Source organism: Camelus dromedarius, chromosome 5, assembly GCF_036321535.1.
Source record: "Camelus dromedarius isolate mCamDro1 chromosome 5, mCamDro1.pat, whole genome shotgun sequence".
Classification (NCBI taxonomy): domain Eukaryota; kingdom Metazoa; phylum Chordata; class Mammalia; order Artiodactyla; family Camelidae; genus Camelus; species Camelus dromedarius.
In genome coordinates, this window is record NC_087440.1 from 54,508,993 (window position 1) to 54,718,813 (window position 209,821).

The following is a 209,821-nucleotide window of genomic DNA, read 5'->3' on the forward strand; positions in this document are numbered from 1 at the left end:
ATCCTTCTTATCTAGCTCCATTCTAGAGAAAGCTGTCTCAAAAGCTTTCTTCATGCAATACTAATCGTTTTTAAAAGGAATAAAATTTTGACACATGCCACAAAATGGAGAAACCTTGAAAATATGCTAAGTGAAAGAAGCCAGACACAAAAGGACAATATTGTATAAGCCCACTTATATGATGTACCTCGAATACGCAAATTCATAGAAACAGAAAGTAGAATAGTGGTTAACAGAGACTGAGGCAAGAGAAGAATGGGGATTTATTCACACGTACAGAATTTCAGTTTGGGATAGTGAGAAAGGTCTGGAAACAGATAATCTGTGATGGTTATACAAACAATGTGCATGTACTTAATGCAATTGTATTTTATATTTAAGAATGGTTAAAAGGGTAACCTTTATGTTATGTATCTTTTGTCACAATAAAAAAAAAAAAACCTTTTTCATGGATGCAACATGTCCATCCAATTCTTATTCGTGTTTGACTCCTGAAGAATAAATAATCACACCTGTCATAGCCTTTGGGTAGAGGCATTCTATTTACCTAAAACTAGGTTTAAGTCTTTTTTTTTTTCCCCGTGAAAGAATTCTCTAAATTGAAGCACTGAAAAAAAAATTTGAGAACGATCCTGAGAGTGGTAAGAACTACAGTGAAAAGTGAAAGCAGATTCCTCATGAGTCCCACTATTTTACCTGAGGTCCCCCCCCACCCCAACTCTGGCTGGCCAGGTTTACCCTGGGCCAGCCAGCAGCCAGGATCCCACTGGTATAGAAACGTGCTAGGGATACAGGAAATTGGTGTGGCCATTACTACTCCGCCCCAGGCAAAGAGAACACCGGCTTTCTATCCGGACGTGTGCCCCTGCCAACACTGAGATATTTCTGAACTTCTTCTAATGAGATCTGAACTCAAGTTTAGTCTCCCTAAGCCTCGGCTCTCGGGCCTCACCCAGCTTGCCTTTCACTGTTGCTATCTTAGCAGACCTGACTCCTGATTTAGCCTTCCCACATTCCATCTGTCACCCGTTCTGCAGTTTCTTCCTCCACATCTCTCTTCATCCCCTCGAATCCCGATTCAAGCCCTGGCAATCCCGTTGTAGGCCTTATTACATGGCTTTTGAGAGGACATGTCTTTGAAGGATGAATAAAGCATGTTTTTCTGGGAGGCAGACCCAAAATGTAAATTAGCTGAATTAACATACTCTAATTTGTGCATACAAAGAAGGAAAACTAATATAAATCAAGTACCTACTACAGGCCAAGTACTGTGCCAGTTATTTTCAGACCTCCTAACAAGCTTACGAACGGAAGCATCACAATTATTTTAAACTAATAATCTTAAACAGAAACTACTCCACTGTAGCTGTGCCTACTCTTCAGAAAGCATACTATATCCTAGTGACAAATATTACAGAGCTAGAGTTCTATCTGATGCAGATGCCAGCTTGGCTCACTTTCAATCAGCCTTCAAATTTCCTCCCTCCTGGGCACTTTTCATAGTCACTCCTTCTCTATATCTTGGCTGGAATAGCCCACTCTTGCCTGCATGCTCATGAGCGGTTCTGCACCTTTCCTGAGTCCAGGGTACAGAGAACCACCTGGGCTTGTCTCCATCAACCAAGAAATGGTTTCCCTGCCTTCATGGTTCTCACTCACCTGAATCCCATTCCTCCCAGATTACTGTCTAATCATCCTTTCTTTGGAAGTTAGAATTTGCACTAAAACTCCTTTTCCAAGTGATGTGGATATTTAGTACTTGTTAGCCACTTCTCATTTCTCCTGGAAAACTGGTAGGTTCACACAGGAAAAGTCCACATTTAAGGCAAAAACATATATTTAGCTGATAGTATTACCTTCCTTCCTTCAGTCCTGAATTCACTCTGTGAGGAATAAAGAACATCACTGGGTTTTATCTCCACTTCCTTTACTGTCAGGGAAAAGGCCCAGAGGCAAGAGAAATCACAATTATTGTGAACCCACAAAAACGAGGCAGGCTTGCAATTCATGTCATGCTTCTCTTTGTATTTCTTAAAAAATAGCTAAAAAATAAGCTAACTAGATCTTTTCCTAGGTCAAAGGCTGCTGTAAGCAATATACTTTCCCAGTAGGTGGCAGTATTTTCATTCTTCAGTTTAAGTAGAATTCCTGAAGATTTGACTCGATTTGTTTTTGTTTTTTAGTTTACTATTCGTTTAGTAAACTACAAATAGATAAGTTAACTAAACTGATGGGGGGTTTTTTTCGCTTAAAAAAATCACTCTTGGAGGCTTCCAAAAGCCCCAGGTGGGGATCTTCTGTTTTGGCTGTAGTTGACAGCAAGGTATATACGGAGATATACCATGTATTAAACTTCCTCCCCATTTCCTGATAGAAATTATTACTAAGGACTAGCTAATTGATAGTAACATCTTGGGGAAAATATGTTAAGCTTTTCTACGTCTGTAAAAATAAAACAAAATAAAATTAAAACATTGACTCTAGAATTCTTGTTTTTAGGGCAAAATAGTCACTAAATTATGCATATACCTTTCCTGGCTGGTTAATAATGAGCTTAAGAAAATTATTCATATACCCTATTTTAATAGTAACGGCTAAATTTTTGCAGCTCCACGAGACCTTTCAATATCCCAACAGATGGTTAGGTGCTGTCATATGTCAGACAGAAACTAAACGGTGCAGAAACTAAGTTTCAGGAAGGAAGGAAGAAATGATAGAAATTCCAGGGACATTTGCTAGGGTTAAAAAGGAAGTGTTAATCAGTGAAATATCTCAGATACTTCATCTTCAAAAATACTGTATTAGCAAGAGTAGAGAAGGCTGTGTCTGAAGCAAGAGTTTCACTTATTTCTCAGTACTCTTTCATAAACAAAGCCTTAGGTTGCTAGAGAAAGTTCCGAGGCTCAGTGTTCTCACTGAAAACACGGAGATAGCCCGGGTTTAGTCATCAAGTCTATCTGTGAATTTCACTCAATACTAGAAGGCACAGCGAGTTTATAGGTTTCAGGGTATTCTTAACCAAGCCTCTACTTTCGAGACCAGAGAAGGGCAGTTTCCCAGCCTTCCCTGTGATGCTTGGCCTCAGTGCACCCCCACCCCCCGCCCCCCTCCTATCCTCTTCCGCGCGTCCAGGACCTGTGAAGCCCCTGCCTGGCCTCGGCCTCGCGCACTCTGCAGGGCCAGGTAAAAGCTGCCCAGCCCGGCGACTCAGACGCGCTCACAGGTGGCTTCGGCCGCTTCTCTGCGCCCAGGGCGGCACTCGTCTCCGCTCCGTGCCCGCAGTCGCAGCCGCAGCCCGCGCGCCAGGCGTAGCTCCCCGGCTGGCCTCGGAAATCAGGCAGCTTCCTCAGGGGAGAGCGAGGCCGGAGAGGGGTGCGGGGCCGGTTGTGAGGCCGCCCACAGGAGCAAAGGGCATCCAAGGCCCGACCCGGGCGAGGGGTGAGTGGCCCGAGCGTTTCTCGCGCTCTTTCGACACTAGCCTCACGGAGCGCGACGCCCAGGCACACCCCGCGCAGCGTACCGCCCCTCGGCCTCCTCCGCCCCTCGAGTTCGCGACCGCGGGAACCCGTTCACGCCCCCAGCGCCCGTGACCCCAGGTCTTCGCCGCCAGCGGGCCAAGCCGCTCTGCCACCCCCGGCCCCACTAGGGCAGAGGAGTCACTTGACTCGGCGAACCACATTCCCAAGGACGAGCAGCCGGTGGCAGCACCGCCCCCGCTCAAGCGCCCTCCGGGTCCCCTTCGGCCGGCGCTCCAGCGGCTCTAGCGTCCCGGCCCCTCCAGAACGCGCTAGCGGTAGAAGGGAGGAATTCACTTGGACCCCTCCCCTTCCCCAAACTTCTTTCTCTGCCCCGCCGTTCCTCCAACCCGACCCCTCTGCGCCATCCGGCTCCTCCCTCTCGGCTTCCCTCCCCTTTTCTGGTCCCCACTTAGGAATTCGCCCCCCCTCGCCCCGCCGCCGGCTGGGCCCGGGGATCCTCCCCCGACTCCCCCCGCGTGCCGCCGCTGCCGCCCGGGTTCCTCTCCCCCCGCTTGGGCGCTCCCTGCCAAGCCCATGATGTAATGGTGTATGTTAATCAGTAGCATGTGGGGAGCTCCGGCTCGGGCGGCTCAGTCCTCCGCGAGCCGACAGTGGAGGCAGCAGGAGCGGCGGCTGCCGGGACCCGCAGCGCCGCACACTCTCAGCGCCGCCCGCCCCGACGGCATGGCCCGCGGCCCGCGCTCAGGGCGCCCCCAACCTCGTTGAGAGCCGCCGCTGTCCCGGACCCGCGCTTGGGGCCCGGAGCTGCCGGGATGAGCCGCGCCGAGGTGAGCGCCCTCTCCCTTTCGCCCTCGGCAGGGGACCCGCGGGTCACTGGGTCCCCTTCCCTGGGGACTTCCCCCCTCCGCTGGATAAGTTCTGGGAGCCGGGAAACGGAATACTAGGAGCAAGCCACCCCTCGAGGGCTGAGCCGCTGTCTCTCTCCTCCGCCGCTAGCGGCCACTCAGACAGGGTTGGGAGTCGGGGAGCCCCCGAAACCGAACTTTCTTCTTTGCGGTCGTTCGGGGGCGTGTGCCGGCGGCGCGGAGCCGCAGTCCCCGCGGAGCCGCCCTGCCGGCCGGGGAAAGCAATGCTGCGGGATCTGGCTGTTTCTGCGCTCGGCTGCGCCCGTGGCCGTGCCGCCTTCGGCCTGGGACGCGCGGGCTAAGCGCTGGGCCGGACAGACCCGCCCGTAGGCGGCGGCAGCGGGGGCAGGATGCCTACAGCACACACGCGTACACACTCACATACACACAGACGCACACGCACGCACACATCTGATCGCTCAGGGCTAAACAGGTCCTCGGAGACCTCCCGGGTGGACTGGAGCGGTGCGGCGCGGGGGAGCCGCGGCTCCGGCTGCGCCTCCGCCCGTTGGGCGCGGAGCTTTGGGTGGGGAGAGTTTATTTTTGTCTCGAGCTGCTGCCGCGGCTGCTCACGGCCTAAATCCAGAGGGGCGCCTGGCGGTGGAGATGCTGGCTGTTGCTGTAGATGGAGCTGCAGCCGTTCGGCTGCTTCTCCGAGAGGAGGAGGAGGTGGCGGAGGAGGGGGAGGAGGAGGAGGAGGAGGAAGGAACTCGGGCTGCTGCTGCCTCCGCCTCTGCTTTGCATTAGCCCCCACCCCCACCCCCGCGCCCCTTCGCAGCCGCATTGCAAGTTTTCTGCGCGAGGAAGATCTGTTGCTGTTGCGGGCGTTCGCAGGCACAGCCCCCGGGGGCCACCCCGGGTTGGGTGTGTGGGGAGCACTAGCCGTTCGCAGCGGCAGCAACAGGAAGCCGTGGGGTCTCCTCTTGCACCTGAGAAGGAGGCTTCTTGGTATTCCCAGAACGGGAATACCTCATCGCCTGCATACGGGTGTAGAGGGGCGGCGGGAATTTGGGGGAACCAAACCCCCGCAGGGCGCCCCCCTTCATCCCCTCTGATGCACTCGTTTCCTGGGCGCGCTCCCTCGCTGGCCGAGGTCTCACTGCAGCCCTTTCTCTCCTTCCAGTGGTGATCGACGCTCGGGAATGCGGGTGTGAAGGGTCCGAGCTGCCACCCAGCAGGGAAGAGACCCTTGGGGAGCCGGAAATCACCATCCCGAAGCTACGAGAAGGGGGGAAAAGAGAGCATTCTTCATTCAGTTTGTGTGCCTTGTGGGGAAATTTTTTTTAATCGTTATTTTTTAAAAAAGAAACATTTCCGTGCTACTGTCTGTCATCATCTCTGGGGAAATCAGCCAGAACCACCGGAACGTAACTGAAACCAGACGAGAGCGGCGGGAGCCGAAGCAGTACCTGCAGCGTCCGGACACCAGAGCCACCTTGGAACGGGAACGCATCTTAGGCGGCCGCGAGTCTGCGGCTCCGCCAAACTTTGGGGCGGGCGGGGCCGGCTGGGGCGCCGAGGGGGCTTTGTAGACCGAGAGCCGCCCCCTAACCATGATGTTTCGCGACCAGGTCGGGGTGCTGGCGGGCTGGTTTAAGGGCTGGAACGAGTGCGAACAGACTGTTGCGCTGCTGTCGCTGCTCAAGCGCGTGAGCCAGACCCAGGCCCGCTTCCTCCAGCTCTGCCTGGAGCACTCGCTGGCCGACTGCGCCGAGCTGCACGTCCTCGAAGGCGAGGCCAACAGTCCGGGTAAGTGCGCGGCCGCCCGCCGTCCTGCTGTCCGGTCCTCTCCACCCCCCACCCCCGCCCCTGCTTCCCAGCCTCGGGCCTGGGCCCCGCCCCCGACCGCTAGTCCGCTAAGACCGAACCGCGCGGCCCCCCGACCCTTGGCATCTCCCCCCAACCCGCCCCCGCCCCAGGCCCTGCCTCCCATTTACCTCCGCTGGCCGCTTCGGTTTGTGCCCACTGTCAACTCCGTCAGTCCATTCCGTGTGGTAGCTACGGTAGCATGAATGATTGATTTTTCTCTCATGCAGTTTCCTGGGAAATAAGTAAGTCAGGTCACGTAGAGTCTGGATTTTCTGGGCTTTTTTTCTTTTTTCTTCTTCTGGGCAACGTGGCTCTCCGGATTTCAGCAACACATGAGGAGCCAAGGACTGCCCTTCACAAGCCGAGCTTTGATTAGGCTGTGTGAGGAATACATGAAAATCCAATATTGTTACTCCTTTTTTCCCCCCAAGGATATTCCAGTTTTAGAGCTCCGTCTTCAGAATAATATGTAGGTGACGCTACAGACTATTAACAAGATATTTGCGATTCGTTCATATACTACGTGGTTGTACTCAACTGTCACGACGTTATTCGTATTGATACGGATCTTATAGAAAGGGTCTCATAGGGACCGGGCAGCAATCAGGGTCCTTAATGGTTTTGTCAGGAACTTTACTGAACATAACAGAATCGTTTCCTATTACCCTTCTAGTATCTACAGACACCTCAACTAGTGTAGAAAGTGAATACACTCGAAGGGTTCGGCAGTTTGCTATTTGCTAGCACGGGTGGTGACAGACTGAAATTATATCCCTGGGTGGGGGTGGGGGGTGAGGATGGGGGGTGGGGAAAAGGTCTGTTGGTTGTAATTTTGGATAGGGGAAATTCTTCAGTTCATGCTGCAGCCAGAGGGTGAACAGAGCCCCCACTGTTTACGCAGAGGAAAGAATGCAAGGTCCTCTTCCAGCTGTTCCATGTTAGAGCCGCCCGCCTGCAAGACTCAGCAGAGGTCTGGGCTGCCATTTGATGACAAGGTCCAGTACAGGGCAGCAGGGCCTGGGAGACACTAAAGTGAGTGTGCCGGCCTGGCGGCAGGAGGAGGACTGGCCTGCTCATCACTGCTCCTCCCTGGTGTGGTGCTCATGATGCTGGAAACACCAGGATGGGATGTTTCCATATATAGAATCATAGGCTGGAAGTGACCACTGGAAATCCTCGCAGTTCTTTTCCTGACCAGATAGGACTGCACCCAGATGCTCTTGTGCTACCAAGTATGGTGGGCCGTCTTGAGGATATCCCACAGGCCCCACTGGGATTCAGCCTGAGCCCAGTAGCCCACCCCCTACTCTCAAGGGTGGCAGCAGCAGGGCCCCCTTCCCCTTCAGTTCTATGTTTCTAAATAGCTGAAAGGCCAGCCTCCTTCGTAAGAGTGTAGAAATGTAACTAGGATAACTGATGATCGATTCTCTTTACTTCCATTCTTATCACGTGCTTGGTTTTGGTTTCTCAGGTTTGATGGTTTCTTGGTTTTGGTATCTCAAGTTTGATGAACAAGGTTATATAAACTTTTATGTTTTATAGAATGCAAAAAAATTAAGTACATTAGTTTCTGTTGAATGCTTGACCTCAGTGTTTGTAGGGACTGTTTAAAATAATGATAATTAATCTTTAGGTTACTCAACTATTAGAGCAACATTTTTTCCCCTTTGAGTAAAGAAGACTTTCCCCAGTATAGCAGCAGTCAGTTTAGTAGGTGAAGCAATTAGATATATGGAATTAAAAAGAAATTGCTTAGCTTAAAAATCTTATAATTTAATAACCCAAGGGGAAAAAATGGACTTCTGCGAGTTTTTTAAATCACTTGGTAGTTTTTTGCCTCAAAAAAAATTTTTAACCATACTTATTTGAGTAAGATGCCTACCTGTTCATGATGCTAAATGCTGTGGATATATGAAACCATAACCATTATGTAAGATAGAGACCATTTAACCATCTCTGTTTCAATCTTTCAACCTGGACATTATGCTTCCTTGGAAACTTTTACTTGTTTTGTTGTGTGGCCAGTAGAGAAATTCATTAGTGAGGGCATGTGATAGTTTGATTTACTTCTGCATAATGGGATCATAAAGAGCATCAAGATTTGTCGTAGAATGCCCAAGTCTGGAGCTTAGTTCCCTAGTGTATCTGGAATCTAGCCAAGAACCAGGAATGGGGCAAAAAATGCCCACTCAGCAACCAGAATAGATGATGTAAAGGCTGGGAGAACACCTCAGACCCCCTTTTAGAACACAGTTACTCTTCTGTTAGATAACAATCCTTACTTTTTTTTTAACTTAAAAAATAGTCCATAGCATGTATGGGGTACCACATTTGGAATGGGATGAGGGGTGGTTGTAACCAGCAGTGAAAAGTGACCCTTGACAGCTTGACAACTAGGAAAGAGACAGAAAAATCATAACTCTAAACATAAGAATTGGGATCAAAAGCCCTGAAGGTTTGGGAATATTAGGGTAGGAACACTCAATTGGCCCCTCAAGTATTACTTTATAATAACTTTTTATATATATTACTTTTTATAATTACTTTATAATATAAAATCAGTAATTGCTATCTTCCATTAATGAGAGTGAACTGTCAAAAAAGATACATTTTAAAATACACTCTTTGAGAAGAGAGGGAAATATTGCATGAATGTTGGAAATATTAACATTCAAGATAATTAACCTCCAAAACTGTTTTGGTATGTAAAGCTCTTAGCCATTCAGAAAACTAGGCTGTGTAGAATGACTTATTCATTGACTGGCTGAGGATTCCTATACCAGGTTCATCATGTATCACTTACTTTATTTTGTAATCATCAATTAAACAAACATACACATTTCTTCTGATGACGAGAGGTTTTAAAACTTGGTGAATGGGAACAAAATTCCTATCTGGAGCTTGATCTCAGTATAACAACAACAACAACAACAAAAACAACAACAACAACAACAACAATAAATCATGAGTGATAGCATGAACTTGGCTCTGTTTTCTCCAGGGCTGACTTTAAGCAGAGAGATAAGCCTTCACATTAAACATAGTTTATTTGATATCCGTGGGATGTATTTTGATACTTACTTTTCGTTCTCTTAAATTTAGCGTTTATTGAGATTCTAGTGGTTCACTGGTTCATCCTTTGTCTTAGGTTCATGATCATCTGAGACCATGAGAACATGGTTGAGTTAGTACTTATGGATTTGTGTGTGTGTGTGTGTGTGTGTGTGTGTTGTGTGTGGATGTGTGTCACTCCAGATTTGGTCAGTGGGTATTGATGATGATCGGCTCTCTAAAGTAGAGGCTTATTTCCAGAACCCTCATAACCTCAGATGCATGTCCTCCAGCCACCAGCCCAAGTGACCATTAAGATTTCTGGCCAGTCTCAGTTTGGAGATGACTATTTCTGGGGCTAAAATGTCATTTGATACCTAAAAATAGAACCCATTGGAAAATAGGTTGCATGGCACTAGTTTAGGACTTCTGTCATTTGAACTTCAAATATATTTTCTAGTGGAAATAGTGTAATAAATGGAGATTCACAAAAAAATCCACAAACTTATTAACTCACAAAACAGAGCATAGTTTTGGGAAAATTGGATATGTTTGTAATCAATAAATGGCAAAGAGATTGTTACTCTATTTATAATGAAGTACAAGAGGAAGGGTTGTCTGAAACGGTAGTGTTGGAGACTAAACTAATTGTGAAGATTGAAAAGGACTTGTGGGTGTATTTGCACTCATTAGAGGGTGAAGATGTTGGTTCTGTGATTTTTATGGTTTTTGGTTTCCATAGTATAAGTATGCCACACCCTGAGTTGATTTTTTAGATCACAAATTGAGTAAAAGAAAAGCTGAAGGGATAAGCTTTCCTGATGACATTGGATGAGATCTTGTTTGTAGTTTTCTTTCACTTTTTCATTCAAAAACATTTACTAACTGCCTACTACTTTCCTGGCCCTGTGTTATGCAGTGGGAATCAGAAGTAACTTACTGTATTCCAGTGCCTGGTGCATAGATACCCATGTTGAATAAATGATTAGTCAGTATCACAGGTGCAGATGCACAGATACAGGAATAAAAAAGGTGGAGGGGAGAGGTTCTGGGAGCTTCGTGAACCTACAGCTAATTGTCTGGGGGAGTCAGGGAAGACTCCACTGAAGAGATATGTTTGAGTTGAGTTTTGAATGGTGAATAGGATTTGGTTCAATATTTAAAAAGGATTGTGGAGAGCAGGCATGAAGGTGTTTTCCAAGCAGAAGGGATAGCATTTATAAAAATGTTGTCTTATGAAAGGGCCTGGTTGTGTGCAAGAAATAGTGAGTTTAGAGTGGCTGGAAGGGTGTAGAATGCTGGGCTCTAAGAGACAGAAGTTAAAACAGAAGCCATGTGTTTGCAGGACTTTACCAGCTAAGGAATTTGACTTAATTCTGCAGAGATGATAGAGAAGCCAAGAAGATTTTTAGGCAGCAGTGTGCTGAGCAAGAGGAGGGGAGAGGAGAGGAGATGAATGATGAAAGAGGGGTGTGTGTGTGTGTGTTTGTGTGTGTGTACACCTTTGAGAAAGCTTTTTCATATGTGCATGATTGTCTGAGAGGCAAAAATGGGAGAGGTGAGGCAGTTTGGTTCAGACAGTTTTCCATGTTGGCCACATGGTGGCGTCATCAGGCTAAGGCAGCTTTGTTGCTTTCAGCATTGCTATATGGGGGAGAAGGAAGGCTTGAGATAGAGAGGAAAAGAAGGTATTATCCAGATGGCCATTTATTTATACCCATGGGAGGGGATATGTCTGGAGGATTCTTAGAGTGTGGATTTTGAAATCAGTCAGATGGGGCTAGTCAATTAATTTCTGAGCCATAATTTTCTCATGGGTAGAATGGAGCAAACAAAACCTTGTTATTGTCTGGAAGCTACTTGTTAACAGTCCATTGAGGACCTATTCTGTCCCCCAGGTTTAAATTTGCCTCTAATTAGTATGGAATTTATATAAATAATGTTTTCTTAAATGATAGGGCATCTTTTAATTTCAAGGATTATCAAGAAGAGACTGAAGATGACTTGGAACCCTGGAAAGATAAGAGCCAACTGTGCTTTGCCTCCTGTATTTAAGCTGTGGTGTTCTATTCTCCGTCATTTTGGGTCCTAAAAAAATGTGGTGCTGACCTGGTTTTTCCAAATTATTTGTCACCACTTTTTCCCTTCAGTTGGTGAATGTGAAAAGAAAAAATCATTTTGTGGATTGAAATATACAGGGACTTTATGTCTGAAACACTTTTCACTTAGGGTTTGTAATTTTCTTTGGTTTGGTCTGGGGTGACAGCGAGCAGGTCATACACATTTGCGATCTTTGTTGCAAATAAGTTGGATTTGGTTGTTTAGCTTGGATGCTCAAAGGCTTCAGCAACTGAGTTTGTGTTATAAACAGGTCCCACTAAAGCAAGGAGAAGGCAGACAAACTTAACAGCAGTCAGATTGGCTTGTTTATGTTTAAATAAACAAAGGAGGGTAAAATGAGGGTTGGAAGGGCTAAAAACTCCCCAGTATGTCCTGCAGAAGCGTAATTCTAATGAGAATTGTCAACACCAGAGAAGAGGGAATACCCCTCCTCCTTGACCTGGGGAGAAATTTGGAGGTTTTTATCCACAAGGGAAGTGCTTTATACAACTCATTTGCTAGGAAAGGTGTGGTGCTCATAAAAGTCTTTTTTTTTCTTTTAAAAATAAAGTTACTGCTTTGAGTTTTTAGCTTGATCCTTCATTTCCCTCTTTTCTAAATCATTCCTTCCAAGGCCATACTGAGTTCATCCAGTTCACATAGATGGAGATGCAGAATCAGACGTCTCCTCTGAGCTATTTTTTGTTTCTGTGGAAGCTGCCTGAGGCAGGAATCTCCCAAGGAAAACAGAACTTTCAGAAGCTGAGCCAAGCTTTCTCTCAAGGTTAGCTAGTCAAGGCTTGGGTCTCGCTCTGAAGCCTGCACCCCAAGAGCCAGCTTGGAGTTTGGAGGAACCTGCTGCTTTTGTGCAAGAGCATTGCGCTCCTTGGGACTCTAGCTTAGTTCTAGGATTTTGTTGCCACTCTGTATATCATCATTTCAGTACAGTTTTCCTTGTCTTGGCTTACCAGGGGGAAAAAATCAATCACACAACTCAATGGTTTCTTTTACACAATAGGTAATACCATTAAATGGCATCTGCAGAAGAGTGAGTATCTGGTAAGAAACTGTGGGACCGGTTCCTCAGTACATGTTAATTTACCAAGTGCTGCAGCCGCGAGCTGGGAGCTGTGTCCAGCGGTAAGGCAGACGTGATGAGACCTCTCAAGGAGCTTACACTCAAGTTGTGGAGGTGAAGCATCGTATACACAGATGATCCCTGACTTACAGAGGTTTGAATTAGACGATATCTAGACTTTATAATTCCCAAAGCGACATGCATTTAGTAGAAATCGTTCTTCAAATTTTGAATTTTGATCTTCTCCCAGGCTAGATAGATATCTGTCCCACGATCCTCTTGTGATGCTGGGCAGTCAGCCACATGCTCACAAGGGTAGACAACCGACACTCTTACAACCATTCTGCACCTTTGCATTCTGTTTTCCACTTTCAGTGCAGGATTCAGTACACTGCATGAGGTATTCAACACTATTATAAGATAGGCTTTGTGTTGGATCATTTTGCCCAACTGTAGGCTAATGGAAGTGTTCTGAGTATGTTTAAGGTGGGCAAGACTAAGCTATGATGTTTGGTAGGTTAGGTGTATTAAATGCATTTTCAACTTATTATGGGTTTATCGGGAGGCAACCCCATCATAAGCTGAGGAAGATCTGTATGTATAATAATTAGGCCATAAAGATTGGCTAAATGCTGTGGTTCCAATGAAAGAACAAAACTGGAGTTGAGTGGAGGGGAGAGAACAGAATGGGATGGGTCGTCCAAGAAGGAATGAATGGGAAAAATAAACTTGAGTGTGTCATTTGGAACAAGTGTTTCAGGGCTCATGAGGGTCTTGCGTTTTTAATACTTTTAATGAGCGTTGTATGAAGGAAACCACACATATAGGGTCACTCCATGCATGGGCCATGTAAGGCGCAGGCTTGCAGGGCCTTTGAAGGATGAGTGTGAGTACATTAGAGAGAGGGGAGCATGGTGCCTATTGTCCATCAGGAATGGAAGAAGGAGCAATCCAAACACTCCTCTGATTTCCAACATATTTAAACATACATCAGCTCTACCCGAATTTTTATCCCTAAAATTACCCATAAAATTATGAGACTTAGTAATAGTTCTCTTGGCTCCTTTTGGTAGAATACTTTTGTATATTACTTTGGTTAGAACTAGTGTTAAAAAGAAACATCTTAAACACTTACAGGAGAAGATAGAAGTATCTTAAACCAGTTTTCAAAGTTTAATGTGCATACAGATCACTTGGGGCTCTTATTAAACTGGAAATTCTTATTGAGGAGGTCTGCGGCGGAGGGGGCCCTGAGCGCCTGCATTTCTTATAAACTCCCAGGTGATGCTGCTGCTTCAGGTCTGTGGACCACACTTTGAGTAGAAAATCATAGACTATTAGAGGTGGAAGGTAATTTAGAGGTAATTGGTGGGCTGGCTTTCAAGTTTATGCGTTAGTATCATAAGATTTTTGTTTGCAAATGAAAACCTACATGAAAGCTTATAGGAAGTACCCCCCTGCCAACTCCACCAAACCCCATCTCCACCCCCCACACTAACTTTCCAAGGAGAGCAGCTTGAAATCTCTGTGATTTCCCCAGGCTCAGAGACAGCCTGAATGGAGTCTGGAATTGAGGAAGGCAGAGCTGGGCTCTGTCGTAGCATTTCCCGAGCTTTTTGACTGTGCCCCCCGCTGGAATTTCCAGGCATTCTGATGATCAGTGTCCCATGGAAAACGAGGCTCCAGGAAAGATTCTTTTTTTTTTTTTTTTTTTTTTGCTGATGGTATGGACTGTAAAGTTGAGCTGGAAAGAGCAGGGATGTTAATTCCAGAGACCGGATGGGAGAGATCCCTTCCTACTTCCCCAGCATACTCCCATAAAGTGCAATCATTGAAATTTCTGAAGCAGCTTATCCTGAGCTGCCAGTGGAATTCAAGTGTTTGTGTGTGCAGCATAAATACATATAGAATACGGACTTTCGCTGTGTACATTTCTGTCTGTGTGAGTATGTGCACCAAATATGTGATTTAAATATGTGACTTGAATGGCAATGTGAAACCACTTCTGAATTTCTGGAGTTGTACAGGAATAATAGGTGAATCATCAGACACCTCCATAAATAATGTTGTCTCTGTTTGTGAAGGGAAGAAGCAGGGAGAAAGTAAATTCTGTACCTTGTAAGGTTATGTGAGATTAACACTGATCCTATGCAAGATAACCAGAAGAGTATCCGAAACTTGACTTGTGTTTGGACGACTAAATAGGAAGCAGCCTGGTTTTCCTAAGAATGGGAAGACTGGGTCATGGAGAAGTGGTGTCATTTCCCTTTTGATGAGGGATTGGGGAAGGAAGGGAGATAGCATTTATGGAGAGAATTCTGTATTCTGGGCGGATTACAGGAATCCTGGTAGGCGTCCCATATCTAAGTTTCAGCACAGCCTTTGACAGAGCGCCTTATTTTCTGATGAATAAAAAGGAGATGTGGGGGCTGGGTGAGAGTCTAGTTGTGTGGCCTTAGAGTGACTTCAGTGACTGACAGGCTGCCGTCAGCCTTAAGGGAGAGCTTTGGTGCTGTGCCTTGGGGCTCACATGTTCTACATTGGTATTCCTATTGACTGTGACTTAGCCTAGGGTCTCCAAGAAAGCAGAGCCCAAGGCAAGGGCTGGTGTGCAGGTAGTTTATTTTTGGGCAGTGATCCTGGGGAAAAGGAATAGGGGCCGGGGAGGAGAGAAACAGGGTGGGGTGGGGGAAGCCAGCACAAGCCTGTGTAATTAAGCTGGTCACTGTCATGGGCACTGGGGCTCAGTCCCGTGGGGACCCTCCAGGAGCCACACAGACTCTGTCTCAGAAGGGACAGATGAGGTGGGTATTATCAGCGGGCTCTCCTCTCCCCTTGGTCAATGGTTGCCCCAGGGTGCTAAGTCTCTGTATTTTGGGGTTTCCACATGCACGAGTGCTGACCCTGTCCACCGTGTCCCACACAGTGGTGTCGGAGAAGCCACAAGGTGGAAAGCTAGAGAGAAGTGGTATAAGGGAGGTGGGATGCTGTCAGGTTACACCTGCCTCAAGCTGGTAGCCATGGCAAGGACTGAGGTGTAAGCTGGGTTGAGAAGGTGTAGTTATCAAATCTGTGGATGAACCGAGAGGGATAGCTGAGGACTTGATGACAGAATTGTGATCTAAAATATTTGAATATATTATGATTGCTATTTAACCACTGAAAGTGTAGCCTCTACATTTGCATCCACTAGACCTCAGTTGGAAGAAGCATGGCTTAGCAGCAGCATGCATGGAGAAGACTTCTGGCTTTTAGTAGACTTAGAGCTTAGTATGAATAATGTCACAGTGTGGTTGGCCTCAAAGCCACTAAACTTTTAATGATACGTTGTGTATATAATGTGATATATAATAATTTTATATTCAGAACAGGTCTTCTCTGTAGGTCAGACTGTCCCTGGAGTCTGAGGTGCAGTTCTGGGCACATACTTTGAGGGAGATGGATGAGTCAGGGTGTGACTGGAGGAAGGAGAATGGTGTGTTTCTTTAGAAAAGAAGCTGGGACCTCTTAGTGACCTCCAAAGTTCCTTCTAACCTTAAGATTCTGTGATTTCTGTGAATCAGGAATAAAGATAAGAAAACTTATCCAGAACTGTCCAGAGCAGAGCAGAGAGACAATAGGAGAAAATGAATGAATGAGTGAATGAATAAGGGTGGTCTTAAAAGCCTTCTTTAAATCATTTACAGTGTATTCCTCCTGTACTTCTTAGCCTCTTTGGGCTACAGATTTGTGGCACTTTGTTTAGGAAATACAAAATAGGGTGATTTTCTGTTCTTCTTTGAAGTAGGCAGTGAGGTAAGCCTGGGTCATGAAGAAGAGTAGGGCCATCGCATTTCAGAAAAGTTGTAGTGAACTGAATGGAATCTTGTTTCTTTGGGGTCACACAGTAGCAGTGACAAACTCTGAGTGTGTCAGTCATTTGTTAGCAGAGGTGAATCATAATTGCAGTCTATGTCTCCAAGTCTCTTTTGTTCTCTCTGTATAGTTCTAAAAGTGACCATAAAATAGTCTTTGTATGGGAATAGATATCTTTTCTTTCTTTTTCCCCTCTTCCTTGCCCCCCCTCCTTTTTTGGTTTTTTTTTTTTTTTTTTTTTTTTTTAGCGTTTTCTATGTGTCAGGCACTGTGCAGATACACACATACGCACAATTGCTATCTGCAGTTATCGAATAGATGAATGATGCAAAGAAGCAGAACTAATGGTTGTGAAAATTCAGTGCAACACATTGCAATAATTAGATAATGTGCTTATTATTATCTAGAGTCTAGTGCATAGTAAGTACTTAATAAATGGTTTCTGAATTACATATTTTGTGTATATATACATATATATTACAAGGTAGCATAATACTATGTGTATATTACAAAGTAGTATAATACTCTGTGTATAATAGAAAGTAGATATTGTGTCTGTTTTACGGATGAGGAAAGGTGAGTTGAGAGGGTTTAGAAATGTACTGAGGTCAGCGAGGCGTTTCTGATATTAAAAGCCTGTGTCGAATCCTTGCCACTGTGTGAATGCTGCAGATCTCTTCCAGTTCTTGGGTAAATAAAAATGTAGGTGTTTAAAAGAAAACCACTTAAGGACATTTAATGGTAGTTTTGATAACATTTAATAAATTCAATCTTGGAAGAATTCTTTTCAGCTTGTCCATTTAAATGTCCCTCTTATTTATCACATTTTACTCCTACAATAGCTTGATATGGCTTGGCTTCTTTTTTCCATTGGCATTTAAAAAAAATTAAGTGAGAGGCATTGATCCAAACATTTCCCTTCCTATTATTAGGAAGACTCTGCATGAAAGGGCAGGACCTGGGGAAGGAAACAGGCTGGCAAACCACGGAGAGGAAAGAATGAGGAGTGTGTTATCTAATAGCTCATGGCACCTTTGACTTTGACACACTAGCAATTGATGAGCTGGGTCAGGATCTCCTTAGGATCTGGAATTGGGCGAAGCACCAACTTGAGGGCTGTAAATTAAAACAACCTCTCCCATTGTTTGTAAATGGTGGAAAACTTCTAAAGATTAGTTTAGGAAAACATATGTTACAGTTGGTTGGAGGGTGAATTCTCCTTACTTCATTTTCTAGTAGCATTAAGTTAAGGAGGTGGAAGAGACTTTATCTACTCCAGCCCCTCTGTTGAAGATTTGAGAAGACTGAGGTCAACTAAGGGTACCTGCTAGCAGGGGAAGGGCTGGTTACACCCAGTTGCTTCCCGGCCATCTATGACCTAGACCTTGGTCTCCCACAGCTTCCCACGGCTGACTCGGCCACCAGGGTCACCAAATTGAATGACTGTGCTGGGTGTGGGAGATGTTCTGTTCACCTGGTTGTCAGAGACAGCATTCGTCAGGCTGATCTTGTTCTTTGAAGTTGTTTCCAGACCCCCTTCTTTTTTGTTTCTTCACTCACAATAAAGCACAGATTTGTTTTCATTGGAGGATGATTAGCACTCGTATTTTGAAATGGCAGAGAGAGTGTAGGAAGGTTTGGCTTTATTTTGGCATGTTTTAATCACAGTTCCAGTAATGTCCTCTTGGTTTATGCGGGAGCTGACTCAGCCACTCTGCAGTTACCCTAGATCCCAGGAGAACTGGGTGTCATTCGTGGCTGCCCCACTGCCTGTGGGAGGGATCTCATTCACTGGTTGGTGAAGCAGTTCATTTGCGTGGAGGTGCAGTGGACCAGCTGAGACTCCTCCTGAGCATGTCCCCTGGCCCCTCAGGGCTCGCTGGCATCCTGCAGGCCCTGGTCACAAGGCACTGCCATTTTTCTCCTTCCAGACTAGCCTGTCTTAGTCACTTTTGTCCTCCAGCACCTAATGTTGTGCCTGGACTTAGGTGGTCTCGGTACATTTTTGTTGAAAGAATGGATGAATGAATACAAAGAAATGTAACTCATACCCCTTGTGCACATGAGGCTTACATCTTAGTTGGGAGAGAAACCCAACTGCATGAAGACTGAATAATAAAACAAGACAAGATGAGAACCCTAGTGCTGTTAACAAGAAGTATGTGATAAAGGCCAGATGAGAGAATTAGATGCTGTTGCTTTTCAGTCCATTACAGAAGACATGGTTTAGGGTCTTGGTATCATTACTCAGAAATGATTTAAACTCTTTGAGCCTCAGTTTTCTCATCTGTGAAATGGAGTTAGCCCTATGAACATCACAGGGCTATTACCAGGATGAAGTGGGATTATATATGTGGAAAGTACTTTGTAAGGTGCGTCATGTTATATAAATGCAGGGTGACATTATTCTCAAATGACCAGCTGAAACAATGGGATAAAAATTTCAGGAATGTGGGTATTTAATAAAAGGTTCAGGAAGAGATAACTGTGCGTTCTTTTTCAGGGCTTTTGCTTGTTAGCAAGAGCTGAAATAAACACACAAGTCTCCTGATGAACATCAGCCACCTCTGGGCCTGGACCAAGGCCTGGATCTGGTGATTCACCTGGGACTTGTAGCTGTTGGCCCAGAGTCCCCATAGGCTGGCCTGACTGTAACTGGTCAAACCTCAGTTTGTGTCCACTTTCATCCTTTGATTGATTAGATCATTGAGTGTGCCCTCTTCCAGTATGAAGGACTTCAGATGTCAGTGCTAAAGAATTTCTTTTGGGTAAAGTTACATAAAATGCTGTGTGGTGACCACTGTATCTGTACCTGCAGATATTCTGGTTTGAGTGTTCATGGAGCTGTTGACACTGTGTCATAGGGATTCTCCACATTAAATGACAGGTCTGGATTCTTTAAACATTTGTGATTGTTTGTTTGTTTAAGCTTTCTTATTAAAGAGGTAACTTTTTCATAAAAGTTAGTATCCAACTTAATACCATGCAGCGGGAAACCTTTGAGTATTTTTGTATACCTCAGCTAAACAAGAGAATAATTATGCTCTGCCCTTTATTCTTTAATATTCTTTTCACCTTTACCTTTCATTTAACAAGCACTAGTTGGAAAAGGAGAACAGTTTCTTGTCATTGTTCTTGTTTGTTTGTTTTTAACAAAACTTCCCTATTCTCACATTTTTCTTTTAGTGGCATAATGAGCTGTGTTAGCAAATTTTCCAGATTATTGTGGTATTTGCAGATGATCTGAGCACAGTTAAAATATTGAAACTGTGAGCTGTAAGATCAAAACTGGACCTCGTGTGTGATTCTGATATAAAGGTGCTGATGGGTTACACGGAAATAAGTGCAGTGCATATATGTTTAGTTGGCAGTGTTTTCAACAGGAAAAATGTGGACAAGAATTGCTGCTGCTGCTGGTTTCCTTTGACTCTTCCCCCTTCTCATTTAGAGAGAAAGAATCCAAGAGTTAAAATAGGAAATGCTGGAGTTCTGTTGAACTCCACAGGAATTAAAATGGCAAGTGGTGTTTATCAGCTGCTCAGTCCTTGGACAGAGCAGGGGTGTGTGTGTGTGTGTGTGAAGACAAATAAGGAGGTGCCTCGCCATCCCTGGTCCTCCCAACGCCCCCATCCCCCTGCACGTTACCAGCTCGGCACTTAGCACTCTGGATTGCGATTACCATGTTAGCTGAGGAACAGTTCCAGAGTAAAGGAAGCCCCAGAGAAATGACAACAGAATGCAACATGGGGTTCTGGAATCGGAAAAACTATGTTGTAAAGGACAGTATTGGGACACCTGGTGAAATTTAAATGTGGGCTACATCCATGATAGTGAATAATGTTGTATCAATTTAAAATCTCCTTAGTATGATCATTATGCCTTGGTCACATTGGAAAATGTCCTATTGTTAGGAGATGCATGCTGAAGTCTTCAGGAGTGAAGGGACATGATGTCTGCAACTTACCCTCAAATGGTTATATGTAAGGTAACAAAGATGAAGAATTGGTGACTCTTGGTGAAATGTATATGAGAACACATTTTTGAAAATAAAAAGATCAAAATGTTGACCTTTTTAGCTCTTGGTATCCTGTGCTGAAACGCTGGCTCCAAGAGTGAAGGGCCTGTGTTTTATCACCCTTGCGGAGGTTGCCAGATAAAATACCGGATGCCTAGTTAACTTTGAATTGCAGATACACCATGAATAATGGGGCATACTTCTATCACTTACACCAAAAATAACTGTTTGGTGTATCTGCAGTTCAGAGTTAACTGAGGGTCCTGTATTTGTATTTGCTGATTCTGGCAACTGTGTTCTGAATCAGGGCACCCCTGGTAGCGGCAGGGTGAGAGGCACGTAGGAGGTGTTCCCCTGCCACTGGGGTAAATGACATGGCTTTTTTAGGCTTGTTTTGTTTGCTTTAAAAAATTTTTTTTTAAATTGAAGTATATTCGGTTTACAATATTGTGTTAACTTCTGGTGTGCAGCATAGTGATTCAGTTATACAGAGACAGAGACATGGCTTTTCAGAATTGTGTTCTGAAGCACCCTGGTAGATAACACCCCGCATGGCTGAGCACGGAACTGGGACTTCACCTGGAGCTGGGACTTGATCTCCTCCTTGCCCTGCTCCCTTTGATTTTGATTGATCTTTTCTCTTTGAGCTGATGCAAGCTTTCTCCATTTCTCTGTAGTTGGCGGAGTCAGCTGGGTTACATTTTATACTAAGTTACCCACATCCTGACACTCCTGACAGGTTTAAGATCTTCTTCTAACACACTTGAGTAGAATGGATACTGGAATCTATTTTGACAGCTGTTGAAAATCTAGGCTGTTGTTACAGCAGGTTAAAGAGGTTATTTGTAACACTGGAATTATTCTGTGAACCTTTTGAAAAGATGTGCATACTCTTCAGGCAAATAGTATTTTATAGAATTTAAATGATTTTGGTGTTCACGGTTAAATTATCGAGTAAAATGCTCCTAGGAATTACACACATCATCATATTTTCCATTGATTTTCTCCGCCAATGTAGTAATAGTACATTTCAATGATCTCTGTTACTAGTGCCTTTTAAAATGCAGGTGTAGAGTCTTTAAACACAGCTAGTCTATTGCCAGCTGTCCCATTGATAACCTTCCCTTTAAAAGTGACCTTTGAGCAATTTCATAAAGAATGAATATTTATAGTATTTTCTTGCTGAGCTGCTAAAAGAGGGGTCTATGTAAGTAACAGGTGGCTTCAGTTGGCCTGCTTTCCCTGAAATGTGATTCAAAGAAAGCATTGCATTACTTTCTCATTGGAATTGTGATTATGGGCTAGACTGACTTCATTTTTGGCAAATTGCGCATCAGTGTTGAGGTTTCGGTTTAGGGTGGGGTGTCTTGTATGGGCAGGAGCAGGAGAGCTTTACAGATGAGACACAGCAGCTGAGGGATAAGACATCCAAGGTCGTCTTTACTAAGCAGAGGAATTTTTACCAGAGGAGCTGTTGTTCTGCTGGGCTTTAGTTTTAGGGGCAAGTGTTCAGATGATGAACCCTTCAGATTTAAATGTTTTTTCATCTCAGAAGAGGGCTTTGTCAAATTAATCATCAGTGCAGTGCTTAGCACATAGTAGGCACTCATGGTAAGTTTGTCCAATGGAATGAACTGGATAATTATATTTGGGTTATTATGTAACTTTTAACATGATTTACTTACTTGAAATAGACGCTCTTTCCATTACTGCCCTTTACCCAATTGCTTGGCAACACAATTGTTAACATGTTTTATGATGAAAATAAATGTTCCAATCTAAGTTTACGCTAGATAAGATTATAATACAAAGAATTGGAAGCATTAAATGGTGAAATGGATTTTGACACAAAAGCTATTTCTGAGAAGTCTATTCTATTAAGCATATTTTCTCCTGTGTCTGAAAAGATTGATCACATTGTGCAAAGCAGGTCCTAGCAAACAGGGTAGAAGAGTTTTTAAAAAGAAAACATTCTTATTAGAAGAATTACATTTCTATGGGAGAAAAATTGAAAAAGAGAGAGTATCACATAAATAACCCCTGTAATCTTATTTCTCATTTTATTGAATATATTTAAGAGTCTTCTTTCCTACCATCAATACACAAATTTTTTTTTACACACATACACAAAATTAGGACCATATGAACATTGTGGTGGTAGATATGTGTTTATATGTTCTGCAAAGAAATATATTTAAACTGCCTTTTAATCTTAATCTGTCATTCATATTTTAATGCATCACCATTCATTTTTTTCACAACACTATTTTTAATGACTGTGTGGCATATCATGGTATGGCTGTGCCATAATTTATTAAACCAAAGCCTATACTTGCTCAGTTAGGTTATATCCAGTTTTTTACAATGCTGTGATAAACAGCCTTTAAAGTATGGTTATTACTTTGGGTTCCATGCCTGGAAGTGCAAGTTCTGGGTGACACATTCTAAAAATTTTGTCTATAGTATGTTAACCACACTGTCCTTCTGAACATTTGGGCAAATGAATGTTCCTGTGAATATTTAAGTGTTTAATTCTTACACACTCTTTTCTACAATGGATATCATTAAAAACAAACAAAAATACCCTGTTTGGTAGGTCCTTATTTTCAGTTATATTTATTTCTTTGATGATACTTTTTTTTCCCTATATTTATGGTCCAGTTGTAGTTTTTATCCTTTCTTTCTGTCTGTTTTTCCTTTAGGGCATTTATTTTTACTTGCTAATTTATGATCACTCTTTATCACGTATTTTTTTTTCCTTCCCATTTTTGTATAATGTGATTTGATGTCTGGAAGTTTTAAATTTTGATTCAGTCAGTCTATTGGTAGGAAAAGGATTTTTGAGAGAGCAAGTGATATTTCTGTCAGAAGCTTATTTTCTGCCCCTGTGCGGTATCATTTAGTTTTCCAGAAGGAAGAGCTAACTGCTCAGTTTTAGTTTAATCCCCTCAGAAGAGTTTATTAAAATGTATACAATTTATGAAAATGTATACAACTTATATATCAACAATCAAGACATGTCTGAATTTGCATTGTTTGAACAGTTTATCAAAAAGCTTGAACTGGTACTTTCATCCTAGGAATTTCTCATTTTGGAGTTTGGTCTGTTTTATATCAAGACACATTAGAGGTAGGACAAGAGTTGAAATAGATAAATGATTCATTGTGTGTGAAATTTTCTAAAGATGGAGTAATTTACATGCTCATCTATCAGGAATGCTTAGACATGGGGCTGGAAACAATGACTGCTATCAGCCTATGAGAGCTGATGGTCTTCTGATTCATAGACACCTACTTGGTCAAAAAGCCTCATGCTTCTTTCTCCAGTGTGTTGGAATTTTGTAGCCATATGTAGTATGGATACTTTGGTTAGATTTTTCATGTTGATATTTTTCTGGTCCATTCTGCATCAAGTTTGTGTTACCAGTGTAAATAGCAAGACTCAACTGTATACAAAATTATTTTAGAAGACAAGTGATATTAACATCAGTTAGAGTCAGTGATTTTCAATGTGGGGGAGTACACATGTCTTTCCAGAAGGTAATAAGGTGATTTGTGTCATTCATTCACTCACTAACTTTATTTTGTGCCTGTTCAAACTATATTTTTTGTAGGAAGGAACATGTATGGTGTTAGAAGTTGAGATCCAGCTGTGTACAAGACATACTCCTTTCCTTAATGTAAAAGCAAAGTCCATTGCTTTGATTTGTTTTAATTATGATAGCTTTACTTTAATTTTCAAAATAAGGCAATAACTCCCTCTTGCCCCAGATGTCTGCATGGCTCATTTCTTCATGTCCTTCAGCTCTCTGCTCACATGTCGCCTTCTCAGAGAAGCCTTCCTGACCAGCTTTTCTAAATCCTTTTCCCTGGTTTCTTTTATTCAGAGTGTTCATCACCTTATGACATATTATATTATGTATCTGTGTATCATCCAAACCCCCCACTAGAATGTAAAGTCCATGAAAGAAGGGTGTTGTCAGTTTGGTTGACTGCTGCCCACAACCTGCCTGGCATCAGAAACAGAACACAGAATGTAGCAGGCACACAATAAATATTTGTTGAAAAAATTAATTCACTGAATATTTGCATGCCTGTGATGTGCTGGCACTGTAAGTGGTGATAAGTACTGTGAAGAAAAATAAAGCTGTGTAAGGAGACAGATCTTAGAAATGTCTATCTTAAAAAAGCTACGGTTATAAAAAATAGGAAGACACTGATTAGGCAGTCTTATCTTCCCTTTTCTTTTCTCTGAGTGTCCTTGCCTCTCCCAGCTGTGTTGGGGCCACTGTGTCGGCTGTATTGAGTCTGCCTGAGTGGTGCTACGTTCTTTTCATGCCTCACTCCAAGTTGACCCTCCCACTTGAGTAACATGAAAACCCAAATGTGGTCAGCTCTTGAGTTTGTATTTCCCAGACCCCTGGGTAACATGCTTTCCAGCAGCGAGCTCCTTTCAGAAGTAGCCAAAGGCTTAGGGTTTGCGAGAAAGTCAAACATTAATAAGTGTTCAAGGATGCTTTTATTATAGTTTTGACTTTTGGCTTTAATAATCACATGATTCTGAACTGTGATTCTGAACTGAAGTTCTGAGAGAGCTGCATTATAGAAAGATTTTCAAGTCTTAAAAATTAGTTTCTTATCTCAGACCGTCTCTTCCCCCAGTTACCTCTGTAGCTTGCCATTCATACCTTCCAAGATCTTGGCCAGTGTCTCTCAAAGACACAGAGATAGGGCCCAAAGAGGATGGCTGAGGGCTGTTCTTTGGTTATCACCATGACTGGATTTTAGCACCCGTGTTAGGGATGCCCAGTGTCCTGCAAGACATGAGACAGGAGATAGTCATTCGTGACAGAGAGACGTTGTCCTGCCCAGAATGCCGTGGTGCCCCCAGAGGAAATGCTGATTCTATCCCAGTGAGACTTCTGTGAGACTTTAGAAACTTTAGAAACCTGTGAGATGTTGTTGGTTTTCACAATGTAAAGGGGTGGTTTGCTACTGGCATTGAATTGGCGGGATCAAGGAGGCTATAAGTCCTGCAGTGCCTGGGGCAGTTGCCCACCTCGGAGCATTGCCCTGCTTCCCACTTGACTTTCCAATATCCACCAGGGAAGTGAAGAACCCTACTCTGATAATTTTCAGAGCCTACAAACAACTCTGTAAGCAAAAGACATTTTTTACACAACTTAAATGCATGGAGATCTGTATTTTGTTTTCTTCTGGACGTTACCAAGAGTCCCCTCCCACGCTGGCACCATTATTTGTGGTTTGCAACTGGTTGTCAGTCTGTGTGCACGGCTGTTGCATTCACAGGGATTGTCTTCTGGAGATCTCGTGTCTGAAAATTTCCATATTGCGATGTATATTATACCATTATAAGTAATTTTCCTTTTATTTCTCCTTTATATTGCAGCTAGGTCATGACATTGATTTATTAGAATCATGTGTGGATTCGGTTATATAGCCAGTGACTTTCATTACAAGATTGTAAAGGGGGTATGGAGTCTGATGAAGTTGAAAACCTTCACTCTAACCTGACGGAAGTTATATTTCCTACTCCTCTTCTACATACACCCTGTTTCAACCAAAGTGATTTGCTCTGTGTCCCACATTTTCTCTCCTTCCACCTGTGCCTCAAACTACCCCTCCTCCTCCAGGTTCCTTCCATCTCCCCCTCTACAAACCCCACCCACCCATCAGAGCCCAGTTCCCTGGGCAGCCTCGTGAAGTCATCATTCCTCAATCACCACAGCTCTGTGACTTTAAATTTTTTTTTTTAAGCTCTTGTAGCACTTGTAAGCACTCCTCATTCAACACTTGTCTGCAGCCCAGTGGTATCTTTTTATGTTTAAGTTATCTCCTCAAATAGCTTGCAGGCTTCAGATGGTCAACTTGATTTAGTCTTTTTATCCTGTGCAGAGTCTAGGAATGCTTGATGAATCGCCAGCTCTTACTCAAGGGCTGCCCTCTCTTGTCTTCTTCTTTCCCAAATATGAATTCTTTCCTGTCTGACATTTTGCTAATTACAAAAGTAAACATGTTCATTGCTAAGACATTTATGGAAAAGCAAAAGAAGAAAATCATCATCATCCCTAATCTGCCACTCAGAGCCTCTCACAACCTATCATTTTAGGGCGTTTCCTTCTAGGCTGTCTTCGCTTTGTACATCTGTTTTGAACAAAATTAGAATCATGTACTTTATATGGTGTGCATTGGGCTTCCCCCCTGCCCATTTCACTGAATGTGGTATCACAAGCATTTTCCTTCATCACTAAATATAAACATGTTTTATGGAAAATTTTGGACATATAAAAATAGAATAATGCAATAAACTCCTAGATACCCAACATTCAGCTTCAATAATTACTAGGATTCTGTCATTCTGAATATGTGGTTTGTAACGACTGCATCCCATTCCATTGTTTGGATGATACGTTATTTATTTAACCATTTCTCTGCTATTGTAAATTTGGATGATTTCTAGTTTTCTATAATTAGATGTTTATGTTCTTGTTCTTCTTGTCATAATTATTATTCTTGCTTCCTGGTGAACCTAATGAATTTCTTCATGATTAAGTAACTCTGATTATTATTAGTTTTGTATTCTGGGATTTTTATTGTATTTCATATCTCTGGCTGGTTTCATTGTCATTTTTCTTTTCTCCATCCATCAAATATTTCTTGTATTAGCCAGAGCAAGTCTCAAATGAATTACAGCAACAAGTTATGTTTCTCTATTCATTTTTTATAGCAAAAAAAAAAAAAACCCCTGAAACTGACAATACTTTCTAGGTATTCGTAAGGGGCAATCACAAGAAGGAAAGAGAAAATGGTTTCAAGAGAAACAGTATCTGATAAATTAGTCTCTGCCCAATGGAAATTTATTTTACAAATGCTTAATATTGCTTCATTTTGATTGAAAAATGTTCTCTTATAGGCTGAATTGTGACCATCTATCTAAACTAAGGTGCATTTGAACCCATATGCACAAGTGTTTTCTCCAGCTGACTTAAATTTATATTGTAACAAGTATATTTGGTATTAAAAAAAACTCAGCATCTTTAAATGGCGAGGACCCACATGCAGCTTCTCTTTAAGGAGGTACTTTCTCAGGCGGTGGGGAGAGACTGTTTTCTTAGATCTGGCCCATTGTGAGCCCTGGAAGGATGAGCAAGTTGGGGAGAGCTGGATGCGTGGTGGGATTACTGGTTCCCTGTGAAAATGAAGGAAACCTTACTGTTGCCCTAGTTCTGATGGGATTTCTTCTGCAGTCTCTGCTAAAATTTCTAGACCAGATTATATACCAGAAGATGACTCATATGCCTATCTACTCTAAGAAAATATCTATTTATTTCATTACAAAGTAAAATATGGTTGCTGTAAAAAAAAAAAAAAAAAGCAGATTTTCAGATTTTTGTAATAGAGATGTATGACATAGAAAGCAAAAGTCTCCCACAACGCAGACCCCTCCCCGGCAGAGGAGCGCTGTCAGCGGTGCTGCATGTGCTCATCTTGGTTTCTTCATGCCCAGATTAGCATATATTACCTGCATAATGTACAGAACAAAAATGTTACCTTTTAAAATGCTCTTGTTACTTAGGTAATCAGTAACTGCCCAGATCTTTGAAGTATAGAGACCACATACAGTTTCTCCAGGTTAGAGGTAAGATGCTAAGTACAAATAACAAGGTAGAATGTGTTAGAAGGGAAAGCTTAAGAAAAGGAAGGAGTCAGAGCCCAGTATTCTTATTCAGAGGTTAGATTTTTATTGCTGAATCAGATTTAATTGGTGGTTACACTTTTTCCCTTGGGAACACATTAAAATAGTCACTATGACAAGATGACTAAATCATGAATGAACTTGAAATATTAAACTAGTCTCAGCCACACCAACATATTAGCAATTTGTTGGAGCTTAATTTTTGCATTGCAATATACAGGAATGTGCACTGCCAACATTAGGACTTCTTTCTTTTAATTTTGGGAACAATAAATGATGCATTTCACAAGGTCTATTTCCAGTTTAGGGCCAACCATGAATGAGTAATTACATTGCTACTCTAACAGGTGTTTAACTAACGAAGACAGTAGAATTTTTGCATGTGAAATCCCACTTTGTTCATTCATTTAAAAAAAAGCTTACTCTGTGCCATGAGCTATACTCGGTATTAGAGAGAGAAACTGGTAAAACTCGCCATGTTACTCTTTGGTATTTACACATGCTTTCCCATCCATCTGCATATTTTCCTCTCTTCCATCTGACAACATCTCCCTCATCCTTCATGTCCCAACACAAAGGTCACTTCTGATGTCCAGCCTTTCCAGCTCTGCGGACTGACTGAGCAGATCCCTCAGTGATGTTCTCACATATGAATACCATCTCTACTAAAGCATGATTTCATTGTCTTACAAGCACACAATTAACACAGACACCGAGTCTCCTGAGGTCGGAGTCCTCATATCATCACAGCCTCAGAGTCAGAGTGGATGCATAGTTGGTGCTAAATACATATACATTAATAAATAGTTGTTGAATATCTGACTAAAAAGTTCTTGAAAAGTGAACTAAAAAATCTAGTAATGTTGACTAAAATCTTTACATTCCTAACTGTGATGCAAGGAGTCAGGGAACAGTTTTGAGAAGAGTAGAGGAGTCGTGGCCCTTTTAATGCAGGCTTTTAGTGTATGATACTTGGATATTTAGATAATTGGATTCAGCGCTGCACCTTGAAGTATTTAATGGGGTTACATGGGAGAAAAGCTTCAGTGTAACATATCTTAATGACACATCTTGTTCAAAAGTACTTAAAAATTAACTGTCTTCTGTGGGCATTTTAGGAAAATATAAGCAAAAGGTCTTTGCCTTATGGAGCATATATGGTTTCCAAATTTTATTTTTAGTGGGAAGATACTGACTTTTGCCTTCTATGTTACCTGTTCCAGAGTGGGACTGCTAATCTAAAGATTTTAGTAATTCAGGACTGTGATTTAGAAATTAGAGTTCACATACAGTTCAAAAAATAATATCTTTTCAACTTGGAAAATAGAGTTAAGGTAACCTCACTTTGTGGATCTCTTTCCTCTATGGAATTAGACCTCCAGGTCTGGAAGGGAGGGATCTTGATCTTGTCTGTTTAATATCGTAAGTACATTGTGGTATGTGATGTGGGAAGATGTGCCAGTAAGGTTCTGGCAGGAAAGAGGCTGACTCCCTTGAAAGGGTAATGGAGGAAACAGAGGGACTACTAACAGAGAGCTAGGCAGGGGTCAGGGAAATCAACAAGATTCAGCAAAGCATCCCAGAGTAACAACAGAAAGCCATGACCACTCCTTAGTCCTGGGGAGATGAAGAAAGGGAGAATCTCTTGGAAACAGTAAGAGGTTCAGCTTCCAGGAACCTCTTGAAAGGAGCTGTGGCCTTTCAGGGGAAGACTGCAGTCACTGCCAAAGCAGCCCAGCAGAGCAGGAACCAGGGGGGTAAATACCCCAACTTTTCTCTCTTCCCTCCCTTTGGTTTCCTGCTGGCCATTTCACTGGATGACCCAAATGAACCCCAGTGACCAGGGAGCCAAGAGATGTAGTCTGAGGAGGGTAGCCTCCTGAGGCACAGAGCGAGGTCAGAAGAGGGGAAGTGGGTCTGGAGGGGCAAACGGAGAACATCCAGCCGGGAAGGAAAATCTTCAAGTTATGAAAAGTAAACCTTCCCTGTTCATAGCATTCTTCTGTTCATTTGAAGGGTTAACTGGGGTGCATCATTTGTTAGGGTTTTATTGCTTGCAGACTAACCTCTGAATCAGATGTCATGAAAGGCAGCCCTACACAGAAGTGTTTTGTTTGGGTCAGAGTATTTCTTCTTGAAAAATCTATATTATATTTGGAGAGATTCACATCAAAACCTGAGTTTCATATTTCTTTTGACAAGTGGAAAATTTGGGAGCAGTGAACATGCTTTCCTATATGGAAGCAATCTGCTGAGCTTAGTAGGAGCTGCCCCTTTCAACAGGTAAGGGACTCTTTGCCTCAATCCTCAGCACTTCCTAGTGTGGTCTTAAACCCACATTGCTTCTGCCTGGTCCCTGTGTTCGAGTTGCTGACCCTGGCTTCCACAAAGTAAGTTAGAGAACGAAGGACAGATGAGTCACACTTAATCTAGAGAGTGAGCTCTGTCTTGGAAGACACACTTCTCTACTAAGGAAATAAAGAGTCAGGGAGGCTGATCTTGTCCCTAGGGACCCAGCCTGAATGTTTGTTAGGCTAACTGGGAGAAGGATGAAATGAAGTTCAGTTTCACTCATTTTTAGGTCAGTCTCTAATTTACGTATCAACTTTTAATTCTTTTCTGTAGAACAGGGATTGTTGAATGAAACACATTCCCAGCTTATTCCTTATTTCAGTGCAAGGGCATGCCAGGGGGAGAGAAAGGCTAGGTGGGGCACGGGGGACTTTGAACAAGAGGGCAGATGGGGAGAGGAGCCTTTTTGCTCTTTGGTCCATTCTTTTCTCCAAACTGCTGCTTTGTCCCTTTCCTGGAGCTGGGTATGTAGTGGGGCCCAAACGAATAGACTCACAGTTTCCCTGTCCTTAACCCTAAAGGTGGTCTGATTGTGTTATTTTTTTTTAATTGTGGTAAAATATACATAACACAAAATACATCATTTTAACCATTTTTAAGTGTATAGTTCTGTGGAATTAAGGACATTCACATTGTTATACAACCATCACCACCAGCCATCTCCAGAGCTCGTCATCTTTCCCAAATGGAAACTCTGTCTGCATTAAATGCTAACTCCCCAGTCCCTCCTCCCGCTAATCCCTGGACACCAGCATCCTTCTTTCTGTATCTGAATTTGGCTACTCTAGGTACCTCCTATAAGTAGAATCATACAAAATTTGTTCTTTTGTGTCTGCCTTATTTTATTTAGTACAATATTTTCAAGAGGTATGCATATATCAGGAGTTCCTTTTTTTTTTTTTTTTAAGGGTAAATAACATTCCATTGTTCGGATATACCACAGTCTGTTTATCTACCCACCTGTTGATGGACATTTAGGTTGTTTCCATCCTTTGGCTATTGTGAATAATGCTGCTCTAAACAGAGGTGTACAAATATCTGTTCAAATCCTTGCAAGCAATTATTTTTGAACATTACAGAAGTAATCCATGTAAAACCCACATAAATGGTAGAAAATTTAGAAGATACAGATAAACTAAAAAAGCAACCACGGATGACCCTGGCATCAAGGATGATGATGATGATGATGACAGCATGTGTCTGAGCCTCACTGTGTGCAAGGCACTCAGCTAAATAAATGCTTTACCTGTTTATTCCTTATAATGGCCCCAGGAGGCAGTCATGATTGTTCTTCTCATTACAGATGAGAAAAGTGAAGCACAAGTAAGGTTAAAATGCTTAAGGTTATACACAGAGGATGGCACATCCTGATTCAAACTCAGGCAGTTTGGTTCTGGAGTCCTTGCCTAACATAACCATTATGTTACCCTGCCCACCCAGGCTAATCCCAATATAGCCACAACCTTCTAAAGCCTTTTCCTCTGCAAATATATACATATAGTTGCATGCATGTACACAATGATGTAATACTATAAACATCCTATTTTATAATTGGCTTTCTGAATTCAGTCATAAAAGCAAGCATCAACATCTTTAATAGCTAAGTAATGGCCAGTTTTATGAGGATATCATGAGTGTTAAATATTACTATGATGGAAAAAATTTAGTTTTGTCCCAGTTTTCACTATTATAAAATACTGTGCTGTACCTTTTTAATGCACATATCTTTAAACACTGATCCTAATCTTTTCCTTAGGAAAAACAGGTTTACTGTGTCAAAAGTTATTTTTTTCTCTCTCCCTTTCTTTATAAAAATTGCTTATTCTTCTGATTTTAAAAGAAACACAAGCTCACGGCAGAAGATAAGTAAATCAAGACAAAGCAGAGAAGAAAATAAATAACCTGTAGTTTCTTAAGATAAACAACACTGTCAGGAACATCCTGTTATTCACATTTTTGTGCACTTATCCTGATTTTGTTAGCATAAATTTCTAGAGGAGGAATTGCTGGGGTAATGCACATTTACATTTTTGACAGGCATTCCCAAATAGCATACCTGTTTTTAAGACCTTTAATTTCTATTGTCACATTGCCCTATATATTTAGAGAATAGCCACTATTCGAAGAAGCAAGGACTTAAATATGGACATATATAACCTACCATAAAGTCAACCTCTTAAATATTTATGATAGAAACACACTACATTTTTTTATCTACTAGTGCCATCATTATAAGTAATCCCAGAACCTTAAGTTATCTTTTTTAAACTATAGGTAGAATAATTGGAGCCCACAAATTTTGTATGAAAAAAATTTTTCCCTGCACTGGGAGATTTTTAAAAACCTATGCTACCTGGATTGTATCAAGTGAAATAGGCTCTAATTTCCATGATAAAGGATTTAGTGTTAAAAGAATTGAGTTCTAATTCTGGACCAGGTATTTGCCTGTATGATCTTAGACAGGTTACTTGGCTTGGCTTAATCTCCACATCTATTCAGTGGGGAAAAAAATACCATAACTGACTCACAGTATTATCATCAGAATTAAATGAGATAATACCCTAGGTGAAAATGTAGGGTACTCTGTAAACTACAAAGCAATATACAAATATACTAACAGTAGAAATACCATTCCTAAATAGTATTTCAGGTAAAATTCCTTCTGATTAGTCCTCAAATTACAGATTAATTCGTTGGGTGGACATCCCTTTAAGAACTCTGTGCTTCTTTTCTTCTTAAAACACTGTCGTTTCTCCATTCGAGATAAAAATTTCAGGAGAATTGATGGACTTGTAGTCTTGGGTCTTAGAGAGAAGAGACACGTATTTCTGCATACTCCCAGGTCATTAATCCTACTTTTAATTCTACTCCAAACCTTGTACCACATCGTTTCCTAATGCCAGACTGGAGTGAGTAATAACAACCTTTTGGCAGATCAAATTTTAATTTTAAAATCCAGGAAGCAAAGCCATGTCCTAGCCTTTCTTCTTGTTAAATTATAGCTAAATGTCCTTATTCTGTTTTTAGACGAGTGAGGTGGCCGATTTCTGCCAGGCCAAAGGAAAGCCAGGCCTGTCCTCTGTACACATCACTGTCATAGACCCAGGCAGTCTGGGGAGGCAGCTACTTATGAAATAATAATGTAGCATTAAGTGGCCCACTCTTGAAATCAGGATCTTTGGAAGACATTTTTCAGGATTTTGTTGTTGTTGTTACGGGTTTTGTTTTTCTATTTGTTCCTAAAATATCTTTATTAAGTTCATCCAGTACTTCCATTGCCCCAGCTGCTTGAAATCTGGTGAACTGTCAACAGGATGTGATTTCTCTCAGAATTTGTTATTCTGCTGGAGCTGTGCTGTGGTTTTTGTGACTGAGTTAGCCACCGGAAAACCCCTGTCCTTAACTTCCTAGACCAACAGGACTTCTCTCTGTGGTCCAGAACTTCAGACTGGTATCTCTCAAGTAACTGGTTTGGCATGGAAAGCTCATTTAAAGCTTGCTACTGAAAAATAATATGGGTCTTGTCTGTAGGAGCTATTGGAGTGCCCCTTTCCTGGTAAGATTTCGAGGCAGGGTCCTTTGTTTTCCTGACAGAACATCAGCCAGTGATACCCACACACTGCACTTGAAATGCTCATCAGTAACCTAAATCCTTCCTAGAGGAAGACAGTTTTCAGGGCAAGTTAGTCATCGGCTACTCTAGGTTCTCCAAGAGCTTCCATTTTAACATGTTCACACCAGAGAACAGCTTGCTGAGACCACGTTCGCTCAGCTGTGCACAGAGACAAGTTAGCTGCGTTGCAGTACGTGGGCTTTGGTTTCTACCCACAGTCGAAGGAGGAAATGGCCACCAGGCTTGAGTTGAAGTCGCCCTTCCTTATTTCTTGGCTTATTTTATGGAGGGGTTGTGCTGTACATTTCTCTTTGAGCTCAGCCATTGAAAATGGACCATCCCTGCTGACAAATCCATCTGCTTCCACATTTACGAAATTGAGAATTCCTAACCTATCATGTTTCCTTTTTAGCTTTGGTTTCCTAAACTGAGAGCCAAAGTTAGTGCTTCGTTACAATAACTCTCATCTCTATTTCCTGGTAGTTATCTCCCCTTTCTTCCATGTGGATTAGCTCTTCTTTTCTTTATTTCAATTATCCTGTACATGTGTTTATTTTAAGCCATTTTAAATCCTTCAAGGAAGTAGGTAGAGTTCAGATTATAAATAAAACGGTACGGCTTGTATTATTGTCACAGTCACATTATTGATTTGTCTTTGGTGTTATCCTCCTGCTTCCCTCAGAACTCCTTCTTTATCCTTTTTGATTCATTCAAATTTGGATGGGAATGAAAACAGGAATCCGAGCAAAAAAGGAATACGATCCTCAGCTGAAGCTGGACAACATTTTTATAGCTTAAAATTTGAAGTATAAAGTTACAAAACCTACTGTACAAATATTTTTATTTTCATGTACATCAAAGAGCCATCACTTGTCTTAGGTACAGTATAAGGGTTACAGTAATTGGCTGGTGGATTTTGTTGAGGTTAAATAGTGGACTTCCTGGCCCAGGGCTCCCCTGGAGGCTTTAGTGTTAGAATTTATAAAACATTTTTTAGTTGAGTTTCATGTCTGAGTATAGAGTTGCTGTTTTAAGCAGAAACCAAGGCTGATGACTTGGAGGAAAATTCAGACACTCTTATGTCACTTTCCATTAAGAACTAATGTGGGGGCCTGGGGTTGTAAGGCCACAGTCTGGTTAGAGTGACTCAAAGACTTTCGGATAAGATGATGGTTCTAGGTCACTGGGAAAAAAGAGAAAACTCCAAAGGCATCTGCAATAATGGTGAAGAGAATATCAAGGAAAACAATGTGAAAACAAAGAGGAAAGCAAGGCAGAGACAGCAGGATGCTGGGTTCCAGGTGGTACCAGGACTTCCTCTCTTCTTCTCTCGCTGAGTCTCAGCTGGGCCCAGGGAGGCTTGTGGTTAGAAGAGGGCACGTGGGAGTGGGTAGTCGTAACTTAGGTAACCATGGAATCAGCAACCCCTTTACTTGGGACATCTTTTCAGGTCTGGACCATTCCGTTGGGATTAAATGGAAAATTGTGATTCAAAGGGGAAGTACATCCATGAACTGCTGCATTATTTTAAATCTAGAATAATGTGTTTGCCTAGTGCTAGAGGATGGCCCCCTCCCCCTCTTAAACCAGAATGGCACCAACAGTGACTTCCAGGAATGAAGATACTTCCCTTTGCGTCTGTTCTAGTCAAGTCTCTTCTGGTTACATGAAATAGAAACCAACATGAGCAGGCTTGAGGAAATAGGGAGTTATTGTAGGCATACAAATACGTTCTCATGGGAGTGACATCAGACCCCCATGAACAAGAACCTTTCCAGCCTCAGAGGAGCTAGAACTGAGATGATTTGGACACTCAAGATAGCTACTTTCTGGACTTCTCTCTCAGGTCATCATGTTTGTCAGTCCAAGTGCTGGGTCCTTGTTACTTTAAGTGCAGACTGAGGACTAGCAGCCTGGATGTCAGATCCCGACAGATCACAACCCTCCCCATCTGAATATACATTTTAACAAGACCCCTTGGTGATTCGTTTGCCCATTCGAGTTTGAGGAACACTGGTGTAAGTCCCTGGCTACTTATAGTTTCCCTTAATCGAGTGCCCACCTTAATGTCATTATCCCAGATGAGAGGGTGGGCAGGGCCATGTGACAAGCATGAGCATCACTGGAGCTGTGGGAGGGAGAGGCCAGGCAGGCCCATCTTATTGTACAGTGCCTACGACTCTTGGGCTTTCCTTTAACTTGTAGCATGTCTGTCAGGGCCTTGGTGGTTCCTAATTGCTAAGGCAGAGTTGGTAGAGAAATCTAGTGATGCATTTAAAAGTAAATATAAAACTGCTTGCAGTGCTACTACTACTTTAAATTGTCATTGTTTCATTTATGTCTTACTTTTCATTAGCCCAAAGATAATTAAACCTGAGAACACTGTAGAATATGTATGATTCTGTTGTATGAGTATGCGTTTTGAACTCTGGACATAAATGAGCTCTCTGGTGATTTAGCAATAGCCACCTGTTGCTTCAAGCTAGCAGGAACTAACCAGTGCTCATGTGTACAAAGCTGGTAGAGCCCAGATCTGTCAGGAGTCCATAGCTCTGGCTCCCATCAGACCCATTGGCCTGTGAAACTGATTTTTTTCAATGGTTGTATGGACAGTTGGCCTATAGCCAGCTGTACGATTAAGCAAATGAGTCCTGGTTATTGCTACTCTATGTAAGTAATGGTTAGACTATTCAAGGACTGGTGTATGTGGATCAGTCCTTCCCAGGGACACTTAGGATACTTTTATAATTTGGCACATTTGGTACATAGAAGGCATTTTTTAAAAAGAGAGACCTTTACCACTTCCATTATTTTTTTTGAAGAATTTTTTTTACTTTACTTCTTAAAAATTTATTTTAATTTTTTTTATGAAGACAGTTTTTAAAGAATATTTTAAGGTTCACAGGACAATTGAGGGGATGGTACAAAGATTTCCCACAGGCCCCCTGTCGCATACACTGTGATTTTATTTGAACGCTCCATTCCCTTAGCGTGCCCTTTTGACCACAGTCGTTTAAGGTATGATCAGCCTTTTGCTCTTTGCTTGGCTGTTCCAGTTTTTAATATTGCAAGTTGATGATTTCTCCCTTTTTATTAATGGTTGATGCAAGAATGGTGAATTTCCACAATGCTTTTATATAGAATATGTCTCTTTAAGGCACAGTGTCATAAACATCTTTGTGAGTAAACTATTTTCTTAAGGTAGTTTGGGTCATTAAGTATGCACATATATAACTTAAAAAATCTGTTTTTTAGAATAATCACTTCCCACCATAACCAACTTTACATGTAGACCTTTAAAGGAATCTGTATTTTTAAAACCTCCATATTAAATAGTGAAAAGCAAGTTATCCTCTTTCCTCTGACTCTCTGGTAGAGAAAGAATAGAGCTTAACTTGGAATAAAACAATAATGAACTCGTTTCAAGAGATATTTACTAGGTACCCATTTTTACTGTAGGACTGTTCTAATACTAGAAGGTTGAGGAAATGGTAAAAATAAGTTTAAGGATCAGCCCCATCTTTTAGGAAATGATACATATCCTTTCTACTGTAAGGGAAAGAGCTCAGACTTCTATATGCCTTAGTTGTGGGGTGTGTATGTGTGTGTGTGTGCCTGTTCGTGTGTATGTTCACACATGCCTTTGCAACACTGCTTCCTGCCCCAGGCAGGCTCACGCGGAGTTTCCAATAGTGGGAGTTCAAGACTGGACAGCACCTTGCGATCCCGATGCCCATCACAGATTCATACGACATTAATGTTTACAAGCTGTTTGCGAAATGTTGCTTGGTGCTGCTTAATCTGTGGCATGTGCCTGCTTGTGACGCGTCCCTTTGTGGGAGGCAGAGCTGAGCCCTGGCAGGGAGTGTGTCCCCTGCACGGTCAGGCTGGCGTGAGGCTGCTTCTCTGAGGCAGGCACGGTAACCTCGGAAAGATGAAGGGCATGGGCCCTGTTTGGTCTCCGTGTTCTGCAGATCACCACTGGACAGTCAGCATTCGTTCAGCACATTTCTTGGAGGTTTTCTGTGAGACGTCTTTTCATGATGTCTGTTTTAAAGGTTTAGTTTTCAAAGTCTGGAGCGATTTAGTGACTCAGAATGTTCTTAATTCAGCCAGCTGCGTGATATCTGGCACCATGTTTTGATATGCCCCCTACCCCAATTCTAGTCCTTCAGTTTGGTGGCTGAAGAGAATCTGTGAGTTGGGGTTTTTTCTCACTATGGAAATGCTGTAGAAGGTGGCAGGGTGGTCAGCACATCTTCATGTATTTGTCAACGTCTTTGGTACTACTCAAGAAGAGAGAGGACCAGAGTCTATTTTAGGGGGAAATCCCTCTCTGTGCTATATATTCCTTCTTTCCTGGTGGGGTGTGGGGTCAGGGTGTAGCCTGGCCAATGGAGATTCCACAGGGTTCAGGGCAGTGACTCTTACCTGAGCTGGAGTCACAGGAACATGAGGCCTTGACGGAGCAAGATACAAGGAGAGACAGGAGTGTAGTGATGTCAAGGTTATCAGGTGGAAAGTGGGGCCCGTGATGGAAATAGGGGCTACAGATAAGGTCAAGGAATGGAGCAGAGAGCATAGGTTATGTCATCCCAGTGGACATTCCGATGGGCAGACAGAGAGAGCTGGGGGTGGAGCTCAGAGAGCTCCATGTTAGAGGGACATTCCTCACAAGGATGTGCAGTCAAGGGAGGTAGATACGGTTTCCATTTAAAAGAGGGGCTGGTTTAAGCTCTAAGAAGAGAATGGAGGATTGGTCAATGTCTGTACATAGGAAGAAAGAGGGGTCACGGAATCAGGAGAAGCAGCATGGCCTCCTGGAAACCAGGCAAGAAGGAGTCTCCATTAATAGCATCAAAATGACAGACGTGGAGAGACCAGATCACTTGAATTAAGACCTGAATCTGAGTCCTGGACTTCGCCATTTACTCTGTGACCTTAGTCAAGTTACTAAAGCTTTCTGGACTTGTACTTCTCACCAGCAAATTGGGGGAGATTATAACACTTTCCATATCTGACCAAGTCATAGTGTGGGTCAAAGGAGATAATGTACTGGAAAGCACTTAGGACACTGAGGTGTCTCAACAAAACTTAGAAAATCTGCTTTGAGTCCCAGTGTCTCAATCCAGATCCTCACCTGTCAAGATAACTATTAATTTTTTTGGCACCCTGCCTAATTTTAAAGACTCACATTGCACACGTGTTTTTATCATATGGTCTCAGCTATGTATTGCAAAGAAGTGGGGCGTAAGTAGTAGAAAATAGCTTTCCTCTATGTCCTTCTAGGAAATATTGGAAAATGCAAAGCTAAGCCCAGTAGGGCAGGAGGTATATCTCTTTTGTTCAATACTGAACTTGCTGTGCCTGGTACATGGCAGACGTTGAGTTAATATTTATTGAGTGAATGAACGAATGTCTTGCCAAATTCTTTGAGCTGTGGAATTTGCATTTTAGCTGGCTGGAGGAAGGAATCCACATTCAGAGCAACCTAACTTTGTTTTTTAGTAGGAGATGAAAGCTACGATTGTATTACGTGAAAACACGGAAAGAATTGTTAGCCATAGGGTCATAGATTTAGAAGTAAGAGAAGGGACAGCAGGAGAGGCAAGATCTATTATTACTGCTTTTTTAAAGGTGAGGTGCCTGTACCCAAGGATATGGAGTAAGTCTGGCTGGATAGTTGGCAGCAGAAGAGAGGTGTGAATCCAGACCTTTGGAGATGATGTTAAAGTCACCAAATAAGAACAAGTAAAAGATATTTTTCAAGAGTCAGAATGCTTTTGTTGAAAAATTGTTGAAGGTAAAATGTTTGATTTATTCTTGGCACCTGTGGTAGGCAGAATAATGGCCTCTCAAAGATGTCTACACCCTAATCCCAAGAACCTGTGAAAATATTGTTACATGGCAGACGTGCAGATGGAATTAAGGTTCTTAGTCAGTTTACCTTAAAACTGGAAGATTATTTTGGATCATCCAAGTGGGCTGCATGTAATCACAAGGGTCCTTAAGTGGAAGTGAGAAACGCCAGAGAGATGTGATGGGAGAAAGGCTTGATCAGCTGTTGCTGACTTTGAGGATGGAAGGGGACCATGCATGAAGGAATGTGGGCAATCTTTGGAAGCTGGAAAAGGCAAGGAAACATATTCTCCCCTAGAATCTCCAGAAAGAACATAGCCCTGCCAATTCCTTGATTTTAGCACAGTAAGTCCTGTTTTTGGACTTCTGACCTCCAGAACTATAAGATAGTAAATGTATGGTTTTTTTAGAGCCACTAAATTGATGGTGATTTGTTACAGCAGCCAACAGGAAACAAATACAGTTCCAATACAGTCACCAAAGGTAAACTCTGTCTGCTTCTGATGGTTCACCTCTGGAGAATAATGTGCTTTCTGGCATCCAGATGCTTTTATGGAGGGCTAATTTATGCATCGGAGAGGAAGGTGAATTTAATAGGACACAGGTTTGAAAGAAATAGCTATAATTGACTAATAAATCATCACAGGTTCCTCTTGGCCACACTGCACTTCATTTCTGTGCCATATGAATATTCTGAGTGGACCCTTCTTGACTGTCTAAAAAAGTGAAGTTAGTTAAGTCCATCAGAGTCAGACTGACAGCAAAAGCTAGCACAATCATTCAGAATATCTTGTTGGAGTGTTTAAACTTGCCTTGAGGATCTTGAATTGTTTAGTCTTTGAAATAAAAGTAAAATCACCATCTCTCTGTGATTTTCTTTCCCCAATGATGAATTTATATACTCTCTGAAAAATGGGAGCCCATTATGACTTTTAAAGACCTCTTTTGTTGGCACTGCTGATTTTAGGTTGGAGTATCTCAGGTGATTCGGCTATGTATGCTGTGTTCCTAACTTTCAACTACTTCGTGAATTCCTCCTGTCTTTCCATCTTTCCACAACCTGGTTTTTGCTTTTAACTATAAATAAGACCCATCCCTTCTAGAACGAGATTACCTTCATTCAGTTCTGAATATTTAATACAAGTTTCATAAGGAAACCAGTTTTTGTCACATTTTCTCTTCCAAACAAGCCAGGGCTCATTTCTTCAAACGAGAATGAAACTGAAATGTGGCTGAATCCGCATCTTCATTTGAAATGATGAGAATGTATTTCTACAAAAATATAAACTGAACTTTACAATGTAAAGAAGGAACAAAGTCATCTATAGAAAAGCAAGTCCAGGCTCCAGAGCTCACAGAGCGCCCATTATAATCATCCCAGAAAAGCGTTTTCTTTACCAGAGAACTTACCAGCTAGCTCGGCCTGGCACTGCAGAGGCTGACACTGGCTCTTAGTATTCTCTCCATTCGGGGTCTGAAAAGTATTTATTTTTTTTTTTTTAGCACACTTCTCTGATCTTTGGTTCTGTGCCCCTACAGCTGGATAGTCCTTACAGCTAAATGTTTTCTGTGATCAAGTTAATTTTTGAAGCTTTCCATTTTTTTTTTGAACCAAGCTGCATGTAACACCTGGCCACTGTTGACAAAGTCTTATGACTGTAAAAGTCAATTCTGATTTTTCTTTTTAAAGTCAGACAGTTCAGTCCTCCTGTGAAATAGCTGATAGTCCATGATACGATAGTTTGACTCTGACACAATATTATGATAGCTCAGCTGTAGTGCATTTTTTACGGATGAATGTGGAAAAAGTAAACTCTGAAAAGCACTTGTAGCCAGATGGGAAAAAAGGAAGTTTTGATTCTCTCTTTTTCTCTCTAAATAGCAGCTATGCCCAAGTCTTTAGAATTAAAATGAGAAGCTGACAGGGCCTATGATAGGCTTAAAGTTTTCCTAAGGTTTCACCTGATAATAATGGTTAAAAACCAGCATGATGATGACTAGAATTTATAGCCCATTTAATTTGTGAGTTAGAAATCATATTAATTGTGATTACTCAAGGCTATATGTAATAGTGGCATAGAAATAGAGTACTTTGGCTAAAAGGAAGCCTTTGAATCTTGACTGGGCATATGGGTCTTAAAGGGAAAAAAAAAACTAAAAAATTCAAAGAAGAAGTAATGAGGAAGAATTAATGTTAATAATGTCATAGCTCACTTCCCTTTTTATTCCTAAAGCCCTATTTATTAACAGTAACAGAATCAACAGTCAGGAGCAGATTCCTTCTCTGCCCTGCGAGTGGCCCTCAAGGTTTCACAGAGCTCTCCATTCTGCTTGGTGAGTGAGCAGTGCTCAGGGCACCAGTTGCCTCCCAGAGTGGGCAGAGATTCCGTGGGTAGCCCCAGGTCCCAGCAAACCTCTTGATCAAACCTTTACATAGCACTCAGCGTAGCGAAGGCATTTGAAGAATGTCTTCCTTACGCTAGGCCTTTCCCCTCCATTTTTGGCCCCCGATCTCCTCTCAGGTTAAAAAGAGAACCTGACATACCAGATCCTGGTAACATACTGAGCTTGGTGGGAAATAAACCAGCAATAGCTGTTGTTATTGCTAATAATTAGCATAGACGGATCTGTAGACAGTCTGGATAGAAACCCTCAGATGGGCCTTCCCTTGATCGACCGCAGATATGCAGACTGCTTGCTGAGGTCAGCTGGATAGGGAGTGGTGGGGTCCTTACACCACTGGGGTAAGGTTTCTGTTGGTTTCCAAACTGCATCTCTGAACAGCACAGAATTTGAATTATTACTTTAAAAGTTGGTTATTTACATTTGGAAAGTAACAACTGGACATTTACCTGGAAAAAATGTTTTTCAAAGAAAAGTCTTTCCACTAGGTTGCATATAGCTAGCCAGTTTCTTCTAATTTTCCCTTTTCTTTTAGCCTATCCCTTCATGTCCATGTTTTCATGATAGAATACCATCATTTTTATATTCACTTGCATATGATGGACTAATTTTCATGTCTCCCAGTCTTCTTTGAGTCATTAGAAGCTCTTTCCTGCTCCACAGAGTTTGAGCTATTATTAATTTTACCTCTTATTTAAAAATCTTATCTTTATTTGAATGTGAATGTCTTCATTTCCCCTAATGCCTCTTCAGGTAACTCTAATTGATGTTTCTTCAGTCTAGGGTCATCTTCATTAGATTAATTACTGTGGAAGCCTGTTTCCTAAATGTGCTAATAGCATGAAAATGACTTACTTCCATGTTCTCTGTCATGCTATGCTAAGAAACAGGCAAAAAGATAAATTTGTACAAGAAGACTGAAAAACATCAGTTTTCTCGAACGGCACATTCCTGGGAACTGCACCCACCCTTGTCTACCTGGTGTCAGGACTTGAGTGTGAGGGGCTAAAACCAGTGTGGAGGGTGGAGTAGGGGGCTGCCTGAGGCAATGAGTAGCAGAAAGAGCCACAACCCTCTTGTAGAGAAAAAGCCAAGGAAACAAACACACTTGCTGATTCTAACAACAAGAACAGGATGCATACACGGGCAGAAGATTTGGGTCAGAAGCTGGGCAGAGATCAGAGGGAGGTGGAAGCAGGTTGGGATGAAATGAAGCAGGTAGCAGGCATTGCCATGGTTAAAGGGCTGTGGCTGGTTGTGAACAGTCATGATGCAATAAAAATGTCTTTACAATGTGCCCAAGGGTTCTCACATATTGTTGAAAATGTCATCCAGTCTGAGACCCTGAGATGTTTGGACAGCTATGGTACAACTACCATTGCTGGGCTCCAGCTGGGTTCCTGCCTTCCAGTTCCCACAGCCACATGAAGATGGACCATGAGATGACTTGTTTGCACTTGATCTTTCTTCCACTCCTTGTTCCTTAAGTTTCACCTGGTATCACCCTCACTCTACCAATTATACATTATAAGACAATTTGTATCTTTAAAGCAAAGGTCCTCAAAGTGTGGTCTTGGGAACCCAAAGGTCCCTAAGACCCTTTCAGAGGATCTGCAAGGTCAAATGCACTTTCACAATAATACTAAAGCATTGCCTTTTTTGTTCTCATTATCTCATGACTGTTCAGAGTACAAGTTCATCAGTAAAAATTCAGATTCCATGTTGCAGGTAACCTTTAAAGAACGACCAGTTGTTAGGTTTTAATGTTTATCAAAGAAGAATATCACAGTTATCTAAAAAGGCTATTAAAATACTCCTTCCTTTTCTAGCTACATTTCTGTGAGGCTAAATTTTCTTCATATGCTTTAACTGAAAGAACACATCACAACAGACTGAATGCAAAAGAAGATATGAAAATCTAACCAACTTTAGTTAAGACAGACATCAAAGAGATTTGCAAAAATGTAAAAACTGTGGCTCTTCTCACTAAGGTTTCTTTTTTCTGGAAATCAGTCATTATTCAGAAAAATATATTATTATTTTAACATATAAAATATGTAGTTATTTTACAATATTTTAAAACTTTCTTCATTTTAATTTATAATGTAGATAATCTGGATAAATACAATCACATAAACAAAGGTTCTTTGGGATCCTCAATAATTTTTTTTTCTTTTTAGTGGAGGTACTGGGAATTGAACCCAGGACCTTGGGCATGCTAAGCTCTACCACTGAGCTATTACTCTCCTGTTGCAGTAATTTTTAAGAGTGGAAATGGATCCTAAAACTAAAAAGTTTGAGAACCACAGCTTTAAAATAAGCATTTTATGGATAATGCAAAAATTTGGTTGTGTAATGAGATAAATGTAGACCCTAAAATCAGATATTGATAACAGAAGTGACTTTCAAAAGGCACTTGGCCTGGGTCTCTCTTGTCTTCTGTGCTGCCGTAAGTACGTTTCCCTCTTCGTTCTTCCCCCTTAACACACCAATTGAATCCCCATAGCTATAAAACCTCATATAAGCCTTGTATAACTACGTGGGAAACATTTAGTTACTATTTATTCTCCTTTCATAAAATGTTTCAAGTTGCCAATAATACTTTAATAAAAGCAAGCAGTTTTTGCCCTCTTTGCCTAAGGGACACAGAGCTTTACAACAAAATTTCATTGATTTTCAGTTATTTACCCATTAAAAGCCGGAGAACAGCCTCCTAAGAGGAAGACTGGAGAAGACACATTATTTCTCCCAATTTAAGGGAGAATTTAAGGAGAGAGAGCTTGTGAAACGGGAAATGGCTCTGTGATTGTCTAGGAAAGTCCTAGAGTCAGAGGGGAGGCCAGGGTTGGGACATGGTTCTCCCGAGTTCGGTTCAGTCATCTAAAAACGTACCATTATTACTGTCACCTTTCTTTGATACTCTTCCCAGTGTGTATTCGATAAAGATTAACTACCAGAAGAGCATATGAGATGCCGCATTTAGTGCAGAGGGAGATGGACCAGAAACCAATGGCCCTGGCTGCTTCTCACGAGTTCGTCTTGCAACCTTGGACAAGACACCAAACCTGCCCTGTGTTCTGGTCATCCATCGAATGTTACCTGCCTAGAGAGGAGGGAGGTGGCTTTATAATGTCATTTTTGGGTACTCTAGCTCATTGAAAGCTGACAGCAAACCTCCGAAGTAACTAGGACAGGTGTCATTACTTCCATTTTGCTGTTAAGGAAATACCTGAGATTATGTGATTAGTAAGTGATGGCACTTAATTCTGTTCTTTTTCCTAACAATACAAAACACGAACCAGTGTCTTGGCCCTTGAGAAACACCGGTTCAGAGCATAGGAGATGTATTTGACTCTTCAGGTTGGAACTCTGAATTATTTTATACAGAAAAACTGTTACTTGTGGTTCTTCGTGGCTGGATACTGTAAGTACTACATTTCAGGAACATCCTGGGTTAAGTATTTGTGGGTTGACCTAGGCCCCTGATAATCTCTTACAGCATTATTTCTTGAAAGAAAGTGTTCCAAGTTCCATACAACCTGTATATAAATGAGTTTTTAGAATACAAAACATTCTGTCATTAGGTACTGTCTTTCCTCTATTTTAATATTTATTGTTTTTACTTTGTGACTTACTTGAAATCACAAACACAATAATTACTAGTGTTACTAGTAAGAATATTTTATCTGAAAGTGATAGTTTTAAAAGTATACTGTTTTAAAAAGCTTTATTCCATTATTTTATTACATTAGATTATTACGTAATATTATATAAAACGTTATTTTAAAGTAATTACAGGAGCCTCTCCTGCCCCCACAGAAGACAGATTTAATTATACAATAGTAGTGAGTGGAGAAAAAATTTCTCGTATCAGAAATTTCCTGTGTGAAAATAAAATTTCACTATACTCCATCCTCTTTCGAATAAAATTTACTTGTATTTATAAGTGGCTGTACAACTTATGGTATATCTCACGTGACTCTTTATAAACCACACACTTTCTAGGGAAGATAACTACCATTAAATAGCTACCCCTGTTGAGAGTATCCTGTAGAGAGAATGAAAATATAAAACCTTCCCATAGGAAAGATTATAAATTGCCTTGCTCCCTGTGCTCATGCACATTTTATATCTGTCTTTATTGTTCTCTTTAAAATTACTCAGAGTTACTCCACACTTTCTTATATTCTGGGGGAAATAACTTTTCCATAATGCTATTGAATTATGTGGCAGTACCTAGTTTTTGGTTTTGATTCTTTTGAACTTAAGACTTTCATGAACAGGTACATCTCCCCAAAAGATCACATATTAATATGTCATCACTCTTACTTGCTTTCCTGATTACATTAGAAGCCTATTTTGCAGATCGGGCTCTGTGTCATTGTATGAAGCTGCGTATGTCTTGGTGGTTGTGTCAATACTCTTTAGAGCGTAGGATCTGAGTGTGGGAAGGCTCCCTCCTGGTTGAGGTCCCAAGCTCCTGGCGAGGTGATAGCTCAACTCATCCAAAACAAATTGCTCTGTCCTTAGATAACCAGATATGTCAGCATAATCTCTCATTGGCTCATTTCCCCATTTAATAATATGGAAACTTGACTACTGTGAATTCCTTTGGTTAAAAGCTTTTGTAGAATTAGACTTACTATTGTTGATTTATTATAGCTAAATTGATAGAATTATTTTATTTTGACAAATTCTGTCTTTTAATGGCTGTCTTGTCACCAGCCTTGTAGTTGTTTATTTTTTCTGAAGTAACAATGCACACTTCAAGAATTCTGAATTTTCAAAACAAATGTGAAATTTTATTTAATAAGATAGCAATAAAGGAATAATGCCCTTTAACTGTGAAAGGAAAATTTTGAATGTGAGCTAGTGAAAGCTGAAGCCAGAGCTGGAATTTGTTTCCAGTCAGTTTACCTTGGAGTAAAATTTATCCTTGTTTTATTTAAATGTCAAACAAGTGATTCAAAACCCTGATGAGTAGCAAAATATGTATTTACAAACCAAAGGTTTTAAAAAGTACTGAAATTATATATTTAATAAAGTGGAGGTGTTTAAACATGGTACCATTCTTTGCAATTCTATGAGAACAAAGGAGGGAAGAGGAAAAGGTCATTCATTTTCTTGAGATAATATATTCCATGGGATATTCCTCTCCATAGTTATTTCTTTCTCAATTGCATATGAAACGATTGTGGCTTCCCAAACTCAATGGGATATCGTTCAACAAAAAAATAAATACACCTGTGCATTAAAATATATAAATGATCAATGTATTATAAGAACATGCAAACATGAATTACTATGTCAGTAATTTCACTGAAAGCAGTAAACCATTTTCTTCACTCAGAGACAAGAGCTCAGGCTTGGTTTGTTAAAATTATGTGAGGAAGAGCCTCACAGTCCAGAGAAAAATGGTGTAGGAAGAGAATTTAGGTTTCTCCAATTCCCTAGTGGCTTCACATTTCAGTCTTCTTTGAAGTTGAGAAAATGAGCAAGGGTCTGGTATCCCATGCTGCATGCAGTCATTCTGATGAGTCATTAGATTTCATGATTAATTTTAAGGAGTCATCCTACTCCTTTTTCCATCAGAGTTCTAGCTACCACGACTTGCACATCTATAGAATTAATCGTTAGGCAGTAATCATGGTAACTTTAATTAATTAATTACTTTTTTTTTTAGGTAGAGTCAGTTTACAATGTTGTGTTAATTTTTGGTGTACAGCATAGTGATTCATTTATACATACATGTATATTCCTTTTCATATTCTTTTTCGTTATAGACCATTACAAGGTATTGAGCATAGTTCCCTGTGCTATAATGATGGTAACTTTAAACTGGACCAGGATCACCATTCGATAAGTGTACCCAAAATCATTCTCTTCCCTGCAACTCATAACTATGCTTAACTCATACATTTCTTGGAAGTTCGGTACCTGATTTTAGTTGGGCACGATGTAAACTGTGTTTTCACAAGTTTATTGGTGACTACATGGTGTGGGAAAGACCCAAAGCCTTCTTGACATCAAGATAGATGAACTTGCAGGCCTGGCCAGGAGTTATTGGAGGAGATTAGTATGAGAGGATTTGTTCTTTAAGGAGCTATTCCATTTATTACCCTGCTTTTTCTCAAAGTTGGCAATTGATTGTGCTCCCAAATTATTAGTCTTTTGGTGACAAACATCATAAGAATAAACAATTAAGTGCTTTCACTTTGGGTGAGGTGACTTTTGGTGCAAATCAGTATAAAATTGGCCTAGAGCTATATGATATTGCTGATGCGCTTTATTTCCAGTGGTGAGCTCACATCAGCTCCCACAAGCTGACTGGGGACAGCTGTTCCCAACTGCTCTTTCAATGACATCACCCAGGTAGTCTGAAATCAAGTATGTTGGTAGTCTTTACACCAAGGAAATTGGCACATGCTACAAATCCTCCCTCTTCCCGCCTCCCGCTGGAGAATAAGTTGTTAAAACATTTACTAACGTACTACTGCTTCAAAACCAAGAGATAGTAAATTTGCAGTTTTGAGATTTTAAATAGTGTCTACCAAGAATCAGTTACAAAGGAAATATCAAATAAGGCTTTGACATTGAGAAATCACAGATTGAGAAGCCAAATTACCTCCACCCAAGCATTTATCAGACTTACCTCCCATCAAACTTGAAAATGATCAAGAGATTTTAAGCCTATGTTAGAATGGATAAATATGTCTTCAAATATATTTTAAAATGTTAATTTAATTTAATAGATCCTTTTAGGGGTACATCTCCAGTTTGGAGAGAGCCGCATTACTAAGGTCTGTTTCCTCAGGGCTGCTAATCTTGCCTGGTACTCAGAGAAGTTGACTAATCACTAAGATGCTTTCTCCACACACACACCCCCGCCCTCTTTTTTTTTTTAAAGCTAACACTTGTCCTTTGGAAAATTGCTTACAGGTGTCTTGGGCAGGAAAGAAAAATGTTTTACTTCACTACTTATTGGATCTCTATAAAGCAATGTACTTTTCCCTAAAACTAACTATATAGTAGCATCCTATAAAAAAAAAGTCATGTTTGTTTTAAAATGCTGAAAAAATATATAATTTTCATATAAAAAATAAGAAAGAGTCCCTTGGTGGATCAATATGTCACTTTAAGTATCTTTTGAGAGTAGATTTGTAGAATCATTTCCAATGGGAGTATAACTGCCATCAAATCTGTTAACAGTGATTGAAAATAGCATGGGTTATAAACGGTGAAATTGCTAAGAATGATAATTCACTTATTGATATAATTAATAGGTAATTATTTCAAGTCAAAGTGTTAATTAGCCAAGATCAGTTTCTGGTATTCAGATGTAATTGTTATCAAGACTTTGAAAAATGATAACAACTTTCTTCCCACTGTATTCTAAATGATATTTAAAATTCTTTTATTCCTTGAAGGCGGGAGGGATAATCTTGAGCTCCTGCCTTCTCATTTACATTTTTTTTTCTGTTTGTGTCTGTAGACACATCTTAGCACTCAGTGCATTTAACATAACAGGTGTTCTTTCCCTACGTAACATATACTTGGAGAAACGACTAGAACAAATTTAATATAGAACATGCTAAGAAATCAAGAAGCAGATTATGCTTGTGGCTAGGGATAACCTGTTTTGTTTTAGCTGGAAGACAAAAAAAGGGCAGGCAAGTCAATTAACTTTTTAAAATATTGGTCTTCTTTGGGCTTGGGAGATGTTTTCATTGATCTCAGGAGAATGTCTATCATCTAGGTGACCTTAAATTTAGTCACACTTACCACTGCCAGCATCCCCCTAATTCAGCCTCAGCTGAATGACACTGTGCTGAGCACCTCTTGCTCCGGGCATCCAACCAATCCTGATGGGTACTCTTTGGTGGGTACCATGTATACTCTACATGAAGAGCCTTACACACATCATCTCATGAGGTTGCCATTATTGTAATCCTCACTTTTCAGATATTGAAATGAAGGGTTTGAGAATTTAACTAACTTACCCGAGGTGCCACAGTTACCAGCTGTCAAACCCAAACTCATCTGCAAAGGGACCTAATATCAGTGCCCATCCCATAGGGTTGTTCTGAGTATTAAAATAATTAGCAAATGGAAACTGCTGAGTGCAGTGCCTGAAACAAAAATAGGCACTGGGTAAGTCTTAGCCACCATCATCATCATCATCATCATCAGCATCACCATCAAAACGAGGTCAATCTGATCCCCAAATTGGGACTAACAGCCCTGCCTAAAATGCCAGGTGAACAGAATAGTAGTGGCACTTCTTCCACTGTGGTGGCTGTGGTCTACCTAGAGGATCCCGAGTGAAGGAACTGATGATAAATGGTGCAGATTTATATGGCGTTGGCCTTACCTTCCCAGTTCAGAAACAGCTTGTCTTGGTATAAGGTGGAGTGATTTTGACTGTTTTTAGATCTGAGCTCATTTTTTTAAAAACTGCAATTAAACCAGATGGGAAAGAAGTCTTAAGAAATATAGGCTAAAGCTCCGAGGTTTTTTGAGCAAACTTGGGCACAATTTTAAAATTATGGAGGGAACCTGGAGGGTAGAATCATTGTTCCATTTCTTTCTCCTTACGTGTAACTGAAGCGTCCTGTCAGATCAGGTGACGAAAGGAGAATGGAAGAGCTGACATCTGAGAGCTGTTTTGAAGGCATGACCTCTAGGGGAAGGTTTGGTGCATTTCAACTCCCAGATTTCCTGTTTGAATTTTTAAAATAGCATCTCTTGAACTCAAACAGCACAGTCACAGAATAGCCTCCCCTTGCTAGCTCCCACCAACACAGAGAGCCCAAGGAAGCTATCATGAAGCGAGACTCTCAGGGTTAAAGATTCCTGAAGTCTGCTCGATTTGTGTTTATTTTCACATCTCCTTTTTGAGGTCCATAAGCATTCCTAGATTCATGATCAGATATTCTCTTTCTAGTTTCCTCTATCCCCCCAAAAACCAAACCAAACAAAAACAAAAATCTATTCCCTAAAATGTATAGGACATTGATGCTTTCTAGTGCATTGTCTAAGAGGAAAAAGGGAAATCTTCTGATTTTGAGTGTCCAAGTACAGCTAGACATTTCTGATATGCCAGTGAAGCAGTGAGAGAGCAGTTTTGGAGCGAGAGAGGCAGTTAATCTCTTAAGCATGATTTTTATTCATTTAGTTCTTCCATGTTACTCATAATATATAAAATTTGGAAATAGAATAATGAGTATTTCTTTTATGAAAATTTTTCTCTGGAGGAAGAGAAGTATTTTATTGATTGTTCATGGATAAAAATGTGCTACCTGAGCACAATCTTTGTGCCTTTGACTTAGAAAACTGATTTTCCTTAATGGCAGTGGTTTGTGGTAGTGATGCTAGGACACAGCTTGTTAATGAGGGGGGAAAAGCATATTTATATTAATATTATATTGATTTTTTAAAATTAGAAATTAATCATTTAGGGTGTGCTCTTTTGTTACATCAATTTTGATGTCTTACTGAGAAAACAGTAGTTATAATGTCTCTCTTCCATTTCGCATTCTTGTTATCTAGTTCTCAGAGGAAAATTTTCTCAAATAACCAGGCAACTAGTGGAGATTCTGTTTAATTTCTATCCAGGGAGGCGGGATGTAGGATTATGCCAGGCCTCAGATGCACACTTGTGATGTTATCGTCAAATGAATTTATACGTAAAGTTGTACTTTGTGTAAAGGCATTGGCTTGATAAATGTAAACACTTACAATATGCCACCATTTGGGTAATTCTGCCTTGGCACTGAGGAACTTCAAGAAATGGAAGTAGCTCAGGCCTCTGCAGACAGGGCTTTGTTGATTTGCTCTTGAGTGTTAAGGAATCAGGCTGAGGGAAGGCTCCTGGCCTGGGACCAGCATCTAGGCCAGTGGGTCTCAGCCTTGGCTGCCCGTGGGATCATCCTGGGGCTTTAAGCACTACCGATTCCTGGTCTCCATCCCTGAGACTCTGATTTCATTGGTCTGTTGTGCAGCCCAGGTACTGGGATTTTTTTCTCCAAAGCAGGTTTCATGGATGGGCAGTGTCTGCATCACCTGGGAGCTTGTTATAGATCAGCGTCTCAGCCGCCCCACCCAGCACTGCTGAATCAGAGCCCGCATTCCAGATATGTTCAATCCAGTCTGAGAAGCACTTTTTACAGCCCTCCTGGGCTGCTGGGTCTCAATGTCACCTGAAAATGGAAGTGGTTTAGTTCTGTTGCTGAATAATGAATTGATCCAGAAACTGCTGGAACCCATTGGATACTGTCTAGAAGAGATTTTGTTGTTTTGAAAACAAAACCATCTCTATTGCTGAGGTCATTTCTCTAAAGGCAGAATTTGTTGAGTCCAGTTAGGGTCATTGGGAGTCACGGGACTTTACTGTATATTCAGAACTCTGCAAAGTTAAGTGGAAGATATGCCAAGACATTGCCATGGATCCACACTCCTGGGTCCAGCCCTTGGTCTGATTTGTCAATATACCTGGAATAGATCCATTTCCAGGGGCAGACTCAGTATCCAAACTCATAGAGTAAGGTGTGAAAACAAGCCATGAGAATTTACAGTGAGAAGTATGACTGCCACAGGGTAGTGCTTTTTCTCCTTGCAAGCAGACCTTGATGAAAAGGCAAATCATAGCAGAAGGTTGCTTGGTGAGTAGGGATCAGAGCAGGGGAAGGGATTTCGTTCTAGGTCTGGTGGTTTTCTGTCTCCCCACTAGACTGACAGCCTTGTGAGGGCATAGACTGGTTCTATTCAGTGCTCTTCTCCCACCTCCCTGGACTCACTGGCCTTGAGTGGCTTCTTCCATTGCTTCCCCAGTGACCTTCCTTGCTCTCTGACCCCGTTGGCTGGCCAGCTTCTTTTCTTTTGAAGTTCTGATGGCCTGGTTACTCTTTAGTTCCATTAAGTGTCTTTGCTGGCCTACACACCTGTCCCAGCTATCACTCCTATGTTTTACCTCTCAGAGGGCCATCTTCTGTTTCCAGCTTCTCAGCAGGACTTCAGTGTAGTCGTGTGTCCTTTTCAAGTTCTTTTTGGAATCATAAAGCCCATTTCCATTTTTTAAAGACCCTGAGCAGATGGGAGAGCATTTACATTCACAGCTAAGTTGAATCCATATCAGTGACTATTAGAGCATGGGTAGGGGGCCCAAATCTGTTGATATAACTGATAACTATGATGTCAACTCTGTTAAGAAATAGCTTGGGCATGGGTGAGAAAGGAGGAAATGTGTAAAAGGTGATTTCAGAGTATTTATTAATCCTTGGGTACTGGGAAAATGATGGAGAATTCCATTGGTGGAAGTAGAGAACTCAAGACAGGGATCTATTGATGGTGGAGGGGAACAAAAATGAGCTTGATTTGGACTTGTTAAATTTGAGTTAAGGGCAGGTATCAGTGTAGAAATGTAGTGAACACAGTGGGAGATAACAACATGGGTGTCCCAGTTATTACTGCATCAGCTGCTTTAGAACCCCTTGACCTGGAATGTTCTCGTTCTTTCTACTCTCCCTGAAATGTTGGAAGGAAATGGACTATGGCTGCCCAGGGCCCTTCTCCTCTAACTTAACAACCAGGGAAAGTATGGGAAGGATATTTCTGTTTTCATAAGTACTTAGTGTGAAGAGGCAGTCTAATGGACCTGGTTTGATTTCATCCACTCCTATTTATCTTCTGTCACGTCTTCTCTGATCATGTGGTAATTTACACATCAGTGTGCAGTGTGTGAAAGAAAAAGACATCTACCATCACTGAATGACTCCGTACTTGTCTTCTGGAACCCCTTCCACTGAGTCTTATTACACAAACCCTCACTGAGCCAGGGATCTCAGGCACTACTGATCTAAGACCTTTTGGAGACCACCTGCTTTGACATCCATTTCAATGCTAGCAGGAAATTTCAGAAACAACCAATTTAACTGAGCACAAATGATGTGTTCACCGAAGTTTGGTAAAAAGCCTACAGTTGAGACCTAGAAAGTAAATGCTGTTTTCCTTCTGAGTCACTTGTGACTTTTAATAGGCTGAGAACTGACAGAACTGCCAAGAAAGCAAATAGTTTTATTCATATGACTGTACAATTATTCTTAGTTACTAAGTTCAGTCGATGAGCACCCCAATTACTTTGTAACATATAGGACAAACTGGGAAAAGAGATTTTTTTTTGGTGAGGGGGGACCATAAATTATTGAAACTTGAAGCATACAGAAAGATATGCAGTCTTTTTTTTTAAGTATCAGAAAAATAAATACAGCTTTTCAGAGTTCGTTCCAGATGTTGTAAGGATTTTAATGGCTAATCAAAGTCTTTGGAACTCATATCTGGAGTTGACAGTCATGGTCAGTCTGTTTGTTGTTTAGGATGAATAATGACATGGGTTTGGATTGCCATGCTTTTTCTGAACAGTCCAGTACTGCAGCAAAAGGCCCAATCTTTTCTTTTTTAACACTTAGCAATTTTGGGTGGATGGTTTCCCTTGTTCCTCCTTCCCAGCCCTCTATCCCCCGGGGGGAAAAAAAAAGCTTTCAGGAGATTAGGCAACCCAAAGAAACTGCCAATGATAGTGTTTTGCTAATTCTATAAATATTTCTGTAAACTTGACTCCAGTGAGACATAATTTCAGCAATTGGAGTAATGGGCTTTCCTGCTGTTGCATACAGCCAGAGTGCGGGCGCTCCGACGTGCTGAGCAATTACTCCCACTTCTCAGCCTCCGACACTGTCATTAGTCTTCCTTATACCAGGTGTGAGATCGTAGGGAAAGTAATGTAAACATTGCCATTCTGTAATTAGCTGCCCCAAAGTTCAGCAGTGAAAACAGCAAGAATACATTTCCTTCCAGAACCTGGAAAAGCCGTTTTGATTTGTGTGTGAACCCAGGTGGGACTTGTTTATTGACAAACTGTCACTCTTCTGATCACCAGGTGATGTTTACACAATGAGACGTTAAATCCTTTTGCACCTCTTTAAAAATCTGTTGCCATATTTGCAAGCATTCTTGGAGAAAGGACACCATAGTTAAGAAGTGGCCAGTTTGAAATGTAAAGTACTTGAGAAGTACCTCAAGAAGAGAACTTTGTAATAAAATAATTAAAGAAAATAAATTCTCTGAATTTCCCTGCATAGCTTTGTTCATTGGGACTGTTCAGCTCATGACTAAGGGTCTCCCTTGCCTTCCTTTCCCTATTTTCTTCCCTATTTCACTTCATCCCTTTGTACATTGCATCTCTAAGTGATCCCGTTTCAATTTGATATCTGACTTCTGCTGAAAACCTTCTAATTGTTTCTGAAGCATGCTAAGCAAAGTCAGTTCCGCACCTGACCAAGGTTTAGTATTGTCGTACTGGATAGCAGCCCTACTGCTAGGTGTGTGTGTCTGAGTTATGTTGTCCTTTTAGACCCAAGTTCCAGGAGGTCAGGAAAGGTAGTAGCTCTACTTTAATTAACATCCTCTTTTAATACCTTATACAGGGTCATTAACACACTGAATGTTAGATGTTAGAGTTTATCTCCCTTCCATCAGAATTTCACTTCCCACAGGTTGCTATATATCTTTCGTGCTAATCTATATTTTAATGGCCTCCAAATTGTCAATTGAGAGGGCAATTAGTTCTAATTCAGTGTCATGCCATGACCATAGAATAAGAAGCTAATTGACATGGCAGGCTACCAACTAGAATTTTATGAACTAAAACTTTTTATCTCTTGCACAACAGTGAGTGATCTCATTATGGAGGTGCCATTCAGGAAGAAGAACTGCTTTGCCTGCGGGTGTTCCAGACCTTGTAGATGCACGTTGATTGCTTGGTGCTGGCCGACTGCTTTGATTTTCTAACTAGAACAGCTTACCTTTAAACCTGTTTGGGGGAAATTGGTCTGAAAATCTATATGTGGATTTGGTTAGCACATTTTTGTTTTCAGTTGCATTTTTGCTCCTACCAGGTATAAGGAACTGCTATGGAGGCTGAAGGATGTACAAAGCAGGAGATCGTCCATCCCCGACATCCAACAAATCTCGATTCTAGTAGAAATAACAGTACAGTCACTGAGCAGTACTTAATAGTGTATAAGAGGGTTTCATGTATGTGACTTCATTTGATCTTCAATTTGAATAACTGTGGTCAAGGCAAGTCTTTTAATACCCATTTCATAGATAAAATAATCAAGGTTCAGGGAGTTGATTATGTGGCTGGTTAAGTGGCAGGGCCAAGTTAAGGACTTGAATCTGTGACTCCAGCTCCACAGTCACATCCTACTTTTCTGATCTGTTTACTCGTATAATCTTACTGTGTTATTCTCAGCAATTGCCATTCCCTTTAAAAATTCAGAAAAATTACATAATCGTAACCAAGCTAACTTATCACCATCATCACTCCCTGCTCCCAGACCCCTGAGTTAAAAAATTCTACGCCAGTACTGACTCTGTCCTCACTCAAGCTCAGAAAAACAGTCTTGGGAAAAAGAGGCAAAAAAGGATGGAAAGTAAAGAGAATCAGGTCGAAGGGTGCTTCTGACTTTTTCTTTTATGGAAAATTTTAACTGCTGCCTAAGATGTCAGTTCTCAGTTTAGCCCAGAGTGGTTTTTCAAAGACAAAGCCTGTCAGTTGCACTTGCTGCCCACTAGCCCTGGCTAGCCTACCAGAACTTTCTTTGGTCGATTTTAGATTACTTAGTGCCTGCACATCTGGTACACAACCCCTGGTTTGTGCTCACATGTTTGCGTGACTGTGGCTTACCTTTTCAATCATTTACTATTCCTTGGAAGCTCCACCAGAATGTAGGCAGGAAAACAAAGACATGAAAATCTGGCGTGTCAGCTCTGCTGTGTGTGAGCGGCTCTGTTATGGTGTGGGCAGCGTGGGCGGCAGGGAAGTCACTGGAAGATGAGGTCTGAGGCTTCCAAGGCAGGTTCTTTCATCTTTCTCTGCCCTCCTCCAGCTCCTCTAAACCACTGGGATATGAGAGAGCCGAGATTCTGTTTGTGTCCTTCTGTTAGTTTATTTGTGAACTGCAGGTCAAAAAGTAATATTATGTATAAAATCCAGTCTGGACAATTGCTCGTTTCATGCAGAGAAAGAGGTTTAAAGGAAATCAGCTGACTTCCTGACTTGCTGAATGAAGTGTGAGTTTTAGTTTCTATCCTGTTATGAAATGACATGTGAATAAAATACTTGTAGGAGCAGGCTTTTATTTTTGTCAATGGCTGGAAACTTGTAAAAAAAAAGAGAAGGGAGGTCTGTTTATTTTAGCATATCAAGATTCGTTTCTGTGAAACAAAGGCAGAAATGGGAGTTTCTGAATCCTGGGGTGGTCTCCGTCCTGAGATTCCATTTCTTCTCTCCTCCAGCCCAGAGTTGTTGGGTTGCCATAGCAACATGACTCCTCCCCCACAACCCTGTAAGATTAACTGGATACAGATTTAGCAGCAAGTGAGGCCAAGATCAAAATCCAGATTTAGGGCACTGATCACAGAAAGTGGGAGGTTTGGGGCCGAGGACCACTCTATGTCCTGGCTGCGCAGAATATGATGGGCGTTCTGCCATGGTGGCTTACGTGGCACTGCTCAGAGACCCTGTCATGCATAGAGAGCTCAACTGCCACACTGCAGATGGGATCACACCCAGGTTGAGAGTTGGGTAACTGCATGAAGGAGGACTCTTAAGTGCAGTGGTGTAACCCCATATTGAATGAAATTGCTGGAGCTCTGAAAGTCAAGCATGAGACTCTTGGGCAAGGAATGGTGGAGAAAGGCATTGAGTAGGAGCTGCAAAAATAAAGGCACTTGGCGGTGCCCAGGACTGCTTTCTAGGGGAGTCTTAGAGATCCTGTAACTGGTGATAACCATAACAATTGCTCACGCTGATCGAGCCCTTAGGATGCCTAAGCACTTTGGACCTCGTTTAATTCTCCTTACAACCTGAGCTAGGTGCTGTTATTTATTATTATTATTATTATTATTATTATTATTATTATTATTATTACTATTACTACTACTACTACTACTACTACTACTATTACTACTACTACTACTACTACTACTACTATTACTATTTGGTGGAGGGGGGTAATTAGATTTATTTATTTTTAATGGAGGTACTGGGAATTGAACCCCAGGGCCACATACATGCTAAGCATGTGCTCTACCACTTGAGCTATACACCCCCCCCCCCAATCCTGGTGCTGTTATTTTAAAGATAAGGAAACTGAGGCAAGAAGTTAAGGAACTGCCCCAAAGTTAATGGAGTTTGTAAATAGCTGCATGGGATTCGAGACTTTGCAGTGTGACTCCTGAATCCAGACTTTTAGCATCTTCACTTATCCTCTTGAGGGCTCTTAAGTAGAGTATTCGAGGAAGCTTAACTGTAGATTTGTTTGTTTGTTTGTTTGTTTTTTGTGTTTTTTTAACAAGAATATTGTCACGGGTTGGATTGTGTCCCCTCAAAAACACTGAAGTCCTAACCTCCAGTGGCTGTGAATGTGACCTTGTTTGAAAACAGGGTCTTTACCGATATAATCAAGTTACAATGAGGTCATTAAAGTGGGCCCTAACTCAATAGGCCTGGTGTCCTTATCAGAAGGGAAATGCCAAATGAGGAGAGATGCACAGGGAGAATGCCGTGTGATGACAGAGGCAGGGATGCAGCTGCAAGCCGAGGACCACAGAGGACAGACTGACGGCCTCCCCCAGAAACTGGAAGGAAGCAGGGAAGGACTCTACCAGAGTCTCAGAGGGAGTGTGGCCTTGCTGACACATCAATTTCAAACTTCTAGCCTCTAGAGCTGGGAGAGAATAAATTTCTGTGATTTAAGCAGCTCAGGTTGTTACTGCCGCCCTAGGAAGCTGATACAAATATGTTCTCATTGTACCGGGTTCAGTCAATACAGAGGCACGCAGAGTGATACCCAGACATTCCCATTCTGCTTTGGCTCCTCCTTCGCATCTTATTGATAACTGCTAATGACAACCTGTCTCCTTTCTAGGCATGTGTATTTATGTTTGTTTTTACATAATGGGCCTGTATTATATGCATTTTGCAGCAACTTTTTCTTTTTAAAGCTTGCATGTGTATCTTGGAGATCTCTAAGTCTTTGGCTTTTTTTTTAATTGTAAAATACACGTAGCATAAAATTTACCATTTTAACCATTTAAGCATACAGTTCAGTGGTAGTAAGTACATTCACATTGTTGTGCAGTCATCACCACCGGCCATCTGCAGTGCCCTTTTCATCTTATAAAAGTGAAACTCTGTATTTATTAAACAAAAACTCCCCATTCCTCTGACCCCCCTGACCCTGGGCAACCACCACTCCACTTTCTGTCTCTATGAATCTGACTATTCCAAGGTACCTCATGTAAGTGGAATCTTTTTTGTTATTACAGTATTTGTCTTTTTGTGACTGGCTTATTTCATTTAACATGTCATCAAGTTTCATCCATGTTGTAGCCTGTGTCAGAATTTCCTTCCTTTTAAGGCTGACTAATATTCCATTGCATGTATATACCACATTGTGTTTATCCATTCATCTGTCAGTGGACACTTGGGTTGTTTCCGCCTTTTGGCTTCCCTTTGGCTATTGTGAATAATGCTGCTGTGAACGTGGGTGTACAAATATCTCTCTGAGATCCTTCTTTCAGCTCTTTTGGGTATATATCCAGAAGTGGAATTGCTAGATCATATGGTAATTCTATTTTTAATTTTTTGAGGGCTTGCCATACTGTTTTCCATAGCAGCTGCATCATTTTACATTCCCATCAGCAGTCTACAAGGATTCCAAAATCTCCACATCTTTGCCAACACTTGTTTTTTCAATAGTAGCTGTCTTAATGGATATGAGATAATATCTCATTGTACTTTTGATTTGCATTTCCCTAATGATTAGTGACGTTGAGCATATTTTCATGTGCTTATTAGCCCTTTGCGTGTCCTCTTTGGAGAAATGTCTGTTAAGTCCTTTGCCCATTTTTTGTAATTGGGTTGTTCGCTTTTTTGTTATTGAGTTGTAGTCATTCTCTATATATTTAGGGATACCAGTTCCCTATTGGGTATATGTGTATAAGTCTTCAGCTTTTAAACTGCTGAGTCTCTGTCAATCAGCTGAGAATGCATTCATGCCTTCTCATGAATGAGGTTGGGGGTGGGAGACCTTGTATTCCCATCTTGGTCTTCTAGTAATGGGTGGTACCAGGCAAGGAGTATGTCGCTTGGGCAAGTTTCCTAACAGAGGAATCAGCACATATTAGTCAAGGTTCTCCAGAGAAACAGAATATATACACACACACACACACACATATATATATATATATGTATATTACTTATTATAAGGAATTGGTCCACACAGTTATGAAGTTGATAAGTCCCAGAATCTGCAAAGTGAGTCGACAAGCTTGAGATCCAAGGGAACCAATGGTTTAGTTCCAGACCAAGTCCGAAGGCCTGAGAACCAGAAGAGCCAATGTTGCTGTTTGAGTCCAGGGGCAGGAAAAAGCTGATGTCCCGGCTTGAAAGCAGTCAGGTAGGAGGAACTCTCCCTTCCTTAGGGGAGGGTCAGCCTTATGTTCTAGTCGGGCCTTCAGTGGATGGCATGAGGCCCACCCACACTGGGGAGGACAATCTGCTTTACTCTGTCTACTGATTTAAATGTTAATCTCATCCAGAAACACCCTCAGAAACACCCAGAAAAGTGTTTGACCAAATATTTGGGCACCCGATTGTCTGGTTAAGTTGACACAAACAGTTAAGCATTACACAGCACTGAGTGATGCTCTCTGCTTCTGCCTTGCTAATTAGTTTGAAAATGAAGAGCATTCTCAGGATCATCATTTTCCCATAGGTTTTGTGGTTTGGATCTGCTACTGAGCTCATTCCTTTGCATCTAGAGATACGACCAGACAAGGCATCTCTGAAGGGCTCCGGAAGGTTGTTTCTAAGAGCAGATGCTCTCTTTAGCAGTGTGCAGTCTCGAAGAGGGAGCGTTTGCCTTCCTGAGTCAACAGTAATTTTTATAACCCCAAATTATTTAAATAATGACTGAAGTTTTGTAGATGCCCATAAAGCTTTTCTAAATTGTTTCTGTTTTTTTTAAGGTTTGAGCTGTTTTCCTTTCATAGCCTCACCACTTGTTTATTTATCAGCATTTTCTCACCCTATGCGAGCCCAGGTGAAAACTCTTGAGACATAGGACTTACCATTGTGAGTACTGCTTATTTAGAATCTTTACTTTGAGGATTGGTGTTTATAGTAGTAGATTATCAAAAAAAAAATAATAATAGATTTTTTTGAAGATCTTGACTTCTGTTAAGAAACTTACTTGTTAACTAAAATCATTAAAACTTTGTGCATATTTGGTAAAGAAGGTTCTTACTGTTTTGACTCTGATTATTCAAGCTTACACTCCTGGCATTCACTCAGTTACTCATACATGGAGTAGTATGCTGAACATTCACTGTGACAGTGAACTATGCACACACAGTCTCTGCCCTCATGGAGCTTGTATTCTAGTGAGCTTATATACCTAGTATAATAAACATGCACTGCCCCCCAACCCCACCATAAAGAAAAACCAAATAATTTTAGATAATGACTCTAATGGGGCCATAAGATATACACACATTGTAAATAAACCATTTAATAGTAGCTACATGAAGAAAATACAACAGGTGAAATGATAAAGTTTGACTTGAGTGTACTCATTTTTTTTCTTTTGGAAAAATATCAACCCAACAATCTATTTGTTTTTAATTTTTTGGTTTCTTGAATAGGCAGTCTGCATCTGTTTATACATACACAACAAAAATCAAAAGGCACCAAAGAGTGTGTGGTGAAATGTAAGTCTTCTGCCACCCCTGTCCTTAGTTTCTCTTTCCAGAGTAGACACTGTTTCTTACATATTTTTCCACTGTTTCTTATGTCTTTGTATTGATATATGCAAACATATATATTTGCATTCTTTAACTAGAATAAAATTCCAAGAGATTAAAATCTCCCCCTTGTTCTATACTTTTTTCATGTAACAGCATGTCTTGGAGATCAGTGCTTATTAGTATGTATATAATGCCTCATTCCTTTTGATGGCTGTGTAATATTTTACCATGGTAATGTATGTTGGGAAACATGATAATACAGAGAGTAACAACCTGAGGTCTGAATCCCCACTTTACCACTTACTAGCTTTGCATTTGAGGTTGTTACCTAAGCTCTTTATTCCTTGACTTTCTTCTCTTGTAATAGGGCTTATAATAGTACTTAACTCATAAGGATGTTGTTAGGCACCTAATGCACTTTATCTTTTACTCTGTATGATAATTTATTCAAGGAGCTCTTAAGGATGCACGTTTAGGTTGTTGCCAGTGTTTTGCTATTAGAAGCAGCAGAGTAATACATAATCTTGCAACATATATCATTTCACACTTGTACAAATTTATATTTAGAATGAATTCTTAGAAGTAGAATTGTTGGGTCAGATGGCTACGTACGTGCATTTAGGCTTTGATGGATCTTGCCAACTGGCTGTCTGAAGAGCTTGTACCAATCCACAGTCCTAACTAGAGTGGCATAGAGGCAGGGGTTACTTTAGATTAAGTGGTCAAGGAAGGTTGCTCCATGGATGTGACACTGAGATTGAGTCCTAGATGATAACACAGAGCTAGCCATGGAAGATGGGGTCACAACAGCTGGGACTAAGCTACAAGGCAGAAGTGGCCCTGGTGTGTTTAAGGGCATGAAAGCACACCACTGTGGCTGAAGGCTGGCAGGTGAAGAGGAGGGTGCAAGGCAGTGAGTTGGACAGGAAGGCAGGGTTTGTACCAGCTCTACTCAGGAGTGTGTTCTAAGTGCAGGGAAAGCCAGTAGAGGGTCTAAAGTTTGGTTTTATAAGATCACTCTTGTTGTGGGGTAGAAAGTAAACAGTTGGGGGCAAGTGCAGGGAAGCAGGGAGATTAACTAGGAACTACTGCAGTGGCCCATGAGAGAGAGAGCATGATGCTTGAGTGCCTGGGGTGGAGATGGAGGTGGCGGAGCCTAGAAGCTTTACTGATAGGTTGGGCACAAAGGACTGAGGTGTAGGGGTAGGGGCAGAGGAGAGGAAGACAGGGAGAGGGAAGACTCAAGGATGATGGTGGCTTCTTGGGTCTGTCACTCACTAGAGATATGACCCTGGGCAATCATCTCACCTCTGTGTGCTTCTCTGTTCTTTATAAAATGAGAGTAGTTTCACCATCCTTATGTGGTGGTTTTGAATAAACAACTTAATATGTGTAAGATGCTTTCAGTTTGGAACATGTTGCAATTGAGATGTTTATTAAAGCTCCAAGTCCAGTGTTGAATAAGCAGTTGGATACACAAGTCTAGAATTCAAGGGAGTGGTCGAGGGTAGAGATATAAATTTGGAAGTTGTTTGCCTTAAATACCATCTCTAGGGCATGAGACTGCATGAGGTCACCAAGGGGGTGAGGGAAGAGAGACAGGGACTAAGAACTGAGTTATTTCAGCATCAAGAGGCAGGGAGCAGTGTGGGAACTAGCCAGGGAGGATGAACAGGAGCCATCAGCAAGGTTGGTGGAAAGCCAGGAGAGCATAGAGCCCTAGGAGCCAAATGAAGAAGTATCATCAAGGAGAGAATGATGTGCTGTGTCCAAAGCTGCTTATAGGTCAAGTGAGAAGAGATCTAGCAATCAGCACCATGTGTCAGCCCAGAGGAGAGTGAAAAAGAGGCCCAGCGGATGCAGAGCTGTCAGCAGCATCCTCAAAAGAAAGGGGAAGCATCTTCTACCATCAATTCTGGTTTCTCAAGAAGAGAAATTAGCAGGGATGGGAGGTAGCTTTGTCAGTGACACAGTGATGACTTCTCAACCCTTTTGACACTGATTGTGTTAAATTGATTCTAAATGGCCTTTTAAGATCTCTAGCAGATGAAATTTCTTTCCCTTTTGTTTCATGTGCCACTGAGGAGCCCTTGAATTCTTGAAATTTTTATTAAGAATTCCTCATATACCAATAAACAATGCCCAGACTCAACAACCTCTCTGCTAACACATTGTGATTATGTTTAAGGAGGGTCTTGGATAAAAAAACAGCTCAGTTATTGCACAAAGCCCCAGCCTCGATAGCTTTTGGCCAAATGGTCACCATCCGTACATCCTTCCTTCCTGGAAGGGATTTAAATCCCCAAGGCTATTTTTGCTACAAGGAGATTATGGCGCAACATATGGAGTTTTCGCTCTCCAGGAGCAGAAGAAAAGTCTTGGCTTTGCTTAGGCAAGCCAAGCAAATGGCTTGGTGGATGCCACAGGCTTAGGGCAACTGTGAACCCTCGTGATTCACAGGTGGCTGTACCGGGGAGCTGCCACACGGGGCAGCTGGTCTGAGAAGCACACTAACCTGATGTTTCCCATAATGTTGTGCATGGAACTTGCCCCATTTGTCACGCTGAGATGGCTCTATTAATGCTCCCCAAATTTCTGTGTACAGTAATATTTTACCGTGAACCTAGGCAATAGAATTCTAAAATATTGGCATTCTGAAGGTGAATATTTAGTGATGGGTATTATAAACTTTTAGTCTTAAGGTCGTCTTTCTTAAATGGAATAAATGTGAAAGAGAAAGAGAAGTTATCATATATGATCAAAGAGGCTGTTGGTTAAACTTCCCAATTTAAAAGCAGATTCGTCTGTAAATAAAACAGTTTTCTGTTCCTATTCTTTGGGCAACAAGAGAGGTTTCTCCAAGAGATTTAAGCCAGTCACTTATTGTTTCAGGGTAGATTATACTTTGAGTTGTAATAGAATCTTGAAATTAATTTCTATTATCATGGAAACTGTAATAATTTTTAGCCACGCTGGAAATTGATAAGTTAGTTTTATTATCTGGATCCAGTGTCTACTGATGTTCTAGGAGAAAGGACACATCTATTCTATTTTTAAAATATTTTATTTATTTATTATTGCATTATTTAATCATTTTTTATTTTGGCAGGGGTGGGTAGTTAGGTTTATTTACTTTTGGAGGAGGTACTGGGGATTGAACCCAGGACCTCATGCAGGCTAAGCATGCACTCTACCACTTGAGCTGTACCCTCTCCCCCAGTTCTATCATAAATAATGTTGTTGAAAAAAATACTCCTCCCTAAATTAGACAGGGTTGATTTTGCCTTTTGGCATTTATCATTTGTGAAAATCTGACTGAGACTAGGTTTATTAACCTTAGGGCCCAGAATCCCATTTACCTCTCTAAATGGCTGAGCGTGGTTGGCACAATAGAGGAAAGGGATGTGGCTGAGCAGCTCTGTGGACCGTGCCACTTGGTGCTTATTGATCCCGGCAATGACTTTAATCTCTCTAAGCCCCTGTTTCCTCATCTCTGTTGTGGGGGAAATAACCTGCATCACAGAGTCATTGTGAAAATTGAATTAAATATTTTACGTGATGTTCTTAGCACAGTGCCTGACGCGTAGGGGCATGGGATACATGGCCGACATTATTATTGTTGTAGCTTTGATCTCCTCTACCCGGCAGTCTTGAAGATGTAGGAAAAGAACATGATGGTTGAGCCTTGGTGAACTGTCTCAGCATCTTTGCGTCTCACGTGTGTCTACCTGCTGGTCTAAAACATCTTGCCTGCATCTGGCCCCACCCTCTCTGCCAATGGAGGGTTGAGGGTAAGGGGACAGAGGAGGAGAGGGCCACTCCTCACAGCCACTACCCACTGGGCCAGATGAAGCATCAGCAGCTCAGGTGGCCTGTTGCAGGGTGAGAAGGGGCCAGGTCAGTGGTTCCCTCCCTTCCCCTCTGACCAGCTCCTCTCACTCTCAGAATCTCTCAGCACATCACATCTCTGCAGAGCCTGCTTCTCCATGTTCCACCCTGTGGGTTTTAGGTTGTTTTTCCTTTGCTTTGGGATTTCAGACAGGCCAGCTCATATCATGCTGCTTCCATTTCCTCAGGATGCTTGTGGTGCCTGTGACTTGCCTACCTTGATTAGATATTTTGAATGTTGAGTCGGTGTGGGTTAGAGCATGTGCGCGCGCACACACACACACACACACACACACACACACTGCCAGTTTCTAATATATCCGGCTCATTGATGAGGATGTAAAGAGGTCTAACATTCTGCTGTTTACAAACTACTCCCTTTTAAAAGTGCCAAATCCTTGCAGTTCTGTTTATTTTCATAGGTTTGTTTGGCCCAAAAGTCTGCATGAATTGGCTAACAAAGGCAAAATATTTGTGTCTGATAAAAAAATAACCTTGGTTGTTTTCCATGTGCCTTCAGATCACCGTGTGCAAACCTGTTACCCCAAGCAACTCAAGGCAGAGAGGGATTTCTATTTCCTTCCCCCAATTAAACAGGACAAACTGCCTGTTCCTCAGAAATATTTTCTCTTTCCTCCCTCCCTGTCTTCCTTTCTCCCTCCCTCTCTATCTCTCTGCCTCTCTGAGTCTCTTTCTCATAACAGTCCCGGCAGTTTCTGTGCCTTGGATTCCCACATTTTACTCTGGTTTGTAAATTTGTTTCATGACCATAAAGATCTGTAGCTGGTCCCTGAAATCTCTTATCTGTGTTTGGGATGTAAGAGGTCCCAGCTGACACAGAATCAATTATTTATTGATTGAGAAGGAGGAAAATACAGAACAGCAAAGACTTTGTCAGGATTTCTTGATCTCATTTTGGTTGACACTCTCTAAGACAAGCCTGTTTTGGGGGACTCACCACCGAGGGAAACTGTTCCCAGTGGAAGGGGCTCCTTATAGGAATTTAGACCGTTCTGGGTGGTCGTTTGCTTGTGAAGAGGCTGGCAGTTTTGTTTGCAGACTTTCAGGTTTCATTAGCAGTCTGGTGGTGACAGCAAGCTCTGGCTGTTTCCTCTGGTCGTTGCTCACAGGAATGGTGCTGAATACTCAGAGGTGGCACGAGGCTGTCGGGGTCCTGCAGCTTCATCAGTGTGCCCTCACCCCAGCCCTCAATTGTCACAGCAGCAGGTCGTGCCTCCGACAATGGGAACAGCACTGATTAGTGTGCCTGCTGCATTGGGCAATGCTGTGGGGAAATGCCATGGTCTGATCTCTGTTGATTTCCCAACAGTTACGTTCTCCTTGCTTCCAATGGGCCTTTCTCTTTCAGGCAGACTATATTTTGTCTCCCATTATAAAGAATTTCCTTTTGGTCTTTCCCACTAGGATTCTCCTAGGTTTCTTCTCAGCGTCTATAACTTCATTCTATCCCTGCTCTTGAGCGTCACCCTTGCGGTCCTGCTGAAGGAAAGTCTTCTTTTACGTGCTGTTGCCTTTCTCCTTTCATTTAGCAGTCTCCTGAAAGGAGACGTACGTGCTGGGAGGGAACTGCACTATGTGATGAATTAAACTCTCTGGGCCTTTGTTTCTTTTCTCATCTGTAAAATGAGGATGACTGTAGGACTGGCTTCTTAGAGTTATTATCTGGGTGAACAAGATAAAACATCAAGTGCTCAGAAGTGTGCTAGGTACATGGTCTTCCCTCAGTAAAGGCATCGTCATCCTCATCATTGTCATCATCATCATCCTTTTCCTTCACCAACATCAACAACTCTGGGTCGATAGGCAGGGACTACTTGTAATTTTCACACTATGATTATGTGTTAGGCCCTGCAGATCACAGCCCAAGTCTCTGCTGAAGCTTGTTTCATGCAGTACCGATTTCCCCTTCTATCTTTGTTTTGGATTTTCAACGACTAGTCTTCTTGTTCCTTCTTTTCTGTACTGTTTCACTGCACTCATCATTTACTACATCAGATTTAACAGAACAGTATTATAAACTAAACTGCATTTAATCCACACAGCAGCACTGAGATAGGGGCATCACCCTCTCCATTTTACGTACAATAACATTTCAGATCAGAGAGAGCACGTGTTGTGTTTATGATAACCAGCCAAGAAAAGGCAGACCCCAAGATGCAAACCCAAGTCTTCTGACTCCAAGTCCAGTGTAGTTTCTATGTGGAGCCATTTTGTGTGTGTGGTGGGGGGAGCAATGAGATTTAATTTTCTACCTAGGCTTTAACTAAAAAGTCAATAAATTTTAAGTTCTTGGAAGGTAGATATTAGTTCTAAGTCTCTTTCTAAAATGCATATATCTAGTCTTTTCCCAGCACTATGGCTTAAACGTACTTACCAGGTTTCTTTCCTGGCATCTCACTGAGGGCAGAGGACTAAGGTCATGGCACTATGTATGAGGCTTAGTTTAGGCTGGGAAAAGAGGCTTAGGGGAGTGTGATACAAGGAGACTGCATCCGACAAGGGGAGTACCAGCTATACTCTGAGAACCGGAGGTGGGTAGAGGTGATATAAAAACAAGAGCTGGTTCTGCAAACCTGATGTCACTGCTGCCTTCAAATTGGTCTGGCATTGGCTGTCTGTAAAAGAATCCTTTTTGAATTTTCCTGGTGCTGACCTGGCCCCAAATCCAAGAAAATCTTTGCTCTACTACCTGGATAGCAGTGGACACCAAGTTCATTCATTCATTCACTCAATACCAGCTGTGTGTCTGGTGCTATGTTAGTTCCTGCAATACAGGGATGAAAGATCCTATTGAGTGGAGACCCAGCTTCCTGGTTGGGGGTGCGGGAAAGAGGGAGAGGAGGAGGAAAGGTCAGAGTATCAGATGAAGAGAAAAGCATTCTGAATCAAGAGGGAGGCAAGTCTGCTTTAACCAAACCTGCAAACCCTGCATTTCTGAACATGATGTCCTGTGAACATGAATAAATATTGGGATATGTATCACACACCATCACTGACCTGCCAGAACCTCTGAATGATGGAGAACCCAGCAGTGAATCCAACATGTGGTTGGAAATCCCTGGACTGTAAAGGAAAATAACTCCCTTTCTTCAGAGGTCTCAAGACGATTTACTGATTCAACTGTATCATTAGTTCCTCTAGTATCTGGATAGGAAGGCATATGTTTAGTAAGAATAAAGCATTGAATTAGCGATTGATTTGGTAAAAATCATTAAGACAGCAGGCAAGAAGAGGGGAGTTAGACCCCTACTCTGAGAACTCTGTCCCTTAAAGGAGATGTGTACATTAAATGGAGTATTATTCAGCCATGAAAAAGGAAATCCTGCCATTTGTGACAACATGGATGGATTTTGCAGGCATTATGCTTAGTAAGATAAGTGAGAGAAAGACAAATACTATATGATCTCACGTACAAGTAGAATCTAAAAACAAACAAACAGAAAACAACCAAACTCATAGACAACAAGATCAGATTTGTGGTTACCAGAGGTGGGGGGTAGGAAAAGTGGGTTAAATGGGTCAAGGTGATCAAAAGTTACATGCTCCCAGTTTTAAGATAAATAAGTGTTTATTAGGGACTTAAGGAGGATGTAGCGTACAGTGCGGTGACTATAGTTCACAATACTGTATTGTGTATTGGAAAGATGCTGAGAGAATGGGTCTTAAAATTTCTCAGAACAAGAAAAAATTCTGTAATGATGTGTGGTGACGGATATTAACTAAACTTATTGTGGTGACCATTTTGTGTTATATACATATATAAAATCATTATGTTGTATACCTGAAACGAATAAAATGTAATATGTCCATTATATCTTAATTTTTTTTTTTAAAAAAAGAACTCTATCCCCTGCTCTGTTCACTTTACTTCTATTCCTCTGCAACAGATCTGATTCTGAAAAGGAAGAACTATAGGAAAGGGAAAAAAAGGAATACACTCTTCAGAATTATTTGCCCTAATTGTGAAACTCACTGAGTGAGCTCATTGTTGGTCTAACTCCATGCAAATGAATTGACTGTGAACCTTCTTCTTAACCCAGTTGTTGGTCACAGCAAGTGCATGCCTCACACCCACGATTGTTTGGTTTCAAAATTCAGAGCTCTCCTTTGGCTTTGTTGCTAAACCAGACTATGGCAAATGTGTGCCCTTTAATGGCAGTACCAGCCTGGAGCTGGAAGTCTCCTAGGTTCGAAGATGTACAGCCTGAGCTCTCGATAGGTTGTTGTTATCGTACCCAGAAAGCGTTTTTAAATATTCCCCGAAATGCCTTGACAATGGGCTCAGATAGTTTAATTTCCATGTAAGCCAGTAGGCAGGGGTTGGTATGCTGTTTGAAGTTTTGTGGTGTTATAAGACACTTGGAGAAGTATGTGTGGCAAAGTATTCCAGGTATGTTTAAATTGTCAATTATTGCTTATTTTGTTGTGCCTTCAAAGAATGTTTTTGTTCAGGAAGTCACAGGGCTTTGACTGACTTCTTTGCTGAAAGGAATAGTGGAAAACTACCTTCTCCAAAATTGAAAAGAAATTATTCACAGGTTCCCCACCACCACCACTTTTGGCTTAGAGAAGAGAGGCCTCTCCACCAATGGGAAGGAGAAAAGAGAGGCTCTAATGGGTGGGCAGGCCCAGGGAAGGGGCTTCACACGGGACTGGGAAGGCAGGCCCACGAGGGACCCACTAGGACAAGCTCTCATTTTGACAGCGAGGCAGGGACACAGTCAGAGGATTATTTGAGTGATCTGGAGATTTTAGAGCAAACCATGACTACCAGCCACGATGCAAGGTAGGCTATAAACAAAATTTATATTCTGTCTAGGAAGCTTTGCCATTCCGAAGTGTTTTCACACATATTTATTAAATTCAGGCTTCTCTATCCCACTGCTGGGGAGGATAAGACAGGGAGGTGTGCCTTTTCTAAGGTTACTAAAGTGTGGTAAATGCAGATCTTCTCAAAGATAAGCCCTTATAATCAAATCTGGGGGAGGATATTACGTTGTAATAGATTGAAAACAGCCAAGATTAGTGTGGAAGGTTCTAAATTATACTTAGTTTATGAATTTAAATTTGGATTGATAATCGCTAACTCTTATTGAGCACCTATTATGTAACCAGGCATTTGGCTAGGGACTTGACTTCATTTATTTCATTTAATCCTCATAATTCTATTAAGTAGGTAGATACTGTTTTTAGTTGCAATACTACAGATGAGAAAAAGAAGGCATAGAGGTGCCATGTAGTTAGTCGCACAGTCAGTAAGTGGAGGAATTAAATTCAGGCAGAAAATTTTAGCCCTCCCTCCCGTCACTGGCTCTGTACAGATTGTCTGCACAGACCATCATTAACTGCAGGGTTTATTTAATTACAGTGTTCAACTTGAGTTGTAAAGGAGTTATGTTTTTGTAATGCTGTAGTAACTTCATGGTTATGATTCAGACCTTAGATTAACCCATGAGTGGTGTAGAACCTGTGACAGGCCATATGATATAATAAAAAAGGGATACAAACCAAGAAGCCCAAGAACTGAGGGTGAACATTGCCTCAGTATCAGGAAGCTTTTTTTTTTTAAATTGAAGTATAGTCAGTTACAATGTGTCAATTTCTGGTGTACAGAATAATGTTTCAGTCATACATGTACATACATATATTCATTTTCATATTCTTTTTCATTATAGATTACTACAAGATATTGAACATAGTTTCCTGTGCTATACAAAAAAAATTAATTTTTTTAATCTATTTTATATATAGTAGTTAATATTTGCAAATCAGTTCAGGAAGTTTGATGCAACGGGCAAATCCTTTAACCTCTCTGGATCTTAGTTTCTTCATAGCAGCTTGACTGAGTCATACCAGTTGAGAATCTCTGTCATCTGGTGATTGCATACTCAAATTGCAGGAAAAGGTAGCTGAAAATCCTATGTATTACTAAGTGATGTTCCCAATGAAATGGATACCAAAGGTTAATGGTCCGATAAGTTGGATTTATTATTTTTAACTTAACTTATTTTATTTCTAACTAGTACAGTTAAAAGAATTATACGAAATATATACAAAAATAAATTTGAATAGGCCTCAAAGATTTAAAGTGAAAAAGTATGTCTCATTTCTCTGCCTCCCACCCTTGAGTCCCACGGCCCAGACATAACTAGTGTTAAGTTTTCTACTTTTGGAAACTGGTTCTACATATACAACTATGCGACACATTTTTTATGTGGATTTATGAAAGACTCTCCTAGTTTCTTTAAATTATCTTACCCACAAAAACAGTATGTGACTATATGCACTTTGTTAAAAAAAAAAAAAAAAAAAAAAAAAACTTCGACCAAAACCTGTTTGTCAAAAGGCACAAGACTTTAAATTTATGCATATTGAATTTTATTTTCTTCCACTGAAAAATGAATAACGTGCTCTTCTGGAGAATATATTTGAATTGTGAAAATATAACTGTCAACATTATGGAAGCGTCGAAGTATTAAAATAAGCTTTCATTTTGTTTTAGATCTTTTGAAAAATGACAGCAAAAGTCATTTAAGGCATTCTTGCTTAAAAAAACCTTTCCACACAATGATTCAAGTTTTGAGAACCCAGAATACTTTTCCATTTCCCACTAAATGAGTTTCGATTGTTGAGAAGTGTTATGTTTTGAAAAACCTCTGGAGAAGATTTCCTGTATCTTTCTTTTTTGTTTATTTTTTCATATAGCTGGTAGGATTTTGTTCTATAATCCTGTGATTCTTCTGTTTTCCACAGTATATTCAAAACTAAAGAAGTGTTAGGGGCTTTCCAAATTAGCTGCAATACTCATTCTTTGTATTGTTACTCTGTGTCTCATTGTAAATCAGTAACTCTTCCTATAAAGGCCAAGTAAATTGAACCGTATGATTTGGGGCTGTATGATTTTGACTCCATTCTGTGTGATAGACAGAATGCATGGTTCCAGTGTTAGCTTCCTCTACATGACCTAGCTTGTCAGTGCCTTAAACCCACAGGGGTCCCCCCTTTCTGGGCTCTGCTTGGCATTATTAATGACTCCATTAATTTTCACATCGGGGAGTCAAGTCTTAGTGAGGGAGGCTGAATCCATATCATGCATTTATACAGGTGAGAGCCAGTTGAAGATACTTTTAATACTGCCTGCCCAAGAGGAGGCTTCTCTGCTGGAGCTACCCCCAGTAGAAGGCCCAGGTACACCTCTTAATGGCAGCTACTGAAGACAGGGAGAGAGATCTCATGCTCCAAATGTGTGGAATGTGTGTACCTCCTTTATTTGTTCACTGGGATGATGGAACTTTAAGCATCAATGCAAAATAATATCCACATGTGGTTTGAATTACAAGTCTTTCTTCTCTCGATTATTATTTTGTTTTTCAGATTTTTAAAAAGACTAGTAAGATTAGTTATATCTTGCCCATTTAACTACTTTCCACATTTCACTTTTAAAATGAAATCATCCTTCTTGCATTCAACTAATGGAAAGTTGTTCAACTTGCCAAGCAAGGTTTCACTATCCCTGAAGTAAATTTTCCAAAGACCTGGAACTTCTATGCAGCTTTTATACAAGAAGCAGAATGGAAACGTTCAAATTTATGTTACTCTGATACATATTTTCCACAGTGTGATATTTAAGTAATAGCCATCACATTGTATCTCAAGATACTCATTTGACTCTGTGAGATGAGCAGTTGCACTCAGGATTTCTTTTTCATCTTGCTTTGAACCTCCTTAAATATTAAAGTTTATTCTGTTTACAACTATTTAAAATAATTGATATCATCAGCTGCTGACATTAATGAATGGTCATCATGTATCAACCATTGCTAAGAGATTTACAGGTATGATCTCCTTTGATATCACAACCACCCTATGAAGAAGACAGTTATTATTTTCTCTGTTTTATAGATGCTTAAACTGAGAACTAGGAGGGATTAAATAACTTGTGCAAGGTCCCCAGCTAGTAAGTGGCAGAACAGGAACTCAGATACAGGGTAATTCCAAAGCCTAAGTGCTTTCCCACTAGACTCTCACCCTTATTAAAACATACGTTTTAAAGAGCTTTCTATGTTTGGCATCATTAGGTATTAGCCCTGCCCCCAAGATCATTCAGTCTGAAATAATAAACCTAGTTGAGCAGATAGTAAAGGCGTAACAGCTGAGCAAGCATTGAAAAAGATATAAATGGAATTAATATTCAGTTAATTGAATAGCTGTGCTGTTCAACAGGGTACCCACCAGCCACATGTGGCCACTGAGCACTTGAAATGTGACCTGGGCAGCTGAGAAACTGAACTTTCAGTTGTATTACATTTTAATCCGTTGAAACTTAAATAGCCACGTGTGGCTAGTGGCTATCATACTGGACAGCATAGGGGCAGTAAAAGGCAATAGGAGGATTCAGTAATAGGAGGCAGGAATGGAAGCTGACATCCATGAGCCAGAACTTGAGTGTAGAAAGAAGCCCTTGTCAGCCCTCTGGAAGGACACTTGTTACAGCAACATGAGGAAGCTAAAGGACAACTGGAGGAGGTGTGGGATTTCACACATGAGATGAGCAGGACAGAGACAAGAATGAACAGAGTAGGGAAGAGTGAAGGGCAGACTGGGACTTCTGTGATGGGAAACGTGGCAGGGTTTGGCAGCTGACTGATTGTGGGCTGAAGTACAGTGGAGGTTGGCAGGTACTTCAAGGCTTCCAGCCTGGTGATGGAAAAACAACTCCTTTTTGCAGTGTCTAATTTTTGTTGGCATAGGGACATCTAGCTCGAGACACCTTATAGGAAGAGTATCCTGAGGCTGAATCTGAGAAGCAGGTTGGTAGATGGATAAATAGATTTAACTTGCATAGAGATAATGTCAAATCCATGGACACAGATAACATTCAGAATTATTGTACGGTGTTTAAAAAATACTATGAAAGTCAATGACTGGAGTGGGATGAGTGAGGCAAAGTGTGGTATGAAATGAAGTTAGAGAGGTAACCTTGTAAGGCTGTGGGGCTACTGGGAGCCATACGGTCCATATAAAACTTTGGATTATATTCTAAGTGTGATGGGAAGCTTTTGAAAAGTTTGCGAAGGAGAATGAGTTTTATTGGACTTTGTAGATGACCACTCTGAATGTGGAACAGAGAATGGACTTTAGTGAAAGAGTAAAGGTGAAACCCGTGAGCCCAGTTGGTTTACTCCAGTATTTCAGGTGAGGGATGCTGATGGCTTGGACTAGCATAACAATGCTGGATGTGGAGACAAGTGGGTGGGCTCTGGAGACGTATTTTCAAGGCAGAATTAACAGAATTTGTTGTCAGATGAAATGTGTGGTGTAAGACATAGAAGTCGAGGGCGATTCCAAGCTTTTGCCCTGAGCAATTGAGTGGTATCATTTATTGAGATGGATAACACTGAAGGAACACTGGGGTTTGTAATCAAAATCAAGAATCCAGTTTGGTGCATATTAAGCTAGAGATGTCTATGAGACATCCTAGTGGGGCTGTCAAGCGGGCAGTTGAACCTGTGAGCCTGGAGTTGTCTCATGATTCGATTAGTTGTGGCTTATTAGGGTTTTTGGTGGAAGGGAGAAGTCAGAAGAGAAAGAGAAGCTGACTGACAGAAGGACTCAAGAGTGGGACAGAGGTTTTAGAAAACGGGAAGTCACAGGATCCTGTTTTGGGATGGAGGCTTTGACCCAGGAGGGGAGCATGCCATTCTGGTCATGGTGTTGAAACAGAAAAGGTGTTTCGGAAGAGACTAGTGTAGTCTGGTGGTGATCACTGGGAGGAAGCCCTCATGGCGAGGCTTTGGTATTGTTCTCAAAAAAAGAGAGGGAGATGCAGAACTCAGGGTTAGCCCGGTGCCAGCACAATGATGGGGCAGAAGTCGAGCTACAGCTTGACTTGTCACAGTGCAAGTCAGTTTTTGCCTACTCCTTGTGCATGAAAGCATTTGTAGGCTATTTAATCAAATTTTTATGCCTCAGGGTGGAATAACAGAGTGGGAAGTGTTGACTTAAATTGTTTTTTCAAGCAAGCATAAATGTCAGAATTTAGGAGAATTGTATGCTGAAAAAAGATTAGTTTATTTTAGAAGGGGGAACTTTTTTTCTACTTTTTCTCATTTGCCTGTAAGTATTTGTCGCACATAATCATCTTGCCTGCTTTTATAATGTAGGATTTCCATTTACACAAAGATACATTTCGTATTTTTTCCCATTAAAATAGCCAGTGTTGATATATTCGGTATTTGTCCCTAGTCTATTCGGACTTTTAGCCATTGGAATGTTTACTGTTAAGAACAAGATTTTCTATTATGGTTATGGTTACTGACTTATAATGTTCCAATAGGGTAGTGGGAGAGGTTACTGAGAAGTCTTACTAAGGGCATGACTGTTCCAGGGAGAGGTCTCTTGTCTCCCCACTTACCTCCTCTTTAATAGTTCACGGATCCTCGTCCAACAAATCAACACAAGTGAATGAAAGTGAATTAAATCAATCAGACGCACAACTTTTATCAGATCAAAGGCTTGGAATAGAGGGTTTACGTATTGTTTATAGATGAGGATCCCCCTGTTAACTGGCTAGTGCTTTCCCCCTCCTTGCGTTTGTTGCAATGGTCCCATTGTCAAAGCTCTTGGGGGATTCATCGGCACTCAGTCTTGTCCCCCTTTGTCTCATTATAGTAGCTCCTGTGACTGGATTAGTTATGTCTTGTGGGTTGGCAGTGGGGAAGAGGACTTCCTTCCGACACTCATGCTCAAGCAGCTGTTCCTCCAAAAACACCAGTTTCCCCAGCCCCCAGCTGGCTCCTTCCTGCTGAGCAACCAAAACATGCCCAAGTCACTTCGAGACCAAGTTCATCCCGTGAGAGTGCAAATGACTCCATTGCCTTTTCCCAGCAGAAGCTTTTATCCTCTTTGTCAAGAGCTTATTTTGTTTTCCTCCTTCCCTTCCCCTATAAATAATCCATTTCCCCCAACCCGACTCACAGGACACAGGCGTGCCCATGTCATATGCTTGCACTGAGCATTCTTTCAGTGGTTTTCACTTGCTTAGCCTTTTAGTTCTTTTCTTTCATCCTCATCAGGATCTCCAAACTGAAGTCGTGGAAAGTCAGAGTTAAAACCAGTATCGACTGAATGATTTTCATCAGAAAAACCAAGATCCGTAATTTCTGGATATTGCAGAAGTTTTACCTAGTCTTCAGTGACCCTTGCCACACTTTTGCTTCACTAATTTCATTTCAAGGTTTAGAGGCCCTGGTGATAGGGAGGAACTATAAATAAGAACAACCCGAGAGTGACAGGATGAGCTCAGATGATCCTTAACTTTTTGGCCTTTCTCTTGGTTTAGAATTCCTCGGTTTAAAAGTCCTCACAGTGACTTACTTCACTTGACTCAGAACACCAGGCGTTTAGAGCGCCTTATGTCACTTACAGAGAGGACTCATGGTTACGTATCTGTCAGCTTGCTGCTTCCTGAAATACCTTTTATCATAATGCTCCAAGGAAGGAGTGGGGGAAGTGGGCACTAACTTAATGATAAATTTACAAGCACACCTAATTGCACTGAGGGAGTTCAGCATTACATGAGGTGTAACATAAAATGACTAAGTTCTCTACTTCTCCTTTGTTTGACAAGTTCAGTTGTCATTGAACAGCTTTTCTTCATGGGAGGTAAGCTCATGCTTTCTAAGGATAAATGAATGCCTTGCAACTAGATTGGTGTGTTGGAATTTAAGCATAATAAAGAGTAAATTCTTTTTAAAAACTGACTAGTAGATATACATGACCCACAAAGAGATTTTGAAAATAACCTCTTCTAGATGATAAATGTGTGTATGTACTTGTGCCGATAGCTTATTCTGAGATTTCCCTGATGTAAATGTTGATGCAATCTCCTTAAATAAGGAATACTATACCTATGTGTGTGTATACATACATATTCTAAAGTGGAAATATATTCACCTATTTTTTTAACATTTTTTATTGATTTATAACCATTTTACAGTGTTGTGTCAAATTCCAGTGTTCAGCACAATTTTTCAGTCATTCATGGACATATGCACACTCATTGGCACATTTTTTTCTCTGTGAGTTATCATAACATTTTGTGTATATTTCCCTGTGCTATACAGTATAATCTTGTTTGTCTATTCTACAATTTTGAAATCCCAGTCTATCCCTTCCCACCCTCCGCCCCCCTGGCAACCACAAGTCTGTATTCTCTGTCTATGAGTCTATTTCTGTCCTGTATTTATGCTTTGTTTTTGATTGTTTGTTTGTTTGTTTGTTTATTTTTTAGATTCCACATATGAGCGATCTCATATGGTATTTTTCTTTCTCTTTCTGGCTTATTTCACTTAGAATGACATTCTCCAGGAGCATCCATGTTGCTGCAAATGGCGTTATGTTGTTGGTTTTTGTGGCTGAGTAGTATTCCATTGTATAAATACACCACATCTTCTTTATCCAGTCACCTGTTGATGGACATTTAGGCTGTCTCCATGTCTTGGCTATTGTAAATAGTGCTGGTATGAACATTGGGGTGCAGGTGTCATCCTGAAGGTGCAGGTTCCTTCTGGATACAAGCCCAGGAGTGGGATTCCTGGGTCATATGGTAAGTCTATTCCTAGTCTTTTGAGGAATCTCCACACTGTTTTCCAGAGTGGCTGCACCAAACTGCATTCCCACCAGCAGTGTAGGAGGGTTCCCCTTTCTCCACAGCCTCTCCAGCATTTGTCATTTGTGGATTTTTGAATGACGGCCATTCTGACTGGTGTGAGGTGATACCTCATTGTAGTTTTGATTTGCATTTCTCTGATAATTAGTGATATTGAGCATTTTTTCATGTGCCTTTTGATCATTTGTATGTCTTCCTTGGAGAATTGCTTGTTTAGGTCTTCTGCCCATCTTTGGATTGGGTTGGTTTTTTTTTTCTTATTGAGTCGTATGAGCTGCTTATATATTCTGGAGATCAAGCCTTTGTCGGTTTCATTTGCAAAAATTTTCTCCCATTCACCTATTTTTTTTTAACTGAAGTATAGTCAGTTACAATGTGTCAGTTTCTGGTGTACAGCATCATGTTTCAGTCATACATATACATACATATATTCGTTTTCATATTCTTTTTCATTAAAGGTTATTATAAGGTATTGAATATAGCTCCCTGTGCTCTACAGAAAAAAATTGTCTTTTATCTATTATTATATACAGTAGTTAATATATTCATTTTATTTGACCTCTGAAGACATTGGTATTTCCTCATCAGCAGAGTCCTAGGCCTTGGCTCCTATATAGACATCTGAGGAAATGCCAGAGCACTTCTGTGTGCTTGTGTGAGCAATTGTCTTCACCATCCGGAACATAATTCCTTACAGCTCATTCATCTTGCTCCTCTTTGCCTCTCTCTCCCCTGTGAGGGTTTAGAAAATAAATTACACTCAGGAGTTAAAAGTTGCTCCACAAGGTCACACCACACATGGTAGGAAGAAAACCAGAAGTCTACACTTCTGCCCTTCATCTTAATTCCAAGCCTGTGCTAAACCTCTTAGGATCTCTAACCACTTCCTATGATGGTCTGGAATTTTCCCGGTGTCCGTGGACCAGACAGAACTGTGGCCGTCAGACCTCCATGACATGTTTCCTGGCCGTAGAGTGAAAATGGTAAAGGAATGAAATGGTCAGATTCCTAACCTTTCTTCCATTTCTTCGCCTTAGAAATTAATCACAGTGATCTACCAGTGAAAGAATGTGGCTCCCCAGTGTCATTGGGGATCTTCTGAAGTAGTAGGAAACTCTGCATTCTTCAGACCAACTTGTGGCGTGCCAGCACATTCCTCTGCGATGAGGTGGAGGAATACTGGTGGCCGGGCTGGGATTTGTAGGGCTGGGGCCGATCGCTGCTGTTTAAAAATACACTTAATTATATTCCTTCTCTGCAGTAATATTGATACCATTTTTAGCCCATTACAAATACTGTGATATTCGTTTTAAATCATGTCCATTATCTTATTGACCTAGTTTTTATTTTGTAATCAAAATGTTCTATTTCTGGAGAGCTTAGCCCAGGATATGGACCCTTCATGGAGTTTTTCCTTCCATATCTGCATAGCTCAGCTGCCTCTGTGTTCACTACATTGTAGAAAATGATACTATCTTGTTCTCTTGAAGGGGGTGGCTTTTCTCTGTTTAATTTGGCAGAATGCCATGGGGCCTCACATCTGGTGACTTTTTTTTTTTTTTTTTTTGGTGAATGGTGGTAGGGAAGTTAAGAAATTCTATTCAGAATGAGAGGCAGAGGTCTTGATTCCCTCTTTCCCCCCTTCTTTCTTTGCTCTTGCTCTGCTCTTCTGCCATTCTCTCTTTTCAGCTTCCTCTTCTGTCCACTACACCCCTCCCCCAGGAGCTGGCAGCCCCTTACAGAGTGGTGACCACTCGTGCTCACTCTCACACGCTCCGAGAGCCTCACAGAATCCCACTTCTTCTAGGCCTTTGCCTTCTCTATGCTTCTTTCCCTCCTGCTTTCTTCCTGCTCTCCTCCTTACCTTCCCTTTCTTGCTTTTGACAATACAGCCCCCTTCTTCCTTTCTCCACTCTGGCTGGAAGCTTGCTCCTTCTGGGGAGAACCCCCCAGAGGTGTTCCTGGGGCTCATCTTTCATCAGGGTCTCATCAGGGCCTCAAGACCTGAGGAACTTCCCACTTTACCTTCAAGGTTTTCTTTTAATAATCTCTCTTTTTTTTTTCAAATAAATTACTGAAATACAGTCAGTTACAGTGTGTCAATTTCTGGTGTACAGTGTTATGTTTCAGTCATACATATACATACACATATTCGTATTTCAGTAATATTTCTCACAGTCCTTCTTGACACATGAAGGGACTTTGTTCTTTTCCCCAGACGATGACCAGAATCAGGGATTCTGTTTTAGGACTCAGAGTGTTCAAGATGGCTGATGATTTGCGGATGAGGAGGTGGAAGATCTGGGAATGATTTCTCCTAAGATTCCAAGACAATTTAATGGCAGAACCATGTCAGCTGCCCCATTTCCTGACCCCTGTTTTGGGAGTCCCTTCTCACCACCCTCTTTCTTAGCCAGAAAGTCGTATAGATATTTTTGTCTACCTCCTGTTAGCACTCGTTTCTCTCAATCATCATGAACCTTCTCAAATATTGTTCAGTTTAAATGATATTTTCAAGTAACTGAGTCTTAAACGTGTCACTTTCTTGTCAAAAGAAGACACAAAAGATGAAGTGCAGTGCAGTGATGAGCGTCTCTCGCTGAGTTGTTGGGGATTTTCTCAGGAATGCTGTTTTGCTCCAGGTCATTTCTGTTGATGTATTCATTCCTAAGAACCGGTAGATGACTCTGACATATAATATCCAAGCTTGAGCTCCTTCCTGCCTCGCTGGAGTCTCTCTGCTAATCAGGAAACCACATTCAAAGCTGTGTCCTGAACTCTGCCCAGCACGTCAGCTTGGCCAGGAAGGATAGGGAATTCCTACTGGTAGCAGCCACTGGGGACTAAGGGAGTAACTGGAGGTCAGATAGGAGCTTAGCAAGGAAGACATCGGCAGCACAGGGGACATTCCAGCCACTCGGGTTGTCTCTTTGTTTTCTAAACTTTTTCTGTGGTTTTGGTCAGGCAAAACCCAGGATGTCAGCCCCTGGGACCAGTGACCCTACACTTTGGTATCTTATGATCTAATGACACTTTTTTTTTTTTAATTGAAGAGGCTCAACATAGTGTTGTTAGCTTTTATCCTGGGAAGCAAGGATATTAAAACAGTAATAGTGAAATTGTCATATAGTATTACAATCTTTTCATAAAAGAAAAAATATTGTAACACCAGAAGTAGGAAGAATATAATGTCAGAATAAAAGAGAGTCCTCTGTACTATGCACATCGAGCTTCCAGAAAAACTCATCCAGATTTTTCTCTTAAGCCACGGGCCAGTATAAGTTTTGCAGTGTTGATTGGTGACACTTGAAAACCACCAGCCTTCACTCTGTGGCTGGTAAACTCTGCCCCCTCTCCAGGGAGAGCACAGAAGGATGCATGAGGAAGATGGCCTATGAAGCAGCTCATCAACAGTAGGAAATGTTCAGCAAATGGTGTTTATTTTTATTCTGTCTTGGAGAAGTGAATTAGGCTGTTCATTAGAATGACTGTTTCAGGTTGGACTTCAAGGTTGCTCTTCTTTACCTTTTTTTTTTTTTTTTTTTTTTTTTTTTTTGGTAGAATAGGGTCTGAGCTTTAGCTTTGCACATCTGAAGCTTGATTTGATCAGTTACCTAATGAATGGTCTGGGACGATTTAAACCTCCCAAGTTCACAGGAGGCCAATCCATAAACAAAGATGCCAGCTCATTATTTTGCATGTGGAAGACACACTTTTTCAGAGACCACATCAATGAATTGGTCTGCCCAAATGCCACATCCTCCCCACAGTTGGGGAGAGGTGGGATGGATGCTGGGGTGGCAATCATGGTGTCCACTTTCCTTGGGGAACACAGACTCAAAACAATAGGAACTGGTTGACTGAATCTATTCCAGCAGGCTTTATTTAGGTAGAGCCATTTTTTCCTCTCTCTTCTTTGGACATTCCTCTTCACTGAGAGACAATAAAGCATAGTGGTTAAGTGCAAAGGCTCTGTAGCCAGAAAGTCTGGTTGGAAATCCAAGTTTTACCCCAAACTAGGTGTGTGACATTGGACAGTTTATTTGACTGCCCTGGGCTTTAACGTTGTCATCAGTAAAATGGTGATAGTAAGATAATAAGAATTGGCCTCATAGATTTGTTTTGATGAGGAAAGAAGTTGATACATGTAAAATGCTTAAGAGTGTCTGGCATATAATAAATGATCAACACACATTTATTATTATTAAAATTAGTATTATCAAGGAAGCTAATGTTGTGGTGGATGTGGAAAAATAAATACAAATCAGTTGGGCAAAATTGGTTAGTTTCTTACGCTTTAACTTTTCTTCCTGTAGAATTCAGCTCTTCAATAACCTTTGGTTTCAGTTTTTATCCTTCACCATTTCAATAGATTTTCATATCGTATCACTCTGTCTAGATTGTTTTTCACTGATTACATTTTGGTTGACTATTCCCTGCTGGCGTATGGAGAGTTACTTTGATCTGAAGCTGTCAAAGGCTTTTCTCCCCAAGGTGTGCCTTTGGAGAGACTTCGGTTCTTGGTGTGGTGGACTCCTGCCTGGGTCTCTCTCTTCCATAGGCCACCTCTTCTTGGACTTTCCTCCTTGAGTTTGAACTTGACTTATTTGGTGGTGGGAAGAGAAACCCCCTAGGTCTTGAACCTGTCTGCCAAGATACTGAGAGATGTTGAGACACTTGCTTAGATGTGCTTTAAAATAAGTAGCAAAAAGAATAGTAAAGCTGCTTCTGTGACTAGCTATTTATGTTCTTTCTCATATTTTACCAAGCCTACAGGGCAAGGTGACAAATAACCTGATTATTTTCCATTTCTCCATTCCCTGGAGAAACTTCACAACTATTTTCCAGTGGAAGCCAATGCCAAATTGACTGGTATTCAGGATGCCTTTTATGGGAATGCATGCATTCCATCTAATCTATAGATGTGTCTAACACCTGTAGTGTGATCATTTTTCAATTTCCTCACTAAACTTACAGTGATAAATTACAGTTAATATTAGCCATTAAAATATTTTACTATAAGGTATTCCAGGTACTTTAGCCACTGAAGCAAATCAATCCACCGACCAGCTACCTGTATTGTAATGAGAAACTAAAACTGACAATCAGCTAAAACTTGCCTTCTGTAAGTTACACTCTCAGTTCATCTGTATAAAGGCTTTTCTTCACTGCTCTGTTGCATTCCCATCTCTCTAAGCACGGATTTCCTCTCTGATTCCTTTCTCATTTTTCAAGGCAGCTAGAATTAATAGTGAAATTGGGCTGCTGGTCCTGCTTGTTTATTGACAGTTGAGAATCAGATGCTAAGTTTTCAGAAGGGAAGAGCTGAGTTCGGCTGGAAGTACTATTTCTAGCTTTGTAGTCAAGGTTTTCTGTAGACAGTGTTGCAACATTGCTTTCAAAGTTGTGTTGGGTTCTCTGCTAAGGCATGGGCACCTGCCTGTCCTCTGCAGCAGTCCAGTCACATACAGTGACCACCAGCTCCTTCCTAGGGGCCAGCTGCACCCCTAGGACAGGTCAGCCGTGTGGAGTAAGTGCTGACGTCAAGGCACTCCACATGAGGACTGCTGAAATCAGCCAATGAAGAGCCAGTCCCTTTTCCATCTGTCCCTTGAGGGTTAGCATGTTCTCTCTGGGTCGTACTCTGCAATTCTGTGGATGTGGATAGTCTAAAGATTGCGTGGTGGGGAGATCCCGTTCATCCCAGGAGCTAAGGCTCTGCGGGGTGAAGATACCCTTAACAGCACAGCTGAGCTTTAGATTCTAGGATCTTGAGGTCAAGAACATTCTTTAATTGAATCACATGAAGTAGCTGTGAAAGGACCCTAAAGGGAAGGTGTAACTATCTGGCCTTCCAATTCGTCAGAAGTTTTAGCCTGGAGCTGTAGAGCTCTCGGACCTCCCCCAGAGGCTCAGCAACCCCATCATGGTCCAGATCTGGGCTACATTTTCCTGTCGAGCCTCAGCCACCCTCAAAGTTTCTTCTATGGGCAAATGACTGCTAAGTCCCACCTTTAGACAGCCCCTATCCTGAGCCTCAGAGCTACACTTCCAGCAGCTTGTGTGACACCCTGCTCTGGGTAGCCGTCTGTCCCTATCACAGCCAACTGCCCAGTGAGAAGACTCTCTTTCTCACCCAGCCACTGCCTGAGCTCTCCACCCCATTTGTGACATCCTCACTGTGATGTGCACTCCGTCTCCAAATGAGGGTCATTCCGTCTTTACAGGGTTCCTCCAAGGAATTTTTTTCCCAGTAGAGTGTCCTTACTTTTCACTTTTGATTCTCACTCTCACATCTTCCAAGGTTACTATTATCATTCAGCAGAAGAGAAGTCAGGCTGAGGAGTTAGGTGTGCCCTGTGGCTAGGCACATCCTACACCCTGTGTAGTAGGTGAGCAGAATTGGGGCCAATCTGGTGCTTTGAAAAAGATGGCCCTGGGCAACTTGCTTGGCTTCTCTGAGGCTGAGTTTGCAGATCTATAACTAGGAATGCCTTGCTCACAGGGTACTTGTGAGGACGTCATGTCACAAGGGAGGAATCAGGCAAGGAAGCAGTCATGAAACTTAGGAACTTAGCATCCATTCTATCTCTGGCTCACTGTACTAGAGAGAGATGTTTAGGATTGTGGTTCCAAATGGCTGCGGCTGGCTCTCGGTCCCTTATGTGCCTGGGCACATGGAGAAAATGCTACATTTGTTCAGCACACTTGGGTCACTTAGCTACCCTGGGCCGTCCCTGACTGCTCGAGGGCCAAGGGGACCAATATCTCTACAGCCTGTGATGCATTTGAGACACATCATGGCTGAGAATTCAGTTCATAGGAGGCCTGCCATCTTCTCTGGCGGTATCCTTTTTATCAGGGTTAAGATATTTTGTGTGGGTTTTTTTTTTTTTTTTTTTTTTTTTTAGGGTAGGGAGTGTTTGGCACTTTTATAGCCCTTCCTTCATCTGGACCATGAATAATCAACTGATGAATCCCTATCCGTGTTCTCATTCTTCAGCAAATGATTCCTGAGGATGTTCTACCTGGTGGTGCTGTGGGGAAACAAAGATGGATGGTCAGCCACCTCCCCCTAAACCTCGGGGGCTAGTGGTCCTAAGGTAGAACATGACACCGAAAACCAAACAAACAGAAAGTCAGGGAGCCCAGCTGTTAGAGGTCTGGCTGACTCTGGACTCTGGAAATTCAGCTTGGAAACTACCTGTGCTGTGTCATTGTCTGGGACTACACTTGGGACCACCCCACAGAGCTAAATAGCAGAACTCACTGGGACAGAGTTTAGGTGGCCAGTGTCATCACTGGGCATGTCCTTGGGTCAGGGAAGAAGCTGAGAAGTGAGCCAGGCCCACCATATGGGTGCCTGTCAGCTCACTCCCCTTGTCCCTGGGTCTGGGTGAGGCTAATTTTCCAGACGTCACTGGTATCTAAGCTCTTCTTTGTAGGGTGGCTGTGTTGTTCTCAAATCACCTTATTTCCATTTGTCCTCCTAGGAACGTGAGAAGTAGACATTATTTTTATTTTCCCTGTATCTTAATAGAGGAAACCAAGAGTCTTCTGAGAAGCTGGGTAACTTGTTCCAGGAAACACTTGGTCGAGGACACAAGCACAGGCAGTTGTCACTTGGTTATCCATTTCTCTCTAGGTACGTTTGCCCCAGCTCAAGCCTTGCCACAAGTATCTTCTGTTTGCACGGACAGGAGAAATTTCTTGGTAATGCTGAGGAGCGTTCCTAGACAGTTTGTGGGAGCAGGAGCCCCGGGGACGGCAGCAGTCCTGCCCATCAGGATGGAGACAGACTACCTTCCCTGATGATGCCAGTGGTAGAGAACAATCCAGTCATCACGAGTCATTTTCCAGCTTGGCTAACTTAGACACTCGGTGTGCTCTGGATGGAATGACTGGATAAAAACATTAACTTAAGAGTGTTTTTTTCCTTTGAGTTTAAAATCTCATGATGTCTTTTAACAGCAGCTCCCTGAACCACATTTTTAAGTCATCTTATTAAGTGAAATTCATGCACAGTTTTTTACCAGAAACTTTGAGGCTTATATTAGACTTGAAATCCAAGCATGCACCTCCAGTCCTTTTAGTCGCAGATTACTTGCTTTCTCCTAAGCCTCAGTTTCCTCATCTAGCAAGGAAGGTTGTAATAATGATACTGCACAAGGTAGCATTTGGAAGTGCTTTGTAAGTAGAAAAGTGTGATTCAAATTTTATCTTTTGGTCTATGGACATCTTTATACCTAAGACAGTAATATACATTTCTTTGCCCTGACATATTAGAGTAAAATTATGTAGAATAAAAATTCTTGTCCATACCTATACTTCAGGTACATAATATGGTGTCTATAGATTTCTTTGTTGCCATTTTTATTTCTAAAGAATTCAAAGCCCTCCCCCGGTGTGTCTGCCATATTTGTGTCTGTCCAGGTGGTTAGAACAGAGTGCCAATTAGCAGATAAAAGCAGAGCACTGAGGTAGACCCTTGGGGAATCTAGCCCAGAGTCTCCACCTGGAGATGGGTGACGATAGCACCCATCCTAGTCAAGACCAGCATTTGCATCTTGTGGCTATGCGTTGATCTCAGTCCTTAGTGAAACTGTTAGTGTGGGTCATGGATTCATTCCTTGTGTGTGCAAGTTAGCTCCATACTGTTCCATGGCCACAGACTGCACCCAGAGTCAGCCAGCTGTTTCTTGATGTCTGCTCTTGGTTGCAAAGAGGTTAGTGGGAGAGTGTGGAGGACACTCCCCTCAGTCCCCACTCATGGAAAAACATCTTTACATGATCAAAGGCATCTCTCTTCTGTCTGAGGACAGTCCCTCGTGTTGACAGCTGTGTACTGGGTGCTGAATCTATCTGTCCTCTCAGAGAGCAGAATCACCAGGCATGCAGGCTAGCTAACAGGAGTATATGGTTAAATGCAGCACTTATCCACCACCTGGGAAAGTGGTAGGCACTGAGATGGGCAGCCATTCCCACCAGGGAGAGGCAAGAGCAGGTGCTGGGAGCCCGAGGAGGTGGTCACATGCGGCAGATAGGAGCACCTCTCAGGCACAAGGACACTCAGGGGCTTGTGCTGCAGCCACACATGGCAGCTCTTCCCCTGAGGTTCATCAAGCATGTCTCTGACCTGTGTTTCCATCACTAAGGTATAGATGGAAAAATCAGGCATAGTGAAGTTGGGTGGCCTCCTCAGCCCAGAGAGATCAATGACAGGTTGAAATGATGCCGATGGATGCTTTGTTCCATTTAGTCGAAGACTTGACTGGGTGGAGATCCATAGGAGCCAAGGTCAAGGCTTTACCCATCTTCTTGTTTCACACAGGAGGACGTGTGATCATTGAGCATATTGGTGGAGACCCCTACTGGATGGGACACTTACTGATGCCCTATATTCTCATCAGGGAGGGTCCTGAGTCCACTTTTCTGCTTCCTCAGCACAGGATGTGGAGCTGCTGCCAACCCTGTGGGTCTCCACACCCCATGCCTCCGCCCAGTGAGGTTTGGACACCAAAGGGGATGCCCTGGGAAGTTCTGCCAGGATTTCCTGTGCTGCTAGGGTGGCTCCCTGCACTGGGCAGCAAACCAAAGGTCACAGACTCTGCAAAAGCACTGCCTTTGTTGCTCAGTGGAAGTCCCTGACCACAGGGGTCTGAGTTAATTGAACACACTGGGAAAACGACTCATTGAAGTTGGACGTAGCTGGATGACGGAGAAGTGACTGAACTGATTGAGAATGGATTTAACTGAAGAGCCAAGCTGCCTCAAATCCTTCATGGAAATGGGCAGGATGTAAACAATAAATCATAAATAAATAAAACTCCGGAGCTAAATAAAGCCCCTTTAAATACCCCATTCCTCAAAACTGCAAGCATTGCAAAGTGTCGTTAGCCAGGATGGACTATTACGGGCTTTCACTCCTTGACACTGAGACTGGATTCAGCCTCAGATACTTTTCATTCAAAATATTTTTATCCAAACCCTGTGTAGTAGCAATGATGAGTAAAATGATGGACTGAGGTCTGAAGTACTGAACCAAGGCAACTAAGCTGATTTTTCAATCCAGCTGAATTTTAAGGATTAGAGATTTTAGTCAAAGGATCTTAACATACATTGTGAACCTCCACATCTCATGAAGCATCATCAGATAAGTAAATACACACACGTGTACGCCATATACATCTGTATATACACTTATATATATACCTATATAACTAAAAGGCAGAATATATATTATACATAATAACATAGATATATACTTTAAAATAAGTATATATATTTATAACATATACTATGTACTTATATATGCTATATACTTTAAAATATATAGCATATATATTTTTATATGTGATATACTAGATATTTTAAACTATAAAATATATATTATAAAATATATAGTATATATACTTTTATATGTAATAGACTCTATATTTAAAAGTATATACATATTTGTATAATATATACTTATATATGTATTTTGTGTTTTCATTTTTCTGTTTAGCCAAAAGCGTGGCTACTATTTATTTCTGTTCTGTTTACAGCAGTGTTATGTATTGTACCTCATAAGGAGGTTTATCCAGTAGTCTGTAAGATAAAAGTTGGGCAGACCAAATTACCGTTCAGAGACTTAGAAAGGCATCAGGTTAAAGACCAACCTACTGTTCCTCCCTTGGTCCAACCCGGTCATCTCCCCCCTCCATCACTGGACTAGATCATTAGCTATTTCTTTGGCTGAGCCTCAGAGGAGGTGCAGAGGGGCTCATTGGCCCCACCCAGCAGTCAAGCTGTGCTCTCTGCCCCGGCAGGCAAGCATGTGGATGTCTGTGCCGTGCTGGGGAGGTCAGCTGCCCTCTCTTGGGCCCTCCTACTTCTCTGGTCAACTTAGTTGGAATCCAGTTGAGAGTTGTTTGCTGCCAAACCTGTTTATGCCAGTTGTACCTCTTCCATTTAAGACATGTAACTAATATTACATAAACAGATGATACACGAATGTGAAAAGGAGAGATGTTTCTATGAAAATTATACTGTTGTCTCGGAAAAACTTGTCAGTAATGGATTTGCTTAAAAAAAAAGTTGTGGCCAAAGAAAGTTCACACAAGATAACTCTAAAAGATTAGGGGGACAGTCATAAAAATCTAGGCAACTTCCACAGTCAGATTGCTTTTCAGCTGTCTTTGAAACTGAACCTGAAAAAATCAGAGCAGATTTCTGGTTCATGCAGGAGAGACAATTGGGGATTCCAGAAAGTGGGCCCATCGTCAAAGACCAAGGATTGCTCTTGTAGCAAATTTGTGAATGAGTGTACACTCATGTATTTAAATATCAATGAATAAATGTCAATTTATATATATAGATAGATATAGATATAGATATAGATATAGATATATAATGAGAGAATCATTTATAATTCCATGCTTTAACCAGTTTTTTTGTTTTTTTTTAAGATTAACTGTCAACCCAATCCAAGATACTGTATGTGTCGATGCAAGCTACTATATGTGTTGGATTAGAGTTTCTTTTTTAGTGGTGGCATGTTGTGTAAAATATACGTGTATACTGAGTATGTCAAGATGCTTATACTATGTGATTTACAGGAGAGCTGAGCCAGGCTGAGGAGAGAGCAGACACACATCTCCCTTATCTTGTGCATCCAAGGACACATGCTAATTGAGGGAAACTGGGGGCAGAACCATTTGTGCAAGCTCTCTGAAGTAGGTGCACTTTCTCTCTCCCCGCCTCCCCCTGCCTTCCTCTCTCCCCTCTCTTCCACCTTCTCTTCTCCTTTCTTCCTCTCTCTCCTTCTCTCTCCCTAAGCAAATGTAGTTCAGTTCAAATAACTCTGAAATAAATAAGGGAGAAACCATTTGGAGTTGAACAATATATTTCAAAGCAATTGTTCCAGGAAAGATATGATCTTTGGCTTAAAAAGGTTTGAAATCTGTGTTTATTTATGTGAACCCAATAAAGAGAGTGAGGGAGAGAGGAGAGAGAGAGAGAAATTCCTTTAAATAACGAGCTTTGATTTATTGAAATGACTTACATTAGGTGGTTTAGGAATATACCTATTTCGCATAAAGTGAGGTCAGGATTTAGTGAAAGAAATCTGATTTGAAGTGTTCCAAAATCCAGTCTGTTTGTTTTCATTCATTTTCTATCCTCTTTGGTCTAAAAACATTGTGGAAAGACCTTCCTCCATTTCTGTGCTGCGTCTAGACTCTGTATCAGAACACAAACAACTGCAGGAAAAACGTGAGGACGCCTGTGGATCCCAGACCTGTTAACAGAGGTGTCTGAGAAGAATTATTCAAGAAGAAGAATATTTTACAATGAGGTGGTGATTGTCTTTCACAATAAAAGCCGTATGAATGTGCTTTCATTTGTGCTGATGTGGAATGCTTAAAATCATAAAACAGGTATGAGGACTGGGTTCCTATTCACCCAGGGAATGTGGATCCCAAAGATAAGAATGCCAGAACATGAACTTCGTGAGAAAGCATGAATCCACCCACCTCCAGCAAATAAGAGGCCATTCTGCATTTCAGTAATAGCTCTTACGGGTTTAATTTTGGTAGATTGTGAATTATTTTATTCTCTAGCACAAACCAGATGCTTCTCTCAGGTTAATGAGGAACAACGGATGGCTGCCATCTCAACTAGAAAAGAAATGTTTCTCTCTGTAGTTCTGGAAAATAATGCAACTTAATGGCATTTCACCTGAATGGACTTTTAAGATGGATGGAATTGTCTTTTGCCTCTCAGGGCATAGGTCCAAGTTTGGAGCAGATGGCAGAAAAGATGGATGGCCACGGAGATCTTCAGGTGAAACTGGTTGGATTTCCTCGATCCTCATGAATTCCTCCTTGATCCTCATCTGTCTCCATCTCTATGACCCTACATAATGGACCCTGGTTTCTGAGGATTTTCTGGGTCTGAAATAACCAAAATGTCCTGACTAAGCTCTGAACAGATTGGAAGAACTGCTTACCTGATATTTCAGGCCTTTGGAAGAAAGGAGATGTCAGAACCTGAAATCTTGTTTTCCTTACTTTGAGTAATAGTAGATTTTCTTTCCCAGTGACAAGAAGACACAACTACACACCTGGGCAGGGTGTGAACTCCAAAGCTCAGGGAGTGAGTTGAAGACACAAATTGCTTCCATTGTTGTTCAGGTAAAACCTAGTAACAGAGAGACTTTTTGGTTCTTCAATTAAGTCTGGTGAGAGACTCAAGGCATCCATGACTAAGCAAAACTGACAGAAGTTACTCCAGCCAACTGTCGTAAGGCATCAGAAGCAGCAGATGATTGTGGAAAAACCCCAGAAGTGTTGTTCTGGACCACTGAGGTCAAGAGGGAACCCTCCAGGTCAATGGAGAGATGGACAGTGGTACTTTGTGGATTTTATTTAAAAATGCCTATGTGAGGCTCTTCATCTACGGCCTGATATTCTCATTAACTTCGTGATAAGGTAGATTTATTGGCATAATTATTTTTGCTCATACTGGAGACTCTCCTGCTAACCAATTTACATTATTATTTTTTATTGTGATTGTAATTAGCCCCCATTTGGAGCCAGATGCCTTTGGTTTATAAATAGCATGTATTTTCAGAGACACTTAACTGAGAGGACAAATGATTCCCACTTAAGATGAGAATTTATGTGTGACTGACAGTGTGAGCATTAGCCCTTTGGGTGCCATAGGCCTGCAGACTCATAGGTACCCCTGCATGTTGGAGGAATGGAACATACCAGCAAACTAAAAGTTGGCAAATCACAGGTGCTTAAGACCCTGGAAGATAGTGTCCAGGAGGTGTATACTTAGCTTTAAGAAAAGCTAAGTAAATGTGACATTTTCGATGGGCCTTTTCTTCACTTGAGCAGAACCACAATATTTTACTAGTCAACCAAGAGATAAATCAAGATTTAAACCAACGTTTCACCTTTCATGCAAAGCCTAACCTCAGTAGTTATTAAAAATAAACGGGATTTAAATAGATGTAGAAGCACCTATTTTATTTCCAATTTCATGCTCTTGTATTTTGCATTGTGGTTTTAGACCTGTTTGTGAAGGCTGACTTGGGGGAGGAAGCAGCCTGAGAGACAGCTGGGAGGGGAACTGGCTTTCAAGTCCAAGACGAAGTCCGGGCTCTGGGTTCAGCTGTTAACAGCTCGCCAAGTGACCTCAGCCCGATTTCCTCACCTTGAAAATGGAAACAAAAATGCTTACTGTCTTGTTGTGGGATGCAGTCATAGCTGTGATCTGCAGCATTGGTGACTCTGGGCTGAGAGCTGAGGGTGGAGCCTCTCGTCCCTTCCCCAGGGACCATGCATGGAGGTCAGGGCTCCAGGTCCAGCAAGGGCTTTGGCTTTCTCTCTCCCTGGTCTACGCAGCCACCTCAATGTCGTTCCCACGGGTCATTCTGAGTGAAGAGCCAGGGAGATGGTCAGGCTGTGCCTCTGCTTCCTGACATTCTCCTGGATGACCGGCTCCCTTGGTCATCTTCTCCCAGCCCACTGTGCCGGTGACTTGGAGGAAGTCTCTAAGTGGCCCCCCTCTTACTGTCGCCTGGTATTTGTTTCACCAATAACTGACTTACAGGAAAATAGTGATTCTCTGTTCAAAACTTTTCTCACATCCATCACTTTCTTCTCTAGGTAATGGTTGCTGAGTCCTTACAACGTGCAGGCCCTGTGCTCACACTTTGCTGTTATCGTTTTGTTAACACGAGAGAACTGTGGATAGGAGAGGCTAAGGGAGTGCCCACCCCGGACCTGACAGCTGCTCCATGGTGGGGCCCCTCCCTCCTGAGCTGCAGACATCCCCTGCCTTCCTGAGGCAGTTGTCCTCCAACTGTTCACTCCCCACCCACTCCCTCCTGCAGGCCACCACCAGATGTGTCTCCCCAGACCACGCCGTTCTGATATGATTTCCTCGTCAAAAACTGCCAATGGTTTTGCTGCGCACCAGCCCTCAGAAAGCTGACCTTGCTTGTCTTCCCTCCTGTGTTCCCCAAACCGGTTCTCAGCTACAGCCAAAACGCCCTGTTTACTAGTTCCTAAGTACTCCTGAGCCTCTGCACATTATAGCCTCTCTCTGCTTGAAACAGCACCCCCCCATCTCCCAACCTCCAGCCCAGCCTTGAGGGCTGAGCAGATTCTCAGCCTGTGCTGCCTTCTGGGACTGGCCCAACCAGAAACCATTTCTCTTCCTTCTGAGCTTTTGTGGTACTTGTATCATCTCTCAGATGACAAGGTGTGCAGGGCCTGGCTGTGTACTATGTACTATTACTTTCTTTTTTAAATTGAAGTATAGTCAGTTATGTTGTGTCAATTTCTGGTGTACAGCATAATGTTTCAATCATACGTATACATACTATGTACTATTACTTTCAATTGTCAAGACCTCTAGAAGGACCTTGCCGTTCACAGATAAGAAAGCCATAAAGAAGTTAGCGACAGTGTTAGGGCCAGAGTCTAGTTTCCCCAAATCCCAGACCAGCAATTTCTTTTCTACTATAGCTTTTTACCTTCTTTCCTTCCTTGGAGGCCAGAGACTATATCCTGCCTCTATTTGCAGTTCATTTAGCACCCAGTGTAGAGTCTTGTATCATGGGGATAATCAGTAACTATTTGCTGAAAAAAAGCAAACAAAAAAAGACAGGAAGGAGGAACAATAACAATAAATCAATGTAACAATAGCTAAGACTTACGTGGCACTTCTGTTTTAAATGAATCCCCTTTCTAGTTTACTCCTTAGAACATCCCTATGAAATTGGTTCTGTTATCACCAGTCCCATTTTACAGGCGACAGGTAAGTCACTTGCCCAGGGTCACAGACCTGGTGAGGGACAGAGGCCGAGCCTGAACCCAGAGAATCTGGGTTCTTCCCTCCACCATGTTACCCTGGAAGATCAAGTAGGGCTTGAACTTCCAGACAGGAAAGGACGCAGAAAGAAGTAGGAACCTCAGATCAGCGTTGAAGATGACAGAGCAGAGGAAATTTAGATTAGGCTGCTAGGCTTTGTCTTCTTTTAATTTAAACTGAGAAGAAGCACCACTTAGATGCCAGAACAGTGGCCAGGCTGCTGAGTTTATAGGTCCTGCCTGGCTCCGTGTTATAAGTTGATTACTGTGAAATTCCCCAAACATAGCTCCACGTCTTCTTCCTTATATTCTACTCACTATAGGAGACTTAGCCCAGGGACTGTTAAATAATTCACATGCCCTCAACTCTGGGTCCCTTCGAGAGGGGAAGGTTGCGGCTTTCTCTTCAGAGGCTCCCTCCAGAACATGTGTTTTCCGTGGAATGCTGCCTCAAAGGAGCAAGTTGCAGACTTGAAATCACCATGGCTGGAAATGAGTAGCTAGTATGTCAAGTCTGGCTGAAACAAGCAGATGAAGACTATTTAATGGGGGCTTTTATCTTCAGAAGCGACTCTTTTGTTGAATCCACTGTTAATGTGGTTGGTTTTTAACTCAGCCCCAGTGGCTATTAGGATTTCTGCTTGCGATGGCATCACTTTTCTCTCGCACACAAAATTAAGTCTAACTTAAACGTGTTGTGAGCTTTAGAGCACGTTAGAGGAAGTGGTCTATCACTTAGCGTGGAAAGATGATTTTGCCAGCACTGAGAGAACACTTTGCGCCAAGAATCCCAAAGTGAGTGGAATACTGTTGCAGATTGGATGAATCAGCGCAGAATCATGTTTAAGTGTCTGCTGCATTTTGAGGGATTCCCTTCTGCGCCCACCCCTGTGGAGTGAAAAGCATCACTCTTCCCATATGAAGAAAAACAGCTGTTTACACCCCAGACCACTAACATGTTTTTGTGGCGATGTTCTGAAGACTTTGAGTGTTTGTTGTGGCCCAACTCAGGCAACTTTATAGATTAATGAAAGGGGGTTTATTCTTGCTTCTAAACAGGACACTTAGTTCTCTCTCTGCCTCTTTGATGCCAAACAAATCTGGCTGCATCCCTTGCCCGCCATCGGCCCCCCCCTCTTGTAGATGTCACGGTGCATTCTGGTGACTGTGATCCTGTCTGTTCCCAGTAATTAAAGGCTCGCCGAGCAATGTAGAAGTAGGTTACTGTTCATCTGGTTTCTTGGAAGAACTGTGCATGTGTGAGGGTAGCTTTTCGCCTAAAAGACTGAACCACACAGAGAGTCCAGGGAGCAGAGAATGAGTGGGCCACGTGACTTGCTTTTCTTAGCTCCAGAGGATGGGATGGACCCAGACCGACCCCAAGGAGAGCAGAACTGGGTTCACACCTCTTAGCTGTGTCTTACTTGCGACCTTGGCCAAATGAATTAGCCTTTCTGAATCTCAGTTCCCATCTGTAAAATCAGGGTGATAAGGCCTAGCTTGCAGGGTTACTGAGCTGATTGCAGACACTGGCTGGAAGGCGCCCAGCGTGGGTGTGCGGTAATTGATAGTGGTTTCTGTTCTGGTTATTGCAGCTCTTGTCACTGTCCTCACCACTGCCTCTCCAAGGGGCTCATGTGCGGGAAGAACAAAGGGCAACCCGACTGCTCCTGCCTCCCAAGCACGCAGGACACAGCTTTAATCTTCAAAACGACCTGCCTTCCTTACCACAGCAGCCAAAATTGCTCCAAAAACAACCAAAGTAAACATAAGAATCACAGCCACACAGGGATGAAAACAAAGACTGAGGTGTTTCCTCACTCCGGCAGGGCGTCCCTAAGCTGAGTGGGCTCCTCCTTCCTTCCTGGTCAGCTTTCTCCCATCTGCGAATACTGACGGACATGCACGGAGCACATGCAGGGCTCAGGGGTGAGAGGTCGGGGCCAACGTCCAATATAACATGGATCCAGTCCTCACGGAGCTTACCAGCTACCAGGAAAGAGGGAATGCCCATAAACATCTCAAAAGTTAGGAAGAAAATGGTAGGACCACAAGAGAGAGACCCCTAAAGGGCTATGAAATTTAGGAGGAGAGAGAAATTTTAGCTGGAGTTGGGACATGCAGATTTTATGAAAGAGGCAGCCTGGCATTGCCTTAAAAACACGGAGTCTAGGGTGGGACCACCAGTTTTGAACCTTGGCCTTGCTACTTGGCCGTGGCTCCTTGAGCACCAAGGTGGGGTCACATCTCGGTGCCTCTGCTTCCTCGACTTTCAATCGGGGATACTGGTAGTACTTTCCTCTCAGGGCTGTTGTAAGGATTCGGTGAGACACGTCAAGTGCTCAGAACAGTGCCTGGCACACAGTGAATGCTGTTTGTGTTTGTTGAGTGAATTTGCTCAAGGACAGAGGTGGATTTAGCCTTCAAGGGAAGATGGGCAATGCTCCCCCTCGTAGAGGGGTAGCAGGAGCCCAAGGTCTGCCCTGGGGCGTAGGGTCGGGGAAGGTAAGAGAAGTGGAAGGCAGCTTGGGATCAAGCTGTGGAGGATCTTGAGTGGCAGGAATCTTGGACTTGACTGAAATGTGAAATGAACTCAGTCTTCCAGAGTTCAGTGTGCGTGAAGCCAGAATCTGAACCGGTCTGAGGGTAGGTCTCCACATCTCAGACCAGTGACCGTGGCAGTGTACCAAATGCCAGTGGGCATGAAGTGGAAGCTTGGATTATCAGGGCTCAACACGTAGGCTTGAACCAACACCTCAGGGAAGATGTGCAGCAGAGCCCCAGCAGGAAGTCAAACTTCAGGACAAAGAGATGGGAGATGCGGAGGCATGGGGTGACAGGCAGGAAATGTCCTGCGGTACCCCTGTCTACTGCTTGCCTTTCAGATTACAGATTTTTTTTTCTTGAGGGCACAGTCAGCTGTTTCTCTTTCTTTTTTTTTTTTTTTTAAATTTCATCTGAGCTCTGGGATGTGTGCAGTCATCTTCACTCTTTGCTAGGGTGTCGGGGAGGTGGGGATGATCAAAACCCATCACAGGAGACTTTGCTTTCAGGCATCAGTAGATGTCATGCTTTGTGAGGGCGTGGGATCTGTCGCTGTCTGCCCCTTCCTCTGCGCACTCATAGCTGGACCAGTAGGACTTCAGAAAGGGCTGCACAAAGCCACAGAGCCCCTGAGAGGATGCCCGTCATCTTGGGATTTGTTAAGTAAAAAACTGGAGGATTGGAATGCCTTACGTTTGATTTGCTTTCAACTTTAGCTGTGTAAAGGCTACGTTCAATTTTTAAGAACTCATCCAAGTTACAAGAGGATAATGCAGTCAGCCCTCCTGTCCAGGGTTCTGCAACCATGGGTTCAGCCCAAGGATGCAGGACCCACGGATAGGAGGGCTGACTGTATCGCTTTTCAAGTGTTATGGGGACGTAGGAGCAGTTACTAAGACCACTTGTGAGTCGTGTAAAATTCTTCTTGGAACAAGGCAGCACACAATAAATCTCTATGTGCACCAAATCAAGATCAATTACCGAAGAAGTCTGTCTGTAACATGGGAACAATGAAATGATAAAGTGCAACTATAAAGTAATTTGTGGCTCTGAAACCTGCTATGCATCTTCCCACGAAGTGACTGAGAGTGAAATATCACCACATTAACAGTTGGAAGAGAGATCTTCTGGCCCAGTCTGCATTCTGCCTGCAGTGGAGGCACACCTGAAGGGATCTTGGGTGATTTCCAGAGTGGGTGCCTGAGGCCCTTGAGCAAAGGTTCCCTTGCAAGCTAGAAAGGTAGATGCGTAGACTCAGAAATGATGGGAAGTGTTTGCTGGTGTGGGCTTTAGAGTCATTTTTTCCATACTCCTCCTGTGGCTGTTTATCAGAGCATCATATTCCAATCTTGGAAACCATTTCTTATCCATCACATCCTTGCTGAAGAGTGAAGTTTGCCCCCAGCTGTCTGACAGCCAAGTCACATCAACTTCAGGGGGAGTGACACATGTCCAGAGGGAGAATTTGTCTCCTTCAAACTCAGGCCTAAAGGGCCTGATTAATACATTATGTAAGAAAGAGTGAGGTCATATAAACATTCCTGCCCCCACCTTGAACCAAAAATCGTCCTTATTTGGTGCTTCCAAAATTAGAAAACAATACAGGGAATAGCTCTCAGGATCAGTGAAAAAATAACGGCTTTCTTGTTCTTGACCAGGGGTTTTGTGACAGTGTCAGCAAAGCGGGCAATCTGTTGCTCTTAGCCCTTGAAAGGCTGCCTGTTGCATTTAGCACTTGAAGTTTGGACTGTTTTCATTTACCCTCTCAGCCCGCTTAGAAGGAACATTCTGGAAGTCCACTGAATCCCCACCTGCTGTCAGGATGCCCAGGCATCATTGAGGGGAAGCTCTGCAGGGGGGCCCTGGGCCCCTGGGGTGAGGGTGAGGAGGGTGAGTGGCTTTACAGCCCTTGGGAGGAAGCAGCGGCCCCCAGCCCGACAGGCCTGCTGCTCCACCGGGCCCTTCGGCAGCTGAGTCTGAGAAGAAATAGCATAACACTTTTCTCAGATCATCATTTTGGCTGAGCTACAGGTAGATCAGATTTCACCCTTAAATAACTGTCTTCTGTCTGTGTAAACAGTCACAGCCATTACTCTTCAACTTCAAACCTCAGCCCATGGATCTGGATTGGTTTCTTTTTCAGACCTTAACTCTGGGGGCCACTCTTCCCTGGTTTCTGAAGTCTCCCATGCCTCTATCTGAGTGTGCAGTCTTGTCTCTGAGTCTTGAAAAGCCACGCTCGGGCCACATACAATTAAGGGGGAGAGGGATGTGAAAAAAATTCATTTACTTCTCCCCATTGGGGCCTAAATCTATTTTAACGTCCATCTTGCATCCGAAAAGACATGCCAAAACATTAAGGCAGGGTGTTCTCATTCTTTTCAATGGGAAGAAGAGGTTGTGCAAAGAAAGCCTATGTCCCTGCAGAATGGGTGAGAACCTGGCAAGAGGTTTATCTCATTTAAGAAGTTAATATATTCAGTGGCAGCAATGATGCTGCCAAGTCAGTTTATTCTATCTTCAGGGAGAGAAAGGCAAGAGTTTTGCAGCTGTTCTAAGTTTCTTTTTGGATATAAATTCTCTTAAAAAGTAAGAATCGCAACAGCAGCTTGCTTAAAATGACCTTTCCAGCATGCCCGAGAATTTGAGAAACAAAAGAGAAGATAATGGATAATTGATTCTGTTCTCCAAAGGCCCATTCTGACACTGAATGGATCCTGGCTTGGTTTCTACCACATAGTTGTTTAGTCTCTGCCAGCAGGAGGACACAGATGGAGTCTCCCTTTCTGCAGATGTCTTGAAATGTCAAAAACATGAGAAGGAAATCCATTGACACGTTGTCATTGTGACAATGTGGTATATACCTTAGCATCAATGTATCCATGCCTCAAATGACACCCAAAGCAATGGGACTGGCGAGATTTTAAAAGAATGACAGAGAACCCCATAACATGGAGAGCAGCTTATTTTATACCCAGGAAGTCACGGGATCTTTCTGCAATTTTTGCTTGAGGGCTAAACCTTAAACTCATTCCTTAGCCACTCATTAGGTCTGATTTAGCAACAGGGTAAGAACATAAGAATTCACATTTCAGCAGTGGAGAGGTTCAAGGTCTTGAGTTGGTTACTAAATGTAAGACTTAGGAACTCTGTGATTTAATCAAAATGATGGCTTCTGGTAGCAATTCAATCGAGTTGTCATATCAAATTAAGTTTTATCAAGTTTTGTCTGGTAGGAATATTTACCAGCCTGGATCCCCAGCATAGCATGTGCTCACTGCATTTGTGAATGCGAGGTTAGAGCCACCCTGTAATATAAGTGAGGTCACCTTAATTGGCCAGTTTTAAGGCTCTGTGGTTATGGGGACATCAGAACCCAGGGAACAAGCAAGTAGCCTGTTAGGAAGAAGATCCCATAAAAGAGATTCCTCACCTGCACGATTTAGAAAAGTCAGCCCTTCAGTTAATGTTTTGTGCAGGCAGAGCCTTAACCTAAATATAGAGGGCTAAAAAAGAATCCTTCCATGGAAGGGCTCCCTTAAATTAGCTCAGCTCATCTATTCATCTGTGTGTACTGACTCGTGCCTAAACATTGGAGGCCAAATCCAAAAAAAGAAAAAGCAAGCCCTAGGAAAGATGTAGAACAACTGAGTATAATCCTGGACGGAGGAGCCCACAGCAGGTCCTTATTAGAAAAGAGATAGGCTGGCTCCTTGTAATCACCCTGGCTGAATCACTACACAGTTTGGCTTTACAAGCACTTTTGGAGTATATGGATTTCTCCATTTATCATGATTCCTCTCAGTTTCCAAATTATATTATGGTCCAGGTTCAAACTTAAGATTAGAAATTCTGAAAAGATGTTAGCCAGTGCTACTTTTTGTACTTTCAGTATTTCCACCTTGCAGGGCTTCCCAAAATGTACTCAACTAAAAATTGTCTTAATAGGTAGCCAGGTAGTCAGGTCGGCCTTTATCTCTTAAACATAGGAAGCTCTTCTCAAGAAAGAGGAGATCTGAGGAGATCTGGACTGCAGTTTCCATAGCTAGAATGGCAAGGGGGGAGCAAGCCAGGATGCACAGAGGTCCCCAAGGTCCAGAGCCTTGCATTATGCACTTTGCTTCCCACTGAAGCCAGAGGTTCGTTTGTACCTGCTGAAACACTGCTCATGCCCTGCCCGAGTTCTGGCCACTTTGTTATCTAACTTGCTACCTTCTAACGACTTCCCATTTCTCTGTGAAAGTCAGCTAGTGGACGACACCTGCAGAAGGAAGTCAGACTCACAGACATAGAAAACAAACTAATGGTTATCAGGAGGGGAAAGGGGATGGGGAGGGATAAATTGGAAGTTCAAGATTTGCAGATACTAAATACTATATGTAAAATAGATTAACAAGTTTATACTGTACAGCACAAGGAACTATATTCAATACCTTATAGTAAACTATAACGAGAAAATATGAAAATGAATATATGTATGTATACGTATGACTGAAACATTACACTATACACCAGAAATTGACACAATATTGTAAACTGACTATTTCAATAAATTTTTTTAAATAAATAAAAAGGAAAAAGAAAAGACAAGAGAAGATGTTTGGAAGCAGTCCAAAGGTTATGCACTGTGTTTTAAAGCGGCTGTGGAATTGTCCTTGAAAAGCTATTATTGATCCTAGCAGTTTTACCACATGATGTAGTGTTTGGGCAGCCAATTGGGTTATGGTGTTAGAATCCTTATAATTGGGTGGATCTATGCTTTTGGCTATCTTCAGAGAAATACATTATATGAATGCTTCTATTTAAAGAGAACAAACCAAAACCAAAAAAAAAAAAAAAAACCCAAACTGAGTTCCTATTACCCGACCTCCTCCACGCATAGTATTCCGATGTGGTTTATTTCTAAAACTGACTCATTCAGCTTTTCTCCTGGAAGTTGTCAGTTTGTGCGCCTGGTTAATGGAGAAAATCAGTGCAGTGCCCAGGCGCAAGGCATGACTCATTCCTGGCATTTCAGGGCTTTGTAATGGAAATCATAGTTCCAAGCTACGGTTCCTTCCCAAGTGGATATGTGAATATTAATGAAACCAGTCCCTGCGACTCCTGCATGACTCTCACCGTAGATTCGGCGTCTGCTTATGAAGTGAAGATTCCTCTCCATAACCCACGCGTGTCTGAATACCACAGTATTGTTTTAATTAGTCTTTTAAAGTGCAGTAAAATATTTGGCTTTGGTGAAAGGAGGAAATTCTCTCCTATGTTTGAGTTGTTTGGTTAAAAGGGCATTTTTGTCTACTGAATTAGTCTCCTGGGGTTTATACTAGTATCTGAACGCTTTTTAAATAGTCTCCAATGACCTGCAGCCAAATCTTATTCATTCATTCAATCTTGCTCTCTCTCTCTACCTACCCACCTATAATCTGTGTGTGTGCATGCAGCGTATATATACATATATATACACACACACCTTTTTTTACGTATGTATACATGTATCAGTCTCTCGGGAAAGCATGGAGTATTGGAACCCTGGATAATCCCAATCTTGTATTTTGCCTTATGCTTGCCCAAACCTGCCCCAAACCTTTTTCAAGTGCAATTCCCCTTTCTTTGTGCTATGTAACATTTAAAAGTAGTAAAAGAGACAAGAAGGAGGCAGCAGGAAGAAGCAGAGGAAACAAGGAAGACAGATATTCCAACACTTATGTTGGAATTCCAACACTTATGTTTTTCTTGACGCGGGTTTGAATTTTGTGTCTGACAGACTGGTAGAAATTTGCGGAAACTCACAAATGTGCCAGTTTCCCGTCATTTTTGGAGATTGGGACTGAAGGTCAAATATTTAAAGTTGTTTTCTGGCGATTCTTATATGTCTACAGTCCATTGGACCAGGAATATATATGTATATTGGGGGGGGGGTAGCTGCTAAATGGAAAGTAGATATTGAGAAGATATTTTCAGCAAAAGAAAAGAATGAGCAATATACCTTAAAACTCAGCCATTTTATTCTAATCTTGTCTTCACCAACAATAGCTCCCTGCTACGTGCTCTTGAAACACAAGTGCTGATATTATGAGAAATGAATTACATGAAAAACAGTCTAATCTTTTCCTAAGAGTGCTAAAAATATCAATTTGCAACCAAGAACATTTAAATTTTCTTCCCTTTCCAGATGATGCAGGATTTCAGACTGGATTTCAGAGGACACCCTGAGGCCTGCACATGAGTGAAGCCTTTAGTCCATAGGAGTACAGATCTTTAGACAAGGACATTCAAAGTGAAGGCCTTATCATTACCCTTCATACTGAGCTTTTAGATGCACAAATCACTGTTCTCCATGTCATTCTTTGGAAGTGGCTGGTGATAGAAGGATTTATTTGCTTTTCTTATGAGGAAATTAAGGCACAAGAGATTCCATTCTTGGACTTAGAACCTAGGACTATATCCCTGAGCTCCTGTCTGCAGTTGGGAGACAGCTCCAAACCAAACCATTTCCTATTGCTAGTTTCCCCACTGTAACCCTTCCATCTGCTTGTCCTTATCAGATCCACCCATCTCTCAGAATGTGAGAAGGGAAGTACTTCTTTCTGTTGGATAATCTTCAAGATTTGACGAGGGGATCTTGTCTGGGACCCGAGGTAGAGAGGACAAGTTGGAATAATGACCTGGAGGATTTGGAGGCCAAGTTGGTGGAGCAGGTGTGTGCGTGTCTGGAGAAGATGGAGTGTGTGTGTTCCCAGTCCCACTGGTGCTACATCCCTTATGTATGTATTATTCCTCAGTCCTTTGCCATCATTCATTCCTATGTTGTTTGGTGGGAAATCGCATAAGCACATCTGACGTCACTGTGTAGTTCTTTATAATAACAGAAATATTTTCCTAGTCTTCATGGAGCTGTAGAAAAAGAAATGTGTAAGTGAAAATGCAACGGTCTTAATACAACTGCCAGCTTTTCTGTTTGAAAAAAAAGATTACTTATCAGAAAATAAAACTTAATAAGACAATGCATGGCAAATTGGGCCTGAATATATCACTGCTCACTTTGTAATGCATCTGCTGTGAAGTTGCTTTTTGCCAACATGGTGTAGTTTTCAGGTCTGTGAGTGAGAGACTTGGAGGGTGTGTGTCTCTGGATTGTGAGCAGAGATCATGTTTAGGGTTGTAATGTGGATATAGAGGCCTTTTTGGTGTATGAGTACTTTTCTGTAGGGCTAGTTTAAGAGAAAGTTAACTAAACTTCAGTTACTTAACTTAACCCCATTTGTTAAATATCCTTTTCTGGAACATTGGAAAGCGTCTTAGTTGAGACAAGATCCAGAAACTTGTTCAGTTCCTACTGTTAAAGTTGGAATAAAACTCAAAGTAACCAGCATCACTGAGACCTAATGAAGCAGTTTATATTTTTAATTTTTTTTTTAACTTCAGAAGCTTGTTGCCATGTAGAGTAAAAGAAACCTCATGCTTTTCATCTTTTCAGTGGACGCTGCCAGTGAGAGTGTTGTTATTGTTAGATAATCATAATGGTATGTTCTGGAGGCTGCACTCCCCTCACCCGGCACACTCAATTCACTCACACCCGCCAGCAGAGCCAGAGGAAGAAGAAATAGGCAATGATGTCTTATTTGCTTGCAGAATCTGATTCTCGACTGCTTTGGAGACTGCTAAGATTTGCTCTCAAACTATTATTAAGTTTCTAATGCCATCCAGGTTTAGCTTCATCTGTAAGAAGACAGTGGGCAGGTGAGGCCAAGCCATGCAGACCTTCCTTCCAGCGAGAGGACAGCAGGCACCCACGCCGGACTGGGGACCGGGGCTCGGGCGGGCGTGGAGCACCTGGGGCACGTCAGTCACTTCACCTCCACCAGCCTGTTTCCTCACAACCTGCCCCGTCACGCTTGTTTTGAAAATTAGGTGTAAAGATATTTAGAAAGGGAGTTGGCAAACTTAAAAAAAAAGTATTCCATAGATGTTAAGATGTTCAACACCAGAGGCTGAGCAGATAGATGTAGTCCTGTGTGCATACAGGATTACACGTGGGGGGACACCGCTCATTTTGGAAAACTTTTTAGTCACTTCTGGATGGGGCCCCAAGTGAAAAGTATTCAGGGAGGCCAGCTCAGCAGTTTCTCTGTTTCACTAAAATGGGAAAATCTCCCAAAGCACAAGCAGGTGAAGTGAGTTGTGACAGACCACTGCTCAGATGACAGAAAGATCTATGAGGGCGGCAACGTTGCATTTTCAGAAGCAGTGCAGGTCTCGGGGAGAGCGGGCGTGATCCGACCGTTGGTTACTCGGACTGCCTCACAGCGAGTGCAGGGCTGAAGATCATGGACACACCTGAGGTGGGGGTTCCATTACAGGGGCGTCCCTGGGTAAAGCAGGAGCCCTGTTCTCACCCCATAGTAAATGTCCGAGGTCGTGGGCAGTCTGCTGCACGCACGGAAGGATCTTGAGGTATGCGTTTATAGGGGGAAGCGTCTGTATGTTGTACTTACTCCCGGGATTCAAAAGGCAGCAGAAACAGAGGGAGGGTAGAGCTCAGTGGTAGAGCACGTGCTTAGCATGCGCACGAGGTCCTGGGTTCAATCCCCAGTACTTCCATTAAATAAATAAAGTACCCCCAAAATTTTTTTTTTAAAAGAAAGAAAGCAAGCAGCAGAAGCAACTGGGGCTTGCTTAGTTCCCTGCCAGCCTCCTGTCTCTCCTATTTCATTCCATTGGCTCTCCTCTGTGACCTCTCCATCTCCTCAGGCCAAGCCTGTACAGGAGAGAGTCACAGAGAAAATAGAATAAGGTGGTTTCCTAGAGGCTGTTGAGTGCAGGTGCCAAGGGTAACCAAGGGACAAACACCGTGTCTGGATCCTTAACTGTCAACAGGTGTCCCTCCCAGCACACATCCCGTTCAAGGCTCATCTTGTGAATTTCTCTGACATTTCCCAACTCCTCGTTATTCTGTGGTTATGAATGCTCACTGATCATCACTTATATTGTAAGCATTTGCTTTTGTTCCAAAAAGTATTGACAATAGAGTTTCTCAGCACATAGTCATCTTCCTCTGGATCTGCACTCTGACTATGTCCTCATGCTTCAAAAGATAAATTAAACAGACAATACAATAGAGAAATACAAAGATAATACAATATTTATATGTGCCAAATGAAAGCATAAAAGGAAATCAACTAAGAGCAAATTCCCACTCTACTAACAGAATAGGCCAGCCCTGTTTTTCAGGCATTCAGTGACTTCTGTTTAAGCAATGCCACCTCATAGATAGGCCCTCGTAGATTGGAAAGGAAGGAAATGAATGAACAAGGAAAACACTGTTTTTAACATTGCTGGCTACCTGGACCACCAACCCTGTGTTCTTGGCAGCCAGCATATTGTTTCCTTCCATGCCAGCCGCTGTGCAGTGCTGTGAGAGATGGGCCTTCCGGGGGGAAGCTGTGTACCCAAGTGAGCACCCTGCCTGGTTCCCCAGGGACAGAAGCGTGTACTGATGCTCTGGCCTTCACGGGCTTAGGCTCCAGCACACTAGGGAGGGTTGTCATCTCTTGGAGTCACAGAGTCATCCCCTTCCCAGAGCACCCCTGTTAGGGAAGGAACAGCAGGTAGATGGCATCTGATTCTAGGATACCGTACGGTTGGCCTAAAACCAGACGCAAGTGTCTGTGAGGTGGAACGGAGTTCGGGACATATCCCTACTCCGTTTGGGCAGAGTCAGGGAAACCTCCATTTCTATCTCGGAAAACTGCATGGGGGGGGGGGGTGCCCGAGCTCAACACAGTCACATATGTTTCCCAAACTCTTTACTAAAAGGGCTCGTCCTGAGAGAGACTGAGCGCTGGCGGGAGGCTGAGCATGAGGATGGGAATCCAGAATGACCTTTCTCTGTCAACTTCATCACTTCCATGATTCTTCCACTGAGAATCACTTCTCAGCCTGATTTATTCCTACATCAGAGGCTGCCTCACATACAAACTCTTCCTCTTCCCAGCAGAGCTCCAAAAACACTCATCTGTCTGCATTGTTTTAATCAGAAAATTTAGATTACTTCCTGCAGATTGCCTGTTTCATGAAGCAGGGGACACAGGAGTCTTTTTGAAAAGATTGTTTAAGTGATCATTTGAGCCAAAAAGAAATCACCTTTTTATTCATCAGTGCAAAAGGCTTTTTCAAGCCACCTGATTGAAGTCTAAATTGTTCCACACAGGAGAGTGAGAGGCATGACTCTAGGTATATCCAGAAGGGCACAGTCTTTTAGTAAGTGGCAGATATATGAGATCCTCTATATGGAATCCCCGAAGCCAGTAGACTCCCAGAGAAGGCATTTTTCAAATCCTGTCATTTGAAACTCCAGGCAAATTATTGGCATAGAGAACAGAGTTTTCCAAAGTCAACCAATCATCGGCTCAGATTTTAATAGAAAATCAGGCGTCAAGAAAAGTTAGAAGGTAGAGATTTTAAAGTCAGGCCTGGTTTTAATTTATATGTGGTTATTCTAACTAGTCAGAGAAGCACCCTCCCTTCTAATACCCCATCCCAGGCATAAAATGCTCACCCATTAAAAGACAAGTTAACTTTTTTTTAGGTTGTCACCTTAAGGGTCATTCATTTAGTAAATTAACTGACATTCCTAGAAAAGCTCCGTGGCTTCTGCCAGTAAATATTTACCCAGTTAGTGACACTTCACATGGCACCCCAAAATCCCTGGTCCACTTCCAAAGGGTGAGCAGTTTACTTTCAGGAAATGGATTACTCACTCGTGGAATCAGACCAACACCCAGGCTACTCAGTTTCCACATCCTTTAAAATGCAGAAGGGAACTTTTCTGCTTCAAACTTTCAAACCTTTTCCAGATGGACAGAGAGGGACGAGTGCTTGGCGCCCAGCAAGGCTGGTCCAGCTTGGGTGGCTGAGCCCCGTGATGCCGGCTACAGGCTGCTGGTGGGTGGCTGGTAAGAGGCATCCCCGAGTGCCTGGAGAGAGATGCCTCCCGTGCCTGCTCCGTTTCCGTTTGCCAAACACCCACGGGAATGGAGGGAAATCTGTGGAAAGGCCCGAGTGTGCTTAGATGAGATGCTTCCCCCGACCCCACACCCCACACCCCACCAGCCAGTTGCCTCTGCCAGTTTCACTTCTCAGCTTCAGCTGCCCACAGCTGTCTGGGAAATGGATCTGGGCTTGGGGAAGCAACCACGGGGGTAGGGGATGGATATGGCATGGCTTTTGAACTCGGACCTTTTTGCCCTGGCATCCAAAACAGGCAGTCAGTGGGCCCATTCTATGTGGCTTTCGACTGGGAGCTGAGCTGTGCCTCTGAGGGAGACATTGGGGAGCTGGTAGCCAAGCACAGTCTCCTGTTCATTTCTGGGCACCAGGTTTCCAAAGAGACACTGAGTGGGCCCAGAGGAAGGTGTCCAGGAAGCCGTGGGGTCTAGAAATCATATTATCTAAAGATTATTAGAAGGAACGGGGGGTTTTAGCCTGAAAAAGAAAATTTAGAGGCATGGCTATCTTGGGAAAGGGGAAGTCAATTTATCTAATTTTTTTGTATTTTTTTCACTGTAGTAGAATAGATGTTACATAAAATGTGCCATTTTGAAAGTTGTTATGTGTGCAGTTCTATTACATTCATTATGTTTACAATGTTGCAGTACCATCACCACTCTCCATTTCCAAAGCTTTTTCATCATCTCAAACAGAAACTCTTTACACATTAAACAATAATGTCCCCTCCTCCCCTGAGCCCCTGGTAACCACTATTCTGCCTACCGTCTCTATGAATTTGCCTATTCTGGGTGCCTCATATAAGTGTAATCATACAATATTTGTATTCCATATCAGGCTCCTTTCACTTAGTATAATGTTTTCAAGATTTATCCCTTTTGCAGCGTGTGTCAGAATTTCCTTCCTTTTAAAGGCTGAACGATATTCTGTTGTATGTATACTCCCACATTTTGTTTAGCCATTCACTGTTGATGGACGTTTGGGTTGCTTTTGGTTATTGTGAATAATGCGGCTCTGATCATGGGTGAACAAGTGTCTGTAGATTTATTCTTTGCAGTTTCAGGAAAACTCACCTTTGCTGAATGGGAAGAAGTTGCAGAGAGGCTGACTGCGGCTTCAGTAATCCCAGATGTCTTTGATGGTGGAAGTAGACTCCCCATGACTAGGGAGTGGCTCAGGCCAGGTGACCGGCAGGGAGGAATCCAGTGATGAGAGGCCCACAACTAGTAAAGGAAGGGCTGGAGAACCTCTGAGGGCCCTTCTGTCTCCAGAATTCTGTGACTCTCGGGCAGATGGAGTGTGCATCATAAGGGAACCATCTGGAGAAAAAGAAAGTGGTATCTGACCAACTTTCCCCTGGAGAAGAAGGGAAAGTGAAATGGTAAATTGTCTACCAGTCAGGAGAGGTGACTTGCTGGACTATCACTGGCCTGGACTTGAGATCAGAGGCTGAGGATGCTGTGAAGTTCAAACAAAGGCTCCGTTTAGTCTTGGGGAGAACTTCCCAGAGCTCCTAAGAAAGCTTTCTGGCACACTAGCATCCAGGGATGTGGTGTGGGGGCGAGGGCCAGGGTTCTCAGCACAATCCCCGGTGTCTGCCCGGAAAGGAGGGCTGCCACTGAGAGGCTTGAGCCCCATCTCCACGTGGGCTGGCTAGCCCAGGTCAGGGCTGTGGGAAGGTGGACCATGCTGGACTGGGGAATGCCCAGCTGTGAATGTCAGCTGAGTTGGGGATACCCTGGGATCCAACACAATTAGCTTCATTCCATTATGGGGGAGGGGGGGTCTTATCATTAACTGGGGAAGTCTAGCCAGAGAATTCCAGTATTCCAGGGTGAGTTTAATTGTGGGTGATTTCATTCTGCCCTTTTTATGTTGAAGCCAGGGGCTTGCGTCATAAAACAGTGAATTCAGGGAGATTTTTATTTGCATGTGAATCATAGCTTTTCCAGCTGAATGTCACTTACTTGGAATTTTTGTCTGATTTTGTTTTTGTTTTTGTCTCTTGGTGTTTTTCCATCAGGCTCTTTGGCTAACCAGAAAAAAAAATAGAGGAAGGGCTCAATCTGACTGGAGCAGGGTTTGAGTTGGCAACTCGAAAAGGAGAGTATTATGAATGTGAAAAAAAAGAAAACGGATGCTTTATTTTGCTGTGAGGGAGGGACTGAGGCCAAGTCAAATTGAGAGCTCTAATTTGGGAATGGTGTTATTACAGGTCATTGGGAGTTGGTTACGCTCTAAATTGGGAGGCCAGTCACATGAGGAGGCCTCAAAGGCAGATCACATGGGGGACAGTTGGGGTTCTTTGACAATGAAGTTTTATTTTATTTACTACATGGTTGAAATGCATTTCTGTCATGTTGGGAAACCAAGTCATCTTATTGGCCAGTGAGCACTCCCTGTCTTGGCCCCTCAGTTGTTTTATAAATGAGCTAGTTCGTCCAATATGTGTGCTTTCCGGGGCTTTATTTAGGGACTGGAATCTGTTCACTGAATAGTGGAGCAAGCCATATGCTAAAGGTTACATATCTGTTCTCCACCTTCACATGCAGATCTTATTCAGAGGGGCTTGCTTCCTTTTTTTCCCAAAGGCTCTACCCATTTTAGATCTCAAGGTCAAGACATTCTGAAAACTTTTAAAATACATACATAAACATAATATATACGTATAACTGAAACACTTTGCTATACACCTGAAACTAACATTGTAAATCAACTATACTTCTATAAGAAAAAACTTTTTAAATACATACACACACATATATGTGTACGTATACATATATGTGATCTCTATTAGATTATCTTTCATTTTCTCAATATGTTACTGTCAGCTTGCAAAAGAAAAACAAAAAAGATAGGTACTGCCCTCACCCTGGGCCATTAGTAACAAAGAATTCTTCCTACCCTCAAACTGCAGACTCTTGACATTCTTGGCATCTTGGGGCACAGTCACGTATGGTAAGCTGCTGCTTTTTCTTGGCCAACCATAGTTGGTTTTCTTGATCTGTAAAGCCCTGATTAGTTACCTCTGTTGGAAATAAAAACAAAAAAGCAGTCCAAGAAGAGTATCAAGAATTCAGTGTCCAGTGCAAACAAGTGGTGCTCATGGTCCTAAAAGGGGACGTTACTAAGGCTGTGACACAGAGTCTGCTGGTGCTTCTGAAGCATGTGGACCGGTGATGCTTGTGATTGAGGTTAGGAATAGAAGGTGTGTGGAAACTTTCTATAAAAGGCAGCCGGGTCCCCTGGACTGGTGTGGACAAGAGGTCAGGAAGCTCTGGCAGTGTTCATGGCAGTACCAGGGTATTGCTTCCTGACCTTGAGCAAGTTTCTCTGTGCCTTGGTTTCCCTGAAGCACCATATTGGTTTGGGGAGGGTACACTGAGGGCTTCTGGAGATGTAGGAGGTGTGAGATGTTTTCAGGTAGATGGAACGAAAGTGGTGTCACATGGTGTCACGAGAGCTCCAATCGAGGCCATGTGTCCCCAAACAGGGCTGGGCTGCTAGTTTCCTCAACCACTGTGGGTGATGCCTCTGACATCACAATACCCAGCTGGACACTCAATAATGCTGATCTGTGCCTGGTGGACACCAGAGGCAGGGAGAAAAGGAGGAGGACACGTGGAGAGGGAGGAGATGGAGCAATCCCTTATGTGATAATTCCGTCAACTCACAACTTTTTCACCTAACATCTGGTTTAACTGTAATGTGTTCAGCTCCAGATAACCTGACAGCGTCCCTGCCCTCCCCCCAAACTCAGCAAAATACTATGGTCCTCTAACCAAGAGAATTTCGCTCCTGTTGCTGCATGTCTCGTGGCTCATCGTCAGACCTGTGAGTTGATACTTCTTCACCAAACGGCTCTCCGGAGCAACCGTTTAGAGGTAATGCTCTGGCTCTGTGGTCCAGGCTCCTCTGGGTCTCCTGTGGACCCCTCTCCACCCTCCTCCTTGGAGCCACACAGAACTCTGGCAAGATGTAGGGGTGGTTTATAAGGATGTGAGTCTATGGTCATGATGCCTTAAAACAGAAATTCTCACCATCATTGTATCTGTGAGCCATCTCAGGCCTGGTCAGACTTCTTGTTCTGACAACACTCTTAAAACCCAAATGGGCCAAATTGTGGCTCCCTTGTCTAGCTTCAGAAGGCTCTGTCACTCCTTTTAAGTGCCTAGATGACTATGAATGGGAAACTTGAGAGGTCAGCCCTGTCCTAGAAATATTATGACATTTTACTTGCTTACGTGCTGGGGTTTTTTTGTTTGTTTTTTTAATCCAACAACTTCCCCTTAAAACTAGGTCCCTGCAGCCCTTTGAATTGATTCCTCTCTCAGTCCTTCTCCTGGTAAGAAATTATTTTTCCCACCTGGTTTCACACCAGCCTTAACCTCCTAACGATCCCAGAGCTGGAAATAGGAACCACCTTCATCACAGAGGCCATGATTTTCCCTTGGTTCCTTTAACCAGTGGTTCTCAAATGTAAGCCTGGATCCGAATCACCTGAAGGCGTTTTTAATCACAAAGTTTCTGATTCAGTAGATCCAGGGAGGCATCCTGAATTTGCATTTCTCACATGTTCCCAGCTGTGTGGTCCCCTCCACTTGGAGAACCAGTGTGTTGGATCTTTTTGGCTCCCCTACTCTCCCCTCTTCCTTTCCCAGACTGTAGGAGGGGGTCCCCTGGGGGCATTATCCTAGTCTCTCGGATAATGGGGACTGTTGCCACCAGTTACAGAGCATTCACAATGGGCCAGACAATGGTCCCCACGCCTTATATATATATAGATTAAATAATTCCAATGGCATAACAATCCTATAAGGTGTCTCATCTTCTAGATGAGAAAACTCAAGTGTACAGAGTTGCCCAGGTCACACAGCTAACTAAGTGGAAATTGGAGATCCAAACCCAACGGTACAGCTAGAGTCTATGCTCCCAGTCACGATGCTTTCTTATCTTTCTTCTCCTTTCCTTCAAGTTACTTAGAGCACCTGGTACTCCTACAGTTCTTGGAAGTGAATACCTCAGAAAGGAACCCCTAGATAACCAGCCTACCTTAGGTACTTGTAACCTGCGTCTTGGAGTCTGAGTCTCCAGGCGGCTCAGCTTTGCCACCTCTGTGTTGGGGGTGGAGTAGGGGGAGGGGCTCGCAGAGAGCAGAGGGGGCCTCGGGAGTGGGCTGATATGACGACGCTGGGAGGCATTCGCCCGTAGAGAGACCAACCCTCCCCTTCTGCTAGGACCCAGGGTCCCTTCACCATTCTGCCCTGGTCCAGAGTTCTGCTGTGGACACTTAACACCACGACCAGAGACAGACGAAGCCAAGAAGGAAGAGATCTGTGTCATCAGCTGTGACAGAAAAGTGCAGGTATCTTTTGTCCAGTCTGGTCCAGCAAGTATGTGTGCTCAGCACCCACCTTGGCAAACAAATAGGAGACACATAAGCAGGAGGCACTGTCCCTGCCCTCAAGGAGCTGACGGTCTAATAAAGAAGAAACAGTATCGTATGTCATTGAGCTAGACGGTGTGGTAGAGAGAAGTAGTGAGGGCCAGAGTCGATCAGCAGGAGTCAAGGAAGGAGGTAGACTCTTCATGTTGTAGGTAAGGATGGGGGCTGGAGGGGGCGAGTTTGGATGTACACAAAACAGTCCTACAGCAAAGAATATTTACTGATAAATAACAGCCTCTTAGGATTTAAACAGCCAAAGGTTGAGTCTCCGTTGGTATAGTCATAACTGATTGAGCTCTGTGTGTTTTCAGTAAATACAGTGTTGGATGCTGGCTGGAGTTCTGCTGGAGGTTCTGGGGTGACTTTAAACAATGGATTCTACTCCATACAGAGTTGCCTATTGGTTCTATAAACGGAGACCTTCTTAAAGTATTTCTCTACCCCTCTGGTCTGATTCTTTCCAAATTCTTTTTATTGCAGGCCTTTCTATGGGGTGGAAATCTTTTCCCATGGCTCTCTCTGACCCTGCACACCCCATTGAAAAAGAGGGATCCTAGCACCAGGCCATATACATTGATAGGGACCAAAGATAAATATCCAGTGGATTAATAAATATATCCACCTCCAAAGTTGGTGGTGTAAAGCTAGACTAAAACAAAGTAGGCAGTTGCTGTCACTCCCTGCTCTGGATTAGTGTGGCCTAAATCCTCTCACTACTTTTGTGTCTTCCTTTGGTTTAGAATTCTAGACGGTATGTTTGAGACTCAGGAAGGATGCGCAAGAGGCCCTTGTCCACAGACAGTATGGACTCTGAGCTCTTGTCTCCCCCTGCAACATTCCCACTAAGTCTCCCAAAGCAGGGCATCCTCGTCCAGTCAGTCCTCCTGATTCTGGTCCAGCCGCTGGCCTGTGGGTCTGTTTAATTTCACGGTGGGATGCCCAGAAGGAGGGAGATGGCTTCAGCCATTCGCATTCCTAATTAGAGAATTTCATCTTTTACCATCACCCTGCCTTCCTTTTCTCCTTACCCCACTGCCCCAGAGGACTTCAGAAATTAAAAAGTAGCACCCCTCCTCAAAAAAATCTGAAGTCGCATTCTGTCTGATTGCCTCAACAGACCTACTAACCTGAAAATGAGTTTGGTGCACAAGGAAGAGGTGAAAATAAGCTGCCTTTTCTGCCTACCTTTGCATAAATTCCTGGAGTTGGCTGATAGCGCAAGAGATCCAGGAAGGGCGGTGTGCCTCTAACTCCCTCTGCAGGGCTATGGGTAATGAGGATGAGAGAGCAGGACTGGCTCTGTTCTACGTTTAGTCCCCCAACTCCGTCCTTGTGCGGTTGACTGCTTTTCAAATACATTAACAGTTAATTTGCAACCGTGAATTTGAATATCCTCCCTTCACAAAATTATCCATTTTCTTCTCCATTGAATAAATTGTACATATATTTCAGATTTCCTACCTAACTGAGTAGTAATACATACATTTCACTATCAATTTTTCCAACATGAATATTTTGGGACTATGTGTGTGCTATTCTTTGGTGACAGTATTTACACACATTACAAGGCTCTCAAGTTCACACTCACGCTTTGGGTTCCCATCTCTCAGGATGGGAAATCTTGTCTACGAGTGGTCGAGCAGCTTCCTCATTATCTTAGAGAGTGCGGTGACTTAATAGTCCAGACTCATTTGAAGACATAGTAAGGCTCTGTATTGTCAGAGGAGAGGCTTGTTCACTCTGGCCCTTCCCAGACTTGTGAGGTTTATAAACCTGTTGTGTGCAGTGGTGGTTGTTCAGTTGGTTCTGTTGGACTGAGCACAGACTATTCTTTTGTGATTTGGCCTGTTTATATTCCTCTCAAGACCTTCCTTGGTTAACTCCATCTGGACAATGCCAAAGATTTGGGTCTTAAAGTTCTCCAGGAAGAAATATGACTGCAGTTGGGCTCCCTGGACCACAGTGTGCCTCTTTTCAGGCTCCTGTTTCCAGTGCTGCTTCTGGAGCAAGGCCTGAATCGAAGCATCGAGGTGCAAAGCATGTTTTTCTCCTCTGCGAGGTCCTCGTGAGGATTGTGAATTCATTCTTTTGAAATACGATGGGAGAGTCATTTTGTGGTATGTGGTGGTCTGGGAGTGTGAGAGTGGCACTGAAGATTAGTGAGTAGGAAAGCTTCCTGCTTTTGGAACATTTATAGCCTTTCCTTGGAGGGGTTTTGGGTATAAAACACCAGCTGAATGTGGTTTGCAAGGATTTGTCTTGCATTTGTCAAGAGTAAGGTAACATTTTCTTTATCTCTAATTTATATGACTCTTAGGAGACCCATTCCTGTGAGGTTTTATTAGGACATAATCACTTATGGCCAGAAAAATGTGGACATACTATAGTCTTCACACAACCCTATGGGCATTAGTTTCATCTCTTTCTTCAACAGATGCAAGAGTTATAGTAAATGCATTTAATTCTGCTGTCTCAGCCTAACAAATCTTTATCATGAAGATTACTTTAATTGGTGTCACTCATAATCAGGAAAAGCACCCATTATGCTCTTGTTTTCTAGCATGTGGGGAAATTTTCTATCCTAAATGGAATATTGAGGAAGGGGATGTAGTTTAAAAAAAAATTTTTTTTATTGAGTTATAGTCAGTTTACAGTGTTGTGTCAGTTTCTAGTATACAGCACAGTTTTTCAGTCATACATGAATATACGTATATTCATTTAAAATTTTTGAAAATAGGACTAATAATTTTATTTTCCTCTTTTACACGTTCCTATTTTTATTTGACATTAAAGGTAAAATGTAAATCAGAATTCCACAGAGTCAAACACAAAAGTGGTGATGGATGAACAGTTTTGGGGTGACAGTTGGTACCTACTATTGCTTGCAGGTCACCCAGTCCATCAGTCTTTGTTTAAAGGAAATTTCTAGAACATGCTTAAGATCTTGAGTAAGAAATCCTAAAGTCTAATAAACCACTATCAAACGAAATGCTTGAGGACAATTTATAGCCACTAAAAAAATGTGATTAATAAGGAAATGATAAAACAATGGAACATGGAGACAACATCACTACCCTCAGGAAGCTTATGTTCAAGTAGAGAAAGACAGAAGCTAAGTGTGGTCCACAGCAGGTCCCATGATAACTCTATGGAGAACAATAAAGCAGAGGGGGTGGATAAGGGAGTGTCGGGCAAGAGGGGGTGATGTGGACAGTTTAAAAATGCAGGCAGAGAAGGTCTCACTAAGAAGGTAACATGTGAACCAAGACAGAACTGAGGGAGGCTAAATGTGGGTCTGAGGGAAAAGCATTCCAGGCAGAGAAGATGGGGCTCATACTCCGTTCTGTGACTCTTAACTCAGAGTGAGGTGAGGAACCACTGGGATGTTGGATCAGAAAGGATCACACAACTTATCTTCTGGTATAAAAAGATCACTCTGCTTGTTATGTTGATAATAGATTGTGGGGTATGGGGGTGGTAAGGGGTCATTGTAGGTGCCTGTTGGGGCCAGGGGTATCTGGTTGTTGCCCTTTGAGGACAATCAGGTGCCTATGAATGCCCGGCACCTCGTGCCCTCTCAGAGAACTCTCTAGAGTTTATAATGGGCTGTGGCATCTACTACATAGATCTGTTGGAAGACAACAGACAAGTGGAGGTGCCAACACAAGAATCCCATCATTTGCCCTGTTGGTATTTGCCATTACCCCCGCCCCTAACTCTTTAGGTGCCCTCTCAGCTCACGTCCCTACCAAATTCATGGTGTGTGGTATTACCACTGTCTGTCCGACCCTGATTCATGCAAAGATGCACTGCATTTAGAAGCCTTTATTACATGATGTGTCTAGGGTTGAGTTTGTAATACAAATTCTTCCAGGGAGCCATTGACCATTTAAGACCCACTGGTGTTCCTGCCTTTTAGCGCATTTATTTAACCAGGGCTTCTTGCATGTGTGCATTTAATTTCCAGCCATTTCTCGCATGAGTAAATTGCCTAAATACACTTGTGAGAAACCCTTTTATGGTAAATGTTATTAAACTGAAAACAAGGGTATAATAAAATAGCAATTTAAGGGTAATTTACTAACAACCGGAGCCCTTAAACACTGACATACCGTTGTGTAGTAATAACAGCAGACTTGGTATTTAGACACATTCTTTGTCACTCCAAGAATCATTGGGACAGTTTCCGAATCCTCATGGTCTTTAATTGTAGCTCTTTCAAGAATTTTTTTACTAGTTCTATATCACTGGTTGATAGATTGTAAATCATTAGCTTTTACCCACATAAAACATCCAGCAAACTCTATCTCTGATCCTTATCCAGAGAAATAATAGAGAAAATATTCAGAGAAAGTGATAGAGATGATTGACATCACCGAGCCTTGTTGTTCTTGGACTTACGTTTTCCAGACTGTCTACTGAATAGAGTGATATTGGGGTTAATAATAGAAACTGCCTCATAGAAGGGAAGAGTTAATTGAAAATCTTGAGGATTCCTGTATCTTCCCCAGTAAGGAGAATTCTTTGACTACACATCTCAGTAAAGGCTCCTTGTCTCTGGTAGGTGGTGTGGATGCCACAAAGAAGGCCAGTGGGCAGCTGGGCAGGACCTGCCATTCAGGTACCAAGTCCCTGCATGTCGGTCCTGGCTTCTGTTTGAAGGTGGACATTCTCACTGTCGTCAGTGCCCTGGGGACCCTCACCCTGAGAGGGTGACTCAGTACTAACTGGAAAGCAGGGAAGTAGACCCTACAATGTTGGCTTATTCCTTTGCCGTAAGGAGGGACCTCACACACTCAAAGGCACCAGGGGGACCGGATGTACTCAGAGTCCATGTAATCAGCACAGGCAGGCTTCCACAGGAAGGCAAATCATAATCAGAAGCCACTTATTAAGTTGCCCTGAAAAATCATCACAGAATCTAGGAATACCTCGTCTGTATGATTGGTTCATTCTCTCCCTGAAGGTGCCTGGAGAGCTAAATCCTAGTCCGAAGGTAGTTTGGCGAGTGGATAGTCAGGACGAGGGAGGCTAGGTGAGGTGCATGTTTAATGGCAACAGGTTAGCTTCACGAGTCCCTGTCAGAATGGGTATGACTTTGCTAGAAGGAGTGAACCTCTCAAAGCCAAATGGCTAAAACTTCCTGTTCCCTACAGGGGCACTTGAATAGGTGCATCCATTATCTTTACCCCAAACATAGCAGCTCAACACAGCCATAAACATGTTATTATCACACAGTTTCTGTGGATCAGGAATATGACTCAGAGTCCCTCAAAATGTTCTCTGGAGTGCAGTCACCTGAAGGCTTTACTGGAGCTGGGAATTCTGCTTCTGAGTTGGTGCTGCTGTTGGCAGCAGGACTGGGTTCCTCACTCTCAAGACCTCCCTCCCTGTTGGGTTGCTTGAGTGTCCTCACGACGTGGCCGCTGGCTCCCCCCAGAGTGAGTGGCCAGAGGGAGAGCTCGGTACAAGCTGCAGTGCCTGTTGTGACCAGTCCATGAAGCCACACGCTGTCACCGCTGCTACACTCTGGCGAACGGGGCTCGTCAGCTCCAGCCTGCACGCAACTCAGAGTTGGTTAGGCTCCACCTTTTGGAGAGGACTGTCAAAGACATTGTGCTCGTATTTTAAAACCACAAAAGGCCATTGTCCTCTGTAACTTCTTTTTTTCCTACACTTCAGTAGCTGACCCAACGCTTCTGCTGACCCATGTACTCTTAATATTTTTGCATGATTATACTTATAAATATATGTTCATATAAACATTTTATATGTAATTAGACACTATATTCTATGATTATGTTTTTATGTATTATAAAATTACATATTGCATATATACAGATGTTAATGTATTTAGCTCGTAGCCAAGCTCTTCTGGAATGATAGTCATCATGTGTCTTTATGCTAATTTGCATATCCCTATTCTGCCACCTCACCAGCCAGGGGGACCTGGGGCAAGTTACTTGACCTCTTTGTGCCTCTGTGTCCTCATACATAAAGTCAGTTTTGGAAGAGGACCTACTGCATAAGCTTCATGTGAGGATTAAATGAAGAATTACAGGCACAGATCTTAGAAGAGTGCCCGGCACATAGAAACACTCAGTACCATTAACTGTCAGCATGGCAGCCGGAGCAGGAGCAGAAATAGTTTGATCCAGTAGGTCTAGTTAGCCCACAGAAGGCCATCTTATTTCCATGACCCCACAGGCAGTAAACAAAAGTCATAGTTGTCTTCCTGGCCACACCACAGCCTCACAACATCCAAGCCCTGTCCCGAGGATAGAGAAAGAACCATTTCAGGCCTGGAAGGGACCGGGGCCAGCAGCCTCTGGTTTTCCTTTCCTCTTGGCTGTGCTGGTTCCTCCCCCAGATCCCAGGTTAATCCCTGGCAGAGAGTGCTTACGTGGAGATAGAACTTGTTTAGTTTGCACTCTGAGTCCTATTTACGTTTTGTTCTTGTCCCTGATTTTTTTTTTTCTTTTAGGCTGACCTTTTGCAGAAAGGGTAGAAACAGGAAAGGGACCTCATAAAAAGCGAGGGAGTTCCTCAGCCTTGTGGATTTGTATAAAAGGTTGTCCCCAAATTTTATTTTTAAATGTATGTTTTCCAGGGTATACACTGGTTCTATGGGATCCGTGCTGGCGTCAGACATAGATTCACCTTCCTCTCAGGCCCTTTAGGTTCTTGCCAGCACCTCTTTAGTTCCTTGGGCTTCATGAATAGATTTTATCTTCATTCTGAGCATACTTATGAATTAAAACATGCTGGGTGTTTGCGGAAAATGTACTGATGAGAAAGTTAGAATTGGTGCTTTCTTCCTCTCCTGGGCCACTTTAAAAGAAAGGCTGTATTCCTAGTGGAATGCACGAGGGTTGTCTTGTGTCAGGTGGCAATTAGCTAAATATAGAGTCAGGGAGCTTGGAGGGACCTGCTGAGGTCATTGTGCCCTCCCACCCGCCTTCCCCATCTGAATGTCTGTAGCCCTGTGCTAGCCAGTTCAGTAGCCACCAGCCACATAGAGCTTGTGAGCATTTCAGCTGTGGCTACTTCAAGCTGTGCTGTCAATGGTAAAGTACACCCTGGGTTTAAAAAAAATTGAAGTATAGTTAATGTATAGTATTGTGTAAGTTGCAAGTATACAATATAGTGATTCACAATTTTTAAAGGTTATACTCCATTTATAGTTATGAAATATCGGCTATATTCCATGTGTTGTACCATATATCTTTTTAGATTATTTTATGCATAGTAGTTTGTACCTCTTAATCTCCTACCCCTGTATTGTCCCTCTGCCCTTCCCTTTCCCCACTGGTAACCACTAGTTTGTTCTCCATATCTGAGTCTGCTTCTTTTTTGTTATATTCAATTGTTTGTTGTATTTTTTAGATTGGATATATAAGTGATATATCATACAGTATTTGTCTTTCTCTGTCTGACTTATTTCACTTAGCATAATACCCTCCAAGTCCATCCACGTTGTTGCAAATGGCAAACTTTCATTCTTTTTTATGGCTGAGTAGTAGTTGTGTGTGTGTGTGTGTGTGTGTGTGTGTTGGAAGCAACGCTTAGGTTGCTTCCATACCTTGGAAATTGTAAATAATGTGCTGTGAACATCAGGGTGCATGTATCTTTACAAATTAGTGGGGGTTTTGGATATATACCCAAGAGTGGAATTGCTGGGTAATATGGAATTTCCATTTTTAATTTTTTTAGAAACCTCCATATTGTTTTCCACAGTGGCTGCACCAATTTACATTCCCACCAACAGTATATGAGGGTTCCCTTTTCTCTACATGCTTGCCAGAATTTTCTATTTGTGTTCCTTTTGATGATAGCCCTTCTGACAGGTGTGAGGTAATATCTCATTGTGGTTTTGATTTGCATGTGGAGCATCTTTTCATGTGCCTGTTGGCCATATGCACTTCCTCTTTGGAAAAATGTCTATTCATTTTTCAGTCCAGTTGTTTGTTTTTTATGTTGATTATATGAGCTGTTTATATATGTTATAAATTGATCCCTTATAAGAAATACCACTTGCAAATATTTTCTCCTATTCAGTAGATTGTCTTTTCATTTTGTCAATGGTTTCCTTTGCTGTGCAAAGGCTTTTAAGTTTAATTAGGTCCCATTTGTTTATTTTTGCTTATATTTCCTTTGCTTTAGGAGACAGATCCAAAAAAATATTGCTGTGATTCATTCAAAGAGTGTTCTGCCTATGCTTTCTTTAAGGAGTTTTATGGTTTCTGGCCTTACATTTAGGTCATTAGTCCATTTTGAGTTTATTTTTGTATATGGTGTTAGAGAGTGTTCTAATTTCAGTCTTTTACATGTAGCTGTCCAGTTTTCCCAGCACCACTTATTGAAGAGACTCTCTTCTCCAGTGTGTATATTCTTGCCTCTTTTGTCGTAGATTAATTGACTTAAGTGCATAGGTTTATTTCTGGGCTCTCTACTCTGTTCCATTGAGCTATACATCTGTTTTTTGTGACTGTAGCTTTGTAGTGTAGTCTGAGGTCAGGGGGCATGATTCCTCCAGCTCCATTCTTTCCCAAGATTGTTTTGGCTATTCAGGGTCTTTTGTGTTTCCATACAAAAAAAATTTTAATGGAGATACTGGGGATTGAACCCAGGACCTTCTGCATGCTAAGTGTGTGCTCCATCACTGACCTGTACCCACCTCTCTCCATACAAAATTTTTAACTATTTGTTCTAGTTCTGTGAAAAATGCCATTGGTATTTTGATAGGGGTTGTATTGAATCTGTAGCTTGCCTTGGACAGTATGAAGTACACCCTAGATTTTGAAGACTTAATACAAAGAAAAGAATGTAAAATGTTTCACCAATAATTTTATATTGATTACAAGTTAAAATAATATTTTGATATATTGGATTAAATTTAGATCATTAAAATTAAATTTACCCCCTTTTTACTTTTATTTTTATAATAGAAAATTCTAAATTCCATATGTGGCTCACGTTACATTTCTATCTGACAGTGCATCTCTGGACCATTTATCTCTATTCTTCAAACTCCCAGAACAGAGGTTGTAGAGCCTTCCTTGGTGACCCCCCTGAATCCTTTATCATTCTGGCACTTCGGTTCTTCTCCAAAGCCAACCTTATTCTCTCGTGCTTCGGTTTGAAGACTTCTACTTCGCATAATTGACTGTGCATCTCCTTATCAAATCCCTACTTGAGAAAAGTCAACTATCTCTTCATATCATTCAGTTGTAAGTTCAGTAACCCCATTATTTTTCACCTTCTGATTTTCTGCCTCTTTTCAACTCTGGTAATTTTTAATGACCTTCCCTGGTCATGTCTGGTCTCTGTTACTTTTAAAACTTGGTATCTAAAACCACCCAACATGGCTGTAATATGGGCCCGACTAATGCAGAGACAAATAGAAGAAATCGTGTCCACCATCAAGTACCTGACTGGTCCTCTTAATACATTACCTCATTTAATCCTATACCCCAAGGAGGGGCAGGTGCTGTTGGTAACACTCTTGACTGATGAAGGAGTTGAGAGGTTGAGTCACTTACCAGGGTTCCACTGTCAATTAGGTGGCAGAGCTGGAATTAGTGCCGGTGTGCCTGACTCTGAAGCCCACATTCTTTCACTACGTACCATACCTTCTCCACCTGATACTTTTCTTTGAATACACACCTTTGTCTTGAGAGGCCTTATTGTACATGGCTGATGCATTTGTAGCTTATGGTCAGCAGTGACTTGAGCTTGTTCTGATAGATCTGTGCCTCACTAGAATTGTGCAGCCCTTCTGCTAAATTCCAGTATTGCCTTTTCAACCCTGCAGATACTTTGTGAAAGCCAGAAGGATGCCCTCCCCTAGCCCTTACACGGTCATCAGTGGGCCAGGCTTGAGGTCTTCCGGTGTCAGGAATGACTTTTCTGGCAGGGAGTGCTCTTTCCTGTTGTCCCAAGTCCCATAGATAAGTCCCCAGAACAAGCTACTTCTCAAAGGCCAATTAAGGCAAAGTGTGTTGTTAGTCTACATTCACCCAAGGGCAACAAGTTTGTGTTTTGAGGAGGGGCGAATAGGAAGGGATCTTTGTGAGGGTGTTAAAAACAAATCTTCTCATGGATGAATCTTGAAGACATTATGCTAAGTGAAATAAGCCAATCACAAAAGACAAGACTGTATGATTCCACTTATATGAAGTAACTACAGTAGTCAAATGTCTAGAGACAGAAGTAGAATGATGGTCACCAGAGGCTGGGGGAGGGGAGAATGGGGAGTTAGTGTTTCATGGGTACAGAGTTTCAGTTTGAGAAGGTGAAGAAGATCTGGAGATGAATGGTGGTGATGGTGCACAACAATGTGACTGTATTTAATGCCACAGAACCACACAGTGAAATATGGTTAAAATGATACATACTACATTATGTATATTTTACCATAATAAAAATAACCAAACAGATCTTCTATACATAAAAATAGCTTGCTCAGCATGTGTGATCCGAGGTGTCGCTGGAGCCAAGTCTTGGGTCCATTGTTTGTTCTAGCTTTGAGGTCACAGTTATTTTCTGAGTCAGCTTTTCATGAGGAAAGTGCAGGCTTACTTCACTGAGATGAGGGGCATCCTTTCTTTCCAGACAGATTTCTCCATCTAGGAAGTTTTACCAACTTCACATAAATACCTTTGCCAGGGCTTTAACCATTTTTCCAAAGACGTCTAGGGAAGGCAAAGTAGTCTTACCTTCGAGGACTCCACTGCGTGGACTCTTGATCACACTCACTTTTCCATGGAGATTCTCTGATTCCTTATTCCCCTATCTCTAGGGAATAGCTAGACTTTCCTAAGAAAGAAAACAGCTGTAAATTGTATTTGTGTGTACTAAAGTAGTCATCACCTCTTTGGAGACTTGCATGAGAATTAGACTGAGGACCCAGACATCTGGGAGCATTTGTTCCATAAGTTTCATTTGTTCCATAAGTTTCAAGTGTCAGGGGGAAGTTTCAATCACTTCCCCCTGACAACTTGAGGTCAGTTATCCAACTTGATGCAGCTGCTATTTTGAGAAAATTTAGCCAGGGTACCCAGATTGCAACTCTAATCCCCAGGAATTCTCTTTCCAGTGTGGTGCTTGGAGCCAGTATAAATGCTTATTTGCCCTGTTTATTTTCCTTTTCAGGAATCATTAACCAATGGCAACAGGAATCCAAGGATAAAGTGATTTCCCTCCTGTTAACTCACCTGCCTTTGCTGAAGCCAGGAAACCTTGACGCAAAAGTAGAGTATATGAAACTGCTGCCCAAAATCCTGGCGCACTCCATTGAACACAGCCAGCACATCGAGGAGAGCAGGCAGCTGCTGTCCTATGCTTTGATACATCCGGCCACTTCACTGGAAGACCGCAGTGCTTTGGCCATGTGGCTGAACCACTTGGAGGACCGCACATCAACCAGCTTTGGCGGCCAGAGCCGAGGCCGCTCAGACTCTGTGGATTATGGGCAGACACACTACTATCACCAAAGACAGAACTCCGACGACAAGCTCAATGGGTGGCAGAACTCTCGGGATTCTGGGATTTGCATCAACGCCTCCAACTGGCAGGACAAAAGCCTGGGGTGTGAGAATGGCCATGTGCCCCTCTACTCCTCTTCATCCGTGCCCACCACGATCAATACAATTGGAACCAGCACAAGTACAAGTAAGTCCCCCGGAAGCCCTTTAGCGCAGTCTGGTTTGGCAGCTTGCTGTGTGTGGCATGTCCCGCTGGGAATGTCTGCTCCAAGCACCCCGTAACCCTGGGAGAGGAGGGCTGATTGGAATTGTTTGTGGGAAAGGGCTTTCTGGACCCCATCTTTGTTGTTCTTTTGACTCTGGAAAGATGGAAAAGATACTGGGCTGGTAAAAACAAATGATGGTCCAAACTCGGGTTCAAATAGACAAAAAAAAAAGAAGAAGAAAATTAGAGAGATTAAGTGGTGAAAGAAGAAAACTTCCTCTTTCCACAAATAGAAATGCCTTTCACTCACTGTCTTTCACCTGGGGTTTTTGGATTTGCCAAGACACTGAGTTACCGTGTGATTCTCTAAACCTAATTCTAACCCATGGTTAACCAGACAGCCTCATGGGCTTTGTGAATTTTCTGTTCTTTTTTTTTTTTCCACTTCTTTTTTCCCCCTTTTTCTTTCTTTCTTTCTCTCTCTCTCTCTCTCTCTTTTTTTTTTTTTTTTTAATTTCACCCTGGAATGTCCCCTCCCTTGCATCTCCTCGTTTTAATCCCCAGTTGTCAGGGTCACTTTTCCTCCTGACTGCGGGGAGCAGGTTTGCTAACTGAGAATGCTGCTCTGTGCTGTGGCCTGATGTGAATGCTGTGGCCTTCTCTCGCTCAGCCTAACCCCTTAGGAGAGATGGGGCAGGAACAGCTTTGCGGGAGGGGATTGCCGAGGACAGCCTCTTGCTCTTCGGACCATTAAAGCAAAGTGCCCACAGTTGGGACTAGGGCCAGGAGTCCTCTCTGTGGCTCCTGACTTAGGCTGAGCAAAGTGTCAAACGTGCCACGAGTGCTTCTGTAAAGTGACAACGTGGGAGAGTGGCCGCCATTAAACAGAACTCCTTGATGCTGTTTTGCATGTGTCCCTGAATACAGCGTCAGCACCGAGATGCCTTTCTCGGGGAAAAGCTTTTACGGTTAGACCTTATGTGCCTGTCAACATGCAGGAACCCCCCCAGTTAAAAGGCATGGGAGAATGAAGAATCGGTAGTGGCAGCTTCTTGGCCTCTACCAATCTTGTGGATCTTTTGGCTAATGGGCCTTTTTAAATGGCTTTCTCATATATGTGAGGGTGTTGAATTTTAACTACATTAGTTGAAACAGAACTTTAGTGAAGTAATCAAAGAAATACTTAAGATCCTGCATTGATAATGCCACAAGAGACTCTTAATTCTTTTTTCTATTTTTACGTTCAGATATTGATACTTTGCACATTTGGGGAATTAGGTGATTATCACGCATTAATTTATTGTGTAAGAGGTTCTGGTGACAGTGTTTTATCACAGACTGGTAATCCAGGGAGCAGTTTCACAAACCTCTATGTGATGAAGAGTGATGGCTTGAACTATTAAAGCAGACATACGCACTCTGGGATGGCAGAACTCCTTGGCCCGAGTTTCCTGGGTCAGTGACAGAATCTAGCAACTGTTAGAAAACTCTTTGATAGCTGGGATTGCTGTGAGCGCCTAGCTCCCTGCCCTCTCAGAACTTGGTCTTCTGTATTTTAAGGGGTTGAGGTTTATGTCATTTGTCTTCAGATTAGTCTTGGGTCATCACATTTCCAGCTCTACTGATTTACACATTTGGTCAGGTCTTGCTAAGATGAGTACGTTTAAGATGGTTGTCAGAGTGTAGCCAACGAGCACTTCTGCATTTCACTATGGCTGCTTAGCCCACCAGAGGGGAGGATGATGAGATGATTGTCGTGGCCTCCTAGGCCTTTGAGTCCCAGTGAAGTACGTGACCTGATAATGACTTGGAGGTTTAACATGGTAACTAGATTGTATCTCGAGAAGAAGAAAGAGGTTGGCGCCCTTTTTTAGAACATCAGTAAAGAAGATGAGAGCTCAGCTGTCTCCTCTAGAAAGTTTCGAACACATAGGTCATATCAACACTTGTATTTCACTAACCTCTCTTTAACAAATTTTAACGTCATTGCTTTACCCCTCCACAGTATCGATAGTGGTTAAACTGTGTGTATCAGAACTGCAGTTCTTTGGGTCATTCATTCACTGGTGCTTCTATCAAACATCCCCTGAGCACCTGGGAGGGAGCTTGATGAAGTGGACAGAACAAGGACTTTGGTGTCACTACCTCCTGGCTCCAAATCTCAGACTTGTAATTAGCTAACTACAACTTGGCCAGGTAACTTTTCTGAGCAAGGTCCTCACTTGTAAAATGGGAACACTTGTGAGATCTACCTGCCAGGCTTGTGGCGAGGGAAAGCGAGTTCTGTATACAGATGCCCAGCCCTGGCCAGGACCAGTACTGGTAAGCTCTCAGTATGTGTCTGCTGCGTGAGTGAGACAGACTGGGCCAGACGGGGAGGAGCAAAGTGCTGGCACTGACCCCCAGACCCTGAGCCCTCATTTCATCTTCCGATGGTCTCCTGATAAAAGCATCTTTCCTGAGCCTGGGCCATGCAGAGTGTTCTAGGGGCACTTGAATATGCTGTGACTTTTAGCCACTTCACTGCAATAGAAAATGGTTTGAACTTAAGTCTTCAGATTCCGAGATAGAAGAGTACCATCTTGTTTGGGAAAAAGCAAAGAAGGTTGTTGGCTGAGAGGGAGTGAGTGAGGCAGACAGCGGTGCTAGAGGCTGCAGAGGTGATGGGGAGGGAGAGACCCTACGGGCATTGTAGGCCATTGCAAGGACTTTGACTTTTGCTCTCAGCAAACCAGGAAGCCATTGGAGGATTTTTGGCAAATGAATGATGTGCTCTGAGTCACACTTTAAAGGGATTCTTTTGGCTGCTATGTTAAGAATAGATTGTACTGGGGCAAGGACAAAAACATTTAAACCAGTTAAGAGACTATTGCAGTAACCCAGGCAAGAAATTAATGACTTCGACCAGGATGGCTGAAGTAGACGGGGGAGAAGTGATCAGAGTCTAGATATATTTTGAAAGTACAGCCAACAGGATTTCCTGAAAGAATAAATTAGAGGTGTGAGGAGAAGAATCCAAGATTGACTGCAGGGATTTTTGCTTATACAACCGTAAGTGTAGCACTGCCATCAGTTGAGATGGGGAAGTCTCTGTTTATTGAATATGTTTTGGGGTAAGATTGGGAGTTCAGTGTCATCAATGGTGAGTTTTCATGTCTGTTAGACATTCAGAGATGTCTCATAAGCAATTTAGATTTATGAGCATGCGGTTTGGGAGAGAAGACTGACTTGAGATAGATATTTGGGAGTTATTAGCACATGAATGGTATTTAAAACAATGAAACTATGAGGTGAGATTACCATGGTAGAGATGTAGCCAGAGAACCAAGGACTGGGCCTGGGCACTTCAACATGAAGGCTGGGGAAAAGAGGAGGGGCAGCGAGCCAAGGAGAAACCATTAAAGTTGGAGAAGACTCAAGAGGGTGGTGTGTGTGTGTGATGCAAGGCAAATGAAGAAAAGGTTTCAAGGAGCAAAAAGTGAACTGAGTAAAATGCTACTAATGGGTCCAATAAGACGTGGACCAGGAATTGACTGTTGGGTCTGTGGAGGAGGGATCTTATAGATCAACGGGAAGCGCTTCACACATGGCAGGCAGTTAAGGGATGAAGAAAGTTGAGTTAGTTGATTCCAAAAAGATAGGAGACACAATAGGGAGAGAAGCTAGCTACAAGTTTGATTTTGGATGTATATTCACTTTGAGAAGGTGCTGGAACATTGCAGTGGAGAAAATGATGTGTAGGAGGCATTAAAAATAGATGATGGAACCCGAGCAGATTTTTGCAGGAAGGGATTAAGATGAGGTTAAGATTAGGGGGCAAAAACAATGTCCTTAACTTAACAAGAATTAACCTCTTTTCATCCATTTAGACAGAGGCAAGAGGACCTTTTATTGATTACAGAAGTTAAATCAAGTGAGATCTCATAGGATATTTGCATGGGGCCTTTTCTTCCACGAGATAAGAGAAGAATGGTTTGGGGCAGTTGAGATGTCTATTAAGCAACATTTGGAATAGCATCAAGGTGTTTCAGACGAGAGGGAAGAACATGTTTTCAGTACCTATCCATTTAAGGCTACTCAGGGGTCTGATGACTGAGAGCAAGAATGTGCAGATTCTTCATCATGAGCTGGAAAGGGAGACCAGAAAGGACCAAGGGATTGGCTGTCATAAACCGTACACAAGTCTTAGCTTTGTTTCGGCCATCACAAGCAATTCCAAACATAACATGCATAGAACCTGGCTTAGCATCTCTCAGTTTGATTTCTGTCTCAAGTCTGCTATAGGAAAAGTAAACCATTCAGGAAAAGAACAAATCTCTCTTGGTTTTCTTTAAGAGCCCACAGAATTCCCTTGTGGGGAGGTCAGTGCCACCTCCATTGCCCCAGACTGACTTTCTAACCATTTTCTGCATTTCACTGATGGACTTTGACCTGGAAGAAACCTATTTGCTGCAGTTACAAATGGAAGGGACTTGTTTCTTTTCAAATCATTGCAATACTTTATTTTTCTTAACATTCTTTACATTTGAATTTATAAACATGCCAACCTTTGCTAGCCTAGTATGAGGCAAGAACTCAAAACTCTGGGTTACAAAAACTATCCCCAAATACTCCATTCAGACTGCCCACTTCGACAGTCTCATGGTACAGCTTGGAAGCTTAATATTTCTTTTATTAATCTCCGTTGACTTTTCTGATGATTACAAACAATACATTATAAATTTTTTGGTACCATACAGCATGAAAAGTAAATTAACACTGATAGCTGCATAGTGTTTACTACACGCTGGGCACTCCTCAAAATGCATTACATAGATATTAACTCATTTAATTCTTATAACCCTATGATGTGGCTATTGCTGTTATCCCCACTTGACAGATTAGGAAACCGAGGCACAGAGAGGCTAACGTGACCAATGTCACAGACCATCTAAGTCTTGTGCCCCAAGTGTGCTCACTCAGCACTGACCCATACACGTATTAGTATTCTGTGTCCCAGTTTTTGATTGACATGTTCGCCTCCCCTTCCTGATTATGAATTCCTTGGGGACAGGGGTTTTGTCTTCTTTATCCCTCTTTCCCAGCACCTAGAACACCCTGTGGCTCCAAAAGCCACAAAAATGTTGGCAGTGGCAAATTCCTGGCACGCGTTCAGCCCCTACTCTCCTGTGGTAGAGCATCTCTTAGGTAATGGCTGTCTCCTGCTGAGCCCAGATGTGGCCTCCAAGTCCTCTTCAACACACCCCTGGAGGCAGCCACTAAAATTCAACGAGAGATGGCATGTGAGCTGAAGCCTGTCTGCCCGCCCTGCCAGGAACGCTTGCTGAACAGTCTGGACTTAATAGATTCCTGGGCTCACTGGGCAGATGTTCATGAAATTAATGAATTTCCAAAATAAACAAGAAAGTGTCCTTGGGAATCCACGAAGTATTTGGTAATAATAGTGATCATTCAGCGGTCAGCCGTAATCCTCACGGTGACATTTATAGTGACTCTTCCTTTGTGACTTATTTTGCCAACTTAGTCTCAATACTAACAGACTTTTAATAACATACTGTGATCTTGATTGTGGAGGCAGTTAATATGAATTTATACAGGGAATAAAATGTACGAATTCGTACCAAAAAAATGAGTGTGTACAATAACTGCTGAGATCTGAGTAAGGCCTGTAGTCTTGTTAATTGTCATGTGTTAATAATGTCAGTTTCCTGGTTTTGATGACGCACTACAGTTGTGTCAAATGTCACCCTGGAGGATGCCAGGGAATGTGTACATGAGACCTCTCTCTGTAGTATTTTAGCAACTTCTTGTAGATCTGTAATTATTTCAAAATTGAAAGGTAAAAAGTTAAAAACTCCTGGGGCATCCCGTGCCTTTCTTGGGCTTTGGTCCTTGTTTCTCAGCCTTCCTAGGGTCCATCCCTTCTTGGAGAGGTTGTCTGCTGGGCCTCAGGAAGCCAACACCTGAAACAAAACTACTTCAGCAGGCCAGGTGAGGAGCGGGGATGACATGGATCTCAGGAAAAGTGGCTCCTTTAGGAACCCCAGACCTGCAACCTAAGACAACTGCTCCAGTGCTATCAGCTTCTCAGGCAGCCGGGGCTGGCTCTTTCAAAGATAACTATTTGGTTCAGGAAGTCTTTCCTTTCCCCTCTGCCCTTCACACTTTCTTACAAGGCCACCAGCCACATCAGTTTCATTCCAGTCAGCTTGCAAAAAAACATCAGAACATAGACATTCAAGGGGAGGAGAGAGACCAGAAAGCTTTGGACAAGCCTGATAAGAGGAGGTCTTTGCAAGGGTCCTCCTGGAATCTGAAGAGAGGGACAAAGCTTGGAGACCCTGATTCTGTCTTGCCGGCTGCAGTTCCCCATCCTAACTTTGGGAGCCACTGGTATCATTTGGAGTTCCTTTAAATTTTCATGGAATTATTTTGTCTTTTACCAACAGACTTTCTTTCTCGGTGGAAAATTTCTTCCTCCTCAAAATGTAGCCAAGCTGGCATGTAACCGAAAAATTCCATTATTTCCTTAACCCCTCATTTGCTCTTCAAAGAGGTAACTCCAGTTGCTTTGCTTCCTTTGAGAAGCATTTATAACAACTGGCATGATATATTTTTAGCTTCAGCTTCCTTCCCCTTTGGGGGAAACTTTTTTTAAAGTATGGCCCTGACCTTCCTGATGCTACATTGTGAAGATGGCTCAGTGATATCTCAGAGGACCCAGTATTGCCACTGCCTGATCCTTCTTCCGTTTCCAAGAGTCCAGAGGTTTTACAGGACTGTGCTGTTCCTCACTGGGTCTAGTGTTTGTTTTCTGGGGCTTGGGGAAGAACAATCAGAGAAAAAAAAAAAAAGACCCACTGTAGTAAGCAAGAAGCCTGCTAGTTTATTAGGCATCAGAAATCCTGCTGCTTGGGAAAAGTCAAAGACTTCTGTGGTACCCGTGCCTTGGGTCATGAGGCTGTGCCATCCGGCCCCTGTCCAGGAGGATTTTTTTAGACTCTAATGACAGTGAGGGTTATTAAACACTAGATGAGCTACAGAGGAAGGCAGCAGTGGTTCTAATTCTCCACCGTACTTCAAAAATAGGATGGATTCTGGCTGGAATAAATAGCTTAAATTGGACTATCCTGGAAGAGGGGAGGGGGGAGGGGGTGAACAGGATGGCTTCATGATGACTTTTTTTGAGCCCTGTAGTCTTAGGATTTCTATTATTTCACAAGATTTAGAGTTACAGTCTAACAGGTGCTGCTCCACAAACAATTGGACAAAAAAATCTTTTAATCTTTATTAAATTACTTATTTTTTTTTCTCACCTTTAAGATTTCTGGGGACAAACTCAGATTACACCAAGGAGAGATTATCATGAATATAGCTTATCTTTTTTTTTAATATTAAGCATATTAAACCCTTGAATTTCATGGTTACAGGTGAGGGTAAATTTTAGTAGAAGCAATTACTATTAATTTGGGGTATATTTTCTAACTCTTAAACACTATAAATATCATTCCTGCCACCCACCCCCCGCCTTCACCCCAGTCCTGAATGTTCTACTAGGCAAAATACAGTATTAGGAAATCTCAGATGTAAATCAAATAAGAGAAGGTGTATGAAGATGGGAAAGTGAGGCGGGCAGGGGGCTTCCAAAGTCTGGAAAATGCTATAAAGGATTTTTGTGGTTTGGAGAAAGGCTAAAACTTCCAACAAACTCTGGGGTAATTGTTCTTTGCCAAAAGTCTGGACCATTCCCATAGACAAATTCCGTGACTACAATTAGACAGTAGAGCCAATGAGAGCACAGGGTTTGCTTTAGAGATTTGTTTCATAGCCAACATTGTTAAGATGCATCCTTTTGGAAAAGCCCAACAAAACCCGTGTGGAGCTAAAAAATTTATGACAGATTATTTTATACTTTAGCCGTCTCATTTTTGTAGTAAGACATTGCAGTGCAAGGGGAATTATAAGGCTATAAGCAGCATTTTAGATACTCAAGTTTGCAGTATAAATGATGATGCAGTCTTGAACAAAATCAAGAAGGTGGCTTTGAAGTCTTAAAGACTTGGTTTTAAATTCCAGCCCCACCAATACCTAGGTGGGTGACCATGGGCAAGTTCCTTGACCTCTAAACCTCCTTTCCTCATCTATAAGATGAGAATACATTTCAGTAGAAGACCTCATAATTGGCTTAGTCAGGGTGAGTAGCTGATGTGTTATTTGCAATAGTTGTTTAAAGCATAATAGTTGTTTTAAGCATATGCCTCTTTTGTGCTTAACTTAAACATATTAACTTAAAGCATAAGTACATACATTCTTGTGCCATCTTTTGTATGGTGTGATGTTCCTTTCTTTGAGGATAGCGTTCCTGACTGAGGCTGGTCTTTGTTTTTCCTCCATAAATCACACCCCTGATCCATTATTGTCTGTGATTTCTTTAAAACGGAGTAGGAATTTGAAGACATTTGCAAAAACAATTTGAGCACAGAATCTTCCCTAGATTCTGGTTTTATTCTGTTTATAATTTAGCTTATAGTTTTCTCACTAACACTGAATTCCACAGTAGATTTTTTTAAGTAAAGCACTGAATATTTTCTAAGGCTTGTAACAAAATTTTTGAGCAATTAGCTTTTTTATAATTCATATGTTATCATCTCTGTTACATATTTTTTAATGACAGATTTACAGTAATAAGCACAACTGGCATGAATAGGTTTGGAAACGAATTCAACTGACCCGAGGTACACCTGCAAGTCAGCTGATGGGAGCAGAGAAGCACACGTAAATTCCAGCCCTTGAAGGGTCCATGAACCATGGGCATCCCTAAGTAGTTGAAAGGGAATGGAGAGTACTGGCTGGTCCAGCAAGTTAGCTAAGTGAAGATGAGTTAAAAGAGCTTCTTAGGGTTGTGAGGGTTAAATGAGAAATGTGTATAAAGCCAATAGGAGAGGCTCAACAAACAATAGCCCTCTTTATTATTACTTCTGCACTGGCTGTTAATGTTGTTACAAGTAAAGGGTGGTTCATCCAACAGCCCAGGCTCTGCAATAACCTAGGCTGAAATAGGCTTCCCAGGATGGCTCTATGACACAGCTACTCCAGTATATGCTCAATTGAAATACAGATACTTTGAGTCAGCTCTGTGAAGAGCCAGCCTTCCACAATTACCTATATCCCCTTAAGGATTGTTCCAGTGGTATATCTTACTAAATAGCTTAAAATGGACCAGAAGGGAAAAAAAAAAAAAGAGTAAAGAGTAAGGTAAAAATTTGTTGTTGCTTCTTTGGGATCCATTGCTAACAGGAATAATTTTTTTAAATTGGCAATAAGTGTAAGGATATTGTTCAGATTTATTAAAATAATCCTTAAGTGACAGAATAAGATTTAATAGAGACAAATGAGGCTCTGAGTGTAGACACAGGCTAGGGGAGTGTGGCCAGTCCCAAGAATGTGGAGTGTCTGGAAGAAAAGAGCCGTGGTTAGGAAGGTCACTCCACCTGCAACTCTGTGTGAAACCCTACACTCTCAGGAACTCTACTGCTTTACCATGGCATGAGGCTGCATGACCCCTGAGGACCCTTGATAGTGCTTTCAGTCTGTGCTTCCAAAGGAGAAACTCTGACTCACAGGGCACTGCTGCTGCTGAGTATGTAGTGCTGTTATATTGAGGTGAGCGGGAGGAGGAGAGTGAAATGCCAACTAATGTGCTGGCCTAGTCTAAGAGAGTTGGCACTGCCAAAGCCAGGAAGAGATCCTCCTGCTATATTCAGCATTAACTACATGCAGTGAGAATCTCATCTGATTTTGGTCTCCTTCATTTTTAAAAAAATGTGAACACCAGTAACTGTTACCTAGAATGTGGAACTGGGAAGTCTGGCAGGCAGGAATGGGGAGGATTACTTTCCACTCTCCCATTTGAAGGGAGTAGATAGTGCCATGTATTACCTGTTGAAAATAAAAAATATACCTATAAAATGAAAAAGATATAAAGATGTCAGTGAAGAGAGTGAGAAAAAAAAAAAAAAAGACATACATTCTAAAAGAAAAGACAGGGTAATTTAGCCCAGAGTAATAATACTAAAAAAGGAGTGACTTGATAATTTAGAAACATATTAGAGTTTATTAATATGAAGGGTACTATCTTGAGTTCCTTGGTCTGTGTCATATGGAAAGAAAAGAAAATTAGCAAAAATTGTAGGCAGAGATCTTGGTGATGATGAAACTCCATGGCAAGTAGAATCCAAATGCGGATTTTCTGTTTTTTCTGAGCTTAAAGAAAGAAAGAAAGAAAATGGGAGGGTCACCAGGTTCAGTTGCCTGGTGCCCGGATCACAGGCCACCTGAAAGCCACCCTTGCTCTGTGATTGTGGCCTCATGACAATGTGATTCTTTTGGAAGAAATGTGGACTGTTTGAAGGCTGTTTTAAGAGATCTGATCAGTGTTTGGCATGATGCCAGTCTTGTACCTGTGCCACTAAGTCAAACATTTCCAAGGTGGGAAGCAGCTTTAGGGCTCTATCTCAAAAGCTACTGCTCACTTTGGATTTAAAACACACAACCACTTACGCTCTACTCAAGTCAAAATAAAATTAGATGTGTATCCCTCAGACCCAGTTTCCCGAGAGGCATCTGTGAGTAGCATCAACAGATGACTACAGCACCCAACACTCTCTTAGAGAGCCTGGAAATTCAACTTCTCACAGAAAAGGGATGACAGTGGCAAGCATTAAGAAACTTAGCATACTCTCCTAATCTACCATTAGTATCTGGGTGAAGCATATGGAAGAGAACATATACATTAGACAAACCTCATTTACACAGTGGGTTTATTCTTTAAAAGTTGTCTGAAATGACCTTTTTTAAATCAAATTATTTTCCCACTGACTAAAACTATAATTTGGAGGTATCAACTGTCTTGGTTTCGAATTAATCTTCATTGGCAGGAACTCTTAAAATCAGGTTAAGATCCCCAGTTCCTGAGATTCTCAAAGTTAATGATCTGTAAAGTATTTTAAAATAAATATTGAGAGGATTTCATCAGATAATTTTTTTTTTTACAATGTGCGTAATAGTCTTCTCTGATTGGTAAATTGAAATCCTTGAGGTGACTTTTTTTGGTTTGGGTTTGCTGTTTTTCAGAAGTCACTTACATGGCGTTGCATGGCATAGTGGTGGTTCCAATTCCCACCTCCAGCTGTGTTTCTAAACACAAAGAGGGCAGCTTTCCCAAACACTTTTTGGGAAGAGCTAGAGAGAGGAACTTGCTGAGGAAAGATGTTGACGTGAGGGCTTGGCTAGAACACTGCCTGGGTCTGCGTCTACTGGGTACATTGAGAGGATGCTCAGGACTGCAGCACGTTTAGGAAGTTGGAAGAATTTTGTAGTAGTCATTAGACCTCAGGGAGAAAGGGAATTATTCACACATGTTCACCACCATCCAGGAAACTGTTTTGTGCCTGTGATGTTATTAACTCTGGTAGGCTTAGCAGGATCATTCTAATATCCTTACTGAATGTTATATATAAATATTACTCTAAAAATCAAAGCTCACTACAAGTACAGTCATGGCATCTGTGGGTAAAAATGACCACATCTGTATGTTTGTTTAATTTTGGTGATGTTGCTCCAAATTCACCTGGAATCGCAAAGGATTGTGTGCTCCACTACCAAGTCTGAGAGTCCTTGATTCCCGAAAGTGTCTCTCATTTGGTTACAACTGACGGTGTGACTGAGGCCAGCCTGTCCCTGAGTCTGGATCTGAGCTGCAGATCCTGAATTCAAGGTAAACCTTGTTACATAGCTCACTGCCATTCAGGAGTGAGTTTTGTCAATACTCAGAGAAAGTAGATGTCTTGCAAGCAAAGACGTGTGGCATGAAGGCTTTCTTTTTAACCTATGAGATTGGTGAGAAAGAATTTAAAGCTTTGTATGGTCACAGTTCTTCCCCTAATTTTCTATTGGTGATCTCCAGCTAGAGACAGCTGCATAATTTTTATTTGCTTCCAGAGTTCTTCTTTTGCCACTCCATCTGTATGCAGTTCAGAGAGCAGGCTAATTAGGGGGTCCTGGAGAAGCAGTGGCTCAGAGAAAAGCTCTTTAAGTGCTCAGCCAGGATAGCTCAATGCCAGGGTCACGCTCGTGACCATCTCCTCATTCAGGTCCACATGTCTGCACGGGAGCTGCCTTCCATCCTTCTGTAGCTGCGTGAACAAACTTCTTAGAAGGATCATCACGAGAAATAAGTGCTTTCTCTTAAAAGACAGAACAAGTAAAAGATTTCATGTTTATTTCTTGGGTCTTCACATGGGAAAATTAGCCACCAAGTGGCCAAGAACAAAGATATGTTCCTATCCTTCACCAAGGTTTTGTATTTTTGGCTGCCCCTGCAGTGGCTTAGGAGCAAGTTTTATACATTCAGAGGTCAGACTCTCAAACTGGTGTAAATCCAAACAAAAGGGTAGCTGAAATTCCTTGAGCCAAGAGATTGCTTTTACCTGTAGGTCAGGTTTTTTCAACTCCACTTCATCATATTGGATAATTGATTTACTTCCAGAGATGTTGGCCTCCCTGATACCCTAAATGTCATGGACTGAGAGATATAAAACATTTGCTGGGATCATTCTCTTAAGAATCCTGACTCTGGGAAGTGGGTACAGAGCAACTCCTTTCTCCTCTGCCCCTTTCTCTTTTAGATCCATCAGCTTAGATTCAGCCCCTTAGAGTGATCCAGACTGGCAAAGATTTGGGGCTCTGGCTGAGCTGTTGGAAGTCTAGAAGAAGCCGGCTTGATACCTAGATTGATCTTCATCCTAAAGAATCTCTAGACTCCCAATGCCAATCAGAATTTTGATGAAATTTCTACCTCAAATGAACCCATGACGATCACAAGGATCCCACTGGAAATCCTATCTCTGAGCCCTCGCAAGTGGAGTTGGGTCTTCCTTTGGTGCTGGCGAAGTTTGCTTTCCCTCAATTCCTATAGTTCGAAGATGAGTCTGACTCTCCAAATTACCCCAATTTACATCACCTCACAAATCTAGCCATGCAGGGGCCTAGTTTTTAGGATTAAAGGGAGAGTTGGGGCAGATGACTCCATTTCTCAACTGTCTGCTCTGTTATGCCCTGGCAAGTTCAAGAACGCTTGCTGGTAGCATGGATCTAATGGCAGGATTGCTGATTATGCTGATGGAAGAATCAGAGTCCAGAAATGTCTTAGGCAGTATCAACTTGTGGTTCAGAGGACATGCTTTGGGGTCAGACCAACCTGGATCTGACTGATTCCACTGATTCCCAGTTCCACTGATTACAAGCTGTGTGACTTTGGAGAGATGCCTTAACTTCTCTTGGCCTTGATTTCCTCATATTAAAAAAGGGGGTGATAATCACCACCCATGAGTGATTGCAAAAGTCCTCACTGGGTCTAAGTACAATCATTTTTTTGGAGATAAAGACTTTACACTAACGCTTCTGATCTAAAAACTTGTGCTCCTTCAGTTTTAGGAAATGTTCTCAAATTTTAAAAATAATCCTCTCTCATTTTAATCAGATAATAACACTTCTCTTTTGATCCTCTAATTTCCTTAACTTTTCCTTTCCTAGTTTCAGTCTTTTTACTCTACATTCAATTTTTTCATTCTACTTTCTGGATGATTTCTATAACTTTATCTTCTAAACCTACTATATAATTTTTAATCTTTGCAATTGTATTTTCATGCAAAACTTTTTGTTCTTTGAATGTTCCTTTTTGTATCTCATTCTGTTCTTGTTTCTTGGGTGTAAATCTTTTTTCTGTTATCTCTGAAGATGGTACAGTTGGAGTTCGGAGACTTTTTTGGCTCCCAGTGTGGTCTGTGCTTCCTTGAGTTAATTTTTCTGTTTGTTTTGAACCCTGTCTCTCAAGCAAGAGCCTTACATTTAAGAGCAAGGCACTAGAACTTGTGTGTATGAATTTCACTACCAGGAGATCTGGTCGGCCCGGCCAGGCTGTTTTGGTGGGACTCACAGCTGTAATTCTTAACTCATGAACTAGCCCATTTCCCCTAGAGGAATCCTTTTCTCCTTCTGGAAGATACAGGCCTGACTGCCTGGGTTCTAGGGGCTGTTAGGAGAAAGATGCTAAGATGATACAGTAGTTGCCTGGTTTTGTGGGGTCAGGGAGAGAATCTGAGGGTCTCTCTGTGTCTTAGACATATTTTCTGCCAAACCTACTATTTTCAGCCCCTCCCTGCTCCCCTGCCTTCAGAGATACCTGGTCTCCGAATCCTGAACTTGGGAGTTCTGCAGCATGAACCATCATGGTCACAATTGCTATGGGCACAGGCATCACCTTCCTTTGGTCTACTGAGTCTGTTACCTCCATGTTCTTCCATTTTCCAGCTTCCAAAATTTTGTCAACTTCAGTGACTGCTGATACCCATTGTCATCTCCTGTCTTCTCTTCTGCATCCTTTTCCTTGTGCATTTATGCCATTGCTGTCATGTTAGTGAGTTTCCAGAAGGAACAGTAACATCTACATAAATTAAAAGTCCATTTTAACTTGTTTACTTGTTTATTATCTATCTCCCCCACTTGAATATAAATTCCAAAAGGCCAGGGACCTGGCCTTGTTCACCACAGTACTCCTACTGTCCAGAACCCTCCCTGGCATACCATGGATGTTAAATAAATACTTGTTGAATGAATGCATGTATGAATGAATGACATAATATAGATCTTTTTGTATAATGCTTACAGCCCAACAAATGATCACTATCTTATCCCTAATTATTTTAGTCTTTGAGGTGAAGTATTGAAGCCAAACTGTATGTTGCTCATGGCCATTAATTTTAAATGGAGAAAAGTCTGTCTCCTAAATTAAAATCTTTAATGAGAGGTATCTGGAATATCTTACCTCCCCCAGAACTCCCTCTTCAAGCTCAGACTTTCCCTGATAGTGATCTTCTTACCATAACTCTCATTACTAATAGAATGTCACCTGTTTCTGTTAAAGTAAGGTCTGTATTTGAAAGAGAAGCAACTGCCTGAAGATCCCATTGCCAGGTGGACCTAGAGCCCAGTTCTTCTTCCCAATGTGACCTTCAGCCTGTCACCTTCCTTCCCTCAGATAAGACAGTTTCTAGGCTGGGAAGAACAAAAAGATCCATTAAAAGATCCCTGAAGCTTTTTTGGGCTCTAAAAGGACAGATTCTGCACGAATTATAAAGTGTCAATAAACAATAAATAACCATCTCTAGGGCCCAGGTCTTACCATAGTGTCATCCCTGTGAAGATGCCCAGTCTTTTCAAATGACAAATTGGTCAATTAATTAGATAATTAGGTTTATAATTGATGACTTCTAGATATACATATAGACATCCCAGTTGTAAGCCTCTGTATAAATGTAGTGTCACAATAAAACCCACAGAATTAAATAAATACAACCCAAACTGATGAATAAGATTAACTATAATGGAGAAACAAGTCTTCCACTGGCGCAGATTTTGGCTGAAAAAAGATGTTGCTTTGTCCAATCTCCAAACAATACTTCACATCAGTGCTGGCGATCTCTCTGACCAGTTAGGCACAAACAAGAGAGTCCTATGGCAGGACTTGGGTGGTGGAAGGCTCAACAGTGGTTGCCAGCCAGTATGAGGAGGACTGGTGCACAGAATGCCCAGAACTGGAAAAATGCCAGCCCACTGTGAAGACACAACAGCTCTGTGTCTGGAAAAACCTGATGGCATGCAGTCATTTTTGGAGGCCTCTGATCCTGCTGTGTTTGGCTTACATTGTTTGTGATGTACACAGGCCTCAACATTCAGGTCCTGCAATGTATTATTCTGGTGTTATCTGGATTATCTATTTTAAATCACAGATTTATTATTCTACCCCTCTATCAGTGACATTGATAGGAAGACTAATGACCATTGGTATAATCTGAATAATAAAGACCACAAACACAGGGGCTCTAGTATCAGCTTCAGTGTCAACTTTGTTGAGTGACCTTGGCAACTGCTGTATCTCTTTTGGACTCTGGTTCCTTAAGTGATAACATGGCAAGGCAGGTAGATTGGATGATTTCTAAATCAGATTCTTAAAGTGCCTTCCTGTTTTAAAGTTCTGGAATTCTCAGATAATTGAAGAGTAAATAAATGAAGAGAACACATTGCAGGGCCCCTGCAGTTCCAGTCTTCTGAAAATAGTATTCCTGGAGGAAGGGCCTAAGAAATGTAGCACCATCTTTAAAATTCCGTCAGAACCAACTCCATTGGGTATCTAAACAATAGCAACATCTATGTTTTAAGAAAACATGGGCATTGACCTCTACCAGTCCTCCTGAGGGCTGGACTCAGGACTGAGAAACTCTGTGCCCACCCCATCGGGCACCTGGTGAGTCAGTGTTCATTTCTGGGGGTACCCTTCTTGAAGCACAACTTTCCGTTTAGGGAGACTTCATGGTTATTTTACATCTTTGAAGGGGAAAAAAAAAAAACTAGGTTGTTTCTCTTAAGTCTACTGCTCCTCCAGCATTTAATTTGAAATGAAAAATCCTGGTTTGGCTTTTTTTTTATGCAGAGGCTCGCCTGACTCTGCCCTCAGAACACCCACGCAAGACCAAACCCGTAAGTTTTGTGAGCCATTTGGGGGAAGCCCAAATGGAAAAGAGATGCTTCTTGTGCAGCAGAGCCGGTGATTTCTAATTCAGTTACAGGGAATCTTCAGGCCACACAGAGCCATGGATCTTAAATGGCTGCATGGGATAGTCAACTTGCAGCCAAGGAAACAGCCTGCACATTTACTGCAGAAGCCAGAGAGGAGAGATTTTTTGACTTGCATGTATTTCCCTTGATACTGTCATTCTAAAACGGAGAGCCAGGATTCAGAGAGGGATCTGGTATATTACCACCTCCTCAAAAACTCTCATTAGTCCTGGACATACAGTAGCAGATTGATTGAAACTGAAATCACCTAAAATTTTTACTTCCTTCAGCAATTCTTCACCTTCATGTAAAGTATTACTTAGAATATCAACCTTGCCTTACGGCTCTTAGCTGCCATGTGCCTATAAATGATGGAAGGTGATAGGTGATGGCTTAATAAATGATGAAAGATACTGTTTGCATCTGTGCAGCCTTGTCTTTTATTATTCTCTTTTTGGCATCTGTAGCCCTAGTGACTAGCATAGTGCCCTATGCTTAGAGATGCTCACTAAGTATTTGTTTGATGAGTGAATAAAGAGGTTGGCTTAAACTCTTTTTCTGGGAAGGTGAAAAGCTGACTTCAAAAGCATCTTGCACTCATCATCTTAGTGGGCCTTCATCATCCTTCCTAGTACCCGGCACATACCCAGCACTGGGCACATGCTCAGCAAGTATTGGGTGTGTGGATGGATGGATGGATATATGGATGCGTGGGTGGATGGATAGATGATGCTGGCAGCATGTGATCCCACAGCAACCCTGAAAGGGAGGGAAGAGAGTTATCACCATTGCTGTAACTATTTTCCAGATGAGTGCTATGAGACCCTGAATAAGGGGCCAATGGACTTGCTCAGGATTTGGGTTTATTGAGTGTTCAGTGGCGGGGCCAGAGTTCTTTTTGCCATGAAAAGCAGTGTAGAATTGGGCTGAAGGAGGGAGGCTTGCCGGTCAGAGAACCTTGGGTTTTGAACCCTGGTTCTCACCTCTTCCTGGCTGTCAGATCTTTGCCAAGTCCCTTACCCTCTGCACCTCAGCTTCCTCTCTGTGAAGTAAGTGTTTTTGTGTTTGTATGTGGGGGGGAGGAGTAATGCTAGAACCCACCTCGTGAGGCATTAAGTGAGAGTCGAATGAAACATCTTGTGTACATATTTGGCGAGTATGTGACATTCGGTCAGCCTTGACGAATGGTAGCTGGTGCCGCTCTTGCGCTCACTCTCGTGTGGCTCCTCTTCGGCGATGAAGGTCCAGGAAAGCTGGTCCTAAGGATGTTCTTCTGGGTTGCATTTAGGGAGAGGACAGTACAGTATCCCAGCCCAGAGCTGGGAAGAAAGAAACAGACTAAGGAGACGGAGCATTCATCCATTCAGTCACCCTCCTGTGAAAGCCCAAAATGCGTGGGCGAGAGGAGAGCATTGCGATGAGCCAGGAAGGGGTAGGCATGAGGGAAGTTAGTGCCTTCCCTTCTCCAGAATCTGGTCTGCGGTGAGCGGCTGGCGGCTCCTTTACCCTGACACCCTCGGGGGCTGTTCTATTGGAATTACAAAGCAGGCTTTTTGAAAATTTGGAGAAACAAACAAGGTGAGGAAAATATCTTGTCCAAATGAGAACAGCACTGCATAAATATGCTAATAGCATCATAGATGATTGGCTCAGGGAGGGGTTGAGAGATCAGCCACTGGGCTGTAATGGCTTTTTCAATGCTGCGCCCTCAGCTTTTAGAGGACACATGGTGGCGACTCAGCAAATGTCTGATGAAGGAAAGAAGGAAGGAGGGAATTCGTCTAGTCCAATCCCCTTGTTTTGCCTATGAAGAACCCAGTGTCACCTACCTACCTAATAGGTTCTTAGCTTGAATTTATAAACATAGTGGAAGTACTCAGGCTCTTCCATAAGGACTTCAGGCAATCAGTGTGGCTCACCAATGTCAGGACAAAGAGAAGGCCTCAGGAGGAGTTCTGGGCACTGAAATTTAATGGAAAAGAAGGTCACATGCTCTCACCCTCCAAAATGGAAATGACATATGAACACTTAAAATGAGTGAGAGTAAAGGAAAGACCAAGTTGAGTCTGAACCAAAGGAAGATAATTCTGATTGGGGCAGAGAAAGTTTGTCAGTGTAGAGAAGAACTCTGAAAGAGCAACAAAGACACACTTTTCGGTACGACAGGCCATGGTAGAAAATTCATCTCCTGTAAATGTGTGAAACACTATCAGATAATCAAAGATATTTTTCATACTGCACATAATACACTGAAAATGCTCCATGAATATCATTAGACTGACTAGTACTCTGAGTTGCTTTTTCAATTATCAGTGTTGGTTTATATTGAGGTATTCTCACTCTGACAACTAATAACTAATATTTCTGTAGGACTTGACAGTTTGCAAAACACTTTCCTGTACAATAAATGATTAATTTTTTTCAACAATCCTATATGATGGAGCCTTTGCTATCTACTGCTGGGGGAAACTGAGGCACAGAAAGGCCATATGACTTCCAGCCCAAATCCCCAATGCTTCTTACAAAAGCAGGCTGCTTTTGCTGTAGATGGTGCCTACCCAATGTCAACAGAACAAGTGTCAAGCCAGCAAGTCAGGGCTGAGTGTGTAGCCAGTACTCCTTAACCTCGAGTGTGCACGCAAATCTCCTGGGATCTTAAAACGCAGATCCTAATTCTGGGTCTGGGACGAGGCCTGAGAGTCCAGCCCTTCTGACAAGCTCCCAGATGATGCTGATGTCACTAGTCCGTAGATCTGGAACACCTTTTGGTTTTGGCCGTTTGTAAATCAGTTATGCTCTCATGAGCCGAACTTCTAGACCAAGAGAAAAGGTACTCAGAGCTTTCTGCAGCTGATTCATGTTCAGAAAGTGCCTGGGGCTGACCCCCGACCCTCTTTTCCTGCTTAGCAGGAATGAAATGGCCACAGCAAGAGGCAGGCACTCTTACCCAGGAGTCTAGGGAGTCTTTAGAAACTTCTGCCCAAGTGTCATTCAGATTGGAACTCTGGTACCAAAATATCATTTATTTTACTGGCAGGTAGGGCAAGAGTGATAAAATCCTGAGCAGAAGTCTGCATGTAAACCCAAAGCAAACAAAATATCGGTGGGAGATGCAATGATTTGTGCTTTCTTTACCAAGCCATTTAAAAGGTAAACAAGATACCCATTCTTTGGGGGACTCTTATTAAGACCAGCAAGAAGCAGTGGCCATCCTGGGGAGGTTTGCAGTGCCCAGGATGTGGGCAGAGTTTGGAGGGAACACTGAGGGAAGATGGTTCTCAGCCTGGCTAGCTATGAAAACCACTCAGGTGCATCAGAAAGTACTCCACTCCACCCCGACTCTACTACAAGGATTTTCAATTACTTGGTTTGGGCTGGGATCTGGGCATCAGGGTTTTTTTTAAAGGCTCCAGAGGGGGTTGAATGTGCAGCCAAGGTTGAGAACTACTAGCCTAAGACAAAAATGTGGCAGATAAGACAAAAAATGTCCCAGAATGGGAGGTGGAATGAAGAATTTTTTTATACCTGTATCTGTTGATATAGATAGTCAGTTCTCATTATTTGCAATAATGATGTTCTGTAAGGTCACTGGGACATTGAATTAGCAAACACTGAACCACTGCTGCTAGGTATTCACTAGGTTAGGTTCCCACAAGCCTCATCCCATTACCATCAACCTATCAATACATAGTTTTGTTTTATGTGTCTTTAAAGCTGTCTTATTTAATACATAGTGTTGATTCATTAACATTTGCATTCAGGGCCAACAGCACTCTAACTCACGGAAGGAAGCTTATCTAATACATCTGTTTTCTCCCTAAGGCACAGTGCAGCCCCTTGCACCGAGGAACAGTAGCCAGAACCTCAGCACTACGCTTGGGGGTCATTTTAAACAGTAAAATCACCAATGAAAAACACCAGAGTTAGGAAAACATGGTACTAAACAGACCTTGAAAAGGACACTGGTTTCCAGTGTGAGAGCTCACACGGGAAGGCCAAGCAACCAAGGCCTGTTCACCCCAGCCAGGGACTCATGTTTTGCCACTCTGTGCATGTCTGTGAATGATGACGAAGATGCTGCGAGCATTGATTTTGGGTTACAATAAATTTTTAGTAAATAGGTGAATTCGCAAATACAGAACCTGTGAATACGGAGGATCAGTGGTATATAAGACATAATAGAGGAATAAACACACACTGGACAGCTTGTATGACAGGTGAAGGGGGACCCAAAGGAAACTCACCCATGGATCTGGGCTGGCTGTCTGGGGTCAGCCCAGCCCTCCTGATCGCCCTCCAGCCCGTTCTCTTTGCTGCCGGGATCTGAAGTCTCCAGACAGCCCTCTCCACCTCATATCCAGTAAGAAATGAATGCTGTTCAATTCCTGTCCTTAAACTAGAACAGTCCTGGGGGCTGAATTATTCCAGGAACCTCGTGCTTGCAGTGTCTCTGGAAGTCTTTTATTGCAGGACTGATTTATAATACCCAAAGAGATGAGAGCAATTACGTAAACGCTGTTTCTCTGGGGTAGAGAAGAACGGTACGGTTTAAATGAAAAATGCAGTGCCAAGTCAAAAATTCAAATCGTTATGTGTAATTACAGACCACAGTAAATCAATTTTACAAACACAGTACCAATCTCACTGTGTTCCAGCACTCACAGGATCAGGTTGTGACAGTTTAGAATTCGAGAAGAGGCTGAAGGTGAAGAGACAGTGGGAATTGGGATGTGTGAGGCCTCAGTAGCTGGTCTTGAATCACATGGTGATTCAATTAAATATAATTAAGAAACCAGGAGAGCCTAAACCATCCAATTTCTCTTAATTAACCCCCCTCCAAAAATAATCTAATTAGCAGTGTAAGCTCAAATTGTGGTTTTTTTGAATGGTCATTTATGTGTATTGTTACACTTGACATTTAGATTGAATGCTTTAATGAAAACAAGAACCAGTTCCTTCACCAGTAAATTGCCCTGCTGGCCGAAATGCTGAGAATCTCCAGTTCTCATTCTTCTATCAAGGAGCTAAGTTAAGAATTAGAACTGCATAATACATTTCTAATTATTTATAACCCTTCTCCTAAAACTAGAAAGAAAAGAAAAAATGATTGCTGTTTAATCAAGACCAAGTTCAGAGTTTCACACTCTGAAATCCTGGCACCGGTCCTGCATTTGGCTAGTGCAAATGGTGGCAAATTTGGCTAGTACTGCCTGATGGCAGTAGGATTTAGGCATCTTCTAATGATGCTGATCCTAGCCTAATCAATGTATTTAAGATTCACCTTGCCCTCTTACCTGGGAGGCTTTTAAGCTCCAGCGGCAGTAAAGACTTTGCCCATAGTTCAGCTCAAGACAAGAATTAGTAGACAAGGTTCCAAAATACCCTTTGTAAGCCCCTTTTAGATGATTGACCCCTTCTTCTCTGGACAAGCACTGATAGTGATTGATTCCGTGATGATTTATCCAGTGACCCTGACTGTGGCCTTGGGACTGATGCTCTGAAGGGGGCTTGATTGCTGAATCATGAACCCCTGGTTATTCGGCAGTTCCAAACTTGGATTGCTTGGCTGGTACTTGCACTGTCAGCAGCCTGAATGTGTTAAGCACAGGATGGACAGTAAACCTACGAAGCACTTCCTGGATAGACATGTGAGCTAAGGTAATAGCAGTTACAATTTGAGAGTTATCTTTTAAGAAAGGGGTAGGAGGGAAGTTTTGTCACCAAACATCTATCTTTCTGAGTTTCTCCACTATCTCTCCTCCTTAAACACAATGACTGGAGCATTTTTATGGATACATTGGAAAATGAAAAAGGAAATATCCACTTCGATTCACTCCTGGGCACTTGCTTGACTCAGTTATTTACTTGGTGTCACAAACAAAATGATTCAAATACTATAGCTCTGTTTAAACTCTTCATTCTCCACGAGGATAGAAATTCCATGAACAAACCTAAGGATTAAGAAACCTGGGGGTTAAGTACACAGAGATATAACTATAGATATGAAAAGAAAGTGCAGAAAAGGAGAAGTTTACATGGTATACAGGAAACTTAGAAATGGCTGGGGTAACCCCCCCCCCCTTAATTTGGCTGAACCATCTGCTTCAGTGGTGTCAGGTTACTTCCATAGTTGATGTACTGGTTTCGATAGAGAGGAATGGGAGGATTTGGGCTGTTTCCTTTTAGGACTGCTTGAGTTGAAGTTAAGCTTGTAAGATTCTACTGATTTCTATCAAATGTATATATTGGCTTCTTGTCTAACTTATTTTATAAATAATGATGATGTAAAGTCAAACAGCAGTTATCTAAAATAGATTTTTCTACTGGATGACACCCAGTTTTGCCATTATAGAAACTGACAAAAGAGAACAAATGAAATGTACCCAAGATTAATGCAGCAATAAAAGTCTGCCAGAAACATTTTCATTTACCTCTTAAAAGCCCAAATGTTTAAGTGATAATGTGAAGGCAGAAACCTACATCTTTGCTCTGCCCAAAGGCTGAGCCGTCTGTGGAGTAATAAGGGCTGACGCCAGTGACAAGGACTCACATCATGGAAGAGCCTCTCCAAGTGCTTTTCCCTGCATCAGGATGCGTTCCCTTCAATACAGCGTGAAAATGAGACTGAATGGGGAAAATGAGGTTTAGCAGTGTGTGTCTGTCAACCTTGTTGGGATGTCCTTGCAGCTTTGTTTTCTTCTGGAGTCTCCATTTGTTTCGTTTTGCTGTGTAGACGAATGTATACTTTCTCTTCAGAGGGTGTGTGGCTTCCTCCTGGGGCTAGTCGGGAACACCTGGTCCACCCAGCACATCTTTGTTTTGCAGTGTGCTCTTTCTTCTTCCCCCAGAATGAGGTGGAGCCTGAAGCTGTTTGGGGAATCATCTTCTGGTGTCCAGATGTTGTGAGCACTGGTTTTCCAAACTTTTGGGCAAGAAGCAGAGAGCAAGCATGCAGAGTTGAGGCATATAACCTTCCAGATTTGCTTTTAATCTATTCCCTAAAGCAATGAGGCAGAGCATGTTAATTTTAACCTTAGTAATTAATACGCTCCTTCCCCCCCGACACAAATCTGTTCTTGGCCATAAATGTGACTGGTGTTATTTTGTCTTTTCTTTGCATGATGTCACTGATCAAATACTCTGGTTTTGTTTTTTGGACTTTTTAAAATGTATTCTTGCAGTACTATTAATCTTTTCTTCCCCAAAGATTCCCACCACAGGGCCTCAGATTACTGGTCGTGGCACCACAAAACCAACTAAAGAAGAGGAATCCAGGGTCTAATATCATATCACCACTGAGCCTCGCTAAAATGTTGGCTTTTTGTTTTTTAAGCAAACACCTAGGATTATACATACAAGTGGAGTGAGCAGTACTCATAGTTAATAGAAAGCCTTTAGTAGCAGTTCCTTAGATGCTCTGAAATCAATGTTCTCAGAAGAAATTCTTGGGATGGAACTGAAACACTACTGTTAGGCAGGCCTAAACTAAAGGAATGAACAGAACATTCTCTCCAATAACTTTGAAACAAAGTCTATAGCTATTTTATAGCTGCCAACAGCTTGAGCTCTTTCTCCTTTAAACTTGACAAGGATCAACCACCTCCTGCAGCAAAACATAAGAATTGTACGTTGCATGAGCTTTCAAATTGGTGTATTCAGCAAGGTTCTACCGATACTTCTGAATTTTTTCTGGGAGTAGGTCTAGGAAATATTGTTAAAGAGCACCACCAGCAACACGTGAGTGGACTGCTCCCTGTGCTTTGTCGTGGCCTTTTGACACACACAACGTATATCATCAGAGTAGGGAGTTGGACAGGACCTTTTAATTCAGGAAAGAAGTTCTAAGTATTTTAAAATAATATGCAAATGTTTGGTTTTCTCATTCTACTTTTTAAAAATCTCTAAACTGAAATGAATTGATTTTGTAAAGTTTAGTTGTGCTAGCCACCGCCCTGAGTTCTATCACATGAGCATCTAGAATTTGAAAAATTAACGAAGCATCTGTTTTCCATGAAAAGGACAGCTTCTTGAATGAGAAATGGAGAGACTGGCTTGGGAAGAAAGAAGGGTGAAATTGCAAATCGTGTCTCTGTGGCTGAATTCAGAAGGGCCTGGTGAGGCTGCAGAGCCCAACGCTGAGTTGAGAAGACAGGTTATTGGGTTTGATGAAAGAGGGTGACTTTAGGAGTGCGGGCCCCCTTAATGCACTTATTCAAAAGGAGGTCAGCTCCAGCAGTCTAGATCCTAGACTCCAGAGCAAAAGGCTAAGCCTGGAAATTAGTAGAAACGCACAGTGGTAGCATGAGAAGTGGGGGCTGACTGGCTTTGAGGAGGTAGTGTGACTGTGGAGGCCGTGCAGAAAATTTTAAACATACGAGTTCCCGAGGCCACTGTGCAACTCAACAGACACCACAGAGAATAGCCATCATCTCTCTCATTTACAAGAGATTAAAAAACTGGAGTCCCCATAAAACAGTGATTGTACTTGGAATCTGATGATGGGGGGAAAAATGACAACAAGAGCAATGACTTCAGCAAATATAAATGAGTTTACCTAATGAATAATAATTTTAATATTTTCTAGATACATATGAAAACCGTTTATAGCACAGCATTTCATCTTCTGATCAGGCCCAGGGCACATAGGGATTCTTGGGTCCTCCCACCACCCAGGGGCCCACAGCTCACAACATAGGAGTTAATGAATTATATAGCCTTTCAGGGTCTCCGGCTCTGAAATGTTATTAATCTATGCTCACAGTAATCATTTTTAAGCGTTATTTGCATTCATTGTATAAATATAAGGAGAGCGAGAAGTAAGTACACAGTGTGTCTTCGAAAGACCTCCACTAAAGTTTGTTAGGATACAGGTTCAGTGTAAGAGCTGGGCGTCAGTTGTCTGGACTGTTCGTTTACAGGATCACTGCTCTCTGACGGGAGGTATGACACTTAACCTGACAGTGACCCAAGGAGATCGCGGGGCCAGTATCCCAAACCTTCCTCTTTACACAAAACCTATTATTTGTTATATTAAAAAGCAGGAAAAGTAGTTATACCCAATTTTCTTAAAATAGTCTATCCTTTAAAGTCTTTTCCTGAATCTCGTTTTAATAACTAAAAATCAAGATGAAGTCAAGTTTGGTCAAAGAAAAGGGGAAAGCAATCTGATTTCCAGGTTTTCAAGAAAATATAAGAACAGAACCCAGTGCCAGGTATCGTATTTCCCCCTAAAAAAGTGTTGAAAGGAGTCTCATTAAAGATGCTTGGAGATGAAAAAGAAATCGTAAGGTTAGTAGAGGTCAGAGAAGCCGGCTGGCCCCAAATGCTGTGACAGAGTTCACTGCCAGATTAGAAGACCCTCTGTATTGTACTGTTTCACAGCTGTAACAAGATTATTTTTAGCTGCTTTTCATATATTTCAACTAGACTTACTCAATATTTATTATTTATCTTTGGTTCACTGGAATTCATAAATGTTCCAAAGGTTATAGCATTCTATTGTCACATGTACGCATACATACATACATATTCATGTGTACATGCCTGAAATTTCCTGTAGAGAGTCCTAAAAATAGAAGTGATATTGACTCTATACTGTACACACATTAAGTTTTAGCTTCAGTTTTTTTCAAGAGCAAAAGAGTCACAGTTTTGCTCCCCAGGGAGTTTTTAGAGTGAATTTGCCCTGAAACATGCTGTCCCTCCATCCTCAATGTTTCAAAGTCACAAATGCAGTATAAACTCAGGACCTCAACTCTGTGGGAACTTGCCAAGTTCTGATCTGTAGGGAGATATTTTCAAGGTGTACGTCATTCTGCAACATTCGAATCTGACTCTGGGGCAGCTGTAAGCCTGAATGGAGCATTCGCCGTTGTCAGCCCCACAACAGTCAGCGGGGGAGAACATTCAAAGGTCCACCTCTAGCTAGAGCAGTTCTGGGACAGCTCACACAGTGGGAAAAGCTTCTCAGATGTCTGCTCTCACTGCTCCCCTCTCCCTACTCGTAGGGAAAGGAATTTTATGTATTTATTTCTTTGTGCCTGCATGTCCATTCTTCCTCTACTTAACGCCACTTCAGATGTGTCCTTTTGGTTGAAAAGGAAACGGAGCGATGGGACAGCCGTCAGTCCTCTGCCCTGGCCACCTCATTCATGCCACCACTGTGTGGCCTGTTTTATCACACTGTCTGTCCGTGGCGTTTATTATTTCCTTTGCCACTTTCTGCCAAACAAAGTACTCCGGCACACAAAGTCACGCCAAATTTGGCTCTGTGGTCACTATGGCCTCTACCTGAAGACTTGTCTTCACCCCAAAGTGGCACTGTTGGCAGGTCCTCTGTCACCTGCTTCGGTCTCCTTCCCACAGGAAGGTGAGCCTGTCTTGCCCCTGGGCCTCAGTTCCCTTTGGAGAAATGAGGCATTTACTCAGCACTACTTGGCTTTGATTTAGGTGTGGCGTCCAGCCTGGCTTTAAACCCACAGCCCTCTCTGCAAATCGGAAGCTTAGTGTGAGGCATTTTGCTTGGTCACTACAGCAGGTTTGCTCCTAAGGAGACATTTCTGAGTTTGGTACCAGCTGTGGGAAACTATGCTCCAGACCGGGTGGGGCCTTAGGTAGAAAGTCCCTGGGAAAAGGCCCTGGTACCTCAGGTAGAATTGATTTTTTATTAGAGGCAGAGACCAAGTTCATGCCGTATCCCATGTGATTTCAGTCAAGCTCAGGAATATATAAAGAAACGGGTGTAGGTTTCTATGAATAAATCCCTGTAAGTCCCATTAAGTTAGGTAAACATCTAGTGGATTCCTTGGACACTGACAGCCTCCCCAAGGATGCCATCAAAGGGAGGGAGCATGGATTTTAAGAAAACTTTAGGTGGAAAGAAGCAAATTGGCTTCATCTAATAATGGAATTCAACTACTATCTATGTGTTGTATTATTCTCCACATCCAAAGACAGTGTGACCACTCATGGTTATAGATTCAGGTACCATCCCTAGCCAGGCGGGGTGCTAAGGGTGCCACCAGCTCTGGGCTGTGTGTGTCTCTTTGGCAAGGCCTGTTTTTATGGTTTCAGGCTCACTCTGATCCTGGCTGTGAAGAGCCCCCCCCACCACCATGTCCACTCTGGGCACACGTGGCTGGCACCATTCAGAGCATCCACCAGGTATTCTGAAATGGTCACAGAGGTACCAGAAAGCAAAGACATCTAAGCTGGAGTGTCCCCCACCCAGGGCAGCCCTAAACAATTCTGCCCAAAGTTATATAAATACTTATACAGGGATGAAATGAATTTTATGGATGTCTGGCATTTCTTCCTATTGGCTTCTCTCTTCATTTTTGCTGCTGCTTCCTTTTTCTTTTTCTTTTTTTCTTTTTCTGCTTTTTTTTTTTTTTCTCTTTTTCTCTTGCTATTTCTGATCCAACCAGGTAGCAATGCATTTTCCAGGAAGCCTTTTAAAATTGTTTCCTCATTTGTCCATTTAGTGGAAATGCAAGCTGTTTCACCCTGTTAGGATCAAAAAAAAATTTTTTTTGAACAATGTTCCCTTTGCATATTTTGCAGTTAGATGATAATTCCTTGTCTTTGATAGAATCTACCCAAATTAGAAATTTATCAGGTTATAAATACTTAACTCGGCAGCTCCCTTTTCTCTTCTTTTTTTTTTTTTTTTTTTTTTTTTTTGTTAATGAGGTTTCTGGCCCTTCTGTCTGATTGTCCCTCTTTCACACACAAGGCTGCCCTTCTGGCTACAGGAAGCCAAACGGACAACAGAGAGTTCCATGCTCTCGGGGCCTGGTTAACACTAGCTGTCCCTGAGCTGCCTGCCCAAACCACTACTGCCCCAAACACACCTTTTGCAAACACTCAGCCTTTTGGCTGAGTCTTTTATCTTGGGCTCTGGTCTTTATCTTTTTAAGTGGGGGCAAGGGAGTCTGCTGTTCAGGCCTTATGTGGGTGCCGCCCTACCAGAAACGCAGTTTAATAAAAAGCAGAACTTCTTACGTGGGGATGTCAGGTCTGCGGACTGAAAAACACAGAAAGATTAATGCCAGCAGAGCCATGCTAGTCCAAACTTGGGAGAGCAAACACCTCATTGGAGGGGATGGAGCCTGAGATGCAACTTAATGGCTTCCCTGAAAAATGTTTAAAAATGCACGTGGCCCAATTCCATGTTAGTCCTACAGCAGTCAAAATAAACTGGACCTGTCAGGAGCCAGTGCGGAGAGAAGGTTATGAATAGACTTATTTTGTAAAGTTGTCACTTGACACGCCCAGAAAAACCAACCAAGGGTAACGTCGGCTCCCTCAGCGTTGATTTTGGTTAAATCCCTCCCTTGAATGACCTCAATTTAATTTGGCGAGTTATGTGAGTTTTGTTGCTTTTTCCTAGTTTTCTGGAAAAGAAATTAGAAATGGGGGCCGCGCAGATGTTGCCCGCAGTGCGGAAGGGCTGAACATGCTGGTAAAAACCCTTCCCAGTTTACCAAGAGCACCCTTCCGGCTTCTGAATGAAAGCCTTGTTACCTGGAAGTGTTTTCAATATAAAGTTTGGCACTAAGCTGCGAAGCCAAGGGGAAGAATCGGCCCTTTCACACGCAGCTGCCGACCTGTACCCTGAGGTCCGTGTTAGTGCTGGGCCCCTTGCTGAGCCTGCAGCCCCTTCGTAGGTGATAGTCCCCTGAGTCCTGGTTGGAAGGACGAACCCACTTCTAACTCAGCCCAGCAAAGATCCTCAAGGATGACCAGCCTGCCTCCCCTTCCAGAAGTCCACCCTAATGACATGGGTAATGGGTTTTGTGTGTTTCAAAAAAAAAAATTGTCCAGCACATGTTTGATTCACTCTTGGCAGGTGGCCACTTTGCCAGGCTGTCAAGCTTCATCTGATTTATGACCCTGCAGCTATGAATCCTGTTTCTAGACTTAGAACTAAAACCAGATCCCGACCCACAAAGTCTGAGGCTACATGTGGGCACTAGAGGTGTAGCCTCCTTGGAGAAACTCAACCCACCCAGAGGTACAGACAGCATCCTTTATAACCACCCCGAAGGGAAGGGCCTGGCCAGGCCTGTGTCCAGCCTGCTGCACCCCCTGCTGGAGTGGTCAGTTAGCACCATTGCTCAGGGTTAAGAGGTACTGTGGGTTCTTCTGCAGCCCAGGCTCAAGGGGGGGAATAACCTATTTCATTTTATTTTTTTTTCCAGTTCTCTCAGGCCAGGCACACCACAGCCCTTTGAAACGATCTGTGTCCCTTACCCCACCCATGAATGTGCCAAACCAGCCTCTAGGACATGGATGGATGTCTCATGAGGACTTACGAGCTAGAGGACCCCAGTGCCTCCCATCCGATCATGCCCCCCTGTCTCCACAAAGCAGTGTAGCCTCTTCAGGAAGTGGTGGGAGTGAACACTTAGAAGATCAGACCACTGCTCGTAACACATTCCAAGAAGAAGGTAGTGGTATGAAAGGTGAGTGACTAAACAAGAAACCACTGGGAACAGAGTCTCTCCCTTTATTTGGAGTCAGAAGGGTAAAAGGAGAGGTAGTCAGCGAGGAAGAAGGAGCCCGCCCTGCCCTGGGCTGACGGGTCTGACTCCTCCCTTGCCAAGCTCCAGGGTTGACCACGGCGGAAAGGGCTCGGATTCCCCTTCCAGGGCTTCTTGCCAAAACCTGGGAAGCAGGAACCAGAGCAAGAGAGGTCAACGCCCTCTTTTTTTTTTTTTTTTTCCTTTTCCGAATGCAGTGACCTGCAGACAATTAGATGAGTGGCAGCTGACGGTGATAGCATGCACTGTTTGCGCGGACTTCCCTCCTTGGTCTGCCCTGTTGGCAAAAACGCTGAGCTGCTCCAGCCTTCTACCTCACTGCTTTGGCCAGGGAACCATCAATAATCTAGCAAAACAAACCACAGGATCTTTTTAAAAGTCTCTCTTAGTGTAGAATTGTAGTAGTGCTTCCTTTCTCTCTCCCTTTTCCTTTGATACCCTGAGAAACCTGCAAACCCTTTTCTCTGCATCTGTTTAAGGGACACGAAAAAATACCACCGAGACTCCCTGACAGTGCTTTAAGCGTGATAACAGATTTACATACAGGTGATAAAGGCCTTTTGTGCAGCACAAATAAATATTCCTACGTTGCGCTGTAAATCTCTCCCTTTCTAAAGATACTCATCAGAAGATAGAGATTTCCAAATTCCCCATGATGGGTTCAAAGAGGATACATGCAATTCTGTATTTTTAGATGCCAGTTGTTCAAGGGCTGGGAAAGCCTTAGGGAAAGATGCTCATCAGAGACACACTAATAACAATTTTAGATGGAAAAGCAAGAACTAGTTGTGCTCCTGGGACTGCGATGCCGAGGGGAGGCTCTGAGAGCACCCTCGTTGCTGACATGAAGCGTCCTGAGGTTGTGCTGTTTTTGATCTTTCCTTTGAAAAGGATCTGTGTTGACATAGGAGGCTGTGTACCAAATCCCCTTCCCACGGCAGAAGCATAGCACAGACAGATGCCCAAGACTGCCCAGTTGCTGGTTGTAAGTGAGCACCGGGCTGAAACATGGAGCCTGTCAGCCAGGTGAAATGAAGCTGCTTCCCTGGAGCAGTTCTTGAACCTTCCTCCCTCTCAGCTACTCAGGCCTGCACTCCACCCCCCCTCTGCCCCCAACTACAGTTGGTGGTGGATAGCATGCTGCGTGCCCAGTGTGCGTAGGATGGGTCTCCATGTTTTCCTCTGGTGATACAAATGGGTCTTTAAAGGTGTTTAACAGGCAGCAAAAACAATGGCTCCTTTTAGCACAGAGGGGATGTATCCTTCTTCCTCTTTCACAGTTGTCGGGGGACTGTGTCATAGTTTTGGAGACTTACCAAAACCCACTGTTGAGTGTATGCTACATGGTGCTGGCTCGGGCAGCTGAGCCCCGGGTGATGGGAGGAGGCCCAGCCGTGCTCCTGGTAAGCCTGGCTGGGCATCGGGCAGCAGGGCAGCAGAGTATCTGAGGGACCTAGGGGGCTGCAGACAGCGTTGCTCTGGACTATCTTCTTTCCTAGCAAAGTGGAGTGTCTGGATGGATGGTTTCCAAGAAAGTGTATGTGCAGTTCTAATTGGTGACCGCGAGAAGGAGGCCCGGCCCTTGTGTTGAAGGGCCAGGAAGGCCCTGCCTGAAGGCCATTCTCCAGGGTGCAGGCCTCGCCCAGGGGCCGTTGTCTGGTTGCAGGAGCTTCATTATCTTTTCTTTCTTTTTTCCTTTTCCTTTCTTTTCTTTGTTTTCTTTTTCCTTTGTGTTTTGTTTTGAAGCCTTCTTTTTACCTTAGGCATGCTCCGAAGGCAGGTAAAAGTGTGCTCACTGCGTGCTGGTCTCCCGAGGTAAAAAATGAGTAACGAGAGCACATTTTTAAAGAGAAATGAATGAGAGAAAATGGAATAAATGTCCCACCCCTGCTTTAGAATAAAAGCCAAAATATTCCAAAGTTCAAGGGATAGTCCATGTATCAGCTTCTTTTAGAAGCCCTTCCTTTAGAATTGATAAGAACTATCTCCTCAGAGCTGCTCAGTCAGAAAATGATGCAGACAAGACCTTCTACCCAAGATTTTCTTTAGAGGCTCAAGACGTGTGTTCAGAAAACAAGCTATATGGTGACAGGACTAAACAGGGGACCCTCTTCTAAGTATATCCACTTTCTGCTGACCTAGTGAGCTGTCCTTCTCCCTAAGAATTGCTGTGAGATTCAAAATATAAAGTCCTTAGCAAATTAAATGGCAAAACTAATTTGAAGGAAGAAACATGATAAAATGATGTAGGGTTCACATGTGGAAAAGTATATTTGCGGTGCAGCCTACAGGTCCCGCAGCAGAAATGTCCCGCACCCCAGAGGGTCAACGGCCAGGGTGTGTTCAGCACACATACCCCTCCCCCACTGTACCTGGCGACATCTTCACTAGAAGCCACCCCTGAGGACTCCTGCCGTCAAACACTGCTCAGGGTGGCCTCCCAGGAGAGCCCAGGAGAGGCAGCTCTTAACAAGCCTATCCTGAGTATGTCATCCGATTCCTCTGTCCAAGAGCAGACGCCAGTTTAACTTTCCAGGTTAATTCATATTTTTCTGAGAACTGAAATCTGAAATCAAATGAAGTGCTTTTAAAGAGAGCCAGCTCTTCCTCTTGGATTCACATCTCTTCCTTTCTGTGACCCAGCCTTTTGGCAGGAGTCTTCAGCCTTTTAAAGCTACTTTCTGGTCCACCTCATGATGCCATCATCTAATTGCTATTTGTCTAGTTTTTAGACACCCAGTTTACGAGAACAAGAGGGAATCTGTAGTAGAATTTGGGAGAGGTCCAGATCTCCAGGAGCTGTGTGTCAGTCCTCACCCCACACCTTGGGAAAAGAATACAGAATTCCCATAATTAAGCTTAATTTAATGTGAATCCATCCTTCTTGCTAGCAGCTGTGCATACCTTGCTGAGACACTGTGTTCATCAGAGCCTTCCTTTCCATCCAGACAGACAAGCCAGATTTGGCTACACATTGTCCTTTAGGAATGGACCTCATGGGTCAAGAGTGTGAAATAAAGCTCACGGCCCAGCGTTCCTGATCTTTTTATTTTTCACAAACATCAATCTCTCCCTCTTTTTGTCTTGGTGTCAGCGTTCCCTGCCAGGGATTGTCCCTAAGTTCTCTCCCAAGTAGACCAGCTCCTGCTCTCAGAGGATTAACATCATCTGCCTGCTTTGTTTTTCCTTTTATAGTAAATACCCATCCTGAAGGCTTAAGTCAGCTCTGAAGCACAGAGTGGATGTCCCTGTGGGATAGGGATCTCAGACTAGTATCTCGGGCTAAGGGAAGAATGAGACCGGCTACTCAACTAGAAATTAATGAACAGACGTGGAACATTAAACAGGGATATGGACGTTTCCTTTTAATATGCCCCGTGGAGGCTACTGGTTATACAATTTGGACTAAATATGTTGATTATGGTTTCTAAATTCAGTTGTCCTTGTTCTTTGCAAAAGCTTCACGGTGACTTATCCCAGGGGAAGGATTCTCGATTCTAAGTTGGTACTCAGTTATATCCTTCTTTCCCTTGGTATCGTGTGAGTGGAACATCTCTCTTCCCTCTTTGCTCATACAAAGCCTTCCGGCGGCCGAGAGCGGGGAAAAAACATTCCCATCCATCGCAAAAAGGAAAAGGAAATAGAGAACAGAATTTCATTGGTATAAGAAGCACATTTGCCCCTCATATTAGCATCATGTCCTCAGAAATTTTGTATGAACCCCACGCCTAAAGACTTTTCGGAAGGCCAGGGCTGTTGATGAGTGATGTGGCTGTGTACCATGGGAGCAGAGACAAGGGAAGAAAGACTGATTGACAGGTTTCATTTTTGTCCTCATCAAGTCAGTTGACTTTCTTGAGCACTTGCTGAGAGAGGCTTTGGCCTAGTTACTGGGGAGACAGAGGTGAAGGAGATGATTCCTGCATCAAGGGACTCACTATCGCATGAGCAACAAACAGGTCCCTGATGCACCTGCACAGCTGTGAAAACATCTTGTCTTGGATGGAGACTTCCCCTGGGTCAAGGCCGGTACCAACGAGGGCCCTAATTCAAAGTGGAGGGAAGTCAAGGAAAGTTCCTGAAGGGGACGAGGCCTGGAGCTCAAACTCAGAACATGACTCCAGGTTAGCCAAATATACAAGGTGTGGGAAGGGCATTCTATGCGGAAGGAACAGTATGCGTCAAAGCATGGTGATGAGACAGCTTGACCAATTACATCCTATGGCTAGAGTGTTAAGGGCACGTGGGAACAAAGTCTGGAGAGGGAAAAGCTGGATGGTAGGCTTTGCAAAAGATTTGGGCTTTCATCTTGACATTGAAGGTGTTTAGTAGCAGAATGACCTGCTTAGATTTGCACATTAGAAACAGGCCTGAGGCAGAAATTTGGGAGACTTATCAATCAGAGCAGTTACAGGGGACTCTGGATTTGGAAGCCAGCTAAAAGGTGGGGGTGCGTCAGTAACTGAGTAGGAAGATGAAGTTGGACCAAGCCAAGCAAGGGAGAAGAAGGAGTGTGTTCGTGGGGGTTTCATAAGATAGATTTGAGAGTGCTCTCAATTGAATGTGCCCTAATTGAAGGTAGACAGTGATGGAGCAGGAAGGATTTAGGACAATGCCAAGGTTTTTGCCTGGGACATCTGGTAGCCCATGGTGTCATCTATAGCAAAGAATAAATAGGAAAAGAAACAGGCTGAGGAGGGGACAGCATGGGGCAGGCTGAGTGTGGGAACCTTTAGAAGATTCCAGTGGAGGTGTGCCAGCCAGGACCACAGTGCACCATGCTGTCCCCTGGCCCAACCTCCCTAAGAGCCCTGGGTCCTCTCCTCACCTGCACCATTTAAGCATCCAGCCTGCCCATGATAAGTTCATGTGGGGGATTCACTAGACTCATGGCTGGTAAGACCTTGGAGATTTGGGCTCCTAAGAGTGAGAAGCTCCGTGACACTTTTGCTGCGGTTGTTGGTGTGAAAGGGGTAGAGATGGGGGCTCTGTTTCTCTTGATAAGAACTTCAGCCTCACCATTACAGATTAATGTTGGCAGGTATACTTACGAGGTGTGGCATTATGATAGTACAAAAATATAGGGGTAATTGAAACTTACATTTGTAAATTGTCATGATAAAGGTAAAAAAAGAAATCTTTGGGTTCAGTAACCTTGATAGAAACACAGCAATTAAGAGCAGAGGGGGACCAGTGACTGTGAAAATAGGCTGTTTTTCTTTTCTAAGGAGTCCTTCTTAGATGAAATTTATGTCAGTTTTTTCTCTGTAGCAAAGGAAATATATTGCCTATTCTGAAATAGCTGGTTTGGGGTTTTGAGTTGTTTTTGAGATGTAGACCTTGAACTTCTGCCTGTCTTAGAATGAGAGTAGGGGGGAAAAATTGAGAAGAGTGATTTTTTTTTTTTAAGACAGAGGAACTCATCAGAAACCTTTGTAAGAAAGGTTATGAATGCAGCATTTCTGAGGGTCATAAGGGTGTGAGTGACAGAGTGGGAGTGACACAGCCTCATGGGTGGCTGGGACACTTTTCAGCATGCCTGTCATGGGAACAAGTTACTATTTTCTGAATGCTGACTTTCTAGACGCTGTCTCGAATTCATCTAACTTAAAGGCCAGGACTTAGTAAATTCACTTTACTTTCTTTATTCCCAAATGCCAACTTATGACCTGTGTGGATAGGTCCTAATGGGCTCAACTTGTGCTCCATCTTATAGGCTGAGGAGCCCTGATGTCTTTGAAAAGCAAATCCCTAGGATTCCCCCAAAATGTAAAGGTCATGAAACTTACAGCCGCTGTTCCTTACCAACCATGTGTCTTCACTGAAGTGCTTTAAGGACCGTGCAGGCATGTGGAGGGCATCTTTCGATGTGGAACCTAGCCGCTGTTGAAGGATGCAAAGCAGGCTGAGTTGCACACCACTTATGAATGTCACAGCTGCTGGCAACTGCGAGACATTTAGTCCCGCTGTTTGTATCGAACCGTTCTGAGTATTTTACCCAAACTCGGCCATCTCTGTGCCTTCCGAGACCCATACATGCTCCCCACAAGCGTGGAAACCCTCCCGGAGGTTACCATGGACACATCCCAGGATGGACAAGGGAGCATGCCCTCAGCTCCACCGGGACCAGAGACCAAGGTGCCTTCTTTCTTTTGCTCAGAGGCTGGAACAGAATTGGGTTGTTCATTCCACTCTGGCCAAAAATAAAGACAGCCTTCAGTCATCTTGATAGTGCTGCTAGACTTCGGTTCTTCATTTTCCAAAGGCGTGTTTTCCTTTTCACTTCAACACTGAAGAGTTAGTCCCTGCTCCCTCCTAAGTTGGCTCCTCTCTCCTTCAAAGACCAGGGAGGCCATTATATCTTGGAGATAGAGAGTTGTTTGAAGTCAGCATGGCTCTCCGTGGTGAACGGGAGCTGCTCTTCCATCCACGGGTACCGGGAGCACCACATGTGAAGCTTCTCGTGGAAAATGAGGCTGTTCATGTTTTATGGTTCTCTCTCCAGGTTCTCTCTTCCATGCCTGACTCCCCGCCCTTTACATCACTTTCCATATATGGGATCTTCTGCATTATTGTTTCCAGCTTTCTCTCTTGTAGGGCCTCCTTGTTTGTGGGGCAGGTGCTGCATGGCCTGTTGACCTGCATGGTATTGGTAGCCATTCCAGCAGCAGGCACTTGAGAAAAACAACCCACGTTCTAATTGGAGCCCAGCTTCTGTGTGAGCTGTTGTCTGCCCCACAAAACCTCTCTGTGGCTGACTTATCCAAGCTCCAACCATTAAATAGAAACTAGCATGATTGGAAACTTGATCCTATCAGTAAAGATCAACAGGTGGACATAGAGCATATAAAAGATGGGTGAGAGTGGAAAGTGGCCACAAGAAGATCAGCCACTGTGGACTGCAGCAGGACCCAGAGGAGCTTCATGAGGAAGGACCCTGGGGCACGGGGACCCACCATCTGTGCATGGATGGGGCTACTTTCTCCCAGAAGCCTCCAGCCCACCCTTGGCCTTTCTCTCTTCAGTTTCCTTCAAGGGCTTCTCTTCCCACATCTTCCCCTAAAAGCCTGGTGCTCCTGGGGGTCCGCCTTGGCTCTCCCCTCTTCCCAGTCCATGCTCTCTCCCTGAGTGAGCTCACCCACTTCTGCAGCTAAAACAGCCATGTGCTTCTGACAAAGCAAGTGGTTCTCCCGCTCAGACCCCTCTTCAGAGACCTTGACCACTTGATTTCTCCACCTGGATGGCTCCAAGGTGAGGACACTCAGCCTGCCTCAAGTAGAGTTCACCACCTCTCTCTTCTCACCCCACACCTGCTGCCCCTCTGTATCTTTTCACCAAACTTGAATCAGGGGATCCTCTTGGGCTCCTTTCTCTTCCTCTCTTTTCTTCCTTGAGCTTCAAGTGCTGTCAGTTAAGAGGATGTCAGCTCTCCTCCTCTGCCACTCCCTCCCAAGCCATCTCCAAGGGCTTGAACTCATCTCGTAGCCTCCACTCCCACATCCTCCAGTCCAGCCTTGACGTTGACAGCTGTCATCTTTCTCACATCCTCATCAGACTGTGCCACCACTCCTCAGACTTCAACAATTCCTCGTCACCCGAGATGAGCTCAACCCTCCTTGTTTCAGCATTACAAATCCGTCACCCCGCCCCCACCTTATTGCCCCACCGTGTTTCTAAGCTATTCTCTGGCTTTCACCCAAGTCTTTGCTTGGTCCAGAATGCTCTCAGCTCTGTGCTTTGTTTATACACTTTTCCTGCTTCCTGAGATGGCTTCCTCCTCGTGGTCTGCCCAGTGACTACAGGACTAATGCTACTGTGAAGCTATCCCTCACTCCCTAAGGCAAACCAAAAATGCCCACCCCACCCCCTGGAACTTTGAGTAGACTTAGCACTTTCCCTGCAAATTTTATGATTTTTTTGAGGCAGCCATTCTTTCTAGATTAAAAGTTCCTTGATGGCAGGGACATGCCTGGCATTCAATAAATGTTGAGTGAGCAATTATTAGGATGCCTACACTTGGCAAGAAAATCAGCCCCAGTATATAGTAAAAACATCTTTATCTTTCTCACACTGCGTAAGAGAGTGACTTTCTAGTCTGAGACCTCCGTCGGCTTATCCATCAGAAACAGCCCAGATGACGCTAAACTGCTGTGTACCAGTCAGAGGCAGGAGCCCAGGAGGCATGCATGCTTTCAATCACATATCCGCTGCTCTGAGAAACACCCCTGTGTGTCTGTGTCTCCAAGCCATAGCTACAGCTTTGAAGAATAAGAGAAGAAGGTCTGAGGTTATGTCAGCTGGTTCTCAGCTTTGCATCCAACCATGTAGCATCTGGACCATGGGAAATTATCTGAGCTTCTAGTTAGAATTTGTCCCTGGCCATCGTCTTACAGAATCTAGCATCCAAGTCATTGGAATTCCTGGCTTGGGAGAAGTGAATTGGTCCAGGGACTCAGTTGTCTGGTTTGTTTCCCTCTTAGTGGAGTTTTGTTTTAATCCTTGGCAAAGGAAAGTGCCTTGCCACCAACAGGGGGTGAAAGTTTAGTAGGCTATGTTCTTAAGAACTGGGATTTCCTCTTCTTTGTTCATCGGTTTACGTTACAGGGGGAGATGGCACGTGGCACTGAGCTAGGCACTGAGATGCTGGCTTCAGGACTGGGGTCAACGTGCCTGCCCAAGGGACATACGGCCAAGGAAAGCCTGTGTTTCCCGGGAACATATCTGGAAATAACTCTTCAGGAAGGCCTCGCTCACCATGTTCTGAAGTTGTGTAAGAGCCTTTTTTAGGAAAGCGATTCCCAGTGACCTGCATTTTGACTAAATGAGCAAAGCAGGCTCTTCCATCCTTCTCACCAGGGCAGTTCTTGTCGTCAAAAATACTTTCATAGACAGGAACGAGCACTGATTGGACTGAGACGTGCCAAGCCAAGATTTGCACCCCACTCTGCCCCATTCTTAAAACACCATGTTGTCACCTTGGCTTATAAAGCACCCAGTTAGCAACGTGATTTAGTAGCTCAGGATTCTGTCTGTTTCATCATCAGTGGATTTTGTGTGATTAAGCTGTAGGGCACCCAGTGAAGATTTAGCCCAATGAGGTGGCTCCATCCTCTTTTGTGACAGATTGTGCCCAAGCGTGGCATTGGGTTACCCATGCTTCTCTGAATCATGATCACTGAGTTGTCTGAGCAGCTACTTGGGATTTTCAAAGATGTAAACAGCAAACGTGAAACCTGGTGACAAAGCAGAAACATGCCGGTGGCCTAAAAATTGGAACAGTATTTATTTGCTGCTCACTCTGTGGAAGTATTAGCATTGTTTTAACAGCAACAGAAACCTGGTGGAGAATAAAATCTGACCAAGTGGCTCCAGGATGTCGCAGGAGGGAAGCGGATGTCCTGGGCTCTTGATCTAACCATAGTTTGAGTTGAGGAGGATGGAAGGGGTTGGTACTGTGTGCCTGGGGAAGCCCTGTCTCTTTGTGGTTAATGATGGTCCCAGAGGGATTCTCCACTTGTCACAGTAGAATTAAGGGTCTCCATGTACAGAATCTTGCCTGAGATGACTGAGTCTGTTCTTAAAATGCCATTGGATATCCAATCCTGTTTCTCCAGAAATTCTTCTTCTTTGGCCTTGACATGTCTGCAGATCAAGGAGTAACCTCACCAGGCCCACTCTCCCCTCCTGTATCTTTGAGTTTCAGGTGACCATCTCATACCCACGTTCCCTAAACCTAGGTTCCACTCACCCAGGAGGCAGGGCCTGATTTCAGAGTGAGCCAGGCCTCTTTAGTCAATCCCAGTTAACTACTCTAAACATTGAAACATTGGAAGCTTCTCACTTATTTTGTAGTGTTTGTGATCTCTGTCAGTGCCTCAGATTTATAAAGCACTTAGCAATAGACAGTCTCTTACAATCAACACGTTTACTAATAGATAATAATTCATAGAAAACATGAGTAACATTTGTCCAGTGCTTCAGCATTTCTAACGACTCTGCAGTCACTGCTTATTCTTATTCAGCCCTCCCATTGATGGTGGGCTATCTGGTCCTCATTTTACAAAAAGTTGATACAATGCAGGAAAAATCTGGAAACCTGGCAGCCTGGTTCTAGTCCCCATTTTACTACGTACTTGCCCTATGATCTAGATTTAATGACTTACTTTTGCCCTCTGTACTATAAGTCAGGGGTGAGGGAAGATGATTCTAGAGACTTCTCAAAGATCCTCTGACAGCTCAAAACTCTGAGTTAAAAGAGCATGGTCAAGAGCTTTGTTTTAGTTGTATTTAGCAAGGTGGTAATTCTCCTGTGGATCTTCAGTACAGTTACTATTTAATTTTCCTAATTCTAGAATCCCAAACTTGGGACTCATCTGAGGTGTGCTTTGGAATTCCCATTGTCCCATAGCTTAGCCCATCTTTGGACCTTTCAGGTCCTGATAGGTGGTTGACATTCAACAGTAAGGTCAAAGACACATGCATCCAGATGTATGCCTTAGTTTGGAGCAATGGCCAGGGTACGGACACACATACACACATGAGTGATGATTTTGGAGTCCAGGATGCCCATATTCCCACAGGGGTCTAGGAAGGCAGAAGAAAAGTCAAGCTAAGAATGGCAGCAAGTCTACCCATGGGGTTCTACTGCCGCCCAGGTTTTTCCTATCACTGCAGAATTGGCAGAAACAGCATATGGATATCTGCATTAAACCTAGAAAGAAATTATCTTTAGGATGAAGACTCATCACATGTCGTTTAACATTCTAAGTCAGTTCTTTCCAAATCAAGAGTGAAGTAGTCTGGCTAAAGCAGTGACTCCTTGCCCTTTTTGGGGTCATGAACCCCTTTGAGAATCTTATGGAATCTATGGATGACACTCTGTGCAGAAAACTACCCTTATATTCACAAATTGGGATGTAATTTTAGAAAATTCCTGTATGCTCTGAAGCGCATGGACCCCAAGTTAGCAATCCCCTGGTGTACAGTAGAGTGAGGAAGCCCAACAGTGGGAATATCAGAACTAGACCAAGACTTCGAAGTCCATAATTTGCTGCCAAAGTTGAGCAAGTAGTAACATAAAGGTATTTTTTTCTTTTTTTTTCCTCTGACCACCACCTTCTTCCCCTCTCTCCCCACATCCCTTGTCGTCTCCCCCCTTTCCCTCTCAACTTCTCTCCCCATCTCTCGCTCATCTTGCACCACAGATGTTCCAGCCTGGTTAAAGAGCCTCCGCCTGCACAAGTATGCTGCGCTTTTCTCCCAGATGACCTACGAGGAGATGATGGCCCTCACTGAGTGCCAGCTAGAGGCTCAGGTGCGTGCTCACCTGACCATTCCCGAGAAGGTGCCCCAGGGAGAGCCTGAAATTCAAGTTCAAAATAGACTTTGTTTGGACCCATACCTATACCCACCTGGTAGCTCGCCTTGTTCAAGGACTGCCAGGTGCTGGCCAGCGTAGCATGGTGACAGAGGCCTTCAGGGTCTAGTAGGAGTTGGAAGACGAGCAGGTAACCCCAGGGCAAATGAGAGTGAGACAGAGTGTTACACAAAGGGTACGTTCACTCTCCAAGTTCAAGGTTGCTAGGGAGGCATCAGGTCATCAGAAGAAGTAACACTGACTGAGACCTCAAAGTCTGTGTCCCTGCATTTGTTTTCCTTGTCCCCTCCCTTCTTCAGCCAGGCCAGGGCTTGACAGATTGGCTGTCTTTAGTCCAGTCTGGTTACAAACCAGCTAACTTCTAGTAGTTAGCAGAAGCACCAGGTCCTATCTCAGATCTTCCCCAACACTTGTCCAGAAACATGTTCAGACTGATCTTAGTTGAAATGGGCAGAGTTATACAAAATATTGCCACCTTACCACCTTGAGTAACATGGGACAGGCATTAAGAATGGGTTTCCCCAGGGCTCAGATGTCAGTTCCTTTCTGTGTGCCCTAAGAGGACAAAATTCCTCCTTCCTTCTGTGGAGGCCAAAGTCCAGGCCAGTCAACAGAACCCCTGAAACTAAGCATGTTTCCTTCCATGCTGTGCTCGAGTAAATAGATCTGACCGATGTCTTTGTTTCCCTTGTTTAAAATGCTATTTGCATGTTTTAAATTGACCTCAGTTTCCTTTGAGTGGTGTTCTGAGAATTAATGGTCTGAAGGACTATTAGTATTTCCCCTGCAGGAAGAGGAGATGGTACCATTTGGGGTACCGGCTGGTCTGGACCCCCACCTCCCAGCAGATGGCTGGTTTCCCATTGCATATTCAGCGCCTGCAGTTAACCTCTGCAGGCCTGGCTGAATACCGGTATTGAGATGTAATAAGACAAAGCCCAAAGCCACTGCACGATCTCAGAGAATGAAAGGCCCTCCTTTCAACCTCCGAACACTTCTCCCACCGCTGTTTGGATCTCGACCGCTCCTTGAGATCCCCAGGATGGGTGAGAACTGCTTCTAAGAGCATTCTTATGTTTGGGTCAGAGTTGAGAAAAAAAAATCTCAGTCATCAGTTGTTCAACTTGAGGGGAAAAAAGAAGAAGAAAGAATTGACACAGAGGGCAAAGCCAGAGGCCAGAGTAATTTAATTCCCTTGAACCCGAAGCCAAGGCCAGACAGAAACAGGATCTCGAAGATTGGCTTCCGATGTCACTTGAGTCTTAATTTTCCTAAGGAAAGGAGGTATCTCTGGTGTTCCCATCTTTACCTTCTTTAAAAGAAATTTTAGGAATATGTGCAAGAAGTCACCGGAAGTTTGTATTAGAGACCTGATTTGAGAAAGAACCTTCTAGTTGGAATTTGCAATTTCTCTAGTCAATAAATCTTTAACTAACTCCTTGGGCTCACCACTGCTACACAGTTTTAAGAAGATAAAATCCATAACCCTAACTGTGAATCCTAAGCCTGTACCTCAAGTGATGCCTGAATTACAGGTTTAAACTCTTCTCTATTCTGGTTTTCCTTATGGAGACCTAAGAGGGGCTGAGAACCGACAAAACCACCCTATGTTGTGTGACACCAGGTGAGAATGGTACTAGACTTGATGTCTTCTCAAGATGGGTAAACATAGGAAAGCTTTGAGGAAGCAATGGATATCTGTATGGGGTTGGAACCTTCACAGAAACTGGGAGGGACTGAAATGATGAAACCTGGACACAAGGAATCCATGTGTGAGTTAAAAATGATCTTTTAATACTGAAGAAATTTCATGCTAGGTGGGATAACTGGCTGTTCCCGCCTTGTCTCTCTCTCTCCTGAAGGTCATAGCCAAAAGACACAGGCAAACGTGTAGCCAGATAGAGTTAAAATATTTAGTTAGAAGAGGTTGATGACAATGGAGTTGAAGAGAGAGACAAATGGATATTTACTAGTCTGTAAACATGTGAGAACCCGGAAGACAGTAAAATACTAAATAGCTTCCAAGAATCTCTAAGCTGATGCTCAAAAATATGTTTTTAAATTTAACTTTTACTTCATTACAGAATGTTACCAAAGGTGCAAGACACAAAATTGTCATCAGTATTCAAAAGCTCAAAGAGAGACAAAACCTCCTGAAGTCTTTGGAAAGGGTAAGTTATCTCCGGGTGACAGACCATTTCCACCTTCATTGTGGGAAAATGGACCAAAGGAAATTCTCAATTTAAAGTGTCATTGGCAGCCCTTCTAGAGAATATCACGCTGTTTCCTTATCAAAGTCAGAAAAAAAATGAAATGATCTTGAAGTGGAGTTTCCTGCTTATTACGTGTTTCCATGTAGCCTGATCGCTGAGATGGACTGACTGGCTCCCTGGGTCCAGGCATCCCATGACTGGCCATCCCAGAGCTCTGAGAAAGTTCCCTTCTGCCACTCATACATTTGTAGAGATTAGGGAGGTGTTCAACCTGCAAGGAGGCTGAAATCTTGACAAATCAGTGTAGGGAATCTGCAGGTGCAACTCATTCCTGCTGTCCACTCAGGAAAGGAGCTGGTTTTGAGAAAAGCTGCTCCCAGAGCGGCAAACACCAACAGGAAAACTGCAGGCTTTAACAGAGAGGCACAAAATCATTTGGCAGGTGAACAGAGTAGGCTCTTGAGGGAATAATTTCAGGCTTTAACGTAACAGAATGGGTCCCTATAACTCTGATAGGAACCATCCCAGAAATGCAAAATGCTGAAAAATAGTTTATTCCATTGTTAAAAGCAGTTCATCAGCTGCTACCATCCCTTTTTGTTTGCTCCCTAAGCACCTTCTCTTCCTGTCTTTGTATCTGGATGTCACCCTGGTAGCGAGGTCATTTTTAGGAATTGGCGACTTTATGACTTCATCTGAGGTCCAAAGGAGAACAGGCCTTGGTCCACACACAAGTGAGCCGGTGCTGCCTCTGCCCAGCGTGGGGACTCTTGTGCATTACTGTCAGGAGGCGGTTGGGAGTGGTGGGTGGGAAGCCCAGTAGGTATGTGCTGCCTAGAGAGTGTGAATTGTAACATCTTCCAGTGATACCGGGGTTCCTTTGGAAGGCAGCAAAGTATTGAGGCAGGTGAAGCTAAAAGCAAGTTTTGTGAGCACATAAACATTTTAATGCAGTAGGATTTTTTTAACTTATTGATAAAGATGCATGTGAATACGTTTACATACAACATATAAAATTATACTTGATGTATATCATATAAAATATAAAGTAATTTATAGAATGTGCATCTATCACTTTACAAGGAGGGTGGCTTTTAAAACATCTGGATGGAGAGACAGAGGCTACTCATAGGCACCTGTGTATGAAAAGCCCATTCTTATTTAAAGTGAATCACAAACGACAAGTAACCTATCCAACAGAACCTGAGGTTATTATTGTTCTTAATTTTATGCCAACTCCTTTACCAGGCAGCTTGTCTAACAGGATGACTATTGCCATTTTTATATAAGAAACAGTTCTTTTTGGGGGAGCATTCAAAAGGCCAATTTTCTCCTTAAAATTTTCTCCTTTCACACACTCCTCTGTTAAAAGTACAGAAAACTTTTCGCATAAGGATTAGATTGCTAAGTGTTCAGGCAAAGGAGCAATGTTTTCCACCCGTATTTCTGGAGCATCCCTCCAGAATTCACTCATGTCCTCTGTCACTGAGGACACGCACCCACAGAGGTGGACCTGCTGTGGGTGCCCCTTCCTGCAGCCTGGGCCACGTCAGCACATGGCACCACCAGGGTGGCAAGGTGGCTCTGGGGTCCTCACACGCCACTGACTTTCTGTCTCGCCTTTGATAAGCAGTGACACTCTCTGTGTCCTGTATTTCACACCTAGGATAATACTGACTCCACAAAGTTGCCTTCTCCCTGGTTCCCTGGAATGGCGTGTTAAAAAGATGACACATACAATATACAGTCGGAAAGCAACTAATGGCCAAGAGGAAAGCATAATGAGTTTATCCAGTGTGACTTCTTTGTGGGGAAAAGCTTGTGGACCACCACGATGAGGTCCCTGCAGAGAACCCCAGTCCAGACACCTGCCCACCTGTCCCTTCAGGAGCTGGTGGTCTGCGGGTGGGGGTGAAGCTCTCCTGAGCACCCACTGAGGACTCAGCCTGTTCTCTCTTCTCGGGACCCATGTCTCTCCTGCTCTTCAAGGGAGAGGGTGGTCCGTAACCTGCTCCCACGTAGGCGATCTACAGACTCAAATCAGCCATTTCTCTGGCATTCCCAGACATCCTCAGCTGATTATGCTGTTGGAAGCACTGTCGTCATGCCCTTGCCTCCAACAGCATTCTTACCTCACATAGAACCCGGAGATTTCTAAGGAGATAGCTGGGACCCCGCCCACGGTGAGTTCATAATCAGTTGTCACTGCAGATCAGCTCTCTGTGCAGAGCGCTTCCACTCTGTTACTGAACACTTACCAAGCAGCTGCCTTGGACTAGACTTACCCTGTCCACTGGAGGCTACCCTGCGAGGAATTCATGGTTCCTGCCCTTGGGAAGCTCAGGACACGGATGTAACAGATAGATGTGTAGTGGTGCTATCACAGTCCAGTGTGATCGGCGTCCTCGCTGAGGCCAGCGGGGCGTCTTCTTGGGATGAAACAGACCACTCTGCTGTGGTGAGGAGGGACACCAGCAAGGAGCCGCTGCTGGCTGGAGGGCTCGCCGGGACCCCACAGCCTGTCGTGGTGGGTCCTTGAGCCAAAGCAGGGACCATGTGGGTGAAGAAGGATAAGAGTCATATAGCGGGACTGCAGGCATTGGCAGGAGCTTCGGGCTGGCGTGTTGGGCTGTTTGGGCACAGAGAGTGTAGGAGGAGTTGCTAGTGTAGGAGAAATGGAGTTGAGTCGGATGGATGGAGTCTGAGGTGCCTGTGGGACGCCCAGGCAAAAATGGCAAGCCAGTGGCCAGAAGAACAAGTCTGGAGTCCACAAGGGTTTGAAAGACTCCCGTGTGGGCCATTTGTGGTGGCAGTGGCAGTTGGTCCCCCCAGAAGTACACGGTGAGTGGTAAGAGCCGAGGACAGACCCTAGGAGGGGAGCACCAGAAGATCTGGAGGAACCGGACAATGACAGAGCCCAGAGGGTCAGAGGGTGAAGAGGGGAATCCCACCAGGGGCCATGGATGTGTAACATACGATGAGGACTGAAAACCGCCCCCTGGAGTTGGCCACCAGCAGGTCACTGGTAGCCTCCATGAGAAAGGTTTCAGGAAGATGGGAGGGGACAGAAGCGGAAACCCAGGAACCAGGGACTGTGAATGGCTGTTGAGGCCATGGGGTGCAGCAGTGCAGATGTCTCAAGATATTTGGTGGGAAAGGGAAAATGAAGATTAGAATGATCACTAGGGCAGGTTTTCCATCATTTATCTTTAATAATGAAAATGTTACCATGTGCTTTTATTTACTGTCCTTTTTCAGTGGACTCCCATACTGTGAAGCTGAAGCATCCTCTGCCGGGAAGCTGGCATGGAGGAAGGAGACACACGCACATGCACACACACACACACGCACGCACACACTGCTCCCTGTCCAGGCAGCAGACTCACACTATGTGGGTCCTGGGCACTGTAAGCATCTCAGGCTGAGGATTCTGTCGTATTTGTTTTTAGACCCCAGTGTCTAACAGTGCCCAGCCCATAGGGAGAATGGATTTAAGTAGACAGGAGTCCTGTGTATTGTGAGAGAAGTCAGTTCTTCTGACACAAAGAGAAGGATGGGGCCACAGGAAGTTGCATAAGTGCTGGGGACACCACTGACTGCCCAAGCACGCTCTCCCAGATAATCTGCACCTTGTTGCTGTTACGTGCCCCTGGAAAGACTCTGAACCAGTCTTCCTCCAAGACCTAAGAAAGCTGGGCCAGGAAGGCTGGTGCGGTCAGACACTAGCTGCCTTCCCGCTGTGCGCACTGAGCGCACCTGCCTGAGCGGCTTGCAGTGCAGCAGGGACCAGCCATCCCATTACTACTCGCACATGAGCTCCTTGGCTTGGCACAGCCGTTAACGGACAGCTTCATTTTTGCCTCTTTGTGTTCATAATGTCGGGTTATATTCATGATATGAAGGACCAGTGGAGACGTCAACGTGGAGAAGTCATTCCCCCAGCTGGGAGAGGATACCATCCGGGCCATTTCCTAGCTTCCTTCTCAACTTGGGTCCTCAGTGCTGAGTTCTCTAATTTATTCTGAGAGTCAGGAATGTAACCTGACGGTCATGGTGGTACCCCCTGGAGGCTAGTATAAGCAAGGATATTGCTAACTGGTCATAAGCCAAGTGTTATCTTTGAGACAGTGGCTTAAGATCAAAACCAAGCCAAACCAAACTCTGAATGAGTCCTGATTAAGTTATGTTTTCAGAAAGTGTCCAGCGTTATTCATTTTGTTCATGGTTTCCTTTTTAGTGTGGTTATCCCCAGTGGAATAAGATAAGATTTGAATTTGGGACAAGTGTATGTTTTCTCTTTGAAGGAGTTCAGCTCTTAGCATAACCCACATCTCCTTCCCCCATCACTAGGTACCTAAAGAAGCCTTCATGCTATGGGACAAGAGCAGGCAGGGGTTTGTGGCAGTTGGCACAATGTCCCATGCATGCATTTGCTCACCTCGGTGGTAGATGCCATGTGGGATGGCACGGCAGGGATGCACTTGGTCACCCAGAGAGGCCTGCCAGCTCTGCCTGCCCCGCCCCCTTTCACGGGGAAGCCTCATCCCTTCCCTCTCCTTTCCATTCTCCTCCCCAGGCAGGGCTGGACAAGGTGATCAGAACGCTCCACATCCCAGGTGCTGTCTGGGTGGCTGGCAGGAACTGGAGGACTTGAGGCAGGGGTCGCCCGTTGACACCTAGTTTGGTCAGGAAAGGTGGCAGGGGCTCTCCCAGCATGGATCAGCTAGCTTGCCTCCATCTGCCCTGCCCTGATCGATCACCAGGTCCAAAGTCAAGGAACCAGTCACATGACAGCATCAGACTCTAGGACAGGGCCAGCCCAGCACTGGGAGCAGGAACACTGGGAGTGACCAGGAGCACCCTGACTCATGCATCAGGCTTGCAGGCACAGGTCACGGGCTCGTCTCCCCACAGCGTATCTGCCAGGTTAGAAGGAAGGGGGTAGACGCTCTGAAGCCCTCTTCCTTAAAAGAAAAATGGACTCTCTCCCCTCAGATAGGCCAAATAGTGGCCCTGGCCAGGTTTGAGATGGTTCTGGTGGCTACTTAGCATTTAACTTCCCTCAGAGGCATGACTCAGTCTCTGCTAAAGGAGGTTCCCACCAACGACGGGGCGGGCTGTCAGTGTTTTGCCGCCCAGCGTGGAAGCACGCCTGTCCAAGGCTGTATCCTCAGGTTTCCGCTTTCTGATTGATGGGAAGTCTAGGTGCAGAAATGACTGCATTCCATGAGCTTGTGTTCCTTGACATCATCAAGCAGTTTTTCTTGGTAAGAGAGGATCCCAGGAACGGGTTGGTATTCAGGCTTCAGGCTTTTAAAATTATGTTTTTGCTATTCTGGGCTCTCAGAAGATTAAATACTTCATTAGTAATCAGGGCCCTGATTGTCATGGTCTTTCTTGGGTCCTGGGGAGAGGTTTGCTGCATAAGCTCTGGGCAGCACTGTGGTAGAGGGCCAGGAAAGACCCCCAGTCCCTGACCTCCAGCCACAAGCATCTAAGCCTGTTCTGCGCCTCTGTGAGCACCCGGCACATAGACAGATGTCTATCCGAATCAACTTTCATTCCTTTTTCTAATAAAATGCCCAGTGTATCAAACTGTATGCAGAAGGATCCAATTTTACTCTGTAAAGTTCTGTACATATTACATCCAGTCATACACATTGCAAGCACACCTTGTTTTATTGCATTTTGCAGGTATTGCTTTTTTCTTACAAATTGGAAGTTTGTGCAATGGTGTGTCGGGCAAGTGTTTTGGCACCATTTTTCCAGCAGCATTTGCTCACTTCACGTCTTCATGTCACGTTTCAAACTTTCCCAATATTATTATATTTGTTATGGTCATCTGTCATCAATGATGTTTGCTGTTACTATTGTAAAAGGATTATGACTCACTAAAGGCCCAGATGATGGCCAGCATTATTTAGCAATGAAGTATTTTTTGATTAAGATACGTTTTTTAGATGTAATGCTATTGCACACTTAATAGACTACAGCGTAGTTTAAACATAACTTTTATATACACTGGGAAACCAAAAACTTTGTGTGACTCACTTTATTGTGATAACTGCTTTATTTCGGTGGCCTGGAACCAAACCCACAATATCTCCAAGGTATGCCTGTATAGCATATGTGTGCGTATACATAAAATAACTTATTTTTCTCTAGAATGGTCTCTCTAAAACATGTCACTCCCCTGCTCAAAGCCTTCCTGACTTCTCATCTCATGTAGAAGAAACTCCTGCATCCCCGCCCCAGCCTGCCCACGTGGCTCCCTGGATCTGGTTTCCTTCCCTCCCACCTCCCCGCCCCCCCCGCCCCGGCCCTAGGCCTCCTTGCTGTTCCTCGCACACCCCAGTCCCACTCCCACCTCCGCGCCTCTGCCCATCCAGTGCCCTCTGCCTGGAGTGCTCCTTTCCAGGAACCTGAAACCAGTGCTTGGTTGGGTTCCTGCCCCAGTGCCATCCCCTCAGAGAGTGCCCCACTCCCGCCACAACAGCCCTGGCCTGTGCCTCAGTCCCTAGCACGAGGAATGTGCATCTCGTGGTAGGACATGAACTCCTGGAGGGACCCCTAACAGCTTTCCCACCTTCCCCCCATGCCTAGCCCAGCACACAGCAGGTCGCAGCACCCAACTCATACTTATTAATTGAACAAAGAAGCTCATGACATGGAAACCTGCAGCTTTCCAAACAGTAACATCATCACAACCACCCGATGAGACAGGTACCACTGTGATCTTCATTTTATACACAGGGAAACTGAGGCACAGAGAGGTTAAGTCATTTATCCAAGGTCACAAAGGAGTGTCAGAATTTGAACCCAGGCATCTGTGCCAGAGTCTGTGCTTTTAACCACTGCCTGTGTTGCCTGTGTCATAGACTGAGTAAAGGTGTGAGTGAGCAGGTTCCTTCATCTAAAACAAATCATACACAGGACAGGAATCCAGCACATGGCTCTGTGTAACGTTGTTATACAGCTTCTAAAGCATATGGATGTAAACTATATGAATGCATTTTAAAGAAAGGCATAGAGGAAGCCAGGGAAGGAAATGTAACAAAATCATTTGAGTGGCCATCTCGAGATGATGGGATTTTTCAGGTGACCACATTTCCCCCACTGTACAAGTGTGCATTTTCCTCGTTGTCTACCTGGGCTAATTTAGAGTGATAAAATTTTAAATGGTCATTCTTCCAAAGAACGTTCTAATGAAGGGGTCAGCAGCTGTGTGTCCTGTCCAGGAAGAGCTCGGGGCAAAGGAGGGGAGGCGTGGAGGTGGGTCCTCAGTTCCTCACCCTAATGGAAGCCTTCTCCTCTGACTGTCCAGGACATCATCGAGGGTGGCAGCCTGCGCATCCCGCTCCAGGAGCTGCACCAGATGATCCTGACTCCCATCAAGGCCTACAGCTCCCCGAGCACCACCCCCGAGGCTCGCCGCCGGGATACCCAGGCCCCGCACCCACCCTCGCTGATGGGTCCTGAGAGCCAGAGCCCCGACTGCAAAGATGGTGCTGTGGCCGCCGGAGCCACAGCCACTGCCACAGCCTCAGCAGGGGCCAGCGGCGGGCTCCAGCCACACCAGCTAAGCAGCTGTGAAGGGGAGCTGGCTGTCACCCCCTTGCCGGAGGGAGATCTCCCGGGGCAGTTCACACGCGTCATGGGAAAAGGTACAGCCCACTGTTCCTACCTCCACTTCCCTCCTCTCCTCACCTCTGACCAGAGCTCCCAGCTCCTGAGGGGCTTCCCCTGGGTGCTGGGTAAACTGCCAGAGCATGTAACAAGCCCATTTTACAGATGAGGAAAGTGTGGCTCAGAGAGGTCCCAAGGCCTCTTCCTTAACGCTGGCTCCTTTCTCTCCTGCTCCCTCACACCAGGGCCTGCTGGGCCCCCCTAGTGGAGCACACTTCGGACCCTCAGGCTAAAGGCAGCCCTTCCCACATACCACACAAGGCACCGTGGCCATGCTGTGTGTGTCTGGAGGGCAGGATAGAAGTCACATGGGTAAGAGCACCCTTCTGCCTGGACTGCCCTGTGCCTTCCCCATATCTCAGACCCCATGCACACATCCTTGACCACGTCCGATACTAGGATCACTTGTGCTTAATGGGATGTTCCACGAGAAATCTCGATTATTTACAAAATGTAGCGAATGCCAGTACGTTTCCTTTGGGAAGGGGAAACAATTTTTTTTATTGTCCAAAATTTCATGCCATTTTAAAGAACTGAGTTCTGACCAAAAGAAATGGATACCTGAGTCTTGCAGGTGCAGTGAGAAGCTCCCTGCAGTACATACCCTAAAAAGGGGCTTAAATCTATAGAAGTCTGTTTCGGAGGAGATGACTTGTAGCATCCCTTGGAGCTGAAATGCCAGTAGCTTCGTGGCCAGGAAGGGTCTCCTCACTCACCTCTTCACTTCCCCCCACCCCCAGGTGGGCTCTTCGCTGTGTGCGTGACCCCATGGGTGGAGGTACATGTGGGGGTGGTTATCTGAGAGCGTGGTACCTTGTCCCCCTTCCCTATGACAAGACTCACAATGGGCTCTGCCCTCAGGAGACCCACACTTCTCTGGCATGGCTTCTTTTTAAAATTGAACTATTATTCAACAAATTATGAAGTCAATTCAGGCTCAACATAAAAAAATTAAAGCTAAAATGGTGAAAGGTGGAACATCGCCCCCACCTCCACCCCAGGCTCTGCCATGTCCCCAGAGGTACCACTATAAACAACTTAGAATATCCCTTCAGAAACATTATAATTATATATAAGAACATAAGCATCCTTTTTACACACAAACAGGTCTGGTTTGTATGTCTCTCTGCAGCTTCGTTTTTCATATGATATGCTTTTAATACTTCTATCACTACCAAAGCACACCTTACACCTTATTCTTTTTTGGAGACGACTATTCCCCCGTAGACATAAACCACAATTTAACAGGGCCCCAGTTAAGAGACGTGGAGGTGGTTTCCATGTTTTGTTATGACAAACAATGTTATACTGAAAATCTATGTGCCAAGACAGGGTATAAGTGGGATTCTGTGACAGACTGGTTATTCAGGAGTAGGGAGAGAAAGGAACCATGATGGCCAAGGTTCAAGCTTGATCCAATTGAGTGCATGGCTTTTTTACTTCTAATTGACTCTTTGTCCAGCCGTCTCCACTTGGCCTTCTAAACATTCCCATCAAAATCAGAACATCAAGACCTCTAGGGTTTTAACAGCATGGGCTACACTAGTGTGGCCATGAACTATCCAGTGAGTGTGTGTGTCCTCTTCCTGTAGGCTAGCTCTGCTCTGTCTCTCTGAGAACGTCCCTGAGCATGTAGGTGAGCCTGTGTACAGATAAATATGTGTCTCGCTTTGAGAAAATCGCCCTCCGGTGACTGAGTAGCAGGCTCCCTGCTCTTGTGTGTGCCACACACCTCCCACCCTACAAGGTGTGGCGGCCTCATTCATAAAACTATGGCAACCGCTCTCTGATCCTGGCCGATGGTCTTCAGTGCCTTTGAACTCCCTCTCAAATGGGGCCTCTTTCAAAGACAGAGCTCAGGCAGCGCTGTGTTCTTCCTCTCCCAGAGTGTCTGTTTCGGGCCGGGTTGCAGAAGGCTTAATATAGAATGGCATGCATGGAATGAACTGAAGGGGCTTCTCGAGGCGAGGGCTCCTGTGCTGACCAAGCCTCTGACTTCAGTGGAATGAGGAGCCTCCTGGCCTTTTTTGTGAACCTGACGTAAAGCCAGGCACACATACCTCTCAAAATATTGGTCCTGAAAGGAAGTCAGAGGCGGATCTCAGAGATTAGAATGGGTATGCACTTTTCTAATTCATCTTTTTTTTTTTTAATTCCCAGTGTGCACACAGCTCTTGGTCTCCAGACCCGATGAGGAAAATATAAGTTCCTATTTACAGCTCATAGACAAGTGTCTGATTCATGAGGTGAGTGAGTGACACGTTTCACAAACCTGGTTTTTCTCGTTGCATAGAAGTTGTTCTCAGAACTTCTGTGATGTGATCATTTGGGCCTCCAACACCTTGTTTTTGAGGTGTGGACAGCCATGAATAATAGCTCGGGCAGAACTCAGTGGTGGTGTCTTCAGACTAAGATGCAGCTTGCGTGTTAACGCTGGTGTCCAGATTCATCCAGACTGAGCTTTGATGTGTGGGTAAATGCCTGCGGGAAACTCCTGACTCTGGAAGCCTCCCCGAGGGATGGAGCCTGGGGTGGTTAACCACAGTCCTGCCACCTAGCACTGGGTGGTTTGAAACATTTTGTCTTTTGGCTCAGGGAAATTGGAGGAAGGCAGAAAGAAAGAGAGAACATTCAGAAGAAATAATGTGTGTCTGTGTGTGTGTGTTGTGTGTGGTTTGGTGGCTGTTATGCTGTGTTTTGATTTGAGATTTTTATAGCAATTGTTTTTAACCATATGTCCTTTTGAAGAAGGGCTGAGGCAGGCTGGGGCCTTGCCTCCCAAACTCTCAGAGCAAGTGCAGTCCTCACGGTGGAGCAAGGCAGGTCCTGGTCACCAGGGCACTGAGGGATATGTGGGGATGGGCAGCTGCGCCTCAGATCCAAGGCCCCAGTGGCTTCTTGGGTGCCCTCCCTCCAGAAAATTACAGAGACAAGGTCTAGGTTTTAGAAAACTTAGGACTGGATAAGCCTCGGGTGCTGAGGTCTTTTGGTCAGATTTTGATGTGAAAATAAGATGGTAAAGGCCTCCAAGTCCCCTTGGCTTTGCCGTGCTGGTAGCTGGAACCCCAGGAATCCAGTGGGCCCAGCGAAGGGAAATGCCCTGCACCTTCCCACCTCCCAGCTGCCCACTGGCTGTCTGCTGCTGGCCAGGTCGTTCAGTTCCCTGGGCCCTCGGCCGTTCTGTGGTCTGACTCTACCTGCCTCTCATGTACAGGTGTACAGTCTCCCTCTGGGTTTCCATCCCAGCCACTCCTCCCCGACCCCCAAAACCCGCATTTCTGTGATTTCCTCTCTCAGCACCATGAATTCCTGTGTGTGCCTCCACCCAAACTCCCACTCACCCTTTTCCATGTCCAGTCCTGACACTGACTGCTCTCAATTGGGACAGCAAAAAGCAACAGAAAGAAGGCAAGACACAAGGATGGATTTTAGCGCCCCTTCATTCTAAAGATGTTTATTAAGCTCCGAGGCCCTGTCCCTGCCTAGGGAGCTTCCAGTGGGAGGGGAGTGGGTGAGACCGAAAGAAAACAGGTCATCACACTTGTGACAATAAGGCTACCCTGCTTGCCGCGGAGCCCAGGAGGTGGGGTGAGCACCTGCCCAGAGCCGGAAACGGGGCATTTCCTCAGAGGGACTGACTCCAAGCTAGACCTGAAAGGCAAGCACAGTCTTAGTGGGAAAGACTCAGTAGTGAGGAGGCGGAAGGGAGTGGTCCAGGCAGAGGGAGCCTCCGGTGCTTGGAGGGTTCTGTGTCTTGCTGGGGAGGAGGGCTTTGGGGTCAGGCTTCAGGGGGGAACTGACCAGAGGAGCATTTAAACTTCTGAAAAAGCAAACCGGAACCCTGCTTCCTCTCCCACGCCCACTCTCAGCATTGAGCCTTCGAGATCCTGAAGGACAAGGTGACTTCCACCTCGCCTCCAGTCTGCTGAGCCCAGGAGACAAAATAACGAGTCCTCCAGCTGCCTCCTTTGTCAGATGGTGCACTAGCTTCCTACTCGGTCCTCACTGGCCCCGAAGCTGTGGCCTGATGCCTCTTCCTTCCCTGCTGCCGTGCGTGCCCGCCCTGGGCATCCTGGCTTTCCTTTCTGCATCTTTCCCCCTTTTCCTCCCTGGAAGCTCTAGTGATATGGTGCAGATGACACTGTGTGGGCTCATCCTGTTTGCAGTGGAGGGACCTCTCTGATGGGAGTCAGGGCCAGAAAGGAGCTCGGGCCGTGTCTGCTTGCCTGAATTTGCATCAGGATGGAGGGGCGTGCACTCTGCTTCGGGAGCAAAAATGCCGTCCAAGACTTTTTATTGAGTTTGAGAAAGAGGAAACGCATTTAAATAATTTTCCAGACCCTCAGGCTGTTCTGTGTGTGCAGAACACACCCTCCCTGGGAGGCCCTTTCGAGGCTCAGCCTCCATCCCGGCTGAAGATCTGCGGGGGCTCCGAGAGACAGGGCTCTCTTTCAGAACCCCTACACGCTGTTCTTTAGCCAACTAGGAGAGGGGTGTTGACCACACTGAGACACCTTCCTTCCTCGCCAGGGACAAAGGAACCGACTTCCTAGAGCAGTAAAAGGAAGGGCAGGAAAGTTCTGAATTTTATTTCTGAGACAAGTCATTTTGTCTCCTGGATTATAATCCCTGGCTTCTTGCCTCCTCACTGTATTGAGAAAGTTCTGGGAAGATGAGCTCTTGCCCCCTTTAAAAGCCATGTAATCCAGCCACAAAGGCTGTAGGACATCTTCCTCTAGACAGACATATGGGTCTGGGCCTGACAGGGACAGAGGACTTGGAAGCAGCTGGCTGGCTGCGTCTGGAGTCTTCCTTCTCCTCCAGCCCCTGAGAAAGCTGTTGCCAGCTCCCTGCCAGAGCTGCCTGGAGCAGGCTGAGGTGAGGTCCTGGCATCCTGGCCAATAGCAGAGCTCCCACAACTGAGTGCTGTCTGCAGGCGCACAAGGAACCAGCTTTCAGAAATCACTCATTGCCTGCCACGGCCTCACTCCTCACATGCCTCCCAGCTACAGCTTCCGGGACCGAGGAGAACAGCCACACGCTCGGCACTGCCATGGGGCTCGCTCCTGTCCGCAGCCCGAATTAAATGAGCCTGACACCCTGGTGCCGAGTGAAAGAGCTGAGCTCTCTGAGTGGGGCGTGAGATTTCCCTCTTCTTGGATGCTCTTTGCCACCATAGCAAATGTCACAAAGGAACTAGTGTCCCTGGAAGTATTTTGAGTGCACAGCTATAAAGTGAACCATTTACTCCTTTGTCATCTGGAAACTCAGGCTGGCTCCGGACCAGCTCAAAATTGTAGTTTTGAGACCTTAAATTCATTTGTTGCAGTTAAAGGTGATTGTGGAATACCAAATGTGAAGAACATTCACATGCCACCACCAAAGTTCTCGCCTATGCAACCAAAAAACCCAGTTAGAGTGTCTGTGGGCAGTACGTAGTGAATCGTGATGGTGAGCCAGTCATGTTCTGGGTATTCTAAGTGCATTTCATGAGTTATTTCATTTAATCCTTACCACATCCCTTTGAGGGAAGTATTATTATCCTGAGTTTTTAGAAAGAGCTGAGTCTCAGAAGAACCAGACATAAAGATGTGCAGGGATTCATCCCCTCCCCATTTGCATCCAGAGCCTTCCACTGACCCACTGGGCTGGATTTTCCTCTCCAAGTCATCCTGGCCTGCGCCCCTGCATCTTGTGTCCTCACTCAACATTTGTCTGAATAAGCTGGTCGAAAGCAGAATCTATCCATCCCCTTATTAGTCCAGCAGAAATGCCTGCCTTCTGCAGTTTTCAGAGGTACTCATGTATGGTTGGCCCCTTACCGAGCATCACCAGCAAATGAGAGGGACCACAGAGAAGAACCACATCCTCACCTTTTAGCCGTGAGACCATCTGCCATGCACCTTAGGGGTGTCAGTGTCTTTTTTTCTAACAGGGCACTGAGTGTGTTGGTGGAGTAGCTCCCTGATGACTGTCCTTAATGGCATGTGGCTAAGGTCACCCAGGAGGAAAGGGTTTGCAAGTCATCAAGACCTTTTCCACAATGTAACTAACTGTCTTTTTTCTTTTGTTCACATCACTCTCCTGTGTTTAGGTCCTTAAAGATTAAATGTCATTAGAAGAAAAGTAAGCTGTCATTTTCCCCCCTCTGTATAAGCAATCTGTTTCCTTTATGGTCTGTTACTCTTAAGTGATAGTTTATGGCTACTTTAAAGTATTTCATGCTTTACTGACAAAACTACTGGGGTATATCTCCATCACTGTCACTGCTAATCAGTCAAATCTGATGGATTTACCACAGTGTGTGGGTCACAGTTCTAGGCACTTGACAGGAGATTCCTGTTGCACGTGTGGTCTTTGCCGTCTAGAACACCACGTGTTCACGGTCTACCTACAGCAGAATTCCCAGGGCACTTGTTACAAACACAGACTCTCTAGACTCCTCCCAGATCTATTAAATCAGGCTCTGAGTGTATGGGAGGGGGTTCAGGAATCTGTATTTTAAAGTCTCCTGGAGGGATCCTAATATAATATGGGTTTGAGAGTCTCCACCTTGGGGACTCCTAGCCCCTGTGAAGTCCTTCCCTGAGTCATGCAGAGTACAAAGTCTGTACACAGAAGAACACACAATATAGATGTGAGTGTGTTACACATGGGGCAGTAGGCAAAACGTCCCCAGACAGTACTTTTACTAGAAAAGACTTGAGAAGGCATGAGATCTACCCATTTTCCTAAACCTTAAACAAAATTTAGGTTGGGATTGGCTCACTGGGGTTGTGCAGAGAATGGGGCCCCTTAACTGGAGATTTCTCAGCAAAGCCCTATGACACAGTATATCCCACTTTCTGAAGCCCCACCGACCGCTCCAGGGTAAACACACACCATCGAGCAGATTGATTTTGGTAGTGGTTTAGCATTTCCATTGATTATGAAAATACAGGGGTCTGCAGATCCAGAGTAGTCAGCAGTCAATTTTGCAATTCATTCTTGGTTAATAAATAGAGTCCAGAGTAGATTCAAGGGAAAGGGGAAGGTGGGTATGGATCTGCCAGAAGTCAACGAAGTCAAGGGTTGTCAAAAGCTTCATGCATGCACCTTACCAGGCGCTTCCAACGTCAAATAACTTGACTTTTCAGTGCAGGCAGCTCCCAAATGAAACCAAGTGCTGTTTGGACCAGGATGGAAACAGGTGAAGTAAAGGCAACTGCAGAGACTCCAGTGTATCCCCCTATTAACTGCATGTTTCTCCCTCTAATGCCAGGCTGCATCACCCATTAAAAAGTCCTGTTTGTTTTTGCAGGCATTTACAGAGACACAGAAAAAAAGATTGTTGTCATGGAAACAGCAGGTGCAGAAGCTCTTTCGGTCTTTCCCTCGGAAAACCCTTCTAGACATATCAGGATATCGACAGCAAAGAAAGTATGTTGGGATTTCATTCTTTGTAATACACAGTGGTTCCGATACCTCACCACCTGTTTGGGTTTCTGGGGCAGGACTACGCAGGGCATCATTCCTTTATCTACCAGGACGCCCTGTGACGAGTTCCAGATCACATTCCTTAAACATGGGGGGTTGGGAAGAGGCTATAGAGGGAAAGGATTCCCAGAGGAAGAGCAGAATGTGATCTTTGGCAACTCAGTTTACATGGTCAAAATGACGGTATTAGTCTAGATGGGCATGGAGCAGGGAGTGGGTGTGATTTAATGAATGCCTGCGAAACACTTGGTGGTTTATCCACAAAAGGGGGCTCTGAAAGGACAAAACGGGTTGTTCTCTCAGCACCTTAAGAGGTAGTATAATTTTTTTCTCCCTTCTTGCTGCAGACAAGCTAATTATAGTTGGTGGCAGGGTGAAGAGCCCCATGCTAGTCTATTTTGGTCTGAGCTGCAATCTAAGAGTGGAGCAGTACCATTCTTGATTTTTCATAGTACTTCAGCTTTGTGGATGCAATTAAAAATAAGCCTCGTTGTACTTTAGAACCCATTGCCTTAATCTGGTTTTAAATTGAGGAATCCAGTTGCATATTAAAGGTGAATTACAGTGACAATCTCGGGGAGGAATCACGGGGGAGGGTGGAGTGAAGCCTTGAACAATGACAGGGAGTTTTGGGGAGACAAGGGAATGATGATGCAGACTTGCTGAAACACCAACCTTCTATTTTACATTTTTCAGCAATGAGCAGATAAATAATAATTTTTTCACTTGCACTTAAAAAGTTCTGAATTCATTTCTCAGTGCATATATAGAAGCTGTGTCTGTGTTGTTAAAATGTTTGGCATTTATTTGCATAAGTGTGCCTTGGAACATCACTGCTTTATATGACTTAAGGGAGATAAGGCCAGCTGGAATTTGTGAAAAGTCTTCATTAAAGATTAATGTAAAAATTGAAGAGTTATCATATTCCAGCATATATAACACAGTTATTTATTAAACAAACACTTAGCATTTACTCTGTGCCAAGTGGGTATCTGGGCACTTAAGAATATTAATACATTTAATCCTTGCAACAACCATATGAGGTAGAGGTGCTATTATTAACCCCGATTTACAGAGGAGTCGGGAGGCAGTGGCATCCAGGACTTGGACCAAGCAGGCCAGCGCGAGCTCTGAAGTCAATGCTCTTAACCACAAGGATGCTGGACCACTCTCCTGGTCTCCAGCCAGTGTACAGAAAAGACAGTCAGGCAAAACAACACTCTATTGCCAGCTCCCCGGCCCCAAGCCTGTGGGGTTGGCCTCCCTTGAGGGTCGGACTGGACCATTTGTGCACCCTGAGGATTCCTGGGAGCCCAGATGAAAGGCCAGGCCTCCTCCTAAGCCTCCTTCTCCCCTGGAGCTGCTCCCTTCCCAGGCTCTTCCTTTTCTTGTAAAGGCAGCAATACTCCGAAGTAAAAGGAGGAAGTTCCAGACTGCTCTTGCAACATCGGGCCCTTGGGAGACAAGTTCCAAGAGGAAGATGGAACATAGAGGTTGAAGACGAAGATAGACCTTTTACGCTCTCTGCTCCACCTCCCCAAAGTGCCATCCTCTGCCTCTGTCTGCCTTGCTTTGTTCTTGATCCACATCAGAGTTCCCACTAACCTTGACTTCTCTAGAGTGTTATTAAGCAATGCATGGACTAGGCTAACCCAAGTTTTGCCAGATTGGAGCCCTGATGGACCTCCTTTCATTGATTCGGTAAGAATAAATTCAATCATCGATTGTGGATGTTCAATTGGAAGTTCAATTGGAAGCTCCAGAAAATAATGTGTTCTCTAAGTATTATACCTGAGATCTTTTTATGCTATTAATTTGCTTTGAAGACCTGTTTTTCCCATAATACAAAGGTAACTGCAGCCCAGCCCCTGCTTGAATTATCACAAATCCCCAATTAATTGGTTCTTTTTCATGTTATTTTATCAATCTTTTCATGCATTTCCAGGTAATGAGATCGGTTGTTTAGATTTAGGAAAGCAGAGAAAGACACAGATGGGCAGAGAATGAGAAATGAAAACTTACTTTCGTCACTTTGTTCTCTCCCCAGAAAGAATGGTTGTTTCATTAAGCCTGGTGATCTTAAGTGACTTAAGCACTCGTTCTGGTTACCAGCAGTGGCCACCCTCAGCAAGAGTGGCTTTGCAGTAACCAACTATGGATGCCCCAGTGAGATCCCACCATCATTAGAGAGATGGCCTATCCAAATTTTCCCCTCCATCCAGCCTATTCTCCCCAAAATGTTCTGGGCTCTACCTGCCGCATACATCCCAGCTCCATGAGTCCTAATTTTAGGAGTCCACGTTTCTCCCATGACTGACTATCCCGTAACAGAATCCTCTGCCCACATCACATTGCTTAAGAATATAGTCTTGCCTTCCTGGAAGCACAAATCATTTTTGCATCATTCATTGACTGCTCTACTTTGCATATGAAATAATTTTTTAAAAATCCAACCAAAAAAGAAAATGAGCAAAAAAAAAAAAAAAGCTATCTGTACTAAATAAGGGAAAGTCTTAGCAGAATACTGAATCATTTATCAGAAGGCCAAAATTCTGACTCCAAAAACTAAAGGACTAGTTTTCGTAGTTAAAAACCAACCAACCAACCAACCACTTGATCCTTGTCTCCACCTGGGACATGTTGACCATATTCCAAAGGAGGTCTTCCCCCATCACATGAAATCACTTTCTGCCCCTCCTGGATTGAATTTCTTCTTTCAAACCCAACACTTTAAACCTTAGTAAAAGAAAGGAGAGAGGGGAAAAGCAGGAGAAAGGATGAGATAAACAAAGAGACCTAGAACCTGAGAGTGTCCTCCTGACCACATGTAGATGAGCCTCTGACCGGAATCAGAACCCTTTCTTTGGCCACAAAAGCCTAGAAATGGAAAGACACAAGCCCAGAAATCAGTTGCCACCAGCTCACTGTGGAATTCTCTTCCCTCCCCCTGCCCCCTAGGAAATTTAGGAAATACAGGGAGGAAAGAGATATTTTCTGAAGTCAACCGTGCTGGTGACTTAGATGCTCCGCCACCTCCCTACCACACAGACACAACTCTTTCTTGGGAAATAACTGTTTTGCAGCACCCCCTCCCTATCATCTGCTTAAACTATGTCGTCAGCCCTGTCTCCCGGAGTCTCCTCAACATGCTTGGTACAAACCTCTCCTGTGTGGCTGGGAAAGCAAGTCTGTTCCATCTTGTGGCCGTTGGAGGTAAAGCATTTCGACTTAACCATCAGTGAATGACTAAAGCTGACTCTCCTTGGAAAGAATGTGCTGGTTCCTGCAACCCTGCTGGCTGCTGTGCACCCTCCCAAAACCTGAGGCCTGTTGGAGAGAACAAGTTCTTCAGCGCTGAGGTCACCAGACCAACGGGAGCATGGTGTGCGCGCGTGATGCCAGGGGCCCCTGACCGCCTCCCTGCGTGGACCCAGACGAGGCATGTCCCCTCTGGGCCTTTCTGCAGGGAGGCCTGAGGAGTGAGGAGCCGTCGGTGTCCTAGGTCCAGAGCGCTTGCAGGCATCATCGTCTTTGTTCTCATATTTCCCCTCTCAACCCGGGAGTCAGAGCCCCAGACGTGTGGTCAGCGATTGATTCATTCATTCAACCTGCCTTTACTGCCAGGAGCTGATCCAGGCATGGGACCTGCGGGATTGATGAGGACAGACACCATCTTTTTTCTTAAGGAGCTTGAGTCCTAGTGAGGCTCAGAGGCTGTGCTCTCCAAGTCTGCTGCACATACAGACGTCAGAAATGGACCATGGTCTGATGGAAGGAGCACTGATCCTGGCTCTGCTACGTTCTTGCTGTGTGTCCCCTTGATGGGCATGTGAGTGCTCAGGGACCAGGACACAGTGGAAGAAGGATGGAGAGCTGGGCTCCTATCCCAGCACTGCCCCCTAATGGCTGTATGACCTCTGAGAAATTATTAAGCTCTCTGTTTTTCTTCTCCAGCTGTAAAAGGGGATAGAGTGCCTACTTCATAGGGTTGTCATGAGGATTGAAGAATCACTGCAAAAGTCCCAGGGTGGTGCACATGGTATTAGCTCTCAGATGTTAGCTGTCATTTTAATCATAGCTCTTTCCTGGCACAGAGCCCCTGACCCCTGTGGGCCTCATAACTGTCAGAACATGAGCAGACCCCAAGGAGGTGTCCTGCTGGCCACCTGGGGGCTGGGAAGGGCTGAGGGTGACTGATGGTCTCTGGTCTCTGTTTGCTCTCACAGTCGTGGCTTTGGGCAGTCCAACTCTCTCCCGACAGCCAGCTCTGTGGGCGGCGGCATGGGCAGACGGAACCCACGCCAGTACCAGATCCCCTCCCGGAATGTCCCTTCTGCCCGCCTTGGCCTCTTGGGCACCAGTGGATTCGTCAGCTCCACCCCGCGCAACACAGCCGCCAACCCCACCATCATGAAACAAGGAAGACAGGTCTGCTCCACCCTGGGCAGGAGGGTGGGCCAGCCAAGCTCAGGGCCTGAGGCTCAGGACATCCCCCTAGATAACCCCACGACCAGGGGAGGGGCCAAGGGGGGCTAGACTGATGACAGTTGTTCCTCTGCCTCAGAGGTTGTTTGCACTGTTTCTCGGGAGACCAAGCAAGGCCGTGGCGACACCTGGCTTCATGGGGATTTGCTTAGGATGCCCCATGGCCACTTTAACCTTGGGTGCCCTGCACAAGGGGGCCTTTAGGAAGAAATGCAAGACATGTTTCTTCTTTGCCTTGATCCTTTACCTGCCCACACAGATCCCAGACCTGGCTTCCAGAAAAGCCTGAGCATCTGAGGTGCTTTCTTAGCCTGTTCATCTGAGGCAAATAGCTGCTTTATCATGGTTTCTCAGCTGTAGTGGAGAACCCACAGGAAGGAGCCTGGGAGAGGCTGTCAGAGGGAGAGCCGAAACACTCTCTGTTGGTCAAGGCCAGGCTGCCTGGAGGTTCTTGCTGTGTGATTTAGACCCTCTCTCCCATGGCCTCCCTTCTCCCACCCCCACTCAATGTCTTCCACCTGCTTTGTGGGGCTCTGCAGGTTGGGGCTGGGATCAGAGGGACACAAGGGGGTCTGAGATTCTGGGCTGTCATGAGAAACTAAGAGATGACAACTTGGTTTAAAAACAGGAAACAGCTCCTGGTTAGACAGGCAGGATTCACTCCCCAGGGGAAGCAGCACAGGATGGGAGAAAGCCCCACTCTGACCATTGTGGGAAGCCCCCAGATCGGTCCAAGAGGAAATCACTGCTGGGACACCCACGTAATAATAAACACACAAGCTGAGTTGGGCCAGCTCATTGCCAGCTGAGAGGTTCTTTTTTCTCCTCCTTGCTTTGTAGTAAATTGTAAGAATCTCAAAAAGAAAATCAAATGAGAGCCCTGAAATAGTTTGTGCTCTTCATTGCAGACATTTATAGAACTCCTCCCATTTCCTAGAAAAGTGATAGGAAAAGCAAAGGCAACAGAAGGGACAAAAAGAATTTTGGAGACAGTGAGGGAGATTGGTGTCCAGATTAAGCTGAGGCTTAGAGAGGGGTCTGCCGCTGAGGAGGTGGGGAGGGGAGGAGGGTGTTGAATAAAATGAATGGAATCTAGAAACCCGCTCTCTAAATAAGCACATGGATTGCGCTGGCCTATAAGCCCCTTTCCAGGAGTTAGCAGAGAGTTCTCCCGGGGTATTTGCCTCCAGGATTCTGGCTGTTGGCCTCAGTCCCACCCCCACCCTAAGATGTCTGGACTAACAGGCTTCCCTTTTGTGTTTCTCCCTAGAACCTCTGGTTCGCCAACCCCGGGGGCAGCAATAGCATGCCAAGCCGCACCCACAGCTCAGTCCAAAGGACCCGCTCACTGCCTGTGCATACTTCGCCACAGAATATGCTGATGTTCCAGCAGCCAGGTAGGGCTGGGCGCTCCATCCCTCACTCTCCTCTCCCCTTCTTGCAGAGGGGAGGCCAGATCACCAAAATAGATGCCCCGAGAACCCAGGCGGAAAGTGCTTAGCCTCAGACTGTCACCATGCATTCTTTTGAGCTTATAGAAGCCTTTCCTTTTTTAAACCATGCCTTGCCAGCATGAATAGCGGCTGGTTGGCTGGGAGCCAGCACGCGGAGCCCCAGAGTTGGTTGTGATCTGACAGGAATATTTTTGATCCTAGTCATATTTCTGGATTGACTCACCCAGAGATATCACCGGAGGGCTTTCAGGGGGCAGGGGGCAGTTGGGAGGGGTTCCAGGTGCAGCATGTGTGTGACTGGTGTGTACGTGGAGGGACGTGTAGATGGTGAGACAGAGAAAGAGAAAACTTGACGGTGCTGAGGCTGAGACCTGCCCCCGGTTTGGGAGTGCCTTGCAGTGTGGACCAGCCATCTTCCCTTTACTTGGTTAAGGAGCAGTTTGGTGCACCTGGAGTCAATTTCTCCTTTGACCACGCCTCCTCAGAGTAGCTGGAATTATGTACAGCCAAAGATGCCTGCACCTTTCTCTAGACAAGCAATTGGCCTCTTAGCCTCCACGAGTAGTACAAAGGCCCTCAAGCAATTGCTACACCTACTTAGACGACCCTCTAGGCGGGTGAACCGGACATGGGCTGCACCTGGAGGGAGATGCTAGGCAGTTGACACGCTCTGCTGTACAATGTCTTTCAGAAGCTTAAGGGGAAGTATCACTGTAGCCTGGGTGGGCAAGGAAGCTTCCTGGAATGGGAGCTGATCTTGAGGGAGCAGAAGGTGAAGAGATGGAAAGAAGAGGGTGGAGTTACAGGCAGAAGGAGCCATAGAAGCCAAGACTGCCAGGGTATTGAGTGCCACAGCGAGTCCCACGGTGGCTGGGCGGAGGGGTCAGCCTGAAGTAGCAGCGAGGAGACCAAGGGAGCTGGAAAGATTGCAGCTGATGATGGGAACCCTGAATTTTGAGCAGGGGATCAGGCAGGAGTGAGCATGGAGGAGGGAAGGGCAGGCAGGCTGGAGGAGGGAGGCCACCAAAGGTGGGGGTGGGGAGAGCCCCCTGGGGTAAGGTGTGTCCGGAAAGGGAAGGACATGCACTGGTCCACACTGCTGGTTTAAAGTTACTTCCTGACTGACAGAACTCTTCCTACTTGTGCACTTTTGTTCTAACGCTCCTTTTCTTCATTTTGATACTTGCTATTTTCTTCCTGGGAAGAAATACCTGATAAAATTGGGGATTTGTGAAGGCCTTCTCCCTGGGTCATTTTGTCCCAGCCTCTGCTTCATGCAGAACTGCGTGTAATCCATTCCCAGTGAAAGAGAATCTGGACAAGAGTTGAAGACATCCTGGGCGCGTTCACCTTCAGCGTTTAGTTCACCCGGACCTCAGCCCCAGGCCTGCAGCCCAGCCACGTGTTGCCCCCGGGAGCCCTAGCACAGCTGACTGCTCTCCTCCAATCCTAACATGCTTGTGTTCTCCATTCTGTCCTACCTCTTTTTCCCTCCCTGTGGCCCTCTTCCGAGTCCTCAGTCCTCCTCTTTACCCCTCTTCTTACTTGGGGAAACCCGGCCCACCGGGAAGAGCTGCACCCTGGGAGAAGAACCATTTGGATCTGTTGATACGGATCCTCCATCTGCACTTGGTTTCCCCTCTGCTGTTCTACAGCAGTGCTGAACGGTCGGCTTATGGTCAGGGCAGTTATGACCCTGAGATCGTTTCCACCCTCTTCCTGTGAAGCCTCTTGCTCCCATTGTTAAAGAATCAAATAATACCAACGGGCTTGTAGAGGAAAGTGACTGTCCCCCTCCCCTCCTGGCCCGCAGTCCCTTCTCCCAGAGGCAGCAACGTACAACCATTTTCAGTTTTCCTGGTAGTTACCTGCAAGTCTCTTAATAATGTTCTTTGCGTACAGGACTTAGAACTCTGGAACTCTTGGGTTTGGTTTGGTTTGGTTTGGTTTGGTTTTAATTAGCCTCTCACCCAAGCATGGCAGCCCCACTTCCAGCAAGGCCCTGATGAACCACAGCATTTCTAGTAACCACGGCACAGGGACAGGGCTGCTCCTTATTTCCCAATTGCAAATACCCTGGCGAACGCTTGGTAGGAGCCACTCCTGAGTCCTGCTCAGCACCCTCAGCCCGTGTGGGGTGACTCCTCCTGGGACATGGGCATGAAGGACAAGACAGGGCACAGCCATGAGCCAGGATCCCTGGCTGAAGGGAGAGGAGGCTGCAGAAAGCCCTCCACGGGCACAGAACGCTCCTCCTCAGCCTTTGCGTCTAGGGGCTGGGGGCCAGGGGCTGGGGGCCAGGGGCTGGGGCTTGACCATAAGTATCGTATCAGGAAGGCAGAAGGGGATTTTCATCTTTACACAAGCAGTAGTAACAGTGAGCACAAAAATGGAATAGAGATTTCTGACCGACCCCAAATTAAATTCCCAGAAAACTGTGCATTCCAACGTTGTGGTTTCCTCCTGGCCATTGGATGTCTTCAGGGCACCCATTTTGAACTATCCGGGCAAATCTTGAAGACTACAATGCATCCCAAGGAAGTTTTGATTCTGTAATCTTAAAATAACTCCATCAAGATGATGGAATGTCTCCAAAGGATAAGGAAAACACAGGGGTCTAGAACCAGCCTCCAAGTTGTGTACCAGTTGATCAATCTCCTCGCTCCAATTTACAGGATGCTTCCTTCTTTCCTGGATCTACAGAATCCGTGGGCCTCTTGGAGGCTGTGGCAGGGTGGTTCTTCACTTCATGCCCACATGGACATATTTGAGATGTTTCCCAGGACAAGCCAAGAGAACCATCGGTGATTGTTGCCTCTTGCTGGCCTCTGGGATGAGTAGGAAACATGAAGCTGGTCCTCCCAGAGCAAGGGAGATAGGGTCTGACACACTCACCCGGGGTGCAGGGTTGGGGGTGGCGATGGTGACTTGAGTTCAAAACCAGTATGGGCCCCGGCAAGAGGGGTCATGTTCCTCTGAGAGGCAGTGTTTCCCAACTGGAAAATTAGTTTAAAAACTGCTTGCAGAATGATACCTTATCTTGGAAGCAGATCTGTTCCTGCTGACCCGGGCTCAGCCACCTTTGGGATCAGAGAGGATCTCAGAGCAGCCCTGGCATGACCCTGGGAGACCATGGAGGCTCCTCGCCGCCTAGAGGAAAAGATGGGCTTGACAGGAAAGGGCAGAGGGACTGTTGATTTCCAAGGAAAAGCACTGGGAAGGGTAGGCTGGGCAGCTTCAAAGGGGATCTCATCCTTCCCTTGCACAAAACTATGTGCAAATTACCTTTGGTACTGGGCTGCCTAGATGTGAGACGGTTGAGGCAGTACCTTACATGGCATCATTTCATGATGTGATGTATCTGTTCTCCATAGCAGACCTCCCTGTGCAGCGGCTCATGGCTGAAATCCTCCCACCATTAGAATAGCTAGGAGCAGAGTGGACAGAGCTGTCATCATGCATTTCCTCCTTAGTGTGAGTTTCAGATTCCTTCCAGAGAACTGCCCTTAGAAAGAGTGGGGAGAGGGAGAGGACAGTCAGGGCAATGGGTCCACTGCGGGAATGATAGGGGTAGCCAGGCAGAGGCAGAGACCAGGACAGGGACACACTTAAAGTACGTAATAAACACTCGCTCCCTGTCTTCTAGTAAGCCAAGGCAAAGAGCCCCGCTTAGACCTGGCACATAGTAGGTAGGGAGGTTGGCCAATGAATCGATTCTATCACAGCCAAGAACCCAACTGGGCCCATGCCCCACTGCCTCTGAGAGTCAAATTCAGAGAGACCAACTTGGGGCGAAATGGCACAACGCTGTCTTGTACCATGTCCTCTTCCTCATTTTTTGTGAAAATGTAGGTCCCAGAGGATTTCCCCAGCACTCACTTTTGCAGATTGAAGATTGAGGTCTCCAGAGAAGAGCTGTATTCCCCACAGCAGGCTCAGGGGTGCAACTGGGAACCCGTGTTCCTCTGCCACTCGCCCGCCCACCATGACCTGCCCTACGCCACCGCACTGGCCCCACTTCCTGTTGGCACCAGTCTCCGCCTTTCTTCCAGGTTGCTCCCTTCCCTCTGTCTTCCTTGCTCCCCTCATCACCACGGTCCAGCCCTGGCTCTTCTATTCCATCTTTTCCTCAACAGCTTGACTTTCCTGATTTCTCACCTTCTAGCAACCGCACTTCTCACTGAACCAGACTCAAAGGCTGAGTGGCCCCAGCTCTTGTTGGCAGAGTGGGATTCTCAAGGTTTTTCCTTGAATGCCCCGACCTGTTTCTTGTTCTAAAGTCCTAAAGCAACTGGCCTCTTGACCTCAGCCTCAGGGACTTGGAGAGAGCGGCAGAAGTGCACCTCAGGGGCCACAGACATGAGACTCAGCTGGGAGGCTTCTGTCCCCCCAGGGGGACCTTGCAGGAGTGCCTCTTTAGGGATGGGGGGCCGCTTCCTTCTAGAATCCTCTAGACCCTGGGCCTGAACAGTACTCCCCGTTCTCATCCCTGGCACTTCTAAAAAGGCACAATCAAAAAGTCCCAAGGCAGCCCAGACACTGGGGATCCTAGAACCAGGGATCCTCAAATACACTCTAAATACTGGAATGGTCTGATGGGGAGGGAAGAATTCCTAGCACTGGCAGATGCCATCTGAGCTAAGGAAACAGGCCTGCTTGGGCCACAGCAGAGAAGGCTCATTTAGAGTCTATCCTTTCTGCCCTGCTGAAGACTCGAAACTACAACTGGGGGCCCAGGATCAATGCGCTGAGCCCCCAGGGTGAGCAGGAGCCAGGACAAGAGTTGGCCTGTGGTTCACATGGGCAGGCACTGCCTGAATGCTCGTCCAAGGCTTTGAGAGCTCTGCCCACCGAGCCCCCTAGCTGAGGGCTTACAGCCCGAGATGGAAGCTGTTCACCCAGCTGGTCTCCCTCTGTCCTGTGTGTGTGGGAAGATGTCACAGATCTGTTTTTATCAAATACACAATTAAAAAGTCACACTATTAGGAAACTCTGGAGTGTGAACATATGGGCTTCTCTGAAGACTCAGAAATTTTCAGAGCTGCTCTGAGACTGGTGGGGGTCACAACTCCTCCATGCACTGGAGGGAAGAGCTGGAGAATAAAAAGCAAGCACTCCAACTTTCCACCTAAAAGAGCAGCCACTAAGGTTTGGAGATTCTGGATTTCTCAGCCCCCTTTTTTTGGAACACGCAACCCCAGGCTTGGAAAATGGCATTTTGCTGCGTGTTGGCAAGAAATCCTGCAGCTGAAACACTTCTCTCCAAATGTCGAGCATCTTTATTTATCCAAATCTCTCCACAGTGTTTGTTTAAAGGGGAGTGCTAGAGAGTAAACTAAATTTTACAATGAGCATATGGATGGCTATAATTGCTGAGGGTTTTTTTTTTTATATTTGCTAACTGGCTATATATAAAATTGTGTTTCTATTTTATAGACTTCACACCCTGAAGGCTGCTAATTTTTGCATGCATATGATTTTCACATGAATGGATGAAAATAGTGAAGTACTCTTCCCTCTAGATTGTCGAATTGCCCCGACCCTACTCCGAGAGCAGCAGGGGGGTGGCGGGGGGAGACCCGTTCTTCCCCGGAAGCCCGTCGTGCTCTGTCTGCTCGTGAATTGGCACAATTATCTTTCCAACCCGTCGCTGCTGGAACCTGTGTCAGAAAGAACCCTACCCGCTCCCCAGTGCTCTTCATACTGATCCATTTTGCCAACCTTCTCTTTGAGAATTTTAAATAACGGAAAGGACACCTGCCTCTGACGCAGCTGGTCATGGGGAACACGGATTGCAGGGAAGACCTCAATGTATCATCGAGGAAAACAGATACTTCGGTTTAGCCATTGGTTTCAACTTCCTCTCCCACCAAACCACCAACCTCATTTTTCATTCCACCCTCCACCTGCACGCCCAACCCCCGCTCTGGCCCCCAAGCGCCCCCTAGTGGAGATGTGAAGGAGCCAGGAAATGGCCTACAGTTTGGCCCACAGGACCCTTTCCCCACTTTATAGGTAGAAAGGCTAAGGCCCCAAGAAGGGAACAGCTTCCCAGGGTCACACAGGAAGGCAGTGGCAATAACGAGACTTCCCAGGCACTCAGAACATGTCCCACTGCTGTTTTTTTCCCGCCTACCCCCATAGGATTTCACAATTCTGTCCAGGTTTCACAATAGCTGTCAGTTTCCTTCTAGTTCCTGCTCCATATTTTTCATCACTCAGTAGACCTGTATGAGGTGTGCAGAAGGCCACGGCTGGGTATCATGGGAGAGTCAGAGAAATCTGAAAGCATTGTCGCTGTCTGCAAGGTGCTTCCAAACTGTCAAGGATGTCCAAGAGCTCCATAGGATGAGGGACCAGGGAGGTGCTGACAGTGGGCCCCGGCAGGACAAAGGAGGCTCCCAGGGCTACCTCCCCCTCGGAGGAAGAGGGGCTGGAGCCTGGAGAGATAGGGAGGATCCAGATGGTAGAAGGGGCTTTGTGGTTAGAATGCACACAGTACTGTCCTGGGTAGCAGGAACCCACAGAGCAGATGTCTCAGCCTTTGCTTCTAAGTGCTCGGAGCTGAGCGTGTTGACAGGCACCGGCAGGCATGCAGCGTGCAGGAGAGCACCAGCTCTGGGGCCAGACCCGTGTGATTCCTGTCCCAGCTCCATGTTAGCTGGCTAACCTTGCTAAGTCACTTAGCCTCTGGGAGCCCCACTTGAGAACCGGACACCCAGCACAGCCTTGGACTCACCAGGCTGTGGTTTCCCTTTTCTGCTCCTCAAAAAGAAGCAGAAATGCACCAGGCTGGGTTCTAGGCACAGAGAGCAGAGCCAAGTCCTGCTACAATGAAGCAAATGTTCAGCTGGGAGGAGGCAACAAATAAATAATATGTCAGTTTTCAGTGACAGTTATGAAGAAAAATTAAGCGGGGGCGGGGGGGAAGACCATGAACAGAAAGTCCTTTCCAAGAAGAGAGTAGAGCCAGAGACGTGACAGCAGGCAGAGAGTGAGCCATGGAAATGCCCAGGGACCAGAATTCTGGGCAGAGGGAACAGCAGTGCAAAGGTCTTGGGGTAGAAAAGGGCCTGGGGTAGAGTGAAGGAAGGGATAGTTGTACGAGGGCAGAGAGGTAACAAAGGGTCAGATCTGTGGGGCTTTGCAAGCCATGGCAAGGGGTTGGCTTTTACTCCAACGGAAGCTTCTCGGGGGTTCTGAGCAGAGGACTGGCAGCCTGTGACTATGACAGCTATTTTTAGTCAGCAGTTTTCTTCCAGCTGCCCACGTTAACAGTGGACTCAGAGGTTGGTTGAACCTGAGTGTAACTCACCCTCCATGCTGGCCCTGACAATCCCCCCAAGCCCTCCCAGGGTGGCCCACCTGACCCTGACCCTGGCAGGTGGAGTCAGTGGCACCGTGCGTACCTTCTCCTTGTTCTTAGAGACCCTGTCACCAACATAACCCTTTGTCCCCTGCAGAATTCCAGCTGCCTGTTACTGAACCTGACATCAACAACAGGCTGGAGTCCTTGTGCCTCAGTATGACCGAGCACGCCCTGGGAGGTGAGTGTGTCCTCCCCGCATGCCCCTGCACACCTGGGAGAACTGCAGGCCATCTGCTGTCCACTCAGCAGCAGCTCGGGACAGTGGGAAGGGCACAGACTGGGGAGGCAGGGGACAGGGAGGGAGAGTGGCCGGGGATGCTGCTGGGCCCCCATCAGGCCACGCCATCCTCAGCAGCCCACAGCGCCCTGCTCCTCCCCCTTTTTCGAGAGGTGACTCAGGGCCCTGCAGACCAAGGCTGTCCCTCTTGCCCCAGAGGCTCCACCCACCAGGCCACACTGGAGTCCCACCACGGCAGTTGTCCTAGCCAAATGTGGGCGCTGGAGGAATCGGGAACACAAGACGTGGCTTTTAGTGGGAACATCCCCCCGTCCAAACAGCACTGGATTCTTTCCTTCTCGGCACTAGATCCCCGAGTCTGGTCCAAGCATATCCCAACTTGCTCTAAAAATAGACTTTCTGAAACAAAAATCCTTGCTTGTTTTTACATCTGCCTGTTCCAAATGGCTTCCATGATGCCTGGAGCCCCACGCAGCCCGAGGTGATGGGGACAGTGTGACGAGGACGGCCTGGGTGGGTGTGGCTGGGGTTGCCAGGCTGCGGCCCCCGGAGGGGCTCCCAGGAGCTGCTGGGTCCTCCCGCTGCTGTTTGGGCCGCAGCCCTGTGTTGTCATAACAGCCCTGGGAGGCCTTCAGAGCCCTCCTGGTACTAAACGGGTGCCTTTCTCTCGCCGGGACTCACTGCCAGCCTGGGGATGTTTGGCAGGCAGCAGAGAGATGTCCGCCCCTTCCTGCCAGCCTCCGGGGAGGCTCTGAGTCATGGAGATGCAGAGAGGCCTCCTGTGACCCTTCCCGACAGCCCTCTCTGGTCTGGATGCGCTCACCCGCTCCAGAGATGGGCACACGTAGAGCCACAATTTGTGTAAGCTGGCAGGGATGGGTGGAGAAAGGCTGTTGTCAGCCACTGTTCCAGAGAGTTTTGTTCCCCTGACCAGGGATGTTTAGTCTCTACAAACACAATCTTACCCTAAAACCAAATATGAGGCAGATAAATGCTTTGCAGAGTACAGGGCACCCACCTGACCTCACCTGGGGGTGCAGGGGGTTCTCCAGGCCTGAAGAAGCCCCCGCTCAGTACCACCAGGGAGCTAGCTGAAGGCCTTCCAGGGCTGCTGACCAGAGAGACAGTGGGCTGCACAGCTCCCTCTGGGACCCCCGTCTAGGGTTCCAGGGAACTCCATTTGCAAACACTGCTCTCTCCCTTGACCATCCAGTTCAGATCCTGGAAGCGTCCCAGCATCATTGGTTCACTCCTGGTACCTCTGGGGGAGGAGCTACCAGCTCCTTTTCTCCAGGTAACCAAGGAGGTTGGGTCAGTATGCTGACAGCCCTAGGGATAATAGGGAACAACCCAAAGGTCCATCAGCAGATGAATATGGATGAAGAAGATGCAGTAGAACCATACAGTGGCGTGTCACTCAGCCTTTAAAAGGAACGAAGTGCTGACAGGTGCTACAACATGGCTGAACCTTGAAAGCGTTATGTCAGGTGAAGGAAGCCAGACACAAAGGACCACAGAGTGCGTGATTCCATTTTTGTGAAATGTCCAGAACAGACAAAATCCATAGAGATAGGAAGTAGATAAGGGGTTGCCAGGGTTGGAGGGAGGTGGGATTGGAGGGTGACTGCTAATGGGTACCAGATTTCTTTGGGGGAGTGATAAAAATATTCTGGTGGTGATGGTTGCACAAACATATGAATGCTCTGTGAATATGCTAAAAGCCACTGAATTGTACACTTTAAAAGGGTGAGATTTGTGGGATGTGAATTATATCTCAATTTTGTCCAAAAGGGAAGGCTTGTAGACCCAGTCGGCAGGCCAAGCTCAGCCCACTGCAGGCGGCCCCAGTGCCCTCCCACCTGACACACCCGGCTGGGGCTGGCGGGGACTCCGCTCAGTCCTGTGCTGCCTGTAGGAGTCAGCAGGGAGCTGGCCTCTCCCCCAGGGCCTGATAAAGCTCAGACAATTGGCAGGTTGGAAGCTCTTATCAATCTACTAAGTACTAATGTTATCGTCATTGGTAGCAAGAATGCCAAATGCCTTTAATTAAAGGGAGGTTTTCACTGAAAAGACTTCACTTTTTAGCCCATTCTTCTATTTTTACAGAAAACCTCTGTGAACTGGTGTGTTTTTTGCTAATGTTTTCATCTTGCTAATCTCCTAAGCCTTTTTATTGCCATGTTTTTTTCTCAGTAATCCTCTCTGGTGGGAAGCCCGGTAAGCAGTTCCCTGAGCAAATTAGGTTTCAGGGTGGCCGGGCTGGGCACAGTGGCGGTGTGCCCTCCCTCCAGCGGTGACAGCACCTGTCGGCCGGCCGACCCCTTTCCCGGTGCCAGGGAAGATGACCTTCTGAGGACAGAATTTCTGCCAGTGAATGAAGTCATCTTACAGGGGGACAAATGACTAGGGAGAGGAAAGCAGAGCAGTACAAGAGGTTCCTCTGCTTGTATCTCAAGAAAAGACAGGCGAGGAATCCAAGTTCCTGGGACACCACATCCCAGGACGGCCATTCTAATGTGGTTGCTCCCTGGGGCCCCGAGACTTGGGGCCCATCCTTTTGTGCTGACACCTCTGCTCTCGGCCTCCTCCAGTAACGGCTGCCCTCTTGGTGTCTGTCTAAGCTACTTTTCTCTGGCCTCCCCTATCCATCTCCTCTTTTCCCTCCCCCAGCCCCTCCGATAGAACCCACCAGGATGCCCAGGGGCTGGGTTGCCTCTGCCGTCTTGGTTTGTGAGTCTCTATTTAAGGTGTTCCTCTGGCTCTGTCGGGCTTGCTCCTGACTGGTGGCCCAGGTGTTCAGGAAGCCTCGATGCCAGGCCTGGCCATTATCTTCCTCGTGCAGAGGGGCGGCATGGGCCAGAATACCCACAGCCACAAAAGCGAGACCCCTCCCAGCAGAGTGGGGCCCACAGTGAAGCAAAACCATCACGAGGAATGTGCGGTCCACCCGCTGATGTTCTGGGGTTCGTGCCTCACCTGACCCCCTTGTCATTCCATCTCCCTTTCTCTCCTCACTTCTTCTTGGGACCTAAAGCCCCACTTACAGCCAATATAGGGACTTTGTGCAAATTAGAAAAAGGCCCTATTTAAAAAAAGTAAGAAAAATAAAATAAAAGGCCCCACTTTTTTAAGACACTGTTCTGCCCTTTGTTTGAAATTTGCCATAATGATGATAAAGCCTATGACGGTTGCATGTAAATGGTGCCCCCTGGAGTTGTGCAGAGCACAATTTGTACAACTATAAATGGCGAGTCTGGAATTAACCTACTAGTCATTTTCCTGCAGATAAATACTGACTGTCGCTCTTGGAGGCTGAGGTGTAGGGTTAGAATTTCATGGAAATGAAGCTTGGGGTTAGTTGAGAATCTCTTGTTTCCAGCTCCTCACTTCCACAACTGTGAAAGGCTAGCATTAACTAGTGGATCAGTGAGGCCCAGCAGGAGTGTGCCCTGACCCCAGGCACACGTGTGTGTGCACACAAACCCACGCTCACTGTTCTCCCACAACCAGAAACCACTGCAGAGCCATCCCTCCAGGGGCCAAGGTTGACAAGTGCAGAAGGTGGGGGAGGGGAGATTAGTTCACATCTGGGGACTGCTCACATTGATCGTCTGAAACCACAGGTGCTCTCAGGGGCCATTTGCTTCCCCTCTTTAAAATCTCTCCAAAAATCATATAGAACTTTACACACACACACACACACACACACACACACACCCATTACATGAGTGTAACTGGTGAACTCTGAATAAGATGGGTAGATTGCGTCACATTAGTATCTTGATTGGAATATCATACTGTAGTTTGGCGCCATGTTACCACATGGACAAACCTGGAAACAGAGTTCTGTTTCTTACAACTGCATGTGAACCTCCAATGATTGCATTAAAAGTTTGAATTAAAGAAACATTTCTCCTCCAAGTCCCTGCTGGTGAGATGCCAGCCTGGCACCACCCATGAGGAGGTAAGGAGACCTCTGCAGTGGACTCAGTACTCCCCACTGTAAAACTCTGCCTACGGCCTCTAGACATGCATCCAGGAGCCAGATTTGTGGCTCAGAAGTTTAGACCAGGACACGCCTACTGACGTCTGGACATCAGCCAAACCAGGGAAGCAACCAGCATCCCATCCTGGCCTTCATCTAGTGCTCACTGAACAGAGTCATTTCTACCTCCTACAAGGTAGTCCTCTCTCTGCTCATGGGAGAAGCTCGAGCATGGACCATGGTAGGGACCAGTAACTGTCCTCCTGCACCAGCCTGCCAGAGAAACCACTCTAAAACCAAATCTGGTTACTCGACCACTTACCCCTCCCCGGTTGCCTATGTCTAAGCTCTTGTTCATAGTACACAAAACCCTTATGGTCTGATTCTGGGGACTCTCCTATAGTCCCATGTGAAAAGGGGTTGGGCAGTGATTGGCTCCCTCTGTGGTTGGCCTCACTCCTGGCCCCTCCTCTCTGACAGGCATGTCCTCCACTTCATAGCACAGTTTAGCCGATTCTCCATAATGTAGACATGGCACATGCTGGGTGGCCTCAGCACTCTCCCATGTCCATGGGCTCTTTCAGTGGCAGATGCCCCCAACATCTCACTATGGTGTCTCTCCCCACGATCAGATGCATGAGACATAGAATCTGGGTCAGTTTTGGTCAGATGCATCCCCCTGGTCTGCTCAGCTGTGACCAGGGATCAGAATCACTAATACCTCATCGCTGGTCTTTCAGCAGGGACTTGGGCGGGAGACGGAGATGCTTCCAAAGAAAGGGACATGAGCTGGACAGGACCACCTGCATGTCTATTGCAAACCTAACTGGTTCTCAGCCGCATCTCCTGCCACTCCTCCGTTCCCCCATCCCTTACCCTTAACCTCCAAACTCCACCCACCACCAGGTCCACCCTTCAATGAACAACATGACGCCTGTCCCTGAGCTATACGCCCTCGCCACCTGCATCCTCTCCTGCCTCCTCTTTTCTCCTCCTACCAGCACCATTCTACAAGTCATTTTCTTTCTCTCTGAAACCGTCCTTGACTTCCAAGGGCGACTTAAACACTCCTTCCTCTGAGTTCCTGCTGCGCCTGGTACGTACTCCACTCATGACTCATACACCATTGTTGGTTTACCGTCTGTGTCCCGACGAGGAAATACAGACTGGGACTAGATGGTGAGGATAGGTCTTTTCATCTTGGTTCCCAGGCTCCCTACGGCTCCTGGCAAAAACAGCTGTTCCCCAGTGTTGCGTGGGTGGGTGTGTGAAGGATGAGTGGATGGATGGATGGAGGAATTTAGCCCTTCTCTGTCCTCAGAGACGGGGAGGCCCCACGTGCGTGACGTTGGAGTCCAGGGCGTGAACAGAATTGCTTTGCTCACCTGTGCCCACTGTGTCCTTCTTTCCCTCCCAGACGGGGTTGACCGCACCTCCACAATCTAGAAGCTGAAGATGAGCGTGACCGCGCTGGCCGTGAAATCGACTGCTGCGGGTCCAGTGTCAGCCATCCTCAGGGTTGCACAGCATCCTCCAGGATACTTTGCAGCCTTTTTTTTTCCCTGGTCCCTCTCCCATTTTGATTTTGTGAGAGCGTAGGTCATCCTTGTAAACATATCAGTAGACCTGGGATGGGTTATTTTGTCATTTGTTTCTGTCATGGGATGGCTTGGTGTGGGGCATGGGGAGGGGTCTCTGAGGGAAACGTGGGACTGGGAGGGGGTGGAGGGAATGCAAGTGTGGCTTCCTGGATGGAAAGGGAAACATTTTTTTAAAAAAGGAACCGCTGTGAGAGAGAGGAGAGCCCGCCCTGAGAGAGAGGAGAGGCATGGGAGGGAGGCAGAAGCCCCGGCCCTCGGGAGCCTTCTCAGAAGCCTGCCTCCACAGTCGGGCCCCCGCAGGAAGGCATGGGTGCCCGCGACCAAAGCCAGGTGGTGGCTCGCGCTTCTTTGTCTCCCCGCCGATGGGATTTCCCTGAGGCCCCTGCTTGAAATGCAGCCCCGGGAGAGGTCCACGTGGCAACGGGGGCAGGAAGGGAGAAATTCCCTCCCGCAAAACTTAAGATAAACTTTGATTTGTGTATTGTTTACATAACAATTTTAAAGGGTACATAATGTGTAAAGAGTTGGGATAGAACTTTTCTTCATACTATGGTTTTTGTAAAGGATTTGTTGATATGGATTCATTTCTTTCCCTCTATTTTTATAATTGCAGCAGGGTTGTCTTTTTAAATGGCTGCCAAGCTCTGCTTCTCCGGAAGACGGATGCAGTCACGTAGGCCTGAGTTGTGTCTTCCACCTGCGGGTGGGAGGAGCGTGTAGGTGGAGTCGGAGGACCAGGATGCAGCTGGAATGGGCGGAGCGCTGGGGAGGGCGCCACCATGTGGTCGGTTGTGGGGTTGTGCACAGTCACCTAGAGATGCTAAAGAATCCTGCTGCCCTTTCCGTGCTGGATTTGCTTCTCATCTGGAGACACCTCTTCCTCCCCAGCCTACCATGAGGTTTCACCCTATCACTCCTGGCCTCGCTGCGTGCACACACACAGGTGGGTACAAGTTCCACTGGAGGAGAAAAGGCAAGGGTGGATATTTTTCCCTAGCAAAAGGCCTTAATACCCAGATAATAAGCTTAAAATGCCGCTTACGGGGGTTGTTCACAGGAAGCTGAACCTGGGGGCTGCACCCCCTTGGCTTGCTCATCGCTGCGGAAGAGCAGGGGAGCAGGGTCCAGCAACAGTGTATGAACGGTCAGTCAGCATGTGGCAGAGAGAGCTGTGGGGAGACGTGCCAGATGGGCAGTGAAAGACGTGGGGAAGGTCAACTTCCTGATGGAAATGATGGTTCTATCACACATGTCAGGGATTTGCTGTGTTGTCAGCTGATTTATCGACGCACACAGAAAGGAGACAAAACCACTGGTTACATGGTGAGAGATTAACAAACTATACTATCACAAAGTAATAGCTCTATTTCTTAAGGGCAAGAAAGATTTGATGCAGTGGAAGGTATTAGAGGAAATCCAAGAGGAACTGTGCTCTGCACTAGAAAATTGGGTTGTGTAAATGATTGTATGACTGCTCGGCCAGAGGCAAGATTGGGGAGATGGTATGAAGCCTGTTTATTGAATGGGTGAGTCTAGTGCTGTTTTTGTTTTTGTTTTGTTTAAGCAAAGTCAGAGTCGAAATTGAAGAGATCAGACCATGAAAATCACTGCACTTGTTTATGGGTATTTTTTAAAAAATAAGTTAATGAAGTAAATACAGATTTAAAAGGCCTTAATGAAATCTGAACAGCTTTCTTTTACCTTCAAGATTAAAAATGTACACCCAACACAGGCTTGGATATTCTGAGGCTCATGAATTCCTTTTAAAGTCTAAAATGAGGGAACATCTCAACCATAGCAAGCCTCTAACAAGCAAAGAAGGCTTGAATCCACAACATCCTGCATTGCATTAAAAAAAAAAAAAAGTCCTCCTTGGGTCTCTGTGTTCTAAAGATGCAAATCCACGTGCAGAAAGAGGCAGCATTTTTTAGTTGATTTCTTTTTAACCAAGTGCCATTAACATTCATCCTCCACACCCCTTTTCTAAGCAAGCTTAGGGTTACTTGGGGAATGTGCTGGGATGGACGCTCATGTGTGAGTCGGGAAGAACAGGTCAAAGGATGTCGAAGGCCAAAGGCAAGACCAGAGGGTTCGCGAAGGTGTTTTTTTGGATGCTGAGAAAGTTAACGAAGAAGGAACAATGGTATAACACGTCTCGTGGAGAGATAAGAATGATTCAGATCTGCTGCAAAACACATGTATCCATAAAGACTTGGGTTATTCAGAAAACAGATTGTGAACACAATCACATTAGCATGAATCCTTTAAAAGGAAGAAGACCTTAAAGTATTTGCAAATCTGAATTTCTATTTATTCCTTCACTGAATATAGAAACAATGGTTATCTGATTATTAGAGATATTATTTTGGATATGTTACTTATTAACTTGCTATGGCTGGTAACCATGATAAAGTCTGTTATTAATAACAACATAATTCTTTTTTTAAAAAAAGAAAGGCTTATTTTTCATTGACTGTGTATAGATTTATCTACTTAGTTGTGTTTTTGCTATTAGTGTTTTCATTTTTTTTTTTAAGTTGAGTGTTCTGATAAATTTTAGGAGCCTGTCCCCACCTTGTTTTGAGTCCTGTGTTGACTGCAGGTATACAGCTCAGTCTAAAAATCCTAAAGCAAAAGAATTTTATTTATAAAAAAAAAAAATCAAACAGTTGCATGCGTAAGGCTGTGAAGTCAAATATTTAGAAATAAAGCGGCAGTGCCTTTTTTTGTATTTACCCACTGACCCCCAGATGCAACTGTTTTATATGAAGTAAATAGTAAACATTAAAAATCTCAGAGTAAAATCTATCTCACTACATGGTTTTTTCCCCCTCCCCTTGTGTTGATTTAAGCAGTGTGTATGTGACATCTCCGCTGTCCCAGGGACAGTGGTAGCCTGCGACACTGTTATCATGTATGTTTTATTGGTGCTTTTTATTCATAGTGGTTTCTTACCAGAAACAGTAGGAAGACACACATGAACTGTGTACAAGAAATGAAGCATTGCTGCTGAGATGTTTTGTTTTGTCTTTTCCACATGCTTTTTGAGTTTCACTTTCTAAACGAGGGCCAGCAGGCAAAGTAGATGCTGCTGGGTGGGCCCTTGGAGGGTGGCTGTTGGCACCCGGCTCTCCGATCCTGTGTATCAACGACCCCTTCTTGGTACTCGGGATTGGAGCTACAGCCGGGCTCCCTCTCCCGTTCGTTTGAAGAGACACTGAGGGAAACGAGGTTTTCTTTTGAGGTGTCGCTGGCTGCCTTTTACGGAATGGGAGCCTTCTCCGGGTCTTCTGTTCTTCTGCACCTCTTGTAGCTACTGCCAGTGCAAGGTTTGTAAATGCGCGTTCCCCCTCTGGACCTGGGATCTCACCTGGAGCCTGGGCTGGGGGCAGAGCTGGGCTGACCGTGTAGGCATGCAGCCGGAAGGGCCGTGAGGGAAGAGAAGAAGCCCCAGTCTCGGTCGTTAGCCCTCTAGGGATGTCTTGGGCAGGCGGCCCCAGCTGGGGTGCCCAGAAGCAGTAAAACCAAGGCACTCAGGTGTGCCTTTTGCAAGAAGGCCCTGCAGAAGGATACTTTGCACATGGGGCTGTGATAACACTAATGTTGATTTTTTTTTTTTACAAGTCATCAGAGATGTTTGCAAAGTGAGTTTTATTTTTCTGTAATTCCTTTATCTTTACTTAAAGGTGAATGTGTATTCCTCTGGGAGGAATAGGAAGAAAACAGGAATGTTAATAATGTCAAACAGAAGACTTCCTCCCTTATTAATATATAACTCTCCTGTATTTATGCCTAATGTAAGCTGACTTTTAAAAAGCTTTCCTTTGTTGCATGCCCTGTGCAGGCATCCCTATTGTACATGCATGCCTTTCATCCTGTTTTCCTGTATAAAGTTAGTGAACAAAGAACTATTTTTGCCTAGTTCATGTTGCCAAGCAATGCATATTTTTAAATTTTGTCATATATGGAAATAGCATGTTTGTTACATGTAAAAGCTTTACTGATATACAGATATACTAATGTTTGAAGATGCTGTTCTTTGCAAGTGTACAGTTTTCAAATGTTGTTACCAGTGAAACACCCTTGTGGTTTAAACTTGCTACAATGTATTTATTACTCATTTCCTCCCATGTAACTAAGAATCATGGCTATATTTCATATCAACGTTATATTGAAAGTGAAGGGAAATGATTAATACAAGGTTTTGTAACACTGGTGTGTGTCTTTTTTTCTTTTTTGTCAATGTGATTGATGAGAAAACTAGAACTGAATCTTAGAAATAAGCCAACCGGGAAGAAAATTAGCCTGACATCCCTGTAAACTGTTCCCACCTGGCCATTCTATGAACACTGTCAACTACAAGCTCCTTTTTTTTTTTTTTAACAGAAAGGTAGGGAGAGAGGTATAAGGTTTTTCGCAGCTTAATCTGTGCTCAGAGTAGCCAATAAATGCATCAGCTGACTTAGGGGCATGTTTCTAAATACAAACTCTAACCTTGCAGGTGATATTGTGTATCGCTTGCTCTCCACCCTCAATGCCTTTGAAATCATACTTCACCCCTTAACCACAGCATAAACCGTAGCCGCCTTGGAGCCTTGGGCTTTTATCTACACCCCAAGGGCTTGAATTTTAATACTTCTAATTCCAGTATGCTGCATAATATATAGTAATATAAACTCTAAATAATGTGTCAGTTAAGCATATGGCCAGAGAGACCACCCTGAGTTTGAATTCTGGCTCCAGTATTCTCTGGCTGTGTGATCTTAAGCAAGTTCCTTAACCTCTCTGAGCCTTGTGTTTGGTTTGAGTTTTGGCCTATGATATTCAAGGTTTATGTAATTAAGGTTATGTAAATTAGTCCTACAACTCCACCCCGAAAAAAGTAAAGACAAAAGAAGACATAGGATATAGAGGTTGTTACCACTAAAACCTAGCAACCCGAGATTTCTCTGAGGCAACCACAACTTAATATGACAATGAGCACATGATGACTCTCTTTTCACCAGTCTCAAGCTGCTCAAGAGACTTGAAAAATCCAAAATAATCCCTGGAAACATGAAGAAATGCCTTATAAGCTGAGACATTAAATGAAATTCCTCCTAAAGTTAAATTCCCATAACCCAAATGAGCTGTATCTCAGTGTATGACTCAAGAATATTCTAAAGGGGAAGGGAGAGTGTATAAGTGAAGAGTTAAGACTCACTTTTGAAATGTGTGGAATGAGGGGAAATATGAGATTTGTGAGATTAGAGGGACCCTAAAGGGCTCAGCACAGTGCCTGAAACGGGGTTAGTTAGCAATTTTCATCAGCAAAGCTGTGGCTCTTTGTTTGCAAACTTTGTAATGGCTTCTTCAATCCTGGAAAAAAGCTTACCCATGTAGTAAAGCTTTTAGGACTTCACCGAACTGCCCCCTCCCCAAAAGAGGTTTAATTGCGTTTATTAAAGGGGGATGAGCACCTATACAGCATTCTGGCTTGGAAGAGGCTGCAGTGGGTTTGAGCCAGGAACCCAGAAGGGGCAGGACGGTACGATCAACTCATACTCTCTAGGCTAATGAGAACAGCGCCATGGAGCATTTCAGGAAGGATCCAAACCCTGGGAAAGTACCTTGGTTTGGTCCCTTGAACAGTCACTACATCTGGGTGTGGCCCTGACTCCTGATCAGCCCAAGTTCTATTGTACCCAGAGGCTGAGGGGAGGGCCTGGGGGAGGCAAAAATCTTATCCATAACCAGAAACTAATCCTTCTCTAGACAAGATGAACGGTCAGGGTGACCCTGGGCCCCCAGAAGCCCGCACTTCGTCCAGGCCCCCTTCCCCAGTGGGCATGGCTAGCACATCCAGCTCAGCACCGATCTCACAGGTGTTGTTCCACAGGCTTCCACAAGGACTTCCATTTTCTGTTTTCCATCCGTACATCACAAAACTAAAACTACCCCTTACCTGGGCATGTCAGCCTCTGGATCCTCACCTGTAGCCCACTCAGGGCTTCTCAAACCACATGTGAATTTTAGTTGTAAGAGTGGATGTTTACTTCCAAGCCACATAGTCCAATTCATTTGTAGAATACAGTTTTTAAAAAAACTAACAATCCCCCAGTCTTGTGCTACATTCAAGAGACAAAATAATTCTGTCAAATTGCTTTAAAAAAAAAAAAAAAAAGACCCATTCTGGCTCCCTAAGTTCTGGAGTCAGCGTACAAGATCAATGTGGGAATCCTGCCACTAACAACTCCCCTCCCCCAGGGCCAACAAGGCCGGCAACACAGCAGAGAAGTCTAAGGGATGCCCAGAAGTTGGCTCAAGAACGGCACATATGGGGCAGGGGGTGGGTATAGCTCAGTGGCACAGTGCTTAGCATACACAACATCCTGGGTTCAATCCCCAGCACTGCCATCAAATAAAGCCAATTACCTCCCCCTCAAATTTTTTTTTTAATTTTAAATGGCAAATTCTTTGTTCACTAGTCATTTCTAAG

General features: G+C 44.0%; 1 protein-coding gene across 2 annotated transcripts; it reads left to right on the forward strand.

Moving 5' to 3' along the window:
• Window positions 1-5,596: 5,596 nt before the first annotated feature.
• SAMD4A (sterile alpha motif domain containing 4A) lies at window positions 5,597-207,557 on the forward strand. 2 transcript variants are annotated; one of them, XM_010982945.3, is made up of 12 exons: window positions 5,597-6,133; window positions 124,705-125,223; window positions 155,118-155,381; window positions 166,664-166,773; window positions 168,921-169,007; window positions 176,374-176,713; window positions 178,896-178,981; window positions 184,036-184,154; window positions 188,438-188,639; window positions 189,967-190,093; window positions 197,614-197,697; window positions 203,160-207,557. In XM_010982945.3, the coding sequence occupies exons 1-12, from the start codon at window positions 5,938-5,940 to the stop codon at window positions 203,186-203,188; spliced, it is 2,163 nt and encodes a 720-aa protein (XP_010981247.3). In that variant the 5' UTR covers window positions 5,597-5,937; the 3' UTR covers window positions 203,189-207,557. The 2 variants fall into 2 exon arrangements, with proteins under 2 accessions (XP_010981247.3, XP_031309618.2); XM_031453758.2 differs by lacking the exon at window positions 155,118-155,381.
• The last annotated feature ends 2,264 nt before the right edge of the window (window positions 207,558-209,821 follow it).

Coding starts and splice junctions, on each gene's coding strand:
- SAMD4A (XM_010982945.3), top strand. CDS start 5,938: ATGATGTTTCGCGACCAGGTCGGGGTGCTGGCGGGCTGGTTTAAGGGC. Junction 125,224..155,117: donor TGGAACCAGCACAAGTACAA/GTAAGTCCCCCG, acceptor TTTTTTTTCCAG/TTCTCTCAGGCCAGGCACAC. Junction 184,155..188,437: donor GGATATCGACAGCAAAGAAA/GTATGTTGGGAT, acceptor TTGCTCTCACAG/TCGTGGCTTTGGGCAGTCCA.